The sequence below is a fragment of the Lacerta agilis genome, chromosome 12 (assembly GCF_009819535.1).
Source record: "Lacerta agilis isolate rLacAgi1 chromosome 12, rLacAgi1.pri, whole genome shotgun sequence".
NCBI classification, from domain to species: Eukaryota; Metazoa; Chordata; class Lepidosauria; order Squamata; family Lacertidae; genus Lacerta; species Lacerta agilis.
Genome location: NC_046323.1, coordinates 9285844 through 9574201, shown reverse-complemented (window position 1 = coordinate 9574201; position 288358 = coordinate 9285844). Strand labels below are relative to the sequence as shown.

Genomic DNA, 288358 nt, shown 5'->3' with positions numbered 1-288358 from the left:
TGCAAGCGCTCCAGTTGGAGAACAGCCTTTACCAAAGGTGTCATGGGCTTTGAAGACACTCAAACTCAGGACACAAGAGAGAAATGTGCTACGAGGAAGGCATGCTTGGCAAATCCACACCATGATCAACTCCCGCCCGGAAACCCCACTGTGGAAGGATATGTGGATCCACAATTGGCCTCCACAGTCACTTACAGACTCATTGTTAAAACCATGTTTATGGAAGACAATCTTACTCGGCTAGGAGTGATCACCAAAGAAGAGAAAGAAGAAGAAGAAGAAGAAGAAGAAGAAGAAGAAGAAGAAGAAGAAGAAGAAGAAGAAGAAGAAGAAGAAGAAGAAGAAGCTCTTTAGAGGAGTCTGGTGTAATCGCATGAATGGGCCACTTTGCTTCTGTATGTAAGGCCTCTACTTAATTTTCTGGATTAGCAGCTTTTATATATTTACCTTGGCTTGATGAATGAAAATACTTCAATTTTGGACCACAGTGCTTGCAGTTACAACCTTCTTGGTTGCTTCTAGGTGCACAGGGGCATGCAATAGGATGGAACAGGGTTCACAGCAATGATGTTCACCTGGGGGAGGGAGCAAAATCCAGAAAGAAATAAAAATCGAGCCATTAAGGAGTTAATAGCTGCCATCCATGCATATTCTCTTTTTGCTGAAGAAGCACAAAATGAGTTCCAGTCCTGGAGATATCATCCTGTATTGCTTGGAGATGTTTTTGTTTTGTATACACGTGCTGTATTGGTAGTGAAGTTGCCGTTTTGTTCATACAGTCAGCGAGTATAACCAGGTTGCCAGTCCTAAGGTGTGCAGGTCAAGTACAAATCATAGTTTGTGAATTTGGACTAAACAACCAACGTTTATGTGCCACAAATCAGGAAATGACACAAGCGAAGATGTCCGTGCCTGCGGGTCTCTCAAGGTTTATTTGCAAAATATGTATTTAAAAAATGGCTTGCCAATACCACCACACACATTTATCAAGGTGATGGGGTAACAGAGAGAGATGAAATATATGTCAATAGAATAAAAGAACTATCCTTATTGTTTTTTAAATAATCCCCCCCTCCCCGTGCTGTTATTGGGCCTCTGAATGGGCAACAGATAAATCCGCTTGCATAGACCTGGTGCTCTTATGCAAGAGCTCAAATTCGAAGTGGAGGGGCAATCCATATGCATAAAAATCAATGAAAGGTTTTATTTACCATTTGACTTCAACAGGATGTAGCTCATTCATCAGAATGACTATGAATGGGAAATGATTACATGGAATAATTCTAAGTATTCTCTAAAGTTTGCTTAGCACAGCTGCTGCTGCTGCTGCTGCTGTTTCTCAGATGATTGCAGGAACTCTAAATTATATCCTTACAATTGTCCGTAACGAGCCTGTTGCCGTGGTTCATGATAAATACAGAACAGGTTTTTGGGCTCCCTCTTAATGTAAAACTATGCATCAGTAGATAGTCGTTGCCATACCAGTTCCAAAGCGTAGGAGATGCAAAGCAGCTGGAAATGTATATCACATTGACCCAAGGATATGCCATCTTTCAAGTTTCACCAACATCCTCACCAAGCAGTATTGCCTTATATTTTGGAATTTGAAATCAAGATGGAAGGCAGATCAGATCAGTTTGGCTTCCAACCTCAGACAGGCTTCCAACTTCTAACTATGAACTATTTCTATTTGATTCTTACTCAGCCTTCAAATCTACATCTGCATTTATAATGAACTCCAAACACAGAGGCCGAAGGCAATTGCGTTATTTTATTATTTGTAATTCATAATCCAGCAACTAGAGGGCTTCTGGATTTCCTGAGATCAGTGGAGAGAACACTTGCATAAGTACAAGTAGCAGGGATTTTTATTTTTATTTTATTTGTTTTTTTGTAAAATGGTGCTATTTCCTGATGTCCGGGATTCCTTATTTACTCCCTTGCTACACAGAGCTAAGCCAAGGTTCCCCATACCTGCCTCAGAGCTTGTAATATCCTGAAAGAGGACTTGGCTGGCTGGCTGGAACCCTGAACAGGAGCATTCCTTTTGGGGGATGAGGATGCACTGCAACACTGGTTTTTCCCCCCAAGTTCTACATTTCAAGATACTATTTTTGTTGGGTAGACATGCAAAATTTCCCTTGTACTGTTTGTTCAGATACATCATTTAATACATTTTTAAGAAGTTTCTAATGTCAGGGTAAAGATAAAAATAGGCCAAAGCTGCGGTCTACAAAAGGGATAAACGGGGAATGTGAAGCCGATAAGCAATTCCTTTCGGCATTCCATTGTGTATAAGCAGACGCTGAAACGCCTATTTTTGCACATGAAATACTGAAAGTCCCCTGCTAGTACAGCTTGGCAGAGTATCAAATTTGATTTCTTTGTCTGGTGATTGACTGGAATCTGATTGCTAACATGTCATTTTGTTTTTTGTCTGCAGCAAAAAGCATTTTCCTCTTGGTTTCTTTTTTCAGTTTGCATCTTTTAATTCAGTGTAACCCCCATTTCCACAAATTCTGAATGGATGCAAGGAAGGAAGGAAGGAAGGAAAGCTGTGATTACTAGGGTTAGGGTTCACTTTTATTTATGTGTTGGAGTCTGTACTCCTCCGAACACAAAATCTGGTAAGACTGGTGACACAAAGATGCCCTTTGGTTAACCCAAGTCCTCTCCTGTCTCTCTAGGTCTTTATATAACCTGATATTAGATGGTGACAAAGCAGTCCTTATTGATGGGCACGGGTATCTGCTCCAAGCTTTGGGGATTTATATTGCTCCTCATCTGCTTAACTGGAGGCTGGATCATGGCCATGGATTTTAAATGTAATGCGGATTTTGATATGCACAACACGTTTCCTGATATAGATATAAAAATGGGGCTATAGTTAGAAGATTCATGGGGTTCATTATTCATTATGGAATCTTCTCCCTTGTGATGAGAATGTTGAGACATGTGGCATCTTTATCTTTCTGTTGAGACACACACACAAGTATGTATGTATGTATGTATGTATGTATACACATGAATGATTTTGGAAGCAAGCAGACTCCAGAAGAAAACAGCATAACCACTAATCATCATTAGATTGCTGGGGCAACAGTGTCAGGTGGTTGGGGTACAAGTAATACATTATTATTAATTATTATTATTATCATCATCATCATCATCATCATCATTCCCCCCTAATGCTTCATTCAATTAAGCCAAGCCCAACTAGACTCCCCTATCTCCTCCTCTGTCTCTCTTCTAGACTCTGTCTGCAGTCAAACTTCAAGTGCTATTTTTCTGCCCCACCCAGTAGCTGGAGACTGAGAAAAGATTTCCAGTCAATAAAGCCCTTTTGTTAAGCCCCTGTTCACCCGTCCGTTGCCTGATGGTATGCATTTATAACAAATGAAATACATATATATGCATCCTACTGAATGCATTTAGAAAGCAGAGAATGTTTCCTTATTCAGGGACAATGATCTATCTTTATATTTGTTTGTTTCTCCATATACAATATATAGTGATCTAATAACTTTTTTTTTTACTAGATCTTTGAGAGTAGGATCCTTGATTGTTTCATCAGTTCTTTTGTCAATCTCCACAGGAACCTGTGGGTAATTTGCTTAGTAAATTCTTCTCTACCCAGGAGCCCTAGTATATCTTCCTGTGTATATGATTTTGAAGTTTCTACACAAAAGGTGTTAATCCCAAGGTATTATTAATAACACTGTATCATTCTAATTAGAGAGAGAGAGAGAGAGAGAGAGAGAGAGAGAGAGAGAGAGAGAGAGAGAGAAGGGCAATGAGCACATTTAAAGATAATTCTGGGTTTTGTATGTGGAGAACAGGGGAGGATTTTTATAATCCAGTCACATCAGCGATACTCTGCAGGCCATGCAAAAACTCATACTGCTTATATCACAACATCTCCACAGGCATTTCTGGCTCATATATTCACAGAATGAAAAGTCTTCTTTAAAAAAAACACCAAACAGGAGTATGCTTTACTTGGTAAGAAACACTTTCTCATCCTGTCATTTCATACATATTTGATTGGCTGGTAAAAAGAAAGCAACATTTCCCTCAGTGAATTGGATTAACTACAGAGGGGAAGAGATTCTGATGCTTCTCTCAATGAGATTAGCAATAAGAGCACTCAGTTGGGCTGGTCAGTTAGAGAACTACGTAACTCAATAAAGCAATACATAAATGGCAGAGGGAGAATGAAATGCAAGAACAGAAACATTCTCAGTTGTAAATGCTTTGGAGTAAATGAACCCTGGGTAGAACTCCATGACAAAACATTTCAACCAGTGTCATTGCAACTTTTCATATCAGAGTTATTTTTGTTTATTGAGATTCAACTTAATTACAGATTTAGGGTTTAATTTGTGTCTACATTTTGAGTCACATATCCAAGAATTGACTTCTATATCCAATAGGCAATTTTCCCTTCTAAGGAAGGGATGTGGCTCAGCAATGCAGCACATGCTTTGCCAGAAAGTGGTCCCCAGTAACCATCTCTAGCATTCCCAGATGGAAAGATCAGGCGGCAGGCGATGTAAGAGCTCTTTACCTGAGATTTTGGGGAGCCATTGTAAGTCAGAGTAGGCAATACTGGGCTTCTATATATATATATATATATATATATATATATATATATATATATATATATATATATATATATATATATATATATATATATATATATAATTGTGTCTGAGCAAAAATGCTAACTCTGGAGTGGCTAAGAGAAATTGACTAGGGCAGCTTACCTGTGATTAATGTGTTGAATGGATAGTAAAACTACTGGGTAAAATTACATGACCTTGGACTTAAGCACCACAAAAACATGATCCACGCACAGAATTCAGAATCTAGCTAAGCATCGTATTATGGTCAGGAGGACAATATATAACATATTTTTAGACCTCACACTATTTGTAGCAGTTATTGGAAGAAAAAACTCTTGTGGGACCCTAAGTTGTGAGGTTTTCTTTATGTGTTATTTGAGATATAGAATTTAAAACATCCAAGTGAGGTTATTTTTTTAAAAAAAGAATGGGCGTTATTACAGATCCATACTTGTGCTTGAAGAAATGAGAGAATACTAGAGTCTCAGTTGCCATGTAAAAAAAATTTCTCTCTCTCTCCTTAAGATAGGGAATGAATGCTTGAAGGCACATACTGAATATATGCCCAGGAAATGACATCTGTCTCAGTCTGTGATCAAGATTCCCAGCTCTTCGAGTTTCTATTTATATAGGGAGAAAAATAAGACAGCTTGCCTAACTCTTCTCTTCAAACACATAATCCAGAATTTTTAAACCTGTTAACTGTAAATTCTGAGGCTATAAACAACTGAAAACCCCTCCCCAGATTCTAACTTCGCTTCCATTACGGATTCCCACCTCACTTATGTTAATTCATAAAATGGGTCCACCCTGTGAAAAGGGCAGCAGACTCAAAGAGGTTACATACATGGGTCCAGTGTGGACAGTTGAACTGGGGGTGCTGTCTACACACGGGCTTCCGGTGAGCTGAACCCCTGACCGCACAGGGCCCCAATTCATGGAGAGGTCCATGTATGCGGACTTTTCTAGCTCAGACATCAACGCTCCACATGTGGATGTTCGAAATTGAGGCAGGTGAGCTCTGCCAGCAGCTTTCAATGCATGAATAGGGGCTTAACTGATTCTCCCAGCTGCTCAAAACATTTTCTTCCCTCGGCTGTCCCGCTGTCAATCACCTAAAGAGCCCCAACAAATTTCTAAAACACCCAGTAGGTGTCCTGATAGGAGAGTAACACCTTGCTCTGCAAGAAGAGGAGAGAAATTATCATCACAGAACACAGGGCTCTTAGCAGGCAGGTCTTTGCTATGTAAATTTGCCATCACAAGAGGGAGCTCTTAATTGCTTAGTGAAGTAATTCTATTCAGAGCCTGAATCACAGAATCATAGAAGTGTAGAGCTGGAATGGACCACTAGGGTCATCTAGTCAGGGGTCAGCAAGGTTTACCAGCCATGGCCCGGATCACTCCCATGGAGATTGTCCGTGGGCAGGACTGGCACAGTGCGATGCCGGAAATTGTGTCTGCGCATGTCTGCGGCGCTGGAAATTGCTTCTGCACATGCCCAAACACCGAAAATAGTGCCTGCACAAATGTAATTTCAGGCGCTGCTCGGCGAGACCCTGCACCACGCTGCGCCGGTTTAGGGCGGCTTGGTTCAGGGGTGGCTCATGGGCCAGGAAAATGGCTTTCATGGCCTGCACGTTGCCGACCCCTGATCTAGTCCATTCCCCTGCAATGCAGGAATTTTTTGGGCCAGTGTGGGTGATTTAGATCATATGGAAAGTTTTCTAAGGGCCCCAAAAATTCTGGGAACTGTAGTTTAAAACTGTTAAGTGTTGTTAAGGGACACCCCCCAAAATTCACTTTACAGAAGTGGGCATATGTTCACTGTGTGTGCCTTCAAGCATTCCTTCCCTGTGTTAAGGTGGGAAAATGTTTTGTTTTTTACATAGAAACTGATACTCTAGTTTTCTCTCATTTCTCCAGCTGATCATAAGTATGGATCTATAACAATGGTATATTCTGTCTTTCTAGGGAAAAAAGACACACGCCCCGAATGCCTTTGTATTTAAGTCAGGAAAAGCTACATATGAAGATACATGCTACATATCCAGCACATACCCTCCAACATTTTTCCAATGAAAATAGGGACATCCTATTCCATCATCATAATATTTTTATTATTTATACCCCATCCATCTGACTGGGTTGACCCAAAAACTCTGGGTGGTTTCCAACATATATAAAAACATAATAAAACAATAAACATTTTAAGAAGAACTTCCCTACACAGGGCTGCCTTCAGATGTCTTCTAAAGGTTGTATAGTTACTTTTCTAAAGGTTGTATAGTTACTTATCTCCTTGGCTCAGGGGTCGCATAACTCCATACCCTCCAACATGACTCCAACCCTCCGGTGAAAATAGGAAAAGCGGGACGTTTTAGGATCAACTCAGAAACCGGGACGGCTTCTGTAAATCCAGGACTGTCCCTGCAAAATAGGGACACTTGGAGGGACTGCTAGTAAACATGTAGTTTGGACCTTTATGGCATTTTTCCCCAATCAGGAGAAGATTCAATTTAACACATTTATATGGGAGTTCCAAGCACTTATATTAAAGCCGTTATGTTGCTTATAAAAAGGATTAGGTAAATTAATGGTCTCTAGGTCTGTCGCTGGCTATATAACATCTCCAGGTGCCTGTGAGTTCCCAAATGCTTCTGGTTGGCCATAACTGTAAAAGAATATTGAACCAGGCGGATCAAATCTGACCGGATGCAACAGTACTTTTCATCTTAAGTTCTCCAGTGTGAGCCAGTGTGGTGTAGTGGTTAAGAGCAGTAGACTCGTAATCTGGGGAACCGAGTTCGCATCTCTGCTCCTCCACATGCAGCTACTGGGTGACCTTGGGCTAGTCACACTACTTTGAAGTCTCTCAGCCCCACTCACCTCACAGAGTGTTTGTTGTGGGGGAGGAAGGGAAAGGAGAATGTTAGCCGCTTTGAGACTCCTTCGGGTAGTGATAAAGCGGGATATCAAATCCAAACTCTCCTCCTCCTCCTCCTCCTCCTCAAAACAAGTCTCAGAACGGAGATGCCACTGACAGCAGCATCACACCTGTTCAAGGCCATCAGTCTGTGTGCATGCTTTAGTGTGCACCTAAACATAGCCAGAATCTAATAAATTTGTCCCATGGTTTTCATGAGACAAATTTAGGAATTGTTCTCTATGTGCAAGGCTTCGTGGGAGCTATATAGAAGGTGGCTGAGGCAAGGCTGAAAGAAATAATATGGAGGAACTTTGAGAACAGGAAAAGTGCCTTTACCACAACTAGCCCTTTGTCCACACACATACATAGGACACCAGGGCTTCCAGGATAGGGAATGAGTCTGCGGGGCCTCCTTGATTTACGACACTTTTGTTTTAAAACAAATTAAGCACATACAGATGGTGCTGCACTGGAAAATTTGACTGGCACCAAACTGGTCTTCATTTTTTCCTAGCAAAGTATTTAACTGATCAAATTTATGTACAGTCAGGCAAAGATTCCAGGATGATCAATCAAAGCAAGGTGTTTTATATATATATGGTAGCAATGGTGGTGCCACATAGGTGCCTCTAGGGAGGAAATTCAAAAATGAGGTGCCACCACTGAGAAGGCTCTCTGTCTCAATTTACCTCAGGGACCTAGAGGAAAACCTCCCAATCTAACCTCTGGTACATAGCTCTTAAACCTTGTAGGGCTTTCAAGGCAAACACCTGCACTTCAGATTGTGTACTTGGAACATATAACTACCATCAACCACTGAAAGTCTAACGAGCAAAAGGGGGGGGGAAGGAGCTGCATATTTCTATGAATATGCAAGAATCAAGGATTAGCACTGGGAAACCTGCTCAACTAGGGATTATTTATAGACAAGCTGAATGTTGAATAAACGTAACCCAAGGATTAATTAGCTAAAGCCTTATGTTAACCAAAAACGAAGAAAGAAAGGCAACACTATCTGGTTAAATATTAAGGAGTCTGTTGCGTGTGCTTTCAGGATCCAGTTGCAGTTTCTCTGCTAACACAACGTAAAGGGGAGGGGGTACAAAGTTGTCGGAAAACCCTTATGTCTGAGGTTTATTAAAAATCATAAGGTAACTTAGAAAGTGCTGGTGTCCACTAAAAAAAGAGAGGTGGGTTCTTGCCACCCTCCGATCCACCCACTGTGTAATCCAGTCCTGTCACCCCCAATGCCTTGCTACAGCCCTGCAAATTGTTCCTGCTCTGCACACTAGTCTGACATTTACATAAGTAATTGTTTAGGTTCACAGTTGCACATTACTAATTTATATCTTGCACAGAGCAAGCTCTGGGGGCAAAAAAGCAATCTGTTAAGTTATCAGCCCATAACTCTGAGGAAGAAAGAAAGGCAGCAAGACATTTTATCCTCCTAGGAAAACTAATCCCATATGCCGAGTGGAAAAAACAGAAGATGTAAATGCTTGCCACTTAACAAACGGGTAAGTAAATTACGAGCCACGCTGAAGGCATAAATCTGTACCAACTATCTGTGGAAGGTTTCGGGCAGGGTCTCCTTTTCAGCAGGGGAATAAACGGGGAACCATTTCACAAAGCTGCGTTCAGCTTTGGACGGTGTGTGAGGCAATAAAAACGAAGGTGAGAGACCTCATGGACACCTGTGGTTTAGGAGATCAGTCTTCTCGGTCTCCTTTGACAAACAACCACTAGCCCTCACTACTGCAGACATGGCCTCTTCTCTGTCATATGGGTCTACATAGACCCCTAGGTCTGTACTTGACGAGGGGAGAGGGAGGAAAAAATAGGAAAGAAATTAACTTATTTTGAAGTGTTCATTGAATTCTAATTAAGCAGTCCTTGGCGTGTATGTCCCATCTTCTAATGCAGATGCTCTGTCTTGCCTGTGGTTGTTTTTTGCTTCAGTGGCCCCTGCTAAATCATGCCCCTTTCTTTTTCCTGCTCTCACGCACCATCATTTCATCTATCTTGCCTGGACAGATTCTACAGAATATTTACATTTGCATCTATCTGTGCCTCGAAGGAAGGACTACCACACAAAGGATGCATCATTTAAAGGATATAAAATTCCTGCCTGCTCCATCAGTTCAAAAAAATCCATCTACCATGCAGCAATATGTTTCCAATAGAGGCCAGCCAGTTGCTTTCAGGAGGCTGCACAAGGATGGTGTAACACAGGGTGATCCAACCCACAGCCCTTGGGCCACACGAGGACTGGGAGGCCTATTTTTAGCAGTCCTCAGCAACAAGGTAAACTGTTACAAAAAATGTAAGTATGATCATCTTTGGATACCTTGAGTACGGTACCAGAAGCAATAGCTTTCAGTGCCAACAGATGGCACTGAAACATGGCATGACTACCAGGGATGTCAACTTCAATAAAATATGGGGAGGGGGGCCAGGTAAGCCCCACCCCACATAACTGATCCCAAGACGCACACCATTTGAATGGCAATGCCCATCAACTTGGGGGGCAGCCCCCTCTAATATTTTATTGGGGGAGCCAAAGGGACCTCAGCACCTAGGAGTTGGCTCCTATGATGGCTACATATACATATGACATCACTTGAGTCTTCAACCGCTTTCATATTTTGTAATTAATTATAGATATTCAATTAAATATATTCTGAATATTCAATATTAACTATATTACAAAAACTTTAATTTATGATAGGTAAAGGTAAAGGGACCCCTGACCATTAGGTCCTGTCATGTCCAACTCTGGGGTTGCGGCGTTCATCTCGCATTACTGGCTGAGGGAGCTGGCGTACAGCTTCCGGGTCATGTGGTCATGACTAAGCCGCTTCTGGCGAACCAGAGCAGCACACGGAAATGCCGTTTACCTTCCTGCCGGAGCGGTACCTATTTATCTACTTGCACTTTGATGTGCTTTCGAACTGCTAGATGGGCAGGAGCTGGGACCGAGCTACGGGACCTCACCCCATTGCAAGGATTCGAACCACCAACCTTCTGATCAGCAAGCCCTAGGCTCAGTGGTTTAACCCACAGCACCACCTGGGTCCCTTAATTTATGATACAGAAATTTAATTCAGTGTGTGGGCCAAGGGTTCTGTGTTGAAGTACTGTTGTGGCCCACTAAGTTCTTCTTTTAACTTGAATGCCACCCAGCTCACCCCTAATCTGTTCATTTGCTCCCAATTTTCCAACTCCGGAACAATTCCAATATGCTCACTTAATACCCTCCATATGCTGCATTTCTTCATAATTCACCCAGAAATATTGGAGACCCTTAGATAAAAAGATGTGGGGCCTGTACGTCATGGGCCCGCCCCCTCTAGGAACACCTCAAGTTTGGCAAAGGGTTTGGCAAACATTTCTGCCACGAATGAGATACTCAAACCATCACAGTGCTGTGTACACTAGAATTTGCGTTGCTCTCCAAAGACATCGCAGAGCATTCTCCAAAGGGCTTTCCTTCATGTTTAAGTAATGTTGTGCAATGTAATGCCAACAGGTGCTTTCCGTGTCGAAAAAAGATCAGAGCCGAAAGTGGCTGGATAGGATTGGTACCGCGAATCTCCTCTCAGCCGGCAGACTGTAAGCTGAAGCGGCTGTGTAACAGAAGAACAATGTCTGGGAGAACTAGTAGTTGCAAGTTGACTTGATGGCAGTGCTTTGTGAACAGCAGTAGGTAGCCCAAAGAAGGCAGCCTAGCACTCAACTGCGTATATATAACTGGTGGCCATAATATCCTCGAGCAAGAGAGGAAAAGATGCCGAAGAAGAAGAAGGAGAAGTGTGAATTAGAGGTCATTATGGAAGACGGTTTGTATGGAATCACCTGCATTTGGTCACCATTTCTTGATCTTGTGGGAAATAACTTGGCATTAAATTCATACCCAATGCTCAATGAATATGTATTTGAGATTCCTTTGCAAGAAAAAGCAAATCAGTAATCTGCACACTGTTAAGAATAGCAAAGCAGGAAAAAAATAGAATTGTACAAGGTTTTAAACTTACTTTTCTCTAGCCCAAAGTTCAGAGGTGTTTCCCTCCCCCACCACCCCCTTTTATGAGTTATCTACTGTTATGCTGAAGTACCAACAATAAACGTGATCATTCTATGTGCTGTTTTGCAGTCGGGATGGAGATAGATGGCCAACTGGAGAGCGACTCAGAAAGTGAAGGTAAATGATAGATTAACAGCAGCTGCCTTTGATGGTGTTAAAGAATTTATTTTCCCAAGAATTACATGCATTGTGTATAAACTGATGCAATTGTTCAGTGATTGTCAGCTGTCGGGTGTGTGTGTGTGTGTGTGTGTGTGCTTGCCATAAAATGGGTGGCTAATATTTTTCAGGCTGGCGGTTTGGGCCAAAAGAGAGACCAAAAGGAACTTTGGGTGGCGGTGGGGTGCATCAGAAAACTCTCTGGTTTCTCTTCACATCATATAAATTGTTTGCCTTCCATGAAAGTATTTTGGTGTCACACAATTGCAGCTGGGAACTCATGCGGTGGTCAGTATAAACATATACGGTATATATATTATTAACAGGGGAAATAAGAACTGTAAAATATGGACAAATTTGGGGTGTCTGTGGGAGCCCACAAAACAATTTTGTGGCATCATGGCATCATAATGGAAGACCCATAGGAGCAATCATTATACATACATACATACATACATACATACATACATACATACATGCATAAAGTTTTTTTTTTGTCTAAATGGAAATGGTTTTTAAACTAAAAACTGGGGTGGGGGGCTCTTGGAAGGCTACAATGACTGTTCCCCGCATCAAACGGAGTGCGGATTTTGCGTGGTCGCGCGCAGCTGCCTGGATCCCAGAGCAGCTCCTGGTAGTTCAGGCTGGCTTCACCTTCCCGGGCTGGGTACCTGGGGTCTCCACCTACCCAGGCAGCTGCCCAATCCCGCCTGGGGGAGGTGTTGCCAGGGGATTGGCCAGGTAAGGGGAGGGAACACAGACCCACACAATAGAAGGTATTACATACCTGGGAAGCACCACTCGGGCCCCAGAGCTTCTCCCACCCTCCACTCCCTCAATTAACCTTTTCATTTTTGCAGGTTAACCTCTTCTCCACAGGTACACAGGCACTGCTATGTCAAGGCCGCTGTTGAAGGGCCGGAAAGGAATTTCCCTGCATTGGCAGGTTTCGCCTTTCCCGTAGCAATACGTCACAACTTTGGCGGTTGCAGGCCTTGGGCGGAATCCTTTAGTCATCTTCATAAAGGGGGTGGGCATGGGGCGGTGACCCCACGCCCCCATTGTGGCATTGATACCAGGGTTCCCATTAAAGGGGTTTTGGGGGGAGGCATTGGCCATACGCCCAGAGGTTGTCATTGCCCTCCCCCTCCAGCGGCGGCGAACAGAGGGGCAGGCTATCTGCTTGAACATATGTTCTCCAGAGCTAGCCCAATCCCCTCACATGCTGGATAACCCTGAAGTTACCCAGGTCCCCGGCTGGGGAGCTGGGAAGGATAAACGCCCAATGCCTGAGCCAAGGTCTCCCTACATCTGAATCTTAATAAAGTAGTGGCCTAATTTTAATCCCATAGCACGTTGCCTTGTGTCGTTACTCCACTCAGGAGCTGCCTGGGGTTTGGGGAACTGTGCCTGACCGCGCAAAAAAACCCACACCCTTTTGACATTATGGCATAACAATGCAGGACAATAGGTGTAATCAAAATGACAAATTGGAGGAGCAGAAAAATAAAATTGCAGGTCCAGATGCAGCCTCTGCCTTAATACACAGTCTCTGGTTCTTATCGAGAAGTAATTTTCCCTATTAGATCAGTGGGATTCTATTCTATGGGCTGATTCAAACGTTCTTAATGTAACTGACAATGTCAATGGTTTGGAAGGGGTACAGTGGATCATCTGTACGTCATCCCGAAAGAAGAATCCAAGTGTCCTAGACCTGAAGCATCCTATCAGATGCATGCCCACCCTTTCACCTGAGAGCAAGGAGATTCCATCACCTCTCAAAGGCAGCTGATTCCAATGAACTCCACTTACATTTAGGGAGTTCTTCGTAATGCTGCATCAAAACTGGCACTGGCGAACTACTAAATCCATACTGGTGGGCTAAGCATGGGAGTGGAACTGCAATAGAGTACTAAATTCACAAATTTATAGTTTTGGCAAGACTTACGGCAGTGATAAGAGGACAAACAGACCAAAAACTGAGTGGGATTGTGTAAAGGAGTGTATGAAAAAATATTGTTCTGGTATAAATATATCAATATGCAATGAATGAAGTTTGCAGGGTAAAGATAAGGAGGAATTGGTTATAAGAGGTATAAAGGTAAAATAATATCAATAACACAACAATCAAACTTAAAATGAGAGAAGGAAGTCATATAAGCATGGAGGGAAGTCAAGATTATATGTAATTTTGTTTGGACTTTTATATTATGGATTGATGTTTTTCCTTTTTCATTTGTGGCTTTCTTTCCCTTTTTCTTTTGTTCTTTTCTGTTTTGTTGATGTTGTCCATTCTGTTTGTTTTCAGTTATTGTAATTAGCAATTTAAAAAGAAAATCCACAATTTTCCTATAAGGGAATCACCCATGGTATTGCCTACTATGTGAATGTCTTAAAAGCCTCTCCTAACATACTTGAAATAATAGTATTATCAGCCTTTAGGGCACTTGTCTGACTGTTGTGATAGATGCACAAGTCTGTTATAGTGGTTTGATACATAAACAAGGCTGTTCCAGACACCATGACAGTCATTGAGGATGTATTTTCATGCATCTGATTAGTTGTCTGTACTAGTAGGCTATTCCTTATTAACTGATGGGAGTTTTATTGAAAACAAGTATTTCTCCCTTAGATACAGATGAGGAAGAGGATGAAACGATAGTCAGAAGGTGGAATGCAAAGGAAACTGCTAAGCCAACAAAAAAAGAAAATGAGAGGGATGCTGATGATGAAAGTGAAGAGGATGATGGAGAGAGTCCCAGGAGGAAGAAAACTAATAAGAACAAAAGCCAGAAAGCAGGGGACAATGTTGATGGCGATGAAGAAAGTGAAATGGAGGAAACAGCAAAGGAGAAGAAAAAAGGAGGGAAAACTGTTTCCAGCAAAGAGCAAAAAGATGCTGCAAACAAGAAAACAAAAGGGAAGAAGAAGAAAAAGAAAAATGCAGACGAGAGGTAAAAAATCACAAAATATGCTTAAGGACTTCGATACTTGGGCATTGGGTACAGATAACTATTTACAAAAAGTCTATGCTTTTCTATCGGTTCTGAGTGGCACACAAACCTTTACACCACTGCTTTTCTTAGCAAAATAAACATCTGTGGAGTCCATTGCTTTCCCGGCACCACTTCTGTGTACTTCACTAAGAGAAATTGAGATTTAATGATGTGCGCCTTTCAGGAGTATTGCAAATACAGTGGTACCTTCGTTCTCAAACTTAATCCATTCCGGAAGTCCGTTCCAAAACCAAAGCATTCCAAAACCAAGGCGCGCTTTCCCATAGAAAGTAATGCAAAATAGATTAATCCGTTCAAGACTTTTAAAAACAACCCCTAAAACAGCAATTTAACATGGATTTTACTATCTAACGAGACCATTGATCCATAACATGAAAGGAATAATCAATGTACTGTACTATAAAATAAATAAGACAGTATTGTAGATGATAAAAATTAAAATTATTATTTTTTCTTACCTGCACTGATGATAGTCATTGTTTGGATGGGGGGCTTTTATCCATTTCCGCAGTCACACAATCAATCAATCAATCAATCAATCGGTAGTTGAAGTGGGTTCCACCCAGTCACAAAAACAAATTAACCGGAAAACCCTCAAAAACAAAAACGCAAAGTAAATAGCAAAAACAAAAGCACCAAACTTAATCCATTCCGGACGTCCGTTTGACTTCTGAAATGTTCAAAAACCAAGGCACAGCTTCTGATTGGTGCAGGTGCCCCAGAAACAATAGCCAACAGCTGCATCAGACATTTGGCTTCCAAAAAACATTTGAAAACCGGAACACTTACTTCCAGGTTTTTGGTGTTTGAGAACCAAGGTGTTTGAAAACCAAGGCGTTTGAGAACCAAGGTACCACTGTAGTGTGTTGTGTATTCAGGCATCAGTGTCCACATTTCATCCTCATTTCGATCCTTTATCAGTAACAGATAATATTGACCAGGTCACCCAGTATCTTACATCTACCATCACATCACATGTTTATAGCCAATTCACATGTTTACTGAACACACAATAGCCACAAAGTTTGTGACACATGCCAAGGTATCCATCTATCCATGGTCAACACCTGTCATCAAATGCACATGTTACTCCTGTTTTTGCAATGGAATACAAAACGCTGGATCCTTTGCATAGCAATGACTGCACATGGTGAGCTGAACACATTTGATGAGCTGATACATGCAAGGTTTCAAAGCACTCACCACGTGAATAAAGGAATGAACTGTCCCTGGTCCTGATCCTGTCTTTTTGCTCCTAGTTCTTCCTCATCTCCCAACTCCTCAGACGATGAGTCTCTATGCGAAGAGGAACTGGCCAAGCTAAAGGAGCAGGTGGAGGAGAAGAAGAAACTCATTTCAATCATGAGAAACAAACCCTGGCGGATGGCAAAGAAATTAGCTGTGCTGAGGTAACCTGCAACACCTCCCCCAGTGATGTCAATTTTCACAAGGGACATGTATGTGTTTAGGCTTCTCTTTCAAAACTGCAGAAGCTGCCCTGCAGCCACTATATCATTTTGGGAAAGCAACCAATGTTTGCCATATCGGTTGCCTTAACAAGAAGAACACTGAAAGCAGGAATCTGTTATCGGTCTTTGTAACTGAAGGCCAGATGATGAGTAGAAATCTCTTCAACTGATACCCAGCTTTGGCTCATTTTATTGCTTCAATTAAAACACACACACCTGAATGCCTGGCTTTCAGAAACCTTGTTGAAGTAAGCTCTCTGCTCTTCTTTGATTATTTATGCTTTACGCTATATATACGAATCAAAGTGATCCTGTCCCAAGAGCTTTCAGGTGTTAGACATTCGGAAGCAGTTAGGAGAAACATATTGCATCAATTACTGATTTGTGGAGTACAGCTGTCAGGCTCTTCCAGCGAATGACGCAATGTGCCCTCAGCTAATAATGTTTACTGGCCAGCATCAGGGAGTAGCTAAAGCTCAATGGTACAGCATACAGCTTGCTTGCTGAAGGTCTCAAGTTCAGTCCTTGGCATCTGAGCAGGTGAGAGGGGAGCATTCTGCCTGGGACAGGTGCTGCCACTCAGACCAGACAACTGAGCCAATTGTCTGGTTCAGTATAAGGCTTCATGTGTAGATTAACTGTTTTAAAACCTAATGGTTCATTATGGCTGTTTAAGAAGGCCCTTGGCTGAATATTTTCTCTTTTGGGCATATTTATGTTTAATAATCATTTTGTCTTTGCTATTTTAGTCCTGATTTTTCTGCTAATATTTTTATTTATGATTCAGTTGAACTGTGGATTATTTTATATTCACCATTCACCATGAATTTCAACTGAAAAATAGAAATAATAATAATAATAATAATAATAATAATAATAATAATATAGTGCAAAATGATGACCAAATTATTTCATACAAAGACCCACATGTAGAGCTAGAAGAGAAAGCAGGGTGAGTTACTAGATGCTAAAGTATCAAGGAAATGCAACAGAAGGAATTAGGGTTGTAGTTAATTAAGCCCTACTCAGAGTAAACCAACTGAAATTAGTGAACCCAAGTGCGTCACGTCCAGTAACTGCAATGCCTCCACCAATTCAAGGCAACACAAAGAACCATATAGATCAGTAACCCCTCATGGGGTGGGAAAATGTAGCTTTTGTGATGAAGATACATCCTTTAGTACTCACTGAAAGTTCCAAATCTGAGTAAACTGGTCAGTTGGCATTTGGAGTTTGTCAGTTGAAGTAACTAGGGAGGGAGACACAGAGAGGACTACCTCAACATAATGTGGCTTGCCATCTTACTAAGAAAGTTGTTCACAGACAGTGATGCAACAATGACCGAGTCACTGTGCTGAGAGAGAAGAAACCATGGCAATTAAACCAGTTTACATTTATAGTGTAAATATCATCACGGAGGAGAAATGATGGATAAGAACCCCTTTGTATAACATGATAGCAGACATGACTTCAGATTCCTTCGAGATGGAAGTCAGGCCTTGGCACTGCTTTAGAACTCAAACACTGTGACTTCAGTGGTTATACTGCATTTGTGGTCGACACAACAGTAAGTGTTAAAAGCTTCTACCAACTTCCCAATATGCATTATTATTATTATTGCTGTTGTCATTAATATAACCACCTTTTCAAACTTTAAATTAGGGAGGCTCAAGCTTTTGTGGAAAAGTTTGAAGGTGCCTTGGGAAAAGGAAAAGGAAAAAAGTTGTATGCCTACAAAATGATGATGGCAAAGGTAAGCGACATGAGGAACTCCGATGAATGTAAGGTTTTTCCGTAATTTGTATGGTGCATCTTTGCTGCTGCACTTCTTGCAGTGAAAAAGCAAACACAGGAATTGAAGATGAGTTGAAGATGAGTTTTTAAAGCCATACGTCAAGCACAGTCAATGTTGAAATAAATGGAAGAACCAAACCACTGCTAAATAAGGAAGGCAGTATGAACAAGGGTTCCTTAGACTACTTACAGGTGAAACTCGAAAAATTAGAATATCGTGGAAAGGTTCATTTCTTTCAGTAATTCAACTTTCAGTAATTCAAGGTGAAACTAATATATGAGATAGACATGACATGCAAAGCGAGATATGTCAAGCCTTTATTTGTTATAATTGTGATGATTATGGCGTACAGCTGATGAGAACCCCAAATTAACAATTTCAACTTTGATTATGGCGTACAGCTGATGAAAACCCCAAATTATAACAGACAAAGGCTTGACATATCTCACTTTGCATGTCATGAGTCTATCTCATATTATTAAATTCCAGTAGCTAATGAAAACAATTTCTTACATAAATGGACTTTTCCATGATATTCTAATTTTTTTGAGTTTCACCTGTAGGTGTCTCCTCACTTTAAACAGGGCTGTCCAACATATTTTGTTGCCAAAGGCAAAGAAGTAAATGGCCTCTTTCAGGTCAAGTCGCAGAGTATCCAAGGCCAGTTAAGTTATTCTGGCACTTTTGACAAAACAAAACAAAACAACCCTGGGAGTAATAGTAATAATAATCAATCAATTTGCTGCCCTTTCATGACACTCAAAAATCAGCTGCCTCACTCTGTCTAATGGTAAAGCATACTGCTGGAAAGAAGAGTCAAAGTAAAGTCCACTTGTTCTCCCTGTCATCAATCAAAAGAGCTCAATGTCACTGTCTAGTTGAAATCCAGCAGTTTTAGATGAGGGGCTCATCTTTAGTTTTTCAGGACGGCAATAAATAATTTTAACAATTCCACAATTCTGCCTGCAGCCCCGGAGCAACATTACCTTCTATTGTGTTTATTTCCAGAAATGGGTCAAGTTCAAGAGAGATTTTGACAATTTTAAGACACAATGTATACCATGGGAAATGAAGATAAAAGAAGTGGAAAGTAAGTTTCATTGTTCTATGGGTATAACTACAGCCTCCTTCAGGTTGATTCCCCGATATTTCTCCAGTTTTTCACATGCTGGCTGCTTTATTCCTCATCAATGGTTTCCATTTATTCACTGAAGCCAGCAAGGGCAGTTGTCCCATGTGCTCAAAAACATGAGTATGGTGCATGCCTGCCTAAGGAGATGCCTAAACTTGTGTTTTGAGAGGATGAGAGGAAAAAGTTGAAACCTCTGCCTGATCTGAAGTGCAAGAGGCACCTTTTTCATGGAAATGGCTGTGAGCATGAAGGCCACAATAGCTCAGTTGGTTCGTGTGTGGTGCTGACAACACCAAGGTTGCAGGTTTGATCCCTGTATGGGTCAGTTGCAAATTCCTGCATTGCAGGGGGTTGGACTAGATGACCCTCGGGGGTCCCTTCCAACTCTACAATTCTATGATTCATTTCCTGCATTATTGTCACCATTGTCTCTTCTTCATCTGAACCATAGGTGCCAACTCCCTGGGGCCCTGGGTGCCTGAGCACCCACAAAATTCCCCATGAAGGGGCTGGGCACCCACAAATTATGGTGCCAGGGCATGACACCCATGGCCCCTGGCAACCATAGTCACAGGGCCAAGTTGGCACCCCTGATCTGGACTGCTCTGTATGCAGTCACAATGGCCAGTCAGTTTCCCTTGAAGCATCAGCAGGGATCAGTCAGTTTCTCTCATTGATACAGGCAGCAGAAGCAGAAAGTTTGTGGGTGCAATCTTTCCCTCTGAAGCAGGTAGAACCATGTGGGCACAGTTTCTTTCTCTCTTATAGGCACAGCTCTAGGCAGAGAAGCATCAGGCAAGGAGAACGTTAAGTGGCAGGTGCCTCCGTTGTTATAGGGCTTTACCTAGAGGGTTACTTGGCACCAAAAGCATTTGACAGAGTGAAGGTTGACACGGGAGTGTCAATAGTTCACCAGTGATAAGAGGATGGCCACCTGCTCAGTGTGTCAGAGCCAGGCATGGTTTGTAAGATAAATTGGTAAGCTGCTGGCAGGCTGAATTCAGCACTTTTCTAATGACACCTTCTCATTATTCAAGGTCATTTTGGTTCTTCAGTGGCCTCCTATTTCATATTTCTACGCTGGATGTATGGAGTGAACTTGGTCCTGTTCGGCTTGATATTTGGATTAGTTATAATTCCAGAGGTAAGTACGGATGAGATGGTTGGACAGTGTTCTCGAAGCTACTAACTTGAGTTTGGCCAAGCTGCGGGAGGCAGTGAAGGATAGGCATGCGTGGCGTGCTCTGGTCCATGGGGTCACGAAGAGTCGGACACGACTGAACGACTGAACAACAACAAAGTACGGAAATAATAATCCTCCCCAAAAAAATGGTTTGGACCCAAAAGACGTTGAGTTGCATCAGCTCATGTTGCAATAAGCCATACCACCTACGTGGGCTATTTAATACATTGCATATTGAACACCGGGGCAGACCTCTAGAGAAAGGCTTTGCTCAGGGGCAGAAAGCATCTGCTTGGCATTCAGAAGGTTCTAGGTTCATTCTCCATGTACGTTGAGAGACCCCAGTCTGGAAGCTGGGACAGCTGCTGCCACACTGTGTAGACAATATTGAAATAGATTGGCCAGTGGCCTAGAGCCTGGGGAACCTCAAAGCAGGTTTTTGGAGTGCCTAGGAAGAGGAGAGGAAAGCTGAACTCTGCTTTCACAGCACTGGATACAAACAGGGGTGGCGCTGTGGTCTAAACCACTGAGCCTCTTGGGCTTGCCGATCAGAAGGTCCGTGGTTCGAATACCCATGACGGGGTGAGCTCCCGTTGCTCTGTCCTAGCTCCTGCCAACCTAGCAGTTTGAAAGCATGCCAGTGCAAGTAGATAAACAGATGCCGCTGCGGTGGGAAGGTAAATGGCGTCTCTATGTGCTCTGGTTTCCGTCACGGTTTTCCGTTGTGCCAGAAGTGGTTTAGTCATGCTGGCCATATGACCCAGAAAGCTGTCTATGGACAAACGCCAGCTCCCTCATCCTGAAAGCAAAATGAGCGCTGCAACTCCATAGTCGCCTTTGACTGGACTTAACCATCCAGGGGTCCCATACCTTTAACTACAAACCTTAGTCTGGACCCTGGAGCCCACCTTACATTGTTTCCTAATATTAATATGTGCAGGCAGCAACAGCACATTTCTCTGCATGGAGCTATCAAATTCACCCTAGCCTCTTGCTGCTATCATCTATCAGCCCCATCACCCTGAATTCTTGCATGCAAACACACACACACACACACACACACACACCACAAACAAAGATTACTTCACAATCTTTGGGATGTTGTAGTACAAAGCCTCTCTCCAGGCATGAACAATGCCCCCAATTGATCCAGCTTTTTGTAGAGGAATGTGTGCTGCATAGAGAGATAAATATAATCCTTTTACGGCATTCAGGGGAAATATAACCCATGACATCCCCCAAGAATTCTGCCATCAGCCGAAAATGAGCAGAATTCAGATTACTGCTATGTAAAATATGATCTTCACACATTACTTGTGAAAGGAGAATGTTTAAGTGTATGGGTGGCTGGGGTTTTATTCTGAATTTTCTTAGTTTCAATATTTTATTTTATTTTATTTCCAAGCAGGAAGGACAGTACAGATACAAGCCATGCAAGGCAACAGATCAGTGTTAACTATATGAAATGGGAGACCATTGTAAAATCACAAGATTTCTTAGCTAATAGGAGACATCATTCTCGTTCTCTGGTTCCTAGTTTAATATACTGCAAAGAACTCCATGTAAAAATTAGCCTTTGGGTTTTTACCCACCCTTATTCTACCGTGTTTCTCCTAAAATAAGACACCGTCTTATATATTTTTTCCCTCAACAAAACACAGTATGGCTTATTTTCAGGGGGTGTCTTATTTTAACCGCATCGCATCGGTACGCTGCATAGCCACGCCTCTCCAGGCTGTTTTAATGGGAGGTGCTACGTCACTATGGCTTATTTTCGGGATATGGCTTATTTTCGGGGAACGGCTTATATTTCGCAAATGCATAGAAATCCTGCTATGGCTTATTTTATGGCTATGTCTTATTTTAGGAGAAACACGGTAATAGATATTGTTAATTTGAACATGACATCCATATACAACATCAACAATGCCATTCGGGTGCGGAATTGGTTTTAAACAATGTTGTAAAAAGTTTTGTTGCTAAAAAGAGTAAGAAGAAATCTGTTCATAAAATAATGGCTACCAGTTCCCTTAATGTATTCAAGTAAAATTCCATGTTTATATGGATTACAGTGCCCAGATATAATTATGCCACTGTGAATATTTCACAACTAAGCCTGCTAAAAACAGGGGAAGGGTAAGAAGCATAATTTAACTGAGAGAGGCAGCTGTGTTAGTCAGTTGCAGCAAAAACAACAGAGAGTCTTGTGACACCAAAGCAGTGGTTCTCAAAGGAGGATGTGGCATGCCACAGAGAGGTTGGCAAATGTGGCAGGAAGATTCAAGGACTATCAAAGAAGCATTTGGACATTTATGTGTAGAATGGATATACAACCAGAAACAGTATCCATGCCTCACTCCCAGAGCTTTGTGTATTCTTTGACAGTTCTCCATGACAAATTGTTGTGAACAGGGATTTTCAACTCTGACAAATATGAAAGATTAGAAAAGAGAAAGGCTTCTTTGTGTTGATGAGGAGATGAGAGTTGGTTTGTCTCAAATTAGACCTGATATAAATGAGATTAGCTCACACCTCTCATTGAGTTATATATACGTACTTAAGGTACATATGCAAGAGGCTCGTTTATAATTATATTTTGGGAACAGATCGTGTTCTTATGTATTTGCATTGTTTTATATTTTATGGAGGTCCAACAATCATATTATAAAGTAGTTGTGCTCTGTGTTATAAATCAAGCGCTGCTAGGAGTTGTTTCCTCTTTGTTTTCCAATGTATTTCTTACCAATAGAAAAGTTGGTGTGGCGCAAGCAAATGTTTATTCTGAAAGTGTGGCCTAGAGGGGGGGAAAGTTTGAGGACCACTGGACTAACACAATTACTTTGGCATAGGTGGGTGTAGAGAAAATCTGTAAAAAGTGGGGTCTAATGATAACGTAATGATAAAGTGGCACTGTGGGTTAAACCACAGAGCCTAGGGCTTGCTGATCAGAAGGTCGGCGGTTCAAATCCCCAAGACGGGGTGAGCTCCCATTGCTTGGTCCCTGCTCCTGCCAACCTAGTAGTTCAAAAGGACGTCAAAGTGCAAGTAGATAAATAGGTACCGCTCCAGTGGGAAGGCGTTTCCGTGCGCTGCTCTGGTTCGCCAGAAGCGGCTTAGTCATGCTGGCCACATGACCCAGAAGCTGTACACTGGCTCCCTCAGCCAATAAAGCGAGATGAGCGCCGCAACCCCAGAGTCGTTCGCAACTGGACCTAATGGTCAGGGATCCCTTTACCTTTAATGATAACGAAATGCAAAAAAGCATAGTCCCTGACAATTCAGTAAAGAGACTATTCATACCAGCAGTAATTGGTGATAACATTGAGGATAACACTGGCTTAGAATGTATCTCTACATTTTGCCTCAAAACTTTCTTTCTAGGAGGGGTAGAGACTTCCTTTTAAAAAATGTCTGGGGGCTGCCACTCCAAGCTCACATTGCTTGCCAGCTCCACTTTTAGACCTTCTCAATCTCCTACCTCTTTCCTCTTATAGCTAGCCCCAAACCCACCTTCCTCATCCATTACAGCTGGAGTGCAGAATATTTTCTGGATAGAGGGGCAGATATTTTTTTCATATAAATCAGCCCATTTGTCTCACATTTTAAAAACAACACACCTTACCAACAGGAAAGGCAAGTTGCTGTGTTGTTATCGATGGGTCGGGAAATGAAAGGACATTTTCAATGCTTCAGAAATTATATTTTTTTTAAAAAAAATTATGATTAACTTGTTCCAGATATTAATGGGAGCACCATATGGAAGCATACCAAGAAAAATTGTACCCAGGGCTGAGCAAAAAACTGCCATGGATTTCTCTGTTCTTTGGGATTTTGAGGTAGGTGTCTTCAGATTTGTCTCATTTATTTATTTCGTTTGTATACCACCCATAGATCTGATTTTCTGGGTGATTCGCAGGCCATTAAATATACAAAATAGAATGCAACATTGAAATGATACAAAAACAATTTAAAACTAGCATATAAAACCAGAAAGGGGAATAACTTAGTGCAAAGATCTGAAAGCACTAAAATAAATGTGCCTACTATAACTGAAAGCTCAAGGACAAAAATGCCTTCACCAAGAAGACCAAAGTGTTGGGGATCAGTCACAGCTCTCTAGGAGGGCATTTCTCTAGATACTAGGGAGGGTCTGGAGGATCTATTGAAGATCTTAAGGTTGGGGCAAGTACTTAAGGGAGAAGGCAACCATAGGTATTGCATGGCCTTGAGCTGTTTAGGCATCACTGCCAAGAAGGCCCCTCTGCCTGGTTCCCTGAAACTTCACTTCTCTCCGTGAGAGAACTGCCAGAAGACCTTTGGAGCTGCATCTCAGTGTCTGGGCTGAAATCAAATCAAGCAATGTAGATGTATGTGTGAACCAGTCCCAAGAATCCTTCCTGTGTGTATGGGTGGACTAAACATTAGCCTTCCCCTTAGTAGGGATCCAGACACCACATTGCTGCCTCAAAGGTCCACAGAGCCAGCCTGCCTGCAAAGGCACTGAAGCTCAGCACGAACTGCACCATAAGCATAATATCTGGGAAATGCTGAGATGAGATTTAAGCATGGAAGTAGATGAACAGTCAGCAGCGCTGATCCCGGCAGACCCTGCTTTTGAATGCACGTATCGGAGAGAGACTGTAAGACTTTCTCAACAAATGGGTTACATAAAAGAGGACAGTGGAGGGGAAAGAATAGGCTTCATTTGAGCTCACGACACCATTTCTGACAGAGTTTTTCTGGAGGCTATAATCTTCGTTTTATTCTTGCAGCGGGGAAAGCCAGCGAAATAAAATATAAGCACAGAGCGAGACCCCAAGCTGAAAATAAACTTTCTAATGAACACCAAAACAGAGCTTGTTTGTGTTTGACTTTCTGTTGTGCTTTTTGCCTTTAGCTGTCCCAACAATCCACACAATAGATTCTGACCCTGTATCCACAGGGCTGCATGGTGCCCCTTATTTTCCTTCCTCCCACGGCTTCAGTCTCAGCAGCAACTGCTGCGGCAGAGAACGAAAAGAGCCTTTTGTACACAGCAAGAGTACGTTCAGACATCATGCTAGGTCAACAAACTATGGTCCACACAGCTCCTGCTCTGCTCCTCCCTTAGTTGGGGGCGGGGGCGGACAAACCATAGACCAGCTGACTTTCATATTATGTGCAGTTATTATGGTTCGTTTCCTCTCCAAACAAACCACAAACTGAAGCCAATGTTTATTTTTTTGGTTCCCAGTGATGGTTTGCTTGATTGGGAGAAACCAACCACAAGTGCTGGTTCAGATGTAACAGTAAGCCAGCCATTCCATCGGAAAGTGCGAGAGCTCAAGCATACACCAGCAAGCAGCTCAGGCTTCAACAAGCAATGCTGCGTAGATCAGTGTTATGTCTGAATGCAGCCACACACTGTCTGGTAGATACCATACTGAAATGGCTGTATATTCCAAACAATTTACGCAAAAATAAAAGAGGCTTTGGCTGATATATCCTATGCCCTTTTAAAATGTGGTTCTTTTGGGGGGTATTGGGTCGTTTTTATTTTGACTATATATATTGTGGTTTTATATTTTGATTTTGTTCTGTGAACCGCCCTGAGACCTCCGGGTATAGGGTTGTATATAAATTCAATACATAAATAAAATAAAATATATCAAGTTAGGGCTTATCCACACTTTTGCCCCACTTTTTCCAGGCATAGGTCTGTGCTTAAATGCTCTGTCTCCAAGCGGGGGTCTTATATTTGGGTGGGGGAAGGGTTTGCCCCTGAGCTTTCCCTGTGAAAAACTGCTCTTTAACAAATGCCTATATGTGTCCTGAACCCCTGGCCTACCTGGCAGCAAGTCCGGGGGTCAAGTCACATGAGCAAAGTCAGGAAATGCAATCCACGGTCAATCCAAATAGCCAAGTCTGAAGTCCAGCAGTCAGGACACAGTCCAGAGTCAAACCCAAAACATAAGTCTTGGAGCATCCAATCCAAGGTTCATCAACATGGGCAGTTGAGCAGACACAAGACCTCAGCTCTACTTCCAGTTTGTTCTTTGCTTGCTGATTGCAGCATCTGGGCTTGATGAGGCCTGTGACCCTCACCTGTTGTGAGCCTACTCCAGCTGAGGAATCACACCCATATTCCCAGAGCTAGCAAGCCCTACCTGGCCAGCCAGGGAGATGGTCTGTGGGCCCTTGTCTGCTCAGCCTCCTGGAGCACCCCTTCCGCTGCTCCCTACTCTCCAGAGCTCATCACATTCATGGAGACATGGGCCCCTCTGGCCCATGATGAGTCCTGCTGCTTTGGTTCCTGTGCACTGACCCCATCCTCTGTCATCCTGTGAGTACTTCCTTCCCTGTCCGCTGCTTGCCCCGGTATGTCCCAGTCCTGGCAACATCCCTTGCCAGGATCCTCTTCTTCCTCTTCGTCATCATCCTGCCAGTTCATGGGAATTTGGGTTTTCCATGAATTGATGTTTGCTCCAATTGAGGTTTAAACAGCGGGCTTTGCGGGGAAAGCTCTGTGGCAAAAAAAGATAGAAAGGGGGGGGGAAGGACACCCGGGCCCAGAATTTTAAAGTGCAAACCATGCCTGGAAAGAACGAAGGAAAGGTAAATGTGGATAAGCCCTTGGACTCAGAGCAGATCCATTGAAATCAGTGAACTTAAGCCCAGTGATTTTAGTGAGTCTACTCTGTGTAATCACCCTTTGACTGAATGTGGAGGGGGGAGATTAGAGTCTCTTCCAATATTGTTTCAGAAGACAGACATGTCACACTCATAGAGATATGAAGGTATAACTTGGGAAAGGAAATCTATCTGTCTGTCTCGGGGACAATGCAGCTGATCTAGAGATTGTATGAGAATTCTGTCTGACATAGTAACGTCTATGAAATAGCAATCTGTGACCTCTCTGCTCAACTTCTATTTTTGCTTCTTTTCTCGCACACACAGCAGAGGTAGCAGCAGACAGATAACTTGCAAAGGGATAATGGAAATTAATTTTAGCAGCCTTTCCTGAATGCTGTTTCACTGGGGCTGTACGCAGGAGTGAAAAATTGATCCCTGCAAGAGGGAGGTGCAATGCAATACATTTCGTGTCCTAATGCCGAGGAGTTGCTCATCAGACTAGGACTGTTGCCACCCTAAGCACAATTCCTGGGGTGTAAGACATATTGAACTCAGTGGGAAGTTTGAATAATCAACGGGCTGAAAAATTGCTTAGCACAGCCCAAAAGGAAATGCAACTAAAGCTTCTGCTTATATGATCTCTTGTGCCCAATAAAAAGCGCCCGCCACAATGGTAGGCGTCAATCAGCACACCAGCGAAGTCACGAATGGGTATCTCATTCCACAGTGAGGAGTAAACTAAATTCAGGTTGTCGCCCTCACTAGGCTTGCATCCAGCGCTGATTGTGAACTTATGTTTAGATCTGATATGCATAAAAATCAACATCTAATAAGCTCAGGCTGATTTAGGCTGTTTTGTTCCCCTTCTAGGGCTACATTAAGTATTCTGCTGTTTTCTATGGCTACTACAACAACCAAAGGACAATTGGCTGGCTAAAGTACAGGCTACCAATGGCATATTTCATGGTTGGCGTTGTCGGTGTATATGGATACAGTATAATAGTTGTCATAAGATCGTAAGTCCAGCTCTATCTTTAGCATGGCTTTTTTCTGACAAACTGGTAGTGTTAGTGTATGATGCATTCTTGCCTTGTGTGGTGAACAGGTTATGCTCAGAAGAACCTGTCACCCACCTTCCTTGCCCCAACTCTCCCAGCTGAGTTTTCTCTGGTAGTTGCTGCCACTGCCCTCCTAATCTTGCAGCCCTGGTGGGAGGGGACCTGGGATGCACCAAAGCAAATTTTTTATTTTTATTTTTTTTACAAATAAAGGCTTTGAGCCAGTGCTCATTGCACTCCTTGGCCCACAACACACAAGGGAACACAGGTGGAACTTCCAGCTGCCTATATTATACACCTAGAGGTGGTTTTAGGGCAGTGCCAGCGGTTCACCCACCTTGGGTACGGAGTCAAGGAGGGCACCTTCTTAAAGCCCATTGTTTGCCCAGATTCAGGAAGGAGGCGTGAGGGCTCTGACAGGGTCCTAGAGCCCTCCTTCCTCCTTCCCAAAGCCTGGCACCTCTTACCTGACTTTGGGAAGGCAGGGTGAGGGCTGGAGAGGGCGTCAAATGTTGGCCTCACACAAGGTGACGTAGCAACAAAACCTGCCCCTGCTACTGTGAGATCAAAGCAGTTTGCTCGTTTCCATGGCAGACCCCCTCCTCTAAACTTCGTAAAACCCAAGACCTATTAAGACCAACACACCCTGTGTTACCTAGACAGTCCCTTATAAATTACTCAGAGCAGGGGCAAAACTAGGCTTTATTTCACCCGGTTCAAAGACCCAGCTTGGCACCCCCACCCCCCACTTCACTGCACCACTGGGTAACCCATGTTATGAAAACATGTGGTTGCACCTTAGTTAAAAGCAGTATCTTCAAATGCATGCAAGGACAGGTCCACATTAAAGCCCCCTAATTACAATTCCCACAAAATCATTCTTTCTAAGCAGTGCTTTCTGTCCTGGCACAAATTGCTTATTGTTATCCGTAATTCTCTCCAATTCTGTCCTCGGGAAGCTTCTTGAAACAGGGCAAGTCACTGCACTCATCCATTCAGTTCTTTTCTTGGAGTGCTAACAAAGCAGTACCATTGTCACTCGGTATAATAATTATTATTATTTTTAACGGCATCATTTTAGCAAGCAGGAAAGTGCACTGAAACCCCTAGCAGTTTATAAAGCTGATGTTCTTCTATTTCAACCGCACCAGGTACACGGCGTGAAGAAAGGCTCCTAAGAACAAGCTGCTTTAAAAAGTGGGTGTAGGGAGGAAAACACAAGGTTGATCCCAGACTCACAAGCCTGAAGTCTCCCCTCCAGATTTTCCAGTTGGTTGGGACCTGCTGATAAATCCTACATTAAGGGTGTGGAGAAAGGCCCTGATCAGCTCCCCTACTATTTTGATAAGACAGTCCCACCAGTTCGCTTCCAATGCTGCAAAAAGGGTACTTAAGATGCCTACCTGAAAGAAGACCTGGCCAACTGGCTTTGGTGCCCCACTGGTCAGAGGTCACTCTCTCAAAAGGCAGGGGAGAGAGCCTATCAAATGCTGAGCTGTCTTGCCTCTGGGTTCCTCCTATCATCAGGGTCCAGACTGCGATTACCGTATCACCAGGAAACTGAATATCCTTGCTGCCTAACAACTAGAATTATTATATTGTAGTGGCTAGGGTTAGGGCTAGTCCAGTTTTAGAGCCAAAGTGCTCTGCTTTATTTTGTATTCTGCTCTGACTTCCTACCTTTCCCCCCGACGTTTCATTTCAAATACAGCTTCACAGTTTGACCGCTGAACTGTGTGCAACTGCCAGCATCAGGATTCTAGAATCCACCTGTGTCTAGCTAGGCACTTGGAATTAACATGACATAAAGTTTAGAAATAGAGTCGTAAGAGACCAGCACATTCTTTGGGGCCCCTTCCAACTCTTCAATTGGATTTTGAGCTCTGAGAGAGATTTGGGGAGTGTGGAGTGCCTTTGCACTCTGAGATGGCGCTACCACATATTTTCATAATATGGGTTACCCTGTGGTGCATTGGAGTGTGGCATTTGTGTGTAATGAACGATTCAGACATACGGGTACTTCTCTGGCAAAGCAGTTCAGTTTTTTCTTGCAGTTTTACCATCAGCCAGGTACAAGACTGGAATTAAGCCCAGCAGGGAGGGAAAATGCATTTTAGGAGGGGTTATAGGAAAGGGTTAAGCATCTCCTGCCCCGTCCCCCCACCCATGGCCCTCCACAACTGCCTCCTCATTTTTTTTACAGTTAAGCTGCAAACACAAGTTTGAAAACTCCAAGTTTGTCAAGGAAACAGAAAGTGTCACTATGGTGCTCCAAAACACGGCGCACAGATAGTCCCCTCTGTGCAAATAGCAGCTCCAGAGGGAAAGTTTTTGTGGAAGCCCCAGCAGGTTAGGGACTCCAGCGGCTGCTATTTGGCGAGATGAAATGGCAGCCTCAGACAGCAGGTGTTTGGGGATGGAGGGCAACAGGAAAGCATTGGAGGACAGGCATGGATGTGTCACACACCCTGCCCTATACCCTCTAAGCAAGCATGCTGCCTTCAGGTGTGTTAGCCTAGTATTGGCATTGACATAAAATTCATCGGCCAGTCTGGTTCAGACGGGGAGGTGCCCTCTTGTCGTTGCCACAGGCACTTTGAACTTTTGAAAAGATGTGTGCAGTATGAAACCACACTCTTAATGTCCTGTGGGAGTTTAGCCTTGAGTGACTTATGCCCACCCCCTGTGGATTCTTTTACCTTCTGTGCAAAGAGGGAACTTAGTCCCAACAAAGTGGAAATTCAAGATGCACTTTCATGCTTATCTCTGTGGCTAACGGGCACACATTTTCTCTTTGGCCATCACACTGGAATTCTGAACAAAGCATGCCTGGGTCACTTACACATCTTTTGTCTTTTTTTAATGCTTCTACATAACATGCCCTCAGGACTAACCCAGCACACTATGGGAACATTTTTCCTGGCTTGCAAGTAACCTACATTGAAGGCTATCAGAAAGCTTAAAAAAGGAACATCAAACATTTAAAGTGAGCTTCGTGAGCCATGTACAAAGCCAGGAATGGATTCTTTATTTTACAACTCTCATTCCAATCCTTAATCCCACAAACCTAGCATTCAAAACTCCTATTGTTCTAGGCGTGTTTTGTGACAGGGAATTTCATTAGCGTGAGCTGTTTCTGAGCTCTGGGCGCAGTACTGCACCTAAGATTTCAGATTAAAACTGCAGAGTGGAAGGAAAGGAGGGCCTTTTTCTGCCTCCCCACTTCCAGCCACTCTCTGAAGACTGGAGAAGTGACCCTCTTAAGAATATGAAACATGAAATTGTGATAAAAGACAGTTTAACCAAAGTTGTTTTCCTGGTAGCAGCCTAAAATGGAATCTTCACATTCAGAGGCGAAACCAAATGACAGTTTTGTGGCATCATAAATGCACGCATGTAGGACTCCTGAATCAGCTCACCCTGATGTGTATTCACAATTATATATATTTGCTGCCTGAAATGCCCACGTAGAAGTCTCAGAGCTGTGCTGCCCTGGAAAAGACAGACCTCTCTGCTCACAGAGGAGAGACATCTAGTGGCTGAATAGCAGATTGCAAGCAACCGTATATGACTTTGTTGATCTGCAGAATGGCCCGGAATGCCCATGAAGACACGGGCGATGGAGATGATGCGAACTTCATTTTTAGCTGGAAAATGTTCACTAGTTGGGACTACCTCATAGGCAACCCAGAGACAGCCGACAACAAGTTTGCATCCATTACAACTAGTTTCAAGGTAATCACCACCTTAACTTTCCTCTCTGCAGAAAGATCCTTGTCTCTCGAGATGCTGCTGCATTGCACCTCTGGCAAAATTTCAATGAGGGAAGAACACTCATTTTATATAGCTAGGGAGTCACGTTTAGACACACTTTCGTGGTTGTATCAAAAGCTTAATGGTGTTTTTTTTCTTTTCACATCCCAGCTACTGGCATCATCCATCAGTCTCTTCTTTTGCACTTTCTAGTTATCCCATTTCACAAAGGAAAGCTTGACAGCGGAGGCTGAAAACCCAAAACACACATTAGAAACATCCTAAATTCTTTGTGGGTTTTTTTTTTTTTTTAATCAGTTTATGATTGTTGAACTGAACACAACCCATATAAATAATGCAGTTGATTCAGATATTTTCCTGCTTTCTCAGAGACAATGCCCAATACTACTGAACTTTAGCTTCTCCTTAACAAGCTTCAGTCTTTCTAAAGTTTAACTTTATTTTAAAATATTTATAGGGCTGCTTTTCAGAGTAAAACTCTCTCAAGGTGGCTTACGTAATAAACTGGCAATACTAAAAAAACACACAACCTGCCCAGAATATATAACACAATATTAGCTAAAAGGGACGCCATAACAGGCAGAAAATATCACTCACGCATGCATTGGTTACCCAAAACAAATAGATTGTCAAAGCCTTCCTGAAAGACCAGAGTGAGGAAGCTTTTTTTAAAACGTGGTGGAAAATGCACTAAAAAGTGTGGGATTTAAAAAAACATATTAATGGGACAGTGTATAACCACAGTGCAAGCAAATCAGGATGAAAACACAAGCTTCACATAACCTCTTCACAAACAAAGCAGAACAAATCCTCATTTGTTGTTGTTCAGTCGTTCAGTCGTGTCTGACTCTTTGTGACCCCATGGTCCAGAGCATGCCAGGCACGCCTATCTTTCACTGCCTCCCGCAGTTTGGCCAAACTCATGCTAGTCGCTTCGAGAACACTGTCCATCCATCTCATCCTCTGCCGTCCCCTTCTCCTTGTGCCCTCCATCTTTCCCAACATCAGGGTCTTCCTCATTAAGGACCAGTTATTGTTCAGCGTCCACATCAGATTTGTGCAAGCAAATCAAGATGAACGCTCAATAAAGAGGTTGTCTTGAGGAGCCTCCAAAGCCATTGGGCCACAATGAAACAGTCCCTTTCTCCATTGTGCCCGCCAATTTTACCAGTCATTGCAGCGGGCAACCAAGGAGGGCCTCCATCATTGATCTTAAAGTGTGGGTTGGTTGATTTGGATGTAGACAGTCCTTCAAATAACAAAGAGCCAAACCATTCCAGACTTTAAAGGTTAAAGCCAACACTTCAATGCATCTTTGGGGCATATGGAATGCTTTGTTTAGGAACCACAAATGCATTTGTTCCGCAAGCGGCTCCACAATCCAAAACACACTAACGGGTGGGGATTTATGTCCAAGCAAGCATGTATATATGATCGGGCTGCAAATCATCTCTCCCTGTGGTTTATTGCATTTCTTAAGGAGTCAATTGTGGATGAGCAAGAAAGCAACAAAGATGAGAATATCCATCTGAGAAGATTCCTAAGGGTTCTGGCCAACGTACTTATTATATGTTGCTTGTGTGGAAGTGGCTATCTTATTTACTTTGTCGTTAAGCGGTCCCAGGCCTTTTCCAAAATGGAAAACATTGGCTGGTATGAAAGAAATGAGGTAAGAAGAGTGCAAGCATTTTAAAACTGCCTCAGTTGAGTCAAAGTCAATGTTCTGCTGCATTTGGCATGAAGGTAGATGTTGTTGATCCCCACCTCTGGTATTCAGTGATATACTGCCTCTGAATGCGGAGGTTCTATTTAGCTATCATGGCTCACAGACATTGGTAGAATCTGGATGAGGCCAAAGGCCTATCTGGTCCAGCATTCTGTTCCCCCAGTGGCCAACCACAAATGAATTTGCTCAGCCTTTTTTTAACATTTATGGCAATATGCGCAGACAAAGATGAAAACATGCCTCTTGTGTGCCCTTTGTTGCCTCGATGGACACATGGGCCAACTGACAGCTGATTGGAGTCTATAGGCTTACCTTCTTTCTCCCAAAATTGTTCTTGGATCTGGCAAATTAGTTAGTGAAACCCTCAGATGAACAACCTGCACTGATGCAAAATAATTATGAGGGGTGGGGATTTAAAAGTTGTGGAACCGAGTGTTTTTCTTTGCTCCTAAAACCTTTCTGCTATAAAGCCCTTGGCACCATTCTGAAGGTAAATATGAAGCTGCCTCGATCCCATTCTTCAGAAACATATATTCAGCAGCAGTGCACGATCACCGCAAAGAGAATAGTGGGAGCTTTGAGCAATTTGCTCTGTATGCTCGCCATGCCTTTAAAGCACATTTGAAACACATTTCCCCCCTTCAAAGAATGCTGGGCACTGAAGCTTACCCCTCACACAGTTACAATTCCCAGCAAACCTTAACAAACTACAGTGCCATGAATTATTTGAGGGGAAAGAATGTGCTTTGAATGTACTTTATAGTGGGCACATAGCCTATGATCAGCAGCCTTCTTCCAACACTGGGCCCCATATGTTGTTGGACTACAACTCCCATCATTCCCAGCCAACTGAGCCAATCACCAGGGATGATGGGAGCTGTAGTCCCACATCGCATGAAGAACTCTGGTCTGTAGTAACCTGACAAAAAAGAAAATTTATCCCCTGCTATCATTTATATACTCTGTCACGTCGTGTAACGGGTCAAGTCAATATGAGGCAACCAGTACTGTACTTATTCATTAACACCCTTTATCCGTTTGAAATCCCCCAGACCCTCACTACAGATACATTCCTCTCATGATTCCCAAGTTTCGGGGAAGCCGTAGCCACAATTCAGACATGACACCACACCATGGTCAAGGCACATGATGACTTAAGATGCCCATTTCAAGAGGAAAAACTAATTTTCTTTAACACAGCTTATGGCTAGGCTATTGTACTGCAAAATTTATTGGCCTATTAAAAATAAGATCGGCGCATCAGAAGCCAGATCCAAGATTTAGAGTTCTCTGAATAGAAACCTAGTTTAGCACCTGCTCTTCCTGGTTCTCTCTGGTCTCTCCTCCAGCTCTGTTCTGTTGATAATGATCAGCCTATATCCTGATCTGACCTAGAATGACATAAGCATGTTGTGGTTTAGGGTTGCTAGGCAACCCTGGGAAAGTTCTCATCACACACACACACACACACACTCCTAGTCAAACAATCAAAAATTACTGGGAATTGTCCTGTGTGTATTTAAGCAAAGCCAACGTACCGGTACCTCTTTTCCATTTTCCTGCACCACTTGCCAAACTGACCAAGCCACGATAGGAGTTCAGTACACAAGTAGAATAACAGAATTGTCAAGCTGGAAAAGACCACGAGGGTCATCTAGTCCAACCCCCTGCAAAACAGGAATCTTTTTGCTCAACATGGGGCTCGAACCCACAACCCTGAGATTAAGGTATGCAACTTTATTCCCCGAGTCAATAATTTCATTTGAAGATACAGATATTTGTGACATTTGTGTTCTTATGCTCTCACACAGAAATCCCTACTGTCGGTTTCATCCCTTGCCATCTCGGCAAGATTAAGATGCGATGTATCCACTTGGCATAAGAAATGATTTGACATTGTTCCTACAGCAGGCTTTGGAAACTGAAAGCGTTAGTTTCACACTTTCATTTTAAGCAGCGTACATGCCCCTGTGCAATTCAAACATGTGGATTGTCTCCAACGTAGTCCTATTCAGAGTAGACCCACTGAATTTAATAGGACAAGGTTAGTTAGGTCCATTAATTTCGGTGGGTCTGCTTTGAGTAGGACTCACATTGGATACTACTCTGTATTTTAATTTAAGTCATACTACTGTACTGGTCTCCTTTGAGGGCACCAGACCCTCAAACTTGGTAATATTCTACTTTGTCGGTTCACTTTTTCGTTGTTGATACTATTAAATTTACGCCTTGCCTTTCTGCAAAAGGATACAGATGCTTTCAGAGCAGCATTGCAGCTACAGTGGTACCTCGGGTTACGTACCCGATCCGTTCCGGGGTGCCGTTTGCACCCCAAAAAGTACACCCAAGCATCCATTTTGCGCATGCGCAAAGCGCAATATCGCACTTCTGTGCATGTGCAAACTGCGCAGAAGCGTCCACGTGGCGAAATTCACTTCTGGGTTTGCGGAGTTTGTAACCCGAAAAAACGCAATCCGAAGCAGACGTAACCCGAGGTACCACTGTATTAATATCTCCCACACTGTATTCACGAAAAGCTTAGCCCAAGCGTTGAGGCACATTTTGTTTGTTTAGAAAATGTATAAATCGCTTGATTAAAAAAAAAAGCTCTCCAAGCAGGTTACAAATAAAGTAATAGCTAAAACACAGCAAAATCCACAAACATTGGTGGTTTTCTCCAAGTTAAAGCTCAACACAACTTTAAATGTAGATAAGTAAATCAGGTGCCTGGGCATATCGGAACAGAAACGTTTTCAGCAAGCATCCAAAACAATATAGATATTGGATACTATTTCCAAGATACCTTTTTAAATACATTCAAAAAGTTCTGGTGCAATTTCCCTTTTCCCGGTGTTCACCTGAGGGAGAGAAAGCTAAAGCAAAATAATCCATCCTGTCAATGCCCAGCAGCATGGGAGTGTAACTGCTCCCCTCGTGAATCTCTTGAGAGAAAATATTGGGCCTGGAGACAAGGCCCAAGACATTTTGCTGACTGAGGTGAAGCAGTTTATATCGCTTCATGGGCACACAAGGCAAGGTGCATAGTAGTCACCTCAGGGCTGGCTAAATTATTTTCTGTACCGGAGGCAGAAAATCCAGCAAGGATTACTCCTCCTCTCTGGCAGCAAAAATGTAACAATAACAAATTTGCTCTAACTAGTAATTTCTACCCTTTCTTAACACTCAAAAACACCGACCTAAAGTGGCCATCTCGCTATAGCTTTGTTACCGGGATTTTTATAATGGTTTGTTTCCAGTTAAACGGGACACTGCACCCCAAAACCATCCCCCAAAACCAACACCATACAATTTTAAAAATACAGCGGTACCTCGGTTTAAGAACAGCCCTGTTTACGACCTGCCGCAAAACCGGTTTGCGAACTTTACCTCGGTCTAAGAACGGAAGCCAAACAGTGGAAGGGCAGGAGGCCTCATTAGGGAAAGCACACCTCAGTTTAAGAACGGTTTCGGTTTAAGAACGGAATTCCGGAACGGATTAAGTTCATAAACTGAGGTACCACTGTATCCCCATAAAAACTGTTATAAGAATTTAAGGACTCAAATATATGCTGTATATTCTGGCGTATAAGACTACTTTTTAATTCAGGAAAATCTTCTCAAAAGTCGGGGGTCGTCTTATACACTGGGTGGAGAATCTGCGGTCAAGTATATCTCAAACTCTATATTTTAACTGGAAAAGTTGGGGGTCGTCTTATATGCCGGAAAATACGGTAAATTAAATGTACAAGGCAAACACATACATAAATACATAAACCACTGAAACAGTACAGGAAGACAGTCCTGAAACCATTTTGACTTCTCAATATTCTCTGGTTGGCCTCTATTATTTTCTCCTACCGATAGGGAACCCACTTAAGGACTCTATACGGGAGCTTGGATACCCCATAAGGGGAAAAGGGCAGATTTTGATTACAACAAAACTCACCACAGTTTTGCTGCATTGTATCTTGTTCAAAGTCGCATAGGATTCACCTGTCCCTTGCGCAGCAAAACCTTCAAATAGTCATATAAAATCAGCCCTATGTCCAGATCGACACCATTCCAACTTCATTTTACTCAGGAAACAAAGGACTACCGAAGGGGGCAGCTTGGGACGTGAGTGAGGGCAGCCAGTGTGATAACTACACAGCAGCCTCTTGCACAAGAGATAACCACTGGCATGCTGACAAATGTGTGCCAGACAGGTAGTCATCCCATGGACAACAGCAAACCATCCAGGAATGGATTAGGTTCTCAGTCAGGACAAAGAAGTGTGAAACCCAGGAACTTGTAAATATTTCCTTTGTATCTTGATGAGTGTGAGGTGGAAGGCAAGGGAGAGATGAACCGGTTCTTTGTGACATATGTATGATGTATCTATGATGTATGCATGATGCTTCAACAAAGGTGTTTATGGGAAAAGGGGGAAGTTATAAAAGAGGGAGCATCCCTTTGTTTGGGGCTTCTTCCATGTGGTGGGTGGAAGTCCTGTTGCAACAGTCTTTGAATAAAGATCAGGCCTACAGGCTGCTGTTCTGCTCCTTATACTCCTGGCTGGTGTCTTTGTTTGGCAATCCAAGTGAGCCCAAGGATTTCCCTTTAACAGCTTGGTGGCGTGAGAGAGATCTATCCTGCTTTGCCCACAGAAGGACAAAAGCAGCCTCCGCCCTGCCTCCATCCCCGCAAATTGGAACGGGCAAAGGAGATGCACAGGGCCGGCCATACCATTTGGCAAAGGGAGGCAGCCACCTCAGGCAGGAGATGCTGGAGGCTGGGGACGGGTGTCGAGGGGCAGAACTGGGCGTCAGCTTATTAATAACATTGCAAAATAACAAAGCTCTCTTTTTCGGTGTGACAGGTTGAAATTGTTATGTCCTTGCTAGGAATGTTTTGCCCTCCGCTATTTGAAACCATTGCAAACTTAGAGGAGTATCATCCTCGGATTGGACTGAAATGGCAACTTGGACGCATTTTTGCACTCTTCCTTGGGAACCTTTATACTTTCTTGCTGGCCTTAATGGATGATGTCAAAGAAAAGGTGGGAATCTAAAAAGAATATTGGTTCATTGGTTCCCAGAGGGGTAGCTGCGTTAGTTTGCTGTAGCAAAAACAGAAGAGTCTTGTGGCACCTAAGTAAAGTCAATATTGCCCCTATATTGCTCCTGCTAGTGAGTTTATTATGGTTGTGGTGAGATTCAAACCAGTCTCTTCCCTCTATATAGACTCTTACTCTGTGGTTTGGATTCCCTGAGGATAAAAGATCCAGACAGATCTATCTATCTGCTCTGGAGCAGAAAGTGCAGCCAGACTCACTGGAGGAAATGAAATCAGTCAGTTAGAAATAAAGAGTCTTTGCTGAATCAGCAATTACAAAAAATTGTAGGCTGGTGTGGAGGTCTAGCTGCAGAGGATTCTGTGACATCTGGGAGTGGCTGACAGGGCTAAGCCACAGAAAAGACTGAGCGTACTGGAAAATCAGATCTATTCATGAGTCAGAGTCCATCAAGCAAGGCGAGGAGGTGTATGAGAGGCAAATAAACCCTTGAGCAAAACCAAGGCCTTGTCAAGACTCCTCCTCTGTAGAAGTATCAGCCAGTGTGCCCACCAGGCCCAAATGGAAGTGTACTGCATTTGACTAAAAGATTCCCTGGAAGGTCTGTCTGTCCCCGTTCAACATTACATGTCAAAGAAATGGTTGGAGAGAAGGAAGGAGACTTCCTGATAGCTATTCTACATGGCCTAGCTCTTGGGCTTCTTACACAATCTACCCCCAAAGAGGGAGAATTATTCAGATCCCCGTAGCTGTGAGTCAGGTTTAGCCCCATTCAAAACTGGTTACTGTATATTCTGGCGTATAAGACTACTTTTTAATCCAGGAAAATCTTCTCAAAAGTCGGGGGTCGTCTTATACGCCAGGTGGAGAATCTGCGGTCGAGTATATCACAAACTATATATTTTAACTGGAAAAGTTGGGGGGTCGTCTTATACGCCGGAATATACGGTAATTCTCCATACACCCTTACCGAGATTCAAAATGTTGTATGACTTCAGCCTTGCTACAGGAGATGAAACAAGGGGTTTAAAACAAAACAGACCAGGGCTTTGGAGGGAAGAAGCTCTATAGAGCTGGAATATGTTTGGAATATGAATACTTGTTTGCACATCTTGACACCCACCTTTGCCCCCTTTTCTCAGCCACACTCGTAGTCCAAGTGTGCACTGTAATGTAGCTAGCTGATTTTCATTCTCAACCAATGCCTTTGGACTACCTTGTCCATTCTGGCATATCTTCAGTAGATAGTCCTTGGAAAATACTTTCCAGATGACTTATCCTGGATGGCACAGCTTCTCTGCTGTTGCTGTTGTTATTGTTAACAACTTCTAACTGCTTCCATTTAAAGTTTAAATCATTTATGTTGACATGAGGATGCACGTTTACCCAGCATACATTTGTGAGAATCAAATATGATTATTTTAATACAAATATGTTTTCTGTTGTAGCTGGTTGAAGAAGTTAGCATCAGGAACATAACACATTGGACCCTCCTAAATTATCATAATTCGTCTGTGGCAAATGGAAGTGCTGTTTCTCTACCTTCTATGGATCCAGCTGATGTCCCTCGAGGACCTTGCTGGGAAACCACTGTGGGAATAGTAAGTCCTTCCATGAGACTCTTAACTTAGTATGCCTCAGATAGGGCCTGGTGGTGTGAGCCCTGTTTAACCGAGATCAGAGCTACACAATCCATCAAACTGAATCGCGCCATGCACCCATGGAACTTCTGTACCATTTTGTAGCCTGAACTCATAGTGCAGGTGTTGGGAGTTGTAGTTCAGCAGCATCTGCAGGGCCAAAGGTTCCCATCATCCCTGGTCACTGGCCATGCTTGTTGGGACTGATGAGAGCTGTAGTTCAGCAACATCTTGAGGACCAAATGTTCTGCCATAGAGCCCTGTGCACTTCCTCAAAAGACGGAGGTTTCCAAATACAGTCAAACCTCAGCTCCCAAACACCTCCATTTTGGAACGTTTTGTCTCTTAAACACCAAAAACCCGGAAGTAAACGCTCCGGTTTTCAAACATTTCTCGGAAGCCAAACGTCCAACACGACTTTTGCTTGAGTGCAGGAAACTCCTGCAACCAATCAGAAGCCTCGCCTTGGTTGTCAAACATTTCGGAATGGATTATGTTCGACAACCAAGGTTTGACAGTGGGGGGGGGGAAGTGTCAACAGTATTATTATTTTTTCTGGTTTATTTCTACGATTCCAAAACAGAAATGCACAAGGAAACATAAGGTTTGTACAACACGGTAAGCCAAACTGTGACTCACTGGAACCACCCAAATGTAGAGGTCCCAGAGGTCATCTCACAGTCACTTTGCTCCTCCCCAATCCCATGCCACACAGAGCTAAACCAAGGTTGGCATATCATTTGGACCCAGGCTCATGGTTCAGCTCTCTCCTCACTAACCAGAAGCTGCAGTTAAGAGCAATAACCAGGCTGCTGTCACCAGCTTCTTAAGTTAGAATACTGTCTGAGCTAAACTGTTCCTTCTCTTGTTCAGAGCTATCTCTTTCAAGGACCTCGTAGTCTCAGCAATTGCATGAAGGTTCTTTATTTACCGGGTCAAGTGTTCAGTGCGCAAAGGTTATCCTAACCTAAGTCCAACACAATCAATAATTCAAATAGTCTAAGAATCAAAAATCAAACTTCATGACTCACCTTTCACAACAGATGAAATCTATATCACGGTCTTCTGCAGGAGCAAAACAGTAACTTCTTTATCGGTAATGTCTCTTCTTAAACTGCAGGGTACCTAACGTCCAGCCCTTCTTTAATACAGTAGGTCATTTAGGGCCCATGGTTTTCTAGAACGCATCCCTATGACTACTCTAAAGTAAGAACTCTCCTCCCACAGGACCAGCTCACGTTGTTTTGGTACTTGAGGTGAAATAACAGAACCTTCTCACCCTTCTCAAAGTGCATATACGAAGGCTGGCTAATTTATTTTGGAAAATACCACAGACAAGGCCTCTCCGTATGGAATAAAACACAATAATAACAAATAACCCCTCAAGACAGCCTAAAGTAGCAGCCTCACTTTGTAGACCTAGGACTCAGCTCTACAGCTGCAAATAAAACAGTTTAAATGTGATGTAAAGTGCAGTATACAAATGTGGCACTAGACGGTGACAGTGAGCTATGCCAAATTCAATATACTTTTCAAAACGCTTTTTTAAAAAAGCATTTTCATCCCAACCACAGCTTTTATCCTATGCAAAGAGCACTAAGAAACACAAAAAATGGAGATTCTTTTCTTGAACCAACTGACCACTTCGGACCTTTATATCAACAGCAGATCTGGAATGTTCTGGAATCCCATCTCCAATGGTGGAGCATTTTTTTTTTCAGTGGCCAACCAGATACCTAGGGGAAGCCAGCAAGGAGGACACACACAAAAACTTATAAGGCTGATACCTTTACATTATCCTGGTCACATAACTAAATACATTGGACATAGATGTGCTTTTCAACAGGAATTACCACCACAGAGATGTAGCGGTTTGGGTAAGAAAACAACAACATAGCACCCCAACTGTTAACTTTGTGTGTGTGTCTTTTGTTTTCAGCTTGCACCATCTCCCATTGTATTTCATCCACCAATAGGCAGAGTCTGCAAGCTCCATTAGGAACTTCTCCTTTTAATTAAAAGCTTCCCCCCGGAAGCTTCAACCCATTTTATTGCTTCCTTGGAACAGTGCAGGTGGAAGACTAGTGCCAAAGTGCCCCTGATTGGGTCAGTTTTTGTTCCTCATTTGGGGGCCAGAGGGAGGGAGACGTTTATAAAATTACTCTCCTTCAATTATATATAATTTTTCTCCATAAGAACAAACGAATGGCAGGAGATACAATGCAGTTTGTGAATCTGAAGTGCAGGAGACATCTAGTGGTCACAGCAGAAATAAGAAGTGGGTGCCTGCAATGGGATCTTTCTTTGCCTGACCAATAAGAGAGAGCAGGTTTGAAGCAGAAGAAGCTAAGAACTTCGGGGATTTGAAAAAGAAAAGAGCACTTGAAAAGACAGTTGGAGAAGGGAGAAGCACCAGGGCGAAGAGGGCTAAGGGATTGTGAAACAAACATGGGTTCTTAGTCTCCTGTTTGCCTCATGGTGGTCATAGGAGCCAACTCCTAGGGCCCAAGGTCCCTTTGGCTCCGCCCAGTAAAATATTTGAGGGCCTTCCCCCCCAAAAAAGTTGACAGACATTCAAATGGCAGCATCATGTGATCGATTATGAGGGGTGGGGCTTGCCAATATTTTATTCCCCAACATTTTATTCAAGTGGGTCCCCCCTTTATAGTCCTGTCACCAGCAGATAGATGCTTTGCTTGAGAAACACAAAATGTGCGCTAACCTAAAGGAAAGGCATGGAACACTATGAGAGAAGAGGAAGAGATGGAAGCAGCGGAGTCAAGGCTCTTTCTGAGGCGACAAGTCTGCGTCTGGGCTGCGCCAGTTCAGGCAGCAAGTGGGAGCTTACGTAATTGAGTGCCCTGTATACCAAAAATAAAAATAAAAATTATCTGCCCGTGCAGAACAGGCATGTCAGGGAGAAGTCTATCGTGGCATCGAAAGAAAAACTCTGCACCTGCGGCAGTCAATCAAATGGATCCTCACCCACAGACTGAAGTGCTACATACAGCATGCACACAGACTTACTGCCTCAGATAGAACTAGGCAGATGTTTTGTACAACACAAAAGCTGGCCAACTCCCTTGGCCAGGAAAACAGGAGGAACAGTGGAAAGCCAGCACAGTCTTGGTTCAGCTCTATTCCTTTATGTATTTATATTTATTTATTAGATTTATATGGTGCCCTTCGTCATAAGATCTCAAGGCAAGAGTGGTTCCAATTCCAAATTTTGCTTCTGCTGTAAAACCCTCTAGTGTCATAGTCCTAAAATATCTTTCCAGCCTGGCCTGAGGAGTGTTGCTAGGCCTTTGGGGACTTGAATAACCAGTTGGCGGGGCTGCAACTTGGACAAATGCAATTGAGGCAAAGGAGTTCTGAGGCAAAAAGTGAGCTTAGTTCAGCACCAGGTATAACTGGACACCTACAGTAAATTGTGTGGGAACGTTTATATAATATAGTAGCAGAGTTAAACGTTCTTTATTTAAACCTGCACAGCGGCAAACGGCTGCTGACTCATTTGAGTCTTCCGTCCTTTCTTGGTTGTCAATCCCTTTATCCCTCTCAAAATAAAGATACACATGAATCTGATTAATCACCAGAATAAAGTAAATTACTGACAGATTCATTCATGTACATATTTAGGTTACAAAACAAAAGATATAAAATATATAAACTATATTAGTGAGTCTCTTAACACATCTTTAAGCAGCAGCAGCCTAACCAACCAACACCAAACAAACTAACTGACACAAAGTGGCAGTTGGTTCTCCCTTAGAATGTTGGACTTGACTGACATAATCCCACAGATTGGCCTACAAGTCCCAACACGGTCTTTCTAAGGAAGATTATACAGGAAATTTGGTGGCTACTGAATTAGTGACTTCTGAAAGACAATTTTCTGTTCTTAATGTTTATTTCCTCTGAAAATAATAAATACCGGAGGGGGGGGGGAAAGAGTCTTAGAATACAAAACTGAAGAACATGCTAGCTAAAATACTTATCACTTTTCGTTTTTCCTTCCCAGGAATTTGTGAGGCTCACTGTGTCTGATATACTTGTGACATTTGTAACAATACTTGTGGGAGATTTCCTCCGTGCTTGCTTTGTCAGATTTGTGAACTATTGCTGGTGCTGGGACCTGGAGGCTGGATTCGTAAGTAAATGAACTGTAGATGAAGCAAAGTTCTTGTCTTATAATGCTTTGAGCCACATTTTAATTCTGTTCCCCCCCACTGAAATGTACATTTAAAATCCCCCCCACTGCAGACAAGGCTCAGGCAGTCAGGGGCATGTTATGACTTATAAATGTGTCGTTCATTTTGCAAGAACTGCAGCATCTGAACTAGCCTTAAGGGCAGTGGCATATAGAACAAATGACAGTAACCTAGCCTTGAGATTGCCAATGCATTGATCGCTATAGCCAAGCTCTTGTCTGTCTACACAGGGGTCAGCAACCTTTTTCAGCCGTGGGCCGGTCCACCGTCCCTCAGACCATGCGGTGGGCTGGACTATATTTTGGAAAAATAAATGAACGAATTTCTATGCCCCACAAATAACCCAGAGATGCTTTTTAAATAAAAGCACACATTCTATTCGTGTAAAAACACCAGGCAGGCCCCACAAATAACTCAGAGATGCATTTTAAATAAAAGGACACATTCTAGTCATGTAAAAACACGCTGATTCCCGGACCGTCCGTGGGCCGGATTGAGAAGGCGATTGGGCCACATCCGGCCCACGGGCCTTAGGTTGCCTACCCCTGGCTAGCAGCAGTTGAAGTGGGCAAAATGTTCTATCTAGTCTGCAGCAATCTATCCTGCGTGGATTTAAAAGCCAGGAAGGTAAAGATATGCTAGAAAAACTTAAAAGTCCCAAAATCTGAGATTATCAATAGTCCAGGACTCACCAGAACATCAGGCTGTGTGGTGCATGGTACCGTCATGTGGAACCATTGAGGCGCATATGCAATAAAGACAAGATTATTCTCAGCGCCCTACCCCACCGCGTTCAGAGATGGAACTTGCAGAGACGCTAGGGAGGAAGCTGAACTCTACCAACTGCCCAAGTTGATTTGATGTCAAATACATCACGATAAAGAAGAGTTTGTATTTTATATCCCGCTTTATCACTACCCTAAGGAGTCTCAAAGCGGCTAACAATCTCCTTTCCCTTCCTCCCCCACAACAAACACTCTATAAGGTGAGTGAGGCTGAGAGACTTCAGAGAAGTGTGACTAGCCCAAGGTCACTCAGCAGCTGCATGTGGAGGAGAGGGGACGCGAATCCGGTTCCCCAGATAACGAGTCTACCACTCTTAACTGCTACACCACACTGGCTCTCATGCCAACAGTTTTTAAAAATTTAATGGCAGGAGTGTGGGGAGGCAATTTTAACTGGGAGCCCAGCCCATGGAGAAATTTAACCCTTCACAATCACGATCTAAAGGGGGGGGAGACACCATTTTCCTGCTATAAGTCTTGTGGGGGACGACTCCCGGTGCTGTCAATGGGAACATTTCCCCTTAAGGCTCATAACCACAGCAGGGCGGGGGATTTTCATTGGCATCACAGTTATCTCGGGCCAGTCATGAAAGCTGACCTACCCTCCCAGGGTTATTATGAAGATAAGCGTGTATGCCACCAAGCTCCCTGATGAAAAAGTGGGGTGTAAATGTGACAATAAAAATAATAATATTAAATAATAAAATTCCGCCTTCCAATTGGTCTGCTGTTTAGAAAACAAAACACTGGCGTGGCTTCTAATTACATCTTTTTCGTCCCATTAACAACATTTGGACATGGCATTCCCACCCCCACCCCCAAGGCAAAAACTGGGACAACAACAACAAAAAATAGAAGCAGCACATATTTACCAGCAACAGTTTCCAAAGAATGAAAATTGTCCCCTGTAAATAGGGACACAGATGGAATATATGAGAGCTGATACTAGTCACATTAGGCTAGAGAGAGAAAACTGAGTCATTATTAGACAGCTCATTATATCTCCCAATTTTACACAGCATCTGTAATTCTTCTTTCCTGACAACCCCAACATTATGTAATTCTCCCCATCTGTGGGGTCACATTGTTCCCGCTTGTCATTCCAGCGGAAGACAGGCAGTCCTGAGTCACGCATATTGTTTCAGCAATCCTATTATTGTACTCCTAATTTGCTGCTTTCCACCCACTCCCCAGTTTTGGCGCTGCCATCAGTTCCTCTAACAAGGTGGAGGCTTGGTTCAGCAGGAGGATGCATGAAACCTTACCAACCATAGCTGTCAACCTTTCCCCTTTTTTGCGGGAAATTCCCTTATTATAGCATTGGGAAACAGCAGGGAGGGTTGACAGCTATGTATATAGCAGTGGGGAACAGCAGGGAGGGTTGACAGCTATGCTACCAACAGATGGGAATGGAGGGTTGTGTGTCTTTATGTACTTATTTGCAGAAATACAAGTAGAATCCATTTAAACTGAAATGCAGAAATAAGGGGCCCTACAAACGTAGCATGTGCTGCATTCCAACCAGCATTTCGCTAGGTCACTATTCGAAAGAAATTCGTGTTTTTTTTTAATCTACTTTAAAAACAAATGATCAAAAATAGAGAATCTGGGAGACAAGGGAAATGGTCTGGTGCATATCTATACAGACCATAACGTCAGGGATAGAAAATGACTACTGTGTGTTCGTTAACTTTTAACTCCACCCTACAGGTATTAGTTTCAAAGAGGATAAATGTACAGAAAGCTTTTTAAAGACATTCAGTGATAATTTTATTTCTAATGCAACAATAGTTGAATTAGGGTACTCCTTTTTGAAATGAGATGTCAGCAATCTCTAGGCCCCTTTTATATTTATTCAAATAAGCCAATGGGTTAAAGTGAACGGAAACCCAATGTTTAATTTCAGGTGAGAATCCTTTATTTCCCCCTTGATATTTCTGTAGTCCCCCAATACCAAAAATTAGCATTCAGTCATATTTCCCTCTTTTTCATTACAGCCTTCATATGCTGAGTTCGATATTAGTGGCAATGTGCTCGGTTTGATCTTCAACCAAGGAATGATCTGGTGAGATATTCTTGTCTACTGTAGCCATTTGCTAGAGAACATGCTAAATTAAAACTTATGAACCCCATCAGACTGAGGACTGCTGTGCATTTTTGTTATTAAAAAGGTAAAGGGACCCCTGACCATTAGGTCCAGTCATGTCCGACTCTGGGATTGCGGCGCTCATCTCGCATTACTGGCCGAGGGAGCCGGTGTACAGCTTCCGGGTCATGTGGCTAGCATGACAAATCTGCTTCTGGCGAACCAGAGCAGCACACGGAAATATCATTTACCTTCCCGCCAGAGCAGTCCCTATTTATCTACTTGCACTTGATGTACTTTCAAACTGCTAGGTTGGCAGGAGCTGGGACCAAGCAATGGGAGCTCACCCCGTTGCGGGGTTTCGAACTGCCGACCTTCTGATCAAAGTACAAGTCCCTTTACCTTTATGCTCTTCTATAGTTTGCTGTTTCTGAAGTGGATGCAACTAAAGCCTTCCTGAAAAACTTTCTGTATTTCTCTCCCCCCCCCCACCTTCTTTACAGGATGGGATCCTTTTATGCACCAGGACTAGTCGGCATAAATGTGCTACGTTTATTAACCTCCATGTATTACCAGAGCTGGGCTGTTATGAGTAGCAATGTTCCCCATGAGCGAGTGTTCAAGGCCTCCAAATCCAATAATTTTTATATGGGACTCTTGCTGTTGATCCTGTTCCTAAGCCTGTTGCCGGTTGCCTACACCATAATGTCCCTGCCTCCCTCCTTCGACTGTGGACCATTCAGGTATTGGGGGGTCCTGGTGAAGAGCACCTCCTTAGCGTGAGGTCAGAGTCCTGCTCATTTGTCCTACTATGCACACTAGACCTGATCCTATGCACATTTACTGCTGTGTTTAGTGGGCCTTATTCCCATGGAAGAACATACATAATAATTTCTCTTAATCTTCAGGGTGATGGACAACAATGCCACCCTGCTTCCACAATGGGGCTTTCCTTTTCCTCCTCTCCCTTGCAGCATGCCTGCCTCCTAAATCTGCTCCAGACCGTTGGAGACCCTCTAGAGCAGATCTCAGGTGTGTGCAGTGGACTACAGGGAGGAGTCCTATCAAATGTGCTGGCGCAATGTTAGCTATTGCCCTAGATTTTCTTATCAGCCCCATAATTACATATTTAATAGGTGTTGTTGTTGTTGTTGTTTAGTTGTGTCTGACTCTTCGTGACCACATGAACCAGAGCATGCCAGGCACTCCTGTCTTCCCCTGCCTTCCGCAGTTTGGTCAGACTCATGTTGGTAGCTTCAAGAACACTGTCCAACCATCTCGTCCTCTGTCGCCCCCTTCTCCTTGTGCCCTCCATCTTTCCCAACATCAGTGTCTTTTCCAGGGAGTCTTCTCTTCTCATGAGGTGGCCAAAGTGCTGGAGCATCAACTTCAGGATCTGTCCTTCCAGTGAGCACTCAGGGCTGATTTCCTTAAGAATGGATAGGTTTGATCTTCTTGCAGTCCGTGGGACTCTCAAGAGTCTCCTCCAGCATCATAATTCAAAAGCATCAATTTAATAGGTAGAGGAGCATAAATTGTTGTGTAGCTTTAAAGAGTTTTAAAGAAAGTGTACTCTGTTGCTCCAACTACTGCTACCACATTGGACATTTGCTATCTCTCCTGACTTTCCTGACCACTGTTTTCTTTCTTTGCTTTCTCTGCCTTACCTCTATGAAAAGAGATGAGCTGTTGAAGAGTAGGACAGCATCCAGGGTGAGCAATTGATATATTAAAGGAGAAATATTCCATTATTGCAGAGTAACCCCCCCCCCAAATGGGGAACTATATAACATACCCTCCAACATTTCTCCGATGAAAATAGGGACGTCCCATTCCATAATGATAATTTTACTATTTATACCCTACACATCTGACTGGGTTGCCCCAGCCACTCTGGGCAGCTTCCAACATATGTACATAAAAACATAATAAAACATTAAACATTAGGAAAACTTCCCTATACAGGATTGCCTTCAGATGGCTCAGTGGTTGAATATCTCCAAACCCTCCAACTTTTCTCCAATGAAAATAGGGACACCCTGAGGGAAAGTGGGACATTCCGGGATCAGATCAGAAACTGGGACCAGCTTCTCTAAATCAGGGGTGTCCCTGGAAAATAGGGACACTTGGAGGGTCTGTATATGACTGTGCACTTAACCTGGAAGATGGAAATGTAATGGATCAATACACAGACTAAAACTCAAAGTACCAGAGAAGTCAGACAAGCTTCAGAAATAAAGCCCTGCTTTCCAAAGCAACTTTTTCCATCGCCTTCCCATCCAAAATCTGCAATGTAATATGACCGTAGATGGTAAAAGAAAAACAGAAACTGACTTCTTCAGAATATGCTCCAATATCACTGTATTAATAAGCATTTTTTACTGTCATTCTGCATCATTCTGCATCAGCTCTACACAAATTGCTCCGCAGACTGGATTAACATGTCAATGAGCCCTAATTTGATTTAGGAACTGTTTCTCACTGCACTGCTGGCTCTGACTCAGCGTGGGGCCAGTTCAGAACAAATTGTTCCTTTTGCTCCACTGTCCAGACCCTTCTTTTGTTAATAAGCGGTGTCAGTAGCAATCTCTTCTCAGACTTTTGAGGAAAGAAGGAACATACAAGGTTTCTTTAGATTATTTTACACAAGTCTTTTTGCATGTAGCTGTTCTACCCTTTAAGACTGCATCACGGCACACTGGTCTGTGGGCCACTGGACCTTGCACATATGAAGAATATGGTACCGTATAATGTCTGCTATCCTGAAGTAACTACGGTAGATGCCTGTGTTAAATCCCAGCTGGTAAATAACCTGCCACACTCTTGATAGCTGTTAAATGGTTTAGGTTGATAAAAAGACACATTCTTGATCCAGCTCCTGCTGAACATAACGCAGTGTACAAAAGTTTCCAAAGATGAGGATTGCTTGTCATGTTCCCTTTAGAAGAGAAAATGGAATGATGTCCCCCACACACACTAAGTCTACGTAAGTGGACTTTTCGCTACCTTTTATGTAACTGAAAACAAATTTCAATTAAATATTACGTTTGGGGGAAAGACAAAATGGATGCCCATGTGTCTTGACATACTCAAAAAGAACGACACAATCTTGGAATCCCTCTGAATGGTGCATTTCTGAAAAAAGTTTATCATGGCCTCTAACGAGTACAGCATGCTGTCATTTATATGTACCTGTTTACCATTCCAGTGGGAAAAAGAAAATGTACGATGTAATCCAAGAGACCATCCAACACGATTTCCCACCCTTTGTGGCCAAGATCTTCGGTTATGTGGCAAATCCAGGACTAATTATACCCGCCATTCTACTTATGATGTAAGTTGTTCCAGTAAAAGTAGTCTGGGGACCTGAGAGCGAAGAAGTTTTATTTTTAGCAAGAGGTATCCTTGTTATTCGTTTAAAATTTGCTAGGATTTAAAATGTCGTGCTGTGTGTGTAGCCTGAAATCAAAACAGAACCTGTCAAAAATGTCTTCCCACCCTAAATCATCTCCACTCCTTATATCCATAATACAAATTATTTTTCCACTGCAGCAAAAACAACAATACTTTTTTGTAAACCACTTTGATATTTTTAATGATATGGTTATATATATTTTATAAATATTGTTTTAACCTTTAAACGCCTGCTGAAAACTTTTCTATGCTGCCAAACCTATCCAGGCAATTAAGACAATGTATTTCTTTAATAGTTGATGGTCTCCGATTTTAATTTTTTCTGTGGTTTTTATTACATATTCTCATAAACTGCTTTGATATTTTTTTGCTAGAGTTATAAAAGAATGAGGTTTTGGGGTTTTTTTTAGTTAATAGCTGATGGGAAATGTGGATATTAACCAAAACACACATGTAAGTGTTTAACTGATATTGCATTTCTTAGATCGGTATTGAGAGAATGCATGAATTAGGCAATGTGTTTTGGTCTCCCAAATAATTATACCTGCCTCTTTTGTCTACTTTTAAGCCATCGTAAGGTGTCACAGAAATTTAACTGATATTTGATTTTGTAGCCTTGCTATATATTACCTGAATGCTGTGGCTGAAGCTTATCAACATGCCAATGCAGAGCTGAAGAAGAAAATGCAAATGGTATGTTTGTATTTTTTTCAAATTAACTTACAAATGAAAACACCACAGGTGTTTTGTCCATTGTTTAACCACATGGTTCAAAAATCCATGTGCCAGTTCATATGCTAAATGCTATATTCTAGCATTCCTTAAGTACATAATAAATTCTCATATTCCTAACTTTTATAACGCCGATATAAAAAATGCTGTAACATTTTTATAATATGAAATCTACCCACGTGCAGCTCTATATAGGGGCAAGCATTTGAAAGCATATGATGTATCCAGCCCTCCCCCTCCCCCGGCTCCACTCCACTGGCATAAATACTCTCCAAATGTATGTCTCTCACCTCACCTGCAGAACTCCATTCTGAGAGTAAACAGAGGTTTGGGGTTTTTTTTAGAAAACAAACCAGTTTTAACAAGGGAAAATGCCTTTTCAAATTCCCATCGCCGTGTACTCAGATCTTGTTTTAAACTGCCAGTCCTCCCCCAGTGTCATCTCTGCTCACTCTCTTCAAAACTCTGACACTGTTTAAGATTGCCACTTTTCTCTCTCTCCACAATCTTCCATCCCTTGCTTAATTCAAACCTCTGCTGCTGTTTAAAGCACAATTTCCCTCTCAGTAGCTATACCCAAACCTTGTTTTAAACTGCCAATGTCCCACCCTGCTCATTCTATTTACCCTGGTATTGTTTTAAATCGCCACTTCCCTCACCTCAGTGTTTCTCCATCCCTGCTTTACTCAAACCTGTGCTGTTGTTTTAAACCATTTTTCCTGTCCTGTTTCTCCATTCTCGTATGTATATTTATTAAGAAATAAATAATATTGCTGCATTTCAGGTAATTTTCATTTTCAAAACATCAGGATTATATTGAGTACACTCAAGTCTCGTCCTCTGTTTTAGTTCTGCCTTAATTTGTAGCTTTTATCATTTAAAAAAAAAATATGATGCCCGAGAGCTGTGTCCAATGCTAGTCGTACTTGGCGTAGGCCAACTGAAATTAATCAGCGTGACTAGCTTAGGTCCATTAATTGCAAAGGATATAACCCTAACGGTTTTAAGTGCAATGTTCCATAGCAACGTGAAGATGAGAAAAACAAGAAGAATAACAAAGCTTCCACCAATCCCGCAATGCAAGATTTGGAAGACTTGCTTGTTCCACGTGCAAAGGCCATGGATGGACCCAAACCAACAGAAGGTAAAAACAGCCCCACCCACTGGCCTTCAATCAACGCTAGTCAATGTAATTCTTTTGGTAAATCCCTGGGCTCAGTTCAAGGTTTCGGTATTGGCATACAAAGGTTTAAACAACTTGGGAATCAAAAACCTTAAAAAAATGACTAAGATTTACTGAGGATGCCCTGGTTGTTATTTGAGTTTTAGTTTTTGTTGGACAGGTGACTGCATGAGACAGGATGTTCCCAGTGCCCCCCCCCCATTATGGAACCCCCTCCCTATATGACATCAGGTTGTCCCATGTTGGTTTCATTTAGGCACTAGGTAAAAACTAGGTTTACCCAGGCCTTTGAAATATAATCAGCATTCTTGGTTACACTATTTATCTCTCTCTCAAAGGTGAGAAAACTTTTTTTGCCCAATGACTGGGTTATAGTCTGGCTCACTTTACATAGACCATTTTAAACATCATTATGACATCAGGTGACAACTTCAATGCCATCATTTCTGGACTAAAGAGACACAAAGGATTTTTAGCATTGGATTCATTAGTTGACCAGTGCCAGGATGTGTTACACCCGATTATGTAAAATACCATTGTTAATTATGTAATTCTTAGGTTTTACTTGTTAGCATTTCATTGCCCTCTGACCTCACTGATAGACACTTAGCCAAATCCTGTGTATTCATGAGGAAGCCACTCCATGCATCTGGTAATGTGGACTGCAGTCCCACTGGAGGTTGATGTTGAGCTATTATAGAAGTTTAGCTAATGCAAATACTAATGGGAATCCAATGGGAATTTAACTGCTTGCCTCAGTGGCTTTGCTGTGTGCAAAAATAACAGCTAAATGAGATCTGAAGGATGCATGGATGGGTGGGTTAGTTAATATGCAAAAAAGCACTGAATGTTCCTTTCCTTTTACAAGATAACAAGCCGGAGCCTGCCAACATTAAAAACACTCCTGCAATGAAGGAAGAGGCAAGCACCACCAAAAACAGTAATCCTGAAAACCCTGCAAGTGGAGCCACACTCCAGCCTCCTGTTGTAGTGACTCGGCCACCAACCCCAAGAGGTGGGCTGCCTAACCAACCGAGACCAAATGCAAGGATGCCACAACCAAGGGGACCACCCCCTGGAATGGGAAGGGGCAAGACTCATTAACTACCATTAAAATACAGTTCATCTACGTGTACTGGAAATGTATGCTGCACATGAATTCCTGCAAGTAGAAATTTTACACATCCACATTTGAGGTCTAAAGTACGTCACTGTCAAAGTCCATCATATAAAAACAGCCTTCTGTGGTCAATTCTCCAAATCCCCCCCTTTCTTTTTCATTTGGAGTATATTTAGAGAGCCAGTGTTGTGTAGTGGTTAAGAGCAGTACACTCGTAATCTGGGGAACTGGGTTTGCGTCTCCGCTCCTCCACATGCAGCTGCTCGGTGACCTTGGGCTAGTCATACTTCTTTGAAGTCTCTCAGCCCCACTCACCTCACAGTGTTTGTTGTGGGGGAGGAAGGGAAAGGAGAATGTTAGCCGCTTTGAGACTCCTTCGGGTAGTGATAAAGCGGGATATCAAATCTAAATATATATATATATAAATATGCAGTGTTTAAACCATTGGGAACAATTACCTTTTTGAGGTGGGTTCAGAATGAGCAATGCTAACTAGACAGCAGGTCCCTTGTTTGAAAATAGACCTAGGACTGAGGTAAAGAAGCATGAAAAAAGGGTTGCAACTAAATGTTTTCATTCACTGTCCTGGCTTTTAAGAGGTTATATTTAGATGCATTTACAGGAGAGAAAAAAACCCTGAATGGTCTCTAAAGGTTATAAAACTAGTTTTTCAATACGAAAGCAGCTACATTTTAAGAATTGAGAAGAGCAAAAGTAGCGACGTAAAAGGAGCCATTGACTCGATTCCACTCCCTGCATTCTCACCATGACCAATCTTCAACTGGAGATTGGGTTTGGGTAGTAAAGTCTTATGCTTCCATACCAGGGGAAAGAATCATTCGACTAGCCAGACTAACCCTGCCTGAACATCTAGATAACATTACTTGTCAAAAAGTCAACAGAAAGCCTAATAAAGGTCTTACCTAGTATGGATTAGGCAGGGTCCCAGCTTCTTGCCTCCTCTCCAGTGGTAGGAGCCATCCCATTTTCCAGACTGACCCTGCTTAAGGTCAGGCTGATCTCTGAGCAGCATTGTCTTTATTGGTCTCTCGAGTGCTCCTTCCCATAAGACCAGGGTGCTATTTGAAACCTACAGTATCTGAAAAGGTGTCGTTTGCTTATCTGCTAACTGCTCCTACACAAATTCTTACTCAGCAAAGGCACACCAGCTGCCCTTTCCTCCCCCAACATCTTTAACATACAGGCAGGTGAAGATTTCTGAAGAACAGGAAAGCTTGCACACTATTTTGTAACGTTTTGGTTGACCTAATAAAGGTATTGTCCTTTTTTCCTGAGTGGCTATGACATCTTACACTTTTGTGAAACCAGTTTCAGCTCTAAAAAAGCCCCCAATGCTATTCACACAGAGGAGAAAAGGGTTAAAAAGCACTTTGCTGCCTCTTCAGAAATTACATACTGCTCAGAGTTAATGTGCTGCCCCAATGGTCTACTTAATTCAAAAAACATGACCACTAGCTGATAAAATTTATCAGCTACCACAATGGGCCCTGCCCTTCGCAAAACACTGTAAGGCATCATAGCATGGATGTCACCAAAATTATTCAAACATGCCCTGTAAAATACACAATCGCTATAAAATATCCTTGATGCATAATCTTCTAAAATTTATCAAATGTCGTTTGATTGTGGCACGATGTCTATTTTTTATATGTATGAGCTCATGGACCTCAGAGCACACCAGAACAACACTGCATATCAGAAAAGCAAGCCAAGCCTTGTATTAAGAAAGATCTTTATTTTTCACTGTACTCATGAATTCCTGTAGATGTACTAAGACCATTCCGTGGCAGTTCCTACCCACTCAGTTGCCTGAGCAGTGGGGGCTGCAGACCAATCTTCAGTGGCAGGCTGTGCGCTCCAGTCCTCTGGAAAAAGCATAAGTAAAACCACCATCAGAAATGTTAAACTCAAGCAAACACCCCCCAACCCTCCTTGTCACATTTGAGAACTAGTAAATCTTGAGATTTTATCACAGAAACCTATGTTGGAGAAGATGGAAACGCCACTGATGCAAGTGTCCAAATAACTTTACAGTTCGCTGTCATCAGGAAATGTTTTGTTTCATCTTTCAAGATACTTACCAGCTGGGAACGTTGTCTGTATTGGCACAGACGGCACTTGCACTCCTTCAGACCAATCAGCTACCTCAGGCTGCGGCGGAGCAGTGAATTCGGGTGCAGGCGCAGTCCATTCGCCTTGGAATTCCTCCTTTGTAACCGCCTTCTCAGCTGCAGCCTGCTCCTCCTTTTCAATCTGAGAGAGAGATTAAGACAAGCTAATGTTACAGATATCTTCTGTGATGGACAAGCTATGGGCCTGCCTCCTGGTGACCCAGAAACCAATGAGAGCCAGAGAGACCCTCAGAAGAAAGTGGGATTTAAGTTAGATGCAGAGCTTTAAGAGTCATGATAGAATCACAGAGCTGGAAGGGACCCTGAGGCTCATTTAGTCCAACTCCCTGCAATGGAGGAATATGCAGCTCTCCCATACAAGGATCAAACCTGCAACCTTGGCATTATCAAGCACCACGCCCTAATCAACTGGGCCACGCACCTGTCAGAGAGGGCAGACATGGATTGTCTGCAGGTTGGACAGGGAACTAGCAAATAGTGATTTGGCGCTCTCTGTAAGAATCGGGCTGTCAGTGTGAGCAATTGGGGTTTGAACCATATGAGTGGGGATGGCTAGGCAGGGCAACCCAGCTTTGATCCCATCAGAGGAAATTAAATCCCAGAAGGGGCTGTGTGTTGCTGGTTAGAACACTGATAGCCATGCTAGGTGGGAAAGGTCTACCCAAGACTTGGTTCAGTAGAGCTGTTGAAAGGTTCCTCTACAAAGAGTTTACGACTAACTTTGGTGCCCCACTATTGAGAAACCATAAAGTGTCAATCACACATGGTTACAGGTAGGTAGCCGTGTTGGTCTGCCATAGTCAAAACAAAATAAAAAATTAATAAATTCCTTCCAGCAGCACCTTAGTGACCAACTAAGTTTTTCCTTGGTATGAGCTTTCATGTATCTGAAGAAGTGCGTGCACACGAAATGTGCTCTCCTTTTCCTTCCTCGTCCTAAAACCCCAACGCAATACTGTGTGCCAATCCGAGCTTACCTCTTCAGGATCCCGGTAGAAGTAGAGATCAGGCATGACCTCCCATGGGTGCTCACGGGAAATAGTACCACGCATACGCAAGACCTCACGAGCCAACATCCACCACATCAGGCCAACTGAATGAGCCCCCTGGAGAACAGATTAGATATTTATCCATTAGGAGCAAGATTCTCAACAACAGAATCAGGAAATTATAGGGTAAATTGGGAAAAATATTATTTTATTAAAAGACACAGGCAATCAAATTTTGGTAAAACTGCTCAGCAAATTCAAAAGCAGAACAATGGGGTAAAATACATTAAAAATGAGGTAGGTACTTTCCTCAACTACCTCTACCGTTTCTCATAAAGGTGTGGCAAGAATCACTATCAAACTCCACTCATTGGACCGTGAAAGTCCTTGTGGCGTTAGCGAAAAATCCTGCCAAGATTAATGTAGCACAGTTCCTACACTCAGGAGTTCATTGGCCAGAAACTGACCTCAGCTCTGAGCTCTAACAATGTGCACGTGACCTATTTTCCCACTCCAAAACTAGTTGCTGTCATCTATCAAAACACAGCAGTAAGCTTTGACTGCAAACTTTGAAAATCACACCCAGAAAATGCCTTTAAAAGAAAACCATGGATAGACACAAAGAGTATACACTACCTTGTTGTTGCATGGAATTGCAATATCCACATAGCGCAACGGAGAATCGGTATTACACAAGGCAATGGTAGGGATGTTTACATATGATGCTTCAGTCAGTGGCTGATGGTCAGCTCTTGGATCAGTGACTACCAAGAGGCGGGGCTCACGGAAGGCAGCCTGGATCTGATTGGTGAAAGTGCCAGGAGTGAAACGGCCAGCAATTGGTGTAGCTCCAGTTGCAGCAGCAAATTTCAGAACGGCACGCTATAGTGGGGAGATAATAAGCAAGGCTGAAATGGTTAATTTCTTCTACAATTTATGTTGCATTTTCAACAGAGGCCTGGCGTGCCAGGTTATTTTGAGACTAGTCCTGACAAGTTTGGTTCCTCTTTTATTCAATTTACAGATTTGCAAAAATACTAGAGCCAACCCTACTATGGTACTATGTATTTTCCTGAGAAGCCACACAATTCACATCCCTAGACATACTCCCATACCTGTCCAGTATTCCTGGAGGAGATAACGCTCACATCAGCCGGGTTCTCGATGGCAACAATGGCACGAGCTGCCAAAAGCAGCTTTTCCCACGTTCTCTTCAGATTGATGATGTAGATACCTACATATAACGCAATGTTTTAAATAACAGAAACTAGCAACTGGATGCACTTGCATTGAATCTTGCTTCCTGACTGCAGTTGTTTGCACTCGTTCTTTCCCCCTTGTTAAAAAGATAGGAGCACATGAGAATGAAAAATGGCTCCAAAAAGACATGGGGATGTGCAGATTTCATCCTCTGGTTTGCCTTCATTTGGGAAGTGATGATTCAAAGGAATGTGCAAGTGGCATGAGAGTTCCTACACATACTGCTTTGCTGTGGTTACACTTCAGATGACAATTTTGCAGGAAGGGGCGCTTCCCTTCACACTCATAGTGCCTCAACAGCAAATGCAGAGGTGCATGCTTACAAAGTATTATTAAACATGCCCCTTCACTTTATCAAGCTTGGCATGGATGTGGCAGTGACTACTATCAAACTCCAGTCATAGAGCATAGCTCTCCTGGCGTTAGCGAAAATCCTGCCAGCGCTTACTGTAGCACACTTCCGACACTCAAGAGTTCATAGGCCAGAAACTGACCTCACCTCTGAGCTTTAATAGCGTGCAGTTAAAACCAAACGTGTAGAACAAGCTGCCTGAAATATATCGAATCTTACTCAAGCCACCAAAGCTATTCTTTGTGACACGTTTCCATGATAAACATCAGAACACAAAGAAGTAAAACAAAGTACAAAAAACCTGTCCTGAAAGGTAAAGAACCCCTAGATGTCAGTTTACTCCTACAGTACTGCAAGATAGGCCTGGACAAGGAACAGGGAACCTGTGACCCTTTCCACATGTTGTTAAAAGAGTCTTCCCATCAGCCCTAGCCAAAATGGCTAATAGACAGGGATGATGGTAGTTGTAGCTTAATAACATTTGGCAGGCCAGAAGTTCCCAGCCCAGGCATGTAGACATATAGAACAGTTGATAAAAGCAATTCACTTATTTGAATAGGCAAGTTCAGCATGTGCATTCTTTTTGCATTTTTGGAACAGGAACTAAAGGAAGTGAACAGTGCTAAGCATATATAGACTGAATATTTAAATAACTGAACAGAAAAATGTAAGATCCAATGCTGCTGTGCACTCATAACCCACTGCTGAGTCTAGCATTGCTACAAACAACAGACTATTAAAAAAAAATCACCCTGACATTCTGTAAGATTCTTACCATCACTTTTTCTTTTATAAATGTACTGTTCCATCTGAAAGTCGAGATTGGTGCCTCCCAAGTGGGTTCCTGCAGCAAGGAATTTGAGGACATCTTCCTCCTTCATCTGCAGAACTTCAAGACCTCCGGACATTGTGAAGTTTCCTTTTAAAGCAACGACAGGAAACCTAAAACAGAATCAGCTTATGTTAGTATGGGATAGGAACATCACTGTCAGGTCTCCATGCCGATCTATAAAAGTGGAGCAATAGTGATCTACTACTGTCACTGCAGAGGCAAACATATGATTGCAAAGTCGTCTTCAATGCAGGAATGATAAAAACCTTGGGTTCTGCATATGATTTAAGAAAGATATTATGTTGTGGCAATCAAAGATGCAATATCATCACGTCTGGCCTAAAACTATTAGGTATTTCTGATGATAAAGCTATACACTACATCACTCTGGTCTTCATTAGAGCACGAATAAAGTTCCATCCCAAAGAAAGTAGTAATATTTACCTTACAACAAACTGCAGCAATTCAAAATGAAAAACGGCAACCTTTATGCCAAGTCTATTATATAAACTTAATTACTATTAAGCTTAAATTGGTATGTTTGCATCAAAATTATGTTTTTTTAAAGGGTTTCTACCTTCCCTGTGGGGCTATTAAGCAACAAAAGCCAATAAAATGATTCTGCTGCCAAGCTTAAAATATAACGCAACCATCTTATAATGGAGACTATGGTCTCCTCCAAATCAGGGGAAACCATTCAATGTCTGCAATGGGACACTGCTTCTTGGAAGACCAAAACAAATAGAAGCAGATATTTAGAGGCAAATTAACGTTCTCACTGTGTTTTATTTACACTGTGAACTCCCTTCTTAGAGAAGTTAAGACTGGCTCCCCCTTTTCAGTCTTTCTGAAGACCTTATTCCAAGGGGCTTTTGGGAACCGACAGCTTGTCATGAAGAGATTGGTGCAGTGCCATTTTCACTCTAACCTGTCCTTTTCAATATCATGTTATATACGTTTAATTCCATTGTTTGATTGTCCTTTTTAACAATCGCCCCCACACACCCCTGTGTTCCTATTTTATCTGTAATCTGCCTCGAGTCCTTGTTGGGGGGGGGGATGCCAGGGAACAACAAATTAACTAGGTTAACTGGGGAAACCCAGCCAGATGTGTGGGGGTATAAAGAATAAATTATTATTATTAAATTGCTGTAACGACAAGATTCGGAATTGCTTCCGCTGGAGGTGAAGAAGCAAGGAGCGATCGCTGGCATTCATTACCTTTGGGCGAAATTATTCCTATTCTTCCCTGATTGTTGTCTAACTAAACCGTCCAGGGCCGTGTAAACAGTGTTCGGGTCTGTTATTGCTTTTGCTTGCGATGATATTGCAACGAACCCTGCAAAGCACCCTGCGATCCTCGGATGAACGGCGGTACGGAAATGCAATAATAACAATGTATATATTCCCGATCTGGGTTAAAACCTCAGCACGGGTTGCGCTCGGGGCCTCCCAGGGCGCCTCTAAGGCTGCATTATTTCGCTGTAGCTGCGAGGCCTCGACCGAAGGGCCCACCAGCGGCAGGGGAACCAGCCCCGTCCTCTCTCCCCCAACGCTGCCGCCCCGGCTCCCTCTTCCTCCTCCGAAGAGGCCTTTTCGCTCACACCCCCTCCAATTCCCCGCCCGCTTCCCCGCGCCAACTCACGCGGCTACAACGCCGTATGGAGGCCTCTCTGGGGTCGGAGAGAAAGAAGGCCGCGGCGCCTCGTGACGCTTATATAGTCTGCCAGCCCGCCAATCGCGAGGCGCTTCCGCCGGAAAAGTGAGGTGACGTCAGGGACCCGGCGCCGGGACGCGCCTGGAGGAAGAGTTCGTTGACGAACGCGGCGCCGCCGCCTCTCACTTCCGGGGTTCTGTTGGAGTGCCGCCATGTGCGGGGAAAGCGGAAGAGGGTGCCGAGGCGTCGCTTGAGCCACACAGCTATTCACCCTCCGAAGCTTTTGCGCTCGTCGGTGCCCTTTGCTGTTCGTAGGCAGCAGTCAAATCCATACCCCACTTGCGCGCCGGGGGAAGAGGAGGCGGGGCATGAAGGGGGATTATAATTAAATTGAATTTAATTAAATTTTAAATTAAAATTATATTACATTTAATTAAATTTTAAATTAAATTAAATTTTAAATTAAATTAAATTTTAAATTTAGTAAAATTTTAAATTGAATTTTATTTTATTAAAACTCGAGAACATATAGACTCACCAGGCTCAAGGGGATCCCAAAGTTTGCAGAAGGACAAAAAAGAAAAATTGCAGGGGAGTCTAAACAATCCAGTGAGGACTGAGCATGCTCATTGGCCACAGAATGCTAACTTGGGGGGCGGGGAGCGGAATGGAATATCCTGGAATAGGGCATGGGCAGCTGCTCGACCCCTGAGCAGCAGCATCCGTAAGAAACGTTTCACTGCAAGTCCCAGTTACATATTTTGTATCTCTATGGTTTAGCACAGCACTGAGGCGGGTGGAGTACCAGTACTAGCCTGTGAGTGGCAGCAGAGGCCACTTGTTCGCCTTCCCAATACTGTATGTATTTACCAATGCAATGGTCTTCTTCTCCCTTCTTCCACCTGAATTAAGGAACAGCCTTGAATAAAAGTAGCTGGCATTTTTTGGTAGGCAGATAAGACTGCAATCCTACAGGAAGCAAGTCGTATTTAAGTCATAGATTGTGTGTGGGCAAATATTTGGAATGCATTTGGAATGCATTTATAAAAATACATGTATATATATTAGAATAATAATTTCACTTACATACGTTTGTATTTGACAGATATGTGAGGATTTATAGTGGGTTTTTTTGTAATTTTAAAGCACTTTTTGTTTCCATTTTTTTTAAATAAAAAAACCACTTTAACTGGAATATTTGCAATAAAATATAAATACTTTTAAAGGACATACGTCTGAATAGGTATGCATTGAAATACACCAGGCTTAATCATACTCGGCCCTCCAGATGTTTTTGGCCTGCAACTCCCATGATCCCTAGCTAGCAGGACCTGTGGTCAGGGATGATGGGAATTGTAGTCTCAAAACATCTGGAGGGCCAAGTTTGAGGAAGCCTGAAATACACTATGGGTCCTGCCCTCAGTCCAGCAGTCAGTGAACCTGTGTAGCTTGATCCTGTTTACTGAGACGCTCCATCACTCATCCAATCCCCATGTTTGGGTCCTAAACAGCCTTGCTCAGAGAAATGACGACTCTCCAAAAAAAGGTTACGCAAATCAGAGTATAAAGGTATGTGAAAATAAATGCTGAGGCAGTCGGCTAACTGCAACAGTTCTGTTGTGTAAGAAATGAGGATGTGTTCTGCAGTTTCCCACTCAAAAAGGACACACAATACAGGCTGCATCTTTAAAACACATTCAACACACACACACACACACACACACACACACACACAAATCTGGGTACTGTGGTTTCTTAAGTGTTGCTGGGAAATGTAACTCTGTGTGGGGTAAACTAAAGTGCCTGGCATTCTTTGGGGTGGGACAAATAAATGGCTTTCAAGATATAGCCACTGGTACACTCCACTTCCCCCAATCTTTACCTCAAAAACACAAGATATTCCATTAGGTGCAAGGTGCTGTTTTGACTCTGTTTGCTGCTACAGCCTCTCCTGCGGTCTGCGGCTGTTTGGGGCTGATAAGAAAAAATAATCTCCACCCAACTTCCTTCTGATAAGACACCCGATGTCGGCCTGTTCAGCAGCTGCCTGTAGGCACAGCAAAGCTAGATTAAGACCTTTAGAGGCCCTAAGGACTTTAAAATATTTTTTTACCCCCCTATATCGACCTCAAAATATAAAAAACAATAAACTTTTGGTTTTTTTTGAAATGAAACAAAACCTAGTAAGATGGAAAATAATGGTTATTTTTGTATACTTCCACTTTATTTACATTTGAAAAATTTCTTCCTACTTTTTCTAATTGCAAACTGTTTGATCAGATCCTCAAAACTAATATTACGTACTGCCACTGCTTCTATACTTAAGTCGAGATAAGGCACCCAGCCTGCCTTGTTGCATAGCTGTTATGTTGGGATTTTTAATTTGATCCCAGAATGTCCCACTTTTCCATAGGAGGCCCCTATATTCATTGGAGTAATGTCAGGGGATATGGCATGAAGCTCTTAATCCCAGGGATGAAAAGAGCTGAATGAATCATTACCACCACGCAAGAGTTATTTCCTCAACAGTATGCTAGCAACCATCAGCTGCGGTGCAGGTTGTGTTTGAAGCTTTCTTTACCGAATTCATCTCTATGATCACCCAGTTCTACAACAATCTATTAAACCCTTCCCATTTCAAATGTGTGGTTGGCATTTCAGCAGTTTATGAACACATAAAGCACAAGTAGAACCTGCAAAGTCAACCACCACGGGTCTCTTGATGACACTAGGGCTGTTTTGATGTAAAACCGCTATAGGAGTCATAGAATTGCAGAATTGTAGAGCTGGAGGGGACCCTAAGGATCATCTAGTCCAACCCCTTGCAATGCAGGAATAGGCAGCTGTCCCATACGGGGATCAAACCTGCAACCTTGGCATTATCAAGCACCACACTCTTAACCAACTGAGCTATCCATTGTTTCATCTATGACTTGGGACAACCGCAGGCAGATTTTCTCACCACTTAAAATAAGGCTGAACCACATGAACCGGGTGGTTCACATGAACCGGCAAAATCAGTGACTCATTTCAGCAACGTAGAGAGCACTTACAGCAATATAGCCTCATTCATGTTTTGCATGGATAGCCAAAAACAGACACAGCAGAAGCAAAAGAGAGGGAACATCTAGGATTCTAAACCCTCCAGCACCTGGTTCGCTATCCACATACCCCTAGCAGAGACTGGTATCAGACACATCACGGGGCATTTGTTTTCCCCAACCCCAGAGAACGACTCCGTGCTGTACATGCAGCAGGCCCCGAGTTCAACTCCACAGCGCAACCCCACTCTATACAATGTACAGGAGAGGGAAGGTTGTGAAGAGGTCGTCTTTATCTGTTTCAGTATCGTAACTTTTGTATGTTTTAAAGTATGGTTGTGAATATTTCTCAATTTTACTGTTTTATCTTTTTTTTGTAAACTGCTTCGAGGTGTTTTGTTTTTTTTACAAGGAAGCGGTATATGCATTTCATGAAAGCAAATAAATAAGCTGATATGTGGGCTTTGCTGCTCTTCTCATGGATGTGGCTTCCATTTTAGGATCTGCCAAGTTTCGCATTTCCCCACCCCCCTTCTTAAGACTCAGCACATACAGGACACGGGATCGCATCTTTCCCCGCACCCAATGTAATAAACTCCAGATTGATTAGATTTTGTCATCAGAGGCATGGCTCATATCTAGGAAGCCGTGCATTTAGTATTTTGGCCCAAACTTCTAGAACTCCCTTCCAGTTGACGTCAGACAGGCGCCCTGGGCCCGGCTGATTCTCCACTGCCTATTGAAAACTTAAAAAAAAAAAAAACCTCCAGGAGGAATTTTAACGTAATTTGATTTTTATAGTTTTTTATAGTTTGATTTTTATAGTTTTAACGGATTTATACCTTCTCTGTACTGTTGTATACCACATGCAGATTATTGTATTTAAACAATAAATAAATTGTTGAAATGAATAATAAAAAAAATTTTTGTTCTGGAACTCAAGTCCATGGGACCTCGATGAGATATTCAGTTGTGAAAACTCACTTGATTTTTCACATGTGGTACATACATTTTCTGACTGCTAGAGCTTTGACTTATGCACGCACATTGCTTGAAGGCCAGATGAGCCTTTGAAAGTCAGGCTTAAGCCCAATTAAAATTGTTCAGCCTTGCAGGTGATTCATAAGTTCATTATTAATTTGTTTAGGGCATTATAACCGTCAAGCTTTTAACTGTTGAAGTATTGGAAGCACCAAAACTGAACTAGAAGAATCTAAGAGGGGAAGAAAATTATGCTTGCAAGCTTTTTTTCCCCTTTTTAATCAGCAATTTAAAAATTCAGTGCTTCCAATAATAAAACAAATGGCCAAAACAAATTTATCCAAGCACCACTCCAAAGTCAAACACAGTCCTTTCATAGCCAAAGAGATCACCAAGTCCTTTCAACATGCTTCCAAGGCCACAGATCTTTGGACCAGGTTTCTTATGAACATGGAAAGCACAAACACAAAGATGTTTTAAACGCCATTCTGTCGCCAGTTTGCTTTTCACCCACTCTTAATTTATTCACACAAAAGACAACTGCAGCATGGCCTCCGAAGCTGATCGCTGGAGGAAGGAGTGCAAAGGAGGAAGAAAGTCAGGCAATACTCAGCTAGGAGAAAGCTAAATAACAGCAAGATAGGACAGCCCCCCTTGCTGAAGGCAGCTGGACGAACAGCAACATTTAAACAGATAGCTTAAGAGGGATTTGTCCCAACATTTGACTCCTGAGCTGTGCCTTAAGGAGATTTGTTCTTCCACTGTTTCATGCACACAGAGGAAGAAGACTGAAGAGACACAGGAGCGCTTAATGGCAACCATTTAAACTACAGGGTTTGGCACACTAAAGCAATCCTACAAGGCAGGGATGGGGAACCTGTATCCTTCCATTAGTACTATCAACTCCCATCAGCCTCAGCCAACACTGGTAATAGTCAGGGTTTTTTTCTGGTAATAGGGATGATGGGGTTTGTAGTCCAACAAACAGCAATAAGTCTACAGGCTCCCTGTCCTTTTATAATAAGGAATGCTATGATTCTGCGTCCCACTGTTGCTTTCAATCAATGGCACTGTTCGTTCCTTCTTAAGCACACTAACAACTGCACCAGACAAGCTCTGAAACAGACACACTTCCTGTCGCCTCTCCTCTTTACCCTGTTTCTGTTTGGGCGTACAAGCAGAACGTGTTACTCGAGAGGAGAGCAGGCAGGAGAGTCAGCACACAATTCAGGAGTCACCGGTTCGGGGTGCTAGGCTCAGCCATCCCAACATCGCTTTCTTGAGAGTCTTTCCTGTGTTCTCTTTGGAAGCGGCTCAGGCTGAAGGGGACTTCTGGGAAAGGGTTTTTTTCTGAAGAAGGTGGGCCTTAGCAGCACGTCTGACACATGCACCCGATACAAAAATGTGCACTCGTATGTCAGTCTCCCTGGAATGCTCTTCCCGTCGTAACCAAAGAAAGATTTTGCTCCCCTCTGTCTCACTTATAGAAACCTGTTCCACAGGCTTAGGCGGCGTTTCCCCACAAACGGGTGCAAGTCACCTCCCATATGGATCAGGCCACCAGTTTCACAAAGCAACTGCAGCGAGTGGGAAGAACTGGATTAGGCCGCTTTGTTCTCCGGCAGAACTCACTCAGGATTTTATGCCCATTTTAGACATCATCTGTTCATAGACAGTCCACGCCATGGCCGCCATCAGCGTTCGCCGCAAAGCTCTTGGGACGGCACCTCGGAAAAAGCCTATTAATCCGTAATCCTGTAGGAGGAGAAAGAAGAAAGTGCCGTTGTTAAGCATGCAAACCCTTCAGCATGGCACATTAATGCTGCAGCAAATGTTCACCAAGTGTGATTTTCAGTTAGAAATTAAAGCTTAGGGTGGTTAAAGGATTTTCTAAGAAAAAAAACCCCAAATTTGAATGAATGGTCAACGTTTTCCAAAGCTGTCACAGTTGCTACCATTTCTCCTATCCGCTTCTGCATCGGGTTTTTATTCTGTCTAGAGACTCTCCCTCTTTGTAAAAAAAAAACCCAGAAGTTTTCCTTCTGGGATTATAGGGACAGAACTACCCAAACTGTACAGAAATTGTTAGAGATTTCATAATAGAAATATATTCATGTATGCGACTACAGCGGCAAGAATGTTACTTGCCCCAAAATGGAAAGAAGAGTGGTCCCAGCAAAAGAAGAATGGATACAAAAACTTATGGAATATGCAGAAATGGCAAAACTTACCAGAAAAATAAGAAATCAAGATAACAAACTTTTTTAAATAAAAGAATGGAAATGGTTTATTGAATATTTACAAATAAATTGTAAACAGATAAGAACATTGGCAGGATTACTGTAATAACCTGCAGTTTTATAGTATCTATTTAAAGTAGATGAATAAATGAGTAAATTAAGTTAATTTGGATATTCAGAAAATATTAAAAATAAATTTAAGGAACCGCAGAAAGAGGGGGAAGGAAGTCAAGTTTTGAAATGTCAAAATGATTATAAAATTAATGAAATATATAAAATTGAAAATCATAAAAAAATAATAATGAGACACTCCCTCTGTTACCTATGGGTTTAGCATTAGCTAGGCAAGGATCACTTAATGAAAATTATCACATGGTACTAGGTCAGTGATGGCGAACCCGTGGCACGCGTGCCACAGCTGGCACGCAGAGCTCTCTCTGCTGGCACGCCAGGGGCGGGGAAATGGCGCCGCCGCACAGCTCTGCTCATGCGTCCTGCCAGCGCAGGCGCAGCAGCAGACAGCAGCAATTTCCCTCCTTGGCGCCTGTCCCAGTGGTGTTTGGCTGCTGCTGCTGCTGGCTGCTGCGGAGGATTCGACGCGAGGCGACGACGACGAGGTAACAGCAGCGGGGGCTGGGCCAGGGGCGGCGGGTGAGGGGGAAGCCCTCCTTTTGAGCGCTGCGAGGGGGGGAGTGGAGACGGCGCTGCTCACTGTGCTGCTGCCTCTCAGGCTTCGCTCTTCCCTCTCGCGCCTCCCTGCCTCCCTCCCTCCATCCACACCCGGCCGTCTCTCTCTCTCTCTCTCTCTCTCTGTTGCCCCTCCCTCGGGCACCTTCGCCCCTTCTCGCCCTTTTTCTCTCCCCTCGCTCCTCATATTCCCTTCCTTTTGCGCTGCTGGTCTCCTTCAGCCTCCTCCTGATTCTCGTTCGCTTTCTGTCCCTTTCCCTTCCTCCTTTCCTGCTCCTCTTTGCGTCCTTTCCATTTCTTCTACCCCAGCCCCAGATATATTTCCTTCAGCCTTCTCCACTCCACTTTTCTTTTCTTTTCTCCCCTCCGCATTGCATATTCTCCTGATGGGATGTGGGTTTGCATTGTAAAAACATCTCTTCTTGCTGGGGGCAAAAAGGATATTTATGAAGGACACAGCAGGCATGGAGAGGCAATTTAACCATTTCCTCCCATGCTGCAGCCCTAAGGACTGTTGCTCTTCTGAGGTCAATTCCTAATTTGCTTTGGAGAGAGCCTCCCGTGTTAACATTTGCATTTCCTACCAATGCAAATAGCAATTTCAAAGGGGTGGTTTTCATAAGGACCACAATAGGTGTGGAAAGGGTTGAACTCTCCATCTGCTGTGGCCCTGATTATTATCAACTGCCCCAATTGATGCTATTTGCATTTAAAATAATAACAGCAAGCCAGCACACTGGATGCAAAGACACATTTAACATCACATCTTGCTTGCCCCTAGAAATGCTTGTAAGGAAAAAGAAAAAGAAAACCTTTTGGAGCAGCACTATAATCTCTATCTGTTACTGCTATTCAGAGACTGTGCATAAGATGAGTTATTTCCACTATGCTAACACATATATCTGCCTGACCAGCAGCTTAATTTTAGCACATATTCTGTTAAAGTGATCCATTTATTTATTCGATATAAAAATTCTGTCAATGTTCTACTTCTGCCTGTGTCTCCATCTGTTCACGAAGATCCACAAATACCATTTGGACACAATTTCAGATGCAGTGTTCAGAACTGGGCTCTATAAGTACTTGACATCCTGATCATATGCATATTGTTTCAGTCTGAATCAAAGTTGAAATAGTAACAAACTATCTAAATATCACCTCCTGGCAAATAGAAGGGGAAGAAATGGAGGCAATGAGAGATTTTACTTTCTTGGGCTCCATGATCACTGCAGATGGTGACAGCAGTCACGAAATTAAAAGACGCCTGCTTCTTGGGAGAAAAGCAATGACAAACCTAGATAGCATCTTAAAAAGCAGAGACATCACCTTGCTGACAAAGGTCCGTATACTTAAAGCTATGGTTTTCCCAGTAGTGATGTATGGAAGGGGGAGCTGGACCATCAAGAAGGCTGATCGCCAAAGAATTGATGCTTTTGAATTATGGTGCTGGAGGAGACTTGAGAGTCCCATGGACTGCAAGAAGATCAAACCTATCCATTCTTAAAGAAATCAGCCCTGAGTGCTCACTAGAAGGACAGATCCTGATGTTGAGGCTCCAGTACTTTGGCCACCTCATGAGAAGAGAAGACTCCCTGGAAAAGACCCTGATGTTGGGAAAGAGGGAGGGCACAAGGAGAAGGGGACGACAGAGGATGAGATGGTTGGACAGTGTTCTCGAAGCTACTAACATGAATTTGGCCAAACTACGAGAGTCAGTGAAGGATAGGCGTGCCTGGCGTGCTCTGGTCCATGGGGTCACGAAGAGTCGGACATGACTGAACGACTGAACAACAACAACAAGGCTTGTTCCATACAATGTCAGTCTGGCATATAATCATTATTACAAGTTGAGTATCCCTTTGTCTAAAATACATGCACATGTAGAGTTTATGGTTTTTTTCAATAAAAAACTGTAACATTGAAAACTTTGTTATTGTGTTTTACTTTTACTTTTAAGACTGCAAATGTTTGGACAACTGTAGGAGTTTTTTCTAACTAAAAACCTCGATATTCAGGTTTAATTGCAGTGTTGGCACTTTGAAATAAAAAAGTTTTTTTTCCGCTGCAGTTTGGGCACTCGGGCTCAAAAAGGTTCGCCATCACTGTACTAGGTGTTAACAACGCTCCACATTCCTTTCCCCAGGTTTCTTGCTAAAGCTGGATGAAAGGAATCTGGGGGTGCTCAAACTGTTTAAAGGAAATCTAGGTTTCTGAAACGGAGTTGTGTACAATTTCGTCAGGGTTAAGAATGGTCAATATAATTATGACCCTAGCCAGACAGGTGAGAAGGAAGGAAATTCATGTGTGCATTCATTAAGCAGGTAGTCCTTTGAGCCAAACCTATGTCTTGCTCTTGTTCCCTTAACCTAGATGGCAGTGTGTCTACACCATAACATCAGAGTCCCAAGTAAGGTATTCTCATGTTGCAGAATGATTAGCAAAACATATACCAAATGCTTACAAAAAAGGGGGCAAGCATTTGCCTTATGGACACAACAATGCTTAGGCACAAATGCTTATGAAGGAACTTGACAGATTCTCTCACTTGCGAAGACGAAAACATTTTGTATGGGTCCAGCTGATCAGCATAGAAACCTAACAAAAGAAACTGTTCAACAGCTATTCTTTGAATGACGTTAGGAATTATTCAAAAGGATATACTAGAACCATAGAAGATCTAGTTTGGTAAAGAGCAGGACAAGTGCATCATTCAGTGATACCTTAGCTTAATGAACTATTTCTAAACTAAATAGATCTCTTGGGAAGGGTTGTGTTATCTTTCTCCCTTTTAACTGTGTGTCCAAAGGACAAAGATATGGTTTACAACCATTTGTTCCCAGAGCAGAGCTAGCCCAGAATTGCTTCTGTCTGAAAGCAAGCCATCAAAGTATGCTCTGCCAGTGTAAGAGCCAAAGTGCTCTTTCAGACCTGGTACAGTCGTACTTCGGAAGTCAAACGACTTCCATTCCACTTCCAATACCGTTCAGAAACCAAGGCGCGGCTTCCAATTGGCTTTAGGAAGCTCCTGCAGCCAATCAGAAGCCGTGCCGGATGTTCGGGTTCCAAAGAACATTTGCAAACCGCAACACCATTTTCCAGGTTTGCGGCATTCGGGAGCCAAAACGTACGAGTGCCAAGGCATTCTACTTCCAAAGTACGACTGTAATGGGCAATCTCTCTACATGTAGGAGATGTCAGGGAAGGTCTATGCATACACAAAACAACGCTCTCACAATTCTGCAACACCAAAACAAAGTTGTAAAGTCAAAACAATGTATGCCAAGTCCAAAAGGTTGACGTGCAGTGATTCTATACTGAATTTGTAAAATTTGTAAAAATTCAGTATAGTTTTGGAGGGGAGAGTGAGGAGCTAGCAAGCCTAGAGAATGGGTCACAATGCGTGAACAGGGTTTGCATGTAGAAGTTCCCAGTTTCAGTACACAAACGATACTGAGCTCTAGGTCCAATGGTCAGATATAGAGCCAGTGTGGTGTAGTGGTTAAGAGCAGTAGACTCGTAATCTGGGGAACCGGGTTCTCTTCCCCTCTCTTCCACATGCAGCTGCTGGGTGACCTTGTGCCAGTCACACTACTTTGAAGTCTCTCAGCCCCACTCACCTCACAGAGTGTTTGTTGTGGGGGAGGAAGGGAAAGGAGAACGTTAGCCGCTTTGAGACTCCCTTGGGTAGTGAAAAGCGGGATATCAAATCCAAACTCTTCTTCTTCTTCTTCTTATATAGTGGTATAATGCACCTTTCTGGAAAGAGAGTTGCTCACATCGCTGAACACTCTCTAGGCAAGGACAGGCAAGGGACAAGCTGCGAGGCCAAAGTCCTATCCAAGCTCAATCTGCGGTTCTGAGCATCTGTTGTTATTCTGCCTTTTCCCCCTAACAGGGACTCAAGGTGGCTTACAGATAAAAATAAGAACAGCCGATGACCCCGGTCTACTCCTGCCTCAAACATAGCTGGAAAGCCTTCAATGCCTTAGGAAAAAATAACAGTATACCGTATTTTTCGCTCCATAGGACGCTCCGGACCATAGGGCGCACCTCATTTTTAGAGGAGGAAACAAGAAATTTTTTTTTTCCTGGTTTTCCTCCTCTAAAAGCACTGTTTTGTTTTGTTTTTTGTTTTGTTTTTGAGGATCAGCTAAAAGTTTTGCAGCTTTTTTGCAAAGGGAAAAGCCCTGGGGTTTTGGGGTTTTTTTTTTGGAGTATCAGCTAAAGGTTTTGCTGCTGTTTTTGCAAAGGCAAAAGGCCTTTTTTGAGAATCAGCTAAAAGTTTTGCAGCTTTTTTTTGCAAAGGGAAAAGCCCTAGGGTTTTTTTTTTGTTTTTGTTTTTTTGTTTTTTTGAGGATCAGCTAAAGGTTTTGCAGCTTTTTTTGCAAAGGGGGAAAAGCAAAGAGGAAAAGCCCCATTTTAATGGGGTTTAACTCACATTTCTGAAAAATCTTAAGGAAAGGGAGCCATTTCTACTGTTTCCAGACAGATAATCTAATCAGCCAGTCACATGTTCTGGGGAAACAAACAACCTCCCTCTGCAGCACATTCAACAAAGGAGGGCGGGGCTGAAAGGGAGCCGGGACTCTTATCTCTCTCCCGATCTCTAGCTGATCAGCTGCTGAGCGGGGTCCTTTCAACACTCCCTTTTCTCTTTGTAAAATAAAAAGCACAATCTGCTTTTGGCCCCTGGGCAATTCAGCTCCAGGGACCACCATTCGCTCCATAAGACGCACAGGTATTTCCCCTTACTTTCTAGGAGGAAAAAAGTGCGTCTTATGGAGCAAAAAATACGGTAAAAATGTGATTAGTTAATGAGCAAACTCAACCTTACCCTGAAGATTAAGGCAATGGCTTGGCGCATCCGGAGGTGTCTGTCGGATGACACCTGCACGTGGGTTTTGATGACGTCAGCAGGCTGAGTTGCCAGCGATGCCAGAATCCCTGCAACGGTCCCACAGCCAAAGTTCACTAAAGGTGAGAGTGCTGGGTCCACTTGGTCTGGAAAAGAACGAGCAAAAAACCATTTCACAATTAGCTCTCGGCAGGATAAAAGGACGATCATAAAGTCTTATGCCAAATCTTTCTTAATCATCTTAAAACCTCAGTAACTTATTCCACCTAAAATGTACTTGGATAAAAGGAGATTTCAGCTTCCTTAAGCAACCTGTCACATTTCCCTAACTGTTCCCCCACTTAAATTTAGCCCAATTTTACATCCAGAGCTGCTTGTCCCATCTTCCTTATCCTATCTTTTAAATTGTCCAAAAACTCGCCAGCCCCTTTACCCAAACTCAGCTTATTCCTCCCAAACTTTGCCACATGACCTGCTCTATTCTGAGCAGGTTTTTACTCAAAGCAAACCCACTGAAATCAATGAACCTAACATAGTTCTGTTCATTAAATGTAGCTGACTACCGTCCTTAAGACTTTCTGTTTGATTTCCCTGCAGCATGCTTTCAAATTGCCTCTGACATTTCAAACAAGTAGTAACCAGCACTGAGCGTTTGTCACAGCCCTATTAAAACATACAAATAAATAAATAAAGTAAGAGGTGTCTGCCAAGCCAGCTTCAAGGGCATTCAACTTCACTGTGGCATCATCCCATTGCTGACTCAGAAATGTGCTCTGCTGTAACTTCCTGGACCTTACAGTGTTCAGTGCTAATCTGGCACAGCTAGGTAGCTGACGAAACAGATTACTCAGCAGATTATATCATGGTGTTTTCCCCCTGCAGAGTAAGGCCGCAATTCTATTATGCAACAGACATTTTTTTCTTTTAAATAAACATGCTTAAGACAGGGTTGCAAAGAGACCAGGCATAGAATAGACTATAAGCAAAGGACTATGTTTAAAAGGGGTGTTTTAGAAGCAGCATCCACCATGACTAAATTTAAATCACAGAAACAATCATGCATAGAAATATTCTTCCCCAGTTATCAGGTGACAAGAAGATGACATATCTCCAAAACTCTGCCAACTCTCTTGAGTGTAGCAATCTGCAGTTACGTACACCAACAATGACTGGTGCATAGCAAATATTCTCCAAGCAAAATTACATTGCTACAAATATTGAAATGTGGCCTGTCAACCCACCATTCAGTCATGCAGCTCATTCTTTGGTCAACCAGGTGAATAAATGCTTCAACGGCTCATCCTGATCCTGCTGGAAAAGCCTGATGTACCTTATCTAAACCCTACAATTTAAATTCCGGGAACAGAAAGCTGTGAGGACAACATTACAATCACCCTTACCATACGGTGCTATCTTTTTGGTTTGCGTGTAGAACATGAAGTAAATGCCAGAAAAGGGCGCATCACGCAGGAGTGTTGCAGTCAGACCGCTAAACAAGGCCTGGACACTTTCTGACCGATAGATGCTCCTCAGGGCTCCATAAATGCTTTCATAGCCGTACCTTCCACACTGCAAACCAAACACAAAAGTGAAATTGAACACCTACAACGAAAGTGTCCTTGGGCTGTATAGTTGAAAGGCAGCAATTGACCTATACGAACCGGTTGAGGGACTAGTAGAGCCATTTTCTTTTTAAAAAATGGCTACAAAACTCACCTCGTACCGTGTTTTCACTACAGTGATAGGCATCATTGAAACCACAGCTACAGTACGTGAGGTGCCACCCAGCAAAACAGACTCCAGGGCTGTAGGAGAACGATCCAGCAGAAAATGCTGTTTTATCATATATAAAGTGCTGAAGTAAATCCCTACTCCTGGAATGCATCTTGCAAAGGACTGCGAAGAGATGAAAGGGCAACAGTGGGGAGAGAGAAAGCATTTAGTGGTAAGACCACAACGGAAATTCTATTGCATATTTATTTCTTTTCAAGCTACGTGGCCAGCTCACAATTCAAGACACTGTAAACACGAGACTACATTTTCTACAATCTTAGACCTACTCAGAGCAGAGCCATGGAGATTAATGGTATTAAGTTAGTCATGTTCCTTTATTTCTGTTAACAGGGTGTTCGTCTCACAAGGAGACAAAAGGTTAACTCCAACAAATCCAAAAGAAAAGAAAAACACTGTTTTATTTAGGCAACTTACCGGAGAAACACCCTTCCACAGCCCCAGTATACTTTCTGTGCGAACCACCTTAAAGAACAGAGTTACCATGCCAACACGGCCTGATCTGCAAGGAAAACCAAATCGGAGGTTAAAAACAGGCACACATAATCACAACAGTCTATTGATAGGAAACACACTGCAAAATAATCCTTTCCTCCTTCCGTTGGCCAAAGCCCTCCAGAGACGAGCAGGTACACCAAGCCATTCCTGCTTCCCTGAACAAGTTATTTGATGTCCATTTAATAAACAAAGAGGTTTGAATCCTGCCATTCTTCTCTATTGACCACTGACATATTAGTTTATGACAACACTACATGAAAAGGCCAATACAGTGGAACCCCGGGTTACACACGTGATCCGTTCCAGGTCGCCGTGCATTACGCGGGCGTGCATAACTCGAACAAAAACCGTAAAACTGGAAGTCGTGCGATTTGAGCGCTTCTGCGCATGTGTGAAGTGTGCAGAAGCGTTCTGCGCATCCGGCGGTCGCGCCCTCCGGAAAACACTTCCAGGGTGCGGGAGTGCGTATCCCGAATGTACGCAACACGAGGTATGACTGTACACTACTTTGGCATGTGCTTACATTTTAGTTCATGGTATCAAGAGTACTTGCTGTTTCAGTGGGAATGGCTTTTCAGGGCTTCCGGTAAAAATGATCCATGTTTTTCAAGACAGCTCTAGCTTGATCAGTTACAGGTGGGTAGCCGTGTTGGTCTGCCATAGTCGAAACAAAATAGAAAATTCTTTCCAGTAGCACCTTAGAGACCAGAAGTCACCAGATATTTAAGGATCTTAAATATTTAAGATATTTAAGGATTATATTTAAGGATCTGGTGACTTCTGTTTCAGTGTATCTGAAGAAGTGTGCATGCACACGAAAGCTCATACCAAGAACAAACTCAGTTGGTCTCTAAGGTGCTACTGGAAAGAATTTTCTATTTTGTTTCTAGCTAGATCAGTCACTCAAAACAGGAATGGCTCAGACATACAATCGGGACGATTTTTTAAGTTTGGAAACCTCATTGTAAGCCAAGGTGACTGCACACAGTCACAGCCCATGATCATAATTACTAATTATTAATCATCCTGGTTATCTAGTGACTGAGACCACCCTATAAATGCATTTATTAGATTAAAAACGGAGGCTGAAATATGCTCTTTCCCCTCATGGTCTTGCAACACCTTTTGGAAGACCTTTCCTACTTCATTTGCCAAACGCTTTTCACCCTCTTCTGTTCTCATTCTGTCTCTATTCCAAACCTCTAATACCAAGGGCGTAAGCGTCCGTCTCTTCTTGAAATATCAAATGCTTACCCATTGACAGATGGCTGTAGGGTCTGCAGGCGGGTTTTAAGCAGGTCTAGCGGCTGGAATAGCAGGGTAGAGCAGGTCCCACTGATGGAGCCACAAACAAAGGCTTTCACCACAGGGTGCATCTTCAAAGGAAAACAGTGCAATGTTAAAAGGAAAAGACTTTAAATGAGATGTATTAGCCCCAGCAAAGACATAATACATATTTTTTATGCTCATCTCAGGATTTGCTTTCATAAATGGTATTGGTCAAAATACTCAACAAGTTGCAATTTAACGCCAATGTGCTGCAATGCCTCTCACATGTTTAAGCCTGTTGGAAGTCTTGTGACAATTGTGCATGATTTCAACTAGTTGTAGAAATGTTAAGGGAACTCATAGGCAGCTTAGCCCAACCCTGTCAGTGCAGAAAATCCACAGCTACAGCATCCCTCGTGCCAATACTTATCAATCTCACCAAAAAAGTGTCTACAACATCCCAAAGCTATATTTTCCACTGTCAAACCGCTAATACTACCAGAAAGTTGTTCCTCGTGTCTTGAGGAATGTGTTACTTTGCAGTAAATCTCTCAAGAGAATACTTATATAGGTGTCTTCAGTTATACGTCACCATCCTTAAATGAGAATCTCAGGAATCTCATGTAAAACCTCACAAAATACCATCCTGGTTTATTACACATAATGTACCTTCCGAATACATTAGTCTGTTACGTTGCATCCTCGATACACTGACGCTACAGTCCTGCATGTAATGCTCCTAGATAAGCACAGCTTAAAATCCCAATGAATAACATAATTATTAAATTATAATATTATGAATTAATGATGTCATCACGAACCAGCCCCTCAAATACTCAAGAACAGAAACCCATGGGATTTTTGATCTATACATTAACTTGCGCTAGGATAATGGCAGTGATTTATCCAGGTATTATTGTGGCTTCAAACACCCTCACTAGGGAATCGTCCCACAGAAGAGTGAATTCACTTCCAAAAAGGATTTATAGAATTGTGCTGTTAGTTATATGTGAAATGCTGCTTTTGACAGGCTCGTGCCTTAAATCCCATTAATTTCAATTTCAGATATTTAAGGGGGTCCTTTGGGACTTCAAAAGGGCTTGTCGTTGACAGGAACATGTCTAGGAAATCAAGATTTCCGCTGCAATTTCACGCCTGGAAACAATCGGATCTTCAGCCGCGCTTCTCACAAAATACTGACCATTCTCAGTATTGAGAAATCAGTCAAGGGAAGATCCCGGAACGTTCCAGAACCAACCCATCCAACAGCAGTGGCAACATTCCCACTGTAGCATCTCTGAGAATATAGTGGCATTGGCTTTGAAATAAGGCCACCTGTCTGTGAACAACTGAAGGCCAGCAACTGACTATTAGTTGACTCTCCAGCTGACTTAAAAGCATAAGAACATAAGAAGAGTTCTGCTGGATCAGATTAAAGCCCGTCCCATCAAACTTCCTGGCCAACTAGATGCCTACAAGAAGTCTGCAAGCAAGGCCTTCTCGGTGGTTGCTCCCAGACTTTGGCGCTCCCTCCCTAGCAAGGTTAGGCAGGATCCTTCATTGGTGTCCTTCTGCTAGCAGGTGAAGACCTTCACATTCCAGCAGGCTTTGAGGAACTGACCGCTTTTAATGAGAGGGCTGGGGCTATGCTGTTTTTATTATTATCTGTTTTTAATACACACAGTTTTAATTCTATTGTTTAATTGTTTGTTAATGATTTCCCCCCCCCCATATGTTTTTTGCTGTTCTTATTTTATTCATAAGCTGCTTTGTGTCCCTGTCAAGGCAAAAGGCGGGGTATAAATCAACAGAATGATAACAACAGAATGATAACAACAACAACAACAACATGAACATAACAATACTCCCCAGCAACCATTATTCAGAGGCTAATCCTAAAGGTAGTACATAGCCCCTCCATGGAGCAGTCAGTAGAGCATGGGGCTCTTAATCTCAGGGTGGCAGGTTCATTGGGCAAAAGATTGTGCCTTACAAGGGGGTTGGGCTGGATGACCCTTGGGGGTCCCTTCCAACTCTACTCTTCCCCCAGACAGAGATCAGAAGCAGTTCCCCACCCCGCATACGCCCACCACACCCCCACACCCTCCAACCCCTACCCACCTCCCCAGGTAAAAAAAATAAAGGTAAAGGTACCCCTGACCATTAGGTCCAGTCGCGGACGACTCTGGGGTTGCAGCGCTCATCTCGCTCTATAGGCCGAGGGAGCTGGCGTTTGTCCGCAGACAGCTTCCGGGTCATGTGGCCAGCATGACTAAGCCGCTTCTGGCGAACCAGAGCAGCGCATGGAAACGCCGTTTACCTTCCCACCGGAGTGGTACCTGTTTATCTACTTGCACTTTGACGTGCTTTCGAACTGCTAGGTGGGCAGGAGCTGGGACCGAGCAACGGGAGCTCACCCCATCACGGGTATTGTAGACAAGTTTAATAAATAACAATGAATTAGGGCTCTTGTCCCGAGTCCCACCCACCCAGCCAGAGACCAGAAGCGGTCCCCTACCCCCATACACCCCTCCAACCCCCACAAACCCCCCTCCAACCCCATCCCACCTCCCCAGGTATACAAGTTTAATAAATAACAATGAATAAGGGCTCTTGTCCCGACTCCCACCCACCCAGCCAGAGAGGAGAAGCGGTCCCCCTCCCACCCAAGCTGTGAGGGCCTGCAACTCTGCTTGTGCTTACTCGGGAGCAAGCCAAACCACCACCCGGCAGAGGCGCCCGGCCGCCTTATTGCGGGGAGCGGGATGCCGGCAAGCCCAGGCCAGGCCACCCTTTCCCCCCCCCCATCCAGCCCCACCCCCATTTGAGAAAGTGGCGCCCCCACTGACCGCCATGGCCTCTCGGGCCCCCGGCCAACTTCTCCTCAGCTCCGCCTCGGGTCCCGCAGCCGAGGGCATCCCACGCAGCTCGCCGCCGGGCCACAGCCGCGCCGACGCCTCCGACGCCCGACCAATCCGAGGCGAGGGGAGGGGCCTGGCCACGTGAAGGGAGGGGGCGGGGCTTCGCCTGCCGCCCCGCCCCCGAGGCCAAAGGACCGCGCGCCGAGAGCGGTGATCGCGGAGAGCGTCGCAGACCTGGAAGGGGGAACCCAAGGGGTCATCTAGTCCAACCCCGCTCGCAGGACGCGCGGCTAAAGCGTCGCCTGCAACACGGGCTCCCAACCTCAAAGCAGGGGAAGGAGGGTTTGCAGCCTGCAGCCCCCCTGGAAAAAAGGAAAGGGGGAACAAAGGTGAAGGGAGGAGGACTTGCAGTGCAGTCAGCAGCTCGCGCGCGCGTTTTTAACTCACAGACAACTAGAATCGGAACTGCAGAGTTGGAAAGGATCCCGAGGGTCACCGAGCCCAACCTTTTGTGGGAACCCAGTTTTGGCACTGGAAACAAATCCCCAGGCTGATGAGTGCATATATAACCACATACATACATACATAACCACACTTTCTCTTAATTCTAAATGTACATCTGCAGCCTTTGAAAAATAATAATAATTGCACAGATTATACTTATTTTTCTAGGTAATCTCCCAAATAAACGTATTTGGTGGTGTTTATTTTCTTGACATGTGCTTTATATAAATAAATTCTATTTGTAGGTACATCGCAACTCTGCAGACAAAATGTATTTGGGGTTTTAATCCCTTTCCAGCACGGACGAGGCTCGGTGCGGAATTTATAATCGTGTTTTAAATACCTATGATGAGCAGCCCGATTTTAGGAACCTGCCCAGTTTTCTTACCACTGAAGAGTTCCACCTTGTTTCCTACTTCGCGTTTGCCTGGAACAGAGCAGGTGGTGGTGGAATTGAACCTAAAGAACTAAGGATCCTGGAATTGAACCTAAACATTATTAAGGATCCTAGAATTAAACCTAAAAATGATTGAGGATCCAGGAATTAAACTTAAAAATTAAACCTAACAATTGCTAAGGATCGTGAACTCAAACAAACAAAAAGATCCTAGACCTAAACCTAAAAATTGCTAAGGATCGTGGCCGTTTTCAGCTCCTCTCTGTCAATTCTGCTTCGATATATGCTATTTAAACGGTTTGCGTCGCCAGATCTTCTCAGACTGCAATTCCCATCATCCCAAGCACGTCGATTGGAGATGACGAAAGAGCCCGGTTATAGAGAGGAAGCCTGGTGGTTAGCTCATCACCACGGAGCTAGGAAAAAGTTTAGAGTCACGTATCTCCATAGGTTGAATTTGAGCTAGTTTTTATAGAGAGATGAAAGCGCATTATAAAAGCTTAGGAAAAACAATTGGATTTGGGAAAGAACTTGTCTTGGAGCCCAATTCTGGTACTGAAAAGAAATCCCCAGGCTACGTACGAGTTTAGCCTCTTTCCCAGGCTAAACATACCCAACTCCTTCACCCATTCCTCATAAGGCTTGGTTTCCAGACCCTTGATCATCTTGGTTGCCCTCTTCCATGATGTTGCTGTGTGTTTTTTAAACTCTTTTTGGTTTATCCTTAATTCTTATTTCTTTTAATTAAATAGTTGTTTTAAGATGCTTTTACTGATAATTTTATTCTTTTTGCAAAGCACAAAGATGTGGATTTAGAAATTAAGCAGTACAGGCAACCCGCCATTAACGTCACGTTTCGAGGCACCACACGCATCAGTAAAATTGCGTGTATTTGAAACACCGTTGGAAAAGCCCAACCCTCTGTTCTGCCCCCCACCCCGCTCCGCCCCTCTGGGTGACGTTTCTGACATTTATCATTCACTTCTGAGTTATGTGCGTGTCCACAAGTTGCACACATATTGAACACGTGTTCATGGGTGGTTGTCTAGATATAAATGTTATGAAATAAAAGAATAAATAAACTGCAAGCTGTAGCCTGCTGTCTGCACTGGAGGGCTAGTTACAGGTGGGTAGCCGTGTTGGTCTGCCATAGTCAAAACAAAATAAAAAATTATTTCCAGTAGCACCTTAGAGACCAACTAAGTTTGTTCTTGGTATGAGCTTTCGTGTGCATGCACACTTCTTCAGATACTGGAGGGCTGTTTGACTCCTATTTTATATACAAGGATATATAGAGATGTATAGAGATATATTGGGGAGGGGGGAATTGGTATGAAGATGCTAGTGCCAAGAAATATTCACATATTGAGAAGGGATGGGATTTTTAAAAGCCTGCCCCCCCATTTCCTTTTCTCTCTCCTTCAAGCAATACTTCCACATTCTGTCAGGCTATTCTTTGGGTTTGGGTTCCCTCCCTGGTTTATAAATATAAATAATTCTGACTATTTACTGAACCTCCTAAGGATGCTGAGACTATGAACTTGTTTTTTGGGGTGGCCTAATTTCACTTCCAAACTGATAGGCAGTCGACCTCCTGAGGCTGCTATTATAGATAATGGTAGACTTCCATTATCTTACGTCTAATTAAGTTTTCAAAATTAATTTTTTAAACTGAGAATATTTCAATTGAACAAAATAAAGTAGAAATAAAAAGTGCAGCACATACAGTAGTCTATACTAAAATGGGAAGATGCAGAATAGATTAGCATGGCTCTAATTAAATTGACCACTAGAGGTCTTTGCAGAACCACCAGCAGACCAGTCAAGGGCAGAGCCACACCATACATTTAAAGTTCTTTTCCGTAAAATAAAAGGCTTGTTCGGGTTGCCACCTTTGGCAAAACACAGGACAAGACAACTGCAATGAGCAAATGGTATGAGTGCATCTACTGGTAATGCATTTCCAAAAATAAAGCATTTCTTCAGCTGAGCTCTCTAGACTTGACTCAGCTTGTGTCTGTTTAGGGTGTTCTCTCTAGTTCCGAAACTAAAGTACTTTTCAGATTTTGATACATGAAGCCAGATGGGTGGGGTGTAAATAAAAAAATATTATTATTATTATTATTCGTCCTCAGCAAATAGTGCAGCTTTCCTTAATTTTCTCCAGCATCCCTTAGGCACACTCTTTCTACCCCCCACAAAAAAAACATGGCATGGAAGGAAAATTGGTGGATTGGTAGAGTGAGTCTGGGACATGGATTTTTTTCTGTGCTGTATATAACATTACATAGTACAAAACTTTCCTCTCCAACCAGGCCTATTCAATGTGTTTGTGGGAGTGGGGGATTCTTGTTTTGTTTTAACTATTTAGTCTGTGCTTTTATCCTGTATTTTTATCTTGTGAACTGCCCTGAGATCTTTGGATGAAAGGCGGTATATAAATTTAATAAAATAATAATATTTGTTCAAATCCATAGAAAATGGTGTCCTATGTGACATTCCTTGCAGCCCTCTTTCATATTTTTGCTGTCTTTGCAAAAGATAGAAAATTCCCCTTTTGTATGTTTTGTGAGAAGAGCTCAGTCATAGAACATAACTGCTGATCAAGCAGTTCCTCTTTAAATTACGGGTAGGTGAGGATTAGTTACTCAAAAAAAAAGGAATATGTCCTTTTTCTTCCCAGCATTCCTTGGGCATATTTCATCTCCCAAGATGCTGGGTGGGTGGGAAACCATAGTAACTGGCTAAGCTAAATGCAAAAACGCACATAACTTTCATTCTGTAAAGCAGTGAATCAGAAATTCTCATTTTCTTATCTATCTATCCAGTGCTTTTTTTTCTGGGGGTACGCATACCCCTAAACTTTTTGTGAATCTAACAGATGAATTTAATACTGACTCCAACAAGAGCTTCATTGCATTTAAACACTGTAGCCAACTTAATGTTTATAAAATTGGTGAAATTTTCTTAGGGGTGGGGGGAAACCACTATCTATCTATCTATCTAAAATGACATTTCTTTATTTAAAAGTTTTTATACCCTGTCCTCCCCTCAGACTGGAGCAGAGGCAGGATTGCAACATAACATGTGACATAAACGTTACCAAACAAAACAAATGATAAATTATTGTAGGAGTCAAGTCCATGGCACTCTGGGAAAATTAATTTTCCAGGGGACACTCTTTATGTCACATGATCATTCGCCTCAGAATTTGGTGGATGTTCATGTCATAATCCCACCCCGTTGTTTTTTTCCAGCCCAGCAAGAGCCCAGTTAAACACACATGCAGCCCTGGTCAGCCTATGCAAGATCTTCTCGGAAGAAGCAGTTCATTTCCCTTGCTGAGCTGGGTTGCAATTGAGGAAACAGTTGCAGCATCTTGCAGTCAATGCTCTGGCTGCATCAGTCTAAGGCAGAAGAGGGAGCAATCGCCCTGATCAGATTTGAGCACATTTTCACTCAAAGCAAGACAAATTAAGGTAAGAACAAGAAGCACCATATAATATCTGAAGGGCCATAGGGTTCCTGCACCTTTAATAGTTGTATAAGAGAGGGCATTTCAATAGGCTACCTTGCATGGCAAATTACTACTGTATTAAAGGTGCAAGAGGCCAATGTCCTTCTAGTTCACAATATTAGCTCGTGTAATTTTGATCTCAACCAACAGCCAAGAAAGTAAATATGAAGGCTGACAACTGATTAAGCATGTGTTAGATTCATCATATATGAGATTTGGCTGCAGCGTGAAACCTGTTTTCTTTGTTTTGTTTATTAAAAAATAAATTACATATATATACTATTTTAATCTTCAAAGTGAAGGGGGCTGTCTCACTGTACAAGCAATCAGAAAATCAAATTGTTTGCCACAGAGATTTCAACAGTGCCAAAATAGTGGAGTTGAAACATCACTTCCAGTTTGTGGCATGGAAATATCCACTGCTGTTACTGGGGAAGGAGCTGCAGTAGAGGTCCTTCCAAGGCTATACCTTGAAATCATGTTGTTGTTTTTTTAAAAATGTATTAACAGCAGAATCCTGTGTATGCCCCACGTTAGCCCCAAGAGCTCAACTGGACTTACTCTCAGCTTAGGTGAGCATGTATCAGATTTTGGAAAGGGGAGAAATTTGATTCAGTTCACACTTAAATGTGAACCAACCTTAAGTCACCATTTCAAAAACAATCAAACCTTTGTTTAAAACTGCCACTTTCCCCTCTCTCAATTTCTATCAATTCCTGCTTTACTAAAACCTCTTACTATGTTTTTAGCTATTCTTATTTTATCTGTAAGGCATCTTGAGTCTCTGATGGGGAAAAGGTTGGGTATAAATAACTAAATGTATAATAATAATAATAATAATAATAATAATAATAATAATAATAATGTTATTATTGTTTAAAGCTACAATTTTCCTGTCAGTGTCTTTCCCTACTCACTGAATTCTCCCCCCCCCTCCATTGTCCAGTTGCCCCATGTGAGAGAGATAGTACCTACACATGATGTATTTCACTTCTGACACCATGTGTTGTCTTCAGCATGATTCAATGTAGCAATTTAAAACAGATATTTCATTAACAAGCCAATGCCTGCTGCGTGTACAAAATCCACCAGCTTCCTTAACTGACAAGATTGCTCCTAAGAGTCGATTCATCTTAAATATACAATGGCATGCAGAACAGGCAGCAGGAGGCATGGAAATGAGGGAGATCTGTGTGCAAGGGGGCGCTGAGGAAAAAAGGGGGGAGGAGTGGAAACATGATGAAAATAAGGGGTGCAAAGGGAGGTTGTAGAAAAAAAACATAGGGGCATTGGGCTGCATAATGGGATGACAGCTGGTGAAAAGAGATGTTAATATTGCATGGAGTGGGAGGAGAAACGCTAGGAGTTAATATGACGGGGATGTTAACATCGGTGCTGTCAAGTATCCCGTTTCCCCCGGGATTCTCCCTTATTTTAAACAGTTTCCCGCTGCTCTCCCTTATTTTTTATTTCCGTTAAATTTCCCGTTTTTAATGGAAGCAGCTCCTCCCCTGCTGGCCAGGGACTGGGTGGGAAGACCTCACCTACTTGGAGAGAAAAGCCTCAGCCCTCAAAGCAAGTGGGAGCCATTTCCTGTGCTTACAGGGAGGTGTATTCCTCCCCTTGCATCAGCCCTTATCCGTTGCCGCCAAGCCCCTCAGCCGGCCAATAGGGTTAGCTGGCGGGTGGAGCCTGGCTGCCTTTGAGCAGCTGCTGCTTCCTGTCCTGTTTTGATGGGATCAGACAAGAAGCCAATGGGGCTCCATCGTGCGGAGCACATGGCTGCCCTCCTCTATGCTGGCTGCCCTCCTCTTTGCTCTGCTCCGAGCCCAAGCCCGCTTGGAGTTTCCATTGCTGCTCCGCCCACTTTTGCTTCTGGCTCCGCCCACCACTGACATGTGACTGTCCCCGGGATATGAGTGGGGGGCGGAGTCCCTGGTTATTAATGAAATTAGGGACAACAACATGGCCACAATTCAGCCACGTCTAAGCACTTCCACTCACTTCAGTGTACGGGATTTGCAGTGTTAGCCTAAGCATGTTTACTCAGAGTTAAGTCCCAGTAGTTGTGATTTGGAGTTACTCCCTAGCAAGTGCGTTGAGGTTTGCAGCTTCAGGCTGCGATCATTTAGGCAGCTTCCTCCGAGTCAGCCCCATCAAGCTATATGGGACATACTTATTTCACGATTCATTTATTTCATGAAACGTATACACCGCTTGATTGAAGGAGAAGAGAAAAAAACACCTCCAAGCGGTTTGCAGAAAGATAATAAAATCGAGACAAATCTACAGCCATACTTTAAAGCATGCAAAAGTTAAAATACTGAAACAGATTAAAATGACCTCAACTTGGTATTATTTTATTTACATATGATTAGGCATGTGTAAGGTTGCACAATTAAGATTATGCTTACCTTTCCATTGTCTCCAGTGGAATCCTCTTTCCTGAGGCTAATAGCAACTCCAGGGAGAGATTTTCATTGGGACTGTGGGGTGGTGGTTCTAATCCTGCTCACCCCCCCCCCTGTGGTGGTTGTAGACATTTAAAAAAAACTGCACACAGTAATTGTTTTTATGCAATTAGCACAATGTGTCATTTGACACTTAAACATGCTTTGTCACGGTCGTGACCTGAAAGCATTTGAATACCCTAAAAACATCGGAAAGAATGCTTTTCAAACCTCCCTTATCTTGCCCAAAGTCTCTAGAATCAAGAATGATTTGCACTGAAAAAAATCCAAGCAGGGTGGAATCCCAGCTGATGTGAAGGGAGTTGTATTCTGATTTCTGCAGGGTTCAGGTGTGGAAGATAATTTGTTTTATGCCCTGTGGTTGTACACTAAACTATATTATTACAGCTACAACTCTGGGGTGATAAGCCAACATTAGTCATGCTAAGAGTAGACCAATTCAAATCAATGGACTTAACTAGTCCACTGATTTTAGTGGTTCTATGTGGGTTTGACTGACATTGGATATCTCCTTTTCTAAAGCATCTCCAATATAGGGCAGTGTTCCTATTTCTGCAGTTCACTAGGCTTCTTCCAACTCCAAGAACTCTTTCTGTATTGAAACAGTGCTTAACAATCAGTTCCTGGGACGCAAATTTTTGCAGCCATTAGGAGATTCTTCATCATCCTAATCGGAAATCATATGAATCAAATTCAGCAAAATCTCTTCAAGCATTGCAACCCTGTGCATGTCTGCTCGGAAGTCATTCCAATTGAGTTCAGTGGGACTCCCTTCCAGGCAAGTGGGTAGCAGATGGCAGCTCTACAAACTGGAATTCCATGCATTACCTTGATTACAAAATCTCGATTGTTTGAAAATTTGGGGCAATGTCACCACAAACGTAAAAGTCCATGTTGATCACAGCACACCTTTGCCCACCAAAATTATCAACCCTATAAACCCTGTCCTTTTTCCTTGGTCTCAGATACCACCTATCGGATCAGAACCATCTACAGATCTTTAACATGGCAATTTATCTTAGTATTACATTCTGTTGGTGTTAAGGTATAACCATGTAATCCATAGTTCCTTAGCTGCTGCTGAAAATTGTTTAGTGTTATGCCCTTCCTATAAACACCACTTGGGACAGGTTTTCTCTTGTCTTTTCTTGAGCATTACCCATTTGTGAAATCCCAGCAATCTGTGTGCAGCGTTAAGTCCCATCTGGAAGCATCCTTAGATGCAGGCCAATGAAACAATCATAGAATTGTAGACTTGGAAGGAATGCTGCCACGGGTCATCTGGTCCAACCAACTGCAGTGCTGGAATCTAGATCATACATGACAATGACTGGCTCCGAATAACTATTTAACAGCAGATGCTTGTGACAGGCTGGAGATGGGGGGGTGTACCTTTTTGAGAACTGAAGGTAGCTTGAAAGAGACAGGATATTGTATTGTGGCTTGTGGCATTTGTATACTCTTCTACTTTTTGTATCACTTATTGTAATAAAAACCAATAAATGAGCCCACCACGGGAAGTGAAGCTTTCAATCTCTCGTAACAATCGACACTCTTCCAAACAGCAGCCATTAAGCGGTTGCTGGCAATCTATCAATTCTCTCAAAGGGCCTCCAGCCCCTTTCTTTTACTGTCAAGAAAGATCCAGCAGCCATCGTAGTCAGAGAGGTGGTCTTTAGCTTAGCTGTGCATTTAATAGGTGAAGTGGGGAAAACACGATTGCTGTGACACGGGTTCCCTGTCCTCAAAAGGCTGATAAAAGGACTGAATTGGAGGTGAAAAAGGAAGTCCTTTCTCTGAATCTAGAGAAGGTGTAGCCTTGTTGTTGTTAAACCAGAGCTCCCATCACCCCCGAACCTTTGTCCTTGATGGTTGGGTCTGATGGGAGCCCAACAACATCTGCAGGTTCCCATGTTGGCCTGACCTATAGGGTCTCTACCCATAGTAAGCTGCCTTACAGGCCCAAGCTCAGGCTAATCTACTACACTGGTTGGCAGTAGGCTTGCCCTGTGTCACAAAAATTCCTGACATGTCCTGGTTTTCGGGTGTAAAAATGGCGTTGGGAAGGAATTTTGCTGAACCAGCAAAATGTCAGGGGAAACACAGATATATGGCAATGTGCTGGAAAAAGCAGCTTCCAAAGCTTAAAATCACCCAACAATTTGGGTTTGTTCCCCAACTAAGCTCAACAGTTTGGGTGGGTTTCTTTTAAAACCTTCCGACAATTTTGGTGGTTTGGCGGTGTCAGGAATTTTACTTTTTGAAATATGGCAACCCTGGTCGGCAGTCTCTCTCCAGGGTTTCCCCTCAGCCCTATCTGGAGATGTTCAAACCTGTGCTCTGTGACTTAGCTACGTACCCCATAGGCCTTTCCCCAACATATAGTATACACATTGAGGGCAGAGCCGGGCAGTGCCCATTCTCCCCTGCCCCCAAAATACACGTACCCAACGCACATTGAGAAGGGCATGTGAGAAAGGAGTTGATGTGCATAGTCTCTTCTTCCAGATAGTCCTCTCTCGGAACAGACATTGTGGGGTCAAGGTAAGACACAAAAGTGTGCATACTTTTGGTGTGGGGTCAGGAGCAGGGCCCAGCTATGCCTTTCATGCATCGGCTACACATGTGAAGAGGGCTTTTGCAAAGAGCTTTTGCAAACGCCATACATTTAAGATGCATTCAAAGCACATGACTCCCCCCAAGGAATCCTGGAACTGTCATTTGTTACGGCGGGTACTGGGAAGAGTAGCTCTGTGCTTTTACCAAGTTCCCAGGATTCTTTGGGGTGGGGAGGTGGGGCACTGAGAGGGAGTCGTGTGTTTTCAATGTGCCGCACTTCAAATGTATGGCGAAACATTTAATTCCCAGTAAATGTTTTTCAAAGTCTTGGGTGTTTCAACACGGTGTGGTTTTCCTGTGCATCCAACCCTACAATACTCCATGTTCCTTTTTCCTCCTCACCCCAATTTATACTGAGGGAAGGCGGGGGACACACAAAAGAAGACACGGACTGTCCCCTATGGGCAAGAGGGAACGAGAGGGGCAGAGGTGGCCTTTGCTGTGTGGGAAGAGAGAGGGACGGAAGCATCTTGACCAAAGCGAGCTCAGCGCAATATGAATCTTCTTCCCACAAAGGTCAGCAGGCACAGGCCTTTTGCTGCCACCTGCCTTCTTACCACATCTGTGTGGGAAGCCTCATCCTGTCGTCTCTGGGCTTCTGCAACTATTCTTGCTAGGGCCAGAAAGATAAGAAGGCTGCTTCTGTGCAAAGGGAGTAGCCGAGGAGGGGGACTAAGGATTAACGGGTTACAGCAGTGCTTCTCAAAATAATAATAATAATAATTATTATTATTATTATTATTATTATTATTATTATTATTCCCCGGGCCACCATAGCTGTCAACCTTTCCCTTTTTTTGCGGGAAATTCCCTTATTATAGCATTGGGAAACAGCAGGGAGGGTTCACAGCTATGTATATAGCAGGGGGCCACCCTTTCAGAATAAAAATCTGCTCACGCCACATCAAGTTGTTTTTTTTAATTGAGAAAAGATCCATTGGAAAACGATAAAAAAAAACACCATTTTCTAGCAGTGCTTGATTTGTAACACGGAACGTAACTGCTTTATAATAGGATCATGGGACATCCAGGAAGTATAAAACAATTCAGCTACATAAGAACAGGAATCGTTCCCAAAATATAATTATAAACTGTTAAGTTGTGGGTGGACACAGCAGACGACACAGTGATTTCCAAGCAGCTCTTGTTTATTCTCAGGCTGGAGCAGGAGTGAGTTGAAGAGCTCAGCATCCTGCTTATATAGAACTCAGCTACAAGCAACAGTAACAGCTTTCTGTAGTTACCCAATCCCTGAACGTCACTTTCAATCTCTCATTTGCATGTGCGGACCTGAGTGAAAACTGCAGCAGAATGAACTATATACACACACCCCTAGTGGCCTAGGGTGAGAACTTCAATACATAACATAAACGAGCCTCTTACATATGTACCTTAAGTCCAGACCCTCCAGGTGCCCCTGTTTTTCAGGGACAGTCCCAGATTTACAGAAGCCGTCCTGATTTCTGATTTGATCCCAGGATGTCCCGCTTTTCCTTAGGACGTCCCCATTTTCATCAGAGAAATGTTGGAGGGTGTGGAGTCATGCGACTCCTGAGACAAGGAGATACAAGCTTTGGAAGACATCTGAAGGCAGCCCTGTATAGGGAAGCCAGGTGGGTGGGGTAGAAATAATAAAATTATCATAATAAATGGCTATATACAAAACTCAATGAGAGGTATGGGTGATCTCATTTATATTTGGTTTCATTTGAGACAAACAAACTCTCATCTCCTCAACAACACAAAGAAGCCCTTCCCGATCTTTCATATTTGTCAAAAATGCTATTTTGGAAATCTATCAACCCATATTCTCTCTCTCTCTCTCTCTCTTTCTCTCTCTCTCTCTCTCTCTGTGTGTGTGTGTGTAAAACACTGAAATGTTTGCCTGTTTCTTTGTTCTTGAATCTTCCTGCCACCCTTGCCATCAACCTTCACCTGCCACACCCTTTGAGAACCACTACCTTAGAGCAACCTAATGTCTGCTTATCAGGTCTGGCTTGAAACTAACACCATGAGTGGGAACTATCAAAATGTGACTGCTGAGGTTTCCATATTGTGGCAGAGGAGCTGCTTTTCAGTGAATATGAGCGAACCTCAAAGAAGAGGGCACCAAAGGGTTTCCCAGGCTTCTGATAGCTGAGGCTGCAACAGCACATCATATGAAACGCAAGGCAGGCTTTTCTCTCTTCTGGTAACATCTAAGGATGCCTCCAGACTTACAGCTTCTAGCTTTATCCAAAAACTGTTTCTCCACTAAGCCTCGTTCCACTTGCACATTGTTTTTTCCAATCTTTTCCTTCGTCTCATTGGCTTCCAGTGTTCTGCTTGTACTTGGTTTTTCCACTGTAAAATGACAAGCGTCTTTAAATGTTTACTCAAAGTTAATTTTACTGATTTCAATGGCCTTTTTTTCAAATTCAGTGTGTGTAGGACTGCAGCCCCATATCACCCTGGGATTGCAAAAGGAACACACACACGCCAACTCTTGGTCATGCTGCACAAATTTAAAATACAGTACCACTTTAGGCTGGTGAAATGGTTCTGCTGTCAACTGGAAAGTTGGCTTGAATCACCTTTTGACCTTTCATCCAGGATGACTTATCATAGAAAAGAATCAAATTTTACCTCTTCAGAGAAAATGGTAGTTACCTTTCGCACAAATGTACATATGGTAGTCAGGAGATTGAACAAACTCAAGCATTTTAATACCCATGAATATGTCAGATGACAAGACATCCGTGATTTGATCTGCCATGTATTTATTTATTCTTGGTAAAAAGCTGCCACCATGAGGCCCAATTTGGATTGGTACCACAACACGGGGGTTGTGATGTAGAAAAACGAACGAGAAGTTCTGCCACAGAGCTCTATAATCCTGATTACCTTGGCTCTCTGGGGAGCCTCACAGGCAATCTCAACTTTGCACATGTTATTTCCCCAACTAGCACTCGGGAAAGTGCTTCCACATTTAATTTATGTTCTGGTAATCTGGGTCTATCTAGAAATAGCACAAAAATTTAAGGAAGTTGACTGTAAACAACAATGCAGACGTTAAAAAACAAAAACCCTCAAAAGGTGGCATGCTGCAACGTTTAATGCACAGGGTTTCGCCCAAAGAATTCAGGGAACTGTAGTTTGTTAAGAGTGCTGGCAATTGTAGCTCTGTAAAGGATAAACTACAGTTCCCATGATATATATATATATATATATATATATATATTGGGGGAAATATGTGCTTTAAATGTATGTTGATGAGGTGATTGCAGTTATAAAGGACTGCAGTTGTGTAAATACCTGTAGGTATCTACTACTAATTTTTAATTTTGCTGGTAACTTCCAGCCGAACCATTCTGGTCATAATAGCACAGAGCGCCAATTGTCTTAGCTGCCAGAAAACTGAGCTACAACCTTGTTCTAGTGCAAAAATTAGTTGCAGCAGAGTCACACTGAAACCAGCAGGGCTTGCACTATTTTAAATGTCTACTGAAAAGTAAGTCCCACTGAGTTCAATGGGACTTACTTTCAAGTAAAGGTGCATAGGAGTGCAGTCAGAGGCAAATGTAAACCGTGCAATTTATGATCCAAGCACAAACTTTTGCTGAAAAGCTATAGCAAACAATTACACACACTGGTTGTTCAGTCGTTCAGTCGTGTCCGACTCTTCGTGACCCCATGGACCAGAGCACGCCAGGCACGCCTATCCTTCACTGCCTCCCGCAGTTTGGCCAAACTCATGTTAGTAGCTTCAAGAACACTGTCCAACCATCTCATCCTCTGTCGTCCCCTTCTCCTTGTGCCCTCCATCTTTCCCAACAACAGGGTCTTTTCTAGGGAGTCTTCTCTTCTCATGAGGTGGCCATAGTACTGGAGCCTCAACTTCAGGATCTGTCAACTGTGTGTCAAAGCTGAAGTTGACACACACTGGTAGGATTGACAGAAAACTTGTAGTAAAAAATTGAACTATGGATTGACAAAGGATTTATAAACAAGAGTGTTATGGAAGAGATGCAGAGGGGGAAATCCACAATGGGAGGGGGGAGGGAAGTCAAAAGGGATTGTGTCTTTATGTATTTAATTCATTTTTTATGTAAAATAGAAAATGCAAAAATAAAATTGATTGGGAAAAAAGGAAAAGACGGATGATGCTCAAATATTCTTCAAGAAACAAAAATGTTACTTAAAATGTGAAGAGGTGACTTAACACAACTGCAGGACTTTAATGTCAGGTTCACAGCTGCTTTTCATTTGAAATAAACACCAGGTGCTGCCTGCCTTCTCCAGTTAGCTCAGTTGGTTAGCTGCTGGCAATACCAAAGTCACAGTTTCAATCCCCATACAGACCACCTGCCTATTCCTGCACGGCAGGGAGTTGGACTAGATGACTCTCGGGGGACCCTCCAACTCTATGATTATATGAAACCTAGAATTAGTTAGCTCTGCCTGCCATTGGCTCTAGCGCCACCTACTGTTGGCCTCCCTGCCATTTCCAATGGACACCACTCCTGTGTGAGTGCCTGGAGGCGGTTGGAGGATGGATGGTGGCTAACAGATTGAGGTTGAATCCTGACAAGACAGAAGTACTGTTTTGGGGGGACAGGAGGTGGGCAGGTGTGGATGACTCCCTGGTCCTGAATGGGGTAATTGTGCCCCTGAAAGACCCGGTGCACAGCCTGGGAGTCATTTTGGACTCACAGCTGTCCATGGTGGCGCAGGTTAATTCTGTGTCCAGGGCGGCTGTCTACCTGCTCCATCTGGTACGCAGGCTGAGACCCTACCTGCCCGCAGACTGTCTCGCCAGAGTGGTGCATGCTCTAGTTATCTCCCACTTGGACTACTGCAATGCGCTCTACGTGGGGTTACCTTTGAAGGTGACCTGGAAACTGCAAATAATCCAGAATGCGTCAGCTAGACTGGTGACTGGGAGTGGCCACCGGGACCACATAACACCGGTCCTGAGAGATCTACATTGGCTCCCAGTACGTTTCCAAGCACAATTCAAAGTGTTGGTGCTGACCTTTAAAGTCCTAAACGGCCTCGGTCCTGTATAACTGAAGGAGCGTCTCCACTCCCATCGTTCAGCCCGGACACTGAGATCCAGCGCCGAGGGCCTTCTGGCGGTTCCCTCCCTGCAAAAAGTGAGGTTACAGGGAACCAGACAGAGGGCCTTCTTGGTAGTGGCGCCTGCCCTGTGGAACACCCTCCCATCAGATGTCAAGGAAATAAGCAGCTATCCTATCCTGTTTTTAAAAGACATCTGAAGGCAGCCCTGTTTAGGGAAGTTTTTAATATTTAATGCTGTATTGTTTTTAACACTTGATTGGGAGCCGCCCAGAGTAGTTGGGGAAACTCAGCCAGATGGGCGGGGTACAAATAATAATAATAAATAATAATAATAATAATAATAATAATAATAATAATAATAATAATAATAATAATTATTATTATTATTATTATTATTATTATTATTATTATTATTATTATTATTATTATTATTACCAGCCACCACAGGAGAGAAGTCTATGTCTCTCTTCCATGGCTAACTGGGCTTCTCCTTTTCCTTTCTCAGGCAAGTATTCACCATGGCTGAGGACCATCTGGAAGTGGTCACTGACTATCCCTATGAAGAGCTGGCCATAATGTGTGAGAAAACAGACATCCAGGCATTTGGCAAAGTCTTTCTTCCCATACTGTATGCCCTTGTGTTCACCGTAGGGCTGGTCGGAAACGGCCTGGTGGTTTTGACCATTGTGCAAGGTGGGCGTCAAAAGAGCGTCACTGACATATTTCTCTTGAACTTGGCCATTTGCGATCTCCTTTTTGTCATTTCTCTTCCCTTTTGGGCTTCTTACCTCATAAAAGGTTGGACACTCGGGAACCTTTCCTGTCAGATAGTTTCCTCTTTCTATTCCGTGGGCTTGTACGGAGGGATGTTTTTCATCACTGTCATAAGCATTGATCGGTACTTTGCTATCGTCCGGGCAACGTGCATCATGAAAGCCAGAACAATCCGACATGGATCTCTCACTAGCCTTGCAGTCTGGACCCTGGCCATTTTGTTTGCAGCTCCCCATTTTGTGTTCATCCGAAAGATAGGTACAGAATGCACTTCTCTGTATCCAGAACACCTTGAGGAAATCTGGCCCATTTTCACTTACATAGAATATAACGTCATTGGTTTCCTTCTCCCGCTGTGCATCATGAGTTTCTGCTACCTGATGATCGTCAAAACCTTGATGTCCTGCAAAAATCACCGGAAAAGGAGAGCCATGAAGCTGATTTTATTAGTGGTTGTTGTGTTCTTCCTATTCTGGACTCCATACCACATATCACTTTTTCTGCAGATATTGAGGCTCTCCGACTTCTTTCAGCACTGCAGCTCAAGGAGGCTTTTAGATTACACCATGCAAATCACCGAATCGCTGGCTTTCAGCCACTGCTGCCTTAATCCCATCATCTATGCTTTTGCCGGTGAAAAATTCAGAAAGAAGCTTTCTCGCTTGGCTCTCAAATGTGTCTCGTTCTTTTTTTTCTGTGCGCCTTGCGCTAGAGCTCCCATTCCCGTTCCAGAGGTCACCATAACCAGCAACCATACGCAGAACACCAGTGACCAAGATGGTTCCATCCTTCTGTGATTGCTCCCTAGAGGATAGCCCTGAAGAATATTTTGTATACTGAATGCTAGCCTACAATTTGACCTGGATGCGAGTGAACGAATAGGGTTGGGTCCAAAGATCCACCCATGGGGAAAACGTCATGGGCTTCCCCTGCGAAGGGAGCAAAAAGTACCTGTGTCCAATTTTCTGCTCTCTCCCCATTCTGCTCCTTGCCAGAGGCTCTGGATCTCTGGGAATCATTCATTGCAAGTTGGGGGGGGGGGCTGAGAGGGGGGAAAGGGAGCAGGAAAGGCCACTTCTAGCTGCCCCCTTCTGGGGGCAGATCTCTGGATTCATTTGTATACATCCCATTGGTATCAATATTCATGTTCTGCCACTAGGAACCAGAAGTGTGTGTGTGTGTGTGTGTGTGTGTGTGTGTGTGTGTATTTGAAGACTGGATAAGATTGTGGAAAGTGAATTTGAAATTTACTGATTGTATATTGTTGAAGGAGAATTACATGAAAATGATCTGCAGATGGTATACCACACCAGTAAAACTGGCAAAAATGTATAAAGCAGAACAAAAGAACTGTTGGAGGTGTAAAGAAGGCGAAGGTACATTTTATCATATGTGGTGGGAGTGCAAGATTATCAAAATATTTTGGGAAATGATATACAACGAACTGAAAAGAATGTTTAAAATAACATTTGTTTAAAAGCCAGAAGCCTTTTTGTTAGGTATTTTAGGACAAGAGCTGCCAAAAGAAAAACGGACATTATTTATGTATGCTACAACAGCAGCAAGAACTCTAATAGCACAAAATTGGAAGACTGGAGAAGTACCATCTAAAGAACAATGGCAAGAAAAAATGATGAACTACGCAGAGTTAGCAAAGTTAACGGACAAACCGTGAGAAAAGGACAACAGGGACTTTGAAAAAGAATGGGAACCTTTTACATTACCATATATACTTGAGTATAAGCCTAGTTTTTCAGCACATTTTCTGTGCTGAAAAAGCTGCCCTCGGCTTATACTCGAGTGAGGCGAGTGGTGGGGGTGGCGAGAAAGAAGCCCTTTCTCTCCGCTCGTGCCGCCACCCGCTCTCCCCAGTCAACCATTCCTTAAGAAGTGTACAAGAATGGCGGTTCTTTACTCTCCCCAGGCAGCTTGTTCCATTCCTGAACTGCTCGCATAAATGCAAACTTGGCAAAGGAAGAAGAGGAAGGAGCAGCCCAAAGGGTTGCTTTCGGGCTGCTCGTTCCTCCTCCTCCTCCACAGCGGCAAAGGTGAACCGGCTTATACTCGAGTCAATAAGCTTTCCCAGGTTTTTGTAGGAAAATTAGGTGCCTCGGTTTATATTCGGGTCGGCTTATACTCGGGTATATGCGGTATATTTGCAGAAACACCAAAAAACAAAAAAAACATGGACTCATTGGCAGGATTTAAATAAACATTTACAATTTTATTTACATAAAACAAGGAATATAACACTGTGATAACATAGTATTGTATATAAACAGTAGAACGTATCATTTGATGTAATAAACCAGAAATGGAATTTGAGGGAATTCAACACGGGGGGTGGGGGGGTGGGGTTAAGCTAATGTTTAGTATTGATATTGGATATTTGTATTCAAAATGGAAAATCATTAAAATCTTTAACAACAACAAAAAAATACCGTAAAGAGGGATTAGGTGCAGTGTTTGCCTTCCTTCTATCCCTTCTCCTTTTGGCAGGACCAGAGGCCACAAGCTTGCGAATTAAACGACACAGCAATTTCCTGAGCTGCTTCCACATAACAGCCGTACAAATAAATAAATAGCAGCCATTAAGCTGACTCAGCTCAGAACAGTATTAAACTTTGCACTGCTGTGCCCAAAAGGGAAGAGAAAGAAAGAGGAGCTGGAAGAGGAGCAAGTCAGCAAGTGGGGGGGTTGGTTTGTTTGATGCGAGACACCCTAAATTCCTTGGTGAGTGAAACTGTGCCAAACAGCTTCTGTTCAAAATAGCTCACCGAGTGGGATGAAAGCCTGATGATGGCTGAAATCATTAACCTAACAAAACTGCCATACAGTCAAATAGGGGAAGCCCCTTTCCTGAGCCCTGGATTTAGTTAGTAAGACAAAAGTCCAGGAGGGAGATGTGCAGGGTTGCAGTTTGCCTGATGTAGGGTGGAGAAAAATCCTGTTCCGTCTCTTCTCAGTGACAAGCAGGAGTGGCGGAGGTCACAGCACGAGGAGGGCTGACTGCTTTGATGCTGCAGAAAGGAGTCTGAGAGCATTGGGGGTGCAATGCTTTGAACCCCCTTCACAGTAGGCTCAGGTGTGTAAATAAACCACATCTCATAAAGACACCACATTCCCCACTGTGCCTCATTTCCAAAGGAAACGCAAACTGTGGGTAAGCTCCAGGCACCTCTGGGATGTCACATAACTGTGGAGATCGGGGTGCCATGTAACTATCTAGATCGATCTATCTATCTATATATCTATATCTATATCTATATCTATATCTATATCTATATCTATATCTATATCTATATCTATGTCTATGTCTATGTCTATCTCTATCTCTATCTCTATCTATCTATCTATCTATCTATCATCTATCTCTATCTACCTACACACACACACACACACACACACACACACACACACAGAGTTGCTTTTGTAAAATGAAAGAGGAAGACAAAGGCAGAAGTCCCATCCATGCCACAACCAAGGAAGTCAGCAAAAGGAGAAACAAAATAAACTTCTTAGGCAAGCACTAAGCCCCTGCCGTGTGCATGAGGTTTTGGCAACTGCTGAACAAAGCGGGTAGACAAGACAAAAGGCAACCACTTCTGGTTTTGTCCCATAGCAGACTAATAATGATCTTCCGCTTTGAAACCGCTGCACGTAGGAACCTGGCTTCAGAAAACGAGGAAAGCATATGTTGCGCAAGGCCATGCAACCTCTCTTTCTCTCTCTTTGGCTCTTTCCTCTTTTCTGGCCTCGCCAACAAGCTGGTGTCAAGCTCTTGAAAGAAAGAAGTATGCTGTAAAATATTTATGCCTCAAGTTTCACTGTGGTGTGCTCAAAGCAAGCATTGTATTCACGACAGGGCACTTTGCAGCTTTCTTCTCCCTTTGAAAATGCATTTTTAGGGACATGGATCCAAGGCAGAGGGGTTTGGCTTACTGGCAGACCACTCCCTGTTTTTTGTATAAGAGTTCTCCCCAAATGAATTACCATGGGCTTGTACCAGACAGGGTGAGCTTCTACCCGCAACCTTGGACCAGGCTGTTCAGCTGTTTCTGAAATTTCTGAGCCCAGTTGCCTGGTACTCCTCTCTTTCGCCCACCTCTAGAAAAAACAAACAAAGAAGCTTTGTATTTCCTTTCCCCAAGCCCATATGAGGCAGACCTTTGCAAGACCCTTTGAAACAACCTTAGAATGCAATGAGCAGCTTTAACTCTTAGCTGTGCGGTTTTAGCACATGGGGAAGATCTGAATGAGAAATTCCTTTTGAATGTCGGTACCTTTTATCATATGTGGTGGGAGTGTAAGAAGGTGAGGGCATATTGGGATATGATATATCATGAGCTGAGAAAAATGTTGAAATATAATTTTGTTAAGAAACCTGAAGCCTTTTTACTAGGTATTATAGGTACAGACATTGAAAAACAGGACATTAAACTTTTCCAATACGCAGTGACTGCAGCTAGGATTTTGCTAGCACAAAGGTGGAAACAAGAAGAAATACCGACGAAAGAAGATTGGACAGTGAAACTGATGGAATATGTAGAACTGGACAAAATGATGGGAAGAATCCGGGAACAGCGGGACCAGAAATTCATCAAAGACTGGTTTAAGTTTACGAACTATTTGAAAGACAATTTACAGTTGAATACGCTAATAGGACTTCAAGAAGCTTTGTAGTTAATGTGTAGATATATTATTGTAAGTATGGTAGTTAGAGTATGTATGAGATTTATGTTATGGATTATGTTATGGATTATGTTATGTTTTAATAGATTATGTTTTAATAAGGATGAGAGTGTTGGAGATATGTGCAAATGTGTATGGTAAATCCGGTCTTTGGGTGTTTGATTTTCGTTGTTGTGTATACTGTGTATATACGGACAATGACAATAAATAAATAAATCTAAAAATAAATCTAAAAAAATCTAAATTTATGATAATGTAAGCAGTGGTAGATTAAAGAAGTATAATATTAAGATATAATTTTGAAAGCCATGTGGAAGATCTGAGGGAAGTCACAGCTATGTTAGCCAAAATTGGAAAATGTATGTGAATGTATGTTTTATTTTTTGTAGTAGTATAGTATAAAACAATAAAAATTATTTGTAAAAAAAAAAAGAAGAGAAATTCCTTTTGAAACTAATGAAGCCAAATGCCCAAATAGAAATAGAAGCTTATTTGAAGAAATCGGGGGGAAATGAAGGGAAAGGGGAGGCAACACATACACACACACACACACACACACACAAACTTAAAATGAAGCCTAATGTAGTAGTTAGTTACCTGCTTGAGCATAGACTAGGTTTTCAGGGCATTTGCAGAGTTCCTTGCAGAAGGGAGGTTCTGGAAGAGAGCATATTTAAACTACCAGTACTATTTTCCCGGACAAGAACCGAGGGTAATACTCTCGGATAGAAACAAAACAAAAAGTGTACGGGTACTTTAATCCGACCCCAGTCATTTCAACAGTGGTTGCTCATTCTAAGATGTGCTTATTGTTTCTTAGTATTCATCTTCTAGCTGTATGCTTCCATAAAACATGAAAGTATGGTGTAAGAAAATTAGCAAATCAGAGGGTTCTTGTCTCTAAGGCAACTGAAGGCAGGAGGTTGTACCTGTGTGTAAATAGTTAGCATGATCCACAACTAAGCATTACAGTGGAACCTTGGTTCTCGAACGGCTTAGTTGACGAACAAATCGGCTCCTGAACGCTGAAAACCCAGAAGTAAGCCGAACATCCGATGCGATTGTCAGCTATTGCTTCCAGGGCATCTGTGCCAACTGGAAGCTGCACCTTGGTTTTCAAACAGGTTGACCAGAGCAACTGGCATGCCCTCCCAGTTAGCTCACTCAATAACGGCTGAAAACTGCCGGTCAAGTTTCAGTCCCTGAAGCAGCGGAAATCATGGGCTTAGTCTACAGACAGCCAGGCACGCCTTCAGATTTCCTTAAGCAGCAGAAGTTGGCATAACAGAGGCTTGTATGAACGTTTTAAACAAGCATCTTTATTAAACAAAACATCAGGACAAAACCTGAGGTAAAAGCATCAGAAGCACACACATCGGCAGTTAACTCCAACTGACAGCCCAAGTCACACGTCCAACACTTAAGGTGGAATGGAAGAATCACAACAAGCTGCACCTTGGTTTTCAAACGTTTCAGGAGTTGAACTGACTTCCGGAATGGATTAAGTTCAAGAACCAAGGTTCCACTGTGCTGACAAGTGTGTTGGTAGGTCATTAACATTACCCAGAATTACGACACTACAGCCACAGCATGTAGAGTCAATAATATGACCAAGTGTCTTACTGATACTTTCAGAACTGTTCTCCTTGTTTCTTCTGTTACCAGTCTTATAAGCAGAAGTGTCAACATCAAGATGCAGATATCGGCATTGCTTTCACACATACAACACCCAGTGCCACCAGCTCATAGTTATTTATAAACCCAGCTTCAGCTTTGAGGTTTCCAATGAAGGCCCACCCAAGCAAGACTTGCCGAATGAGTTCTGCAAAGTGTGATCGACAAAGACTTCTCATCAGCCATGGGTGTGGTGTGTGTGTTTTAACTTCTTTGTTGTGAATCCATTAGCATTTCCAGAAAATCCAGCTTATTCAAGGGCTTCCACTTCCCTAGGCAGAAGGAAGTACCGAGGCTATTAAAGTCGACAAGCAGCAAGTGCATGAGACTTAGCAGTTTTCATTCTTCTACATTCTGTTTATTTACAGGCGTTTAAGCTGAGCACAACGAAGGAGTGAGATCCAGACACTGTGTTTGCCTTGAAAGCAGCATCAGTTGCACGCTCAAGCCACTGCCTGGTGCCTCACCCCTGCATACACAGTACAAGGTTCTTGGATCGAAACAGGCCACAACTTCATTGATTACAGATGCATGAGGTTTAGCTCAGGCTTTGGGTGATTTCTCACTCAGTCAGCCCATCTGACAGGAGCGAGCCGGCAGTAAATCACACCATGCAAGTTAACTCTTTATTAACAAGAACATGATCTGCACAGATGTGGCCGAGTGTCAGGCCTAATGAGCATAGCAGCTCATCCCCTGGCAGGTCTTGCCCCATGGATCAGTTGCTGAGACTGACAGTCCCCACTTCCCCACAGTTGTCTAAGGGTGGATATAAACACCGGGGGGGGGGAGACACACTATAAATAGGTCAGAAACTAGATCGTTTTAACAAAAGAAAAAAATATCTATGGAAAACCGTGCTTTAAAATTTCCTGCTCTCCATCACCATCTGGTGTTGCATGTTTACAGAGCATTCAAATTGCTGTTTCTTTACTAATGTAGCTGAGTCCTAAGGCCCCTCGTCTCCAGGGTTTCCCCCAAGCAATCAGAGACTGCGCTTGCGTGAAGCTAACTTCTCCTCTGCTCTCTTCATACCTCTTCAGCTGAGGTATGTACATCTAAGACAGCCATTGCACATGTGCAGATGGCAGCTTCGTGGATAGGAGTTGAGGGGAGCAGTGTTGCAGCAGGTGTATGAACCTAGGGTTGTCATACGTCTGGAATTTCCCAGACATAGCCAGAATTCGGCTTTCAGAAATAGCATCCGGGCAAAACATTGGTAAAAATGCCTGGGAAAACCTGTGCGCATGGCAACCCATTTTGGAAGTGTTGATTTTTTGACGAATTTCCTAAAAAGTAGCTCAAAAACTTTAATTTTTTAGGAGATTTTGGAGAGAGAGAGAGAGAGAGAGAGAGAGAGAGAGAGAGATTCCTTCTCTTTGGTGTGCATAGCAATGTGCTAATGCAGCTTAAAACACAGCAGGGAGGAATGATCTCACTGTGTATTAAGCAACTAATATGTACATAGCCTAAATATAGGACTGTAATGGTTTGGAAGTAAATAAAAGAAAGGAACTGGGGGTAGCTTGAGCTTCAGGTGTGATGCAAGCCTCCCATCTAGCGGACACAGCTCAAAGAGATGCATTTGCTGTGTTACGGCTTTTTGCTGCTAAGAGGAAGCCGCAATAACAGGAAGGGCACCATCCTGCTCTTCTGCTGTATGAAAACACCTTGTGGTTTTGTGGGTCTTTTGTGGGCCTCAGGGTTTGTACAGCTTTGCAGAACAAGGATTGTGTTTTTCACAACGTTTCTCCAGCTAAAGGGGCAGAAGAAGGCATTCTGGAGCCTAGGTACGAATTGGCAGATTAGATCATTATTTCTCACTTTGAGCTCCTTAGTGTGGGGTTGTTGTTGTTACACTACGGATTGCATGTTTCTCTACCGTAAGCTGCCCTGCAATCTTTGGATGAAGGGCAATATGTAAATTTAGTTAATAAGTAATAATCATAATCACAAATAAAAATAACTTCAAAGAATTGTCAACTACATTTCTCCAATGCAGATCAACACTATTTGACGGCACATTATTATTTATTGGGTTGCTAGTACATGCAAAGAATTAGGTTACAATTAACATCCATTTAGTGTTCAGCTATGGATGTTGTGTCCTAAAAGCCCAATTCTGGACAAACATACCCTCCAACATCCCACTGATCAAAATCGGGATGCTCGTCTTTTGTCTCTAGCTCTCATGGGAACCATGTGACTTGCATGAGAGCACGACGCAGAAGAAGAAGAAGAAGAAGAAGAAGAAGAAGAAGAAGAAGAAGAAGAAGAAGAAGAAGAAGAAGAAGAAGAAGAAGAAGGGGTGTTTGGATTTGATATCCCGCATTATCACTACCCAAAGAAGTCTCAAAGGGCTAACATTCTCCTTTCCCTTCCTTCCCCACAACAAACACTCTGTGAGGTGAGTGGGGCTGGGGGACTTCAAAGAAGTCTGACTAGCCCAAGGTCACCCAGCAGCTGCATGTGGAGGAGCGGGGACGCGAACCCGGTTCACCAGATTACGAGTCTACCGCTCTTAACCACACTGCAAAGCGTCTTTTGGTCTGGCATTCATACACCAGAGGGTGAGACAAAAAAAACGAGTGTCTTTTGGTCTGGCCAGTTGACTTGTGCCAGAGTGCCAGACCAAAAAATGGGACATTCTGGGATCCAATCAGAAACTGAGATGGCTTCTGTAATTCCAGGCTGTCTCACTCAATTTGGGATAGTTTAGGGGTATGGATAAATAATAACTGCATGGCAAGAGCAAATAAAAATTATAACAACAAAAAATCCTGATCAAGCCTGAAAAAAGGAGTGCAAACTTACTGCACAGCACCTTGCCCTGCGACCACACTTCATTTTTTTTCTATTAAAAAAAATATTCTGAAGCAACGTTGAAAGAAAAGCTATCCTCATCTTGCAAATTGTATTAAAAAACATTCACATGAGCAGGCAATTTTTAACTCAACAGAAACGTGTTCTGTGAAAGAAACGTCATCATTGGGACAGAAAACGTCATCTAATTGTATAATGTACAGGAGAAATAACTATAGCTTCCTTATTTTTTCTTCTGCATTGGCAAACCACAAAAAAATTGGGATGTTACTAGGTAATCTGCAGCACCGCTTCTAATTTCTGTTCCGTTCTAGGGATGAGTGCACTTCTGCTGCTGTTGATTTTTGATGCATGGTTACCTCCAAAGCATTCAAACAGCAGAGAATGGAGCCGGCTGTGGTCAATGGTGAGTCATTGCCTCCTCAATCAAAGGCGGAGCAAGCCAATTGGGCACCTGGGGCAGCTCACGTGCCCTGCACCCAGGGGCGGAGCCAGCCACCTGCGAGGGCGGGGCCAGCAGCCTGTGGGGGGGCAAGCCAGGACAGAACGCTCAGCAGGGCCTCCGAGGAGTCTGCCTGCCTCCTCCCACTCAGCCGCGCTACAGCTGAGGGGGAGGTGACGGGCAGACCATTTGGGGCAGTGCGGAGCCTGCCGGCGCCCCAAGCCACCACGTCACTCCCAGGAGAGACGTGTGGCTCGGGCATGCTGCAGGCCCCGCGGTGAGTGCCGCCCAGCATTTTGTCACCCCCCTCAGTGGTGACACCCAGGACAAACCGCCCCCACCGCACCCCCTTCCTCTGCCCCTGTCTTCAATGGCAGTGGCAATTGAATTATTATTGCAGTGGCAATTGAATTATTATTTAGCCCTTCAGATATTTGAAAATGACTATCATATCTCCTCTTGGTCTCCTCTTTTCCAGGCTAAACATACCCATATCCTTCAACCATTCCTCATAAGGCTTGGTTTCCAAACCCTAAATCATCTTGGTTGCCCTCCTCTGCACACATTCCAGCTTGTCAACATCCTTCTTAAATTGTGGTGTCCAGAATTGGACACAGTATTCCAGGTGTGGTCTGACCAAGGCAGAATAGAGAGGAACTATATTTTCCATTGATTGGGATGCCATACTTCATGGCTATTAATGTCCAGTGACGTAGCGTGTGTTGCCAGCTCCTGGAGGGCTGTGTTTGAGGGAGGTTATCGGACCGAGTACGCATGCATATTCAGCTGCTTAACACTGTCCATATCGCCCAGGAGATTGCAGCTGCAGAGATAAGGAAAGAAGAGTTGTTCTGTTGCCTGGAAAGGTCACTTCCTGGTTCGTAGGTTGACATTGTTTGGAATGGAGCCCAGCAACTGAATCGCGCAGCTGTATTGAGGTAGCATGGGTTGTTCAAGTTTTGTGCCCCTAGCAATTTCACGGCCAGGGCAACCTTACCTGTGGGCTCCCCCACACTATGCCACTGTTGACATCAAAGGACCTACTCTGAGTGGAAGTAGCATTGAATACCACCCACGTACAGTATGTCAGAATACTTGTGGTGGGAGGAGAGATAATTTTGGAGGCTTCTGCTGAAATGTGAGGGTGGTTGTGCCTTGCTCAGAGCTTCTGTTGCTCTCTGATACTATTTGCATAATTCCGTTTCCTTTGAAAGATATTTTTTAATAATATCATCATCATTGTAGTGGTAGGGTTAGAATTGCAGCCTCTGTGTGTGTGTTTCTCAGTTCCCCATTTACTCTGGAGATGTTGCCACCAATATCATAATCAATAACCATTGGAGTACTGCAGTTAGGACAGCAGTCTGTGTGCTTTGCTGAATGCTTTTGTTGTTCCATCATTATCGTCATTGGACAATAAAACACCGTGTTGTTGAATGAATGTTTTGTCATCCTCTTCTTTATTATTGGGACACGGGTGGCGCTGTGGGTTAAACCACAGAGCCTAGGGCTTGCCGATCAGAAAGGTCGGCGGGTCGAATCCCTGCAACAGGGTGAGCTCCCATTGCTCGGTCCCATTGCTCGGTCCCTGCTCCTGCCCACCTAGCAGTTCGAAAGCACATGAAAGTGCTAGTAGATAAATAGGTACCGCTCCAGCGGGAAGGTAAACGGTGTTTCCATGTGCTGCTCTGGTTCGCCAGAAGCGGCTTAGTCATGCTGGCCAAATGACCTGGAAGCTGTATGCTGGCTCCCTCAGCCAGTAAAGCGAGATGAGCACCGCAACCCCAGAGTCGTCCGCGACTGGACCTAATGGTCAGAGGTCCCTTTACCTTTACCTTCATCATTATTATTTTGATGATCACAGCACATAAAGGCAACCGATGGAAATTAATGGCTCTAACTAGTAATTTGTTTGTAAAACAAACCAACAAACAAACCATCAGAGAGAACTAAAGAATGAAATCATCATTAAAAATTATTTTTAAAAACCCATTAAAAAAAACAATTCTTCAAAAGATAAAATAATCCATAAACTAAAAACGGATTGAAACATGCTACATGTCTGGATAGGGTTGTCTAAACAAAAATGTTTTCAGTAGGCACCCAAAGGATTACGGTGAAGGCTGTGAACTATAAAGCATTTTCATTTGCTCAATTCAACTATTTCTGAATATATGCTAGAAGAAAACGTTAGGCAACAAGACTCATGGCATAGGTGCAGCCTATTGAACCACTGTCTTCATTCCACCTCCTGCCAATTTCAGAAAAGCAGCACCTCCGCAGTGCTAAAAGGCTTGAAGATGCAAATTCAGAGGTGGGCGATGATGCTTACTATGACGACTCATTTCAAAAGGTCAGATTATAATTTAATCTTCATAATAACCAGAAGCAATTACGTGGATCATTCCATCCCACTATACTTCCTCATTCGCTGACTTCTGTTTATCTCACCAAGTACACCACTTCCTTAGAGAACAGAAGGTACATCACCCTCAGGCAAGACACTTCTTAGCATCTAAGAAAGGCAAAAAGGTATTGTGAAGTCTGCCTCATATGTACTTTGACCATTGCAGTAATAAGATGACTGCACAATTTTTACGCTGCTGCATTATTTAATTGCTTAAAAGAATGACACATGCGTAATTGTATATAATAATGTGTGATGGAGCAAGGGAAGCTTACAAATGTAAATATACTTAAGGGATATTTATGCTGTAATTGCATTAACTGAAATATATGTAAATGGATCTTTATTTTTTATTTGCGGTCTGATCCAATTCATGGTCCTTTGGAAATATGGAGTGCCATCCAATGCATGTCAACTGAGAAGTAAGTCATACTGAGATCAGTCAGACTTATTTCTCCAGGTAGGCATGTCAAGGAATGTAGCTAGGGATAGCATATAAATTTAATTTGGGATGTGTTTAAAGTCAAATCTGTGCTTTCCAAAACAATATGTGAACTGAAAGAAGAGCTATCCCTCCAAATTCACACTTACCTGAATTTTACAGTGCAGTTCTCGGAGCAAACAAGGTTTACAAAAATGCCTATATGTGGGGCAGGTGTGTATAAAAATGTGTTAGATTAGCAAAAACTGCTTGCAAAAATGTGCAAATTAGTCAAAACTGCGTATGAAAATGTTTATTAGGAGAAATTCAAGCCCATAAATGGGTGAATTTTCATGGCCATTTTTTTTTAAAAAGCTAATTGCTTTAAAATGTAGAGAAATGAGAAACTTAGAGTACTAAAAGTGGCAAATTTTTCTATCCCTAATTGCAGCCTTATTCATATGTAAGTGTGCACAGGGTAAGTGGACAAAATCTGAGAATTACATCCATTTCAGATACACAGTTCAGCATAGCGAAGCTCCTTTACAGAGCCACTTCCTCGAGGTTAACAGCTACTTAATTTCTATGTGCATTGGTCCTCTTCATTCATAAAATAAAAGTGTGCATGCAAGGAAAAAGAGAGTTAAGTCTACTCACTTGATATGTGGCTGGTTAGTGAGTATCCACACACAAAAAGCACCTGGATAAATCTGCACATGGTAGCCGTAACCTCTGATGAACCGTTTTCACAAGGAGGGGATTATTAGGCACAGATTTCCCCCCATGCAGCGGGTTGACAGCTTTTGCTTCTGGTTTCTGAACTGCCCCTGTGGTAGCAGGTTGACATGCTCATAATATTAGCATGTGACAATGTCGATTTCCGTGCCATTAAAAGCTTTGATCTGTAGATTTCTACATGTCAACCTTCTGCGAAAGGCGCTGGAGAAATCCTTTATCTGACCCGTTGACATCCTTACCATATGGTAATATGAAGAGGTCACTGCTGAGACCATTCCCTTACTGGTTTCATTGGGTATTTCCATCTACTCTTAGCTTTATTTCTTTATTTCATAGAATGTATATAGTGCTTGGTGGTAAAAACTATGAGTACAGCAAGGTGAATGAATGAAAGACATCAGACAACTGTTTCTCTGTCCAGCAGAACCCTTCAAAACAAAATTGCGAGCCCTGAAACAAGCTCCAAGTAGGAGCAGTTGGAAGCAGTCTGTGTGGGTTAGCCATATGCTCTCTCTCTCAGTAAGATTCAGCACTAGAAATAGTTATGTTCTAGATATTTGTGAAAGAGGTGAAAAGTTACTGAAAATAATTGCCAAGCCTATAAAGCAACGAGAAGCATAAGATTAAGAAAGATAAGCCAAAAGTTTCTTAGCCCCTCTTTGGTGTGTGGTGTAGTGATTAAGAGTGGTAGACTCGTAATCTGGGGAACCGGGTTCGCGTCTCTGCTCCTCCACATGCAGCTGCTGGGTGACCTTGGGCTAGTCACACTTCTCTGAAGTCCCTCAGCCCCACTCACCTCACAGAGTGTTTGTTGTGGGGGAGGAAGGGAAAGGAGAACGTTAGCCGCTTTGAGACTCCTTCGGGTAGTGATAAAGCGGGATATCAAATCCAAACTCTTCTTCTTCTTTGGTCAAAAACTGGCCATTGCGCAAAAAAAAAAAAAAAAACACATTTACCGGTATCTATTGCCAAGTTGCTATTGTTTTATTTAAAAGAAATGTTTTAAAATCTATATTCTTTTTTAGAAATCCTTAGGAATCCCTGGCAATCAGCTCTCTGTGGAGCTGTAGGCTTCTCACTCCTGCATTCTCATTCTGTTTTTTTAAATATTTGCTCAAAATAATCTTTAGCAAGTTTATTCAGAAGTAAATTCCACTTTCCATGGGATTACCTCTCAGACGGGTGTGCACAGGATTGCAGTTTATGACTGTGCCCATAATCCCATTTATCTAGCAATAAGCCCCATTGCATTCAATAAAGTTATATTTCTGAATAGACAAGGATTGTGCTGTACATTACCCTGGGTGTGTGTGTGGGGGGGGGGAGGAAACCTTTCAATTTTGACTCACTTCATCCTTCTATTTAGATTCCAAAAAGAAAATGACCTCTACTGATGAAGCACTGGTTGCCACAGGGTGGGACACATCATTTCCCACCTATGATAGTTATGAGGATGATCCTGAACCATGCAGAAAAGATGAAGTGAGGCATTTTGAGTCCTGGTTCCTTCCCACATTCTTCTCACTCGTGTTCCTGCTTGGCTTGGCAGGGAACGCCCTCGTTGTCTTGGTCCTGTTCAAGTACAAGAGGCTCAGAAGCATGACGGATATCTACCTGCTCAACCTTGCCGTCTCCGACCTCCTTTTCGTCTTTGCTCTTCCCTTCTGGTCGTATTATGTGGCCGACAATTGGGTGTTTGGAGACGGCTTGTGTAAATTTGTCTCTTGGGTGTACAAGATTGGATTTTTCAGCGGGATCTTCTTCATCATGCTCATGAGCATCGACCGTTATCTCGCCGTTGTTCACGTCGTGTTTGCCTTGAAAGCAAGAACCATCAGCTATGGCAGCCTTGCCAGTGTTGTCGTGTGGCTAGTGGCCATCACGGCGTCTGTTCCAGAGCTGATATTTAGCAAGTCCGTTAGCTACTATAACTACACCATGTGCAGAGCAGAATACCCTAGGAACGACAAAACTTGGAACCTTTTCACCTCCTTGGAGATCAACATTTTAGGCCTTCTGATGCCATTCGTTGTCATGTTATTTTGCTACACAAGGATAGTCATGACCTTGCTCCACTGCAGAAATGAAAAGAAGAAGAAGGCTGTAAAGATGATCTTTGCTGTTATGATTGTGTTTTTTCTGTTTTGGACCCCTTATAGCATTGTACAATTCCTACAATGTTTGGCTGAACTGGGCGTTTTGGAAGGATGCCTGACCAGCAAAAACTTGGACTACACAGCTCAGGTGACTCAAACTCTAGCATTTTTCCATTGCTGTCTCAATCCTGTTATCTACTTCTTCATGGGACAGAAGTTCAAGAAGTACATCAGATTGTTTTTTAAGAAGTGTGTCTTTTCGAAAATATTTTGCAAATCTTGTGGACGCCCCGATACATTCATCTCCGAGTCATCAGGCTCAATCTACACTCAGTCCACAAGTGATGAAGAGGCCCTCTGAAAAGCCTGAGGTTGTCTCATGTGAGATCAGGCCAAAATGTGATGCTATCTCAGGTATCAGAACAACTGTGAGTTTGCTTCGCTGGAACCCAGAGGCTGTGTGATGACAAATAAGCACAGCCTAATCATAAAGCTTTGGACATGGAAAAGAAAAAGAAGGAAGCCATCTTGGGAACAAGAATTCTCAGTTTACTCCATTTCAGTTCTGCAGTCAACTTAAGCACCTGATCATTAGGGATAGGCAAATTTCTCAATATCTGTTTATTGTTTTTCCTATCTTAAGTCTACTTCTCCAGGTTTCCACAATGTTCTGAGAAACGCCTTGGAAGAAAGTACTCATGAAAATTTGTCAGGATTTTGGCGTGAATTTTCCCCAGTAACCATTTGTTGACTTCAATTTTTATACACATACTTAGCCGGGGAACCGTGTTGCAAAATTCAGAAAAGGGGAAATTTCAAGAGATGGTTGTGTTTCAGTTGACATATTGTTTCGGAAAATGCAAGTTCTTCAAGCTCGCCTTTAAATGCAAACTGAATCACATTTCTCTGCCATCCCTTTTCATCATCTTATGAGTTTCTTTTGAAGTCATCACATGACTTCCCCAGTCCTTTTTTTGGCTTCTACCCACCTCCTTTCAGTGAGAGGATCACTTTAAACCACTTCATAGTTTATTCTTTTTTCTAAAAAAACACACACCATCTGTTAGAGTCATGTTAAGCTGTAAGGCAATTCTGAGATTGTACATCTCAGAACTGCTTTACAGCTTAACATGACTCTAACAGGTGGTGTGGTTTTTAAAATTATGTTATTAGCTATAATACTTCTAAATGTGATCTGAACTGCTCTGTATCTCAGGTCTGGCTGTATAAAGTTATTTTATTTGCCCATGTTGGCTCTGTAAACTGCCCACTTATTCATACCTCTCAACTGCCCAAAATATGAACTGCATTCTTTTGCATAGCTATGTGATTAAATGCAAGTCCATAGGAACATAGGACTCACTAGGTATTGCCACTGCTTCCAGGTTAGACTGTCTCCCTATTAATATAGGGCCATCTACATGATGTCCTCCCCTGTTGTCCCTGACCTGTCCCCCTCAGTGTGGGTGGGTGTGTTGGCCATTTTGGACTTTCCAATGATAAAAAACCCACTTATATTTTATGGAAGTTATTTCAATTAAAAGAAATAAAGTGATACAGAGGAAAAAAGAAGGAAAAGTGAGAGGGAAAACAACAACAAAGATACATATGAAAGTGAAAATACATACATTCTTGTATAAATTGGTACAGCGTTATTGTCCTAGTGCTTATGTAAATGTTAAGAGCCTACTACATTTTGTATAAGCTCATTCCAAATATCCATTCATGAATTGAGAGTGGTGTCGTATCGTCAGTTCATTGACTGAAGGGTATCATACCTTTATTTTTTTCCAAATCCTCAACATCAATCTATTGGCCACCATTAGGGCATGGAAAATCAATTTCCGTTGTCCCATTGATAATTTCCACACTGCAGGTATATACCATAATTTCTGTGTATAAGAGGCCCCCCATGTATAAGACGCCCCTTATTTTTGGGGACTCAAATTTAAGAAAATGGGGGGAATGCTGAAAATCACTAACCTGACTGACAAACGCTGACAATCGCTCGCGTTGCCAAAGCCAACAGCAGCTGGCAATTGCATGCCCAATTGACACAGCAGCAGCCAATCCACAGCAGCCCTTGCTGCAGCAACCAATCACCCGTCCAATTACCACAGCAGCAGCCAATCCACAGCAGCCGTTGCCGCAGCAACCAATCACCCACCAAATCACCACTGACAAGCTCCTGCTCGCGGCTGCAACCAAGCACAAGTCCCCCCCTACACACCATCTGTGTATAAGACGACCCCCGTTTTTTAACATTATTTTAGAATGAGAAATCCTCGTTTTATACACTGAAAACTACGGTAGTTCAAATAAGATATTCTCCACTGAAAGATTTAACTTTTTCTGCATAGTCATAACAAAATAAAAAATGGCTACCCACCTGTAACTGCATAGTCATAGTTACACAGTCCGGCACTTTCTTCCAAAACTTAAGCAAAGAACACTGTACAAACATATGTTTCAAAGAGGCATTGTCCTTGCCAAGGATTAGGGAACCCTCCATTTAAAGGGGACAAGGTCTGGGATAATACTGGAATGGGGATGATGTCATGTGGACACCCTTATATTAGTGAGGAGATAGGCCAGTGGAAATCCACATTTTGCTCTGGTGTGGACAAGTCCATAGAAACAACCTTAGAACTGGTACAAGATCCTCTCTCTATGGATGGAGTTTGGCTCTGCACACAAAGACTTTCTTGCATGCATAGCTGATCTTTCTCTTCCTCCACCACTACCCAGATTGCCTCTTCAGAAACCGAAATAATAAATGTTTATTGTTTTGTGTTCAATTTTTAAAAATACTATTAATAAACAGCTAAACATACCAGTATTTAGTGATTTCCAAATAGCCAGCACTCTTGTCATTCAACAGAAATGTTTATTTTAACCTATGAACTGATAACATAAGAAAAGTATAAGTTGAATGAACATCTATTCACAAACATTTGTGTTTCTGCCTACTTATAATTGCCATCTTTCTTAAGTAAACGCCTTGAAAAGGTTAGATTTATGGATGAATTTGTCCAGACTTTGTGCAAGAATAATGGGAAACGAATTACAAACACCTTGAACTAAATGACTGGGGTAGTTTTTGTTTCGTGAGAAGGGAGGGCATTGGGTAAGTGGGCTGAGAGCAACTGATGATGAAATGCTAAAGCTAAGGAGGTATGAGCCTAGCAGCACTCTTGCATAAGAAACCACTGATAACCCCATGTAGAATGTGTGGGGAACTTTTGGTCCTCCAGATGTTGTTGGACTCCCACCAACTCATGGCCTTGGTCATGCTTGCTGGGGCAGATGGGAACTGTAGTTTAGCAACATCTGGAGGGCCAACTGTTCCTAACATCTGATGTAAAAATAAGCTACAAGTTTAAGATTTTTTTAAAAAAACAAAATTATAAATAACTGACTTGTACTAAATCTTTCAACTAACTTGTACAAAAAATAAAGAACACTCACTGAAACTTCTCATATATAGGCACCCCATGTTTACCTTCTTCGCTGTCTCCAAACACTAATGTTTGTAGCTTCTTGATGGGTATAACATTCAATACCTTGGACGTGGGAGGCGTTGTGGTCTAAACCACTGAGCCTCTTGGGCTTGCCAATCAGAAGGTCGGCGGTTCGAATCCAGGCAAAGGTGACTATGGGATTGTGGTGCTCATCTCGCTTTCAGGCCGAGGGAGCCGGTGCTTGTCCACAGAGAGCCTTCCAGGTCATGTGGCCAAGCATGACTAAACCGCTTCTTGTGCAACGGAGGACTGTGACGGAAACCAGAGCGCATGGAAACACCATTTACCTTTGTGCGGCAGCAGTACCTATTTATTTATTTGCACTGACATGCTTTCGAACTGCTAGGGTGGCAAGAGCTGGGACAGAGCAACGGGAGCTCACCCCATCGCAGGGATTCAAACCTTCTGATCAGCAAGCCCAAGAGGTTCAGTGGTTTAGACCACAGTGCCACCCACGTACTAGTTATATTAGTACCATGCGATGCAAAGGGAAATCAGTAAAGGAAATAAATATGAAGGGCTATAATAGTTGTGCTATTAAATCTTTTAAACAAGAGTATCTGTTGAGGACTGGGCAGAGGAGGAGGACGCTGGAGAGGGGGGTGATGTCAGGGACTGCACAGAGGAGGAGGAATGGTGGAGACCACCTCCCCATCCTGACCCTTCCAGGGAAGAGGAAGACTTTAGATTTACAACAGGGGTTTGCAGGAAGTCACAGCTCAGAGACAGATGAGGGGGAAAGTTGGGAAATCATGGGACAGCGGGAGCAACAGCTGGCTGACACGTCATTCCAGACCCACCCTCTCCCAGAACCCAGCATGCCTTAAAAGTAGGATAGCAAAGAGCTCCAAGACAGGGGGCACTTAGTGGCACCCGCAAAGGAGGTGATGAGAATGATGAATGAGGAAGTGGGAGAGACAGGGGGTGGAAATTCACTTGGGACAACATTATTATTCAAGATGCTGGGTTCTATAGTCTCTCTCTGTGAGTTTGAAATAAGAAAAAACGGTAAGGAACTTTTCCTTGTCTTTATACACCCCTGGGCAACCAGCCAGGAACTGCCGACAGCATCCTGACAAAACAAAATAAAATAAAAAAATTCCTTCCAGTAGCACCTTAGAGACCAACTAAATTTGTTCTTGGTATGAGCTTTCGTGTGCATCCTGACAGTATCTCAACCGACATCACTTATGGTCTTACCAATATAAGACAGACAGAGCTAGACACACTCACATTATTTGAGAAATACATCAGCATAATTATACTAACAACCAGTAGCATTTATTTGGTTTCTTCGAGAGCAGGCAACACCCTGCTAGTCAAAGACGTGTTTTGAGTCAGAGAAGCAACAGCCATCAAACATTTACGTACTGTAAAAGCGGGCTGTCTGAGTAATTCAGGTTACAGTTTAGGAAGGAGGGGAGGTTGTCTGGTTTGTCTAGACTAGTGGAAGGGAGAAGGAATGGCTTCTCTAGGGGGGCATCCCCTTTTGGGACAGCGTTTCAATCTTGCTGGAATGTTGGGTTTATAATCTAAGCATTTTGTATGTAATACATTCTGGTGTTTATTTTCATCAGGCATAGGCAAACTCCGGCCCTCAAGATGTTTGGACTACAATTCCCATCATCCCTGACCACTGATCCTGTTAGCTAGGGATGATGGGAATTGTAGTCCCAAACATCTGGAGGGCCGGCGTTTGCCTATGTCTGATTTTCATTATTTGAAATTTGGATACAGATGGACTAGAAAGCTAAATTAAAGTTATGTACTTTCAACGTGTACTGGTATTCAGTTGGACGATTTGGTCTGTGACCGTTTAATAAAATTTGATTTGATTGATTGGTATTCAGTAAAACTTCATTGTAATGTCTGTGTACTGGGGAAAGTCCATTAACACTATTCAGAGCTTGTTTATGTAAAATAACACATAGGGCCAGTTTTGCTGTAGGATTTGCTGTATGCTCATATCATTAACAATGATAAACAGATATTGGCAACACTCAACCATTACAAGCAGCATTCAGAGAAACCTTCCTGTTATTGAATTAACATATAGCTAGTTTGGGAGGAAGCAACATTTTGTACCTTACCAACAAATCATTTCCACGGTGGTGTCAGGAGTAGGATTCCTTGTACATGTATCATGAACCTAGTAGAAACAAGGTTTTTAATGACTAGCTCATGGGCAAAGTTATTGAGTGTGGGGTCATAGGTCAGCTCCAGTCTTCTCGGATGAAACTGATTTTCTAGATCCATTTCACGCTTTAGGCTTGGCTGAGGAGTGTTATTCGGCCCTCAAGAGCCTTCAGTATGAGGTGCCCCCGTGTTTTATTTTATCTCCCATGCTGTTTAACGTCAACAGTACATGACAACTATGAGTGGAGTTTGTTGTTGTTGTTGTTGTTATTAACAAATGTCAGCATTGTTTTTTCTCCAATCAAACATATCAGCTTTGCCTCCAATAGCTTCAACAACCATTCCTCCATACCGAACAATAATAAATCTTTCCATCTTTGTCCATAGAACACTCTCTCTGTCATGACCATACGTCAAGACATTATTCCATAGTTCTTTTCTTGATATGCATTCATTAATTTGCCCTAGTTCCGTATCTTCTGATCCCATTTCCTGTTATATTTGCCGTGGCTTTCCATCTTGATTTTTTTTGGGGGAAATCCCTACCATTTACACTTCTTCCATTCTTTTTTTCGAGAAAAGCACCAGAGGTTTGATAACTTTCCCCTCTAAATTCACTCCAAATTGTACACAGAGTCCTTTCTCGTTCAACTCTATCTCTGCCAGCTCAGGATGCCACTTCATCGCTCCATCAACGGCTTCATTCCACTCCTCCCACATCACAACACTGCTATTTGGCTCAAGCCAATCTCTCTAATACTCCACCCCACCCAATTTACTTCCACACCTCTTCTCACCAACCAGCTCCTAACTGTGCCCCTCTCACACTATCGCTCTCCAAAGGTCTCTCTTGGACAGTTAACTGTCCAACGGGTAGGAACATCCAGCCTATCAAATTCAAATTTGCCTGATCCACACCCCGCCTATTAAATCTCAAAGCAGTCCTGCTCTCTTTCTCTTCCAGCCACCTAAACAGGCCTGTAAATATTGTAAACAATACAGGTAAATCTCATCTTATGCCAGCATTATGTTCCTGGCTATCAAGCGTATAGGCATAATTGTGGGAAGCTTGGACAACCCTTGGAAAGGTCCCACATGACCACCCCTACCTGTCCAAAGCTAGCGCTTAGTGGGCTTTGAAGGTGGAGAGATTTTAAAAGCCCTTGCTTTGCTTGCCATGCTCTGGGAACATTGCACAAGGGTTTCTCACAGGATCTCAGACAGTCCTTCTTGTGGGTTTTCCCTGCTTTCCCGCCCCTTTTTATTTTTAAATTTTCCTGCGATCCACATAAAGCTGTGATCACGTGTGTAAAGCTGGTGTAAAATAAAATCTACCTGGGCTTCCTCCCGCCCGTTGGAACTCAGTTCTGGCACCTCTTTTTCTAGAAAAATAGCACTGGTAAAGTTACTAATGTCCCTCTATCCCACTGATTTCTTTTCTTTTCTGCAGTTCCTCAAAGAAGCTAATGGTGCAACACAGAATGGTTGTACATGAAACTCTTTGTAGCCAGATTCATTTTTTTTTAAAAAAAGGTAACACATGGGAGTATTTCTGGCATGTACCGCTCGACTGCTGAGGACTACTCTAATGCTGACCAAGAGAATGGATTTCTAGCTCTGTGTAGCAAATGTGCCTTCAGACAAATAAGGTTATTCTAGGGTTACAGTGAACCCACCCAGCTTCACTGAAAATGGAACTTTTCTCTGTGCAGTATTCAAATACAGGGGTGGGGATGTACGGATGAGTTGGCAGCCTCACAAGCTTGTCTACAGCTGCTACAATAACTGAGGAACCTGATTAGGACTTGCAATCCTACTCCCCACTTATCTAGGAGTAAACCACACACTGAATTAAACAGAACAAAATAAAAAATAAAAAAAATCCTTCCAGTAGCACCTTAGAGACCAACTAAGTTTGTTCTTGGTATGAGCTTTCGTGTGCATGCACACGAAAGCTCATACCAAAAACAAACTTAGTTGGTCTCTAAGGTGCTACTGGAAGGATTTTTTATTTTTTATTTCGTTTTGAATATGGCAGACCAACACGGCTACCTACCTGTAACTGAATTAAACAGGATTTACTTCTGAGTAGAAAGGGTTAGGTTCACACTCTTATGTCTCTAGTTTAGCTTGGAAAGACCATGCAGGCAATATTCTAGCCAGTTGCTCAGTTCATTAAAAGTGATTCTGCCCATCAGGATTCTGGGCACATAGTGAGAATCAAAGGCAACAATGATGCTCAGTTTTCCTTCCATTGTATGCTATTTCCATCTCTGTTACTGGAAAATAAACTCTGCATACTAGGGAATAACAGAAATAGCTTTAGGCTTCTTAAAAGTGCAGTGGGTCATTCCCTGTGTCCTCACTTTACGCAGCTGGTTTCTAAGATATATACATATAACCCCACAACATTATTACTATGTGGTGGTTGGAAATCATTCCGTCAAAAGCCACGACATTTTATGTTGCTGTTTTGGATAAATTCAAACCAGAAGACTAGAAACTCTTACGAAAATATTTTATTGTTGCAGTGTTGATCTACTATTATTATGCAAAGACTCACCTTATAAAAGCCAACAGCTGTTACAGTAATTAAAAAAAAACAGTGCAGAAGATAGGCAGTTTCCATGATTATGAACAATACAAATTCCTGCAGCAATGATGATTAGGCACTATGATATTATCTGGACAGAAACAGAGGTTGTTTCCTCACCAGAGCCCTTTAGCACTGCTGAGGCACTGCAAAAATGGAGCCATCTTTACTGTCCAGCAATGAGCTGAGCAAATATACAGGCTGGCAAGAAAGGGAATGTCCCCCTCTCTCGGAAATCCTGGTATGAATTGGAAAAAGTATCTTCCAGGAATTTGCAGTTATCATAACAACCACTCAAGTTTCCCCATGAATCCACCTGGGTAGTTACACAAACAATGAGCACTGAGGAGTACTGCTGTGTGAACAGTAACTAATACCTCAGTTGCAGTAACTAATACCTCAGTTGCAGCACATGACAGATAGATAACATATGGAGTGACTTATTCTGGAAACAGGGCATTCTGTGTCTAGGCAAGGGTATTGTTTCACAGTCAGTCATTCAGGCAATAAGGCAGTCTGCAACCACCTAAAATAAACCCCAGTTGTCAAAAAATGGCTCCCACTCAACATGGCCATTATGGGAGGCATGACGTAATACAACATGAGGCAGTGCAGTCATGGCAAAGTTTCCCCCGTAATTCTACTTCCATATCGGAAAATGTGTAGCCTGGCTTTATTTATTTATTAAATTTATACACCTGAGGATCGCAGGGCGGTTTACAATGTAAAAACACAAAAATGCGTACCATTGTAACAAACAAAAACAACAACCCCCTCACAGTTCGAAAGGCTGTAGATTTAATTAGCCAAAGGCCTGGGAGAAGAGAAATGCTTTTGCCAGCACCTAGAGTTATGTAATGAAGGTGCCAGGCGAGCCTCCCTGGGGAGGGCATTCCACAAGCAGGGAGCCACCACAGAAAAGGCCCGTGCTCGTGTTGCTGCCCTCCAGACGTCTCGAGGACGAGGAACACAAAGAAGGACCTCAGATGATGATCGTGAATGATGGGTTGGCTCATATGATGAATTTCTGCCTGCCATACAGCTGTTAAAGGCACAAGAACTCTGTTTTCACCCAATGCCAACCCTAAACCAAACGGACACAAGATAATATCACCAAGGCAACTATCCGTAAACAAACAATAATCGTCCATAAGAATGGCAAACGTAGTTTCTTTCCCAAATCAGTTTTCTCTTAAACAATAGCAAACACAGTAGATGTACTCTTTATTACTGTGTTTGCACTTGTTCAAGACAAAATCTATTTTTGCAGATAAAAAGAAACTACTTTCGCCATTTTTATGGACCGTTATTGTTTGTTTACAGATAGTTGCCTTGGTGATATTATATTGGGTCGATTGCAGTAGTCACTGTATCACCACCGTGTTCATTGTTTAATTGTTAAACCCTAAACCAAAGCCTAGGCTGTCCCATTAAATATTGAGCTACTTTTGCGTAGACATGGATACCACTGTAGTATAAGTACATACCACAGGAATGATGAATCCTACTTGCTCAGGTAAACAGAAGGGGAAATGGCAGAGATGCTAAGCACGAGAAAATAAAGACATAAGCAGGAAAAGTACATCAAAGCAGAGGAGGAAACAGCAGCTCTTTAGGACTCTAGGGATTCCTATAACCTGATATCCAAACAACTCATTATCACAGCTCTGACTTCACTCCGTGGCAGTGAGGCAGGCTCATTTCACAGAAGGAGGACCTTCACATTTTGCTTCCTGAGTTTTGTTCTAGGAGGGCTACAGACTTTTAAAAAACAACAACAACAAAAGCTTGGGGTCTGGGGTGCCAATGAAAGCTATTCCAAGTGCAATAGTTTCTATGGGTACCATGTTGGTAACCTCCATTTTATAACTCTTCATATTTTCCAATTTTGGAAGTGGGGCCCAAGTGTTTCTTATGCATATTATTTCAAATGTGGAAAAATTGGTAAAATATATTAATTGTTACCCTAAACAAAATGGTGGTCAAATGAGCCCTTAAAAAGTTTTGTTCACTTTCATGTAGTAAAAGCTGTTCAGCCTTTCACAACTTCCATCAAGTTACGAATCTAAGCATTACTGGTCTGACTGCAAAGGCAAATTGCGGTACCCCAAAATTCATAAGAAAAAAAGATCTGATTCTGATATGTGTTCAACAATTTATTAAACAAACTGATTGCCTGTTTGCTTGTTGAAACCCTTTGGCATGCATAGGAATAATTTTTTGTTGCAGATAAAAAAGGCATTATTCTCACTTTAAAAATAATGAATTAAATTTGACACTTTCCACTGATTTTAAAAACACTGATTTCCACCCTCCACAACCAATAGCATTGGAAATGAAGGATCTGCAGAATAAACTAAGTAAAGGGGCATTGTAATACAATCAAATATCGTTTGGCCATAAATCTTTAGTGAACAGTTTCTCGGTACTGCTTTCATAGTGAAGAGTTGCATTGAGAATGGGTTTGTCTACAAACTCTACAAAACATTTCTGAGCGCCACATGGAGACTTCTCCAACTCCAGAACTGTAATGTTGTTTAGAAAGGATGAAACAAGGATGTTGCTTGGAACAAACAGTGTTAGTTGAGGTCCACGGGTTGGCCAATAGCGTCCTAAGTTAAAACCATTGATCCAGATTTGTCCCTGCAAAGAAACAAACCGTTAGAAGAAACAGACTCCAGAAATCTGACAAACCTGACATCCTTAACTGAGAATTCAGTGCCCTCTTTAAAAAAATTCATTTTGCACTGCACTGACACAAGTGTGGCATTAAAAGGGCTCTGCTATAATGAATGCTAGCAGAATAGCTTTGTCCATTCCATCTTTAGGCATCAGTATTCAAGCCTGCAGCGTAACCGCCGCAGGCCAAAAAGAAAATAAATAATGGCATCCAAGCTTCCTCAGACAAGGAAGTCCCCCCCCCCTTGGCCAATAGCAGGTTGGGGATATTTCATAAGCCTTGTAAACAGCATTTTGGGATAAGCTCTAAGCAACAGAGATACCTCCTGTTGCTGTCTGTGGACTTGCCTTTACCTCAAAGGCTCTCAGAATCTGCCTGGGCTTACTGCAGCCTTGTCCACACGGGATCAAGATCAGACATGGTCTGTGTCACCTCCTTGCAATTTCATTTTGTTTTGAAAGGTGGACTTCAGCACAAATACTGCAGCACCAGATATGTACTGCTGTCTCACTCACACACACCCTCACTTCCAAGTTGAGCATGTGGATAAACTACACAATACAGCTCTCCCCCAACTCTCTTTCAAATCATGGATCCGAACAAGATCCGAAACTCTTGAAATAACTGGCACAATTGAGAGACAGAATGATGCTCCAGTTACATTAAATTAGTAGACACGAGCATATAGAATCATAGAATCATAGAGTTGGAAGAGACCACAAGGGCCATCCAGTCCAACCCCCTGCCAAGCAGGAAACACCATCAAATTATTCTCAAAGTGTGGCCCAGAGAAAAAATGTGACTCTCAGATTGGATTACTGTAATGCACTCGGCATGGGAGATGCCTTGGAAGAGTCTTCAGAAACTGCAGCTGGTTCACAATGCAGCAGCCAGATATTTGATAGGTACCGGCTTAAAATAATAAATACCCCAATTGTTGGCATCCATCTGTCTCAAGAGACAATGGAGTCCACCTCCGGGGGCTGAAGTCAAATCGCTGTGCTAGCAGCACTGAAGTGACCTTCCCGGAGTGCAAGCTCCAGAGCATCTGGAGGTCTTGGGCTGCCCAGATGACAAGACCCCCCTCTCGGCCTCGCTGATGGGGTCCAAGGGAAAGCAGAGCAATGGGTTTGGCACCAGTTGGGCTGCATGAGTTGCCAGAAGGAGGTGAACAAGGCACCATCCAATTGTCTTAGGGATTGCACTCCGGATTTGTACAGTGGTACCTTGGTTCTCAAATCTAATACATTCCGGAAGTCCGTTTGACTTCCGAAATGTTCGAAAACAAAAGCGCGGTTTCTGATTGGTGCAGGCGCCCTGGAAACAACAGCTGACAGCTGCATCAGACGTTCGACTTCCGAAAAACGTTCGAAAACCAAAACACTTACTTCTGGGTTTTCGTCGTTTGGGAACCAAGGCGTTTGAGAACCAAGGTTCCACTGTACTCCTTAGTCATTTCTGCTACCAAAGATATCCCATGAGGCAACAGAGCTTCCAGCTCATAAGTTTTCCTTCTCCTAGATGGGCTACCTTCCCAGGTTAGCGAGCCCCATCTGCCCCACAAAATACCCCAATAATGTTTAGGTAAAATGCGAAGTGGGGAGGAAATATGGAGCCATGCTTGACATGGTCTAAAAATGTATCCCACTGATGAACTTATGCTACACATGTACCTCTGCAAAATGCACTCACATTTTTGTTTCCAAAACCACTCTGCCCAAACATTTAATTTGTACATTTTAAAAGCTGATTCAGTTGTTAGGTGTGTAGCTCTGGGCTGAGATAATTATCAGTTACTTTCCACAAGGTGTTAAGCCTCAGAAACATCCTTATCAAAAGCATATCTGGCTGTGGTTTGCTTTGCCAAGGCTTAAAATGAACCACTCTCTCTTCTGCAGGAAGAGGTTTTCTGAGGGAAATATTTAACAGTGCCAGTTTTTTATTTCTGTACTCAAGGCTCAAGTATGCTGCATTCTGTGCTACGCATTCGGCACACAACGCTAAAAAAGCAAAAATAAAAACCACAGCTACACAAGTCATAAGAATAGCCAGTCTGTAAAAGAAAAACAACACAGCCATTTATTTTAAATATTTTAAATTATATTTTAAATGTATTTTAATGTTTGATGGAAGCCGCCCAGAGTGGCTGGGGAGACCCAGCCAGATGGGCGGGGTACAAATAATAAATTATTATTATTATTATTATTATTATTATTATTATTATTATTATTATTAAAAGCCAATCTACCTGCAGGAGAAAATTTCTTTAAAGCTCAAGTTTTTTACCAGGTTGGCAGTAACGGAAGCTGCCATCCCTTGTCAGGACTAAACTTTATAGCGCTGGTGCAGCATTTTACCCAAAATTTCGCAGCCCTCACCTCTGTAAGGAAAAGCGGAGGCCCAGGACCTCTCCCACAAATTTAAGGGGCCCTGGGAGGTACGTTTAGGAGGACGACACCTCTAATAAGAATTTGTTCTCGTTTATAGGAATTAACAAGATAAGCCCTGTGAACCTTCTGTAAATTGTTGGTTTCAAATAATTACACTGAGAGGGATCAATTGTGGGAATGAGATTACAGGGAACCAAGCAAAGGGTCTTCTCAGTAGAAACTTCCTCCCATCAGATGTCAAGGAAATAAACAACTATCTGAGTTTTAGAAGACATCTGAAAGCAGCCCTGTATAGGGAAGTTTTTAATGTTTGATGTCTTATTGTGCTTTAATTTGTTGGAAGCTGCCCAGAGTCCAGATGTCCAGCATATGAATAAAGTTGTTGTTGTTGTTGTTGTTGTTGTTGTTGTTGTTGTTGTTGTTGTTGTTGTTAAAAAAAAACAAGCTTTCCCAACTGGAGGAAAAGGCCTCTTGCCTTAGATGTTCATTTTGTGTTGCTTTTATATCTAGCTGCAGGGAGTGGGGGGGGTGAAGGTTGGTACTGCTTTTAATAATGACAATGCCTAAAATTAGGGGGCAGGGAGTGTGGAATTACAGTAGAGTGGTACCTTGGTTCTCAAACTTAATTCGTTCCGGGAATCAGTTCGACTTCCGAGACGTTCGGAAACCAAGGCGCGTCTTCCGATTGGCTGCAGGAGCTTCCTGCACTCAAGCAGACGCCGCGTCGGACGTTCGGCTTCCGAAAAGCATTCGAAAACCGAAACACTCGCTTCCAGGTTTTCAGCGTTCGGGAGCTGGTTTGTTCGTCGACTAAGCCATTCTCAAACCAAGGTATGATTGTAACTTTAAACTCTCCCCTTTGCCCAATTTTAGGCATCATTAGCTGCTGCGGCCAACTGCAGCCATGGCACAGGCACTTCCACAGCTATCCCACACTTTGCGGACCCCCTTGGCGAGGGGGGAGGAGGTGGGGAGCCTCACTTCAAGGCAGATAGGCAGAAGGGCCAAAGAAAGCCAGACAAGGCAATTGGTGAGCCGGGAGGGATGCCCCTTTGTCACACCTGAAGCAGTCACTCCAGTTTGCCCAATGGAAGGTCTGGCCCTGATCAACTCTGTCAACAAACTCTGACTCAAAGCTTCTCACTATATCTTTTAAGAACTTGAAGTTAGCAACCATATTTACTGAATTTTTCTTGAAAGAAAGGAGGGGAAAGTACCTTTGTCCACCCAGGAAATGCAATATACGTATCCTGAGGTAAGTCAGGGATTCCACTAGGAATAGAAAAACTGCCAGTATAAAAAGAAGGTTCTTCATCGCTTGATCTATTTCCACCAGACCTCTCGTTCTTGAGACCCTGGCTCACGGCTCTGTCTATGTCCAGGGGGTATATCTCCCAGTCGGCGAGTGTCTCATTGCCCAGAGTTATATTCAAAACCAAGCCCTGCAAACAGATTGGTCATAAATACAATCAGAGAGAGGAAAGCAGAAACGAGCCTTTAAAAAGATTCTTGGTGTTGTTACTGTTGGCTATAAAATAACATTTTAAAAAGGAGAAATCGCTTCATTCAATAAAAGGTTGTCTTGTTTTGATCAGCCTTAGATTGTGCTGTTACTGTTTTATTTTATTGTACTTCATAAGGGGTTTCTAAACTGGGAACTCAAATTATACACTAAAAAGCAGAAATAACCATCCTAGGGAACCTTTAGAACAAACTACAAGTTACTTCAGTTTTGCAGTGTGCTTACAAAGTTATTTTCCAGCTAATTATTGCTATTCTTCAGAATTTTACAGGTCTGAATGCTGTCATCAGTTAAAAGCACTACAAAACCAGTGAAATTCTGTACTTGTTTACTGAAAAGCAAGTCCCAGCACTGAATTCCTGGGTTTGATCCAGGAAATAGATGTAGAATCTAAGAAGTAACACTGTCTATCCAAAAGCTGGGCTATATTTCATCAACCTTTCTCAAACTTGTGGCAACTTCATTTCACTTTTAAGAGCAAATTAAACCAGAAGTCAGTATCATAAACTCGGAAGCTGGTTTATTTGAATAGCAAATACAGGTGTCAAGATGAACATTCGAAAGTGACCTGCTCGAAGATCTAAAAAAAGAGAAGAAACAAGTTCTAAAGCTCTCTGCTCTGTACCTGAGAACTTCCTTTCTGAAGCTCCATTTTTAGAGATGTTTTGCAAGATAAAATTTATCTAGGATTTGATCTCACCTTTAAACATGATGATACATAATTCTTCACATGCACAAGTTTCCACATCCTGTGTGCAAGTTTTAGGCACTAAATAACTTCTATTTAAACCTCTTAAGAAAACTGTAATAGATTGAAAAGGTTTTTTCCACTGCAACACGTTTTAACATCATAGGGGGCTTTCTCAAATGAAGCATCAAAGATAACTTCCAGATGCAAAATAATTCACCTTTGATGAGGTGTAGAAGAAGGAATTTATCGGGCACAGGAGACCTGTCCTCTTTTGCATTTGACTGCCCCACTCCCCTTCATTGAACTAAAGACCAGTTCAGATATTTTGATTTTCTGCATCAGACCCCTCTGGCATGTGGGTTCTTAAAGAGAAACCACAGTGCGAGACAGGCTTTACACAAGGGACGCGGGTGACACTGTGGTCTAAACCACTGAGCCTCTTGGGCTTGCTGGTGAGAAGGTTGGCGGTTCGAATCCCCACGATGGGGTGAGGTCCCGCTGCTGTGTCTCAGCTCCTGCCAACCTAGCAGTTCGAAAGCACGCCAGTGCAAGTAGATAAATAGGTACCACTGTGGCGGGAAGGTAAACGGTGTGTCCGTGCGCTCTGGTTTCCGTCACGGTGTTGCATTGCGCCAGAAGTGGTTTAGTCGTGCTCGGCCACATGACCCAGAAAGCTGTCTGTGGACAAACGCCGGCTCCCTTGGCCTGAAAGTGAGATGAGCACCACAACCCCATAGTCACCTTTGACTGGACTTAACCGTCCAGGGGTCCTTTACCTTTTTACCTTCCACAAGGGAAGTGGAATCTGTGGTGGCTTCAAATGACCATTGGTTATGCTGGCTGGGGAGGTTGGACTGCAACATCATCTGGAGGGCCACAGGTTCCCATCCCTCCTTTACACCAGGGTTTCCCAAACTTGGGTCTCCAGCTGTTTTTGGACTGCAACTCCCATCATTCCTAGCTAGCAGCACCAGTGATCAGGGAGGATGGGAACTGCGGTCCAAAAGCTTGGGAAACCCTGCTCTATAGAATTAAACTGGTGATAGCTAGTAGTTATTTCTGCTACTGGGGGAAATGCTGCCACAATTACAGATTTGGGTAATGGCCACTGCAGGCTACATACATGTACAGTTCAATCCACACAGAGGTTTTGTGGTTTCATGTTTTGATTATAATGTAACCTGGGTTTTTTATTGTGCTATTTTTTCTAACCTGCCCTGGAACCATTGGATGAAGGGTGGACTTTAGGTGTAAGTAATAAACAACAAAACAAACAAAGGCAGCGTTCACACACATTTGCAGCTCTCACATGTCTCAGTAAGTTGTAAACTGTTCCTCAATATGAATGAGCAGCACTTCTGCTGTGTTCCCATTGTGTTGAGCTGTGAGCAACACACTATGAACCCTGCGCTTAATGTGGCAAGCCAACCAGCACTTGCGGTTTCTTTCTTCCAAATAAGCCATGATTTACCAATCAGACCTTGGCTCAAAGCAGGGATGAACAAAATGAGGACCATTCAGCTGTATGCACCAGCCCGCTACTTGCTCGTGGTAAAGCAGACAATGTCACATATGCGAGGGATCGCGTGCGGAAAATAAGCACGTGTGAGCTGACGCTAAGAGGAGTCCTTGAGGCAGCTCGCTCTCAGGCGGTCTTCAAATCAACATGGGTTCATAACGTTCCCTAAAGCGTGGCATTAAGGAGCCCAGAGGTAGAAACTTATTCTGCTGCGAGTCAGTAACAACAGTGAGAATGGGAAGAATACAACCTCCCATTTTACAATCATTAAGAGTGGAGAGGAAGGGCAAAGGTCCATACTGTGCCTTGTGGCTGATCTCAACATATAGATAAATGTATATTTCTACAGGAAGCCTTTTGCACCACGCCAGTAAGTCCACAGAGAAGCCCAAACTACCCAAGCAGCACTCCCACTTTCTAAAGGGAGGCTCCTTTCAAGAGGATCTTTCCTTTCAATACCCCTGAGACCTGTGGGTATAGGACGGTATATAAATTTCATTAAACAAACAAACACACAAACAAACAAACAAACAAACAAAACATTGCATGTAAAGGTTTTCCTTGCATTAGCACAAAGTCACCTATTTTGCCCTCGAAAAGCAATTAACGGGCTATGTTTATGTTACATTTTGCTGTATAATTATGGAAGACAGGGGTGTACCTTGAAGTCATTGTTGAATCTCCCAAAATTTACTCGGCCCATGTTTTCTACCAGCAAATCCAAATGCGCTCCGGCGTTCCCAGTTATATTTAGCTTTAAGAGACTTCTTCTTTCAAGGACTCCCTGAGGAATCTGCACAAATAATATCAATACTTAAAATCTAAACCTGAAACAGGGTACGGAACACAAACAACTTTAATGCATTTTACAAAGTCCCTATTTTTAGATTTTTTTCTGTGTTTTTTGCAGGAGGATTTAGTAAGAATTCAATTTCCCCCGACTGTGCTAACTCATCATTTGAATCAGCTGAAATTCGTAATTCTCATTCAAAGCGATTCAAGACATTTCAGGGTTTTTTCCTCCCTGATGACAGAACAAACCAGTTCCCGTGAAGTTTTAAATTTCCCCACCCTCTGTGGTCAGGAAGTCTAAATGGCTGATTTAAAGCTTGTAAGATTTGTAATGTAGTCAAGTAGGTGTTGAAACAATTCATTATCTTCTTGGTGGTGTTTTTCCCCCCGTCTGCAAAAAAAGTTGAACACACAGGTGAAATGTAGCGTGAGAGTGAACCCCTTAGATGGAATCACGTCAAAATGAATCACAAGCCAGAGAATTGCTTCACCCGGCCCTTTTACATACTATCCCTAGTGTATATCATGTAATTACGTGGATGTTCCTTAATTTCCCCCAATATCTTCTCCCACTCCACTACATGGTCTCCAAGGCCCAGTGCAGGCATAACTTTTTCAGCCGTTCTTAGAAAATGTGGAGAAGGAGCACTTCCCAGGTTTACACGTGCCTTCCTTTCCTCTCCATCTGAACTTCATTTCCATTTTCAAAGCCAAGCATGGTGCCACACTAAATTGGCACTGATGCCAACAACGTTAACAATGGCTAGGCTCAACTAGCTTGAAAACTCACTTCTAGCCATGACGGCAAACCGCAGATTATCTGCTATGTGTGCCTTTGATGTGCAAGGATACAACTTTGTCATCAGCTCAATTCGCAGGTCACAATAAACCATGGTTTGTCCTGAATGTACTGATTCACACCATTCTGTTCTTCCCCAAAGGAAGCAAAGCGTGATCCCTGTCCTTCTGCTACGTCAAATGCAGGAATTCTGCTTTTTTCACTTGAACAAGTCACAACTGGTAAGCAAAGAACAAACCTTGGCTAACCGTTGTGGTTTTTCTGGAGTCAACCAAAACATGGATTCTGGTTTTAGACGCAATTATAAGCCAGTGATTGGGTGCCCCCCAACCACCCATATTTCAGGAGGAGAAGCAAAGCAGGAATGAACAGCTCAAAGATGGCAAGCTGTGACATGAGAACATTGCCACTGAAGAGCACAGCTTTACCCCATGGCAGTGAAGAAACAATCTCTGATAAAATATTCTTTAAATGCACCCCTCTAAGCTTTGAGGGGACGCAGGTGGCGCTGTGGGTTAAACCACAGAGCCTAGGGTTTGCTGATCAGAAGGTCGGCGGTTGGAATCCCTGCAACGGGGTGAGCTCCCATTGCTCGGTCCCAGCTCCTGCCCACCTAGCAGTTCGAAAGCACGTCAAAGTGCAAGTAGATAAATAGGTACCACTCTGGCAGGAAGGTAAACGGCGTTTCCGTGCACTGCTCTGGTTCGCCAGAAGTGGCTTAGTCATGCTAGCCGCATGACCCGGAAGCTGTCTGTGGACAAACGCCGGCTCCCTCAGCCATTAACGCGAGATGAGCGCCGCAACCCCAGAGTTGGACACGGCTGGACCTAATGGTCAGGGGTCCCTTTACCTTTACCTAAGCTTTAAGGAGCAGGTGCAAAATTTATCTGTTCATGAGGGTATCTGCTTACACCAGAAGTGATACTGTGTGGATAAAATATTTTAAGCTCAATGCTATTGGCTGGTATTTGGGCTGTGTGACTTTAGGCTTTATTTCTTATAAGCTGCCTCAAGTCTTTGGAGAGATGGAGTAAAAACATTTTTGCTGCTCTGAGGTCAATAGTTTGCAGTCAACTCATAGTACGGATTTGCAAAGAGCCCGGGAATTGTTCAACAATGCAAGTTTTCAAAATCTAAGTTTATGCTAGCTCAAAATCCTGGTACGTTTTTGGCTCTTCCGGCAACCTTATTCCACATGGATTTTGACTATGAATTGTGGTAAGCAAGCCAGAGCAGGCAGATACAGAGTGAGTCTTTATACGCCTTAATTTTACTGTGCACATGGTAATGTGGAACAAAATGGGTTGCAGCATGTTGCCCTCACTAGTGTTTAACCATCTGAAACCTAAAATGTATTTGAATATATTTGACAAGGAGTTCGTACATCGCTCAGTGGCTGCATCATCAGATTAGTTATTTGTATGCGTGAATCAGACTTCACATCTCCAACGCTTCACATCTTCCAAAAGTATTGGAATGCAATACTTTTCAATGGAGATGGTTCACAAATTGCAATTTAAGCCACCAGCTGATGAGATATACCCATGAGAGATACCCTCATGTGCACATGAGAGAGGCAGACCTCTGATGTGTGCACGTACAATGTACCTGACCTCTTATCACGAGCACTGCTGCACCTTACCAAGAGGGAAAGGTGCGAGGTGGCACTGAGATCTGTGAAAAGGCCAACAGTGCGCTTGAAACAAACTGATCTTGCCCGCCACCTTCCAGGCACAATGCAGTGATGCTAGTGACAAGGGGCCAGGTAAGCATCCTAGCCAACCATGAGATGCAGATACCTTCAAATGTTGGCGGGCATTGTGCTCAAAAGAACACAACTCTTTCCCAAGGGATGGTGTTTTGGTCCTGACTTTGTGATGCACCTTTAAGCAGAAGGTTAGGGACAGTTCCCTTCTTCCCCTGCCCAACTCCAAGTTTGGACCTAGAGAGAAGGGCAGGGGGATCGTTCATGCTGAAATACTGCATTTCTGAAGTACCTCTGAAGTGGCATGGCACTCTGAAGGCCCACTAACCACCTCCAAAGCACAACCTCTACTGTGGGGGGGGAAACTCACTCCCACCCACACTTGCCTCTCTTGCTCCAAGCTTGAGAGGAGAGCTGGGGTGTGTATTTCTCGTGCTGTGCTTCTCAAGGTGCTCCAAGCCCCTCAGAAGCACAGCCCAGCTGCGGTGGTAACATTCTGCCACCTCGGCAGCTTCAACCCACAGAGGGAGACTTGGGCTTGTTCTTTCGGCATATCCTGCTCATCAAGTTGGGTTGGTGAGGCGCACTCACAGCGGGAAACAAACTCCCGATCATACAAACAAAACAAAACAAAACTCAAGCCGAAGAAACAGCTACAGCAGTTTCCCAAACTTGGGTCTCCAGCTGTTTTTGGACTACAACTCCCATCATCCCTAGCTAGCAGGACCAGTGATCAAGGGTGATGGGAATCATAGTCCAAAAACAGCTGGAGACCCAAGTTTGGGAAACCCTGAGCCACGGTATCTAGCGTCGCTGAGGTAAACAAGAAAGCTGGAAGTTTTTCGCTTACCCCATCCAGAACGACATAAGCACGATCATGAATTCCATTAGGTAATGAATACAGCGGTTCTTCAGTACAGTTTCTTGGTAGCTTAGTTCTGTATAATACATACCCAACGTACTTGGAAGAAGAAAGTGGGGAGAAAGCCATGAGAAGAAAGTGTTACTTCTGAAAAGTCAAATCAGATTGCAAATACCTCCAGCTTAAACATTGCTATGTATTTCATGCAAGGGCTTCAAGAATTCAAGCTTAAAAATAAAAATAGATACATTAGCTACTGAACGTTCAATTATTTTGGTTAAGATTAGGTGACTCATACTCGCTTTCAAAGTTTGTATTAGTGCTTACCTAACTGTTAAAAGGTCTTAATTACAGAGATTCATCCAGTAAAATGAAAAGATGACAGCTACATAGAAAAGACTCCATGGCCCAACATGGATGACCAACTTCTGGTTCAATGAGCAGGATATGCATGAGCTTCATGCGCCAGCATGTAGCCCCTTTGCTCCTGTTTCACTGCTCCCTTCATGCAAGCAAGGAAACAAGCCAGTTAACCATAGCTTCTTGCTATACCTGATCAGGGAATTATGGAATTAATGGCTTCCAAACCAGCCAAGGTTTAAACAGACTTCCAAATCCTGGTTTGTTTGGAAGCCATTAACCATAGTTTCCAGTTCATATATATGTCAGAAACCATGGTTAACTGTGCCTTCCAGGTTTATTTCCCCCCTCCCATCACACAAGCAGGGAAAGGGGCTGCTTGACACTCAGACATTTCTTGGCTTAATAAACTAGGTTTTCATGGTTCAGCTGCAACCTATCTTACTATGCCCCAAACCTCCTGCTGCCTAATCAAGTTACCAAACTCTTTCTTAGGGACCATCCTGTTTATTGACCATTTGTTCTTATTTGCTTGCAGTGGGGTTACACCTCTTCCCATTAAGTCGTTTGTGCATTCCACACTTTTCAGTGCATTGCCGTGTCACTTTCCAAATCGCAAAAGATCAGATTCCTTTTTAAAGGATGGACTAGCAGTAGGGTGATAGAGCCCTTTAACCCACGTTAACTGCACAAGTCTAAAGCTCCAGTATATGTTTGAATCTCCTCTGCAAAATAGTGGCAGTCTGAGGCACCCTCATACATCCACTAAACAATCGTCCTCCATGACACATCCTCTTGTTCCCTTCACTAAAGTTCTTCTGACAGATGCTGAGTAATTGTTGTTGTTGTTGTTGTTGTTGTTGTTGTTGTTGTTGTTGTTGTTGTTGTTGTTGTTGTTGTATTTATACCCCGCCCATCTGGCTGGGTTTCCCCAGCCACTCTGAGTGCTCCCAACAGCAGACTAAAATAAATAATAAATAATAAAACTTCAGACACTGAAAAACTTCCGTAAACAGGGCTGCCTTCAGATGTCTTCTAAAAGTCAGATAGATTTTGCCTCTCTTTCAACCATACATTTACCTGATGAGATATTTATATACTGATCTGCCAGTTCCTTGTATCTGTTCTTCCCTCTCTCCGGTGCAATTATTCTCTGCAGCCTCATTTCTATTCATCTAGCTGCTCGGACCTCACACTTGGGCCCCAGGCACCTTACCGGCAAAGCCTTCTGAAACAATTCACAGTTTTGCTCCCCCAGCTAGAACTGCTCAGTTCAACCCGCCTGAATGCTACAATCCTTGGAGGTTCTACTTCATGGTTCAAACGATGCAAAGCAGAGCGTATGCAAATGGAACAGTTCTTCTCAAGATGCTCACAAACATCACTGAAAGAGCTACAGCAGAACACTGGGCAAAATTCACAACTGACATAAGATAGTTTATTTGACTGGGGTGGGGTTGACAATTACAGTGGTGCCTCGCAAGACGAAATTAATTTGTTCCGCGAGTCATTTCGTATTGCGAAAAATTCGTCTTGCGAAACACGGTTTCCCATAGGAATGCATTGAAATTTAATTCCCATAGGAATGCATTGAAATTTTCGTCTTGCGAAGCACGACCATAGAAAAATTCGTCTTGCGAGTCACCTAAAAAATCACAAAGCCCTTTCGTCTAGCGAGTTTTTCATTGTGCAAGGCATTCGTCTTGCGAGGTACCACTGTACTGTATATTCTGGCGTATAAGACTACTTTTTAATCCAGGAAAATCTTCTCAAAAGTTGGAGGTTGTCTTATACGCCGGGTGGAGAATCTGCCGTCGAGTATATCTCAAACTCTATATTTTAACTGGAAAAGTTGGGGGTCGTCTTATACGCCGGAAAATACGGTACACACAATATGCAAAATGCTAACTCAAAACTCTTCCATGACCAACTTTTACCTGCTTCACTTGAACAAATGTCAAAGGGTAGGTGCTTTTAATTGGTCCCGATGGTGAAAGGTCGTTCAGAAGATCCCTTACGGTTCCCACCTGCAATACAGCAAAATACATAACACTGTGGGGTTCTTGTTTTTTATTTATTTTTTTAAATTGTCAAAAATAGAACTATTAACACTGCTTGGGAAAGGAAAAAGAAGAGAAAGTTAAGCCATTTGCTTATTTCTGCTGTCCTCTTTTTGTTCTCACACAGATTCAACGCAATTGCCTATCACCAGCCAGTTCCATCCCATGTAAATATGGCAACTACGCGTATGGTGAGAAAGTCTGCTTACCATAAAATCACCCAGAATTTTACGATCAACTTTATAGCCACCCTCATAGCATAAGTAGACTTTCTTATGGTTCTACGATCTTGATGACATGCTTCCTTCCAGGAACCAGATTTCCCAGAAATTGCTACACCTAATGGTGTAGTATTCCTCAACTATACGTTGCAAATGTCACCATAACCATAAGGAATAGCTTAAATGAATTTCCTCAGCTTCAGTCACAAAGCTACAAATACCCATTTTTGAGCTCAAAATCAAACCCACAGCTTAGAGGTGTCCTTCTCTCCCTGCCCCATCACATTTACAAAATTGCCGAGGAAGTTTTTTAATGTTTGATGTTTTTCTGTGTTTGGCGTTTTAATTTGCTGGAAGCCGCCCAGAGTGGCTGGAGCCACCCAGTCAGATGGGCGACATATAAATACTAAATTATTATTATTATATTATAAATGGGTATTTTAGCCTTTTGCAAAAATTGTCCTTAATAAACACAAGACAGAAGCGCCCATCCTAGGCACAATAATCTACTATACAATATCCACCTACCTTTTTCAGCGGAACTTCTCCATAGGCAAACTTGGGGGTCGATGGAGGAATAGGGCCCTGTGGTACCGCCTTGTACTAAAACAAGAACAAGCAATTAAAATTTAAAAAGCAGGCTTTCTGATTTAAAGAACCAACTGCCTCATTCCACAGGCAGATGCATCATGTCATTGAAGAGACGCTGCTTTGAAGCCACTGCACAAATGCTCTGGGGCTTGCTTGGTTTGTGGCGTTGGCGATTTGAAATTCTCACCAGTTTCTGCATCTAGCACAGTTAAATGGTTGGGGTTCAATCCTTTGGGAAGTCCAGTCACCTTCCCCGGGGGGCGGTGTTGCGGCCAGGCATCTGGGTCCTCACAGTGATCCTGCTAGGGGGCGGAGGGGTGATGCCCCCCCTCACGCTGACCCCCGGCTGTGTCATGCCCCCCGCCAGCCAATCAGTACTGGCAGGCCATGGGGATTTAAACCGCAGCGCGGCTGAGGGGCTTCCCTCTTTCGCCTCCTCGCCGGACCTTTTTGCCTGTTTGCTTTGCGGTTTTCCTCTGCTTCGCTTGGTTTCTAGTTCTCTTTAGGATTCAGAAGGATTTGCTTTTGTCCTCTGCGGCCGATCTGCCCTGCACAGTCCCCGCTCAGCGCCGCAGGAAAAGCCAAACACCTGGGAAGTGGGATTCCCTCAGCTGGGAAGTGGCGGTCACCTAGGCGCAGATTTTCAGAAGCATGACCGGCTATAGTTGTCCTGCACAACTCCACTGGCAGAAATGTGAAGACTACAGGAGAACTCTCCAGTGGACTGCATTTATTGTCCGTACGAGCCTCAAGCAGTGACAGTTGCTCTACGTAGCATCAAAAACTACGTGGATCAGGTAACATATGGCTTCTCAGTACAGCCCTCTTGCACACTAAGCCACAAAGGAGTAGGTAAAGTTATGGATCGTGGGCTGTATTGAGTTTGGCAAGGGTACTCTACACAAAGTCCCATACAGAAGGGGAATGTTGGCCGTTAGACTATGTTCCATCTATACCTCTCCCAGATCTTATGGACTGGTTGCTATGACGACACCTGCAGCAAGACGGTTGTCCTTGAAAACCCAACCCCAAACCTATAAAACTGACAACAGATTACAATCGTTGTGAAGAGATACATGGACTGTACACTAATGAAGCTCTGGGCAGCTAAGATTCAAATGGAAAACAACCACAGAGGGGGGAATTATTAGGTGTTTATTTGCACAGATGGAGGGAAAAGAAAGTTTATTTCAGAAATAATAATTAATGAATTAATGTGGATTGATAAACGGACCAGTAATCCTCACTTAATATTGGAAATGTTAACTAACGTATGAGCAAGAATTAACAAACGGATAGCTGATGGATAAGGATAAAAGGGGAGGGGGGGAAAGGAACGTGAAGTAAAGAGAACTATGAAATATAAGCAGCAATACGGGTTAATTATGGGCACATCTAAGAAGTGGGGGGGGTCGTGTTTTGGGAAAAGGTGCGTTAAATTTCCTCGATTTGTTATGGATTTGCCGAAAAATTGGAAAATCAATAAAAATTAATTGGTAAAATTAGACTATGTGCCCAGGCCTCTACTTCATTTAACTCTCAGATGCGTGATCAAATCTGGGAATTCCCGCTCCACTGAATCTGGATGCCACAGAGTTCAAAAACATCAAGCAGCAGCCATCATTTTCAGTCACAATGGAAGCCAAGGCTAATGCAGGAAAAGATACTTTGGTGATGCTGTAGGAGAAACTCACCATGGCAATGACTTCCCTAATAGCAAAGTACTTCTCCGTGAGATCTCCGGCTTCACTCAGCGGGGCGTCGTAATCATAGCTAGTAGGTTGCGCTGCGTAAGGCATGTTGGCTCCTGCAGGGATGAAAATGAACACAGGAGGAAGTATTAATAATAATGTAATAATTATTTATACGCTGCCCATCTGATTGGGTTGCCCCAGCCACTCTGGGCAGCTCCCAACAATACACTTGCTCTTCTCAAAACTATCCCACAGCAGGATTGCTTTTCTCAAGCCCAAACATCTGTATTGCCTAATAAAAAATATGTGCAGATTTAGGGACATCAGCTGCACCCCTACGTTTCAATGGTAGTGCAAATGCACCACTGCTTTGTCTTTTAACAGTGGACAGTGCTGGCTTTTCCAGTATGGAAAGGCTAAACTATGACCCAAGTATTCAGAGGCTGGATGTAAATCTGAAGGACCTCTTTTCTCCCAAACCACTGTCATGAATTAAGCTCTGAGTAAAGGTAAAGGGACGACTGACCATTAGGTCCAGTCATGTCCGACTCTAGGGTTGTGGCGCTCATCTCGCTTTACTGGCCGAGGGAGCCGGCATACAGCTTCCGGGTCATGTGGCCAGCATGACTAAGCCGCTTCTGGCGAACCAGAGCAGCGCACGGAAATGCCGTTTACCTTCCCGCCGGAGCGGTACCTATTTATCTACTTGCACTTTGACGTGCTTTCAAACTGCTAGGTTGGTGGGAGCAGGGACCGAGCAACGGGAGCTCACCCCGTCACGGGGATTCGAACTGCCAACCTTCTGATCGGCAAGCCCTAGGCTCTGTGGTTTAACCCACAGCGCCACCCGCGTCCCTGAGTACCTGGCAATAAATACAGCCGTCTAACTTGTCTGGCTATTCTTCTATTTTATCTGACCCATACTATATTACTGAAAGTAGGCCATGAGGCTACGATGACCCACCATGTGGTAAGACCTCCTTCTACCACTTTTGCATATAATATTCCCTTGCTCCCTCTGTTTCAAGGAAGGAAGAAAAGTGTTTTGCCTTCTGAGTTAGTATCCTCAAATCCTTTTTTCCTTTATTTCAAAGATTAAAAAATAATCCAGTACCCAAAACAGTTTAAGAAAATAAAAAGCAGCTATTATTACGAAAAAATAAGTGCTCGCACACAAGCAACACACACTTCTTACCATTCCAATAACCAAAATTAGTTCCTCCTATAAACATATACCTGAAAAGAAAGGCAAATAGGCAATCAAAGATGCTGTACTCAAAACCCAACACGGTAAAATTGCAGGATGTATACAAATAACACAAACCGTGAGAGTATTCAATCATATATTGTTTCTTCAAGGGACAGACTACTTCTTAAACAATAATAATAATAATTGCAGTGTACACAGTGAGCATTTGCATTTTTTGAAATCGATAAACATATTAATGTCTAAAAATTAATCACCAAATATTCATACATAGAAACTTAACAAGGCTGAAATGCTCACTGTGTACACTGCAATTATTATTATTAAGAAGAAGAAGTCCGTCCCTTGAAGAAACGATAACAGTGAAACGGGGATAATGCAAGCTAGCCGCCCGTCGGAAAATAGACGTGGACGCCTAAGAGACTTGAGCACCTTATCGCATTGAACTTTTTGCACATTGAACATTGCACTTTTGGAATCTTAATTGCCTCTTTTGAGACATTTGTACGTGTTATGGATTATATCCCCTCCGGTTGTATACATATATACGACTGAATACTCTCACGGTTTGTGTTATTTGTATACATCCCATACTCAAAACCCAAGCTCTCATTTAAATAGATGTTGATGAACTTACATGTTTACATTGGCACCATGTGCCAGAATTTCACTAAGAGTCTTAGCTACAAGTGATGATGATATAACTGAATGACTGTGGCCCCAATGATCCAGCCAGCCAGTGTAGAACTCAGAATTGACCTGAAAGAAGAAATAAAACAATGGAAGAAGACATCTAAGCAGCAGTGTGTCGGTGATAAAAGGTTGTTGTTGTTTTTTCAAGCTTCTCAACAGAAATAGAAGCTTTTGCACGTGTTTTCCAGATCAACATCTTTGAGAGAACCCAACCCATGGTACATAAAATAGATTCTGCCAATGTAGGTATAAAGTTCATGTTAGAATCATAGAACTGTAGAGGTGGAAGGGACCCCCATGGGTCACCTAGTCCAACCCCTGCAATTCATAAATCCCAACAAAAGCATCCATGACAAATGGCCATCAATCTCTGCTCAAAAACCTCCAAGGAAGGAGAATTCGCAACCTCCAGAGGGAGTCTGTTCCACGGCCAAGCAGCTCTTACTGTCAGAAAGTTCTTCCTGATGTCAGAATCTCCTTTCTTGCGACTTGAAACCATTGGTTCGAGTCCTACCCTCCAGAGCAGGAGAAAACAAACTTGCTCCGTCTTCCATGTGTCAGACAGCCCTTCAGATATTTGAAGCTGGCTACCATCTCCTCTTGGTTTCCTCTTTTCCAGGCTAAACATACCCAGTTCCTTCAACCATTCCTCATAAGGCTTGGTTTCCAGACCCCTGATCATCTTGGTTGCCCTCCTCTGCACACATCCCGGCTTGTCAATATCCTTCTTTAATTGTGGTGCCCAGAATTGGACACAGTATTCCAGGTGTGGTCTGACCAAGGTAGAATAGAGTATACTATTCCCTTGATCTGTACAGTATACTTCTGTTGATGCAGCTGAGAATAGCATTAGCTTCTTTTGCTGCTGCATCACACTGCTGACTCATGTTACGTTTGCGGTCTACTAAGACCCCTAGATCTTTTTCATGTGTACTCCTAGCACAAATGCAAAATGCTTTTAGTTAGGGTGATACTTAAGATTATTAAGTTTCCTTCACATTCCTTCCACAACTGCTGTGCCTTTTCTTACACTGTTGGCTGCCATGCACACTGAGGTGCCCACTGCCGGCACAATGTGCCATGTTACCACTAGTGGAAATGAGCAAAGAAAACTTACTAATATTAAATATCTGACCATTGACCATATAAAGAAGATGTGTTTGTGCTTCCTGCATAGCCTGTGGTTTGGCTCATATTTATCGCCACCATTTATCAGTCGTTTCCTGCCTTTCTTACAAGACCAAAGCGGAAAGGAAAGGGTAGTGAGATGTGAGCAGATGAGGATCAACTGGTCTGCAACAGGATGATTGGCAGTAAATTGACATGGGTTTCTAGTTCCCAATGGTTTAAAATAGCAATAGCAAAATAGTGCTCCGCTCCCTCTATATTAAGCTGTTAGACTCTCCGGCCTGTAGTCCTTCAGATGTATATTTCTACTAGCAAATGCAGGCAACACTAAATAATAATAATAATAATTATTATTATTATTATACTGCCCTATACCCGGAGGTCTCAGGGCGGTTCACAGAAAAGATCAACATAAAAACCACAATATATATAATCAAAATAAACAACCCAATAACCCCCCCCCCCAAAAAAAGAGCCACATTATAAAAGGGCATAGGGTGTCAATCAGATCAACCAAAGGCCTGGTTAAAAAGTAACATTTTTGTCTGGCGCCTAAAGATGTATAATGAAGGCACCAGACGAACGTCCCTGGGGAGGACATTCCACAGATGGGGAGCCACTGCAGAGAAGACCCGTTCTCGTGTTGCCACCCTCCGGACCTCTCGAGGTGGAGGCACATGAAGAAGGGCCTCAGAAGATGATCTCAGGGTCCAGGTAGGTTCATATGGAAAGAGGCGGTCCTTGAACTTTATGCCTCATAGGGTGTCGTATGTAACTGATGGTCTCTGCCCCACCCCACTCAAGTCATCATTCGGCATCAGCACCAACCTCCTGTCCATTACTTTGCATTTCACTTGAGACTGTGAACCTTGGTGCTACAGGAAACGAGAAAGTAGATTCCTGGAGACTAGTCCACACCTATATATTGCTTTATCCAAACCAGGGTTTCCCAAACTTCGGTCTCCAGCTGTTTTTGGACTACAGTTCCCATCATCCCTGACCACTGGTCCTGCTAGCTAGGGATGATGGGAGTTGCAGTCCAAAAACAGCTGGAGACCCAAGTTTGGGAAACACTGACCCAAACAATAGCAGCCTTGGCACAGAACTGTGCTTGCCTTAGGGTCACCTGGTGATCTTCATGGCTGAGCAAGCATTTGAACCTGGGCTTCCCTGGTCCAAGTCACATACTACATTGGCTCTAGATGGTCATCTGAAGCAGTCATCCCTGTTGATCCCAAACTCTGACAACGGCCACTCCGTTCCACCCTGCCTATGTCTGCAGCATCTCCCTGGATCGCGCAGAATCTGAATATCAGTCGGCTCCTTCTTGTGACAAGGAGTTGGACTTTGATGTCTTGAGATGAAGGAATTCAACTTCTGATCGCTGCTTGCCGCTTCATCCGTTTCCATGGGTGATTCTTCCCCCACCCATCAAGCAATCCCCTGCTTTCTCAGACTACTTGAAACAGTTACCCAATTGCCCAACATTTGGACAAAAGGGACCCAAGATTACCTCAAACTGAAGATACAAAATAATCCCATGCATTAAGCTTTGCGTTTGTTTGTAGTGCAATTCTTCCTCATCCACTGTCAGGAAACCCCCCTCCCCACGACAGGTAGCATCCCGGGAGAGCCTGCAGTACAGGGAACCACCCCCTTTGTTCACCAGTTCGTCATCCCCCTCCTCAGCAGGAAGCGACCATTCCTCCAGTGGGGAGGGGGAGTTAGAGGCAGGAAGTCGGCGCAGGGGCTGTGAAGAGATCGCAGAGCCTGAGCACCAAGGGGGAAGCGGGGGAACAGGGACAGTTTCCCACGCTCCGAGTTCGCAGACAGGAAGGATGTGGAAAGGGGAGGCGGGGGTTCAGAATCCCACGCCTCTTTTGCTGGACAAAGAACCGGAAGGGTTCATTCCTGGACTCTGCAGAGGGATGAGATGGACGTTTGAACTTTTGCTCCACTGTAAATATTTGCACAATAAAGAACTTAGTTTTAGAAGTTCTGCGTTTGGCTGATTTCTCATGAGCAACCACTGAATGTCCTTACATCCACCATAAACTTTCCCCATCTACATATGCTGAGCTCCCCTCAGTTTATTATCCCTGCTGCCTTGTATTTTGTCCATAGCAAGTTCTTTTGAGGCATTTGAAAGAATAACGAAACACTTAAATACGCCTATGCATCTGGTATACCCTGCGTTACTTCAATTAAACCCATTCCTAATAACAATTTACTACAACAGCCTTTGTATTGTTACGCACTCATATCAGCAGTATTGTATGAACATAAGGGGAAGGGGCAAAATCATACCAAGGGGCCATTAGGTTCAGTGTGTCTTTGATTTAAGAATGACGCTGTGACATTAGCACCTGCAAATAAATGAAGAAAAAAAGAGTGTCAAATCTGATTCCTATGTTGCCGTTTCTCTGCTACTACAGGCCTCGTTCTGTAATATACCCTGCAGCCGGCCCTGTTTAAATGGAAAAGCGTGCCTTTCTTAATTCAGAACCGGTGCTATTTTTCTAGAAAAAGAGGTGCCAGAACTCACCATTAATGTCTGCCTGGTTCTCTTACAATAAATAGTGAAGGCACTAATTCTTTAAACGCAACAAACATAACATAATACAAGACCAAAATGTACACTCTTGCAAATATGATACATCACACAGAAGTCTCTGAAAGTAATGTAAGTCTTTAAGTAGCCAGCAAGACAATATTCGTCTCAAGACGAACATATCTATACAAAGTCACATGTGCTGTCAATAAAGAAGCATTTTACATTCCACACACACTGGAGAATTGCAAAAAGGAAACTAGAGTCCGTCAGTTATGACAGGAAACTTTCTAAAGAAAACTATGGATAGAATCTAGGTGCAAGAAGAATGAAAGGGAAGCCTGGCTATAACTACATAAAGCAAATTAAAGAAGAAGAGAAGGCTGGGAAACTGTGTTAACCTAAAAAAAAAACAATTGAACACAACAGAGACATATTTAAGGTGACTTGTTGAACAGAACACAAAAAGCACACTCATTCATAACAGGGGCATTCATTTGGGTATCTAGCCATAGGTTTATCAAGCATGGGACCTAAACAACCCTCACAAGGTTCAGCTCAATGCAAAGAAACCCACCCCAGAATGACATCATGTGAATAAAGAGACTAGGATTATACCGGTGAAAGGCGTACTATAATAATTTAACTCTGCATACTTCACTGGTAGAAGACGTTTTCAAAATTCCCCAGTGTCAGCCCTTCTCTCTAGAGAAAGCCCAAACAGCAGGACCAGTACGTCTTGCCAAAGTTGATAAACTGAATAAATAAAAGGGGCCAGGGGTCAGAGATATTAAAAATATTTAGGAAACGCAATCCCAAAATGGAGGGTCCATGATGGAGAAACCACCATACCTGCCAGATTTTTTAATAATAATAATGTGCACCGATTCAAATGTGTGCAGGTGTGGACTACTTTGGTTTAATTCCAATGAAGGAAAAGCAGATGAACATCTAAATGGTGCTCGAGTGTGCATTTCCGCATTATTATCCTGATAAAAATACCACTCTTTGGGGAAAGTAGGTTTGTTGTGTACGAGTTCCCCATCAACTAGAACTGCACAACCTAAATTTTCAGCATTCCAGTAACTGAATCCCACTAGCCTCAGTAGTTTCTTACGTTCCCATAATAATGAAAAACTGTACCATATTTTTCGCTCCATAAGACACACTTTTTTCGTCTTAAAAAGTAAGGGGAAATATCTGTGCGTCTTATGGAGCGAATGGTGGTCCCTGGAGCTGAATTGCCCAGGGGCCAAAAGAGGATCATGCTTTTTATTTTACAAAGAGAAAAGGGGGTGTTGAAAGGACCCCGCTCAGCAGCTGATCAGCAAGAGATCGGGAGAGAGATAAGAGTCCCCGGCTCCCTTTCAGCCCCGCCCTCCTTTGTTGAATGTGCTGCAGAGGGAGGTTGTTTGTTTCCCCAGCAACATGTGACTGGCTGATTAGATTATCTGTCTGGAATAATCTGTAGAAAAGGCTCCCTTTCCTTTAGAAGCTACAGAAATGTGAGTTGAACCCCATAAAAACGGGGCTTTTCCTCTTTGCTTTTCCCTCTTTGCAAAAAAGCTGCAAAACTTTTAGCTGATCCTCAAAAAAACAGGGCTTTTCCCTTTGCAAAAAAAGCTGCAAAACTTTTAGCTGATCCTCAAAAAACCAGGGCTTTTAGAGGAGGAAAACCAGGGGGGGGAATTCTTGTTTCCTCCTCTAAAAACGAGGTGCGCCCTATGGTCCGGTGCACCCTATGGAGCGAAAAATACGGTATATCTGCCAAAATGTCTGCATCTTTACTTGGGAATAAATTCCACCGTATACTTGCGAGTAAATTTCCCACAACCTTGCTTCCAGTTAGTTGTGCTGCCCAGGACAGCAACCAACCTGGTCCAAAATCCACAGTGGAATAAAGGCCTTGAAGAGTCCCACATCTCAAGAAAAACTTGCTTGCGCCATCTGTGGTGAACAGCACCACCTCATCCCCCAGGTGCTGACGGAAAAGACTTTGCAGGTAACGAAGGTAATCAAAATCACAGGCGAAGTAGCTTCCATATTCATTTTCAACCTAAACAAAACATGCACATAAAATCAGTAAGAAAAAAAAAGCTGGCAACTGGCGACTAGCAGGGAACTTAACCGACAAATAGAAACGTTATAATGTGTGGAAAAACAAGAGAAGTTCAAATAATCATACAAAAAAACAACAACCAACTAAAATAAGATCGTATTTCTACAATTAAAAACCTCTCCTACAGATCTTTTTGGGAATTCTGGGGGAACATTTTTCCATAGTAACACAGTCTTTATTATGATGTTCCGAAGACATGCTAACCGCCTTAAATACCTTCTTTTCACAGGAAACAAAAAGAATCTTGACTTAAATCCATGCGAGCCGTTTAAAATACTATTCAATAACACTGCTTTTTAATACTAATTTATAGTGATCTCCTTATCAGACTTCTGCCTTACAAGCAAATTGTACCACTCACATGCTAGTGAGTCTAGCAGGAAGATGTCTAGCAGTAGCAATTATTTCTGGAGTAATTTTCAGTGTGATCTATTTTCTTAAAGTCCTGTACTGAATTATCAGAGCTGCCGCCGTATTTGATTGTGATACATTAATGTGGAGCCATTTTAGAAGAAAAGTAAAAAGCTTATTCGATACTATTAAATGAAGCTTGCATTTTGTAAGAAGGCTCCAAGCTAACGCTGGGTGTGTTCTTTAAACCCTGCTGTGCAAACCTATGCATGCCAATGATACTTGCTTTCGAGAAAATGCGCATATAAGATTGTAGCCTTGGTCGGCCTGAAGTGTGCAAAGAGGCATTGGAGTCTCATAACCAAACACTCCACATTCTCCTAAGCTCAATATGTGCTGGAGTGATGGCCCCCATGAGGAGGAAAATTTCGTGTCTCAAGTTTTGACTAATAGATGTAAAAACGCTCCATTTTTAAGGCTTTCCTAGTAATCAGTGAAATGCGGGCTGCTGTCAGAGGAAGTTTCAACTTCCTGGGTAGCCTGGAAGCATCTTAACCACATTCTGAGGCCTCCATTTTGAAGTTGAGAAGAGAGGTGTATGTTAATTTGGGCTCAAACACACTGCGAAGTATCCTAACCATCTAGATGCCACTATGTGCAAGTGAGCCATTTGTTCAATGAGATCTAAACATATATGAATGAAATAAATTGTAGGGATGAGGTGGTGTAGCCCACATTCTCAAGAGGACTGGTTTTTGCATGTTTCTTACATTGAAAAATAGCATATATTTCTCCTAATCTTAAAAACCGCAAAATAACACATCGTGTGGTCCAATCTCATTAAAAGGAAGGAACACATTATATCTGCAACAATCTGAAAGGTTAAAATGTATACTTCAAGTATTCCAAACTGTGTTACCCACCCCAAACACTACTCCCCTATGGGCCTCATTACCTGTGTGTTCAATAAAATTGCGCCTTACTGTATAGAAGTTATCGTTTTTCTTTTGGCCTCTTGCTACCCGCAGTTTCCATGTTAGCTTTTCCAACAAAGCTGTCCCCCAGACTGCTTCAAACCACTTATCCATAGTGAACAGTTGTAATGTTTTCCATGTACTGGCTATGGTCGTTCTCACCACGGTCAATAAATGGGCTATAATATCTTTAATTCCTGGCGAGTCCTGACTGTACAAATTAAGCAACACCAGTCCTGGGGACATAGGTACTCTCTCAAGAGGACTGGTGTAAATGTTCTATCTCTTGGGTGCCTAACCCGTGGTTCTCCAGATGCTTCTAGACTCCAGCTCCCATCAGTCCCAGCAAGAATGGTCAATGGATAAGGAGTTAAGAGTCCAGCACCATCTAAAGAGCCACAGGTTAACCACCCCAATCTGGTCAGTCGTAGCTGCTTTAGCAGATGCAACACAACCACCAGTCTTGTCCTTTATGCCTAAGATTTGAAGCAAGTTGTTTCTTGGACATGAACGATTATGAAATTATTCATAAGTACCATATGGTTTCTGAATACCTCCCCAATCCCGCATCACCTGAATTTATTATTCTATCCTAAAATGAGTATACCATGAACAACCTTTCAAGTGGGAAAATGCTTTAAAAAGATACATTTCCTAATAAATGCACTAACAGCATTCAGGTTTTGGGGGGGTTCCCCCCCCTTTTCATGTATATTATAGGAAATTCCATGCATGCATTTATTTCAATTTCATAATTTTACCTGCACCATAATAATTGGGCCTCCGTTCTGGTAAAGATGACCCTTCACCTTTGGTAGTAAGACCCCCATCCACCTTTCTACAGCTGCCAAGTAATCTGGAAAAATATAAAAGAGAGATTGCATATACTGGAAGTTATTAATTGTTTTATGCAAAAGTTGTTTGTTTCCACGTTGCTTAGTTCTTGAATGTCTATAAAATAATTAAATGTACGCAAATATAAATAATCATTCAAATCCCTGGCCTTGCATGTCAATATCCCGACCCCTCCCGTGGTAAAATAAAGACACAAGACACAATAAGTAAGGTTAATGGGCATGAAAAGGCCACAACATTATTGGTTATGGATGTTGAGCGGTATTGGCTTAGGCATTGGACCTAACCAACTATATCTGACTCCAGTGCGTCGTGCTGGCAGTCCGGGAAGGGTTAACCACCGACGGGAGAGCCCTGCTGCTGCACATCAGCTAGGAACTCACCCTGGGGTCACCGGTAAGGGGCGTGCCTTAGGCCCTCACCTTCCACGGCTTCGGACAGGGCCACGCCCCCCGGACTCATTTAACGAAGTATCCTTCAGCATTTTGGGGAAGGTGATGGCCCAACCTCCCCCCCACCTTCAGCCTTCCCGAGATAGTCCAATGCCTAACCGCCAAGACCAAAGTTGTGACGAGTTGCTACGAGGTAGGCGAAAACCACCAGGCCTGAGCCAATTTGCCAAGCGATAATGACCGTTCCCCCACATCTAAAGGGGTGCGCATTTTGCGTGGTCGCGAGTAGCCTCCTTGGATCACGGTGCAGCTCCTGGCAGTTGGTCTGGCACCGCCTTCCCAGGTTGGATACCTGTGGTCTCCACCTACTCCAGCAGCCGCCCAATCCCGGCTGGGGAGGTGTTGCCAGGGAGATTGGCCAGGTAGAAGGAGGGATTATGCAGTACACACAAAGGAATTGAGTCATACCTGGGAAGCCATTCTTTCCTCATTGGGGCAGCAACCACAGCGGCGGCAAACGGGCTCACCGCGGATCACATAAAGGCAATGGGGCGGTGGCGCTCATCTACCTACAAGAGCTATATCAGACAAAACCAGCTGGCAGCTACGAATACCGTGTAATTCTTTCTTTCAGGCGTGCCCCCGAAATTGGCGTGGATCTTCGGCCACAGCAGCGGTCCATGCCACCACCGGCCTATCTGACGAACATCTGGGCCTGCACCTGAAGATTAACATCTCCTGGTTTGGGCACCGCGGAATGTGCTGGGATGGGTTACTGTCTTGGTTGCGTCATGAGCTTGCGTTCCGTTCCCCGCCGAACGGGAAGGATAAACGCCCAATGCCTGCGCCAAGGTCTCCCTACACCTGAATATTAATAAAGTTGTGGCCAATTTAATCCCACAGAACGTTGTCACGTGTCATTATTTCCCTCAGGGGCTGCCTGGGGTTCGGGGGACTCCGCCAGGCCACGCAAATATCCTACCAAGCCCCTCAATGGTGACCAACCAAGGTCCATAGCAAGGTCCAGGAAAACCTGCCTAAAGGGTGGGTGGGTGGGAAAAACCGTGTCAGCTGGGAGCAGGAAGAAAGAGGCTGAGCCCTGGCTAGACGCTCGCTTAAATGCAGCAAGCCACGCTCTCCTGGACCGACCAGATTGGTCAGTCTGGGAAGGCACCATGCCCAGGGCCCGGCCCAAGATGCCAGGGGATGGTAGCCATCCCCTGAGCACGTGAAGGGCTCGTGATGCCTGCAACCCCCCCCCCCTTATTATGGGTGGAAGGGGCTTTGCTAACACGAAGGCCACCTTGTTTCTCGTTACTGTGGCTCTCGGCCGAACCAGAAACCTCCATGTTTTGCTTAAAGTGTGGGCCAGAACTGAGTTAACAGTCATGGTTTATATGCTCAAAAATGGGAGCAGCCCTTGCTTGTCTCTTAAACTCTTCATCACTGCTCCCCCAAAATGTGTTAATAGCATTTTATGGGCTGATTCACACATTCAAGGTGTGTTTTCCATTTGCCCCCTTCGTGCCATCATTTCCAACTATCCCTGGATATACAATACAGAACTATAAGGTTACCTTTCTCTACTTAATCAAATACCTGAGGTAAGCCATGAGATCACATGGGGGAGGGAGGATAGCAAGCGGCTCACAGGTATGAACTTCACATTTGACTTCTAGCAATGTTGTCTTTTAAGTACTGATAATGAACACTGTGCATTTTCTTGAACTCATTACCTGCATCAGAAGATCTAAGGACGATGGATTCTTTTTCTAATAGCCAGGCAGGTAGACCTCCCTAGAAAAGAAAAAAGAAAACTATAAAATATACTTGGAAAGCAAAACCATATAAAGATACTTGCATCAGAAAATAGATGGATTTCCACCCGCTGGAAGCATCTACTATAATAGTCAGCCAGCAGGAATAGTATTATTTGTTCATTTAAGGCATTTTTAGACTCCTTAATTATTCACATTTCTAAGTGGTGTACATTTTTTTGTCATCAGAGTTCATATATATATATATGATCTATCCCAGTGTTTTTCAACCACTGTTCCGCGGCACACTAGTGTGCCGCGAGATGTTGCCTGGTATGCCATAGGAAAAATTTAAAAATTCAAGAGAATTACTTTATATATAGTCAATATAGGCACAGAGTTAAATTTTTTAACATTTTCTAATGGTGGTGTGCCTCGTGATTTTTTTCATGAAACAAGTGTGCCTTTGCCCAAAAAAGGTTGAAAAACACTGATCTATCCCACCCTGGCAAATTGAGGCTGTGCAGTTATAGCCGATTGGGAAACCCTGAGCAGCAAACCTGCAACACAACTGCTTCTGCAAAAGATCAGACTTTTTGCAATACACTGGAAAGCGTGGGATAACACGTCCTCTCGTGCAATGCCCTCTGGCCTCCCCAACAACAAATGAGGATAAATATTTACCATGTCCCATTCTGCACATATATATGGCCCAGCTCTCAGGATGACGAGCAAGCCAATCTCATCGGCAAGCTGGAGGAAATTCTCAAGGTCTCTATCACCAGCAAAGTTGTAAACTCCTGGCTCAGCTTCGTGAAAGTTCCACGGGACATACCTGCAAATACCACATAGTACGCCTCTTACTTTAGAATTGCAAAAATGACACAAGCAGCAATATAATTGCACCCAAAGGAATTACACCTAACAACCAGGTGGTGTATGAAGCGCAGGTGTTGCTTTTCTGAATGCATGAACAGGCCTCCACACCAGAGGGTTCAGAGTTGGGTGGGGAATCATGCAAAGACACCAGTGTGGTGTAGTGGTTAAGAGCAGTAGACTCGTAATCCGGTGAACCGGGTTCGCGTCTCCGCTCCTCCACATGCAGCTGCTGGGTGACCTTGGGCTAGTCACACTTCTTTGAAGTCTCTCAGCCCCACTCACCTCACAGAGTGTTTGTTGTGGGAGAGGAAGGGAAAGGAGATTGTTAGCCACTTTGAGACTCCTTCGGATAGTGATAAAGCGGGATATCAAATCCAAACTGCTCTTCTCCTTCATGTGAATAGCATGCCTCTCCCTCTTAACTGTGCACCATGCTTGTGTGTTTTGATTAGTGCTTATGTGCACAGAACCACACACAGTACTTTTTCCTCTGCTTGTGGCTCTTTGGACCCAAGCTAAAGGATTTGTTTTTCCATAGATTTTAAACACAACTCGGGGGAAAGTTATCTAACATGAGCTAAGCTCTTGTATGGTTGCCATTCGCTTTGACAAGGCTCACGCAGGAGAACCTTTCATTATAGACCAGGGGTCTTTTTCAACAGGGGGCTGGTCCACTCTCCCTCAGACCTTGGGGGGGGGGAAATAACCCAGAGATGCATTTTAAATAAAAGGACACATCCTACTCATGTAAAAACACGCTGATTCCTGGACCGTCCGTGGGCCGGATTTAGAAGGTGATTGGGCAGGATCTGGCCCCCGGGCATTAGTTTGCCTACCCATGGTACAGACTGTGCTTTTCTCATGCATGATGAAGCGATTGTGCTGCTGGCTTCTTCCGACAAGCATTTCAGCATGTCAGAGCACATGTATCTAGCTCTCTCTAGTGACTCTATCTTAGAATCACACTTCAGGAGCCTAAGTTGATAGGGATATTGCAGTTTTAGAGATGCAAAAGCAGCAAAGCTTTCACAAAGGCGTAACACTAAAAAAAAAAAAAGGGTTTGTCATTATATCTGCTCTAAATAAGAATGCCGTTACTGAGGAGCAGGTCACGGAGAAGGTGTCAAAACAAAACCTGTCACCAAGGAAGAGTGATGGGACACAGAATTCAGTGTCACACGAACACCAGTATCGTTTCTTTTTGATGCAGCAAGTTTCTGGTTGTTGGAAGCTGCAAAAATAGTCTGGAGAACAAATGGGCAAAGCTTGGTAAAATCTTGATAGAGGGCATAGACTTTACCCAAGACTAGAAGTAAAAAAGAAAAAAAGCAGAATGATCAAGTGCATCCAACTTTTCTTAATTTGCAGCTTTTACCCCGGAGAAGCGTTTTGACATACTTTAAAGCACAGCATACTGTTCTGCTATTTTTTTTCCTGAAGAAGCAAGCAGGCAGAAATGCATGACTGCCACATCACCTCTTGAACTGCCACAAGCACAAGGAAGGCAGAAGCAATAAGCTGGATGCACATATCTGCTCATTTTAGGTAGCAGTACCTTGCTCTGGAATAAATGGAAGTCAAGAGTAAATAACTGCATTACACTGCTTTCAGAATGTGTTCCTGGCTACCTTTTAGTTGGGAAACGTGCAACATCTCTCGTGAACTGGACTCCAGCCAATTTTTCTCCTACAATTATAATCAGTTTCCTATACAGTGGACGCTCAGGTTGCAGACGTAATCCGTGACGTAATTCGTATCACGCAGCGCCGCATCTGCGCATGTAATTCGGTGCTTCTGCGCATGCGCGAAGTGCGATTTAGCGCTTCTGCACATGCACAAGCACCAAAACCCGGAAGGAGAGAAGAAGAAGAGTTTGGATTTGATATCCCGCTTTTCACTACCCGAAGGAGTCTCAAAGCGGCTAACAGTCTCCTTTCCCTTCCTCCCCCACAACAAACACTCTGTGAGGTGAGTGGGGCTGAGAGACTTCAGAGAAGTGTGACTAGCCCAAGGTCAGCCAGCAGCTGCATGTGGAGGAGTGGAGACACGAACCCGGTTCCCCAGATAACGAGTCTACCGCTCTTAACCACTGCACCACACTGGAACCCATTCCGGTACTTCCGGGTTCGGCACGGAGCACAACCTGAAAAGACGTAACCTGCAGCGGCCGTAACATGAGGTACGACTGTATTTCCACGCCTTCTGGCTCTTTGCCAATGACGTCAATACATAACTCGGGCCGTATCTTCAGAGGATGCCTCACCCATTTTAATGGTTGCCTGAGAACCACTCTTGCTACCTACGTTTGAATGGCATCAAGACCTGCCATTTTCATCTTCAAGAGGCGGTCTTTCCAGTAGTACCGGGGTACGCGGGAGTAATGGATGCTGCCCGAGATGTAACGGAATGGTTTCCCATCCTTGAGGAAGCAGTTGTGGGCATAATCGATCCCAAAGCTTCTCTGGGATGTGACCTGTGAAGATACGTTAGGTGGACAGGAGCTTTAGCTTTCAGGAAAGAACAGAAGTGAGTTTTTTTCTTTTAATTTTTAACACAAGCAGAGACATGGCCCTTCCATGCTAGGAGAGGGAGGCACACTTTCCTCTAACCAACACTTCCCCACCTCCAGTCTAGAATTTATTCGTTTAATTCAAAATACGGTAGCAAAAGCATTGTAACAATTCAGAACTGACCACCACACATACAAGACCCAAAACGCCCTGCTGTGCTGATCAAACGTTACCAAAATGTGGGGAGCCTGCAGCCCTCCGAATGTTACCTTGGACATGCAAGCTGGGGCTGATGGGAGTTGTGAGTCCAATAATATCTAGGGGGTGCAGGTTAGCTACCCCTGTGCTAAGGAATATTTAATATAACCCTGCCCTGGCATCATTATTTCAGCCAAATCATTCGCTTCGTTTTGATTATCTGCACCAGGCACTGAAATATTCAATCCTAAAAGAAACAACTATAGATCGATTATCTCTACAAAATCAGCATTTCTTCCAAAAAAAAATTACATTGCTACCTTCTGCTTTTTCTTTCAACCCTCTTATTTTAATATTTTTCTTTCATAACCCTATTCTATAGGTGCATGCCTTTAGGTCTATATTAGCCGCCCTCTCTCTCCCAATCCTGATCTTCTTGTCGTGATCTCTTGCTCTTCACATCCCACCAACCTCCGCCCTCGCTGTCCGGTTTAGCTTGAACCCATTTCTCAGAACACCTGCCTGATGCCACCTCTCATGGTTTAAAAGCCAACTTTTCTATGAAATCTTTGGAACAATCCCCTAGTTCCCATGCCCTACAGGTAGCTAAGCGTAAACATAACTGAAATAATCACAGATTGCTTCCCCACTTCCCCGCCTCTGCTTTCTTTGTTGTTCCCTGTACTGATTTTTAGACTGTAAACTCAAGTCAGGGACCTGTCCTCCTCTTGCATTCTATCCACCACCATGCACAAGGATAGTGCTATATAATTAAATATCTATTTACCAATCACTCTACCGTACTTCTCTATTTCAGGCGGAAGCTGCAAGTTTTTTCCTTTGGTCATGTACTAAAATAAGATTTTAATTCCACCCAAACAGTCTCATTTAAGCATGACTTAAGATAGCAATCCTACCGCAAGGTCCACTTGGGATGAGAAGGGAACGCTCTCATCAACAGTACAGAATAAATTAAAAATTAAAAAATCGTCCGGTAGCACCTTAGAGACCAACTAGGTTTGTTCTTGGTATGAGCTTTCGTGTGCATGCACACTTCTTCAGATACACTGAAACAGAAGTCACCAGACCCTTATATATAGTGAGAGGGTGGGGAGGGGTATTACTCAGAAGGGTGGTGGGAATGGGTGATTGGCTGATAGGTGTGGTAAACCTGTTGATGACTGTTCACGGCTGCAATTAGTCCTACAGGAAAAAGCAAGGGATAGTAAACAGGTGACCAAAAATAGCTTTAGCATATGTAATGAGACAAGAATCCAATATCCAATATCTCTATTCAGACCAGGTCTCTCCATAGTTTTCAGTTTAGTAATAAGTTGGATGTACCGGTATGTCGCTGGGGAAGAGACTCCTGCTTGCAGTCGGGGCTAGACTTGAGTCTTCTTTTAATTTGTATACCACTTTCCACAAAAGGAGATTGTGTTCAGAGTAGGTCACGATACACAAAGCAGAAGCAGCGATACACAACATGCCAAAAGCCGCAACAATGAGTATGTTTTAATTTAATTTAATCTTTTTAATGCATTTCAACCATTTCAATGGCAATTCACAGATCAAAACATAACATTTCAATAAAGAAACCAATGCAAGAACTCTGGATAAAAATATGAAAGTGCCACCATACAAAAGCAGACAACAATGGGAATTTTCAAAAACGCAACATACTGTTTTGACAACTTATCTCACAACCTTGTTGTTTCACCGTCTCTTACCTGGGGCAATGTTACACACCCTGAACGTAGGCTATTCTCAGAGTTTTCATTGAAGTTTCAAGAGAGTTTCAAAGGTAGCATCCCCAAAAGCTATTAAATTTTGTACTTCATCTTATTCATTATAATTATTCTTTATTAATTTATATACCACTTTAATTTCAAAATAGGGCTTGGTAACAGAAGTACCAGTAATAGAAGTCTGCAGGTCTAAGCACCTGCTCAGCAGTATTCCAGAGAAATCGTGGCATTTTATGAACAAGAAGATGCACTGCACAAGCCCAATGAAATAAATCATTTCATACTGATGAGTGAGAACGCAGAATTATCTCAGTGATTTCAGCTCTACTTCCCAGTCTCATTGGCATTCCATAATACAAAGTCCCAGGGCTAACATACACAAAAGTGTTTTGTCCGACCTTGTACAAGCCAACAAAGAATGGATTCAAGAAATAGGCAGCAATATTCAGAGGAAATATCTGCCCTCCGTGAGTATGCCCAGACAAGATCAAATTTATATCTGGCCGAGCTTGGAGAGCCCATTTAGCAGCAAGTGGCTGGTGGGCAAGAAGAACGATGGCATGATCTGTGCCACAGCCTCCAAGAGCCTTATTTAAATCCATCCCATGGCCAGGGTAACGCATTGCATTAGCCTCGATATCATCTACCCCTGCCAGACAAAACCAATCGGCACTCCTACCCTTAGGGGACAAGATCTTGATATTCTCATTATGCAGAGGGTGGATGTTTAGTGATTTCAGCACTTCAAACCAACTGTTGACATCAGAGGTATAGTACTCATGGTTGCCTGTGACAAAATAAGTTCCCAGTGGGGAGTTAAGCATGCCAAGAGGTTTCACAGCATGCCCAAGGCCTTTCACATCAGAATCAGTCAAGTCACCCACAATCACCGTGATATCCGGTTTCAGAGCTCTAACCATTTTTATAACCATCTCCAGTTTGGTCTTGCCAACGGTTGGCCCCAGGTGAATATCTGAAAGCAGGACCACCTTCAATTGGTCCATAGACTGTGGCAGTTTGTGAAGAGGAATCGCTACTGACTTCACTGCAGGAGGTTGGGAAGCATTGAGGAGTCCCAGAACAGTCAACATAACTGTCAACACAACTGCTAGAGCTGGCTTTATTGGCAGTTTGGCATTTTTACTGGCACTTCCCATCTTTGCCTGTCTTTGGAGCAAGAGCTTATAAACTTGTTCCAAGGAGCCTAGGGCGAAGAGGCAGAAAATAAGGAGGATGTACCCTCCAAGGCAGGTATGAGCAGCTAAAGAAAAGAGATATGGTTCCTCTGCAACAAGCAGCAGAACCGTAAAAAAGCTCGAGTGTGCCAAAATCAGGAACATTAACACAGCTGTTTTCCATAAGGTGAAACAGGACAACATGGGAGTTGGTGATCTGTGGAACATGGTCACAAGGCTTCTCCATATGTGAAGCGATCCTATGAGCATCAGGGCGTTAACAAATAGTAACATCTGCAGTCTGACCAGCCACCTCAAACTCTTCTCCTCAATCCTTTCAGCCAAAAATGTCCAAGATGCTATCATGGAGAAGAAGACACTTCCAGCAACTGCTGCAGCCTTAGTTTCAAGTGACAACTGTTTGAAGATCATCTTTACTCTTGAACAGTCCCGGATTCTTCCTTGTTCTCCTACAATATTTTCCAGTAGACAACAACGTAGCTCTGGAGGGATTTCTTCGTCTGAAACCCAGTAATACCATCAGCTCTGGATAATATAGAACATTCCCTAGAGTGGACACCAGGAAAAGGCAACCAATGATACACAGCAATTGTGACACTACATTTTATGATTTAAAAAAAAACAAAACTATTACTCTCTCGAAAATATTTTCAAAACACGTTGAATTAGAAGTACAGTGGAACCTCGGCTTTTGAGCGTCTTGGAAGCCGAACGATTCAGAACACGAATGCCGAAAACTCAGAAGTGAACGCATCCGCTTTTTGAACGTGCCTCGGAAGTCAAACGGGTTCCGAGGCTCGTTTCTCCATTTTCACAATGGAATTTGCCAACCGCTCATTGTGCACCTCGGTTGTTGAACATTTTGGAAGTCGAACAGTTTTCTGGAACGGGTTACGTTCAATAACCGAGGTACCACTGTATATGTAGCAGCAGAATTCCGAGCTTCAGAAAGTGTAACCGTTCCGATTCAAAAACCTCTACATTTATGTCCACGGTGTATTCTTACTTTGTAAATTATAGGCATCAGGTGTATAACCAGTTTCCACAAGAATTAGAAACAATCCTTCTCTGAACCAATTCAACTACAGCTAGCAGTTCATAAGTAGTGTTCCCACCACCTCAAAGTTTACTCGGCTTTCGGAAATATTGTCTCATTTTGTAGGTTCAGCACCACAAGCTGATACAGATACAATGGATGCTCTAGGAATGCAACTCATATTGCTCAGGTGGTCCTGGTTAGCAGTGGCACCAACATGACACATCACAACTGGGTGAGGTGAGAAAGGAAAGGGGTGATTGCTACATAGGGTGAGTCAATTCCTGTTCCTGCATGATGTTTTTGTCCCACAGCAGCTGCAGTATCAGCAAACACAATCCCAACTGGCACAAACTCAGAAAACTTTTTTAAAAAATCATGAACCCATCAGTCACACAAACACAAATGTTGTGTTATCCACACTGGCCAGTATAATCTTGACAAAGTCTTGTAATCGTGAACTTTTTTGTGGTCTCATTTGTGGCACATGACCAGGGGTGGTCCAAGACCTGTTGATGCCCGAGGCGGAACTTCCCCTGCCACCCCCAAGATGGAAGTAGGCATGAGGCTTTGCAAGCCCCTCACCATCTCCTCAGACCTTGCCTTTCCACCAGGCTTTGCTGGGTGGGGGTGGGGGGACTACACAAAGCAATGCTCTTTAAGGAGAAGTACTTTCCTAAGTTCCTTCCCGGCCCAGTGGCAAAGCTGGGCAGGAGAACACAGTGCCACTCTGCCACTGCTGAAGCCTCTCTTACCTGGGATGCTTCTGCAGTGGCAGTGGGGTGATGTGCTCATGTGAGCGCCGCCTCTTCCATTTCTGCTGCCTGAGGTGGCTGCCTCATCTAGTGTCGTGGACGGGTGCAGCTCTGAACAAGAAGACTGCTACTTACAATTAGGCTATATAGCAGACAAGAGTATTCTTGTAATTCACAAGTTCAGATCTTTGACACGGTTGTAGCCATGGTGATTCCATTCTTCTCAACAAGGATTCTTTGTTTAAGCTGTTGTTTCCCATGCATAGTGCTTTGGGGACCTTAACGTTGTTTGTTAGTTACTGTTTTGCCCAAACATGCCAATTATTTTTTTTGGATTGTCCAGAATTATACTTTCCATAGTAGCAATGCTCATGAAAGCAAGATAATGTAACATTCAAAGTGGAAAAGCCTGTTCCTAAAACTAATGTAGGAAAAAATTATGCTGCGGTTGCGTCCATGTAAACTGGCTAGAAATAACGATGTGCAACATCGAGTACTATTAAGTGTCAAAGTTGGCTGTTATTAAAAACTACAGTACTGACTGTTTATTCTGATCACTGACAGCAACACCTATTAGCCTCTAGCAAAATGGTTACATAATACTGGATTACAACATGCTTTTTGTATGAAAAGTAGCAGCTGAACAGATATCTCATTTCCTTTTATGTTACCTCTAATGAGCTGCATTAGATGTGGGTGGTGCTATGGTCTAAACCAGAGCCTAGGGCTTGCCGATCAGAAGGTCGGCGGTTTGAATCCCCACGTCGGGGTGAGCTCCCGTTGCTCGGTCCCAGCTCCTGCCAACCTAGCAGTTCAAAAGCACGTCGAAGTGCAAGTAGATAAACAGGTACCACTCCGGTGGGAAGGTAAACAGCATTTCCGTGCACTGCTCTGGTTCGCCAGAAGCGGCTTAGTCATGCTTGCCACATGACCCGGAAGCTGTACGCTGGCTCCCTTGGCCAGTAAAGCGAGATGAGCGCCGCAACCCCAGAGTCGTCCGTGACTGGACCTAATGGTCAGGGGTCCCTTTACCTTTACCTTAATGAGCTGCATTATTATTTAAAGATTTCAACACAGTAGAAAGATAAAGACCTGTGTAGATAAATCCAATAAATAATAAAATAAACTGCACCAAAGAATCAGGGAGGACTACACAAGTACAGAAGAATAAAACAAAATTCAACATTTAAAAAAGTGGAAGCTACAGATTTTAACCAACAATTAAACATATAAAAACACCACAGAATCTATTGCAGACATGCAATTCTAGAAAGGAAAAGCCACGTGACAATTTAGGTAGAACGTATTTTCAAAGTTTCCTAATTTACCTCAAATTTTTAAAAGTATGTAACAACATCACAATAAATACAGAATGTGCAAAGGGCTGTAAAATCATTTTACAGGTGAAGGACTAAGAAGGAATGCAACTTCAAAAGGTAGCTTCTCAATCATCCATAGTTCCAATATAGGAAGCTTGCCAATATAGGAACCCTGCCAGACCTCTGGATTAGCAAAGCGCATGGGGAATTGACAACCCCTGTATGGTTTTGCTGATCCATCAGCCCTGTAGCAAAAACGTGACATTTGCCAGGGAAAAAACCACCCAGCCACTTATTACATGAAGCTCAAGAGCCCCAGAACTTCTCTCCCAGACTACCAAACAATGCTATACTGGCCAGTATCGATTTATTTTACTTAAAATGCAACAGGAAGTCTTTAAATTTGTCACCTCCTTCCCTAAGCTCACTCGTTGCTCGCTCCCTTCCTTTGCTAGAGACAGGGGAGTAAATTAGTCTGGGAGTTCAGCAACAGAGGAAAAGCAGTAGGAGCAATTCGTGTTGTAACGCTGTTTGGCAGCTCACGGCCTCAATCTTGTCTGGATCTCTGGGATAGGCGTAGGTGGGGTGTTTTCATGTGCACAGAGCAAAGCAGCCGAGGCGAAACACACCCCTTTGCAACTCTGGTTATTTTCTGTGCACTTCCTCCATCAGAATTCTGCTCAAAACCGTATGCAGTCCTCGCAGATCCATCTGCTAAGGCTTGGTTCCCTCCTGTTCCTCAGCCCTCATCGTACAGGAGACCCACTTGCACTCAAGAGGCGGCGGCGGATGGGACTGCACTAAGCTCACCATAACGCAGCAGACCCACAGCCCTCCACTGCTTTCGTGAAGCCAGTGCGGAAATGCAAAGAGTGCCTTTCTCCTGTGCAAGAAATAACCAAGGCTACGATCGGGGAAATGGGGAAATGGTGATATAGCAACAGCAATATGAACTTACGGGCGATCCAAATCCCGCATGCAGAAGCTGCAGCAAAAGCAGAGCAAACATTCCTACAACAACAACAAAAAAACAGATGACGGGGAAAAGGAAGGTCGTTCCAGCTTCAGCCCTCCAACCTCCTGACTTTGGAGTCAGCTGACTGGAGCTTCCGCCTCGGGTTCCCCCAACCAGCCAATTGCAATGCGAAGGAAAAAAAGAAAGAAGAGGGGAACTTTCTGCTTCTCCGAAAAGGGGAGGGGAGAGGGGAAAAGGGAGTTCGGAAAAAGACGCTGGTTTTCCAAGCATTTGCCAGCTTCGTTATTTTTCTTCATCACGTCGATTCATTGTCGATTCTGCCCTTTAAAGGCCGTAAATCACCCAAAAGGCATTTGCAATAAAATACCAATGCAATGAAGGAAAAAACACACGTTTTTATTCTGTAACTGAAAGCAATAAAATTTCTACATTGCTCGTGTGTGTGTGTATGTGTGTAAAACTGTAAAACATCAGATGTTAAAAATTTCCTGTTAAAGGGCTGCCTTCAGGTATCTTCTAAAAGTCTGCTGGGAGAGCGTTCCACAGGGAGGGTGCCACCGCTGAGAAGGCACCATTTCAGGGGCCTAATCCGACCCGCCGGTTGGTTTAATCTGGCCCCTGTGGCAGTTTATTTCCTGGGGTAAAATCCTAAAAAAAACACCTCAACAACTTCAATCCTAAAAAAGGTTAACAACTTTGGTTGGTCCTTTGGTCGGCCCTCACGGCCCTTCACTTAATCAAATGTGGCCCTCTTTGAAAAAAGTTTGGACACCACTGCCTGTAACCTCACTTCGCACAGTGAGGGAACTGCCAGAAGGCCTCCTCGGAGCTGGACCTCAGTGTCAGGGCTCAACGATGGGTGGAGACGCTCTTTTGGGTATACTGGGCTGAGGCCATTGAGGGTTTTAAATGTCAGCTCCAACACTTTGAATTGTGCTTGAAAACGCACTGGGAGCCTCTAGGCCGGTGTTATATGGTCCTGGCAGCCACTCCTGGTCACCAGTCTAGAAAGTCAGCTGTAGTGTATTCTCGATTTGATTCAAGGGCTTCCAATTGGGAAGTAACTCTGAACAATCCTTGATTACCAAACATACCCTCTGCACACCAGTATGAACACTTAAATCCAGAGGTGCTCTCCCAGGCTACATGTCTCTTAGACAGCTAAACATTACTACACTGAAACCAAAGCATCCATCCTTCCGGACATTCTCATCGGAAAGTTAAGGGACCTGGACCTTTCTTCTGACATCTGTGATTGGATTAAAGACTTTCTGAGAGACGGGACACAAACAGTGAGGATTGGGCCTGTTACATCTACCTCCCTGAAGCTCAGCACTGGCACTCCACAGGGATGCGTGCTAAGTCCATACCTGTATTCGTTGTATACATATGATTGCATTTCATCTGACCCATCTACTGCAATTATTAAGTTTGCTGATGACACCACCATAATGGGTTTGATTACAGGTGGAGACGAATCTGCGTACAGGGGGGAGGTTCAAAAGGTAATCACATGGTGCTCAGAGAACAATCTGCACCTAAACATTGGCAAGACAAAGGAGATGGTGTTGGACTTTTGGAGCAAGAGAGGGGAGCTAGCCCCATTGTATATCGGGGTGTGTGTGTGTGGAGAGAGTCTCTTCCTTTAAATTCCTGGGAGTCCATCTTAGTGAAGACCTTACTTGGAAGGTCAATACAGCCCAGGTGGTCAGGAAGGCCCAACAGAGACTTCATTTTCTTAGGGTCTTGCGAAAGAACAATGTTAGACAACAACTGATGATTTCCTTCTATCAGTCCATGATAGGAAGTGTTCTCTCATGCTGTATTACGGTGTGCTATGCTGGTTTGACAGCCATGGACAGAAAGTCCTTACAGAGGGTGGTGAAGACAGCACACAGATATCATCGCAGGAGACGGTTGCCTCAGAAGAGCGAGGAACATTCTCAGGGATGACTCACACCCTGGTCAGCACCATTTTAATTTCCTGCCCTCCGGCAGGAGATGTACAAGTATGATAAGCCTCACCAACAGGTAAAAGAAGTTTCTGCCCGTGGCTGTGAGGCTGCTGAATGGAAGACAGCAACATTGCAGCTGATGTTCGGGGTTGGTAACAAGAACTGAGAGATTGGGGGGGGGGGGCTCGTTAAATTTCACTGTAAACATGTGGTACAGTGACAATAAAGTATTTCTATTTATGTCCGCAGTGAAAACGTAGAGTGAGTTGGGAATGTCGGTTCAACCTTAAGTGGCTGTGCTTTAATAGCGCTTCCCAGAGATGGAAAGAAGATAAAGTCCCAACAGAGGAATGGCAGATTAAATTGATGGATTATGCCAAAATGGCAAAAATGACCTGGAAGAATCAGAAATCAGGAAGTCCAAAAATCTGATAAGGAATGGGGGAGAATTTATCATTTATCTTAAAAACAATCATAAACAGCTAAAACCATTAGTAGGATTGGAATAACCCTTGTAGTTTAATGGTGAGTTTTTTGGATATAACGGAGATGTAAAAGATTCGGATTATTATAAAAGACGCAGGAGGAAATGATGTGCAATGAGACCCACAAAGGGGAGGAGGGAAGTCCAGGAGATTCTTTGGAATCTTGTTTTTAATGCTGTATGTTGGATATATGATTGGGAAACTTTAATCTGAAAAACCAAATATACAGTATATAGGCTATACAGGAGAGGAGGAAGCGGCTTTCCTTCGCCCCTCGTCGCCGCCCCTCAGCCGGGCAGGAGGAGGAGGAGACCTCTCCCCCCCCCCCGCGCCCATCCTCTCGTCTCTCCGCCTGGTCCCTCCGAGTCGTTGGGAGAGAGGCGTCGCCATCTCCTCCTCTTCGCCTATTTCCCCCCCTTTTTGCGACGTGGTGTCCGGCGCCTTCCCCGCGAGCTTCAAGGAGGGAGAGATGTGGCGCTTCGTTTGCGCGCGGCGGCGGCGGCCGCTGCTTCAGCTTCTGGCGGCGCCGGCGCTGCTGCTTCTGCTGCTTTGCCTGCGCGCTCCGGGCTGCCGGGCGCAATTCGAGCGCTACAGCTTCCGCAGCTTCCCCCGCGACGAGCTGATGCCCTTGGAGTCCGCCTACCGCTACGGCCTGGACCAGTACGGAGCCGAGAAGTGGCCCGAGAGCGTCAGCTACCTCGAGGTCAGCCTGAGGCTGCACCGCTTGCTGAGGGACAGCGAGGCCTTCTGCCACGTCAACTGCAGCTCGGCCCGAGCCCGGGACTATGAGGGCGGCGGCGGCGGCGGCGGCGAGCCCGGGCGCTTCGACGGCTTCGCGGAGCTGCGCTTCTTCGGCGACCTGCTGCGCCGCGCGCAGTGTCTTAAGCGCTGCAAGCAGGGCCTGCCGGCCTTCCGCCAGTCGCAGCCCAGCCGGGAGGTGCTGGCCGAGTTCCAGCAGCGGGAGCCCTACAAGTTCCTGCAGTTCGCCTACTTCAAGGTAGCGCCTCCCCGCTTCTCGGAGCGAGGGGCCCAGGCGGTGGGAACCCAGGGTGGATTTGATTTAAATCAATGTTAAAAAAAAAAAAAACCAAAAAAAAAAAAAACCAAACAAGATTTCCCCAACAAGATTGGGGGAAATTTGGAGACTACCTGAAAAAGCAATGCCCCACTGTGAAATGCTGGCTCCATTTCTAAGTACTCTGTATGGGGAGCTAAAGTTAGCAAGGAAAATACAAGGAAATAAAATAGAAGAATTACACAAGAGTACTAAAGTAGTAAACTAGAAGAGACAGACTGACAACCTAGGATGAAGACAAGTGGAAGCTGTAAGGGAAGGGGAAGTAACAGATAGTAGAAATAGACAAGTATGGACAGAAGTAAGGAAGAAAGAAGTATTACTAAAGGTTAATAGAATTGATTTATATGAAAAATAGAATTGGATGTTATGTTTTGCTTTGTATTATTTACAACTGAATTTTTGGAAATATAGGAAGGCATTAATTGAATGCGTTTTGTGGTTTTTTAGGAAGAATTCAACATGTAATTTTTTAACATTGTTATTCTTTGGATTTGATTTAAATCAAATCGATTTAAATCACTAGTCAGCAAGACTTGATTTTAACAGAAAGACACATTCTTGCTGGTATAATCTTAATATTTACAACCAGAGGAAGGTTTTCATTTTTGGAATAATAAATTTTCACAGTCGTTTTTAACAGTTATATCAAAAATTACTGATTTGGTTATACTAGTTAGAAATACATAGACAGGTAATTATGAAATTATTGTGAGGTTTCATAAGTTAACTGTTTATATTTGGGCAATTCTTCTGCTGCGCTTTATTGGAAGGAGAAAAATAATCATTTCCTTAATAACAGTTTAAACGTTTTATTTAACTAAAACAATAACATTATAGCATAAGTATCCATGTTTGTTAACTCATGTGGTTAAACAATTTTTTTTTAAAAAAAACCTTATACTGAGTTTTAGCACACATGAAAAACTTAAAACAAATCCTTATTTCCTGATGAATAGCCTTTGGACTATAATGTAACTTAAATAGAAAACTATCTTTAGAAAGATTTTTCCTCCAAAAGCATTTTAATTTAAAAATCCGATTTAAATTTTAAAAAAACTGATTTAAATTTTAAAAATTCCCAAAAATTTTAGCACCCTGCAATTGGATCCCATAGGTTCAGGTTGGGGGTCACAAGGGAGAGACTTCAGCCAGGAGATAGAAGCAAAACAGTGGCCAGTAGGCCTGATCGTTATTGTTGCAACAATACTTCCCACTTCCACAAAGATGAGGCCCCGAACAATGGTTACATCAGTATTTTAAAGCTTCCCAAAGCTTCCCGTAATACATTCCCAGAAGCATCAAGACATCATAGATATGTCAATACTAATTTTTATTAGTTTTCAATTACTTCTCTTTGGCGATCATTCGTAGCCAAGTAAGATTGTCTTCCATAAACAAGGTTTTAACAGTGAGTCCATAAGTGAGTGTGGAGGCCGATTCTGGATCCACATGTCCTCCCACAGTTGGGAACATAGGTTTCCGGGCAGGAGTTCATCACCCAAGTGTGCCTTCCTCTTAGCACGTTTCTCCCTTTCATCCTGAGTTCGAGTGTCTTCAAAGCCCATGACACCTTTGGTAAATGCTGTTCTCCAATTGGAGCAGTTGCATGCCAGTGTTTCCCAGTTGTCGGTGTTTATACTACATTTTTTTTTTTTAGATTTGCCTTGAGAGAGTCTTTAAACCTCTTGTTGACCACCGGCATTACGCTTTCCGTTTTTAATTTATTGAAAACTGAAGGGTCGTCAACCCTTAGGATTTGGCACGCAGGCTCGTGACATCGGTCTTCTTGAGAACAACGCCATGAAATCAAAGCTCTAGGAGAAAAGTTTATAAAATGTAAGTGATGGTTTCAAAAGTTTCTCTTTCTTGATCCTTTTTTTGGCTAGGCAAACAACTTCCCAAAAGCCATTGCAGCAGCACACACATTTCTCCTGAAACATCCTGAAGATGAGATGATGAAAAGGAATATGGCATACTACAAAAGCATGCCTGATGCTGAGGACCATATTAAAGATTTGGAAATGAAATCATATGAGGTATGTTCCCCATCCTATTTATGTCCCTGAAGAGAGCTCTGTAAAAAAACCAAAACCCAGAAGCTAAGTTCTGTTTGTTCTCCTAATTTTACTTTGCCTCTAGTTTTCCGTTCTACTTGCTGTGCCTCTTACAGCTCAGTCTTAACCATGCTTACCTGGGAATAAGTCTAAAAGAATTTGGTGCTCAGCACTGTACCAATGTAAGGAGCGGGCTAGAGTCTGTCATTGTTTATAGGATCCCAACCATATTAGCCATTCCTCTGTTCCTTCTGCACAATATTCCTTTCTCTGCCCAATTTTTTAGTAGAACATCACTTCTTATCCGCTGTTGCAGTGTTGTGCTAATGCAAGAGGACGTAGGCATTGCTCCTATCCAGGGGCATTGCAGGGGGGGGCGGAGGGGGCGGGGGGCCCCGGGCAGCACCCCTGTTGGGGTGACACATCGGGGGGTCAGCCCCGCCCACTGGGCTACTTTTTTAATTTAAAAAAAAGGTTATTTTCGGCACTGCCGGGGGGGGAGCCGCAGGGGCGGCCAGCGAGGAGGGGTGTCACCCCCCCTCGCTGGCCGCCCCTGCGGCTCCGCCCCAGCAGTGCCGAAAATAGCCCCCCCCCTTGCAGCGGCGCAGCTCGGCATGGAAGCAAGGGGCGGGCCAGCGAGGTGGCCCGTCCCTCTCCCTGCCCCGACTTGCGCTGCGCCAAGGGAGCCCAGGCGGCAGATTTAGGAGTCTTTGCAGCGCGCAAAGACTCCTGAATCCGCCGCCCGGCACCCCCGGGGGCGGGGCGTCGCATGCGTCATGACATCATGACGCACGCACGCCCCGCCCCCCGGGGGGGTCTCTTGGCTTCCCGCCCCCGGCAGCCAAGGGGCTAAGAACGCCCCTGCTCCTATCCCACCGAACAGTGCGACTTTCAGATTGGATTGCACCCCTCCTTAATAAAGTATAGGCAGCCTGTTTACAAATGTGCCACTTTGTGAGCTATCTCACAAAGACAAATGCTTCAGATACTATATTTGCACAAGTAACTCTTTGCATTCATTGTGCATGACTACCTATGAGCAGACCGAGGAAGCTCAAATATTTGTTTTATTTGTGGGAATATTGTACTTGTGGGAAAATAACTTAGAATCATGTACCTGTTTGGCAAAAGTAATAGTTTTGAACTGAAGTGTTGATAGCGCTTTTAAAATCTTGGGAGGAGTGGCAAGAGAATCTGTTGGGAAGTGACAGATGAAAAAAGTTGTGGCAGAGTGAACAGGGAGATTGAAGACAGTGAGGGTTGGGTTATTATATAGACTAGGGGCTGTCACCCCTACTTGCATTTCTCAGCAATCCTCTACACCTCACCCCCCAAATCCCCTTACAGCTTCTTCAAACCCCACATCTTGCCTATCCACTGCTCCACCCCATTGCCAATCCCCATCCCCACACAGTTTGCCCATATTGCCTCATCCTTTCACACCTCACGCCAGTCCTAAGATCCTGCTGCCACTCACAGAGAAGAGGGGAATAAATAGAAGAGTAGGAGAAAGTCTTTCCTCCCTTTGCTCTGCGCCAACACACACAGCCGATGTGCTCCGTACCCTGGTCCTGCTGCTGACACACCATTCAGGGCTAAACCAGGGTTTGGCTTAGCATTGCTCCAAACCCAAACTCGTGGTTTCTTTTCCCCCAGACAAAGTGTGAACAGTAAACCAAGAAGAAACTGTGGCTACAGCTTGTGGTTTGTCTGTAGTGAGGCAAACCATGAGTCTGGGTTCAGACATAACATCAAGCCAAACCATAGATTAGCCCCAAAGAGTGTGCCAGCGCCAGGCTTGGAAGAGGAGTGCAGCAGCCCCAGTCTTCTCTCTGGGAACCTGCAGCTTTGCTTGTTCATGCTAATCCATGCTTGGCTTAGCATTATGTGTGACCTGGGTCACAGCGAATTGGAGAATGTATCTTCGAGGATGCAGGTAAAAGAGTACTCTCACTGGGTGGTGGCAATGAAACTAGGAAGAGGTGGCGCTGTGGTCTAAACCGCAGAGCCTCTTGGGTTTGCTGATTGGAAGGTTGGCAGTTCAAATTGGCGCAATGGGGTGAGCTCCCGTTGCTCTGTCCCAGCTCCTGCCAACCTAGCAGTTTGAAAGCACACCAGTGCAAGTAGATAAATAGGTACCGCTGTGGTGGGAAGGTAAACAGCATTTCTGTGCGCTCTGGCACTCGCCACAGTGTCCCATTGCGCCAGAAGCAGTTTAGTCATGCTGGCCACATGACCTGGAAAGCTGTCTGTGGACAAACGCTGCCTCCTTCGGCCTTAAAGCGAGATGAGCGCCGCAACCCCAGAGTCACCTTCAACCAGACTTAACTGTCCAGGTGTCCTTTACTTTTTTTTTAACCTTATGAAGAGGTAGTTGGCAGGGAACCTGCTACCAGGGCTGCTGTCCATTTTGCCACAGCAATGCAGCCTTGAATCAAGGCAAATGAAAACTATGCTACTTTCTTACAGTCCTCCCCCCCCTCCCGGTCTCCTCAGAATCTCTTTATCAGGGCAGTAAAGGCCTACAATGGAGAAAATTGGAGGACTTCCATCACAGACATGGAGCTGGCACTTCCTGATTTCTACAAAGCCTATGATGATTGCATAGCTGCCTGTGAAGGCTCCCGGGAGATCACGGATTTTAAAGAGTTCTATCTGTCCATAGCAGGTAGGTGTTGAGCTGGGTGCTAGCATTTGGGAAAGGGATTATTGAAGGATATCTTGGTTGTACTTGACGTGTGCTGTTTGTGGATTTCCTTTCTGATAATGCTAGCTGCCAGAGGTGTGTGTTTAAACAGTAGGAGATTGCTGTGGAAGGATGGAGCGAGAGAGAGAAAATTCAAAACATAGCAGGTGGTGTCAAATCTACATGCTCGTTTTCCAGACGGTCATATAGATGGGTAACTATGGGAAATAATAAACTATGGGAAAATGGATAAGAATGTGTGTCTCAGAGTTAGAGTTATATTAAATCACCTTTCCGCATAAATACATCATAATAAATATTCAACGCATCATCATGTTTTATTTTCTTTGATAGGTGTTCCCCTAACACATACATATCTTGTTGCTCTGTGTCTGATTTGCTTCGTTCTGACAATTATGTAGATAAAACTAATTTTGTGATGTCAGGCAAGAGGCTAGCAGATGACCACAGGGCAGGTGGTTTAATGCCTGTAAATCTGAATATAGGAAGTCTTTTTCACCCAGGAAATTAATCTGGGAAATCAGTCCTTAACTGAAATTAGTAGCAAACCTTTCATTGTTTTCTGACCAATATAATTGACATTATGCATTGTAGTACATAATTATCTGCATCAAACTGAGGAACACAATGACATTAAAGCAAGAAACCCTTGTTACACAGCCCCTAGGAGCTAATGATTTAGTCTGGGGGTGCACCTCTGGCCCATGGGGCAATTTTTGCCCATCTAGGGTCTGATTTGGCCCCTGAGGCCATTTCCCCCAAACCACCCCACCCACCCACCCACAAGCTGACATCCCAGGTTGGCATCCTTTTGAGAACAGGATCCTGCAGCCTAGGCAGCAAGATTCAACCCCTCTGTTCAACAGTAGATGAACAGAGTTAAAGCCATTTGCCTTCTCCTTTTGGGGGGGGGGGCGGGCTGCCACATTACTACTGCCACTTGCCCACTTAAAGGAGAAGTGCAGCAAAAGTGCTATTTGAAGCAGTCACCCTTTCTACTTTAAACATCAGAGTGGTGGGGGAGACTCCCACCCTCACTGCTTGCCTGCCGGATAGCTTAAAGGAGGGGGGTCACAGATGTCAACCTTTCCCTTTTTTGCAGGAAATTCCCTTATTATAGCAGTGGGGAACAGCAGGGTGGGTTGACAGCTATGGGAGGGGTAGGGAGGCTGCTTCAAAAGGTGATTTTGCAAAGCACTTGTAAGACAGTCTCCAGGTTCCCCTTGGGAGCATGGGTACTGTCTGAAAGCTGCAAGGTGCTCTTTGAAGCCACCTACCCCATCCTTTAAATATTGCTCCACCCTGCCACTGCCTGCCTTCTCAGTCCCGTGTTTAAATGGAAGAGGGATAAAATTTGGCACCTGAGGCTAATCTAGACTGTGGAGTCCAAAATTCCCCAGCCCCGTTGCGGTATGTGCAAATGCAGGTAAGTTTTGTTTTGTTTTTAAAGAAAGGCAGCTGCAGAGAGGATGGAAGATTGGATGAGAAAGTGATGGTGGGTTTAATCCTTCCCCCAATCTTTTCTACTCTTAAAAGTACCCCCATGGCTTTTCCCTTACAGTTCAATACATAGCCTAACCTATGCCATATGAGGGTTGATACAGATGGTCAATCAGAGGGCTGAGAAAGGCTTAAGAAGCCCCTGCCTACTTTGCCTGGAGATGACTTTCCTTTATTAAAAAACAGCAGCAGCAGCAACAACAACAACAACCCTGCATTGACACTTTAGATAACATGAAGCTGCTTTTTAGAATACTCTCTGTGGCTAAACAGAATGATAGCCTATTTTATCCTCCCACCCCAATTAGTAAACAAAGCCATGGAACGCCAAGATGTTAATAATCAGGATTTACCGGTAGCAATAATTTAGCAATTACTGTAGGTGGCACTACAATCAAGTGAAAATTTTACTGGGAGCAGTATGCAACTTTTTTATTATACAATAGTTATCTGTTAGGGGTTTCTTCCTGCATGCTGAAAAACGTACGCATTGATCTTGGAGCTAAAGTAGAACACTTTTGAAACTCAGCGCACAGATTTCTACAGCAGAACTGCCGGCCGCTAAACTGCTAAATTAAAGAAAACAACTGTGTAATGCTCAGAACGTGTGTGCATTCTTCTTCAGATCACTACGTTGAAGTTCTTGAGTGCAAACTGAAGTGCGAAATTGATCTCACGCCCGTCATAGGAGGCTATGTTGTGGAGAAATTTGTAGCAACTATGTATCACTACTTGCAGTTTGCCTATTATAAATGTAAGTAAGAGGTTTTTGCGCTCTCCTGAAATTGGGCTCGGTTCTGTCTTTTAAAAAACATATATGCCCATTTCACTTATTTAAAACGGTTCTCTTCACTGGAGAAGAAAAGCTGTGCTAGCAAAGCTGCTTCTTGGCATCATTATAATATATTTAAAATAGGTATCCAGCATCTGCACAGGACCTTGAAAGTCCTGGCTTTACCAGAACCCCCTCACCCAGTCCTGGCTATGCTAATTATTATTAGATTTGCAAAACTAGAAGCAGAAAGGCTCTTTTTTTCCATTTCTGGCGCACATAATGCACAAAGAATGGGAATTCATGCTTTCTGGGGAAAGGAGTTTGCCACTATCTCTTATCTGCATATCCAAGAAAGAAGGGAAGGGAAGACAAATCCTTGCATTCTGGTTTTGAGGCTCGCCAAGAGTACAGATTTTAGGACTTAAGAAATATGCAGGTGCGTGCTCAGATTGCAGGAAGCAACAGCTGTTTCCTGATGGTCCCCTGAGAAGCTGACTCTCTTGTTTCATATTCATTCAGTGAACGATCTGAGAAATGCCGCTTCGTGCGTTGTTAGCTACATGCTCTTTGACCAGACGGACGGAGTGATGAAACAGAATCTAGTCTATTATCAATACCATAAAGACAAATGGGGACTCACAGATGAAGATTTCAAACCTAGACCTGTAAGTGAAACGTTGAACCGGTCGCAGTCGGCGCATTCAACCTTACAGCCTTTTCAATAGCTAGGCTTCAACGCGTTCAGTCTTTATGCTTGCCATGGGAGCTGTGCCTTTGCCTTTTTGAGGAGCAACCAACCTTCCTTCCGACTTTGAAGCTGCGCGGGTGGGTGGGGTCTGTCCCTATAGCTGCGTAAGAGTGCCTTCCAGCTTCACGGTTGATCAAATCACTTCTGTAACATGCTCCCTGCCAGCTTTCTCATGGAAGGGGCTGGTGAGGAACTTCCTTGGCTGTTTGAAGTTGAGGTCCCCCGTCCCCGTCCCCGTCCCCAAGCACACCTCGCCTTGGAGCATCCAAGCCAGCAAGCTCCCTGCTGGCTTTTCCTGTAGAAAAGGCCAGCAAAACGCTGTCTTGCTGAAAAGAGGTAAAGGCCTCTTCGGAAGGGGAGAGGGGAAACCAGGCTAGCCCCAAAATTGTAGATCCCTCTCTGGTATAGTCATCGAGGGTACTAGATGTGCTGGGAAAAGATAGCTCAGTTGGTAGAGCATGAAACTCTTATATGTGACGTGGAATTTCACCGTTCTTTTTCTAGGAAGCTGTTCGGTATTACAACATAACAACACTTCAAAGAGAAATGTATGAATTTGCTAAAGAGCACGTGATGGATGATGATGAAGTAAGTCGACTAGAGCAATACCATTGTCTTAAGTAAAAGTTAATGGGGGTTTAAGGATATTTAAGGCCAGTTGTAATGTGTTAGTAGGGCTGTCATTTGTTTTTTGTTTTTTTTTAGTTTGTTTTGCTTTCAAAAGCAGCCTGGCATGCAGAAATTAAGCATGCAACACTTTTATTATATCTCCAAATAAGGAAAAATTCGCCCGTACCTGTGCCTGGCTGGCTTATGAACAGCTGGTTTGGCAGACTCCCCTCCCCACCTGAGTTATCCAGACATCCTAGCAGAGGAGGAAATGTCTCTGTTGCTGTGGCAATGGAACCAGCCTCCCTGTCATCTAGTTCTCCCTCTTCATTAGCCTCCTCCATGGCTCTGCCGATGAGATGGAGCAGCAAGGACAGCGTCGGTCTATAGGGCTATGTGCAGCATCAAGCTAGTGCAGTTGTCATTTAGCTAAAATTGCTCATTCGTCCTGATTTGCATAGTATTTTCGGCATTTTGGGGAGTAGGTGGAAGCAATCAGAGTTTCAGGTTTGGTGTAGTAAGAAAAGCAATTTCCACATGCACTCAGGTTGACAACAGAGTGGAGGGTTTTCCACCAGCTTGGTAGCAATGCCTGTGAGAAGAGGAACTGAGGCATAGTCTAGGCCAGGGGTCAGCAAACTTTTTCAGCAGGGGGCCGGTCCACTGTCCCTCAAACCTTGTGGGGGGCCGGACTATATTGGGGGGGGGGGGGAAATAATGAACGAATTCCTATGCCCCACAAATAACCCAGAGATGCGTTCTAAATAAAAGGACACATTCTACTCATGTAAAAACATGCTGATTCCCAGATCGTCCGCGGGCCGGATTGAGAAGGTGATTGGGCCGGATACAGCCCCCGGGCCTCAGTTTGCCTACCCATGGTCTAGGCTCATAAATACCACTCACCTGGCCATGTTTGAGCAATTCTAACCCACCCCAGGGCCAGCCTAGAGTGCAGTTGAAGCCCTGCTGCCCAGGTAGAAGATGGGGTGGTGCTGGGGGGTGGGTAGATGGCTGGCCCATTTTTGCTCCCAGAATCTGTCAATTCAGGGCCATACACCAACTACCACCAGCAAGGGAATCACTATCAGCAGACACTTCGCCCCCCACCACACACATCAGCGATGTGCACCCACTCTGTGAATAGGGACCTGCACATCATCCTGAACTACTGTGTCGTGGTCCACCCCCACCCCCCAATCAGCCATCTACATTGGGAGCAGACCCAGTATTTTTTGCTCCAGGGTACTTTCTGTTCCTGTAATGACACACGTAGTGCCTCCAGAGCCAGTGCTGCCCACCACCCCATGCCAAAGGTTAGCTGACCAGTGTGCTTTTGGTTTGTAGAGTGTGTGTTCTTCCTTTTGCATTCCTGCGCTGTTACCTGCACAGTGTAGCGTTGCGACTGCTCTGAGTGGGGCGAAATGACTCTGTGATTGATATAAACGGCTGGCCAATTGGCACCAAGCAAATTAGGCTTTGCTGTTTCTGCAGAGTCGATACCTGCGAAGTATTTGCTGGCTGGTTGCAAATTACTTAAAGGTAAAGGGACCCCTCTGTTTCCATTCTGCATTCCCAAGAGAGGGGTGGTGTTGCCTCGTCATGAAAGTGCTAATGAGAAAATGATGGCAATCGCTCATCCTTTAATGAGGGAGTGGCATTGATTCTACTACCATATCAATGAATCCAAAGTAGCATTTTCATCTAGATACTATCTGCGGTCCAGAATATACAGGGTGAGTCTTTTAAAAGAGGCCCCATGGAACATGTGTACTCTGTATCCATGGGGCCTCTTTTAAAGGACTCACCCTGTATATCTATGAAAATATATAGAGCAGAGAAACTGTATACAGCATTTGTGTTGGAAAACTTCTAATTTCTGAGGGCAGGACTAGACCTTATGCTTGACACAGGCCTGCCCTTGAATTCAGGACCTCCTCTCCATAAAGTTTTGGCAGAATTGCCTATGTTTTTAGATTGTCACCTAATGCGTTTCCCTGCTTCTGTATATTAATAGCTGCTGTAGTCAAGGAAATATGAGGAAATGACACAGGTAACTGTACTTAAACGTTACAGGGAAAAGAGGAAAAACTTGGCACAGGGTTGTCTAGCAGTGCTTGCATTTTGCTGGAGAACAAAGACTCAAGGGAGGATTCTTTCGAAAGGTTTAGATTGCTGTGAAAGATATGCAAATCATATGCACTGCAGGCAATACACATAATCAATCCAAGTACAACTACAGCAAAGGCAGGTGATCGAACTCCCAATGCTTTAGACATGGATCAGACTCTGACACACACCCTTGTTATCCCATATATAGTAATGGGGTAGCCTCAACTTTCTGCAGTCTCTTACTACGCCTAGTAGGCAGAGCCCTCTGTTCTCCTTTGGCACTTCCTGGGTTTAGCTGACAAGGGAGGTGTCTCTGCCCCAGAGTGGCTGGCAGGGCTGGAGAGGCAGAGCTGTTTCCAGTGTCTGATGACCCCAGGTTAGGTTGCAGAGCTAGGGAGTGGGAGGCGGGGCTTGTGGCTCTCGTTGCAGAGACAGGTGAGGCGAGAGAGGTCCCCCCCCCCCACTCAGGATCCTCACTATCAAGCTGCCCCACATTCCGGGTCCTCGGCAAACCCTCCTATCTGTATCATCCTGATTTGATCGGACAGTGACAAGCAATATCCCAGTGTCAATGGGTTGTCCCTGCTCTGATTTTTTACATTAGTGCTTACATTGCTAAGAATGTAGCGAACCGGTTATTGGTTCAACTGGAACACGGGTTCTCCTGATCAGTCACGCCAGGAAAAGCAGCATTACAGGTACAGAGCTGCAAGAGCATCTTAGGAGGAATAGGTTCATGAAGAGGTGGTCACACCCATCTCTGTAGAATTCCTGAAGGCGTGCAGAATAACAAGCGATTGTTTTTACCTTTGCACATGCTTCCTTGCTGGGAGGAGAAACAGATCAAAGTTGCTGAATGAGAATGTGAGTGCTTATTTTCACTAGTTTGAAAAAGCTTCATTATTTTCACAGTAATCTCTCCTTCCGCAAATATTTATGCGTGCCTGCAGCGTTTGGAAGGCCACTTCTGTTACGGCAAACGGCTTAGTTTTGGTAACTAATATTTGGCGATGAGAATATTTATTGACCTAACTTCTTAAAAGCTTTCAAGTTAGCTGAACGCAAAGCAAACAGTTGTCCTTCAGGAGCTGTTGAAACCACTTCACACTTTTACTGACGAGCTTGTGGGGAAAGGAGGAACAGCAGTATCCCATCCAAATCCATCTTATTGTGATATTGATCGTACATATTTCATTTCAGCTATGTGATTGTATGGTTTTTACTTTATAAACTGCTTAGAGATCTTTTTTTATGAAGTGGCCTATAAATTGAATGAATGAACACTTTATTTATTAGACTGTTAGCTGCCCTTTACCAAGGTGCATTACAACTATAGCATATTCAATTACAAAACAAACAAAACAGCTACAACCATAAAACAAATTGCAGTTATAAAATAAACCAAAATGTGAAAACTTACATCTATATATCTGTCTAAAATACAGAGGCAGATATTGCCCTCTTTGCTCCCTTTGGCAGTCCAGTGATTCCAGTGGGAAGCCGGGATAATCCTGTGTTCTGTGTCTGCGGCTTTCTAGAAATTAGCTGTAATTCTGTTTTCAGCAGTAGGCTGTTGTAAAAGCGCGCACCCGTTGCAAAGACCAGCTGTCAGTCACACCATCTTGAACGTTATTTTATCTTTATTTTTTTATTCATTCATTCCTAAAGGTTGGAAAAATATTATCCAGTCATGTCCATCATCGGAAGCAAGTGAGGTATTCATCAGGAGAAACTTTTATCCTGTTGAACGCTGGCTGCATTTTCAACTGTGCCTGATACTTGTATTTTTTCCCCTCCCTATAGGTTTGCACGGCACAGAATTAACCTATCCTCTGTTATATTCTATTCTAGGGTGAAGTAGTAGAATACCTTGATGAACTCTTGGAAGTGGATGGCGGAACACAGTGACTCTTTAACAACTGAAAAGGCAAATGAGATTTAAGAAGTGAATGCTCACCCTTGCTCCTTCACATCTCCATGTGTCACCTTTACTCAGGAGTTAAAAATACCTCAGATCTTTCCTAAGCTTGCTCTTCCGCCACTTGCATCCTCCTGTGAGTCTTCCGTCATGTTGTGCACTTGCATTCCCTTCCTCTTTAACATGAGTTTTTTTTTTAAAAAAATTGTTGGTATTTTTGAGCTGTCACAAAAATCCCTTCTGTTCATTTAGCTCCGCAAATTCGTTGCAGCTTGGATGAAGCACAAACATCATTTTAATAGAATATAATCGAATAATACGAGAAATGAGTAGCATTGAAAGGATGCTGTGTTGTTTTACACGTTGCGTTTTTATTTTTTTTATTCTGACAAATTGACACAGTGGACCACTTCATAACCTCAGTCAAACCATGGCTTTCCATAAACTAGGCCCTCCTCAATCACCCCTCCACTGCTTCCATCACACTCTGGCTTATTAATCCTGGTTTGTCGGATCGACATTCAGCCTGAACTGGAACATAATATGGAATCCTGGTTTAATACAATTCAGGTCTTTGTTCTAAGGTCAGCATGCAACAAAAGGAGAGGGGAGGAGCTAGGGAGGGAGAAGAACATCACCTGACACACACTCCCAGCTTCATAAACCATGGTTTGTGATAAACCATGAGAGCACCGGGGCTAGAGGTTGAGATAAACCATGGTTTATGAAGTCTCAAATCGCCCTTCAGCTGAAAGCACATACTTTGAAGTAGTTAAATTGACTTAGTGAGATCCCTGGAGAAAACAAGATTGTGACCTTACTGTGTTTAAACCAGGAGTGGCTGACATTATTTATCCTGAGCAGTGGGTGTGACCAGAATGATAGAATGTATAGACATACTTGCCATATGTATGCATCTCTCTCACACACCCCTCACACGATGTATACAACACCAACACTCTTTCTCCTTCCCGCTTGGGAATGAACAAACAAATCCCATGCAGGTCCTTCTTAGCTGCTGGAGATTAGCATAGCTAGAACCACACTGTCTTTCATGGAGCAGATGCACAGAAACGCATCTGTCCTCATGGGTAAGAGTTGTTTGGACTGTATCGTGGCAGGAGCAATTTCCATTAGGATCTAGTCCTGCAAACAATTGTTTACTTGCACGACTGGTTCGCCTTAATTATACCTGTCCATTTATTTGAATGGTGATTCTTGTTGGATAAGGAATGAAAATCAGAAATATGTACGGGACCAAATCCAGTACTTGGGTACACTAGAGCAGTGTTTTTCAACCACTGTTCCGCGGCACACTAGTGTGCCGCGAGATGTTGCCTGGTGTGCCGTGGGAAAATTACTTTATATATAGTCAATATAGGCACAGAGTTAATTTTTTAAACATTTTCTAATGGTGGTGTGCCTCGTGATTTTTTTCATGAAACAAGTGTGCCTTTGCCCAAAAAAGGTTGGAAAACACTGCACTAGAGCAAACAACGGGTTTAGGAGTAATTATTACCCTAGCAGGTTTCCCTACAGAAACATGCATTTATCTAACTCCCCTCCCTATTGATGCTCCAGTGTGGAATATGTTACAGACCTATGCTCGTAATTGTTAAATGGTGCAAACATTTATTTATTGTAATATTGTGTGTGGATTTACTTTGTTTCTTTAACTACATAGGAAATTTGTTACACTAGCTTCCATTTCACCCGGGGTTGCTAACCTTTTTTTAAAAACAACAACAACTAGCCCCTATATCTGTTGCTTTTTATTTTTTTGTAACTAGCCCTCGTTTCTCTGCCTTTAACTCCAGCTTGCTGTAGAGCCATTTTTAGGTGATAATGCTTATCTCCAAACTCTGAAAACTTGATCTACTGATTTCTGCAGATCAAGCTGCTATAAAAGGCACAGCAGCAATCCAGTTGTCTTTTCTGGCTAGATGGCAATCCTAACAGTTCCTCCTAGTGGAAGCCTTGGTAGAGCTTTCCTTTCCTTTCCTTTCCTTTCCTTTCCTTTCCTTTCCTTTCCTTTTTTAAATCTATGCCCATGTCCCCTCATTTTTCTAGCGCCAGTTCAGCAACCATTATAGCTGTTTAGCTACTAACACTTTCATCAGAACCTCTCATGCCTAAGCAACATTTTGGTTTTTGTGCTTTGATATTTGAAATGCTTGTAGAGGGGTCAGAAACAAAGTAGGACTGGGATTCTGCATCTTTAATAGTTGTGTAGAAGAGGAATTTCAACTGGTATATGTGGAATGCTTTCCCCAGGGTGGCTTGCCTGGCACCGTCATTTAGGTGCCAGGCAAGACTTTTCCTTTATAACCAGGCCTTTGGCCTTCAACTATCTGTGGCCTTTTGGAAGCAAGTGGGAGGTTTCTAATGCTATTTCTTACCACCACCCCTTGGTTTTAATGTCTGTATGTGTGTGGGGAGTTGATTGGTGGATTGGCTGTAAGTCACTGGGTTGCCTTGGGCAAGATAAAAGGACTAACAAATTTAATAATAATAAAAATTAAAAGTTGTTGCTTATCATGCAAACAACACCTGCATAAATTTCCTCTCCTAATCTTGAGATAAAAGGTACAGGAACTCTGTTCTCTATTCCATGTCGCTATCCCAATTTTTTTGTGCTAAAGTGGAAAAGGAAAAGAGAAAGAAACCAAAAACCCAGGAAACAAGTTGCATTAGAGTACAACAATTTAACATATTCTTAATTGCAGCTGGTGAAATTATCACTTCGCTGTGCTTTATGGAATTCTCCGGTTAAGGAAATGCCAACTGTGCTTTTGGTAGAGTCTGTTTCTTAATTATTTGTTAAAATAAATATTTCAAAACAGAGGTTACTAAGGTGATGTAAGGCATAATAACTTAAGACAATCCACTAAAACAAATTTCCATAGCCATTTAGCGTATAAAATGCCTGCCATATAGGGAACAGTAAAATAATATCAAAGGCCCAGGAAGGCCTGAATGAATGTAAGTTTTTACTTGCTGATGAAATACCAGTACTGTTGGCACCTATTCTGAAATACTATTCCACAAGATTAGTGCACCTAGAGATTGAGGGTGAAATGCAACTAAGTAACACACAGGGTGAACCCATTGAAATTAACAGATTCATTTACACCTATTGATTTCAGTGGATCTGCTGTAAGTACAACTAATATTAACTATAGCCTTGAATGCAGGCTATCAGACATGTTAAGCTAGCCAGAAATGGTTCTCACTTCTCTGTGTGGTACTGTAGCATTAAGGGCTCAGCTCCCATTCCAGGAAAACATCATTTCTAGTTACTGTTCAAAGACACATTACATAAGAAAGCAAAATTGTTTATCTGCTGAGGGCTCCCGCTAGATTTCCAACAGTTATTCTGGCTGAGGTCAGAGAAGAATTCAGCCCAAAATTTCCTGATGCATAAATACAATGATTGGGGAGGGGGGTTAAGCTTCACCTGTTGAATATCTGCTCATTATATGCCAGTTAAAGATGAAAGATTTGCAGGGACGAAGCTGGTTATGTTAACTGCTAGCTTGCAGAAATATGAAAGGGAAGAGCATGTACAGTCTGCATTGAGCTCCTTGGAGGAAAGGTGGGATATAAATTAATTTAATAATGGGGGGTGTTTAAGATCTTGTGACTCTTTGATCTCTAGGGAAAGAGTCACTGGGATTCCTAAATATTTTTACACTCTTCTTAATTTTGGTTCACCTTTCAAAATATTCGGTGTGTGGCTTTTCAGAAGATACGGTACTATGCCTGTGATTTTTTCTTATTATTAACCGGCTTTCTCTCAGTCTGCTCTTTCATTTCATCTGCTCTCTAGAGACTGTGAGTAGTCTAAAGTAGGAATGTTGTTTCATTTCATTTTAGTCCCTGTTCATTGTGAGATTGGTGCTGTATTTTGTGCCTGATTTTGATTCAGGCAACCCAAGTGCCACTTCCTGAAACAATAAAGTGCCTTAAAGAATTATTTATCCGCCATTTTCCTACAATGTATGAGTGTGGATGACTAGGTGTGATTTATCTGATCGTTTTGTATTCTGGGTGACTGTCGTTGGCATCTGTCTGTCTTGAGAGACGGTGGAGAGCATCTCAGGGTGTGAAGTCAAACCGCTGAAGAATCACAGCGCCAGCCGTGGCTTCAGAAACAGGTAACTTGTAGCTGCTCCTCCTGCATTGTTTTTGCTGCATTAGAAGCACTGAAGTCGCCTCTCTGAGGTGCAAGCCTGGGCAGTGTGTATGGAGGCCCTGAGCTGTTGAAAAATGACCATCTAACACGGGTCGGCAACCTAAGGCCCATGGGCCACAAGCGGCCCACAAGCCGCCTTTGAACCGAGCTGCCCGCTCGGTGAGTCCCCGTGCGCTGTGCTAAACCAGCATGGTGCGGAGACTCGCTTTCGCAGAGCCGGAAATTGCGTCTGCGCAGACGCCGGAAAACGCAGGCTCGTGCACGTGGTCCGGCCCACGGAGGGATCTCCGCTGGAGTGAAGCGGCCCAGGCAAGGTAAACCTTGCCAACCCCTGATCTAACAGAACGCAAACCGAGAAGCCAGGGCTGCAGGCAAGTCACCCTTTTAGACAGGCTGCAACTACAGTACGCCGTTAGCATAGGATCTGCATACAGAAAATTATGGATTCAAGCCCTGGAATCTCTAATTTAAAGGATTTCAGAGAGCAGAGCTTGGAAAGACTGCCAACTGAACTGGGACTCTCCCAGTTGTCAGTCCTGAGACGAACCACATGCACAAGACTAATTTGCATCAGAGTGGATTTGATTTAAATCAAATCGATTTAAATTGCAATTTAAATCACTAGTCAGTAAGACTTGATTTAAATCTTTCTTTTTTACAGAAAGACTCATTATTGCTGGTATAATCTTAATATTTACAACCAGATGAAGATTTCATTTTTGGAATAATAAATTTTCAGAGTAGCATGTACAGTTATATCAAAAATTACTGATTTGGTTTTACTATTAGAAATACATTGACATAATTATGAAATTATAGTGAGGTTTTATAAGTTAACTATATTAGGACAACTTTTCTGCTGTACTTTATTGGAAGGAGAAAAATAATCATTTCTTTAAAAATAATTTAAACAATTTAGTTAACTAAAACGATGACATTATAGCATATGTATCCATGTTTGTTAACTGATGTGATTAATTTTTTAAAACAACCTTAGACTGAGTTTTAGCACACATTAAAAACTTAAAACAAATCCTTATTTCCTGATGAATAGCCTTTGGACTATAATGCAACTTAAACAGAAAACTTTATTTAGAAAGATTTTCCCTCCAAAAGCATTTTATTTTTAAAATCCAATTTTAAAAAATCATTGATTTTTATCTACCCTGATTTGCATTCTCGATTTAGCTTGTGCTTTACCTCTGTGCTTCTGTGTATACAGCTAGATTAGCCTTTTAATCAGCCCCAAGATGATAGCAGTACAATATGTAAAGCAGACAGGGGTGGAATCTACACACATATAAAAACTGTTCTGAAAATGCTTTTTTTCTTTTAAAGCGTTTTTTTTTAAAAAAAATAATACAATGAATTTTCCATAAGGCTCACTACCGCCATCTAGTGTCACATTATATATTGCACTTAAAACACACTTAAAGTGTTTTATTTGCAGCTATATAGCTGAGTCCTGGGTGTCACAATGATTGCCAAAGAAACTTAAAAACATAATGCTGGAAACCTGAACCCATTGCCACCCGAATCCTGCATTCTTACAGTAGTGTCTGCGTTGTAGCAGACAGTGAATTCCTTTATATTATAAACTGGGCTCCATCAAGGATTGGGGATGCTATTAGGCTGTGTCATTTCAGGGGGTGAAACTTAATTTTTGCAGATTACTACAGTGAGGGCTCTTAAAATACGTTTTGGGGTGTAGGGACGCTGGTGGTGCTGTGGTTCACTGAGCTTCTTGGGCTTCTTGATCAGAAGCAACGGGGTGAGGAATTCAAATCTGCTCTTAATTTTGTGATTGGACAACATTTAGCTTGGCCAGTCTACATTTGATGAAGAAGTACATAAACTGCTTTCGGAAAAGCCAAAGAATGTAAATTTTACCTTCTGAAACTGCCGGGTGACGCTAAATCATAACAATATATAAATATTAATATACAATGTAATATAACCGGAAGTATTCGACAATGATTTTAAATTATTTCTCCACAATTTTACAAATGTTTTACTTACCAAGCAGACTAAATTGCATTAATTTAACCGAAATATATTCTGAGTTCCCAAGTCACGTTACAACTTTTTTAGCACCCCTCATTTTTGGAAGTTGAAAAATTCAACGCACCCCTCATGCTGCAGGGATTCATGCCCACCATTTTGTGTAAGTTACAACTTAAAGGAATAAAAATAAGAGACGATGTGATCATCAGTGGCTGCAACGTTTATTGGAGCTGCAATTGAGCCGAAACAGCTGAAGTGCAATGTATGATGGAAATGTATTTTAAGTTTTAATGTATGCTATAAGTAAAGCTACATATATATACATATATATATATATATATATATATATATATATATATATATGCATAAACTGTAGGGAGAAGCAGATTGTGCCAGAGAAAACATTCTCATTTAATAATGTTTGAACATAGAGCTGTGATGCAGTTTGTAGCAGGGCAGCGAGAAAAACCCACAACTAATCCTTCATAGCAACTGTCTGAACTCTTGGTTGCCTGCCATCCTTTAAACAGCAACTTCATTTTTCTGGTGGCTTGAGTGCTGAATGACCTAGTGTGGGGAATTTTAAGCTACATGCTAAAGAAAAGCCAAGTCAAGAAATCATCTAAGGAGTTTTGTAAATCACAGCTCACATCCCAGCAAACCGGCATTCTGCATCAACTGTCTTCAGTGCCTTCAGTCAAAGTATTAAAATAAATAAGCAGCTTTTAAGTAAGGAGGTGGGTTTAATAATAATGATGATGATGATGATAATAATAATAATAATAATAATAATAATAATAATAATAATAATAATAATATTGCCTTACCCCCAACCTAGATTGGTTTTAGTACCTTTCACCTCTCTTCTCTGTTCTGGAGTCAGTTAAGTATACAGAAACCAAATGTGTATTTTCTGACATTTAAGTATACAGTAAACCTGTTAGATTAGGATGCGTATATGATTATGTTTAAGCCTTAATTTACTTCCCTTGCCCCACAACTATACTCCCCACATTCACTTTGATGCAGCTTTTAGTTACACCAACACATCAAATGGTTAATGCACCATATTTAGCACTTCTTTTTTTACAGAGCAATGAAATTACAGTTTATATTTAAAAAAATATGCATGTTTGAACACAGTATTTAATTTGCCTTTTAAATTTAGCCAATTTCTTTCTTTGTGGCTTCCCATGGAAGAAGCACACATACTGATCATGACATTCCACAGTGTAATAAATTTAATCATATACCACTATTAGTAAGTGCTCAAGAAAACCACAAACGGTGAAAGACTGCGTACCAGAAAATTTGGAGGAACAGACCACTGAAATACTGATGCAGCATAGCAGTCATCGTCAAAACTTTAAAAGTGAGAATAATATTATGGAACATGCAGTGACAATCGCCTCTGACCATGCAGAATGAGAGTGATTGGTACAAATCAACCAATTAACAGTAATAAAAACGGATGACGATCCAGATGTCAGGAAACAAGAGCAATATATTGTATCTGGGAATATCTTGCAATTTCCGCAAATAGCATTTTAATTTGCTGTTGTGCTTGTGGTGTGGAATTTGTGAGAGTATCAAGTACCTGCATTTTTGAAAACTCACGAGAAACAGCACAATTTTCAACTCGACATCTTCGTGTGAGCATTCTGTGGAAACCTTCAGTATACTTCTAAACAATGCACAGTGAACAGTTTCCAAGTAGAGGTATGTAGGGGGTTGCTGGATGTGATCTGACTTTTCCTAGGCTTTTCAGTGAAGTCAGTTAATACATTCAGCTGCTTAATATGTAATAAGTATAAAAATGCAAAGCAACATGCATGCCTGTGTGAATTAGACTTTGGATAAGAAGCATTCCATGCCCAGGGTACACTTTATCCACTATAATTGGCCTAGTTAACCCATAATGCTAAGCTGTAGTTTATTAAACCATGGTTTGTTTAATCACCCTCACCCTGCCCAGTGTCTTAGCAGTGCTTTGTTTATGACCAACAAACCACAGTCAAAAGCCACAATTTGTTGTTGGTTTATGGACCTTGGTTTCTTGTAACTATGGTTTGGTGTAGGGTACAAATCCAGCACCTTTCCTTAACCTTGGCTTGTTTGGCCACCCCACCTCAGATACCTGCTAGACTATAAAAGTACAAGGCAAGAGCGGCTGGAAAACAAAACAAGTTTGGGAGAAGCAAGCCATCATGGATTGTTTGATTGCCTGTGGCACAATTTGTAGCTTAACATTGCATATGAACTATGCCATTGAATTGCTGAAGCTTCCAAGAAATCAAAGATTCTATGGAATACAATTTGAAAACCACTCCTGTAAGTAACTCCTCATTTCCTTTTGGTTTTTCCTAACCTCAGAGATATGTATTCCTTCTCTTACCCCTCACCTCAGCTTGGTAAAATCAGTTAAATGTCAAGGTAGCTGATGGGCTGAATGCAGTCAACTTACTAAAATTATTTTAAGTCACTTTTTACATGGCTATCCTTTTGTTAATAGCTTCCCAATAAGTAATTACACAGATAAACAAACAACATTCTGGGATACAAAATATAAACAGATGCAAAAATATTATAAATGGAACTAGCTAATCTAATCATAATAATTCTTCTTCATTTCTTTCTGAACAACAGATTTGAAGGAAAGGTTGGTATTTCCACAATCGTTTTGTTTTGTTTTTGTTGAAAACACACAGCATATGCATATAAGCACGACCATTTCCCTTCCTTGCTCATTCATTTACATTTTCTTCATAAGCTTCCTGTTAATGTATCTCTTTGGCCTTTTTGTGAGTAATACAAAGACTACTGAATTTTGCCCAAGAATACTGTACAATTTGCACAAAATATATTTCCATTTATTTTTTACATTCTCATTGCGGGAGCATAATATTAAAGAGTTTTAGTGAGAATTACCGGTATTTCATTTAAGAACACGATGCAGAGTTGGGTATCTTAATTTAAAGCCCAGAGCACTTCCTGTTAAATCACAGAACATGTTTAAATCAATTTAAGCAGTATGATTCCATACCAGCTTCATATGTTGGCCACAATCAAAAGCCGTCTTCCATTGTCATATGTGTCATATGGAGTTCTCCCAAGTATATGGGACTTGGGTTCTAATGTATGCACTTTCCTTTAACTCAGTGGGTCTTACTTCCGGGTTGACCTATTTAAGGTTGCAATGTTATTTTCATTCTACAGTCTGCAGCTTGGAAATCTCCCAAGATTGTAGCAAGCATATACATTTTAGAGGTCTTGATGTTGACTGCTTGGCATTGTTTCAGAAATACTTGGAACAATATTGAAATTGAATGGCAGGCCGAAAACTAAAGTGAGAGGCTCTCCCCAACACTTCCTCACTTTGGAACATTCCTCACAGTCAGTCACAATATTTCATCTATCTAATTAAGTAAAAATTTGCAATAGGCTCAGGTTTGTAGCATTCCTTCACGGCAAGGTGGAGTAAAACTGTCTAGATCAGGTACAAACAGAATGGTTGGTTTGTTTTTTGGCGAAGCCAGTTTAGGACAATAGAATAATTTACAATGACAGACATTTAAGAAACATGGAGTGTATTAATAGTTTTTATTTGAATATCATGCTGAAAACATGCCCAAATTAGTAGTAGAAACTCCCAGCCTGCCCACCCCCCAAAAAATGTCTTCTGCTAGATTAAATGGTAGAATTTGGCCATGCAGTCACCATACCGAAGATATTTTTGTTCTTTATGTGCATTCACACATAACATGCACAGAACCATTTATGTGTTGCTTCATTTGCAGCTGTGGGTAAATGCATATTTAATAATGGGCACTAATATATGCTTTCAGAAGGGGGTTCAGCTTCATTTTCTTGTGCATTTTGTTGGTGCCTTATAATATGCATCAATACATTAGGGGGAATAATGACTTACAGCATGAGCCTAACCATGTCTACTCAGATGTAAGTCCTATTGAATTCAGCAGGGCTTACTCCCTGGTAAATGGAGTTCGGACTGCTGCCTTGGCCATGGTGTGACTTTTGAACCCATCTATTAATCTGTTTTGCATCTTTAGCAACAGATACATATGTTGTCTACATGAGAACCTCGCCCACTCTAAACCAACCCAGATTGAACTAAAGAATGGAAGTTTTCACTTTCTATGAAATAAGATGGTAAATGCACTCCCAAAGACCATGCGCTATTGGCTGCATAATTCATTTATTAATTAAACACCCAATTTAATTGCAAAATTAGCATTGCCCGGGGGGGGGGAGAAAACCCTAAATAGTCTTTGATAGTTTGCAGGCAAAGTGGTGTGAGATCTTCTATCTACTTCTTAAGAGAGCACTTCTATAGAGTGGGTGGAATATTGACATTAATGATGTCTAGTCATATATCATTGATTAAAGTCCATTCATCATGATCAACTCTCTGTCTACACTCTCCTACAAATAGAAAAAAGACTCTTATTTCTAGATATTAAAACAACTAATAAAATCCAAGCAGCTCAATAATGTCATGTTTCTAGCTAACAGTCCGTTGTGATCGGCCCCCTACACACAGTTAATCCATTGAAGGGGTAGAGCTGCTATAGTACAAATCCACTGAAATAAACTGGAGCAGTGGTTGAACAGTGCAGATAGAAAAAATTCTATCTGTAAATCCATAGAACATGACAAGTAACAACTGTCTATGTGTTAATTTATCCTTACCTTAAAAATGGCAAATAGTTCAAATAAATCCTCTCCACTTTGCACACAGATTGTCTCCCTGTTCTATAGAGCTTCTTTCAAATGTGTCATTGGGCTCTGTGACCCGTTTTAACACAGCAGAGAGGATAATTGCATTGACATTTTTAATGCAAGAAGCAAGTACTGTAAGTCCATCCTGCCATCTTAAGGGATTTGATGTGTCAGTTGTCAGGTGATGGTCTTGCCATTTGACTAGCTTGCATCTAGGATAGGCACTACACACCCATAAGAAAATTCTTGTCCATCATGTCTGTCACAGACGTATCAATTTCGGAAAACCGAGTCGCTGCCTTATATATACAGTCATCAAGAGATAAAATATGCTTCTGTGAATCAGCCCTGGCAATCCTCAAGGTGGTTAAAAACTATAGATATCCAAATTAATCCCAATATCACAATAAGTTGTGATTTCAGTTAGTGCAGGTCCTGCTGTTCCATACACAGGTCTTCTTTCTGAACTAGTGGACATTACTATCCATTTGTTCAATCAGTTTCCATGTCTCTCCTCCATGCATTTCTTTCCAATAATGTATACAGCTGGGTTAGACTTTCTGCATTTCAATCTGTTGCAGCTGGTGCCTAGCATGATCCTTCCCATTCAACTTATAAACAGAGGTCTTCTGTTGCCGTTTCTTGAAGCACCACACTGCCAAGATCAACGCAAGCAAAATTAGGCATACAACAGTCACTCCAATGGCTATCATGGGATCTTTACTGGAACTGGAACAACTTGCTCCCACACATGGTTCAAAAGTGCTCAAAAGCTTCCCACCAAGTCCATAGGTCAAAGCTTCTCCCTCAACAACATCTGGTGTATCAGTAAAGCTATTTTGAGAAGGTATAGTAGTAACTACTTGCATGGAGGAGGAAGTCATCGGTTCTACTTCCTCTGGCAAGGGAATGGGGTCAATGAGATGGAAAACTGTAGAAGTCTCCAGTGTGGCCAAATTCAAGCTCGTGGCTGTGGTTGCGGATGACAACTCTTGTGTGATGATTCCCATAGGTGTCGTTGAGACATACCTGGTGTTGTCATCTTTGCTTACACTGACGTTCTCTGGAACAGTGGTTGGTGTTAGAGTCCCTTGTATTCTTTTGCTCCCATCAGTGTGTGTCAGTGACGGGACTGTCCCAGCCTGCACAAAATCCTTTTCTGGGCTGCTGCCTGTATTCCTGACATCAGCATGGTTCAGTTGGTCAGTGCCAATGTCATATTCCATTCCCATCGATCCATCAATTTTATCCCCTTCCTCCTCCTCAACTTCTTCTACAGCTTCTTGAGTAACTGGGTAACCATCTAGCCAGGACTCATCTGTATGAGAGTCTGTACTTTTTGTTGCTTTTGTATCATTGTTCACAATGGCAGGTCCAACGGGGAAGTCCTCACCTTCATATATCATTTTGGTGCCTTTCTTGTTATATGCAGTTTTCACGCCAATATGGTTGTCGTCGTCAGCAAACTGGGTCTTCTCATCATGGATGGCTTTCTCTTGCTCATTTTCCTTCTCCTCTGCCTCTTTGGCATTGTGTTCATGTTCTTCGGTAGAAATAGATCGGTCATCGGGGAAATTGTCTTCATAATCGATATGTCCCTCAGTTTCATCTGAAAAGGCAAAATAACAATTTAAGGAGGTGGGGTTTCTGGCACCAGATTATCACAAAGCTCTTTCACCAGCTCACATCATAAGAGAATAAATTTATTTTTAAAGGCTTATGAAGGCTGTGGGTAGAAAATGATGTGAAGTGTCCTTTCTCCAGGTCTCACATATGCCTACTGATGTGTCTGTTTCAACTGCTGCTCTTGGAAGGTTCCATAGGGAACAATGCCCCAGCCCCTTCCCCCAGCATGTGTGCTACCTAGCAACCCAGTGTTATGAAATGTGGTCCTGAATAGACAGGCAATGCCTTATATGGCACAGGAGGTGAAACCAGAAGTAGGACTGAATCACAACTGAGGTGCTTCTGTTTCAGAGACTAGGACCCAAACCAACGGATCCAAGTTACAAGAAAGGAGACTAAACATCAGGAGGAACTTTCTGACAGTCAGAGCTGTTCAACGGACTCCCTCAGAAGGTGGTGGACTCTCCTTCCTCAGAGGTTTTAAGCTGAGGTTGGAGGGCTATCTGTCATGTATGATCTTGTTGAGATTCTTGCATCACAGGGGATTGGACTCTAAGACCCTTGGGGTCCATTTCAACTCCACAATTCTATGATTCTGGGTCTGCATTAGTGAGTATGGTAGGATGGTTGAATAGTCACTTTTAGACAAGTGAAAGGAGCTTCTGGTAATGCAGTTTCTGGCATTCTTAAAACACCCAGGGCCAGGTAGTGCTAGTTGGCTTAGACCCAGGGAGGATGGGACATCTCCTCACATTTACAGTTGGACTGTTTGTATCTCCTGGCTTTTCCTGATGATGGAAAAGCAGTGGGGGCAGATGAATGCTTTGGGAGGAGGATGTCGGAAAGTGTCCATTCCCTGCTGCTGTTTCCAGGTTGTCCTTTGTCTCCAAATCCTACTCTCTAAATGTTATTCCAACTGCCAAATTGTCCCTAGAACCCAACTGTACAATCAGGTCTCTGAACTAAAATGAACAAGCACCAAACCAAAAGCCTGTAGGAGTTATGTAACTTATTTAGGAAGCAGGAATTGTATGTTTTCAATCCCTTCTTTTCCCCACAAGTGTTTTCTTATCCAGTCTGTTTCCCTCCTAACTAATATTACCACTCATCTTAATAATTACCATATAACTTCTAACTTTTTTTTTTTCATTTCGCTTGTTCTTTTTTCATCTATTGATCCGGATTTGTTGAAAAAGGTCAAACAGAAGACATGTGCAGAGAGTATTAAACATCTTTGCTTACAGTTTTCCAGCCGGCATTTATGTGCTGCTGCCCAGAGGGTTCTCCTCTTCACCATCCCAGGAGGAAAAAAAAAAGCACCGGCAAGAACTGTCCCATTTCATTGCAGTTCACAGAACAGTAAGTTTTGCATATATCTGGATGACTGCTCAATAAACAGGTCAGCTGGAGGAGGTCCCTTGTTCAGATTACATTTCTGGTCTGCCATGATCTTTCACAAGAGGCTCTACCATTTTGTGATCACAGAAATGATCACGGAATTTGACTGCTGTGAGAGGAAGATCCAGTGTCTGAAAGAAACCTAGCCTGGGTGATAGAAACCAGACAGGCTAACACCCAGTAACTGTTTTATGATCAAAATATCTGAAGTAATAAGAAATTGTTTCTGTGTCCTTGTAACCAGACCCTGAGCTGTCCTTTATTTCCATCCCACAACACCATTTTCCCAGTCTTTCCAGGACGAGTTCTTACTTGCCGGACATTTGAAGAACAAAACCCGCAATTGTACAGTGTTTTTGACATGGTACAGTCCAAAAAAACAAACAGCAAACAATGGAAACCTTAAAGCAAAAACACAACCTAAATACCAAAATAGCAATATAAAAGTATATAAATAATGTGAATAAAACATAAATTAAGAGGATTTAATGTTAGTCCTAGTAGACCCACAGAAAATAACAGACAGGACTAATTTAGTCCATTCATTTCAACGGTCTTCTTTGAATATAACTTAATTGGATACAACCCATGGTTTGGTTGCTGAATTTCATATCTGGGGAGTAGAATTCATACAGAACTGAATTAATAATGAGCTTTGCAGTTGTGGTTTAACCCTGGAATAACCAAAAATAGGATTTTTATTGTGGTCCCTCTCTCTTTCCCCCCCTGTTAACCTGAAACATTCTAGTCCAATAAACTCTCCAAGCATCTTATATCCTGAAGCAACTATTCTAACAAATGTATACTTTCATTCCTTTCCAAACTGTAAGGCTTGTTCTGTTTTACTTTTCTTGGTTGTATCATGGCTACAATAATTTTTTTCCCTGAAGAAGACAGAAAGTTCTGCCAGAAATAACTTTTTAGAGGTCTGATACTTTAGAAAAAATACTGTGATGTTGACAAGGAAATTCTAAAATATACTCTTTCAATCCTAGACTTTAGCAATTGAACAGCATTGTGCAGCGTAACAGAAATATAGGGGAAAGCAAAGGAACGCTTATGAAAGTTATTGTGTCTGCAAGTCTAGTCACTGTACCATTTGGATTAAGTTATTTTTATGTTTCTTAGAAATAAATCCTGGTATCAGGATGTGGCTTTATAAGGTCATTTCTTAGCTGGCATATGTTGATTTTGTTCTGCTGAGGCCAAAACCTACACTGATTTGGCCTACTATTTTTGAAGCCACAGACTTCCAGAGCAAAAGACAGGAAACAGGACTAAAAATTGCTTTCATAATTACATAAATCTAATTTAAAGGGCTATTAGACCGCTAAGTGGAATGACTAACTCAGCCCTTCTTAACAAGTATTGCCTGCTTTGAGGGAGAATGTCAGAGTTCAGAGACAGTTCTGAATAACCTCCACATGTTTACCCCTATTGAAATCTCACTGAGGTATTATATAAAAGCAATGTGAAACTATGCCAGCCAGATTTCACTCTAGGCTGTAACTCAAGTAGCTGCCAGGGACTCTTCCTTTCTTTACTCTGAATGTAACAAACACTTTACTTAATACTGGAAATGTTGGGGATGGCAGCAACAGGTGGAAATTGTTGTTGTGATGCTGATTCTGATGATGATTTAGCCGTTTGTTACCTTCAGAAGGTATCGGTGCAATTTGCATTTTAAAAATTACCATAAAGAAAAAAGAATAGCCATATAAAACATGAATATTTTTTATAATTCAGAGCAATACTCCCACCCCAACAGGAAGCTTTGTCAGTACGCTAAACCAGTGTTTTTCAACCTTTTTTGGGCAAAGGCACAGCACACTTGTTTCAGGAAAAAAATCACGAGGCACACCAGCATTAGAAAATGTTAAAAAATTTAACTCTGTGCCTATATTGACTATATATAAAGTAATTCTCTTGAATAGGAATCAAATAAACACAAAGAAAGTATTTTATAATTACTTTTCAATTTTTCCCACGGCACACCAGGCAACATCTCGCAGCACACTAGTGTGCCGCGGAACAGTGGTTGAAAAACACTGCGCTAAACAATAAAACATAATCAACTCAGTCTATCAAGGGCCTAGAGGAAAAGGTAAGTGGCACAAAAAAGACATCAGTGAAGGTGCCAGGCGGGTCTCACTGGGGAGAGCGTTCCACAAGACAGCTACAACTGAGAAGGCTTTCTCCCTCACCATCATCCTCTGAGCCTCCCTCAGAGGAGGGACCCAGAGAAGGGCCTCATGTGAAGATCTAAGGGTTCAGGTAGGGTCATATCAGGAGAGGCATTCCTGAAAATATTGAGGTCCTAAGCCATAAAGAGCTTTAAGAGTTAAATGGGCTCAGAAACAGAGACAGGCAGTGTTTTCAAAAGCACATTGAAATGGTCCAATCTTGAGGTTACCAGGGCATACCTCAAGACTGGTGGAAGGCACTCTGCACTGCTGAGACTAACTGTGCCTCAAGTGACAGGAGTGGTTCCAGGAGAACCCCCCCCCCCAGACTACAAACTTGATCCTTTAGAGGGAGCCTGCACATCACTCAGGTGGACAGAAGAATCACCCACTAACAGCATCTCAGTCTTGTATGGATTAAGTTCATTTTGTTGGCCTTCATCCAGTCCATTACTGAATCCAAGCACAGATTCAGCACATCCACTTTCTCACCCACAGGAAATAAAAAGGAGAAAGAGTGGTGTGTCATCAGCATACTGGTGACAACACGTTTGAGAACTCCACATGACCCCATTCAGTGGTCTTATGCAAGCGTTAAACAGCATGGGGGGGCAGAATCAACCCCTAGGGGATCCCATCCTGGAGAGCCAAGCAATATTCCCCAAGAACCACCTAGAACTGGCCATCTAATTAGGAGCAGAACAAATGCAATGTGGTGACCCTGATACCCAGCTCAGACAGTTGTCCCAGAAGGATATCATGGTTGATGGTAGCAAAAGCCACTGAGAGATCAACAGTCACACAGGTCCTTGTACAAGCTGACCAAGGCAGTTTCTATACTAAAACCAGGCCTGAATTTTGATGCAAATTGATCTAGAATTTTTTTGTCCTCCAAGAGTACCTGGTTCTGATTGGCAACTATCTTCTCAAGAACCTTGCCCAGATGGGATATTTGATGGTGGTCTCAGAATTGTTAAGATCTTCTGGGTCCAGGGAAGGCTTATTCAGGAATGGTCTTGCTGTAATCTCCTTCAGGCAGCCTGGAACCACACCTTGAAGTAAGACATTAATCACCTCCCTGGCCCATCCAGCTGTCCTCTCCCTGACAGATTTTATAAGCCATGAGGAGCAAAGGTCCAAGACAAAAGTGATTGCATGAACTTGGCCATGTACTTTGTTCATGTTCTCAGGCTGCAGCAGCTCAAGCAACAACATCAGACAAAAAAAGTATTCCAAGAAAGGACTAGTACCATCAGCACCAGCCAAGATGGAGAGATCCACAGTTATCCACAGAGTTAATTTATGTGGGACCATCTATCTGCACACTTTACCATCTTGTTAAATACAGGTAGTTACCCTTCCTTCTTCCTTCCTTCCTTCCTTCCTTCCTTCCTTCCTTCCTTCCTTCCTTCCTTGTATTTCATTCTATTCTATTTGGACTTGGGGGATGCAGGGAAATAGAAGGAATAAACAGAATCTGGTGAGGTCAAGTCTGGTTCATGCACAACAGATCAGCTCGGGACCCTGGGCAGCTCCTATTAGGCACTATGGACTCAACTATGAAAGCTAACTCAGCAAAGTGACTTGAAAGCTTCCCCTTAGAGAACTGCAATTCTTAAAGGGCCTGTAGAGGATTCTTCAGTCATATGCTCCTGCATGACTGTGGAGCAGGAGAGTCATTCTTAGCATCTGAGGATGACAGGAGAGCTAAGGTTTCCTCACCCCAGTAGGGTGACCTGTGATTTGTCCAAATCTGAATCCTCAGGGTGATGCTAGGACCCAGATGACATGTTTCAACAAGCGTAATTGTTTTGCCAGAATTGATAATTAGTCTTTAATTGGCATATTTTTTGTTATATTTTGATCAGACTGCACAAATGTCAAATATATCAAAAGAAACATAAAAAGTATTCTAACTAATTATAATTTCAAATCCCTCACGATAGCAAACAAACTAGAATTCCTATATTAATGAAAGATCTCCATTGGCTCCCAGTACGTTTCCAAGCACAATTCAAAGTGTTGGTGCCGACCTTTAAAGCCCTAAATGGCCTCGGTCCATTCCTGGGAAATATAAGGGGAAGAAATGGAGGCAGTGAGAGATTTTACTTTCTTGGGCTCCATGATCACTGCAGATGGTGACAGCAGTCACAAAATTAAAAGACGCCTGCTTCTTGGTAGGAAAGCAATGACAAACCTAGACAGCATCTTAAAAAGCAGAGAGATCACCTTGCCAACAAAAGTCCGTATAGTTAAAGCTATGGTTTTCCCAGTAGTAATGTACGGAAGTGAGAGCTGGACCATAAAGAAGGCTGATTGCCGAAGAATTGATGCTTTTGAATTATGGTGCTGGAGGAGACACTGGAGACTGCAAAAAGATCAAACTTATCCATCCTTAAAGAAATCAACCCTGAGTGCTCACCGGAAGGACAGATCCTGAAGTTGAGGCTCCAGTACTTTGGCCACCTCATGAGAAGAGAAGACTCCCTAGAAAAGACCCTGATGTTGGGAAAGATGGAGGGCACAAGGAGAAGGGGACGACAGAGGATGAGATGGTTGGACAATGTTCTCGAAGCGACTAGCATGAGTTTGGCCAAACTGCGGGAGGCAATGGAGGATAGGGGTGCCTGGCGTGCTCTGGTCCATGGGGTCACGAAGAGTCGGACACGACTGAACGACTGAACAACAACAACAATGCAAAGATGGGAGCACCAGGCATTTTTATAGAACATTAGTATCCTGCCCACTTTGAGTGGAAATTCCAGTTGATCCACACTCACTTAGGTTTGCACACTGACATGGAATATGTGCATCTCTATTTCAAATGGAAGTGTTAGCCTCCATGCAATTCCATTGTCTTATCCACACACAAAAAGTAAGACTCTAAACTGGTTTTTGCTTTATACACAGCAACTAACAAATCAGTTTTGGTCATACATCCTGACAGGGCTGTCTTAAGCATATGCGGTGCTGGGGTGCAAAGATTTGGCCGCCGCCCCGGTTGCCCAGTCCCCAGGTGAGCAGGAAGGTGGAGCCCGCCAGCCACATCAGCGTCTTGCTGGCTCGGTTGCCCCCAAACTCATGTTACAGAGCCACCTGCAGCAGAAGAGTTTGCTCCGGTGTTCTAGCCAATGGATGGGCTCTTCCCCAGACTCAACTCTCAGGCCCCAGACTCTTGGCCTGGTGCCCCTGAGAGTCCGGCGCCTGGGTACCCCACACCCCTAGCGCCTATGGGTACGACGGCCCTGCATCCTGACACCTATATGAGGACAACATGACAGATCCAAAAGAATATCTTGCCCCTTATTCATTCACACCTTGTCCTCAAATTTTCCCTTGTGCGCTATATATTTTATATTCAGGATCAATTATACAATCTGTTCTCTGAACTCTTTCTGCTCCCTTTTTAATTTCCTCCTTCTCATAGCCGTGTCGCTCCGCTACCTAATATAGAAATGTTCTGGATACCCTCTGACTGTCGTTTGTCAAGGAAACTGCTCCAAGAACCTGTATTCATGCTTCGCAACTTGTGACGCATGAGGCATTTGGCTTGAGCCTAGGGACTGCGTTCCGGAAATAACACACTGCCCAACCAGTTAGAGAGGCTTCACGATACACCAGTGTGTCAGTGAGCTAAGCACCCAGGACATCACTGATCCCTGGAAACATCAGATACCATCTCTCAAGAAACAGGATACCTTCTCCACACTAGGGCTTTCAGCTGCTTAAGGATGGGCCAGTTCAGCTGTGTTTTGCATGATAATGCTTTTGAGCGCACAGTGAAGAGCTGGCACAATCCATATCTCATGTCAAGATCTGTTACTTCACTTGCAAGTGTCATTGTTTCTCACAAATGCTAACAGAGACTCACCTTTCTGCATGAGATAACATACTAGAATCCTCTTCACGTTGCCCCTTTTCAGTCACTTGGATGCTACGTGATTATACTGTCCTAAAGATCACTCGTTAAAAGAGAAAGCTTGAGCCATGGTGTAAATAAGTACTGAGACTAGTTGACCATCACAACACAGGGGAAGCCCTCTGCAGTGTCTAGAATAGGCTGCCTTATTCCCCCAGCATATGGTTTCTAGCATGGGTTGCAGCCCTGAACACCAGGTTTCTGGCTCATTTGCCCAGCCCTTAGGACAGAGGACAGGATTTCCATCATGTATAGCAAGGATGTAGAAACATGTGACCCTCTAGATGTGGTTGGACTATTCAGCCCCAGCCAGGATGACCAGTGGTCAGGGACAATGGGCATTTGTAGTTTAACAACACCAGGAGGCATTATATCTATGGTATATACAATTTTAGTCTCTACCTTCCATATACAGTGGTACCTCGGTTTTCTAACGTCTCCATTGACAAACATTTCAGTTTTCAAACGCCGTAAACCCAGAAGTAATTGCTTTGGTTTTCGGACATGCCTCAAAAGTCGAACATGCCACACAGCTTCTGCTGAGTGCAAGATCCTGAGGCCTAGCTATTGGTTATTGAGTTTTCGGTTTTCGAATGTTTCAGAACTTGAACGGTCTTCCAGAACAGATTAGGTACAAAAACCAAGGTGCCACTGTATTCACATACCTGTGATTTATCTGTTTTAGTTTTATTCCATGTATTCATTTGTTCAACAGTGAATGTGGAATGCCCTCCCTTCAGATGTCAAGGAGATAAAGAATTGCACAACTTTTAGAAGACATCTGAAGGCAGCCCAGTATTGGGAGGTTTTTAATGCTTGATGTTTTTATTATGTTTTTAGATATATTGTAAGCTGCCCAGAGTGGGTGGATAATAATTCATATATGGACTATGTACATTGTCACCAGATTCCGTTTGATAACACTGTATGTGGAAATCCACTGCAGGTTTGCATTAGGACATTAAAGGACAATCCAAAAAAATTAAGATGTGATATCCTGAGTTGACAGAACTCACCTTTGACACAAGCTTGGACTTGACCAAACCATTCCCCACAGGTGTGACAGAGCAGAGTGAAAGCAGCGTCTTTGTTACTCATGACATACCCCTGAGCACAGACATAGTGCAGCTCATCACCCATTTCAAACCCGGTCTGGCCGTGGAGAACTGTGTGAGGAAAGGAAGGTGGGTCTCCACATGGTTTGCCTGAGGAGAAAAACAAGCAAGAAGCAAACACACTTAAGTATCTGGTTAGTGAAGGGCTGGGGAATGTAAAAGCCAGAGAGGGGGAGAGAGAGAATGACTAAAATGCCTGACTCACCAGACTCGGTGCTGCAATCTTTTGTTTCAGGTCCCACTTGTCTACTCTACAGTACATTTCCATCTTAATTTTTTAGATAGGAAATGAAACATGGGAGAAGTGGGGTTTCACAGATTTTTGCAGGTGGTGACATCTTGGGAGATAAACTCCAAAGTGCAAGTCCAGCCAAACATAGCTCATCTCCTATACCACTGATGACAAAAATCAATCTAGGGCTAGTTGGAATAACTTAATTTATGACTTTACTTGACGTCACTAGATAATTGGAAATTCACTGAACGCGAAACTCAATGCTCAAAATGGGAGGGAGAAAAGAAAAATTGCAGAAACGAAAGCTGTCATGGGAAAGCCTTACGAACAGTCTAAGCATTGTACAGAACAAACTTGGTTCTGTTTGCTATTTTAGCCTAAATTAATGTGGTTTATGTTTGTATTTGAAAGCCCCTGGTGATTCTCCCCCCCCCCCGCCTCTTTTGTTGTTAAGAGAAGGCCAGGTTACATAATCCGTCATTTTTTGATGAGGAATTTGTGCCAGACGTTCACCTGGCAAAATCCGAATTTCCATTCCTGGGCTAAACCACTGCATTTTCTGCAATGGTAACAAGTTGCAGTCAACTTGTGGAATAGAGACTTGCTTGTCTTGCAGCCAAATGAATCACTCAAACACGGAGGGAATAGGGAAAGTTCAGGCGATGAGTGCAACAAGTCTTTCCAAAGTTTCTTTCTAAGAACAGTTACAGAGGGGGAAAGATATACAGGAAAAGTTAAGGAGCAGGGGACAATGTATCTTCAGTCTAAATGGCCATTCCCGGCTTTCTCCTTTGGTGCTAGCAGACCTACAAGTTCTGAAAGGGAAGAGACAATCACTTTTAAGATTTATAGATGGAGTCTGGATTTAGTTTGGTCTGGGAAACAGCAGACTCTGATGGCTTAGAGGTTCTAGTCAGGGAAGAAGGGCAGTTAACTGTCAGTTAGACTTGTCCATCAGAAAGTTAGACGTTGGGACTTAGCTGTCCTGTGAGAGAATGTTTTGGGATAATCAGATACTTTTGGGACTTCATAAACTGTCATCAAGCACATTTAAGACCCAAATGTAAATGTCAGTATTTCCTTTTGTACATAATATCCCTATAATAATCAATTCAACCTTTCTTCCGTGCTGGTGTCCATCTCATGACTAAGCCTGTTGTACCAATAAGCGACAGGAAGTCTGAGCCTAGGCTTGCTGATCAGAAGGTTGCCGGTTCGAATCCCCGTGACGGGGTGAGCTCCCGTTGCTCGGTCCCAGCTCCTGTCCACTTAGCAGTTCGAAAGCATGTCAAAGTGCAAGTAGATAAATAGGTACCGCTCCAGCGGGAAGGTAAGCGGTGTTTCCGTGCGCTGCTCTGGTTTACCAGAAGCGGCTTAGTCATGCTGGCCACATGACCCGGAAGCTGTACACCGCCTCCCTCGGCCAGTAATGTGAGATGAGTGCCACAACCCCATAGTCAGACACAACTGTACCTAATGGTCAGGGGTCCCTTTACCTTTACCTTAAGGGAATAGTAGCAGTGAGGAAAAGTTTGTGTTGATGAACTCACAGAGCTTTTAGAGTTTGCTGGATTGATTTTATTGCTTTAGATTTTCTGTGCTTTATTCTCTTTTTACCCTGTACACCATTTCTATGACTTCATGCTGTGAAGTGGTTTATAAACTTGTTGAACAGAATAAAATGACTCAAGAAACTCAGAGATATTGTGGCAGGTAGTCCCATATCCCAGAAACATAAAACGTAAATAAGCATCTAGGCGTACCCTGTATTTATGCAAAGTGAGGCTGAGAGAACTATTTCACCAAGCCTGTCTAGTCACCCAAACGTATGTTACTGATTGGTGATGTTTTCAGAAATTACTGGTAGGCCTATCATCTTCCAAAAGCTCCAATGAAAGTAAGAGTTTAGCAAAATCTGTAGATTGTCTTCAACCAATCATGCAATTTACCTGTGGAATTGCCTCCAGGCAACCAGACAAGGGGGCATTTGCAAACCACAGAAATGGCTTTAATGAACACAGGATTCAGCAGCGTCAGAGAAAATCTCACCCTTCATGTTAAAAGTTTCTGTTTCTTGCTGCTTGAAGATATGCAGGCAATCCCTGATAGAAGTTCAGAGGTTGGGAAAGGAGCATCTGAGTTGGATTTGCAAGCGTCTGGGGGTTCAGATTCAATATCCTGTGTATTTCTTTGCTTAATCAATTATGCAAAATGAATAGATTTGCATAATTTATATAGGTCACCGATTCTAACTGTGCATGATGTGCAATTCATGTTATCCTGGAGCATTGTTTTGTTTTTTAGTAGGAGCAAATACAAAATCAGGGGGTTTTGTTCTATAAATCCTTTGCTACAACACACTTGTTCTCTGCTTGGTGCCACAATGTGGTGTGGAACACAGGCTGGCCTGTGAGCGACTGCTGGGTTGTAGGGCTGGATACTCCTCTCTGCTTCTAGATTATATTTCCTTTTCTTTTTTTTATGAACATGACAAATATTCCAGCAAGAGCCTGCACTCAGCTGAGAAGGGGCAATTTGTTTCCATGCTATTTCACGCACGTAGCAAATTATTCCTTCCCAACTGCTAATGGACATTTCAGAAAGAACAAGAAAAAATATTTGATTTGGCTTGCCATAGTGATTATTTCTGTGGTCCACCAATGCTGACCTTCAACTTTCACACAAAGAGCATCGTATCTGCCACTTGGAGAGGGATCCATTTCAATCTGAACATCAGTAATTTTCACGCTCTGTGGCTTGCTGCCTGTCCTGTTGCACACAGTTGTCCTAAAACAGGAAGGAGACAAAAAGATGATCAGCAGCTGAGCTAGTAATGCTCTGAATTGTGTCCAATTCTCCATAGACCACACCTGACAGGTGGGCAGACGATTGCCATGAATTTAAACTGGGATGACTCTGGTTTGACTGCCATCACATATCACACTGAGCTACCAATAGCCAAGGCATGGCTAGCTCGTGTGAAAAGTGCCACTGATGTAACATGTAAGTCTCTACTAAAACTTTTCTTATGTTGAATTGTTCAAAATTGTTCGTAGGCAAAGCATCAGTGGGGTTCTCTGAATTCTCTCCCTTGATAGCACCTAGGAAGAATTATTGAGTATGTTAGCACCTGTCTGGTTGAGAAATCCTCAGGCTTGAGCAACATACTGTACAACTTTTTTAAAAAAGAAATATATTCTGCAGCAAGGTAACCTAAATTCTGCACTAAAAGTTCTAAGAGCTGCATAAATGATGCAAATGACCCAATATGCTTGATTTTTTAAATTAAAAAAATGTACAATTTGTTCTGGCCATGAGGAACGCCAAGGAACTCTGCTGGGCACTGAAGCCCTTGGATGCAGCCGATGGACGCATTATTCAGTGACCCCTCCAGCTTCTGATTCTTCAGTTCCCATTGTTTGCATACTTTAAAGTGTTAGATTGGAGCTATTATTATTTATTACATTTCTATACAACCCTAGTGGGACGCGGGTGGCGCTGGGGTTAAACCAAAGAACCTAGGGCTTGCCAATCAGTAGGGTGGCGGTTTGAATCCCCGCGATGGGGTGAGCTCCCGTTGCTCGGTCCCAGCTCCTGCCAATCTAGCAGTTCGAAAGCACATCAAAGTGCAAGTAGATAAATAGGTACCGCTCTGGCAGGAAGGTAAACAGCGTTTCCGTGTGCTGCTTTGGTTTTGGTGTTCCATTGCATCAGAACCGGTTTAGTCATGCTGGCCACATGACCCAGAAGCTGTACGCCGGCTCCCTCGGCCAATAAAGCAAGATGAGCGCCGCAACCCCAGAGTCGTCCACGACTGGACCTAATGGTCAGGGGTCCCTTTACCTTTACCTTTACACCGCCCTATACCCGTAGATCTCAGGGCAGTTCACAACATTGAGCTAGAATGTCATGGGTAGGCAAACTAAGGCCTGGGGGCTGGATCTGGCCCAGTTGCCTTCTGGATCCAGCCCACGGATGGTCCGGGAATCGCCACGTGGATCGGCATGGATCTGATTGTTCGGGCTGCGCCAGCGTGCACATTCGGCGGTGCCTCCCTCCCTCCCACCTCCTGGCTTCTCCCTGCCCTGTCCTGCCTACAGCAGAGAGGAAGAGGGCTGGGCTTTGTTGGTGCCAGCAGCAGCAGTGTTAGCGCTGGAGTGGCCACCATTGTAAGCAGGCTCAATTCGGGCTTTGTTGCTGCCAAGCCCCTCTCCTGAGCCCTTTCGCATGCTGCTCATCGTCCCGCCGCTGCCAGCCCCTGCCATTCGCAAGACACAGGTAAGCAGCCACTGGGGCTCGTCTGGGGCTGTGGAGAAGAAGGGAGGGGAGAGTCATGGTGGGGGGTGGCTTACCTGACTAGAACGTGTCCTTTTATTTAAAATGCATCTCTGGGTTATTTGTGGTAATTCGTTCAAACCCCCCCCCCCCAATATACATACATATATATATATATATAGTCCAGCCCCCCACAAGGTCTGAGGGACAGTGGACCGGCCCCCTGCTGAAAAAGTTTGCTGACCTCTGTTCAATGTTCTTGGGTTTTTTGGGGGGGTGGTGGTTGAAAAACAAATAAATAAAAGCTGAGATTCGCAAGCAGCTGACCTTTGTGCATAATGCCACATTCTGTGGGGTTTTCTGTGCTCCTTCTGAATTGCAAGAAGCACATGCCATCATACTTCAGGCTGTCTTTCTCTCTACCTCTGAGCAGGAGACAGGATGACCAGGTGCAAAAGTGGAAAGGACTCCTGCGCCTTTAACAATGGCAGCTATTTAAGGTGCTTACGCCCTCTTACGCTTTTGTATCCAGGGAAACACTCATTTAAAAGTCATTCCCTCTCTCTTGTGTGCTGAATTCTGATCTCCCATGATTTGGTCAGCCTTTACGAAGCTTCCCTAAGACTCCAGGTTCATAAACACATGGCGGTATCAAAGCACATTTTAATGTGGTAGATAATGAAATTATCATTTTCCCCCAGTTCCTTTATTGGGAGTGTTATCCTGCGTCATACCGCTTAAGTCCATCTTTGCCCTGGTTATTAAATTTCGAGCACGGTCAAATTTTGCCAGAGAGGTGACACTTTGGACAGAAGAGCAAAAAATAAATGCATCCGTAAGGACTCTGTTGGAATGTGTAAGTGGAAGTATATCATTAAGCGAAGAGTGTGTTAGCCTAAAGTGTTTTGCTTTTTCAGTGCGGTAGGGGAGATATGTCAAGCAAGTGAAAACTCTCAGGGTACTGTTGGAAAGATTTTCCCCAAATTGAAGCAACACACCTTCTTTTGAAGTACAGTTGTACTTCAAACGCCTTTCGTTTTTAACATCTGACAGTCAAATTCATAAAGCACCTGACTAATGGAAGCAAATAAAGCTTATAGGCTATATTAAACATAATTTGCAAGGTTGAACATTAAGACAAATCCCCGGGAGGGGGGGGCAGCAGCAGGTATCTTGAGTGGCAAAATGCTGTCTTGAAAATCAGTGTTTCTTAGTTCTACTATTACAAAATCAGAGGCGGATTCCAGGGCGGTGTGACCGGTTCCACCTAGCTGGGTGCCAAGCCTACAACTATGATGGTGTGAATTGAGCTGAACGAAAAGCACGGGTGGGTGGGTGTGCCGAATTCTGCCCTCACACAGGGCACCGCTGAGATTTGGAAGGCCAAAGTCTGCCCCTGACAAAGTAGCCCAACCATGTTATTTGGATATAAGTCATGTGTGTTGGTTAGAGGAGGATAATAATAATAATAATAATAATAATAATAATAATAATAATAATAATAATAATTTATTTGTACCCCGCCCATCTGGCTGAGTTTCCCCAGCCACTCTGGGCGGCTCCCAATCGAGTGTTAAAACAATACAGCATTAAATATTAAAAACTTCCCTAAACAGGGCTGCCTTCAGGTGTCTTTTAAAAATAGGACAGCTGCTTATTTCCTTGACATCTGATGGGAGGGCGTTCCACAGGGCGGGCGCCACTACCGAGAAGGCGATTTCACCGTTTTAATGCTCCTTACCCAACCGTGCCATCCGCCAGCCAGCCCCTGGTACACACAGCAAAGGAACAATCTCTTATGGCTCTCCTTAGTTCTTCTCTGCTGGCTAATCGAGCTCCTACTGCAGCGCATGATTCCTGAGCCATCGCTAAGTCCAGACTCTGGGAGCCGTTCCTGGGACCAAGGGCAAACAATTTTCCTGCAATTCAAAAGACACAGCGCAGCATGTGATGACATGAGATGACTTGGTCTAGCTGCATTTTCTGCTTCTCTCTCTCTCTCTCTCTCTCTCTGTTTGTGTGTGTAAGGAGAATGGCTGCCTGCATTGCAGGGTGTTGGACTAGATGATCCTCAGGATCCCTTCCAACACTACAATTCTATGATTCTTGGAGAGAGACTTCTGAAGATAGGCCTACTGCTGAAGACAGCATGGGTTTGCGTGATCTGTCTGAAGTGAAACAGACAGAGGAGATCCCCGAACTTTAATAGGGATAAACCTGAGCACAAGATTGCAAATATGTTCTTCCAAGTTATATGTTTATGAAAGCAAAGTTGTTGTTTTTAAAAATATGAAGAGTCTGGACAGTGCATATCATCAGAATGTATTTTGATACATACACACCACAAGCAAGTGGTAGATAAATTTTGTTTTTAAAAAATAAGAATCGATGGAGCTGGTCCGGGTAGGTGCATTGAAATGTAATGTTAAAAGGCAAAGGTGGGCCCCCAAACAACTCCAGAGTGAAATATACTCGGAGTCAAGTGTGAATTTCATGCTCTTTATTCAGCTCATAGTAGCAATGAATGAATCTTTCCCCAAAACATCTGCTATATATGCATTATTTACACAATGTGCCCCACGTGATTGGCTAATTCTGGGCTACTCCTGTAAGCCAATCAAGTTGCGGATTCACTTCCTCCAGGAGCCTGATTGGCTGCTCTTGCAAGCCAATCAGGTCGCTGATTCACTTCCACCTGGAGCTGGATTGGGTGGCTCCTGCGGACCCATCAGACAGCTGCATTCTGGATCCTATTGTTCTAGGACCCATCAGACTGCTGCATTCTGGATCCTATTGTTCTAGGATTCAGCTCAGTACATAATACAGGGATTACTGCTTCAACCACCCAACCACTCTGAGGTGTTGGGAGGGAGCTGAAAGGAGACAGGAAAACAAGAAGCCACAACCTTTTTTTCTACTTGGACGCCTAAAACTGCAGCGTAGTTGCCAGATCTCTAGTGGAGTGCCCTTTCTAGACTTAGGATGTGACTGGCAGTGGGGCAGGCCCAGTGAGAGATGTCTTCACACACCTTCATGGATTGTCAGGGTCAATGTGTATTTGCACACAGTGATATGCATGAATTGATTTGCGTGTTTTTCTCTCTGATATCAGCACTGTTACAACAACCACCTACTACACCTAGATTCTCAAAGTCGGGTTCTATTTCCATTTGTTTCATTATTCCAGTTGCCCTGGCAGAACTGTATATGCAATTTATATGACTCAGAACAATTATGTCTGTTACCTCCGAGGATGTGGACAGGCTGCTTGGACGAGTGAAACCAACCACCTGTCTCCTTGATCCTTGCCCATCCTGGCTTATAAAAGCTAGCCGGGAGGGGCTGGGCGATGGGCTGCGCGGGGTGGTGAATGCTTCCCTCTGTGAGGGAGCCTTCCCAGCCCCGCTGAAAGAGGCGGTCATTAAACCGCTTCTTAAAAAAACATCTTTAGACCCGGCCAATATGGCCAACTATCGCCCAGTCTCAAATCTACCATTCTTGGGCAAGGTGATTGAGAGGGTGGTTGCTGAACAACTCCAGGCACGCCTGGAAGAAGCGGACCATTTGGATCCCTTCCAATCGGGATTCAGGCCTCACCATGGGACTGAAACCGCCTTGGTCGCGCTGGTCGATGATCTCCGGCGGGCTAGGGACAAAGGTGAGAGCTGTTTCCTAGTTCTGCTGGATCTCTCAGCGGCCTTTGACACCATCGACCATAACATCCTTCTAGACCGGCTAGAGGGGTTGGGAGCTGGAGGCACTGTTATACAGTGGTTCCGCTCCTTCCTCCTGGGCCGTGTTCAGAAAGTGGTGGTGGGGGATGAGTGTTCAGACCCCTGGGCTCTCACTTGTGGGGTGCCTCAGGGTTCTGTCCTCTCCCCCATGCTTTTTAATATCTATATGAAGCCGCTGGGAGAGATCATCAGGGGGTTTGGGCTGGGTGTTCATCAGTATGCGGATGATACCCAGCTCTACCTCTCTTTCAAATCAGAACCAGTGAAGGCCGTGAAGGTCCTGTGTGAGTGCCTGGAGGCGGTTGGAGGATGGATGGCGGCTAACAGATTGAGGTTGAATCCTGACAAGACAGAAGTACTGTTCTTGGGGGACAGGAGGAGGGCAGGTGTGGAGGATTCCCTGGTCCTGAATGGGGTAACTGTGCCCCTGAAGGACCAGGTGCGCAGCCTGGGAGTCATTTTGGACTCACAGCTGTCCATGGAAGCGCAGGTTAATTCTGTATCCAGGGCAGCTGTCTACCAGCTCCACCTGGTACGCAGGCTGAGACCCTACCTGCCCGCGGACTGTCTCACCAAAGTGGTGCATGCTCTGGTTATCTCCCGCTTGGACTACTGCAATGCGCTCTATGTGGGGCTGCCTTTGAAGGTGACCCGGAAACTGCAATTAATCCAAAATGCGGCAGCTAGACTGGTGACTGGGAGTGGCCGCCGAGACCACATAACACCGGTCCTGAGAGAGCTGCATTGGCTCCCAGTACGTTTCCGAGCACAATTCAAAGTGTTGGTGCTGACCTTTAAAGCCCTAAACGGCCTCGGTCCTGTATACCTGAAGGAGCGTCTCCACCCCCATCATTCAGCCCGGACACTGAGATCCAGCGCCGAGGGCCTTCTGTCTGTTCCCTCACTGCGAGAAGCAAAACTACAGGGAACCAGGCAGAGGGCCTTCTCGGTAGTGGCGCCCGCCCTGTGGAACGCCCTCCCATCACAGGTCAGGGAAATAAACAACTACCTGACATTCAGAAAAAACCTGAAGGCAGCCCTTTTTAGGGAAGTTTTTAATGTTTGATATTGTTGTATTTGGTTTCTGTTGGAAGCCGCCCAGAGTGGCTGGGGAAATCCAGCCAGATGGGCGGGGTACAAATAATAAAATATTATTATTATGACTGTTATGACATAATTGGAATAACTTTTTATGACCTTCAAAAGACTTAACATGCGTTTATTGTCTTGGGTACATAAGCAAATCCCCTGCACACAAGTAAGACTATGAAGCCCATTCATAAAAATTCAGAAGTCTGGTATTTCACTATAAATGTCCTAAGAGAACAGAATTTACAGTCTTACAATTTTATTTCACACTCATTTTTTTTTTAAACCAACAACTCTGTAGTAACCTCCAGCAAGTCGGCAAAGGCTTACAATAAAACTTTATAGCACAATAAGTGAAAGAAGAAATAAGTCTTTAGAGAACCCATCTGTCTCATCCTTGGACAGATACCATTAACAACTTCACATTATGCTTATAAAAAGCTTTCAGTTTAGAGGATGTACTTGGTTTCTTGCATATAGCCTTATGGATTGCAGTTGTAACAGAAGAATTTGTGCTGTGACTTCATCAGAAAACAATAAGTTTTATGAATCTAGAAATGTACTTTCACCTTTTCCATTCACGCTTTGTCATTTTTGCGTATGAAATAAATCTGCACCCTGAAGGAAATATATTCCAACTAGATAGAAGCTTTTTATTTTAGTGCTCGTATAACAGATAACCCCTGAGTATGTTTCATTGCATACAATGGAAATTACTCCCTAATTGCCAGAAGTCACCATCCAAAACATGCTTACATGCAAGAAAGCCCCACTGAAATTGATAGATTGCAACTGGTCCTGTTTCTTAGCATATTTATTTGGCAGATTCTATGGGAATTTACTTTCGTGTATTGGGCATAGCATGCAGAACACGTATTAAGCATCAGAAATGCAAATTACTAAGCAGTCAGAAAGGGCTAGAGATACAGCGACTTGTAGCAATTTGCACTCCTGTTTGTATCTAAGGCCAAACCAGATAGGATGAGGAAGTCATTAAAGAAAATAACCTATCATTTATTTATTTTTATGTTAGCAAAAGTTGTGGGGAACCCCAATTTATACTGGGAGGAGCGATTAACACTCAGAACATGCTATTTTCCTGTTTATAATTGCCCCCCCTCAAAACTTATGGTTGCCCCATCCGACAAGAGTTCTGTAAAACTTGGACGGCGGCTTACTCGGACATCAAACTCAGGGTTTTTCCCGCACTTACAATTTATAGTTGCTGTTTGATCTGACATTTTTAAGAGTGAGTGTCTGCACCTAATGTTCTGCACCTAATGTTCCCATTGTCTGCACCTAATGTTCCCATTATTAAAGAGTGAGTCATAGAATCATAGAATTGTAGAGCTGGAAGGGACCCCCCAGGGTCATCTAGTCCAACCCCCTTTCTGCACCAATGGTGGTCTGTGCCCAAACTGAGAAAAGGCTGTAGCGACACCCCTAATGCACCCTCATGCTCCCTCAGCAGATATATTGGAGTTATGAGCATGCGCACGAGCATAGTCCTTTCGTGACTTCTTAAATTAATTACTGCCTAGTGCTCCACATTATTGAATTTGTGGAGATACGGGAGATTAGAAGAGGAACTAGATGTCTGCAAGCCTGGTTATTGTGATGACATTTTGTCTGCATGAGGAGTACCGTATCTAGCTGTCATATGTCTCCTCTGAACTGGGCTCCTAAACTTGACACCTCGCCGACAGTGGCATGAATCAGTTGTCTCACAAACCACCCTGCAACCTCCACACAAAGGAGGAGGGTGCTTGTACACAAAGGAGAATTCTGAGGATCCATTCTAGATCGTTCACAAAATTCAGATTTCCGCAGTAGAATAAAAAGCAGGTTTTTGAGCACATCACTCTGGAATACTAGCTGGATTATGCTGCCTTTGTATGGCAACATACCCCAAAATTCAAGAAAAGCAGGAACTATTCTGCTATAAATGGTAAGTTTGGAAAGGCCCTAAGTCAGTTGGGGCTAAACAGTAGCTACTTGTATCTACTATACAACTGAAAACAAACATTTTTAGATCATTAATTTGATTCAGCGTTGGTCAGTTGTTCATATTTTATCATTTGATGATTTTAATCTACACCATCATGATATTTTTTTCTAATTACTTAGTCATATCTATATCTATATATTCACACACCCCCACACACAAATAAATAATAGATAGAAATAGATTTTAAAATAGATTTTAAAAATTGGAAAACGGTTGAGTTGGGGGCGAAAGACGTGACTTTGGCATCAAAGGTTCAGACCCCACGCTCAATTTTGAGTGGCAGAATGAAATTCCCAAACGTGAACATGACATGCCTTGCCGCTGATTCTAATTTCCCTGTGCAGTTCTGTCAAAAGGAGAATTGATAAAAAGAATTTGCATTTCTTTCTGAGTGGACTCAGCCTAAGCAAACTTCAAATTCACACACCTTCCCAGTGAAATGCTCTGGCCAAAAAACTCTGCTCCTTCCCTGTGGGATCCTCCCCTCCCTTCACATCACACCACACAGCAACCGGTAAAGAAATCCGTTAGGCAGTTTGAATATGAAAATATATATATATACGCCTAGACCGTTAATAGGGGTTGGGGAGTGCGAGAGGGGGAAAATTATGCCGTCCATCAGAATGGCTCCAACACCATCACATTCTTATCACAAGTATATCAGCAGAGACAGGAGGTGAAACTGGCAGTAGAAAGCCTATAGAGGAATACGCTGCTAATATTTGGACTTGGTTTTTGTTTTTTAAAAAACCCTTTCATAAATGCATCTCAATATCCAGTGCATGCTTTTTTCTATGTGACCCCTTCTCTTTATTCCAGAAAGTTATGCGAGTAAACAGTACCACACACTGATTTGTGTCTCCACCCCCTTTCCCTGCAATAACCCCCCCCCCAAAAAAACCAGCATCCCAAATGCTTTTTTTTAGCAAATCAATGTGCAAAAGCAAAAGCCGTAGGGAAACATTTCCAAATCTAGCATCTACACTAATCATGCTGCAGAATTGCAATATAAAGTTTTGATTTACTTTTCTCCCACAGGGCATTAAAAAACAAAACAAAAAACCAACGTCCTTCTGCAACGATCAGTCCAGTCTTAGCCTTTGAAAGACTTTTGCTTTGGGCGATGTGCAACGTTGACTGCGAGATATTTGGATCTCGCAAATCCTTTCTCCCGATTCCAGCCTCCCCCCCCCCCCGCGCGCAATGATCCACAAACCCTTAAGCTCTCTGGAGACGGCAGGAGAGCGACAAGAGAGGGCTGAGCAGGACTCACCATCAGCTTCGACAGAGGCGACTTGGAGGAGGAAGAAGAAGAAGAGGAGCGCGGATCCCACAGCAGCCTGGGCAAAAGTGGCAGGCGACCTGGGAGGAGCTGGAGCCATGTCAAGGAGAGAGGAGGGAAGGTCGCCTGCAAAGAAGTCGCTCTGAACTTGAAGGAGCCGGAGAGGTGGAGGGATTCAAGCTGCAAGTTCCTGGCGCCTTGGGGATGGAGGGACAGAAGGAGGAGATCTCCCTAAGGCTGCCCCCGGGAAGAAAGGGGGAGCGCAGCGGGCTGCTCTGCCTGCTGAGGTTTTATATATATATATATTTTGGAGAGAGCTTTTCTCCAGCCCACTGGTGCCCATGGAGAACCGGTGTGAAAAGTCACATTGCCCTGTCAGTAAACGTTGCATACATCAGAGGGGATTTTTTTAAAAAAAAAAAAGAATTTAAAAAATAATAATCAAACGCATATAAGGGAAAAGAGAGGGAGGGTGGAAAGGGGTGACGAGGCGAGCAGCTGGAGAAAAGTCCGGAAAGAGCCGTTCACACGCGTGAATTGAAATATTCGTATGAAAGGGGGGGAGATTTACTTTACATAGATAGGGACCGCCGCTGACCTTTCCATGGTTGCAGCTGCTGGGGGGGGGGAAACGTTCAGCTATGCTCATGGCCTCTCTCTAACCCAACCAAACTTATTTATTTTATTTTATTTTAATTTTTTTTAGTTATATCGCTCCTCCTTCTTCAAGGCTCTCGCCCTCCTCCTTTAATCTGCACAACAACATCCTTGTGAGGAAGGTTGAGCTGAGCGGAAGTGACCAGACCGTGGCTGCGTGGGGATTCGAACCCTGATCTCCCTGGTCCTGGTATGACGCTGTAACTACTACACCACACTGGCAAACTTTGCACTGACTTTGCATCCACCCACCCATGAGACTACCTGAGACTACCTACCACAGGTAGGGTTGCCATATTTCAAATGGTGAATATCCGGACAGTAAAGTTGTTGGCAAACTTGTGGATATTCCCAGGTTTTTGTTGTTGTTTTGTCGATTTCTGCCCGGACACTGCTGCCGACTGCAGTATTCCAGATATGTCCGGGAAATTCTGGAGGGGTGGCAACCCTACACAAATGGGGAGAAGCTGGCTACATTTCTTGCATGTGAGAACTGACTAGCTCAGCCAGTAGAGCACGAGACTCTTATTCTCAGGGTCATGGGTTCGAATCCCACATGGGGCAAAAAGATTTCTGCATTGGAGGGGGTTGGACTAGATGACCCTCCGGGTCGATTCCTACTCTATGATTCTATGACTCTTTGAGTGCACATCTGGCAATTGAAGTAGGGAATTTGTTGTTGTTGTTGTTCAGTCGTTCAGTCTTGTCCGACTCTTCGTGACCCCATGGACCAGAGCACACCAGGCATGCCTATCCTTCACTGCCTCCCACAGTTTGGCCAAACTCATGTTAGTAGCTTCGAGAACACTGTCCAACCATCTCATCCTCTGTCGTCCCCTTCTCCTAGTGCCCTCCATCTTTCCCAACATCAGGGTCTTTTCCAGGGAGTCTTCTCTTCTCATGAGGTGGCCAAAGTACTGGAGCCTCAACTTCAGGATCTGTCCTTCTAGTGAGCACTCAGGGCCGATTTCCTTGAGAATAGATAGGTTTGATCTTCTTGCAGTCCGTGGGACTCTCAAGAGTCTCCTCCAGCACCATAATTCAAAAGCATCAATTCTTCGGCGATCAGCCTTCTTGATAGGGAAGAGTAGGGAATTTACTCGGGTACATAATGCACGTGTAAAAAGTACAGAAGTAAGCACCCCTGAAACCTATCAATAACCATTTATACAGCCTATAATAATATATTACCTTTATATACAACCTTTTTCTTCCAAGGAACTCAAGGTAGTGTACATGGTTCTCCTCCTACCCCGGTTCATCCTCACAACAACCCTGTGAGGTAGGTTAGGCCGAGAGGCAGTGACTGGCCCAAGGTCACCCAGAGAGCTTCATGGCTGAGTGGGGATTTGAACCCTGGTCTCCCAGCTCCTAGTCTAACACTCTAACCATTATGCCACAATGGCTCTCACACCTTGCCACGGGAAGCAGTTTTATTCACGTGGGGCTGGGGGCACAAATTTGCCAACAGGCCAGACTTGGTGTGTGACGAGGAGAAGAAACTGCCAGTTCTGGTAGCCTCTTTTCTAGATCTTCATTCTCTGAAATCTGTCTTTTTGCTTCCCTCCACTGTCTGCCTTTTGCCCACAGGAAAAACCCCCTCATGAAAAGGAAACCTATCCTGACTTCTGCCAGGATCCTTTTGGTTAAAACACACGGACAAAATAAATTGCTGTTTCTGTTGGAACGCAGCAGAGCTCGGAAATAATGTTTTTCATATTCCCCCCCCCCAATCCTCGCCACGGCTTCTTTAGAGTTTTCTTCCCCCTCTAAGAAATGTGAGGTTGGCAAGGAATGCGTGAGCCTTCGAGAAAATCCGAGAGGGCAAGGAAAGGAATAACAACCAAAAGCAAGAGCTGACTTCATATAGAGAGCACCTCCTTCCAAATCCCAGACTATTCAAGTGTTGATTCTATTGATAGACACCCGAATATGGAGAAAATTGAGCACCCTTGGCTTTAAGGCTGTGTACACAGTCCCATCTATTCTGCATATAACGCTCTTCTGCAGCTGGTTAGCCAACATCTGTATTGTTGTGAGTTTTGGGGAGTTGTGGGTTAGGCCGTATGCCTTCTAATTCTTGGATCCAGCAAGGATTCAATGGTTGGAATAGCTTCTTGGTGAATTAATGGCCCCTAAGTATGTGCTGCTAAGGTAACAAAGGAAGTGGCTCTGTGCTAGATGGCAACTCCTCAACTAGCTAGTAGTTAGAAGGACAAAAGCCAGAGCAGAGTTGTGAGAGAGAGCGGAGCCAGAAGCAGGCTGAAGGCAGAAGCCTGAGAGGGAGAGACATGCTTGATTTCTGCATGAATCCAAGGATATACTGATATATAATTAAGGGAGAAGGAAGACCTTTTGGGGATGTTAGGGTGGTGCACAACAGTATTTATCCTGTAGTTTCTAGAAAATACTGTATATTGATGTAGTTACAGGTAGGTAGCCATGTTGGTCTGCCGTAGTCGAAACAAAACAAAACAAAAATCATTCCAGTAGCACCTTAGAGACCAACTAAGTTTGTTCTTGGTATGAGCTTTTGTGTGCATGCACACTTCTTCAGATACACAGGGTTTCCCCACAGACCAGCTTCAACAAACCATAGTTCTTTTCTGTTTTGTCCAACCCCAGCAAACTATGGTTTGTACAAAATCAGAGTTTGCTCTCTAATGATGATCACAAACCTATTTTTCCAGCATCTTGGGAGGTTCACCTCTTTGGGTTGCACCCCCCCCCCCTCAGCAATATTATATCAGAACCCAAAATGATCGTAACATGATCTCTTAAGGGAAAAACAGCCCCAAAGAAAATATTAGTTTTTCATCTTTTCACAGAGGAATGTCTCTTGATGGATCTCCTTGGAAAAGGCATTCAGTAATGTAGGTCCTGGCATAGAAATGGATTGTTTCAGGTCCTCATTGATCTCACATCAGTAAATGATCATATATAATGGGACAGATGTGAAGTAAGGTTAGATAAAGTTACTTCTGAGCATGTACAGACTGTTGTTCCTTTAGTGCTGAGCAACTGCAGCCTGCTCCAAGTGGCTTAGAATTAAGAACAGGTGGATTTCAGCGTCCTTACTGTGTATAAAATACATATTGGACACAAACTGAATGCAAATTGAGACACTTAATGCATAGTTTCTGACTGATCATTTCAGAATCCTTGATTAACAGTTGAGCATCCCCACATTGCTCAACCAACATGGACCAAACACAACTTGAAATGAAACACTTTGCCAAATATTTTGGGGTTTTGTGCCTAGAAGTATCATGCAAAATATGTGTGATTGACCACAATACGCAACTGCACTGCAATTATTACATTTGAGTGGTGTTTCGCCGCTCTGGTATTCAGGGGAAAAATGATATCTAGATGCATATCTAGATTCTGATCAGTAAGTCTAATGTAAATGGAACTGCAATAGCCAAAGACAGTGAAACATTTACCTAGAGCCCTGCAACAACTCACTGGCTTTCCTGCTGTTTGTTGGGAAATTTGCACAGATTACTGGAGCAGGTCAGCCTGGACTTGATCTATCAAGGCACTTCTTCAGTTCTTAAGCAAGAATGCATACTCTGGATTCTCTGACAAATTTTAGTTATGTCTTAACTTTTAAGAAGTGTTAAATATGCTCTCTTGCTTTATTAATTTAAAACACATCAAGGGTTCAAGGGGGCAGGGGGAGAGACCACTTAAGAGTGAAGTCACCTTACCCCAGTCCTAAGGAATATGGAGCCCAGGTGAAAACTCTCCTAACACTGTACATTTATTGTATGAATTTATTATGCACCTACCATACACTGGGATATGAATTTGTTTGCAGCTCTACTGAAGCTTCTAATCTTCCCCTCCACATTCCCTCCCCCCCCCGCCGCCTCTGAAGTTAGAGGACAGAGTTGGGGGGTGGGTGGCAATGAAAAGTGCCTTTGTTTATTGGATCTGAATTATGAACCTATAGCAAGGGGATGCAGGAAAGCTGTTTTAAAACGTCTGGCAGTCAGAACAGTCTGGTAGCTGCAGGGAACATTTTATTTTATTTATGCAGTGTTTTCACCCAATTAAATGAAAAGTCATAACACGCAGAGCTACCAGAAAATCTGGGGAACTGGCTTTTTTTTTATTTAAGCATAATAAAAAAGGCATATGTGCCGTTTGTGGGTGGCATGGCAAACATTGGTGGTTGTGTTGTGGTCCTATCGACGCTGGGGCAGGATGGCTTTCTGATAACTGTGTTACGCAGAGTCAAGCGCATCATGGGACGGATCATGACCTCATGTAAATCACAGCAATGCAATCAGTAAAAAGTCACACTTCAATGAAGGACCACTGGCTAGCCCCAAGAAAATAAAGCTAAGACTGTCTGGAACGCCTCACCAAAAGCCAGACATATTTAAAATGTGTTGTTGTTTTTGTAAAAAAAAGAAAATGTAAAATGTGTGTGAGCTTTGAAGAATACTTTTCAATATTGCCAACACCAAAGACTTAATTTACCATTAAACCAGCATTTATTTTCTTTTATATGCTGTAAAAAAATACCTGTATATCCTAATAAAAGATTACATTTTGGAACTGCTTCATCCTAGTATGAAACTTTTTCTGCCAGATAGGATTCCACCGTGAAACTAATGAACTATGTCTACCCACAAATATGTTCCACTGAGTTCAATGGGATTTACCCCACGTGTAGGATTGCAGCCAATGGGATATTATGAACATTAATTTTCATATTAAAACAAGAGTTTCTAAATGCTCCTATGTATTGTTCGCCACTTCCATTTTGTTTGTACCACAGCATGCTATCAGAAAGCTCATTCCCTGTTTATTTCAATTACGCATATACATATAGTTAATGTCGTATTCGTTCCAACTTTTGTCTTATCGCATGTGCTTTGGGTTTGTAAAGCTCAAACGCAAACCCATTAAGAACAAGTCCCAACCAGATGTGAAATATTTAATGATGGCATAGCAATGTGGACATTAACAGCACAATTATTCTTACTCCAAGACTGCAGACTTGCATCTCAAACCTATGTACCGGTAGTTTTCATTGGAAGTCATCCCAGTTGTATTTGGTGGCTCTCACTCCCAGGGATATTGACACACAGGATCGTGTAATTGAGCTAAGTGGCTGGTCTTGAAATTGACTGTTCTGGTCCAATAACATGTTATGTGAAGCAGTTGTGTTCATAATCTTCTGTTCAGGGTGTTCCTGCAGCGTTTCTTGGAGACAAAGGTCCTACTTGTGTATACTGAGAGTAATGCAAATGGCAGTGTGAACTGGTCTTTCTTTGGACCTGTATCTGAGGCTGGGAACTGTGGATCAAGTCTGAAACACAACAAGTGCTGGACTATCGGATCTCCTCCTAAAGGATTACATTTCCAGCTGCCGGGGGGGGGGGAGTTTTACTGATTTATAAAATTTATACACCGCTTAATGTAAGAATAAACATCTAGGTCCGAGACAGAACACAACTGCTCACTTTGAGGTGTAGAAAGATCTTTGGAAACATTTTTTATTAGGCTGATACCAAAAGCCACTGATTGCTGTATCTGTCAATTCAGGCAGGTAAAAGATGGTCTTGGTTTTGGCCATACTGGGACAATTTGGGACCACCAGCAAACTATGGCTGGCATCTCAGGGAGGTTCTTCTTTCTCTGAAGACAGGGCTCTTTTGTAGAATGGCAAATCTTCATTACACAACACCTCATGAGAGATTTTTTAAATAAATGATCTACAGTATTTCATTCATTCAAAATAAATATTGGCCTACTTGCTGGATCTCATTCCCTGCCCCTATTATTATTCAAAGCTCTTGAGTTTAGCCAACATTCAGACTTAGCTTGAATTATAAATAGCATAATACACCAAGTACTTTCTGTTAAGGGCAAAACTAAGCCGTGGTTAATCTGACTTTTGGAATACATTAAAATGTACATTAAAATCCCTGCATATCTGTGATTTTCACAACAAGCCAACACCAACATAGTTGTTACTTCTGTGTCTAGAATTTGCACACAAGGAGTATGATGTCAGGGGAAAAGAACTGAAAATGAATTTTATCTGATTGGCAAGAGAGTTTCAAGAACTAAAATGCTAAATAAATATTTCACAGCTGCATTCCCTAGTATAATTTATTTCACATATGCACTTTTAAAAGGATAATAGTTATGTAAAACTGAGCAATTTCTAGACAAACCTTTCAGTGGAATGGAGTGGTAGTTGTTATTGCATCACAGTGAAAAACTGTCCATTGAATTATTACGGGACTACTGAATTTTTTTTATCAAGAAGTTGAGGTTTTGACATTATTGTTGCAATTAATGAAGGAATAAAGTACACAACATGTATTCTGATGAAAAATAATCCTTTGTACAAGGAAGGTAGAGTTTTTAAAACTACAGTTCTGGTTTCATAGTTTGTTCTTTTGTTGTTATAATAATTTTTGGACATGTTGAAGTCTTTCCAGCCTCTCTCACACATGGCAGTAATAGGTACAGACGTTGTTTCTGTCTGGTTTTACTCATGTGACTTACTGGTTGTTTCTCTCTGTGTTATTGCAGCTGACATAAAGGCAGGAGTAAAATATTAAATAAAAATCTAGTTTATTTCACTTTTTGAATATTTCTTTCTCCCTTTTTCCTAGTAGTCAAAAAAAGACAGACTTCTAGGAAACAACAACTTTGTGTAAATGAAAGAGAACTAATTTCCCCTTTTGAACTAACACCCAGACATTTATATCAACATAAAAATGCAGGTTTCCACTCATTATAGCAAAAATAGTCAGTTGAGGGAAATTGGACAAATGGAGGACATAGGAAAGAAATATAGAATTTGAATTTATAGCACAGTGGGGGAAGGTTTCAGGAGGTTGCAAGGTTGGAAAGTGTAATTTTTCCTTTCCCCTCTTCTGAAACTTTCCCCCTCTTTTAAGTTCTAGATTCCTTTTTTCAGGTTGGCTGGAACCATGAATAAGAACACTTCTGTTAGGGGTGAAAATACACTGTGACATAATATTGTGGATCCTACATAACAGGTAGCTTTACAGCTCTATGATAGTAAGTAGGAAAGTGAAGTAGGGCAAATCACAGCCAGGTAATGGTTTCTTGCTAGTGTGCTAAAAAGCATTTATTTGTAAAAGATAGAAAAAGATAAGGGAGAGAGCCTTTTCAGTGGTGGGGCCCCAACATCAGAATACAGTATTTCCCCAAGGGAGATCCTGCTTATATCTATATTGTTGTCCTTTAAGTGCCAGGCAAAGATCTATTTCCTCTGTTATTTTAGCCACAATCACAATCCTGGTGATTCCCCCCCCCCGGCACCTCCTTCTTTAGAAAAATAGCACTGGGAGGACATTAAGTATCATATTGTTTGGTCTACGTAGTAGGCAGAAGACCAGATGTCTGCCTTAAAAGGAGTGGTGAGGGACTTTGTTGTCCCAGAGTGGTTGCAACTCAATGTTCTTCTCTGAGGGGTTGTCCACACTGGAGTTAAATGGGAATTTAAGGTTGCTTATGTCTCTGTTTATTTAGCAATGCCCTCATGATGCCCTTCCCCACTCAGCCCCTATCTCACACATTCTCACTTGTAAATCGGGTTTTCCCAATCTGAGAAAAAGCCTAAAAGGGGGAACAGTGTGTGTGTTGCCAAACCAGTCAGGGCTGAAGGGATTGGGATGGTTCTGACAAGAGGAGATAGGTGAGAAGCCGGTTGCAAATTATGGTCCCCCCCATCCTACTTTATAGGTGTAGAGATCCCTTATCCCGTAAGAGAGAACCTTTTGGGAATGGCACATGCAGAAAGAGAGGAGCGAAATCCATGCATCCATTTGTCCAAAAATAGCAGATCAAGAATAAATATTTGCTTTCCTTTTTATTGTATTGCCATCTGCCGGCCATTCCTTGAAACTACAGGCTGGGATTTAATCAGTGCCAGATTTATGTATAGGCTAAGTAGGCTGAAGCCTAGGGCCTCTAAATCTAGGGGGCCTCACCAGCCCTCCCGCTCCCCAAGACTTCATGTGTGGGCAGGACAACTTGGGCCTCTAAATCTAGGGGGCCTCGCCAGCCTGCCCGCTCTCCCACTCCCAAAATTGTAAACCCAAGACTTCATGCAAGGGCAGGGCAACTCAGGCCCAGCAACTATTAGACTCAGGGCTACCCAGTGGGGCCCAATTTGAAGCAGTGGGACGCAACTTGGTTTTTTTTTTTTTTGTAGGGCCCCAGTTCACACCCAAAGTCTGCAAAATCTCCCAAACCCGAGACAATGAGCCCAGCCACCTTTTATTCACAGTCGCATAAGCACTACACTACAGCATGGCCTGCACCCAATGTTGTTTTTGTACAATCTTGTTTGTCCTCAGTAAACAAAATTATATTATCAATGTATACAAGCAGAAAAGTTGTTTTCCTTCATTTGCAAGGAATCATACAAAACAAAGTGGCACTAATAAAGAAACGTTCCAGTGTGGCAACAGAAAGCAAACTAAAAATGCTTTTGCAGTTGATCAAAACTATCCAGCAATATCAAGTTATAGGAAAACTGGTGCTATTAACAGTAATCCTTCTGGTTGGTTAATTGGTTTGGCAACTTCCAGGCACATGATGTGTGATGCTAATTATTTTCCCCAAGAGTTAAATGATAACTGCCCAGCGGCAGCTACTGGAGAGGGTGAGGGTCAGATGACTTGTCAATCCCAGCAGGTATATAAGAGGACGACCTGGGTCAGATGACATGTCATATGACTTGTCAGTCTTGTCAGATGACCCAGGTCAGATGACTTGTCAATCCCAGCAGGTATATAAGAGGACGACCCGGCCTGCGGCCTGCCCAGGCCCATTGCTTTCTATTCCCATACGTTGTTGCCCAGGGAGCGCAACTATGCTCAAATTGACAAAGAGGTATGTGCCATTCCCTCTGATGCAGATCTGATATATATATATTGGGGTGGGGTGGGGTGGGGGTAGGGTGGGGTGGGTTTGCACATGTGCCCATCAAGCTGTGTGTGGGAATTATCCTGCCCAGGCCCTCTCCAAACACCGCTTTGAGACAGAAAAGAGATGTCCTTTTAGAACAAGGGTTAGGATCTCCTCCTGCATCTCCTCATGGGCAACCTTCCAGATTTACAACGGGAATAACCAGCTAAATCTGGTTTGGGCTGATTCACATTCTATGGCTATTTAAATGTGCTTTTGGTGGGTGAGTGTGATTGGTTTTGCATGATACTTTGTCTTCTATGTGTAAAGCATCTAAATTGAGAGCCAGTTTGGTGTAGTGGTTAGGAGCGGCAGACTCGTAATCTGGGGAACCGGGTTCGTGTCTGCACTCCTCCACATGCAGCTGCTGGGTGACCTTGGGCTAGTCACACTTCTCTGAAGTCTCTCAGCCCCACTCACCTCACAGAGTGTTTGTTGTGGGGGAGGAAGGGAAAGGAGAATGTTAGCCGCTTTGAGACTCCTTCGGGTAGTGAAAAGCGGGATATCAAATCCAAACTCTTCTTCTTCTTCTTCTTCTTCTCATTTTGCATGATTCTGTTGGAAGTGTCCTGGGATTAAAGGCGGTATACAAATTAAGTATAATAATAATAATAATAATAATAATAATAATAATAATAATAATAATGACAATAATAATCATAGTGATAAATAAAAATAAAGAATGATGATAATAAACAATAATTGTGATGATGATGATGATGATGATGATAATAATAATGGGTGAACGGTCTACATAAAGAACAAGAGGCGGCATGACTGGGGTGGAGCTGTTGGGGGGGGGGCGGCGACAGATCCAGCCTCCAAGGAGCGCCCTGCAGCTGCTCCTACAGAAGCGGCCAAGGCATTCCTTGGAGGCCGGACCTTCTGCCTCTCCTGTCTGAGACGGGACCGCCTCACTTTGCTTCGCGGGTGGGGCCGGCCCCATTGCAACGGACGACAAGACCGAGGGGAGGGCCTTTCCCCCCTACGCTTCCCTAAGGAAAACGGCAAATGAGGGACAGAATGCTAGTCCGCATAATTCTCCGTCCCCCCGCATCGTCTTTAAAGCCTGGGATCATTCGGACAGGTCATCGGCTCCCTCCACCCACCCACCCCGCATTCCGCATTCTGGATCCGCATTCCGCTAACAGTACCAAGCGCCCCTTAGGGCTCAACATCCGGGAACAGGTAGTTGAGCGAAGCGCCGCTTTCTCTCCACCCCCGCTCCCCTGCAGCTAATGCAAGCCCCGCCCACTTCGAGCGGCTCGCGCCGGCGGAAAGTCACGTGCCACCGGCTCCCCCAATCCGCGAAGCCCCCTACTCCTCCTCGCTCTCGCGCGCCTCAGGGGGGCCTCCGCCTCCCACTTGGCTTCCTTCACCGCCTCGCTCGCTGGGCGGCGCGCGAGAGCAAAGCGCAGGTCCCGCCGCCGCTTTAGCTGGTTGGTCGGCTGGCCGGCCTCTCGAGCGGCTCCTTCGTCACCGGGACAACCGGCGGCCCGCTATTGCCTCACAATGGTAAGTCGTTTTATTCTCTCCTCACCTCCCCCCCCCCCCACTCCCGTCCGACGGGCCGTTAAACCGCCGCCTGTCCCTCGCGCGCGGGAAAGCAGGTGGGCCGTGATGTGGAGATTCGATATGGGCGGAGATAGGTAGAGATATACAGATATGGCTATAGGTAGGGTGGGGTCTGAGGCGGCAGGCCGCGTCGTGGGGCGAGGACGGCGTTTAGGTGCGAAGAAGGCGAGGGAGGGGCGCGGCAGGGCGGCTCCTCTTTGGGGTCGGTCGGGGGGCTGCGAAGGGTTCGAAAGCGGCATTGTGGAGACTGTGTGAGGGACATTGTGGAGGGACGGGATGGGTGGGTAGGTGGAGGGCGGCTGGGACTCCTCGAGGGGGAGAGGACCGGGCGTCGTCCTCCCCTCCTCACGGCACAAGCGTGTAGGGCGGCAACGGCACGTTAAGATGGAGGGGGACGGGTGGGGACGTCCGCAGGGACCCGGCACGAAATGGTGTTCGTGGAGGCGCAGAGGCGAAACGCGAGTTTCGGGGCAGCGTCGCTGTGTGGTGGTGGTGGCGGCGCGTGCACGCACGTGCGAACGGGCAGCTGGGAGAGGGTGGGGTGGAAGGCACCGCCCGGCACCCAGTCTCTGAGGCTCTGTAGCAGGGGTGCCAACTGGAATACAATATTCGAGGAAGCCCCGCCCTGCATTATTGATCGCATGGCGAGGTGCACCCACACCATTTGAATGACAATGCCCATAAACTTTTTTTTTGGTGGGAGAGGGGGGAATCAAATATTTTATGGGGAGGGGGCACGAAGGAACCTCTGCCCCCAGAAGTTGGGGCCAGTTTTCTGTTGGGGGAAAGAAAATGGAAGATCTCAGGGGGACAGGAGATGAACCCCCGCTCCTTCCCCCCCCCCCGCCCCCGTTCCTGTGTAGAGTGTGGTAGATGCATCAGCAAAGGAAATTGTAAGATGGCTTTCGTTGACTTCCCAACCTTGTTTTTTTTTTTAGTGTGGCATGAGTTTTAGGAGAGTAGTTTCCTGCATCTTTCTGTACACCTTTCTGTATACATGTTTGTGTATGTTTTTCACAAAGCTTGTGTGCATGTGTGGACGTTTGTTGCGTGGCAAACAGCAGCATCAAATAAAACTTTTTGTTCTTGTCCAGTATAGATACTGTATCTGAAGTACAGTACTGCTGGAAATGGAAACAGTTTGTATTATGTGGGGAAGCGGTTTGAATGTTTGTACAGGTAGCTGCTGGCTTTCTTCGCTCATTTTTGGTCTGCTGCAAGTATTGTGTCCCCGTTTCTGATAAAGCATGCAACATTCCTGTTATTTACTTGCGATGAAACAGTTCACTGGGAACTTCATTCTGCTATTGCGTCAAGTTAATGCATTTAAATAAAATGCAGATGTTATTGCAGTTATAAAATTGTGTTTTCCTACATTGGAAGAAAAGATAAACATTTCCTGAACTCGTGACTTCAGTCCCTGTTACAGGTAAGTAGCCGTGTTGGTCTGCCATAGTCAAAACAAAATAAAAAATAAAAAAAATCCTTCCAGTGGCACCTTAGGGACCAACAAAGTTTGTTCTTGGTATGAGCTTTCGTGTGCATGCACACTTAAAATATTACAATATTCCAGGCTGCTAACTATATTTTAACCTTAAAAAATAGTCTTAACGTATGAAGAGAAAAGATAATGCTGACAATATTCTACCAAATTTCTTCACTGATAATTGGTGAGCAAAACTGTTTCTGGTATGACTGAAGTACCTGTCAGTTACTATAAGCAGAACAAATTAATATTGTGTGCAGTGTTCGAAATTTTGCACCTAACCTGACTATCAGCCACTTGAGACCAAGTAAAGATGCCTGGGGGCCAGGATGGCACCTGACAACCACCTGAACGTGCATGCCTGGGGATCATTGGATCTTGACTGCTTTCTCACATTAATACTACACCTTGTAAAATTATATTATGTTTTATCTGCACAATTGGAATGAATTTCAGGAACCAAAATGCTTGTTCTGTGAGCCTGTAGGGCAGGGATCCTCAAACTTTTTAAACAGGGGGCTGGTTGACTGCCTGTCAGACACTGTTGGGGACCAGACTATTATTTTTTTGGGGGGGGGAATGAACGAATTCCTATGCACACTGCATATATTATATTAGTAGTGCACAAAAAACAGGAAAAACAATACAATATTTAAAATGACACAAGTTGCTGGCTGAAAGCGCTTGGCAAAACCTCGGGGAGAAGAGAGAGAAAAGCCGCTGCCTCCCCTTTGCCCTCTGCCATGACTCTCCACTCGCGGCAGCTTTCTTCCTATCCCGTCGCCCTGCTTCTCGGTCCCCCTCCTCTCGGTCCTCTTCCTCCCCTCTCTCAGCAGCTGCCTCTTGTTGCCAGCCTCTGACCAGCATTCCCGGAGCCACGTGGCTCTCCCACCTTGAGAGCAGCCCGGGAGCGCGAGGCAATGGTGTGCGACGCGAAGCCTTTCCACAACTCAAAGGCCTTCACAGAGCTGTTAGGGGAAAGGGGAGGCTGCCAGCAAAGCCCAATGGTGGGCAGAGGGCCAGCAGGCTAGCCGTGCAAAGTGCAGCAGTTGCTCGGTCTGCCACTTAATAGAGGGAGGGAGGGCCCAAGCGTCGCCGCCACATCGCCAGCCTGCTCCCTCCCGCATCGCTCTCTGCTCATCCCCCTGCTGCTGTGGGAGCCATGGGCGGCTGCTGAGGCGGCCTCCAGCCTCCTCTGGTCTCAGGCAGTGCTCTCCGGCGGGCAGGAGAGCCACTCTCTCACTGGAAAGCAGCTTCCCTGGGCGAGGAGGGAGCAAGTGAGACCCAGCCTCTCGCCAAGATGGAGGAGGAGACTGAGCAGGCTTTGTCCTGGCTGGCCAGGCCAGATTCACAACCCTGTTGGGCCAGATCTGGCCTGTGGGCCTTAGTTTGAAGTCCCCTGCTGTAGGGGATAGATTTGATTCTTTCCATCCACATTTTCCCGTCTACATCACACAACTGGCAAGCTGCTATTTTACCTTGTGTAGGAAAAATTCAGGTATATAAATACAGTCCTACTTCCGCTTACGTATCCCTCCGGTTATGTAAACTTCGGGATACGTAAGCGGCAGATCCGGAAGTATATTTCTGGGTTTTTGCCATGCATGCATGCACAGAAGCGCTCTACCGCCGAGTGCACAGAGGCAGTCTCCGGTTGTGAAAACCTCGGGATACAGACGGATCCCCGAAACGGATCCCATCCACAACCAAAGGTACAACTGAGGGCAAAAAACAGCTTGGAGTGATCTGTATTTTTGTTTGTTTGTAGGAGTCTTGTTTGACTCCAACCCCAAACTGGATTAAAGACATGAGGCAGATATGGAATGAAACTGGGACTGTTTATTTAATGTACCTGCAGCAACTATGTAGCCCTGAACACTCCAGTGTATTGCCTGTTTGCCATCTTTGCTTGTTTGTCCTCACAATGGCTCCTAGCAAATGCTCTTAGCAACCTGATCCATTATCTTGTCTGCCAACACCTTTGTTGATGTTTACTCCTGGAGCATTGTGGCACTTAAGGTGTTAAGCCTTTGAGAGCAATAAGACTGTTAATACTCTTTTTAACTTTCCCTCATGCTGGTAAGCTTTGAGAGCATGATTTGAGGCAGTCCTTACCCACAGTCATGTCTTGGTGTGCTTAGTTCATTCCCGGACCAGAACTAACTTTACCCCCACCCCACTCCACATAGCCCAGATAGACTGAAGTAGATTGGGGATCCTGACCAACAGTCAATCTGACTTGGCCCCTTTAAAGCTGACCAAATAGTCCTTCATGGTTAATATGTGGAAAGTTTAATTTTGGGAATATACAGGGACATTCTATAAAGTTCCTGAGATAATGAATTTGGAACTTAGCTTGCCTTACCTACATAACCGTTTTGATAAATTTAAACCATAGCTATGCACTTTTTACACAAATGAATCAGACGTGTGATCACTTCAGTGCTGTGTGGGAAAAATGAATAGTCTATGAAGTAGGACATTTTTAACTCCAGTTGTGCTGCTATGCTGAAATTATTGAGCCTGGGGAGAAGAGAAGAGAAAGTAATGGCATATGGGAATGCAAAGTGGGAAGGAGATTTCACTCCCCTTACTTGTACACCCCCTTTGGTGTTAAATGCCCTTCTCCATATGAATACAGTGGTGCCCCGCTAGACGAAAACAATTCGTTCTGCGAAAATTTTCGTCTAGCGGGTTTTTCGTCTTGCGGAGCGGCAATGGCAGCCACGCTCCGCAAAACGAAAAAAAAAGACAAAAATTTTTCGTCTTGCGAGGCAGCCCCATAGACTTTTTCGTCTAGCGGGGCAGCCTTCCGCTAGACGAATGCATTCGTCTAGCGTGTTTTTCGTCTAGCGAGGCATTCGTCTAGCGGGGCACCACTGTATCACCGATGATATAAAACTGGAAAGGAATAGTGTAATTGGAAGAAAATTCTCTATTATGCAGCAGGTTAACTTAAAAAATTTCAAGGGTTAGATCATCTTTATGCTGAGGTTAATCATTTGGGAAACTTGGCTTGTTTTCTTTTAATAGTTACCCTCTGAAAAGTTTCCCAGGCAACATTGGTTAGAATTGCTCTTTTCTTGCTATTATTTATTCTAGCTGTAAGCTGTTCAAGATGTAAAGCAGTACAGTATTCTGCAATGCTTTCCAACCACTCTCCAAGTCTCTGATCCTCCTGTAAGCCATCACAGTGTTATATCCAGTCCCCCTTGGGAAAGTGGAGGGAGGAGAAGCTTTGCTGCAGATGTTTTGTCAATTTTCTTTCTCTGCTTGTGCAACGGACACAGATCTAGGTTTTGTACTGCAGCCCTCAGCTTTTAAAAAATTGACTTCAAAATGCCAGGGAATTAATATCATAGAACATTCCTGTCTTCATAACTTGAAGTAATTATAAGTAATTTAAAAAGCGTTTTTCAGTGCCATTTAACCCTGTCTTAAATTTAAAAATATATAATGTAGCTTGAGTAATTTGGGGAGGAAATTGTGCTAATACCAGAAATGATAAAACACTAAAAATTCAAATTTATTGCAGCATAATCTTTCAGGGACACAGCAGAAATGACTTTGACTATCTCTAGCCCAGAAATGTTTGTCACGATATACTTGTTAATCTTTGTTTGCTATACTATACAGTGGTACCTCTGGATGCGAACCCCATTCGCATAATGAGCAGTCCGTATCATGAAGCGCCACGTCTGCACATGTGCACGACGCGATTGGGCGCTTCTGCGCATGTGCGTGATGTCATTTGATGCGCATGCGCAAACCGCCGAACCTGGAAGTAACCTATTCCGGTACTTCCAGGTTCGGCGGGTTCGTAACTCGTGACAAACGCAACCTGCCGCCTTCATAACACGAGGTACGACTGTAGTTGCACATACAACCTTCTGGAGTATATTCACAGTAATGAAGCTGTTGAATTACTCAGCAGTTCTGAATCAAAGCAATTGGTGCAGTTGATGTGATTTTCAAGCTTTCACATATATAGACCTCCATTAATTTGTTAAAATGAATATTTTTAAGGGAATTTCTAGACTTTTTCCAGTTTGTTGTTGTTGTTCAGTCGTTCAATCGTGTCTGACTCTTTGTGACCCCATTGACCAGAGCATGCCAGGCACGCCTATCTTTCACTGCCTCCCGCAGTTTGGCCAAACTCATGCTAGTCGCTTCGAGAACACTGTCCAACCATCTTATCCTATGTCGTGCCCTTCTCCTTGTGCCCTCCATCTTTCCCAACATCAGTGTCTTTTTTAGGGAGTCTTCTCTTCTCATGAGGTGGCCAAAGTACTGGAGCCTCAACTTCAGGATCTGTCCTTCCAGTGAGCACTCAGGGCTGATTTCTTTAAGGATGGATAAGTTTGATCTTTTTGCAGTCCATGGGACTCTCAAGAGTCTCCTCCAGCAGCATAATTCAAAAGCATCAATTCTTCGGCGATCAGCCTTCTTTATGGTCCAGCTCTCACTTCCGTACATTACTACTGGGAAAACCATAGCTTTAACTATACGGACCTTTGTCGGCAAGGTGATGTCTCTGCTTTTTAAGATGCTGTGTAGGTTTGTCATTTTCCAGTTTGCACCCTCTCAAAAACTGCCATTCGGGCGGGTGGCGGGGAGGGATAAATATGTGGAATCCTTTAAAAACAAATAGACCCTAAACATTACTACTTTAAGAGGATTAAACACATTATGTATTATAGGGAATTGTATCCAAGACGTGGGGGGTGGGGTGGAATTGGCTAATAGCATAATTTCACAAATGCTTGTGCGACGATGTTTATGTTTTATAGCAGTGTTCATCTTTCTACTACTGCAAAAGGAAGAACACATTTAAATTTAGTTATGAAACTTAAAAGTTGATTACAAAGAACCCAATGTGGACTTTAGTGGCAACCCAGGTAATATGGAGGTGGCCTTCTGAACCTGATAGCTGCTTCCCAATTAAATATAAAAAGCTGCTTATCAAGTTGTTTTAGACTATTACTATTTTCCAGAACTGAGCTCTGCATTGACATTGAATAAGTGTCAATTTAGGGATTGGCTCTTCTGGTTAGAATCCAGAAGGGACCTGCAACTAATTAGCAACACCAAATTTCCCCCTTGGTACCCACACCTGCGGAAAGCATTTTAGAGCTAGTTATTTGACCAAACTCTCACCAGTTTCCTTTAAAATATCCTTATTGAGCTGTGTTTCCAAGTGATGGCCACCACAGTGTTAGAAGGTGCTATAACAAGGTTCCATATGCAGACTGATGTTGTATTTGTGGTCAGCCTTAGGTGGAAGACATCACTCGTTATCTGTTAGCCTATCCTTTATATAGAGACCCAAGAAAACCCTTTTTTGTAACCTTCATTCTCAGAAGCAAGCAGGTGTTCCCCAGCAGAAATGTTTCAATTCTTTTGAATGGCAATAAAAGCTTTGTAACACAGAGAGTGGCCATTTATGCACTGGACACAAAAAAGATCAGGAAAAATAAGACAGATAAAATCACTATAGATTGTTTTGGTCACTCGGACAATTTGGTGACTCGGACAGGGGGGGCAATTTGATTTTTAAGGAGGGGTGAGAATGAGTCAGATCAAGTTAATGGCCTTTTAGGCTTCCTCCACGTAAATAGTTAACTTTTTGAATAATAAGAATTATACGTCATGGGAGGGTCATCAGGACTTTAGAGATGCTTAGGTGGGGCATGGCCAAAAAAAGGTTGGGAACCACTGATCTAAAGGAACGATCATTCAAAATTCCGTGGTTTCTTTCTTTCTTTTTAGGCACTCTCAAATGATGATGAAGCTCTTATTAACAGAAAGTTACCAAAAGAACTCCTTTTAAGGTAATTCTAGATTACACGTTTATAGTTTTAATGTGATTATTGCTTATAAAATGGATTTCATTGGTTTCAAATTTAAGTTTTATAAAACTTATGCATGCCTAGTTTTAACTGCATTTGTTGCAAAAATGTGTCGGTATGTAGTTTTGAGGATAGCTTTTTAAAAGCACATTACCAATGCAGCTAGGAAACAATAGCTTTTTCATTGATGTCAATTTGGAATTTTCTGTGAAAACATCAAGCTTTAGAAAAATTGGTAAATATTGGATATTTTATTAATGTGGCATGGGAATGGGAGGGAATTTGCATAAGGACTAACAGAGAATTGACTACTCTTGTCCACTTGGACCCAAAACAGAGTTGACGCTGGATTTTCATTGTCTCTTGGCTCACTTCCCCCATACTTTGCCCCCATACTTTAAAGCATCAGTGGAGAGGGGGGAAGTTCCAATTTTGATGAGAGCAGTGGAAGAAAGGGGCTTATTTCATCCATATACCATTGTTCTCAAGCTGCTGTTACCCCTGTAGCAGATAAAGTATAGGCATGAAATATGAGTTTTATATTGAGTGTATGAACTGCTGCAGATATAATGTTCTCTTAACTCTTTCCAAAGTTAAAATCAACTATCCACCATAAACCTCTGCTGAGCAAAATTGCTCTTTGGTTTGCATTTACAGGTAGCAGTGACAATTTAAAAAGTTATATTCCTCTCATTTGCTTGATATAATCAAGTGGAACTTCTAGACTTCTGTGTGGCTTAACTGTGTGCACTGAGTGTGGCAGCTTAGACTTTGATTTTCTTCTTAAGCAAACACAACAGCATAGTTGTGCAGAAGGGTCCTGAGTTGCATGACAATATCCAGTAGGCTATTTCCTAATTATAGTTTTCTTACCCTTAGATTGGTGGGAACTGAAAGATCTCAAAGACAGTTTATCTAGTAGCTTATCCAGAATTGTATGAAATAAATATATACCGGTATATTACAGGTATATGTTACACCAGGGCATGGGTAGGCAAACTAAGGCCCGGGGGCCGGATCTGGCCCAATCGCCTTTTCAATCCGGCCCACGGACGGTCCAGGAATCAGTGTGTTTTTACATGAGTAGAATGTGTGCTTTTATTTAAAATGCATCTCTGGGTTATTTCTGGGGCATAGGAATTCGTTCATTTATTTTCCCCCCGAAATATAGTCCGCCCCCCCCACAAGTTCTGAGGGACAGTGGACCGGTCCCCTGTTGGAAAAGTTGGCTGACCCCAGCACCAGGGGTTGTCAGACTGGTCCCTACCGCCCACTAGTGGGCGTTTCAGGATTCTAGGTGGGCGGTAGGGGGTTCTATGGCACAAGCTGAATCCTCCTTCCATCAAGCACTGGTGGGTGGTAAGGAAATTTTACTATCAAGAAAGATGCATTAGTGGGCAGTAGGTATAAAAAGGTTGACTACCCCTGTGTTACACATTGCTGTAACATTCTTCACTGTGTAATTGTATGTAGACTATATGTGAGAAAAGTTCTTAAAACTGCCTTTAAAACATCTTTGGTTGGCTGCTTTCAAATACTGTCCTGATCTGACTGATACATAACAATTCATGTTTACTGGAGTATTTTAGACTGGATTGTTGAAAAACAGTTTTACTTCTTTCTTTTTTACTTTCTTACAGAATATTTTCCTTCTTGGATGTAATTACCTTGTGTCGATGCGCACAAGTTTCTAAGGTACTGCTAGGTGTTTGCTTTGTAATGCCATTTCTTCTGCAAATAAAAAAAGTGAATGTCTATTGTACACTTTGTGCTTGCAAAGCTTGAATGGTCCTTCTTCCTCTTTTACCATGAGGGGGAGATTGGATGCTTTTTCAATGAACCATTGTTTAGTGTGATGTCTGAATCCTGAACTGTGGTTAATGATAGCAATGTTTTATTGAAGCAAACAAACTTTAAAAGCCACAATGTGAAGTTTGCTTGCTTTGGTAAACTGTAGTAAAAATCCACAATCGTTGGTTTCAAATATAATGCTAAACTGTGATTAACTAAAAACGGAAGCAAAGTCTTCTAGCCTCCTTGCATCAGTGGAGGAGCAAGGGGAGGTGATGAGCCTGAGGCTTATTCAGTAACACCAAACCATAGTTGATGAACCATATTCCTTACATTTCAGCTTAGTTCTAACGTGTAGATGGGGAAACAATTGATGTGGTGGTAGAACAACAACAACAACACTTAGCATTTATGAAAGCTGCAATCCTGTATCCACTTGCCTGGGACTAAGCCCCATTAGCCCCATCAAACTTGGGGTTATTTCTGAGTAGACATGCTTTCCAAACTTTTCATGTTGGTGACACACTTTTTAGAAATGCAATATTTTGCAACACGGCAATTCAGTTTTACTAGCAAACTGGAGATGCTCTCCAGAGGTGGAGTGTGTATGCAAGCCTCCCGGGGCGGGTGTGTGTGCGCCCTGCCCCCACCTCCTTGTACCACCATCCCTGGATCCGAGCTTTGCAAGGCCGCTCTGGGAGGGTGGTGTGGGGACTCAACAGCCATGCATCCTGATCGAACGGCTCACAGTTGCCTTGTTCCTACACTGTCCTCCCTGAGCGGCCTTGCAACACTTGGAGAGCAGCACGAGGAGGGCAACATGAGAAAGTCGTAACCATGCGCCCCTCAATCCCAGCCTGGGATCGCACAGCGTGTCTCCACCCTGCTGCCCCAGCAGCCTTTCAACTTGGATTGCAGCCTTGGTGCCTGCTTTTGTGCTGGAAGGAGAAAGCACAGTGGTGGTTTTGTTTTGTTATACTTGCTACAAACCTGGAAATAAGTTGTCCTTGTTTTCTCCCTCTCCCTCCCCCCATTACCTAGAGCAGTGTTTTTCAACCTTTTTTGGGAAAAGGCACACTTGTTTCATGAAAAAAATCACGAGGCACACCACCATTAGAAAATGTTAAAAAATTTAACTCTGTGCCTATATTGACTATATATAATGTAATTCTCTTGAATTTTTCAATTTTTCCCACGGCACACCAGGCAACATCTCGCGGCACACTAGTGTGCCGCGGAACAGTGGTTGAAAAACACTGACCTAGAGAGGCCCAGGACTCCTTGAGAAAGTCTTTTGGTGGGATTTAAATACTAGGCACACCTTCCTATTTTGTTCTAGCAACCCTGGGGGAGAAAGAGAAAATTGGCTTTGGGATTTCCTAGGAGTAGTATTGTTGGGGGAGGCTGGTGCATTTGGAGGAAAGATGAGTAAATAATTGCAAAAAAAGAGAGGATTTGTTGCTGATTTTTAGGGCGTGCCGCTCCACTGCTCAAGAGGCTTCAGTCGCTTCAGCAGAGGGAGAATAGTAATTCTCAGGTATAAAAAAGGGCAATCAGCTTGATGCAACACACCTCCACACTGCAGCAGACACACAGTTTGGAAAGCTTTGATGTATAGGATCACATTGTTTAACAGCCCTGCAAAATGGCTTGTGTGTATTAGCTCCATATTGTAGTTTAAGCTAAAGAGAAGAGTGGTTTGTTTAAGGCTTCCTAATGAGTTCATAACTGAGGTGAAATTAAAAGTTGGCTCACAAGTTGCACTTTATCATACCAATAAGTATTCTTTCATCTAACTTTGCACTCTTACATGATATTTATCTCTTAAGAAACTGGGCCTTAAAATATTGCTTAAAAACTAGTTTCCCTCAACTAAGGACCATTTTAAAGATGGGAAAAATCCAACCAGTAGTTCTGAATTCTTCATGCTTTCATCATACCTTTTGTGAGTGATGTTTTGAAAAGACATTGGTTATTATGTTACATATATATAGTGTGCATATATGTGTTCTTTGTTTATTTTAGTCTTGGAATGTTTTGGCCCTGGATGGCAGTAACTGGCAAAGAATAGACCTTTTTAACTTTCAGACAGATGTAGAGGTTAGTAACACTAATGTTTTTCACTGTCATAAAAACCATGTACAGATCTGATTTAATTTTACCTTTTTATCTAGCGTTATTGGTTGAACTTTGATTTGAAAGTAGTTAATTGCTTTTAATTACCTTTTTTAGAGCAACAGGCAACTAAAACCTCATCTAACCTCTTGCCCACTGATTGCAGTGTCTGGTTTCATTTTCTTAGTTTGCTACATTGCGTATAAAGTAAGGGATAATAATGAAAAACTACTTTTCTGTACATAAAACAAATGGTGGGCAGGCAGCTTTCTCAAAATGTTGAAAAATAATTAAATCTACAGGTTTTACCAGCTATGGGGATTACACAATGCCTTGAGCTTTCACTGTCTCCTCTTCATAGTTCTTTTAAGGCCTATTATTATTATTATTATTATTATTATTATTATTATTATTATTATTATTATTATTAAAACAAATATTACACACTTTTATTTTGTATTTTCTTAACAGAAATAAATGAAACTATTTGTAAGAAATGTTTTTCCATATACCACTGAATCTTAGGACTTCCACCATCATTGTTGCTGTAGTGCATCTTTTTCCTCTTTGCACCAGTCACATAGTTAAAAAAAAAAGAGTGAGAAGAAGAAGCCTAACTTGATGTCCTGTTCTGGTCTGAGGCTGGATCCCACAGGGCAAGGCAGAACTAGCAGGACCACAGATAGCTCTGAATGAGAGTGGCTTGCTCTGACAAAAGTTGAGCCCATGTTGAGCCTTTTTTATGCCTCTGCCCTCATACTACCTCTCTTAGGCTCCATCCCATTGTAGATAACATTAGATTCTTAGAGAGGCCAACCCTCTTTAAGAACTTTAAATTCTTTAGTACCCACTGGCTTGAAGTTGGGCACTCTTTGAATCCATGGCCTGCATCACGATGCACTTCCTCTGTTGTTATAGGAGATAGATGGATGTATTAGATCATTATTGTACATTGAGTTTTAAAGGTTTTTGCATGGTATATCTCAAATGTTGCAACAGAAATCACTTCCTAACATTGATCTCAATCCTGCACATACTGTCCTGATTCCAGTTTGTTATGATTCAGTTAGGTTAACAAAGAACTAAACTTCAGACCTATAGAAATCTAGAATGGGGCATTTCCGTCCTGGCAAAGAGGAAAGGTGGTTTAAATTGGCCCTGATTCAGCAGGTTCTTTATACTTTAGTTGAGCATTTCCAATACTGGAGCCTACATACTTATGTGGTATGAGATTCCTATGACCATGTAAGTTTTATATTTATTTTTGAAGAAATGTGTGTATGCTGAAAGTGATTATTTTGCCATGTCCACATATGGCTCTTTCCAGTATCCCTGGCAGTTCATTTAAATAGAGTTGGCTTGAGGTCTTCAGCAATAAAAAACATTGTTTGTTTTGTTTTTGTCTGTTTTAGACATCATTCTTCCTGGCATGGAGCTCTTCTTGAAAGCCATCTGATTAGATATGAAGTTGATATTTGTTTCATCTGTTTAAGGGCCGGGTCTTAGAAAATATTTCCAAAAGATGTGGTGGGTTCCTGAGACAACTGAGTCTGAGAGGCTGTCTTGGGGTTGGAGATACTTCTTTAAAGTAAGTAATATTTTAAAAGTTGCTCTTTTTAAATTGCATTACAGTTTTCAGCATCAACTATGATGGAAAGGTGGAGGTTGCAACATGTGTTTGAGTAGAATACACAGTACCACATTGGCCTACTCTGGATCATGAGTACAACGATACTGATTAAAATGCCAGTGCAGCTGAACTCTGAACCCAGAATTGGTTAGTCAAAGGGGAAGGGAGTCTGCCATTGCTGACTGGAACAGTCTAGACAGTGAGAGGTGCATTGCCTATGTATCCTTATAAGTAGCTATTCTATCACAAGCATTACATCTTGCAGCCACTGACTCACATTTCCTGGCTAGCTGGTTTTATGACAGTCCCCTGTCTGGAATAAGGTACAATAAACCTATAGGTCCTGGCTGAAAGCTATCAAAACTCATTTTCCTCACCTACGGTACCCTCACTGGAAAGAGAGTAGGGTTGTACAACTTTTGAATGCCAATGTCTCAGGGGTGTAGGGCCTGCCAGAGGCCATCAGTGCAGCACCTGTTAGACAGTGTTGGAAACTCCCATTGTTCTTGGCGCATTTTGTGACGGGGAATTTCATTAGTGCGAGCAGTTTCTGAGCTCTAGGTGTAGTAGTGCGTCTAAGATTTCAGATTAATACTGCAGAGTGGAAGGAAAAGGGGACTTTTCTGCCTTCCCACTTTCAGCTACTCTCTGAAGACTCGAGAAGAGACCTCTTAAGAATATTAGGGGGTTAGGCAGGGGAAGGTCTAGAATATGTGAAAAATGAACATCATAATTTAGCAGCAGTTCATTTATTTTCAGTTTTGTATTCTTGCTATAAAAAAGCACGCCTACTGTAATTAACACTTTACTTTAATTGTTTGGGGAATTCCAGAACAGCTGTGCAGAGACATTTCCTCCTTCACATGATGGCATAATAATTAAAGGAATGGATATGAGATTAATAAGTTGCAAATAGTTTTTTTAGTGTGAAAGCTCTGACAAAACCTGAATATTATCTCAAATACAGCCAACTGTGTTTTTGATGCATTGTAAATGTTAAGTGCTGATGGGAGAGTGCATTATTACATAAAAATGTGCTCTACTTATTTGGGCTTTTTAAATTTTATTGCTTTTGCAGAACATTTGCACAGAACTGTAGAAACATTGAACATTTGAACCTTAATGGATGCACAAAAATTACTGATAGGTAAGCCAATGGTGTTGGATGGAAAAACTGATTTTTAAAAAAAAAAATGAGTTCGATTCATTTTTAGTGCCTCTCTTCCTTTACAGCACTTGCTTTAGCCTTAGCAAATTTTGCCCCAGGCTAAAACATCTGGATCTGACATCTTGTATTTCAATCACAAACAACTCTTTGAGAAGTTTAAGGTAAAGCTTTTTATTATTCAACTTAACATTGAAATGATTTAAGTTTATATCTGGAAATCGACTGGTGCTGCCTATTGCTAATATTGCTGGTGTTTAAATCTTTGACTGTGTGTGGCCTTTCCCTCTAAGATTTTGATCTGTGGTGGCCGGCTGTTACATTTAATATTTGTTAAGAACAATTTAATTTGGCTCTGCTGCTATAATAACTATTCAGAACACAATGCTTTGTTTTCTTGCCTGTTGCAGTGAGGGATGCCAAAATCTGGAACTCTTGAATCTTTCCTGGTGTGATCAGATTACAAAAGATGGCATTGAAGCACTGGTGAAAGGGTGCAGTGGACTAAAAGCACTATTTCTTAGAGGATGCACACAGGTACAAACCTGCTAAGGTATCAAGTTGAACCCATAAGAGTTAGTTTTATACTGTGGTATCTGACAAAGTTTTTTCCCAATAATAAAGCAGTATTCATTTATTGAAGTGATATTTTGCCATGCCATACTGCTTATGTCTACTACTTCTGCCAATTTATTTTCTCTTCATTAATACAGCTGGTAGATGAGGCGCTTCACAACATTGAGACTCATTGCCATGAACTGGTTATCTTAAACTTGCAGTCATGCATGGTAAGTACTTCTCTTTGCACTTTGCAACTTCTAAGATTAGATAGAAAAGATCATTATCCTAGGATGAAAACTACAGTGGTACCTTGGTTCTCAAACTTAATCCATTCTGGGAGTCCATTTGACTCCTGAAACTGTTCGAAAACCAAGGCGCGGCTGCAGGAACTTCCAGCACTCAAGCGGAAGGCACGTTGGAAGTTCGGCTTCTGAAAAAGTTCGCAAACCGGAACACTTTGGGGTTTGCAACATTCGGGAGCTGATTCGTTTGGGAACTAAGCTGTTCGGGAACCAAGGTTTGACTGTATAAGCAAACAAAAAAAATTGAGAAAAATTTAATGCTAGGCTTCACCGTTTAATATTGAGAATACACATGTACCAAACAAGCTTCTGCCATGCATTCAGAATTTTGAAAATATTGTCATACAGCTAATGTTCAGTTTGTCCTGTTTGTTCCATTTTCTTTTATAAAGTGCCACTTTATAAAAAGAAGATATCAAAAATAGGGCATATCAAAGAAGGGGCAAATAATCAATTCCAAGGTCAGGAATTTGGTGCACATGACATGCCAAAGGTAGGGAACTTGTGGCCCTTCGGATGATGTACCATGAACTTGAGCCAGCACAACCAGTAGTCAAGAATTATTTGAGTTTGGCGAGGGACACAGTCCTCAAGTACCTGTAATCTTAGTAATCTGTCAATCAGTCAGGAGATGTGGAGTGGGGAGCAGGTGATTCACATTTCCCCTTCTCTATAGTAACTCACAAAAAAGTCTCATCAGTGCCCTCCCATTGTTTCCCAGCCATTTTCTTGCTTTCCTAGAATCATGAACTATAGTCAAACCTCGGTTGTCAAACGTAATCCATTCCAGAAGACTGTTCAATTTCCGAAATGTTCGACAACCGAAAACTGAAAGCGGAAGCCTCAGTGAAATAGGAAAATTCAAAACGGAAGCCGTGAAGCACGTTTGGCTTCTAAAAATCGTTCGAAAACCGGAACAGTTACTTCCGAGTTTTCGGCGTTTGGGAGCCAAAATGTTTGAAAACTGACCTGTTTAAGACCCAAGGTTTGACTGTAATAGTGATTTCTTGTCATAATAATCGTTTGGCATGTTTGCACGCAAGCTTCTCTTTTTCTTTTTGGCTGCTAGTATACTTGCTTCCTTCAGCAAAATGCACATTATCAAAGTTGAAAGGAAATCCATCTTTGAAATACATGTAGTGCACCAAACCAAGATAAAGCACTGTGTTTGATGAAACTCCTTTCCAGATGACTATAGAGCGGAATCTATAAAAATGTTAACTAGCATGCCCCTGTAGTCAAAATGAACAGTATGGAACAACCTTTATGACAATTGTTATTGTTAACGTTTGTTATTTAATTGTGTAAACTTGATACAACTTAAGAGAACCTAACTAAAGATGACAGAACTTTCCACTGTTCTTTGTTACAGCAAATATCTGATGAAGGCATAGCAGGTATCTGTAGAGGATGTCACCAACTCCAGTCGCTTTGTGTTTCTGGTTGTACAAACCTTACAGATGCTTCTCTCGTAGCACTTGGTCTGAACTGTCCAAGACTGAAGTGAGTACTATTCAGTTCACACATTACTGAGTGGTGGTTATCTCTCTCTGCTTTGAAGTTGCATTCATCGTCATCAGACTAGCAGGTGCCTAATAGTTTTCAGTGAGAATTATGATGCAGTCCAATGCGTATTTATCCAAAAGCAAAACAGGAAAATGGGGAAGATTCAACCCCTGTGAAAAACTTGTGTCTGAAACCTTGGAGAAGATCTGCGAGTCAGTGAACTAGGTGGACCTGACCCAATGGAAGGCAACTTCTATGTTCCTAAGTAAGTTCCACAGGACTTCTTTCCAAGTAAGTATGGCTAGGATACTCCCCTGTGTGATTTTAGTATTTTTAAAAGTCACATATATTGAAATTTGCATATTCCTGAAAACTAACTGAAAATGTAATCCTGGATTACAGGTAGATTTCTGAGACCTGATTAGGGACAATACCGTTCAGTGTTAACTTAAATGTGCCAAAGGTAGACTATACTCTGCTAAAGCTCATGCTACAATAAATCTGCTGACCTTGAAGTTGCCACAAAAATTGTTGTTTTGCTGCAATAGACTAACAGAGCCACCCGTTGAAAAATGTGTGGAATTGCTAATTTGACCACAATATTCAAGTAGTGGTTTATCTTTAAGCCTTCCCTCATCTTTCTCTGCTTTCTTTGTATATTTTGCCTGGAATGTATAATTGTGCATTTCCCCCCAAACACTCATATAAAGATTTAGGAGGAGGATGGGCAAGCAAAACTATGTTTATACATCACTAGGGACAGTGTGGAAAGAGAACCAAGCTGCATGGTTGGGGGAACAGCTTTTCTCCTAGAATTATAACATAGGAAGATAGATTCCACTTAACCTTCTAGGATAAGCTAATAATTTAAGAGAAGTTGGAAAAATAACACATCTTCCAAAATCGGGAACAGAAAGCAAGTTGAGTAGCAGCGGTGTTGGTTATGCTCATGAGTCCAGCAGTGTCTGTGGGTGCACGCATCTAATCTCCCCCTCCCCTCAAAAAAAAAAAAAAGAATGTAATACATTAATCAGTATGGGTATACTTGCACGTAAAGCCTACTTCCCATTCCTGACAGAGAATAACAGAGTCTCCATTAAATGAGACTCTGCAGGGAGCACACGCAGATGCATTTCCCACCCCACTTAGGGGTGTAGGAAGGGGGGCGGTGGGGGTGGACTGCCCCGGGTGCCCTCACTGAGGGGAGTGACATTTGGCGCGCCACCCACAGCTCCCAAGCCTATCCCGAGCCATTGGGGTAAGGGGGGATTGCCGGCAGCATTCCCCCCTTCCCCCTTTGCTTTGACAGCTTGGGGGGAGGCTTGGGAGTCATGGGTGGGCGGTGCACCAAATGTCTGCCATGGGTGGTTCACTCTGCCTCCATGGGCGGCTTGCTTCGCCCCTGGCTGCAGGGCATGTCCGCCACGCCGGGCACCCAAGCAGCTATCCTGCGCCTGGAAGGGCACCCTCTGTGCCATGCTGACCCCACTCCATCTGGAGGTCCTTGAATATATGGGCCTTATTTCTCCCTCCTGCCCACATAATTTCAGATACTTGCTAGTCTTAAAATAAAAATGATACTTATTGGCAATTCTGTTTATTGTGCATCTCCCTCTTCCTGATATTGTTCCCCTCCCACTTCTTCTTAGGGTCTGTTTGTGGAGGTGAATTTTTCTTTGCAATGTATTTCTGCATTATTTCCCTTAAGGTGAATATAGAAAGGTTGGTGCATTTTATATTTTGTTTTGCAATTTTTATTTCCTGATGGTTATGGCTGCACTTTTCTTCTTTTCCTGCTGCTTTTTTCAGTTTTTAAAATTGTTAATTTTAAACTACTTCAAGGGATGGATCAACAAATGTAACATGCTGGGTGAAAGCCAAAGTTCCTTTTCTAAACCCTCTTTCTTCAGCACATCATCAGTGTAAAATCGAGTTCCATAACAAGGTAAATAGGGTTGTAAATAGACTAATCACTAGGAAACATTGTCACCACCACAATGAGCAACTTCTTCCAGGCTATTTGGGATTCCTTGAAGTTACCCTAGGTGTATTCTAGCCTTTCTAGAAACTGGAACCAAGCTATCCTTTTAACAATAGAACCTTTAGCAATAGCATAAGAGATCAGTGATGTGTATATAGTTTTGAATGATGCTGATTCAGAAACAGAACAGTTGGTATATGCAAGATGGAAAGTGAATGAGCAGCCAATTTCCCATTTAAGGAGAGAAAAAGATAATTCTGTTTGCTGATTTTACCAAATAAAAAAGCAGCAAGCTTAAACTACATAATATTCATTGCATCTCATCAGTATTCTTCCAATGCTAGTTAATATATCACAAACTTAGATGGTCTGAATTGGTTGCATCCAAAAAGGTAGCACAAGGTTAGTACAAGTGGCACACTACAATGTAGTATAGCACCACTATGATGTGCTGTCAGACAGCAAACACTATCAGGAGACAGCCTGTCAGGTTCTACATTGAATCATTCAGAAAGTAATTGTGTACACCCATGCTGTATTTTTAGATCAGTATCCTACCCTTTTCCCAAGGAGCTCAGGGTCCATATGCCCTTTATTCTCTCTGTGAGGTAGATCAGATAGAGGAAAGAGAGATGGACCCTGGGCCACCCACTGAAATACTTGTCTGAATAGGAATTTGAAACTGGGTCTCCTAATTTGGTCCTCTTAAGTACACCCCAAAAAGTCCACAACTAGAGCAGTGCTTCTGCGCGTGCGGCAAAACTCGGAAGTATACACTTCTAGGTTTACCGCATTTGCAAGCTGAAAAGACGTAACATGAGGTATGACTGCACATTATGGCATGAATGATGGTTTAGTGCTTGAAAGGAACAAAAATGGATGGAGACACTTCACCTGGCTTATAGCCCTGGGTTGCTTCAGGCCTTCAACAATTTGGAATTCCAAGAAATGGTCAATTCCAGGTCATCAAAACTGTGAATGTGGTCAAGAAGGTGTGGCCGAATGTTGGTAATGAGAATGCTAATAATGACCTCTGTCCATCCTCATCCACAAGGCATGACAGCTGTCACAGACTTCAGCCTTCTTCATCCCCCACGACTCGACTAAAATGTTTTCAGGTCTCAATCAAGGAGATTTTCAGTTCTTACAATGTATCATCCATAGAAACAGGATTTTAGTCATGTTGCAGAACTTGAAATTTGTAGTCTCATCGCCAACAGAGATGATAAAATAATCTAGGATAGTAGATGTATTATTTATTCCTGTTTCCATTGCATAGAATCATATGCTAGGTCCCTGGTGTCATCACAAGTATTTCTTTCTGATTATTCTCAACTGCAGAAATGTTTATTTTTCAGGATTCTGGAGGCTGCAAGGTGTTCCCATCTCACTGATGCTGGTTTTGCACTTCTAGCACGGGTAGGTAAGGTTAATATTATTTAACTTTTTATCCCACACTTCCTCTAAGTATAAACAAAATAAAAAAAAATTCCTTCCAGTAGCTACTGGAATTTTTTTTAAAATTTTGTTTCAACTATGGCAGACCAACACGGCTACCTACCTGTAACCTCCTCTAAGTATCTTATAGCAGAACTTTTAGCCTCCCAACCCTTTGAGGTAGATTAAGTTTCAACAGTGAATTGATACTGTAACTGCATTTCACACAGCCAGACACACCTCTAGCCATTGTACCACATTGACCACACATTTAAAAAAAACTACACAAGTACATAACTGCATGTGCAAAGATATAAGGAGGAAATCTGTCTGTTTCAGGGGTTGTAAATAGACTAATCACTAGGAAACCCTTGAATTGGTTGTGACCTTGCTTTTGCCCAGCTATGCATGAGGGTCAAGCTCCCTTGTTTTCAGTTCTCAAAAAAAAACTGATTGCAAAATTAAGATACATTTTCCAGATTAAGGAGGGTTGCTTCACTGTATCTCCACCCACTGAGGATTTAGCCTGTTGTTTTGGATAAGAGGAAAAACAAACTGTAGTTATTCAGTACATAGGAGTCGTGTATTGTCAAGGGAGATGACACGTAGCACACTTTGCAGAGCAGAGAGAGAAAGCAACACCAGCTAACTTGCAGTTAATTTTTATTAAGAAATCAGAACAGAAAAAAACAGAAACTCCAGCAGTGTATTCCCCCATAGCAAGCTGTTGCTCATACTGTCTTGCACCTCTCACTTCACTCCATTCCCTCTGTGTCATGCCCCACTCTTGTCTATGTGAGCCCCAATGTACCTTCTTTCTCTGCTTGGCTCTCTGTTACGTGCTTTGGGATTGGGAGGAGTCACTGTCTTTGTACTGGGACACCTGCTTGTTACCCTTTCCCTTGTCCTCCAAACTCCCAGTCTCCAAACTCCCCCTCTGGGTTGTGTCTGGTTGTCCACCACCAGGAGCCTGGATCCAACTCCTCTTCCTCTGCGCTTTTATTTGCGGTTTGTGTGTCTTTTCATCACCCTTCCTCATCTAGTCAGTCCCTGACACGTCAGAAAAGTATATGCATGTCATACTGGAAGTTTATAAAATCTTAAGTTCTCAGTTTAGCCTTGTTTTTAATGGTAGAATGCTTTTTTTCTCACTTTTAGAATTGCCATGAACTAGAAAAGATGGACCTAGAAGAATGTGTTCTGGTGAGACCTATTTGTACAAGGCTTTTGCATTAGATCTAGTAAAAGTATCATTAAAAGATGACACTCTTCTGTGTCCAGAAAAACTTGCAGACTACAAAGACCGAGATGTATTTTTGGCTATCCCTGAGTTTGACACTGTTCTCCATATAATTTCTTTCTTTCTAGATAACAGATAACACATTGATACAACTTTCCATTCATTGCCCTAAACTGCAAGCGTTGGTAAGTTCCTGTTTATTTACTTATTTTTATACAAATAAATACTCATTCCACTTCTTCAGATCAAATGATCCATTCATCTTGTTGCTAGTGGAAACTGGGAATTAGGAAATTTAAGATTATGTTCACTCAGGGCATTTATATGAACAGAATATAAACAAATTATTATATGCCAGCACAGATTCTGCATGTAAAAAAATTGTTTTGGGGTTTTGTGTGTGCCAGTAATGAGACTACATAGAGTACTAACGTTGTATTTCTTAACCTACCTCTGGAAATCGGGGCACTTGAAAATTGATTTTTGAAAATCAGTTTAAAAGGCAAAGCAATCAAATATTGTTTCTTTAAAAATAACCTGGCATTGCATTTAATTAAACATGTTAAAGTCTTCACCATGACCATCAATTAGAATGAGTTTAATGTTGCTTTTTGATGGGGATGGGGAAAATAATGGGATATTTCTCACTTCTTGAAATTATTACAAAGGATGTCATCCAGGCGTTTATTATTGTCAGCTTCCTTCTGGGCTCAGGAAATAGCAAGTCCTTGGAAGTAGTAGGATCCAGGAGATGCCATCCTATATCTTATCAGGTTCACTGTTTTGAGCGTTCTTGAACTTGCAAATAACCAAAAATGCTGAAGCCCAAGTAAATATTGTGGGGAGGAGAGAAAGAAGAACCAGAGGTAAAAACAAGAAGGAACCTCAGAATGCAAAAAGGGTAGAAAATCCTGTTTTGTTTAGCCTTCCTGTTCCACTTCATCTACAGAAAGTTTTTCAAGAGCCATGGATAATTCTGCTCCAGTTGAAGCAGGTTAAAATTTGGGGGAAATAAACATTTCTGTAAGCCCTGTCTCGTACTGAATAAGTGGAGACACCCATCTCAGGAAAAAAAATCCTTTTCTTAAATGAGAGATGATGGATTTGACCTGTTACAGAAATATGCATTAATGAAACATTGCATTTCTCATCTTTGTTACAGAGCTTGTCCCACTGTGAACTGATCACGGATGATGGGATTCTGCATCTGAGCAGCAGCACATGTGGACATGAAAGACTCCAAGTACTTGAATTGGACAACTGCCTTCTAATCACAGACGTGACCCTAGAACATCTTGAAAATTGCCACAACTTAGAAAGAATTGAATTATATGACTGTCAGCAAGTCACCCGTGCAGGCATCAAAAGAATAAGAGTACGTACTGCACAACTGTGCTGAGATGCAGAGCCTCAGTGTTGATATATCAAGGTAGCTCCTGGCATGACTTTTAATACACACCAAGACCAGTGTCATATCATTTAATAAAGTGTCTATTCGTAGGCTGTCATTCAGCAAGAGTGCACGCTACTGAACTCAGTGCTGTCTAAATTAATGCAGAACACCATGCACCTGCAACAGAAGCAGCATATTCATTTTTCTTTCTAGAAAGGGATTTGTGGGAAAAAAAATTCTTCAGATGTCTCTACCAGAGTGGGTTACAGAATTTTTTGAAAAGGTGGAGAAACTGCTTTGGTTGCAGCTACACTTTGTTCTCCTACAAGTTCATAAAAGTTAGGATGAAAGCTGGCAGGATCACCTCAATACTATTTGGCTGCTTTTCATTAGCAGTTATTAGCTCTGCAGAGCAAGATTAACAAAAGTGGATTGTTCTGGAATGAGTTCCAGTAAAAAATCATGTAATGATTGTTTGCTAAAGGATCCTGGAAATTGGGAGTCCCATACTACTGCCTAAGCAGTCTGAACAGGACTGGCAATTTAATGAAGTTACTAAAGTGGATATAATTTGTTAAGGCAATGCAGAACTGAGGGTTGGGGTCCTGTTGGGAGGGGAGGGTTCAACAGCAAAGCAATGTTTTACTATATTGGGATGCAAATTGTATGGTAATTCATTGAGTATTAATTTTTGCCTACAGGCTCATCTACCAGATGTGAAAGTTCATGCTTATTTTGCTCCAGTAACTCCACCTCCTTCTGTAGGAGGCACTCGCCAACAACTCTGCCGATGCTGCATTATTCTTTAGCAGGTAAAGAGTGGCACTGAAGATGTTGGATGAAAGAATGACTGGGAGCAACCATGGTTAAGCTATAAAACAATGTGTTGTTGTTTCCAGCCATCCAATTCTGCATTGGTCATAACTCCAATGCTAATTTACAGGTAAAATACCATGCAGATATGGAACAGTATTGGCACTTGGATTGACTATTCTACTGTAGCATTTCTGCCACTGCATTGCCAACGTGTACTAGCTGGTGTGGAGATATGATTGTCAAATTAATCAGAACAAAATACCAACAGTAGAACCCTGCAGTTAGATTACTTGCACCTCCATGCTTTTAAGTATTAAGATCATCGGGGAAAACCTTTAACACATGTAACCAAAAATGTATTTAACTGTTGGCACGGTTGCTCTACAGAACCTGAACAGGCCATATTATAACTTGCCTTCAAACAAAGGCAAATGTAACCTGTTGAACAAAACAGCTTCTCTGGAATGGTATGCAGGAAGCACCCAGAAGATAGTGGCTTATCACACTCCCCAGTGCCGGCAGTGTCATGGGATGCAGAGTTGGACTTCAGCCTTCATATGACATCAAGCATGGAAGAGGTATAGCCACAGCTTCTCTTTGTTCAATGGAACGTAATTCTAAACAAGTGTGTATAGCTGATGCCCTGTAAATTGTCCTGGATCTCTGCTCCAGTGCACTGTAGGAAGATTGGGGTGGGGTGGGGGTTTGAAGGGGAAATAATGTAATACCTTGAAAGGAACCAAGTAAATTGAGTAAAAAAAATCCAAGGAAGGAATCAAAGCAATATAATTCACTAAAATGCAAAGCAAGGAAAAAAGGCAAGGTTGAGAAGAAAAATGAAATAGACCACACACATGTAAAAGTTGCCAAATTTTATTCAGCACCAGGGGAAAAACCTGTCTGCCTAGTGACCAGTCTGGAGAGTGTGGGACAACTTGTCACCCAGCAAGGATCTTCATGTGATCCTGCCTGTCCAGTCGGAGGAGAGGAGCCATCCAAGCATAAGGACTGCTCCAGGAGCCTCTGGGGAATAGATTCCCTTCTGAAAGTAGCAGGGCAGCTGCAAAGGAACCATCAGGAGCACTCCCTATTGTTCCTTTGCTACCACAGCTTCACCTTTCCCATGCTTGATCCCATATGACATCAGGTGCCCCATGAAGGGTGGGCCATTTGATCTAGCTCTCTGGTCAAAGGGGGTTCTCTTCACACCTGCTCCTTCCAGAGTCAGCAGTGTTGAAAAAAGTAAAAGAAGAACAAAATAAATCTCTGTGTTGAAAGACTCCCCTCTTTTGGGTATACAGTCTGAGGCTCCTCTACAGAGGAATCCTTAGGACTCCCCTGGGAAGGAAGAGTGGTCTCACATGGCAGCAGCAAGATGCTTACACCAGTTATTCCATTCTGATGATTTTGTGCCTTTTCTTTCTAGGGTATTGTCCCTAGATCTGGAATCATAAGCAGACCTTGACATCCCAGTCACAGTCTAGAGAAGCACCAGATTTTCCAGCTCCAAATTCCTCCAGTGAGGTTCACTTTCTGGCATTGTTCAGAAAGCTGGTCAGTGCTGATTGATCGACACCCTTGCAAGGTAGGAAGGCTGCAGGAGTAGCAGAAAAGTTTTATTCCTTTCCAGAAAAGACCTTGGACAGGTTCAAATTTCCCATTGATGATGGCCCAGAAGTAGTGCTATTGTTGGAGGCAGTGGTCCTCTGGGATGGGGATACCTACCTCTTTGAAGGATTAGGCAAGCAATGTTCAGAGCCAGTGTTAAAGACCGGCCAGTGGACTTCCTCCACAGCTTCTGTTTTGTTTTGTGCACCCTTCCTTTGGGTGAAGAATCTGTTGGCAGGAGACTGACAATAGGCTACACAGAATTCACATTTGTCTAGTGACCTCTAGCATTTATAGCAGATGCTAGGTTTGTTGGTTTGCCATTTAGACCTCTGGTGACTGGGGAGGAGGCCCTAAGGGATGTGCTTCAGAAGGGGATCTCTTTCCTTCCTGGCCATTTCTTGAGAGTCTTGCCTGGACTTAGAATAAGACATGTTTTCTGTCTTTATGCTGTTCATTTCAGATGGGGGGGGATTGCCTTGATTTATTTAATAAAATTTATATACCACTAGATTGAAATATTAAAATTATCAATAAAAAGTTTAAAATCCTAGAATGTTCACTTGTAATGTTCCTCCCTGATCAAACAGTTTAAGCAAGTCTTAGTGTTTTCTTGATGCCTCCTTTATGTCATCATTTGGAATTAAATGTTGGTTACTACCATGAATGTTCTTTCCAGGGATGTGCAGAAGGTATCCATGCCCACCATATTTAAGGGAGTGCAGAATGGTATTTATCTTCAGCCTGTGTCTGTCTTGTGCCATGCTGATTTGGAGGGTATGATCAGTTTTCCTGTTCTTAGGCTGTTTTGATTGTCTTCCTCACATATGGTCTCTGGTTCAGACCTGCAGGAGATGGGGAACTGGCTAAAACATTCAAACCTGCACCATACAATACTGCCTGTCCCAAGGCAGTAATAATCTACTGTTTTATGGATGCCTCCTGCACCTTTCCCCGACACTCCAATTTGCTATATTGGATAAATGCTAGTTTCCCAAGGGCAATTGTAAGCCAGTTGATAAATCAAGTACTCCAAAGTTATGTGAGGACTCTTGTAGGGCTCTAAATAGGAAAGGCATATTGTCTAGTAAGTTAAATGCTTATTCCTTTTCAGCAAAGCCCATGTAAGGTGGAGCAGTGCTTTTGTCTCATGGGAATCTTTGAAGCCAATATTACGAATATATTAAAATGTTAGGACAACGCAATACAATGTTTCTGAAAATAAGCAGTGGTACTATAATAATAATAATAATTTATTATTTGTACCCCGCCCATCTGGCTGGGCTTCACCAGCCACTCTGGGCGGCTCCCAAATGAATGTTAAAACAATACAGCGTTAGATATTAAAAACGTCCCTAAACAGGGCTGCCTTCAGATGTCTTTTAAAAATAGGATAGCTGCTTATTTCTTTGACATCTGATGGAAGCGTGTTCCACAGGGTGGGCACCACTACCGAAAAGGCCCTCTGTCTGGTTCCCTGTAACCTCACCTCTCGCAATGAGGGAACCGCCAGAAGGCCCTCGGCGCTGGATCTCAGTGTCCGGGCTGAACGATGGGGGTGGAGACAGTAGCAGGGGTTAAGTTCTGCCTGACATATTAGATATCTCACTCAATACACAAGCAATTAATGTTGCACAAACCGTTTAATATTATATTAGTGAGAATGTGTGGTCCTCCAGATGTTAAGACATTGCAGCTTCTAGCATCCTGACCATTGATCCATGGTTGCTGAAAGTTGGAATTGAAGAACAGCTAGAGCGCTGGTTATTCCCCATTGCTGTGTTATATGAATGGGACTTGTGTACATCCCTGGTGCAGCAGTGAGATTAGAAGTTTTCATTACCTTCTCACTACCATGCCAGGAGGAGAAGCAGTATGCCCAAGTGTGAGGGGTTATTCATATACAGTGGTACCTTGGTTTGCAACCGCTTTGGATTACAACCAATTTTTTGGGGGGGAGGCCCCATTGGCAAAATTGCGCCTTGGGTTACAACCGGACCTCCAGAACGGATTATGGTTGTAAACCAAGGTACCACTGTATTAACATAGCCAGTGTATGCCCTGAACTCTTTGTTCACAGCACGCTGAAAATTGAAGGAATCAGTTTATTTCAGCTAAGTAGTAATCAAATTGAGGAAAAAATGTATGATTGGAAATGCACTAGGTGCTGATGTCTTAAGACTACTTTACAGCTAGGTTATGCATTACATTGATTGCCAACAATGGATAATGTATTTCTTTCTCTGTTAAGAGAGGAATATTCTGCAGACCATATCTGTCTGATTTGCTATCTGTCTGGTAATTTAAGCTGGCACGGGAAAAATCTAATAGCTTGTCAAACAAAATTGTTTTGATATGTGTTCAACTCTTAAAAGTTAAAGTGTTTATGAAATTCCAGTTATTAAAAAGGTACTTGATCCAAGTGAAAAAAATTGGTACACTATTTAAATAAAGGCATCCTACCTAGACTGGTTTCAATCACTCCCCCCCCCCAAGAGAAATTAATACAAGTCAATCTTCTTCTAACAGCATACTCAGAACAGTTTTCATACTTTAACAGCTCCATGAAGAGTAGCTGAAAAGGGGTGGAAAGCTTCTGTCCAAACAAAAAGATCTATGCACCACCTGCACTTCAGTATTGCTTTGCAAGTAAGGAAAGATACAATAGTTATTGGAAAATGTTTTTACTGAAATTGAAATGTATACATCTTATTTAAAAACAAAAAGCAATTTGCTGGTGCCATAATTAAATCCAAGTGAACCAAACTACTGTACAGCTTTTATAATTTAGTGACATTTTTCAGATTCTCCACAGATTAGAAAAATGAGATGATGCATCAAGTCCATTGAAGACACCCGAGTACAACCAAAATAATTTATAGGCAAGAAAAACTCAAAACAATTAAGTATGCTCACAAACTCTACTCTCCTTCCCCATCAGTGCAGAATAGTCCAGGTCATGGGGTGGGGAGTAAGCCCTCATCCTACTCTAGGAATGAAACAACATTCTTAACATAAAGACTTAACCTAGGCATAATTATAAATGGGAATGAAATTAAGAACAGTATTTGACATGCTGCTCTTCCCACCTTCAAATATTCACTACATCAGTTACGATTTTAGCTATTTGATTAAGGGGCAAGCCACCTACTATGATGGAACAACCAGCATTCTCTGTCTGAATCGCCCACAAACCTTTATTAATGCAGAGCAGACATGTGCACCTGTCCATATATAGTTATCTGCTCTTCAGCCAACATTTAAGGACATTTTTGCAGCTCATTCATTAAGTTGTGCAACTGCTAATCAAGTATTTGGTTGTATGGAAGAGGCACTGTTGTAACTATGGTTTTCCACAAGAGTCACCGAGAAAAAAAGCAACGAACAGTTCACACATGGGAAGATCCTGGTTTTCAACTAGAGTGGTAACAAAAATCAATGTTTGATTTGTAGATTCCTGCTTAATGCTTCAGAATAGTCCCTTGGTGCCAGTGACATTCCCTTTTTCTCCACGAGGAAGTCCCTACTCACTACTATTAATAATAGTGTGGTTCAAAAAGTGAAACATTGAAATGCTGCAATAGTGCTTTATAAAAAACTAAAAAAGACATGATGCATAGGCAGATTTTCTGTAACATGCCTATTACAAAGCCAAGTATTGTACCTCACAGGATTTCTTCTTATCCTCTCAAATAGGTACTGATGATGATGCGGTCTGCTGCATGCTTAATTTTCATCTGGCTAGGACTTTCAGTAAGTCCACCTTTTGACATTTACACTTCTTACATTCACGCTTATACACAATTTACACAGAGGATGCTGTTTTGACAGCTTTACTCTCAAGACCCAAAACCTGATTGCTATCATTTTTACTACTTATTTCCACACAAATTACTATGTGCTCTGCTAACATCAAAAAATAAAATCAGCATAAAGGTACAAGCAAGTAATAGACAAACTGGCACAGAAAGGTAAATGCCCAGAATAAGTTTACATTCAAACTGGATACAGTGTAATAGGAAAGCAGTAATGCTTCTACAAACTGCATCTACTGGCCATAGCTTGCCTTAATTTTAAAAAGGGCAAACACCTTTGTTTTTTCCATGCCTGTACGTTAGCTATTCTGGCATTGTTACCTCTTATGAGGACTTTTGGCTATGGCAGTGGGAAGTGCATCTACTAAACAGCTCATTAGAAAGGTCACCTTGTGTTTTCAATATGAAACATTCTATACGGTGAAGTCAGATCCCTGAAGAGACGATGTTATTTGTCATTCTTGAGCATGACTTCATTCTATACTGGAATATCAGTCCATTATATTGTATGGCAACATCACTTCAAAATTATATGGAAGCCTTCGCCATTTTCAGCTGTAGATAACATTCAAAAAGAGCCATTATTTCAATTTATAATAAAATTTTAAATGATAGCACATGAATATAAAAAGATATTAAAAGTATTTTCTAGGGCTCATTGGACATGCTAAACTATGGGTTCCATAAGACCTTGAAATCAGGACTCTTTCCGTTCTACTCTACAAAGACAGATGTCATAAGTTCTTATGCCTAAGTATCACACAATTCTGGAAAGAAAATTTATCAGCAAAAATTACTTTGAAAACATTTTTCAAGTGTAACTTTAGTAGTTTTAGTTCCTTTTTCTTTTACTGAAAGATATCTAAATAGCAGTATACAGAGTGATTGAAAGAAAACATTTTTAGAACACAAATAATGTAAGGTATTTAAAAACAAACTGAATGTAAAACATTTAAATGCAAGTCAGCTTTAACGTACTACAAAAACTACTTATAAGTAAAAAATGCAGGGAAGCCAGTGCATCAAATAGGCAGTTTAAAAAAAAAATAAGCTAAGGGTATCATTTTCAATACTGGGCTTTGTCCATTATTATTGGCATACCTTTTATTGTGGTAACTAAGAAGCAGCTTTCATCTTCAAAGTTTTGAACCATCTAGGAAGAAAGACAATTAAATGAAGCTACATGCTGGCAACATGCATAGCAGTGTACCAAAGTTTCATGCATCACCCAAAATTGCCACAAGGAGAGCCAAGCTGTTTTATGAGCAGCAACCTGAGCCTGTGTTCACACTCCTCATTTTAATACTGCTGCTCTAGTAAAAAAGTGCCACTATTATGTTTGCATGGTATTTTTTTAAAAAATAAAACACTACTGTGCTCAGTGATGAGTGACAGTGATGTGTGGGTGTCTTGGTCTTTATAGCTCTACAAACGTAAGAATATAATTGTGCAGACCATGCTTGAATATTTGTCGTCTCTCAATCCCCTGCTTTACTTAAATTTCTGCTGTTGTTTAAAGCATCCATTTCTGCCTTTTCATTCATCTTCAACTTCCATCCCTTGACTGTACCATGCGAGAAATAACAGGTGCAGAGCCCTCAAATATTCCATATGCTCACACAATGTATTTTACTCCTCTGTCTTCAACATGAAGTTCCAGGTTCAGTGTAATTTAAAAGAGATATTTCATTAACAAGCGAACACTCCTATGTACAACAGCCATCAACTGAACTGAACCTTTAACCGAACAAGCTAACTGGCAGGCTTGGTCTTGAAATTCTATCTTAAAGCTACAGTACTATATATCGGCATGTGCAATGGGCATCAATGGGGCTGCAGAACAAGAGAGAGGATGAAGCATGGAAATGGGGAGGGTCTGTGTGCAAGTCAGAGTTGAAAAAAGAGGGTTGCAAAGCAGGAGTGATTAGGTGGCATAGCAACGGGGGTGAAGATAAAAGGGGCATTAATGGGCCTGCAGAACAGGAGGGGATGGTGGTTGCATAATTGGGTGGAAATTGAAAGGGTGCTTCGTAGCTGCAAGGTGTGGGAAGGACATACAGAAGGTTACCATGTGGTGATCTGTATTAAATGGCAGGGGGTTCCAGAAAAGGTGGTGGTGGAGGCACAGACATGGGGTGTGTGTGTGAAGGTGAAAACTGGCACAAAGCAAAGCCACAGAAAACAGAAGTTACAAAGTGGCTTCAGAAATGCGGTTGGAAAGGGGAGCCATAGGGGGTTAATGGGGGGAAAGCAGAAAAATTGATGAGTTTATGAATAAACAATACTAAGATTTCTAACCCACTGCTCATTAAAAATAATCCCTTAGAAGCCATTGACCATAATAAAAATATAAACAGAACTGAAGTACATTTTAGCATGGGTTGTCCCCAGCACACAGAAATGGTGTTTGATCCATTGTGCTAGTAAGGCAAATGCAGAAATCATGTATCCCCATCCATCAACAAACAACAGATATTTCTCCCTGTTGTTCAAAAAGGAAAGTGGAGAATTCCTTTGAGAAATGTGTCCCCAGCAGCAATATGTAATAAAATGAGCAATATTTTCCACCTCTCCCTGCTGCAGATACACAAATTATGATTTACTGGTATTCTGGCGTTTCTCCCATTTAAAATTCACTGTCAGCATAGTTTGGGATAGTATAATTAGAAATGCCCCCCTCAACACATCAACTGAGAGGGGGGGAGGGATCTAATAGACCAAAATCAGATTTCATAGAATAAATGGTGAGAACTGCATAGTTAAAAGTCCTGGTTAATTAGATGTAATCTTTAAATCACAACCTTGTGTCTGACATATGCTATAATTTAAACAAGCACAGAAACAAGGCATCATGAACTCTAGAGATTATTTAAAAAATAAAGCTTGCGGGAGGTTCAAGAATGACCTCAAAAACAAATTTGAATTGTTTCCATTCTGACAGCATGGACCTGGAGTATGGGTGGCTACTATGAACAACATGCAAACCCTTCACCCGAGGGCCCAGTATAGAGATATATTGAAAACAATTTAATTTACCTGGTCACTGACGAGAATATGGATGCCAGTAGGACCCTGTCTGTAAACCTGGTTGATCTGATGCAAAGGAATATTGAACACCAACGCAAGTTTGCGTGTGACTTCGGAGGCAGCCATTTCTTCCAAGTAGATTGCATGATAAACTAAAATAAAAATCTTTTAAAGTACTCTTACAGTGTTCCTTCAGCACAGACTTCCCATCACTATTTTCTTTGTGAAAGTTACTAGACTATTCTTTAAAAAAAAATGCCATTCACAAAAGAAACAAATCAGTGTATTATTATTATTAATTATATTCATTTATAACCTGCCTTTTCCCCAGACAGGACTCAAGATAAAAAGAAGAATCATTAAAAACGTAGGGAAAACAATTAAAAAAAACATGTATAGAATTAAAATTGTATACAGATATAAAATATTTAAAACATACAAATAATTGTAATAAAAACAACACAGCACCAGCCCTTTCATTGAGAGTTCACAGTCAATGCCCAAAAGGAGGACAAATCCAAGGAGCCAATTCCAGAGTCTGGGAGTAGCCACTGAGAAGGTCCTTTCCCACATCCCCACCCAATGTGCCTGTGAGGGTAGCAGGACTGAGAGAAGAGCATCCCCTGAAGAGTTCAAAACTCAGGCAGGGTTGCATGAGGGAATACAGTCTTTCAGACATCTTGGACCTATGCCATGTAGGGCTTTACAGGGCATAAACAGTGCTTTGAATTGTGCCTGCAAAGAGACCAGAAGCCAGTGAAGCTGTTCTAAGAAGGCAGTCCATATGGTCAGCAATCTGGCTGCAGCTCTTTGAGCCAGTCAAAGCTGCTGAGCACTTTCCAAAAGCAGCCCCACAAAGACCGTGTTACGGTAATCCAAACAGGATGTAACTGTGTGTGTAACTGCGGCCAAATCATACATATCATTCAAGGGGCTCGGCGCACTTGCATTAACTGTTCACAGCCACCACGGAAATCTGAGCATCCATGTTCGGTGTCTCAATTTGATTCAGCACAACCTCGATTCCAATCCTTTAAACGGGGCCCAGAATCCTAACCCATCAATGGCTCCCATAACTTCCTGGAACTGAGTCAAGACAAACTGTTCTGTCTACACGGTCCTCTGAATGAGTTCCACGTAGCCAGAGGGGCAGCATACAGTGTCTATGTAAGGGACACACATCATCCCGCAACGAGGTATTTCCAGTGCCACTTCACAGAGCATAGCAGTTGCTATGGTTTCTAGTTGCTGCAAGCAGTTGAGATCCTGTTCACCCAGACAAATAAGATTTAAATAGATGCAGCCCTTAAACCATCACACTCGGTTCATCCTTTCATGTAGCACTTTCCATTTGTCCCTGTTAAGCTGCATTTTACTTAACATTCATATCAAGATGATGCTAAAAATTTAGCCTTTCCTCTAGCGTTTGCAATTTCCTCAGTTTTGTTATCTTCAAATTTGAGCCCTTTGCGTAGCTCATTCATGAAAATGTTAAATAGCATCACATCTGGGAACCCTTATAGAATCCTACCACACTTCAGCTGAATGTAGATCCTACAAATCCAAGCCCCATCTGTTAACAGCAGTTCCTTTTAAGAAGGCTGCATTGTGGGACAAGTTATAAAGACATGTGTACATTTAGTCTATGTCAACTTTACACTTCTGTTTTACTAACCAACCTACATAAAAAATGGGAGCAGTTACTGCCGATCTGGTATGATTTGTTCTCGGCATGTCAAATGATAGACTCTATCTGTAACTTTACCCCACTCTTCGGTGCTTGCAAGTGGTTTATCCTCACCAGTTTTTTGTGTGTATTAGGTCACATAAAGTGTACACCAGTTCTCTGTACTGTGGAAGCTCCAATAGTTCTGTCCATTATAGACTACTCACACTGGCAGAGTAGAAATTTAACTTTTATTTGTTCTGAATAAATACTCAAAAAACCTTCAGTCCTAAATATGGCTGTAAGTGATGAATAAATCCTCCAATGTATAGTCCCATATAGTAATACATTTGATACTAAAATAAGCTCCTGACAGACACATACCATATATTGCACCATTCCTGCTCTCTCCACTGCCTGAGTCTTGCTGCCTTTCAAGTTGTAGACTTCTTGATTGCTCTTGGCATACATAGATTGTTAGACGTGGCCTAACAGACCTGGAATGTAAGGGGGGAAAATAAATACTCCTGTACAAAATAAAATGGATGTACGTCATTATGTTTTGTTACTTTAACACTACTTATTTCTTTACAAACTACTTCACATTTGAGGCAAACTATCAAAGATTGTTTAGTCTGATGACTCATCTCAGAACCACTGAGATTGTCTAATGGTGGTGAATTAATCTTCAAACTTAAATTAAAGCAATTAGGATACTGGTGTATGGTGCAATTTTGTAATATAACTACTTGAGTAACAGAAGTAACAGCAAGTTAACATAATCTATTATGCCAGCTTAATTCATAGTTAGAAATCTGCAATTGTTAATATTTAGTAGCCATGACCTCAAGAACTTTAGGTTGGTTATAGCTCACCTAAATGAGAAGATTTGTCTCTTGGCAACAAACCCATCCGTCTTCAAGAAATCAGTACTGCCCAACTGCATTGCTACCAGTCTTACAGTCTACCTTTGAGCTCATCAGTGCCTGCATCATATCTGTGGCCTGCCCTGAAGGTGTACAACAAAACATTCTTCTTTTGAGCACAGTACTTCCAACTCCTGCATGAGCTCACACAGGCATATGCCAATCGAAAATCTAAATTAATATCTCCCAAATCCCTCTAGTCTAAAACATACTTTCGTACAAAACTGATGCAAGCAGAGTTGGCACAGGGATAATATTTACCTTGATTTAAGTGCATTGTAAAGCCGAATTCCATCAGCTGGACCACAGATTTGTACCAGATCCTCTCTTGTAAGCTTCAGTAAATCAGCACCTGCAGAAAAAAAGCAGAATAGCATCTATATAATATATAGATCAGAATGCGTAGTTGTAATATGCCACTGTTGCTTAAAGTGCATCGCAACAAATGCTTTAGGGCCTCTCTATGCAAAACATTTAGCTGAAAGGAGGTATGCTCAACCTTCCAATTCTGGCAGGACAAGTTTTGTGGCATTCAGGGACTTCATTCACTTCATTCATATTCTTATTCTTATTTATTAAATTTCTACACCACCCTTCAAAGATCACAGGGTTGTCAGGGTGCCAAGAACACACACTCTAGATCAAGGGTAGACAACCTAAGGCCTCAATCTGGCCGCAGATGGTCCGGGAATCAGCGTGGTTTTACATGAGTAGAATGTGTGCTTTTATTTAAAATGCACCTCAAGGTTATTTGTGGGGCATAGGAATTTGTTCAGTTTTTTTCTTCAAAATATAGTCCAGCCCACCACATGGTCTGAGGGACGGTGGACTGGCCCACGGCTGAAAAAGGTTGCTGACCCCTGCTCTAGATCCTGCCCCCCCAACTGGACAGAGAGCCTGGAGAGAGATGGATTCACTATAGACCCCCTCCTCAACTCTCAAGTTCACCCTGATGCTGCACAGAGTACTCAGGTGGGCACAGCTGGGTGAGACCAGCTCCATCCTGTTCACCCACCCAAGCCTCAGCAATGCATATTCAAATCTACCAAGGATCCCCCCCCCGCCAGCCCCTAATAATTTGTGATATCCACAGAGCATTTTCAATTAACAGTTTTCTGTCAACAAATCTCAAGACTCCTTATAGGTAGCCTCCTCGGGTAGCAACCAACATTTAGGAAAGCTCCCCAAAACTTTCAATTAACATTTAAAATGGTTAAGGGAGGAGAAGTATTAAACTTCCTAGTTTTCCCTTTGGGCTATGTTTTCTCTTCTCCAACTTCTCTGCTTTGGTCTCAACTGTGACATCTGTTTCTCAGGTTACGGTTCTGTGTTGTTTACCTCTTGTCTTGCTGCTGCCACTTGGGATAGCAACTGTTTTAGGGCCGAGACTGAAGCTGCTGTGTTTTCTCTCCTTTCTCCAGATTCAAAGGAAGGTGTTAAGGTTCTAATTATGCCTCTACACAATAATGACTGGGGTAGCAACAACAAGAGGAGGCTATAACAACAACAACCTGCACTATTTTCACTATCCACAGCATCTCACTTTACTCTCAACGAGTGTGCATTCCAAAGACATGCTTGATCAGTGACTAAGCATGAAAGGAGGCAGGAAGTTCACCTTCAGCATATTATTTGGCAGGGAGGAATTCTGACTCACAAGTCACCTAGTAGCCTAAGGAAACATGCATTGATAAATCCACAGTGAAGGCAGACAATCAGATAAGTTTTGGTACAAAAGAATCCAAATTGTATCATGCTGCAACTGTTGCTATTAGGTTGGTCATGGCAACAGGAGTGAGCAGCAAGATGGTAAACTTTGCAGATGACAAGATTATTCAGAAAGTGAAACATCAATCTCCTTTCCCCTCCTCTCCCACAACAAACACTCTGTGAGGTGAGTGAGGCTGAGACTTCAGACAGAAGTGTGACTAGCTCAAGGTCACCGAGCAGCTGCATGTGGAGGAGCGGGGAATCGAACCCGGTTCACCAGATTACGAGTCCACTGCTCTTAACCACTACACCACACTGGCTCTCAATTTCCTTGGGAAGATCTTGGGATCAGTTTCCAGTGGTGGTGGAAAAAGGAAAATTCCAACTTGTGGATAATTAGGAAAGGGGCTAAAAATAAGACTTCCAATATCATGTTTTTATGTAAATAACAGCCATATCTGGAACACCACATATAGCGCATCCCAAAAGAGATATTGTACAGAAATAATCAAGTCTTGGAGGACTTTCCCCACAAAGGAAGCCTTGGGAGATTTTGAGAAGATGATAACTAAGGGAAGACATGGTGGAAGTACTAAAAATTATTCACTGTGTAGAGCACAGCTGGACAACCTGTGACCCCTCCATATGCTGCTAGACTACAACTCCCATCATCCTTTGCTATCAGTCATGCTTGGTTCAGAGTTTGGTTCCATTTCCCACCCTGACATACTTGAGTGTGATGTGATGTTTTTCCTACTCTCATATGAGAAGTCTCACCCAATTAAATAGATCAACAACAAATACAGGACAGAGGAAAGTACATCAAACATAGTTAATTTCCAAAACTTCCCAGTGGCACATATGTTTTAAAAGGGGGTAAGACAATTTCATGAAGGACACTTATTGTCTTCTTGGTTTAAACCTCCATGCTTCAGAGGAAATATTCATTTACTGCTGGAGGAAAATAGGAGAAAGATGCTAACTGCACAACTTGTTTCTGGACTTCCCAGAAGTAACTGTTGGAAATGGGATGAACCCTTGGCTTGACCCAGCAAGGCAGTTCTTAAGATTATAGTGAAGAAGCGATGCTGCAAGTGTATCAATAAAAACCATAAAAAATGCTGGAAAAAACTGACAAGGAAAAAAAGAAAACGGGTTTAATTTCCAATAACTAGCAAAGTTGTCTGTTAAATCTATATTGCTCACTTGACTTATATATCAGGAATACATGAAGTCCCATGGGAAGAAGATCTACCTGGAAAAACAAGCAAACCTAAAAGTTGATCTTGTAAGTACCTGAGAAATTTGAAAACAGCCTTGTGTAAGTGGAAAATCTATGTTTAAGCAACCATTGTTGGGCTTCTTGGATTGTGGCCGATGGATGAAGTTGCTGGGGGAAAACAAAAAATTGCTTAAATCTACATTTTATATGGTAATATGCACTCTTAGGCTTTTAAAATACAATATTTTCTTTCTAAAAGTATTTCCATACCATTATATCATAAAATATCTGGGTGCTGTGAAACAATAAAACCATTTAAAGCAGTATGAATACTCATTATAACCAATAAAACAAAATCCAGGAACACTTGCAGTTTCTTCGCCACCACTCTCTCCAAAAACCTTCCCGAGAGGATGGCTGGCAATTGACTTTAATTATTACACACCATTGCGTCCAGGGTTGGATTTTTTAAGGATCAGCTACACCATTGCCTTTTTAAGGGCAGATGGCAGAACCCAATCAGGCAACAATGCTTTCATAACATCCTGGACACACCTGGCTATTCTACCCTGGCCAGGAAGAGCAGTGATCTAAGACTGCACATGGCCAGATGCATCACTTTAAGGATCCAGTCCCTATCAGGCTGCACTGACTGGAGCTGATCCCGTAACACTGGACCAGACAAAGTGTTGGGCAACTGGGCTGGATTTGCTGTGACAGCGGCATCTAAATCACTCCAAATTGGAGCAACCTTGTCCTTCAGTTGTCTTGCAGCTAGGCACTGTGTGCTCCAGGGGTCTGCCCCAAAAAACTGGGGTAACAAGTCCCCAGACAACATGGAACTCTGGAGCTGACTCCTTGTGGATGCAATGGATGCAGTCAACTGTTATGTCTCTGCCTTCAAGGCCATGTGATAGACACAATGTATCAGCTTTCTATCTCAGCTTTGGAGTGAGATTTCCACCACTTGTGTTCCGATCTTTGTCCAGCCCATTTCATCAACCCCACATTTCCTTAGAATACCAAGGAGCAATGCATTCTATCTACACGGTATGAGGGATTCCTGGTAGCACTTACCTCTCCCGATACTTGAGGAATTCCATCTCCTTGGTGATTTGGAGATGATGAATTGCTAGACAGGGAAGGATGCGGAAAGGAAGATGCCATGATTATTTTACTTGTATTTTTTGAAGCTATAGGGCTGTGATACAGAGGCACTCCTCTCAAGTATGTTCCTGTCAGCAAACTTCCCACTGCAAACTCAGGCTAGGATGGAACTTCATAAATTTAACAAAGCAGTTTGGGAGTTCAGTGCTAGAATTCCAACTAGGAACCATCTCCAGTGCATGTGCTGTTTTAAAGTGCATTTGTCTGTCAGCACCTCCTGCACTGAACTGCTAGAAGAGAATGACCAGCAATTTTATAACAGGTACATTTGTGATGTCTTATTTGCAGAATTTTACACTAACCTCTCTAGACAATACAATATAGCAGTGCCACATACTTGCAATATGATTCAGCTTCCAGACTGAAAACCACAAAATATTGTCGCAATACAGACCTGGGCTGTTTCTCCTTATCCTGTACTTAGAACAGGGTTGGTAAAGGACATTTTACTGCCTGTGACAAAGTACAAGTTCCCCCCAGCCCCAATAGTCTACAATGGAGACTGAATGATATGGTCTGTTTACATACCACTTTTTAGTCCAAAGGCTTCCAAAGTTGCAAACAATATTTATGTTAAGACAAAAGAAATATACACTAAAAGAACAATACATGAAACACCTTAATCAAAACAATATAAAATAGCAGCAGACTTTTCAATGGCCAGCATGAAAAAAGGAGAACGTCCCACTAAAAGCAGGAGACAACACAATATCCCCTGTTGCACTACTAAGCTAGGAATGTTGACAAGGGTTAACTTGTCTCTTCCATTCTGTAAAGCTTTGGGCTTTGTATTATAATTTCTTGTAATCTGATTATCCCAAGAGAGATAATTAAACACAAGGAAATCACATACAAGTTCCACAGCATCATTCTTTTCAGTCTTAATCTTGATTTTAAGATATGTCATGCTAGAAGAGAAGCATACCTGTCTGGGACACTGTAAGTAGTACTATGTGGAGTAGAGGCAAACGTCGGAGTTGGGGTAGGGCTACTGTTCACAAATGCAGTAGATGTATCAGGCCACGGTGAACACTAGAGAAAAGAGAAACATTAAAACAGCAGTTTTATAATTAAAGCTGGGCTTCACTTTGCGAGAGCATAACTCTTACTTTTTCAAAAGCTCTCTACCAGTCCTCACTTATTTTATCATATAATTATATATTTACTATGCATGCATACAACTCAAGCTAAGTCACTAAAAGTTTCTACGTGCCTTGTGATAATAAATTTAGTGATGACTCCCCCCCCTACAAACATGATCTGTTCAAACCTGCATTTCTAAACTATTGTTTTCAGTGAGTGACTAACAAAAACAGGAAATTTTAAAGCTAAGTCCACGCATTACCACTGCTCAAGTTGTTCCAGTATAGCTGGATGACTCTGTAGGAAATACCCAGAAACTGCTCATGTACATTGGCTTTACTAGCATGGTTTCCTCCAAAAGAACCATGGGAACACAGAAGCCTACAAGGAACCACAAATCTCTCACCAAAAACTCATTCCAATGGTTTCCTAAGCGAAGCCATGGTAATTTAATAGCACTGAAACAAACCTAAGTTTAAAATTTAGATGCAGGTCCACAAAACTTTATGGCATCTCAAATGTGCAGAGTGTTAAGCACCCAAAAGCAAGAAAGGGGAGAACCTCACCCATACAGCAAGGAACTTTAGATCTCTTGCAAACAAACAAACAAAAAAGGGAGTGGGACTTTTGAGCTCATTCACATTCTACAACCAGTTGTAGCAAGCCGCATTCTGCCTCACAGGAAGGGAGGGGAAACAGCAACACCACACAGGGAGAAACTTTTCCCACATACTTTAAGGAAACATGCACTCCAACCAAGGGCATTGTGCGCCAGCTCCTGTATCCAGAATGCATTACTTGATCAGGTTTTTGTTGTTGTTTTTTAAAGTCTGACCTAGTTCATCTAATTCTGAAGCATTGCTTTGAACCACTGAATGTCTGGCGGAGGATTCTAAGCATGTTCAGCTGAACAAGTTTAGATTCTTCCCTGTAACTGGAAGCCACGACTTACCAGGTTCCTCATTTGCAAAAAAAATGGTGGATCATATGCTACCTTGGCATGATTAGGGTGGGTGGGAATAGAACCATGCATACCTCATAGTATCAGTCCAAGGTCCATCATCCTACTTTCAAAAGCAATCTGTCAAATGTCTTTGGACACTCACAGAGTAGGAATGTGATAGTGATCTATTGTTTGTGCCCAGTATCCAGTACTCAGAGGAATATCACCTCTAAACTTGTATTCACAGCAATCTGCTGCATTTTCTTATCAGGATGAAACCATGCACATTTGGAAGAAGGCTATGAATGCCAATTTCATAACCCATCTCCCTCTGTCACACATACCCTCTAGGGAAAGAGAGCAGAACCATTCTCAGCATGCTTTTTTTCTTTATTCAACAAGAAAATAGTTTCAACAAGCCTTAGAAACACAGAGTTCTGTGTTTTATTATTTACTGTTATATATCATTACTTCTAAGTACAAATATTATTAAATGCATGCTCTCTCTTTACAGGCAGGGAAAGCACTTGATCTCAATTGAAGCAAAGAAAGCAGAGGGGGAAGCTGGCATGTACAGGTGTCTGTTTTTCACTCCTTCGGTGCACAATGGGGATTAAGCCCAAATTCTAGGGCAACAATAAATCATGTTCTGATTTCTTACAAAGCAAATATGCATTTCAAAGATGTGCACCCCACACTGAAGCTACACCCAAATATGCATGTTTGCATTTTTTACTTCCAGATGTGAATTCTAAGAATTTTTTAAAAAAAGATATATTCTCTCTAAATGTAATAGTTTAAGACATCAACAACTGAAATAAATATAAGAAGGTGCCACAAAGTTTCCGGGTGCCTGAAATGTGAAGGTTCAGCATTTGTTTTGATACAGTATGTATTTTATATTACATTACATTATGAATGCTTTCAATATACTAACTAACTGAATGATATTCCTTCTGAGATTGTAATCCATGCTGCCTATGATTAAATGGGACATTTTTAATCAATAATTTTCTCAAGATTATGACAGTTAAACAGAAATTAACACTGGATTAAAGCAAATGCATTCTAGCTGAATAATTACTGCATTTTAAGGGTACTGAATTTTAAGGGTGCTATCCTATAGTCCCTGGGATGGTTATACCAGAGACTAAGATTTTGCAGAGCTCTCTCTCTGTGGGTGGAGGTCTGCCCCGCCCCCACTGCTCCTGTGTAAGCCTGTTGCTTTGTCCACCACAACCAATCCTTCCCATGACCCAGTAGAATTGTATACCAAGAATTATAAACAGAATGCGTTCTCCGTCAGTTTAAAATGAAAGGATGATAAAAGCTTTGTCTATCTCTATCCCTTTATTTCGTATACTGCCCCCCTTACCTTTTTAGGCTGCACATTTATGGAAAATTTAAGATATACCTATATACTTGAATATAAGCCGACCAGAATATAAGTTGAGGCACCTAATTTTACTACAAAAAAGGGAAAGCTTTTTGAATTGAGTATAAGCTGGTTCACCACACCACAAACCTCCTGGTGGGCTGGAGTGGTAGAGGAGTGAGCAGCCCGAAAGGAGCCCTTTCAGGCTGCTCCTTCCTCCGCCTTTGCCGCTGTGGAGGAGTAGGAACGAGCAGCCCGAATGCAGCCCTTTTGGGCTGCTCATTCCTCTGCTGCCACTCACAAGAGCAGGCATAGGAGCCGCAGTTGGGAGAGGTGCAGTGCGTCTCCGAACCACAGATCCTGTGCCTGCCCTTGCGAGAGGCGGGGGGTGAGAAAGGGTAAGTATCAGTAGCCTTTAAGGACGTGGGTGACACTGTGGTCTAAACCACAGAGCCTAGGGCTTGCCGATCAAAAGGTTGGCGGTTCGAATCCCCGCAGCGGGGTGAGCTCCTGTTGCTCGGTCCCAGCTCTTGCCCACCTAGCAAAAGCACGTCAAAGTGCAAGTAGATAAATAGGTACTGCTCCGGCAGGAAGGTAAATGGCGTTTCCATGCGCTGCTCTGGTTCGCCAGAAGCGGCTTAAGTCATGTTGGCCACATGACCTGGAAGCTGTCTGCAGACAAACACTGGCTCCCTTGGCCTATAGAGCGAGATGAGCGCCGCAACCCTAGAGTCATCTGCGACTGGACCTAACGGTCAGGGGTACCTTTACCTTTATCAGTAGCCTTTAAGCATTCTGAAGTTACACTTAAAGTACACATTTGATTATAAGCGAAAGTTTTACAGTGTTTCCCCTATTTTAAGACACCGTCTTATATCCCCCCCCCCAAAAAAAAACACAGGGTGACTTATTTTCAGGGGATGTCTTATTTTTATTACTGGTAATAAATATTGATTAAAAAGGAACAGCCGGGGCAGGACTCAGGCGAGAGGCTCCCCCCCCCCCCCCGGCACGCTATCTCCCTGTGCGCCAGGAACAGGCAGGGCAGGACTCGGGCGAGTGTCTACCCACCCCCGTAGCTCTCACTCGCTGTCTCCCTATGCATCATGAACAAGTAGGAGTGGCTGAGGCGGCGATGGGGACTATGGTGGCACTACGGCTTATTTTCAGGGTACAGCTTATTTTTCACAACTGTGAAAAAACCCTGCTCTGGCTTACTTTATGACTACGTCTTAAAAAAAGGGGAAACACGGTATACCGTATTTTTTGCTCCATAAGACACACTTTTTTCCTCCTAAAAAGTAAGGGGAAATGTCTGTGCGTCTTATGGAGCGAATGCATGGTCCCTGGAGCCTGGGGGGAAAGGCAGATCCTGCTTTTTCTGTTTTAGAAAGAGCTAAAGGCTAACAAGAGGGGAAGAGAGTGTTAAAAGGAACCCGCTCAACAGTTGATTGCAGGAGATAGGGGAGGGAGATAAGGGAGCTAGCTCCCTTCCTGCCCCGCCCAGGCCCCTTGCACAGTAGGATCCTGGGAAATTGAGGATCCTGGGAAATTGAGGTTTTCAGCCATTTGGGGCCGTTACTTTTCCCCTTGCTTTCTATTACTTGCTGGTGCTTACTGGTTTGCTTTCTTTTTGCTTCCTATTACCTACTGGTGCTTACTGGTTTGTTCTGGTTTGCTTTCCTTTTGCTTTCTATTACTTGCTGGTGCCTACTGGTCTGTACTGGTACTTACTGGTTTGTACTGGTTTGCTTTCCTCTTGCTTCCTATTACCTGCTGGTGCTTACTGGTCTGTACTGGTGCGTACTGGTTTGTACTGGTGCTTACTGGTTTGTACTGGTTCGCTTTCCTCTTGCTTCCTATTACTTGCTGGTGCGTACTGGTGCTTACTGGTCTGTACTGGTGCGTACTGGTTTGTACTGGTTCGCTTTCCTCTTGCTTCCTATTACTTGCTGGTCTGTACTGGTTTGTATTGGTGCTTACTGGTCTGTACTGGTTTGTACTGGTGCTTACTGGTTTGCTTTCCTCTTGCTTCCTATTACCTGCTGGTGCTTACTGGTCTGTACTGGTGCGTACTGGTTTGTACTGGTGCTTACTGGTTTGTACTGGTTCGCTTTCCTCTTGCTTCCTATTACTTGCTGGTGCGTACTGGTGCTTACTGGTCTGTACTGGTTTGTACTGGTGCTTACTGGTTTGCTTTCCTCTTGCTTCCTATTACCTGCTGGTGCTTACTGGTCTGTACTGGTTTGTACTGTTGCTTACTGGTTTGTAAGCAATGCTTTCCCCCCTTTACAAAAGCTGCACAAATCTGAACTCATCCTCAAAAAGCAGGGCTTTTCCCTTTGCAAAAAAAAAAGCTGCAAAACCTTGAGCTGATTCTAAAAAAAAAAAACAACCATGGGTTTTAGAGGAGGAAAACCAGAAAAATATTTTTTTTCTGGTTTCCTCCTCTAAAAACGAGGTGCGCCCTATGGTCCGGAGCGTCCTATGGAGCGAAAAATGTGGTATGTTTCCCACTATTTACTACATGGACCTCTATTCAAGAACTTAGCAGTGATTTATTTGTAAATGTTCTCTCTATTTTGTATTACTTTCCCTCAGATATGCATTCTTCTGTTTCCAACAAAGGAGCAAACTGTTTGTATACATGATTGCAGCACAAGTTTGAGCAGCTCTTTCAGAAGAGCTCTTTAGTCGTCTGCTATTGTCATGACTGGAAAGAACAGATTTCCAATTCTCACTATATCATGACCAAAAAGACACTGCTGAAACCCTTATGGAAAGCATTAATGCAAAAGCTATGAGAAAAAGAGGACACGGTAGAATCATGTGAAACCTTGACCAGCCTAGTGGGGGTGGGGGAAGAAAACGTCTTGGGAAAATTCAGTGTAGAGCAGCAGGATCCAGGTACAGATCACCACCAGCCATGAAGCTCACTGGGTGATCTTGGGATAGCTGCTACTTCTCATTCCAATCTACTTCACAGGTTGTTATACAGTGGAAGGAGCAAGAATGGCACAAAAAACATTTAGTGGCTTTTTAAAAGGAAGGTTTTGGTTTTATTTGTTAGCACAAGATGGCACTCAGTGATGATTGCCATCCTGTAAGCCAACAAGAGCTTTCCACCACTGACCACCTTAGGGATAGAAAGCGTTTGGATGATACATCAGTGATCGGGAACTGAATCCCCTCCTTCCCGAAGGCCACCTGTCATTTGCTTGCTGTCAGAGCTGATCAGCAAGGCCTGACTGCAAAGGAACAACTGAGAGCACCCTGTATGCTCCCAACCATTCAGTTGCTGCCGCAACTTTACCAGCTCCACACTCAATATCACATATCTCCCATGTTTCAGAAGTCCAAATGGCCTCAACTAGAAGCCAGGCACTTATGTTTCTGGTACCACACTCTGGAATACTCTTCTGGTAGTGATTTGGCACGGCTTACTTTCAAATGTCTCATGAATTATTATTTTTTATGCCAGACAGGTCTATTCACTTGTTTACTTTTTTTTTTCAAAATGAGCCGGCATTTTGTATTGATTTTATGCATCTTACATTTTATTGTATTGTATATATTGTTGGGTTGATATTTCATATGAGTGAGTGGTATATAATAATTATTTTTTACAGTAGATAATCAAGTTAACTATATAGGGCATGTACATGTGATTTGGAGAAAACAGACAGTGGGTCAAATTAGGGCCCCTGCTGGAATTCAAAGTGCCAGTTTGTAGGAGAGAGAATGTTACCATTCAAATGTATTGTCAGTCTAGCCAAGGACATTTTAACAGCTGGATATGCTTGAACTGGCTCTTTCACTGGCAGATGCTTTCATGCTAAAAAATGGAGAAGGCCTATTTTGTTGTGTGTACAGAGGGAAGAATAAAGGCCTACATAGCATTGTTCAACTGTCAGGTTGTACTTTTAAGAAGTGTATCATATAAATATTTGCATATTGAGCAAATACATGATTAGGCCAAGCTCATTTAGGAATTTAACAATAGTATTAACAAATAGAAAGCCATTAATAAGAAAAGCAAAGTATTATTACTGCAAATAGTTAGACAACACAGAGCCATGAAAAAAATAGTTTGTGGAAACTTACATGTGAAAATAAAGAAAAATAAATCTCAACTGAATGATATTGCTACTTCTTAATTCCATTAATTACAGGAGAGAAAACAGTTGTTAAGAACACAGCTATTCAATAAAGCCATTTCAGGTGTAAACTGAAGCTCTTGCTTTTATTAAGAGTCACAGGCCTGCTGACATTTTTATGTGTTAGATTTAGGAAGTATTTCTCACTAAGATACAAGCATGAAGTAATTTGTGGGTAAACGAAAGTGCACGAAATTAAGCCAAGGCAGACAAAATCCTTGTTTTTTAATCTTGGATGATGGAAATTGGTCCTATATCTAACACTGCACAAGATAACTTGCACAATGAAAAGTAAGCAGAAGTCCCTTACACTGCCTCGCTTTGCCAGAGAATCACCGTAGTCTGCTGGCAAAGTCCGCTTGCTGGACTTTTTCTGCTCATGTTCAACTGCATCTTCAATTATAGGCTCAAGCCTCATCTGGACAAACACCAAAGATGTGGATCAATTTCTTTTCATTATACAGTGAGGAAAATTTAAAAGCCTTTTAAAAACTTCTGCAATCGTTAGAAAGCTATAGGAAACTCACTGGTGTTTAAATAAAAAGAAATGCAAGAACCCAGTGAGGCTCTGCCCATAAATTCAATAACTTCTAAAATACAGCTCTGGGCTCAAACCGGACAAGAACAAAACAAACCCTGAGACAGTTTTCTTTCAGCACTGAAGGGCTTTTAGACATGTACATGAGGTTTGAGCAAAACTAAATGTTTTAAGAAAATATATATTTCTACTTGATCCTAAGTCTTATGGGTCTTTGTTTCTTTGTCAAAGACATCTGTCAAATGGAAAGCCTACTTTTAGATATATTTAGCTTATGACCCACCCCTTGACACGCTAACTCATTCCTTAGATTAAAGTATGTTATGTGTACTATGTGCCATTTATCTCTGCAAACGAAAAAAATTCAGTATTATTACCTCTGTGAGAATTGTAGTGTCATATGAAGGTTGATATTTTTCTTTTTCGTGTGCAGTTCGTTTCTCCATTTTTTCTCTGTCTGTTTTCTGTTTTCTATCTGCCCCTTTTGGCTAAAAATTAAATTACACACAGAAATCAAGCTTTAAAAAAATAAATTCAAAATAAATACTACAAGCCTCTGTACACCAATTTCCTCCCTGCTGTTTATTAACATCTCTTACCTTAAAAACTTTGATTTGGCAGCTGGCCGAATGCAAATGATCAGTGTATTCTCCATTTTCTGTCTGTTTAAAAGTGTCAACCTGAATCCTAAAAGGAACTCCTTTTTCACCTCCATGTTTACGAGGTGTAAATTCAGTGCTGATACAATGTACCTAGGGGTTTAAAAAAAAAAGCCACAATATGGTGTTCATTTGTCACTACAGTATTACAATTTTCTTTTTTTATGGGAGGAGGAGTAAACAAGCTGTAATCTTCATTTGAGAAAAAAAATTATTTTCAAGATTTTGGCAATTATTTAACTTGTTGCATACAGTACACAAGAGTGATGTTACAACTAAGAAGAGCAAGGACTGTGTTTCAGCTCTTTCCAATCATTAAAGATCACCAACATTTCTTCCCCACCATTAAAGACTACTATCATTTCTTAAGAAAACAAATCTTCAAACCTGAATAAAGGCAGATGTTCGTTTTCCAGGATCCCACAGAAATTCAACTGCATTAAGCTGGCTTGGATTTGTCTTTATATCGATTACTCCAACTGACATAGGAATATCTTTATAAAATAAACACAGTTTTTGGGTTTTTTGGGGGAAACAATGTAGTGAAGTTTTCATTTGCACATTTTCATCTTAAATAATGTTCTCTTAGGATAGATTGATGGTAGCAATAATGAACATGCAGAAATTTTATTTAAAGTTTCAAGTCTTTGGGTTTTGTTTTGTTTTTTTTAAAAAATACCATCTTTGTGCTTAATCTCACCATCTATTGTTACTAACAGGGTACATTGGTGCCCCGCTAGACGAATGCCTCACTAGACGAGAAACTCGCTAGACGAAAGGCATTCGCTAGCGGAAGGCTGTCTCGCAAGACGAATTTGTCAATGGGCTTGTCTCGCAAGACGAATCCCCCCCCCCCCCGGTCAAACTGCTATTCTCCCGTTGGTGCTTTGCAAGACGAAAAATTCGCTATACGACAACACTCACAGAACGAATTATTTTTGTCTTGTGAGGCACCACTGTATCTCAAAATGAATGAGAGAATTTCCAATGCCCTTTGTGGTAATCTATGTAATCATGCATTATTTAAACCATGTACAATTCAAATTCTACTATATACAGTAGTATATCAGAAGAGTTAACACTTCTCTCGTTAATTCATCTCTTCATATGAAGAGGTTGTTAATTAACACACCTACCTAAATCAAGTAATCTGTCTCCAGGGCGATTCCACTTCCAACCTTCAAGTTGCTGATGCTCAGTATACTGCAGTCTTCTGTCATGGAACACAACTCTTATAATACTCTAAAAGAAAAGATGACGGATATCTAGTTTGCAGTGTAAACATGTGCCAATGCTATGCCCACCCAAATTCTCCTACTGCAATGAAATTAGACAAACAAGAGCCATGCTTCCTTTTAGAGGAATGCTGAAGTATACAAAGGTATGAGCTTCTCACAGATTGCCTGCAGAGTGACAATACCTTAGTTTTAAACTAGCTTTGAATATTCTGATGATTCTTTACCTGTTTATGTGCACTCTCTCTTCTATCAGGGTGATAAAAGTTCCTGGATTATTTGCAACTCAAAGAGTACCAGAGAAAGGGGTATCACAGAATCATAGTTGGAAGGGACCATGAGGATCATCTAGTCTAACTCCTTGCACCCAACGTGGAGCTCAAACCCACGACCTTTCGATTAAGCCTCTCATGCTCTACCAACTGAGCTATCTTGATTTCAAAGAAAAACTAAACAGGCTGATGGGACTGGACAAACCTATGTGTTAGCAATATAAAACTGGAGGGGGGCACACACAAAAAAGAAGGGGGAGATACTGACATGACAGCAAGCGAGTCTGTACAGGTTTTAGAAAACAGAACCTGTTAAAAATTATATTCACTAGAAGCTGTAACCTGGATTCAGCTAGATACAATGTAAATTTAATCCAGATTAACTGATGTGGTATCCTCCAAATATGACTGGACTACTCCATTTAGAATTTTGGAAATATCACACCAGTAAAGTAGCACTGCTTTTCAAAATAAGGAAAATGTCACCTATCAGTTACAGGCTCAATAAATCCATCAGCAAGTTCCTCAGTAAAGTACATGTGCTTTAAGATATGATAATCATCAAGGACATTTCTTCCAGAGTAAGAATATGCACCCAGTTTAAGAAAAAAATATACACCTCATTCTCTGCTTCACAATATTCTTCCTTTCAGAAAACAAGAAGGGAGGTAAACAACCAGGCTGGAAATATACTTGTATAACTCAACTAAAATGGGCTCATGTACCCTATGACATTCACTCTAAATTATTTTGTCGACTGCAGCCCTAACACTGATTTAGAAGTCTCAGGTAACGCCAGCAGATTGGAGGACTGGGAATCATGACAGCCAGGAGTTTCCTCACCCACTTGCCAGGAAGCTTAGGGTATGTTTTTCTTAAGGTGATAAACATTCACAGCTGCTGTAACTAAAAGAAGCCCTATGGACCAGAATGTGGTCTAAAAACCCCTTTAAATCCATATCAACAAAAAGAAAAGAACTCACTCTGAAATTCACCTACAGGTGGTAACTAACGCCAAGAAAATTAGCGCTAATACATCCAGGAACCTCACCAAAATGCTGGACAGGGTGCATCTCCACAGGCACATACCTCCACATGTGGTGGGAGTGCCCCCAAATCCAACTATTCTGGACAACAACCATACGAGAAATATGTAAAATAACCAAGCAAGTATTAGAAATCACCCCAGAATTGGCCTTACTAAACACCTTCCAAGACAATAATGCCCACTTACACCACAAATAACTCATAACCCACCTACTTTCAGCAACCAGAAAAATCATAACCAGACACTTGAGAGACCTGTCGGGAGTAAGCATGGACCAATGGTACCAAATAGTATGGGAAACAGCCTTACTAGAAAAAATAACCAATAAGCTGAAAATGACACGGCTCCCCTTCATCACACACACAGCCCAAAAGGACAATGACAAAAATCTACCAACAGCATACAAATCAATATGGCTAACCTGATCCAAAACACCCACCCACCCAAGAAAACAACCACCACAGCCAATCACAAATGAACAACCACACCCTAGGCCAACCCCAACCTCTCTCACCACCAAAGGAACACAAGCGAACAAAAGAGAACCTGCACAAGCAACGCTGACATCAAACCCTACATATATTAAGTAAAATAGAAACATCGTCACCTGAACCCACCCCTACCCATCCTCCCTCCGTCCACCTCTTTCCCCCTTTTCTTCCCAATGTCTCAACAAATGAAACTGATTTTTAAAAATGACACATGTAAAAAATACAAGAGACATTGCACATACTTTTGTAAATCAAGAAATCTTTAATAAAATACTTCAAAAAACAACAACAACAAAAAACCAAGTATAGAGTGAAGGCTTTTTGGGTACTGAATAGTGATGGGTGTCCTCACCCCATGTCAAGACCAGCTCAGAATAAGTAGAAAGGGGAAACATATCAAATTTTCTGAGCTCTAAAAGCTCAGATCTGATCTCAAATACAGAAAGCTATGATAGCATCACTAGTACTGAGCCACCTTTTAGGCAGGTATAATAACAATTTTTTTAAAAAAATCCAAACCCGCATGTATTAAATTCTGCGGAGTATTCTGAATAGTGAGACTTCACACAAGGTAATTTTTTCCTTCCCACAACTGAAAAGTTAAACTAAAAGGTAATTAAATTATGTTTACATATTATTGAAGATTTCTCACATTCAACAGTTCCTGCCTTTATACATTAGAGTCAACTATATATACTTGAATTGGGGTAGGAAGATTTAGAGCTGAAGTACACAGTTCAGACCTCAGCACTGGATGGTCTAAGCTCCAGACCTCCCTACTATAAACAAATTGTGTAAAACTAGGATAGTATTACATTACTAATGTATGGAGTTATTGAAATAATGTATGTAAAATGCTTTAGTGTATTTAGGATAAACACAGAAAGTACTAAATATGGTTAAATCTACTATCTGAAAACTTCAAATTCCTTAACAACTCTTCTCAGAAGTAAGCTGCTTTTGACATTAATTTCCCTACTCAGGTCTTAAAAGTTACCAGGAAGAAATGCTGGAAATGCAAAATGACATCCTACACCACTGACATGAATTCTTTAGAATTTCCCAGTAGTCCAGCCATGTACAAGATTTGGGGGTGTCCAGACCTATACTGAAACTTCTGTCATTAGAAAGTGGGTGATGCATTCTCTCCTTGCTGCAGTTTTAAGAGCCAAAACAGGGAAATGTTGTCATTGGAAGTAGCTCCAAATTGCTACAAAGAATCACGGAATCAAGACTGAGCCAACAACATACCTTCACCATTTTCCCATTGATCTCTGGCATATCTCCCATTTTTCTATTATCTAACAGCCGGATTTCGTAGGACTGACCTTTCAAAGGAAAAAAATAATAAGTTCACTTATGTAGTGCCCTTGGCCAAATGCCACTTTACTGCAATACTTTCAAAGACATTGAAGTACAATACAATCATTACTGTACTGTATATTAAAACAATTTTAAACTGTTCTGTTAAAAAGAGGAAAGTGGAATGTGAAAGGGAAAACACACAATGGTAAATATCATGAGGAAAAGAAAATTATTTAGGCCCTTTTGCAAAAGTGAGGAAGAAGGGAAAGTAAATTGGAAGACAGCTACTATATGCTAAAGATTCTGCTGACAAATGGCACCTTTTAGCTACTGATTTAAGATGACACCACATGGTATCTCTAAATGATGTTCTTACAAAGTATCTGGAATGTCTGTGCCTGTATCAAACAGAGCCTTGAAAACCACAGTGCCATCTTAAATACAGCCTACACTCTTATAGACAGCCAGTGCACAAATCAGGGTGGACATAACAAGCAACCACTGATTTAAAACACACTACGAGATGGAGAAGCAATAACAGAAATGACTATTACGAAATCAAGCCTTGTAGTCACCAGGCTGAAACCATCCTAGTACAAGTAAATAAATGTTGAAATTATTATCCTTTTTGTGTTTCCCATTCACATAATACAAATAGTCGTCTATAGATAGTTATGTGACAATCTGACGCATTCCTCAATCTAGTATTAAATTCCAATTTATAAAAATACTACATCAAAGTATCAAAAGGACAGGGTTTTTTCAGTATTAAAAAATGAACATATGGAACAAATCTTATCCCAATACAGAAATTTAAAAGCAGCTATAAATGCAGTTTAAAGAGCAATGTACCACAATCCCTGCCCCATGAACAAAGTTGAGGAAATGCATTTTCTTAAATGTGCCAATGCACTTCACAAAACACTACATTGCCAAGGTGACTAAATTACACCAAGCATTCAAAGAAATGTTTAGGAGAATATATTAAGAGGCAATCTTTAAAACTAAGAGCTCTCAAAAACTTATTTCATACCCCATATGCTATCTTCGTAGTCTAAACTTCATTTTATTTAGCAATACTATTAACCTTGACTGCAACTGTTACTTCTCAACAGAACTTCAAGTCTGGCTTTTTCCCTAAAGAGAAACAAAGAACACTATCATATGACGCCATTCAATCTCATGTTGGGATTAGCCAGCATCTAGAAAAAACCACACATTTCCTGTTAATGGAAATGTTTGTATAACTATAACTATAAAATCTAATGCCTTTCCTTGTTGTCTCTGTATACATTCCAGGATACCCAAACAAACACTGATATTTACAATGAGCAAGTATTTTGAACAACCATTATTATTTCAGACATTTAAAGTTTATTAAAATATAGCCATATACAAGAGCAGCAGAAGTCTGCTCAGAAGAACAATGCTAACCTTGGTTTAAGTAAGTAAGGGTTTCATCATGCAGTTTGACAGCTGGAGACGTTGCAGCACACATAACATACTGAAATGGTGGATGTTTTGTGTCACTGTCAGGTGGAAGGCTGGAGTCTTCTTGCTTGAAAATGGGCAGTGCCAGAACATCACTGAAATGAGAACAGGCCAACGTGTTAGATCTCAGAAGCCTTACTTCTGTTTGTTAGCAACAAGTAAATTACTCACTGGGAAGGCCAGTGGCATACCAGCTGGAAGCGACAGTCTTGTTTCCAGGAAAACAGTATCCTTGAATACAATTCTCCTTCTGAATGTATGCTGAAACCCCAGCAATATAATTCATTTATTTGAAAGTATTTTTACCCCACCTTTAAAATTGCTTCCTGGAAGGCAGCTCATGTAACCAAAATAATTATGAAATAACAAAACAATTAAAAGTTGCATAGTATCTAGAGTATCCAATAGATTATAAAACACATCAGCAAAACAAAAGAGCCAGCAAGAATAAGTTTTAAAACCATATAAAGTGGGGGAAAACCATGGAATACAGTAAAAGAATCTCCAAAGCCCATCTAAAAATGGAAGAGCAGCATGCTGAATTTCCTGGGAGAGAGATCCATAAAATGCAGCCTTTTCCTTGATACCAAGGGTGAGCCATGCTATGTTTGTTATACAGCATCCCACAATGGCAACCTAACTCTAGAATGAAGAAAAATATGTAAACAGTTGTAAATTACAAGTAGACACCATGATTATGTAACCACTTATAGGCTAAGTTATAGCAGAAATTAACACCTTATCCTTTAACATAACAGATATTTCAGGTGCTATTTCATGCTTGCTTCTCAACAAACAAAAGTTACATATTTGGGACTTTGTTTTAATTTATGTAGCGAATCTTGCCCATTCTTCATAAACACTGTTGTAGTTACATCAAGTTGATACTAAAGAAACTGAAGAAAAAAATGATGACATTGTTTATTTACAACTAAAGATTCCATTACGCTAATAGCTTAAGAGTCCCAGACAACATGGTGAGATACCATCTGCCTCAAAATCTCCAGGGATTTACTCATCAGCCTTACAAATTTTTACTATGTGGGCCAGTCTGCTAACTACCGTTCATCATGTACTCAGTTACTTCACATTAACACATGGCATCGTTTTCAAAACAAGCAGAAGTATTTCAAATGATATGTCAATGCCAGAAGCTGCACTGCAATCACCTTTTTCAACTTCAGATAGCATTAGAAACAAGAGAAAGAGCAACTACTGGAAAAGCAGAAGCAGAACCCTCATTTTTAATTTTTTTTAATCAACTCAATACTGAAATCTTACTGAAACAGCAGTTTTAGCTCATAACAGGTAGTTGGGAACTACACTATGCACCAATCCAGTTTACAAAAGTCTGCCTTAAATCATGTGAACAAAAAGCAAACACAATTTATCTAATATAGAGAAAACGTCAGTCTATAAAGAGTGCAAGCCAGCAAGTGTTAACTGATATATCAGCTAGTGAGCCACAGATGCAAGTGAAACCCAAGGTACTGGCTACTCTTGATGAAATCTTAACTGGAAACAGAGCTGAGTTACCTAAGAAGTCACCTTCTTGCTACGTACCATCTGTGGTTATCTGAGTGTTCTGGAAGGTTATTCTGAAGTACTAACACTAGGGGACCGATTTAGTCACTAGCATTTCTCTGCAATATATGAAATACCTCATCCTAGACCTAGACAGACATTTCAACTACTGAACAATATCTGATGACCCCCAAAACTCACCACAAAGGTTCAATAAACTTGCTCTAAAAAAATCCAACCCTGTTTAAGGGGAAAAAAATATTCCACTTGCATCATTGTCAGAGAAAGGGGAAAAAATCACAAAACAAGGTTCTTAGATACCTGTTGATAACTTCAAACTAACATGAGAGATTGTGACATAACTAGCACCTCAAAAGAAAGAGAATGGGCTAAAGAAATGTGGAAGCAGGGCATATAGCAATGTATTCTTGTCAAAATATAAAAGCAATCCATAGCTATAGTTTACACAGATTCTCTTAGAATTTATTTAATTTTTATCCCATCTGTTAACCAAAATGGTTCCAGAGAAAAAAATAGACTGGAAGGGAGAGAGGGAAGTGCAACAGCCGCTCTTCACATAAAGAATAAATAACATAATCTACTATTTGATTACTTCATCAGAAAAGGCCAAATTCCTAGAAAAGTGTGGCTTACGTACTAGTTTAATCAAGTTACATAGTTATAAAGGTCAAGTTATACAAATCAGGCCCTGGCATACTGGAAACCTTGATAACTACAGATGAGGAAAAAGGTTATTACACTTGGATGAAATTCCAGTGACATTTATGCCAACAGTTCCCGAAATAATGCAGTATGTTGTTATTATTTTAAAAGACTATATATGTATGTCATGAGGTCCTCGACTGCCCCTCAACAGTGATTGTTTTGTTTAGGTGGCCCGAAGTGAAGGCAAGACAAATCCCTGACTCTGCTGTGCTTCAGAAATATCAGAATTTGCTGCTACCCAGTGTCTCTGAATGTCAGCTTCAAAACCAATAATATCACAGTCCTTCCTGAATTAGCAGAGATTGGTGGCAACCACAACTTTTGGCTGCCTCCCAAAGCCGCTCCAAATTTGTGCACTCCAGGGATCATGGATGGTGGTGGTGGGAACTGCAGTGGCAAATAGATAAGAATGTGAAGACTAATCTGAGCAAGTATAACAAACCAGTGTTTGGATACCATGGTGGGCTGGATCCTCATGAGCTGCTGTGTATAGGTAACTCCCATGTCCAGGAACGGAATAGGCTTCCTGTTCTGGATGAAATCACACTGCCTCTGAAGGAGGTACATAGCTTGGGACGTACCTAGAGCCATCACTATTGGTGGAGGTGCAAGTGGCAAAAATTACTTTTCACCTGCTTCAGCTGGTATGCCAGCCATGGCCATCCCTGGACAGGGATAGCCAGGTGACAGTGATCCACATCATGGTATTCTCAAGAATGGATTAATATGCCACACTTCTAGGTAGAGCTACCCTTAAGGTTGGTTGAGACGCTGGAGCTAATGGCTAGGCAGTTAAATGGAATAGCCTACTTAGGAATGCATTACACCAGTTTTGAAGGAGTTGCACTGACTGCCTATAAGCTATCATGTTAAGTTCACTGTACTTGTGCTGACAAGCAAAGCAAAGCTTGACTCAGAATCTAGGTATCTAATGGAAGGATTTTCCCCAAATATACCTGCCCCAGACACTGAGAACTGGTGGGGATTCTCTTGAGAGTGCTGCATTTGCTTGGAATCTGGTATGCAGAAACTTGAGAAGGCATTCTCAATAGTCCCTCCACCCCCGCCACAACTGTGCAAGTCCTTCCAGCTAAGATCTACAAAACCCCTCCTCTGCATTTTGCGTTTTTTACCTAGATGCTGTGGATTGCTTGATATGGACGTTTATATATAATTGCTGTTGTTAATGGCTTTAGTAAGCATATTGCTTGAAAAGTGAACTTTACATCACATTAACCACCACCACCTGTAAAACAAGGTTCAACCTCTGATTCTCTTCTCCCCTCTGCCCTGGTGTGGAATGATCCCACTCACCCATCCCACAAGTAGCCAAATACGCTAGTGTTATTAGTTTCAAATTGGAATTTAAAATGTCTGCAAGTAATGTTGGCTTATTTGACTATTATTGGGGTGGGAGTTTCTTCTTCTTCTTCATATTTCATCTTTTCTGTAAGGAGCTCAAGGGTGTTATATATGGTTCTCTCATCCTCTTTTTAGTCTCACAACCCTGAAAAGAAGTTAGGCTGAAACACAGTGACTGGCCCAAGGTCACTCGGCTAGCTCCATGAACAAATGGGGATTTGAACCCTGGTCTCCCATGACAATCTAAAACCAACCAATACACATTGGCTTTATTGGAGTTTATTGCTTAAGTTTTTTGCAGGACTTAGTTCAGAGCCCTTTCTTCAATTCACAGTAAAAAACAAGCAGACAGACAATTAGAGCACAGCCTAACATGCAAATTAAAAGCGAACAACACAACTTGGAATAATGCCACACATGAGGAATAAAATGGAGATCATATCTAACCTATACTAAAGATACAAGACATTTTAGATACAACATACTGTCCGTTTAAAAAGAGGAAAAACTAAGCACCCAAAATTTGTAAACTTATGAAATTTGTACCTGCTGCAGAGCACTGTTAGGGCTTTAAAGCAAAATGCAAACGTGAATAGCAGACTCTGGGGGGGAAAGTGTAGAATGGGGATTTCATTTACCAACAGCACCCCGTCTACCTGAATTATTGTTATCTTATTTTTATGTGCTGTAAGCTGCCCAGTGTGGCCATATGGGTGGGGTATAAATTATTATTACAGTGGTACCTTGGTTCTCTAACTTATTCCATTCTGGAAGTCTGTTCCAAAACCAAAGCGTTCCAAAACTAAGGCATGCTTTCCAGATTTTTAAAAACAACCCCTAAAACAGCAATTTAACATGAATTTTACTATCTAATGAGACCACTGATCCATAAAATGAAAGCAAAAATCAATTTACTGTACTATAAAATAAAGAAGACATTATTGTAGATGATAAAAATGTAAATTAATTTTTTTCTTACCTGCACTGATGATTGTTTGGAATTGGGGGGGGGGGCTTTTATCCATTTCCGCAGTCACACAATTCATCAATCACTAGCTGAACTGGGTTCCACACATTCACAAAAACAAATTAACCAAAAAGTCTCAAAAACGGAAACGCAAAATAAATAAGCAAAAATAAAAGCACCAAACTTAACCTGTTCCGGAAGTCTGTTTGACTTCCGAAATGTTCAAAAACCAAGGCGCAGCTTCTGATTGGTGCAGGCGCCCCAGAAACAATAGCCAACAGCTGCATTGGACGTTTGGCTTCCGAAAAACGTGTGAAAACTGGAACACTTACTTCCCGGTTTTTGGCGTTTGAAAACCAAGGTACCACTGTATTATTATTATTATTATTATTATTATTATTATTAATTTTCTTATTTATACCCTGCCCATCTGGCTGGGTTTCACCAGGCACTCTGGGCAGCTTTCAGCACATAAATAATATTGTACATTAGACATTAAAAACCCAATACAAGGTTGCCTTCAGGTGTCTTCTAAAAGTCAAGACAGTTGTTTATTTACTTGACATCTGATGGGTCACTACTGAGAAGGCCATCTGCCTTTATTATTATTTTGGCAAAGGCTGTAATCCCTTGCCTCCTCCCACCTAAGCGAACAACAGAAAAGGTACCAGAGTCAAGGCCGCCTGGAGGAAGAACATCTGCATGCACCCAAAGTTACCATAGAGGCTGCGCTAGGCGTGGCTTGTTCCGTAAGCGTGGGAAGGGGCTATCCACTTCCCTTGTGCTCGTTTTGGAGAGAAGGATCATGGCCTGACTCCCAAGGCCCCCCCCCGGGGGGGCAGCTCCCTTGTAATAAGCTTAAAGCTTACTGGGAAATGATATATAATGAATTGAAAAGGATGTTTAAAATAACATTTGCAAAAAAAAAAAAAAAAAAAAAAAAACCACACCAGAAGCTTTTCTTTTGGGAATTATAGGGAAAGAACTACCTAAACTGTATAGAAACTTATTCATGTATGCTACTACAGTGGCAAGAATGTTACTTGCCCCAAAATGGAAAGAAGCAGAAGTCCCAGCAAAGGATGAATGGATACAAGAACTTATGGAATATGCAGTAATGGCGAAACTTACCGAAGAGTAAGAAATCAAGATAAACTTTTTATAAAAGAATGGAAATGGCTTACTGAATATTTGCAGATAAATTGTAAACATATAAGAGCATTGGCAGGATTATTGTACAGTAATGACCTGCGGTTTCATAACAGTATATATTTAAAGTAGATGAATAAATGAGCAAATTAAGTTAATTTGGAATATGCGGAAGACACCAAAAATAAATTTAAAGAACCGCAGAAAGAGGGGGAAGGAAGTCCGAGTTTTGAAATGTTAAAATGATTGTAAAATTAGTGAAATGTATAAACCTGGAAAGCATAAATAAAACTAAGAGCCACATAGAGGAGGCGCCGCGCAGCTCCTCCACCGAAGGGAAGGCCACCCACTTGCCGCACTAGCGCGGCCCGGCTCCTCTCCCTCCCCGCTTTTTCTACCCCGCTTGCCGAGGGTCCGACCCACCTCATGCTATAAGCGCCGGCGCCCAGCTCTTGCCCGATGCCGGAGAGGCTGGCGTCGAAGTCGTGCGCGAGGCCGGACTCGATCACTTCGTCCATCTTCAGCACCCACGCCATCTTCCACCGGCGGCCTCGGGAGAGAGGAGGGCAGGCCGGCCGGCCTGGGCAGCAACAGCAGCGGGGAAGGAAAGGAGGCCTCCTTTTCCTCCTCCTCCTCCACCCCTTTGCGGCGAGGCCTCAGGCCGGGCGAAGGAGGAGGAGGCCTGAACGGGAAAGGCGCCGAGGGAGCGCCTCAGCCCCGGGGGAGCCCTTTCCCCTCCGAGGAAACGGCGCTCGCAGGAAGCGAGGACGCGGCGGAAGTCGACATCCTGCGCTTTCTCTCTTTCTCTCTCTCTCCCTCAGGCCGGGCGGCTGCCTCGCCCGCCGCCGCCTCAGCAGCCGCCCCTCAGACCAACCGCATCAGCGCCGCCCCTCGGCTGCGACCCGTGACCCGCCGCCTCGCCAGCCCCAACGGCTTCTCCGGCAGCCGGAGCTGTTCCGGCGTCTCCGCCTCCTTCCTGGTACGTTGTCGCGGCGGCAGCAGCAGCAGCAGCGGCAGCTGCCGAGCCTGCGCTAACATGGCGCCCGCCTCTCCTCACAAACGTCGCCAGGGCGGGGCGGCGGTTGCTCGGGGCCTCTCGGAGACGGGCTGACCAATGCGGAGGGGCCCCTGGCGACGCTGAGCCAATCAAACGAAGCTGGGCTTGAAGGCCGCACGCTGCCTACAAGGCCCAGAAAGCCGCGCAGCGAGCGCAGCTGTCGGAATAGAGGCAGGCGTGTCTTACGGCGACGGCGCTGACGCAAGTTGCGTGCGGCCTCTTGTTCGCCTCGCCGCGGCCGCAAACTGCGCGGAGTCGCCGCCGCCGCGTGGCCTAATCCGGACGGCTGAACGGATTTAACGTACAGCTTTTGAAACGCTCCTTGACGGTTGCTATAGCAATCGAGCCCGTGACTGTTTTGAAATTCAAAGCTTCTGCAATAATGAAACTATTGAAAAGCAACCGTCTATCGAATAACCAGACTTTCGAAAGTTCTCCCCCCCATTAACTTTTTATCAAGCTTAAGCGTTTTTAACATATACAGTCAAAGCACATTTTCGAATTTTTCACTTATTTCTGTCGACTTCCTGCACCAGGGGGTTCACAAATCCCCAAATTCTCCAGCTTTTTGCATACATTCTTATTATACTGCTTATCCTAGTATTTTTGACACTTGGTATTTCAAATTACGTACTTTTAAAAGCTGATTTACATTACCGAACTGATGCAGGCAGAGTTTCAAGCTGAATTACCACCGAAATCCAAAGGGCCTCCCATAGGAATGAATGCTGCTTATTCTGTGAACTGCCCTGAGACCTCTAGGTATGTTGTTGTTTAGTAGTTGAGTCGTGTCCAACTCCTCATGACCCCATGGACACGCGGCACTCCTGTCTTCCACTGCCTCCTGTAGTTTGGTCAGACTCAAGTTAGTAGCTCCGAATACACTGTCCAACCATCTTGTCCTCGGTATAGAATTCTAAGGTCCCAAATATAAAATAAATGCTCATAAATGTACAAGGCAAACACATACATAAAGTATATAAACCACGTGTCTGAAATAGTACAGGAGAGCAATCCTGAAGCCATTTTGACTCTCCGAAATTGACCTCGAATATTAGACAGCATCTTAAAAAGCAGAGAAATCACCTTGCCGACAAAGGTCTGTACAGTTAAAGCTATGGTTTTCCCAATAGTGATGTATGGAAGTGAGAGCTGGACCATAAAGAAGGCTGATCACCAAAGAATTGATGCTTTTGAATTATGGTGCTGGAGGAGACTCTTGAGAGTCCCATGGACTGCAAGTAGATCAAACCTATCCATTCTGAAGGAAATCAGGCCTGAGTGCTCACTGGAAGGACAGATCCTGAAGCTGAGGCTCCAATACTTTGGCAACCTCATGAGAAGAGAAGACGCCCTGGAAAAGACCCTGATGTTGGGAAAGATGGAGGGCACAAGGAGAAGGGGACAACAGTGGACGAGATGTTTGGACAGTGGTCTCGAAGCTACTAACGTGAGTTTGACCAACCTGCGGGAGGCAGTGAAAGATAGGGGTGCCTGGTGTGCTGTGGTCCATGGGGTCACGAAGAGTCGGACACGACTGAACAACAACAACAACTGCATAGAGGTGTCACGAGTTGGGCACAACAAAACAACAACAAATTTCTCTGCAAGGCGGAAATGGGAAAGCCTCCATTGTCTTTTGCTTACCTGTCTTAAGGGCGTATTTGTGTATGAATAGGGTGAGCCTGTGACCAGGTAAAACAATCAGTGACCATTAACAGATATCCTGGCAAACAAGATTTCTGCTGTAGACCACCCCCTTCTGTGATGTATGTATGATGTTTTGAGGGGTGGTCTTGAGCTACAGGGTGGGCAATTTCAAGTCTATGTAAGGGCTTGCACACCATTGTTCTGGGTCCCTCCTCCCTCCTGCATGTGGTGAGTGAGAACCCTGTTGCAACAGTTTAATAAAGATCAGGCTTACTAGCTGCTTTGCTTCTCAATATTCGTTGGTTGGCATGTTGTTTTCTCCAACTGATAGGAAACCCACTTAAGGACTCTATACGGGCTCTTGGATACCCCGTAAGGGAAAAGGAGCAGTTTTTTCCCCCTATAACAGCAGTATATAAATTCTAATTCTAATAATAATACCTGCAAACCCTTATGCATGGAGCCAGGAGCAACACTTCAAAGGCCCAGTTAATTGATAAAAGGGTGAAATAAAGGAACTGTGATTCCAGTATTTAAGAAAGGCAACAAGACCTTATCAGTAGTAGCTGCTAAGGTTTGAATGAATGGGTTGTATACCCATGTTTTTGTATTGGGGCTGTTATAAGAAAAATACCTCTAATTCCCTTATGGAGTATCTAGAGCCCGTACAGGGTCCCTCAGGAGATCTCTATCAGTCAGATAGGAAGGAGAGGCCAACCAGAATATATTGAAAGCAAAGCGGGTAGTACGCTTATCTTTATTAATGGAAATACAGGTGAAACTCAAAAAATTAGAATATCGTGGAAAGGTTCATTTCTTTCAGTAATTCAACTTAAAAGGTGAAACTAATATATGAGATAGACTCATGACATGCAAAGCGAGATATGTCAAGCCTTTATTTGTTATCATTGTGATTATGGCATACAGCTGATGAGAACCCCAAATTAACAATTTCAACTTTGGGGTTTTCATCAACTGTACGCCATAATCATCACAATTATAACAAAGGCTTGACATATCCGCTTTGCATGTCACGAGTCTATCTCATATATTAAACTCCAGTAGCTAATGAAAACAATGGCTTACATAAATGGACTTTTCCACTATATTCTAATTTTTTGAGTTTCACCTGTATGTTGCAACAGAGTCCCCACTCACCACACGCAGGAAGGAGAACCCCTAACAATGGTGTGCAAGCCCCTATAAAGACTTTTGAAATGGCCACCCTGTAGCCCAACATCACCCCCCAAAACATCATACACCACAGAAGGAGGCAGAAATTTGATAGTGTTGCCTCTCCTGTCTGCCAGGATATCTGATAATGCCTTACTTGGTTGCATTTTCTGGGTAGCCTGGCCATTCCTTTGAGATGGTAAATACCGGTACTTTAATTCCTGAATCTCTTCCGCATATTGATCGTTTGCTCAGCTTAACAGATACTTGCCAGACAGTATTTGAAAAGGGAGGTATAAGCCCCTACAGTCCAGATAACTGGAAAGCTTTCCCAATTTCCTTCCTGCTTACAAATATATTTGAGGTCAATTTGGGAGAGTCAAAATGGCTTCAGGATTGCTCTCCTGTACTATTTCAGACACGTGGTTTAAATACTTAAGTATGTGTTTGCCTTGCACATTTATGAACATTTAAGAATCCTTACCCACCATTCATGGTTTTCTTACTGTTAGTTGAATATTGTGTATTCAGTTCGTTGTAGAAAGTATTGCTCATCCAAGTTTGGCTTTTGCAAGGGAAACTGGACATCAGGGCATGTCTGGAGCGGCTTTCATCCTTCAGTTTTCATGCCGCAGAGGATGGAAATTATGTTTTCACTCTGTAATGTGGCCTAGCAAAATCTCATTAGTACCTTTCCTAACAACTCTCAAGGCTCAAGCCAAATTTGTTGCTGTTGATTGCTCTGGATACAACTCCTATCTAAATAAAGATGTGGTGAGCATGTTTTGTTCTTCCACAATGGGCACATAAACATTTATCAGTGTATGCTTACAACTGTGCTTTCATACAACCCTTATAAACTAATCCAAGAGTCCTGCATTTTTACTTTAAAATGCCCTGCGGGGATTGGTCGTAGAATCTTCTTGACTCTTTCAACTCTTACAGTACCTTACATAAATCAGAAGAGAGGTGGTCAAGCTGTCCTTTATGTGGATCACTTTGGACTGCAGGTGGAATATTAAAGTGCTTGAAAAAAATTGCACAGGAGAAAAATACCCAGCACTAACTATACATTGGATGGGCCAACGTTCTCATCTTCCAAGAGCAGGTAATTGTATATATGAGAGGCTTTAAACCCTGTCATTCACATTCAAAATAAAATCCACTTCATCTGCTTTGTGAGAATTAGACTACAGTTCTTATTGTTTAAGAAACTGTCCACCCTTTCTTCCTATGAGATTGCAGAAAGATTGTTGAGAGGTATGGATTAATATATGGTCTTACCTGTATGTGTGTGCCGATAGGGGAGAGGAGGCAGGAAATAGGAATATGAGTCTTAAGGACTTGTAGACTTGCAGAGTGTTATTCGTAGACCATGGCATTGACAGAGCTCCCCTTCGCTGAAATGCATATTATCAAAGCTTCGTTCAATGTATTCATTTTACTCTGCAATAGCATGTGCAGTACTGCCATTATTCCCAAAGCTATTTGTCAGCTAACCTTAAACATTCTCAAGTTGAACAATAAAATGACATAACAGTGGACAGAAGAAATACAGTGTTCCAGTGTATTCTCACCCGACAGTGGTGCTCCTACTCAAGAGTTCCAACCAAACCCTCTTCTCTGATACTGTAAGTTGTAAGGTGCTTAAAAAGGCCAATTCACCCTCTATTCCATTTCCAATTGATGCACAACGTCATATGGCTTTTAGAGGTCACTGAGCAGGCTCGTTAGGTTGTTTGTTGGTTTTGTGCGCATAACCCTTTAAAACAAGCTTTTTTGCATACTGCAGGGTTCACCCAAGCATGCTGATACTTCCTCGACTCTCAATAATTCCGCTTTGGCCCCATTCCTGTTGATGGGTCAATCATCTGTGTTCCCTATTAAGAGGAAATGATGAGCAAGTGTTTACGCACATGTGCATTAAAGCCAAGATGCATTTAGCCTGCTTCCAGAGGCCCAAGGAATAAGGCTAAAAACCCTGAATAATTCTAACACATTTGTCTGTGACATAGCAATTCTAAAAAGCCATTTTAGAAAGGCAAGATTTGAAGAAAATAGATGCTAGGAGTAGGTATGAGAAAACAGGCACTACCCACAGTTAAGTAGGGGCAGTGGGAATGCTTGGCTATGTGCTCAGATTTTAATCAGAAAGGGGAAATTGTAAATTGGTGGATATAAAGTTAACAGCACATCTGTTACCATTTAAGGCTATTGGGCTCTGCTATGCTACTGTAACAGAAAAAAAATTAGTTAATCTCACATTTCCTTTTAACAAGACATAGTCACATTTATTAAATTGTAATTTTTACATATTTTTGGCTACATCTCCAAAAGGCCTCTATTAGTTATGTGCCAATGTAAATTTAATTGAGTCATTTTAGCCAATGGAAAAAAATGGTAAGACAGCTAAAGAAACTAAAATTCTTCAGGAAGTTCATAGCAACTGCATGATGGTTCCCCTCTCCAATCTCTGGACTAGTCCCACCCCCCAGACTTAAAAAGCAGTACATCAGTGTCCTCCAATTAACCTTGAAAGATGAATACAGTACAAACATTTTAAAAACAGTCACATGAAAGCTTGCTGAGGTAGAGAATGTTGAGCATTCAGTAAGCTCCCAAGTATATTTCAATATTTATTGCCCAAATCCAGCAGCGGAGCAAGATGATTGGGCGATTGGGGCGGCGTGTGTCCAGGGGTGGGGCCATCCACCCATGGGCTGGGGCAGGATGCTCTGCAGGGCTTCCGAGGAGTCTGCCTACCCCCTCCCACTCAGCCGCCCTACAGCTGAGGGGGAGGTGGCGGGTGGACCGTTTGGGGCAGTGCAGAGCCTGTGGGTGCCCAAGCCACCGCGCCACTCCCAGGAGATCCACATGGCTTGGGCGCGCTGCAGGCCCCGCAGTGAGTGCTGCCCAGCATTTTGTTGCCCCCCCCCCCTCAGTGGTGACACCCGGGGCGGGTCCACCCCACCCCCTTCCTCCACCCCTGCCCACATCAGGTTCCTGTGTTCATTTCGCATTTCTCGGGCTTCATACCAAATGCCCAGTGGTCTCTCAAAGGAAAAACACAAGGAGATACTTTTTATTTAACACACATCTTGAACCTTACAATTGTGTTTGCAGACGAAGCAGTAAGCCTGAAATACTAGCAACGTTCTGGAAAGATGGATGTAGCACAAGTGTTATACAAAATGTGTTACAACTATCTGTATGTTAAAATGAACAATCTTGTATATGAAAGTTATTTAAAATACAAATTGAATAGACTGATGGATTGCCATGTTGCCTCTTCTTATCTCCAAGGGGTATTGAGTTTTCGCCTTGGTATTTTTCTCTCCCAGGTCTTTTTAACTGTGACATTAACTCCATATGCAAAACTCAGATTCTGCCACTGGCCCAGAGCTTGTTCAAAGTTCAGTTGGTTAAAATAAAATTGGTGTAAACTGGGAACAGTAACAAGCACATACTCATTTAAAGATACGATACTATTTTAAAGTAACCAGATTGGCTTGTAATAAATAAACTTTCAAGTACCTTTGTTAAATAATAGTAATAAATCTTTATTGCTGTCCAAAGACCCGTAACACCTTCTGTTAAATATAATATCTATATCTGACTGGCTTTGTATCATGCCTCTACCCTAGTTATTGGATTATTTGTACCGGTAAGTTAAGTGTTCAGAGGTAATGAACGAGATTGAATGTGGCAGCAGCATGCTTTGCAGCATTCTCACTGGAGTGGAAATTGGGTTTTGTTATTCTAGAGTACCGTATTTTTCCATCTATAAGACGAGGATTTTTACCCAATTTTTTTAGGTATAAAAACGTGGGTCGTCTTATCCACGGAATATAGCAATTAAATATATAAATAAATAAATACGGAACATGCTCTAGCAGTTGCAGCTCCTGGCAGTGGCGAGCTGCGGGGCCTCCGTAGTCTGCTTGCCTCCTCCCACTCTGCCCGCCCTACAGCGGGGAGGGAGGCTGTAGGCAGTCTGTTTTGCCCGTGCGGTGTCTTCGCGCGGCTCCATTTGTGTGCGGGCGGCGCAACGTTACACAGGAGGAGTGCGGTGATTGAAGTGATACCCTCCTGCGCCTTTAACATCAGCGAAACATTGCGCCCTGCGCTCCTCCTGTGTAACGTTGTGCCACCCGCACACAAATGAAGCAGCATGAAGATGCCGCGCAGAAAAAAACAGATCACACACGCAGCCTCTGCCTGGGCAGAGTGAGAGGAGGCAAGCAGACTGAGAATCCCCCATGGGAAATGCGCTGCCTCTCCAGTTGGCTGTGGCGATTGAAGATATCTCTTCCCTTCACGCCGGACTGCCTACAGCCTCCCTCCCAGCTGTAGGGCAGGCAGAGTGGGAGGAGGCAAGCAGAATACTGCATGGAGGCTGTGGGAAAGGCGAAAAATGCTAAATTTGAAAAAGAAAGCTTCACCACTCCCCCCCCAGCTCAACTCTGCCCCCCCCAAAAAAGCTCAGCAGTTGCCGGCGAGGGAACAGCTGGTAGGCGGCCTGTTAGAAGCGTGGGGCTGTAAGCCTCTGGGCAATCCTCCCCCCCCCAAAAAAAAATTTCAACAAGTCAGGGCAATTTCCCCCCATTTTCTTAATTTGGGGTCCCCAAAAATAGGGGGCATCCTATACATGGGGGCACCCAATACACGGAAAAATATGTTAAGTATGTAAATACCCCCCCTTCCCTCCACAGGAGATGGCATTTCCACAGCAAACATGTTCTTGGGCACAAAAACGTCAATGAACCTTGGAACATGGAATAAACACTTCTGTTAGTTCCTTAAGTTCATGGTCTTTTTTCACTCTTTAATTATTCCAACAATTAAATGTGTGTCTAGAGCAACATTCCCAATCTGACGCTCTCCTGATATTGTCGGGACTACAACACCCATCAACCCCAGTCAGTGCTGTCAGGGATGATGGGAATTGTAGTGCAAGACAATTGGTGGATACCATGTGGGAAATGCTGGTATAGAGGGGCTGCTTTAGCCTCTCCCTCACTCATGGGGAAGCCAAAATGGTAAAGTCACTTCCACAACAGAAAGCAAGACAAAATGAGCAACACCCATAGCCCATGCATAGAACAGCCCGAGGGCAATTTCTATGCCTATTGTTCAAAAATTGGGACGTTGCAGTTTTCCTCATAATTGCAAGAAACATTTCAAAAGAACAGGCCAATCATGTTCAATCATGTGCACCTATTCCATCATGTTCAGTCATGTGCAAGTGAAAAGAGTTGCCGTTTCATAAATCTTCCTTTGACTTGGTGTGTGCACACATGGGGGATTTTGAAGGATAGGCAGGACCGTATCAGTTCTTCCACACTGAAAACCATGTTTACACACATGTGCACACTTTAAACTCTTCCTTTATAGCTTTGGTTAAATACAGGTTTCAAAGCTAACTTCATGCTTAAAGCATGTTAACGAGAGATGAAACACATGAATCAACACACTTTCCCTTGATTTGCTATATGCAAATTATACACAGAATCTTTGCGGTTTGAGATGACTCACTTATAAGGAGGAAACAGACAATTAAAGACTGCCCCAAGTGCCAATTAGGTTTGCTGTTTTCTTACCATATTTAGTTGGAGCCTGGTTAATGAATGCCTGAAACCTTTTCTTAAGCTTCAGATACCGTCTCTGGGGTTACCATACTCCGTTAGAACTACCATAGTCTAGCTCAAAGTAGTTTATGCTTTGTTGGGCAACAGTAATAGGTTTTCCTATTATTTGTGTGACATCCATTACTCTCCCTTTCTTAACAAATTTGAGGATCAGGGGAGTCTAGATGTGTGTAATGTACAGAGAAGAAGGGCTATTCAATCCCTGCTTTCCAAACACATGGCAGAGAATGAAATTTTGGATGAATTAGCAGGAATGATACAACAAAAAAAACTGAAAAGAAAGTCCTGATGAGAATTGCTAGGACATCATATATTGTTCCTGTAGATTAATATGCCGACACATTAAACTATGAATAACATGGGTTAGGTAGGTGAGTCTCAGAAGCATTTCCACACAATTCTCACTTGCAGAGGATTTCAGTTGGGATCTAGAAATGGGGGCATCTTCCCTGAGGTAGCCTAGCTACACAC

At 42.7% G+C, this 288358-nt stretch overlaps 11 protein-coding genes and 2 non-coding genes across 19 annotated transcripts; 5 read left to right on the top strand and 8 right to left on the bottom strand.

Moving 5' to 3' along the window:
• Positions 1-16080: 16080 nt before the first annotated feature.
• Positions 16081-53922, top strand: TMC2 (transmembrane channel like 2). Its single transcript, XM_033165039.1, has 17 exons — positions 16081-16223; positions 17946-18036; positions 19087-19168; positions 20248-20354; positions 24131-24229; positions 27876-28021; positions 31651-31798; positions 33318-33506; positions 38422-38601; positions 40065-40217; positions 44281-44409; positions 47253-47320; positions 47845-48084; positions 50550-50675; positions 51370-51448; positions 52511-52631; positions 53539-53922. The coding sequence occupies exons 1-17, from the start codon at positions 16177-16179 to the stop codon at positions 53772-53774; spliced, it is 2241 nt and encodes a 746-aa protein (XP_033020930.1). The 5' UTR covers positions 16081-16176; the 3' UTR covers positions 53775-53922.
• Positions 53923-55526: 1604 nt separating this feature from the next.
• RPSA (ribosomal protein SA) lies at positions 55527-61127 on the bottom strand. The gene is made up of 7 exons (XM_033165038.1): positions 61022-61127; positions 59320-59486; positions 58048-58166; positions 57569-57814; positions 56921-57049; positions 55893-56064; positions 55527-55676 (listed from the first exon to the last, which is right to left on the bottom strand). Exons 2-7 carry the CDS (start codon positions 59450-59452, stop codon positions 55582-55584), a joined length of 894 nt encoding a protein of 297 aa, XP_033020929.1. The 5' UTR covers positions 59453-59486; positions 61022-61127; the 3' UTR covers positions 55527-55581.
• On the bottom strand, positions 57269-57428 carry LOC117056217. Its single transcript, XR_004427710.1, has one exon. It is a non-coding gene; the product is annotated as a small nucleolar RNA SNORA62/SNORA6 family (small nucleolar RNA).
• LOC117056216 lies at positions 58560-58715 on the bottom strand. The gene has a single exon (XR_004427709.1). It is a non-coding gene; the product is annotated as a small nucleolar RNA SNORA62/SNORA6 family (small nucleolar RNA).
• Positions 61128-66149: 5022 nt separating the features above from the next.
• Positions 66150-79371, bottom strand: SLC25A38 (solute carrier family 25 member 38). 2 transcript variants are annotated; one of them, XM_033165036.1, is made up of 7 exons: positions 79245-79371; positions 76381-76502; positions 75046-75130; positions 74554-74733; positions 74238-74406; positions 72817-72983; positions 66150-66810 (listed from the first exon to the last, which is right to left on the bottom strand). In XM_033165036.1, the coding sequence occupies exons 1-7, from the start codon at positions 79311-79313 to the stop codon at positions 66688-66690; spliced, it is 915 nt and encodes a 304-aa protein (XP_033020927.1). In that variant the 5' UTR covers positions 79314-79371; the 3' UTR covers positions 66150-66687. The 2 variants fall into 2 exon arrangements, with proteins under 2 accessions (XP_033020927.1, XP_033020928.1); XM_033165037.1 differs by lacking the exon at positions 79245-79371 and adding an exon at positions 78885-78907.
• A 4057-nt stretch (positions 79372-83428) lies between these two features.
• On the top strand, positions 83429-95604 carry LOC117056107 (CX3C chemokine receptor 1-like). Its single transcript, XM_033166214.1, has 2 exons — positions 83429-83636; positions 94331-95604. Exon 2 carries the CDS (start codon positions 94344-94346, stop codon positions 95394-95396), a length of 1053 nt encoding a protein of 350 aa, XP_033022105.1. The 5' UTR covers positions 83429-83636; positions 94331-94343; the 3' UTR covers positions 95397-95604.
• Positions 95605-109176: 13572 nt separating this feature from the next.
• LOC117056122 (C-C chemokine receptor type 4-like) lies at positions 109177-110562 on the top strand. The gene has a single exon (XM_033166238.1). The coding sequence runs from the start codon at positions 109177-109179 to the stop codon at positions 110251-110253; it is 1077 nt and encodes a 358-aa protein (XP_033022129.1). The 3' UTR covers positions 110254-110562.
• Positions 110563-120286: 9724 nt separating this feature from the next.
• On the bottom strand, positions 120287-158749 carry GLB1 (galactosidase beta 1). Its single transcript, XM_033164938.1, has 16 exons — positions 158655-158749; positions 151238-151407; positions 148740-148890; positions 148035-148095; positions 145813-145907; positions 143483-143663; positions 141364-141422; positions 137873-137994; positions 137224-137264; positions 136029-136141; positions 134272-134346; positions 133400-133489; positions 131091-131201; positions 127606-127737; positions 124430-124654; positions 120287-120785 (listed from the first exon to the last, which is right to left on the bottom strand). Exons 1-16 carry the CDS (start codon positions 158703-158705, stop codon positions 120525-120527), a joined length of 1938 nt encoding a protein of 645 aa, XP_033020829.1. The 5' UTR covers positions 158706-158749; the 3' UTR covers positions 120287-120524.
• On the bottom strand, positions 153577-158709 carry TMPPE (transmembrane protein with metallophosphoesterase domain). Its single transcript, XM_033164939.1, has 2 exons — positions 158655-158709; positions 153577-155132 (listed from the first exon to the last, which is right to left on the bottom strand). The coding sequence occupies exon 2, from the start codon at positions 154995-154997 to the stop codon at positions 153669-153671; it is 1329 nt and encodes a 442-aa protein (XP_033020830.1). The 5' UTR covers positions 154998-155132; positions 158655-158709; the 3' UTR covers positions 153577-153668.
• A 2817-nt stretch (positions 158750-161566) lies between the features above and the next one.
• CRTAP (cartilage associated protein) lies at positions 161567-174798 on the top strand. Its single transcript, XM_033164940.1, has 7 exons — positions 161567-162109; positions 164077-164226; positions 166741-166912; positions 169077-169205; positions 169746-169891; positions 170479-170562; positions 174547-174798. Exons 1-7 carry the CDS (start codon positions 161582-161584, stop codon positions 174601-174603), a joined length of 1266 nt encoding a protein of 421 aa, XP_033020831.1. The 5' UTR covers positions 161567-161581; the 3' UTR covers positions 174604-174798.
• Positions 174799-185832: 11034 nt separating this feature from the next.
• Positions 185833-208410, bottom strand: SUSD5 (sushi domain containing 5). Its single transcript, XM_033165909.1, has 6 exons — positions 208351-208410; positions 207562-207622; positions 202045-202222; positions 198697-198815; positions 195695-195883; positions 185833-187161 (listed from the first exon to the last, which is right to left on the bottom strand). The coding sequence occupies exons 1-6, from the start codon at positions 208408-208410 to the stop codon at positions 186104-186106; spliced, it is 1665 nt and encodes a 554-aa protein (XP_033021800.1). The 3' UTR covers positions 185833-186103.
• Positions 208411-219434: 11024 nt separating this feature from the next.
• On the top strand, positions 219435-245141 carry FBXL2 (F-box and leucine rich repeat protein 2). Of its 4 annotated transcripts, XM_033165341.1 has the most exons (16): positions 219435-219561; positions 226877-226938; positions 228597-228651; positions 230773-230847; positions 232356-232450; positions 233571-233639; positions 233726-233821; positions 234068-234194; positions 234371-234445; positions 235893-236023; positions 239366-239426; positions 240603-240647; positions 240813-240869; positions 241847-242059; positions 242779-242889; positions 244320-245141. In XM_033165341.1, exons 1-15 carry the CDS (start codon positions 219559-219561, stop codon positions 242884-242886), a joined length of 1272 nt encoding a protein of 423 aa, XP_033021232.1. In that variant the 5' UTR covers positions 219435-219558; the 3' UTR covers positions 242887-242889; positions 244320-245141. The 4 variants fall into 4 exon arrangements, with proteins under 4 accessions (XP_033021232.1, XP_033021234.1, XP_033021235.1 ...); XM_033165343.1 differs by lacking the exon at positions 244320-245141 and having other exon boundaries at positions 242779-243297; XM_033165344.1 differs by lacking the exon at positions 244320-245141 and having other exon boundaries at positions 241847-242113; positions 242779-242877.
• A 2028-nt stretch (positions 245142-247169) lies between these two features.
• Positions 247170-279357, bottom strand: UBP1 (upstream binding protein 1). Of its 3 annotated transcripts, XM_033166159.1 has the most exons (16): positions 278783-278938; positions 272575-272726; positions 271087-271163; positions 267926-268031; positions 267177-267283; positions 266730-266882; positions 266508-266618; positions 265903-266010; positions 258960-259066; positions 257945-257999; positions 256942-257035; positions 254197-254287; positions 253394-253506; positions 251353-251495; positions 249418-249469; positions 247170-248871 (listed from the first exon to the last, which is right to left on the bottom strand). In XM_033166159.1, exons 1-16 carry the CDS (start codon positions 278893-278895, stop codon positions 248834-248836), a joined length of 1620 nt encoding a protein of 539 aa, XP_033022050.1. In that variant the 5' UTR covers positions 278896-278938; the 3' UTR covers positions 247170-248833. The 3 variants fall into 3 exon arrangements, 2 of the variants coding, with proteins under 2 accessions (XP_033022050.1, XP_033022051.1); XM_033166160.1 differs by lacking the exon at positions 265903-266010; XR_004427687.1 differs by lacking the exons at positions 247170-248871; positions 249418-249469; positions 251353-251495 and adding an exon at positions 253885-254018 and having other exon boundaries at positions 278783-279357.
• Positions 279358-288358: the final 9001 nt, after the last annotated feature.

What these genes read in the sequence shown, in the direction of transcription:
- LOC117056107 (XM_033166214.1), top strand. Translation starts at nt 94,344, where the DNA reads ATGGCTGAGGACCATCTGGAAGTGGTCACTGACTATCCCTATGAAGAG.
- TMPPE (XM_033164939.1), bottom strand. Translation starts at nt 154,997, where the DNA reads ATGATCTTCAAACAGTTGTCACTTGAAACTAAGGCTGCAGCAGTTGCT.
- CRTAP (XM_033164940.1), top strand. Translation starts at nt 161,582, where the DNA reads ATGTGGCGCTTCGTTTGCGCGCGGCGGCGGCGGCCGCTGCTTCAGCTT. An exon ending in GTTCTATCTGTCCATAGCAG is followed by an intron (nt 166,913 to 169,076) that starts GTAGGTGTTGAG and finishes ATTCTTCTTCAG; the next exon opens with ATCACTACGTTGAAGTTCTT. An exon ending in GCAGTTTGCCTATTATAAAT is followed by an intron (nt 169,206 to 169,745) that starts GTAAGTAAGAGG and finishes ATATTCATTCAG; the next exon opens with TGAACGATCTGAGAAATGCC.
- LOC117056122 (XM_033166238.1), top strand. Translation starts at nt 109,177, where the DNA reads ATGACCTCTACTGATGAAGCACTGGTTGCCACAGGGTGGGACACATCA.
- FBXL2 (XM_033165341.1), top strand. An exon ending in AACTCTTTGAGAAGTTTAAG is followed by an intron (nt 233,822 to 234,067) that starts GTAAAGCTTTTT and finishes TGCCTGTTGCAG; the next exon opens with TGAGGGATGCCAAAATCTGG. An exon ending in CTGAACTGTCCAAGACTGAA is followed by an intron (nt 236,024 to 239,365) that starts GTGAGTACTATT and finishes TTTATTTTTCAG; the next exon opens with GATTCTGGAGGCTGCAAGGT.
- SUSD5 (XM_033165909.1), bottom strand. Translation starts at nt 208,410, where the DNA reads ATGGTGAGTCCTGCTCAGCCCTCTCTTGTCGCTCTCCTGCCGTCTCCA. An exon ending in CAGAGCATTTCACTGGGAAG is followed by an intron (nt 202,223 to 207,561) that starts GTGTGTGAATTT and finishes TTTGAATTGCAG; the next exon opens with GAAAATTGTTTGCCCTTGGT. An exon ending in AGTCCAAGCTTGTGTCAAAG is followed by an intron (nt 187,162 to 195,694) that starts GTGAGTTCTGTC and finishes TTGCCTTTTCAG; the next exon opens with ATGAAACTGAGGGACATATC.
- SLC25A38 (XM_033165036.1), bottom strand. Translation starts at nt 79,313, where the DNA reads ATGCCCTCGGCTGCGGGACCCGAGGCGGAGCTGAGGAGAAGTTGGCCG. An exon ending in TGTGGAAGGGTGTTTCTCCG is followed by an intron (nt 74,734 to 75,045) that starts GTAAGTTGCCTA and finishes ATCTCTTCGCAG; the next exon opens with TCCTTTGCAAGATGCATTCC. An exon ending in CAAAAAGATAGCACCGTATG is followed by an intron (nt 72,984 to 74,237) that starts GTAAGGGTGATT and finishes GTTCTTTTCCAG; the next exon opens with ACCAAGTGGACCCAGCACTC.
- GLB1 (XM_033164938.1), bottom strand. Translation starts at nt 158,705, where the DNA reads ATGTTTGCTCTGCTTTTGCTGCAGCTTCTGCATGCGGGATTTGGATCG. An exon ending in CATGGTGCCAATGTAAACAT is followed by an intron (nt 137,265 to 137,872) that starts GTAAGTTCATCA and finishes CTTTCTTTTCAG; the next exon opens with GTATATGTTTATAGGAGGAA. An exon ending in GAGAAGTTCCGCTGAAAAAG is followed by an intron (nt 133,490 to 134,271) that starts GTAGGTGGATAT and finishes GCTGTATTGCAG; the next exon opens with GTGGGAACCGTAAGGGATCT.
- TMC2 (XM_033165039.1), top strand. Translation starts at nt 16,177, where the DNA reads ATGAGAAACAAACCCTGGCGGATGGCAAAGAAATTAGCTGTGCTGAG. An exon ending in AAGAAATTAGCTGTGCTGAG is followed by an intron (nt 16,224 to 17,945) that starts GTAACCTGCAAC and finishes ACTTTAAATTAG; the next exon opens with GGAGGCTCAAGCTTTTGTGG. An exon ending in GCTGGTATGAAAGAAATGAG is followed by an intron (nt 33,507 to 38,421) that starts GTAAGAAGAGTG and finishes TCGGTGTGACAG; the next exon opens with GTTGAAATTGTTATGTCCTT.
- RPSA (XM_033165038.1), bottom strand. Translation starts at nt 59,452, where the DNA reads ATGTCCGGAGGTCTTGAAGTTCTGCAGATGAAGGAGGAAGATGTCCTC. An exon ending in CCTCCAGGAATACTGGACAG is followed by an intron (nt 57,815 to 58,047) that starts GTATGGGAGTAT and finishes TCCCCACTATAG; the next exon opens with CGTGCCGTTCTGAAATTTGC. An exon ending in TCTACCGGGATCCTGAAGAG is followed by an intron (nt 56,065 to 56,920) that starts GTAAGCTCGGAT and finishes TCTCTCTCTCAG; the next exon opens with ATTGAAAAGGAGGAGCAGGC.
- UBP1 (XM_033166159.1), bottom strand. Translation starts at nt 278,895, where the DNA reads ATGGCGTGGGTGCTGAAGATGGACGAAGTGATCGAGTCCGGCCTCGCG. An exon ending in ACACTACAATTCTCACAGAG is followed by an intron (nt 266,011 to 266,507) that starts GTAATAATACTG and finishes GTGTTTGTCCAG; the next exon opens with ATGAGGCTTGAGCCTATAAT. An exon ending in CTTAGTTACCACAATAAAAG is followed by an intron (nt 248,872 to 249,417) that starts GTATGCCAATAA and finishes TGTTATCTACAG; the next exon opens with CTGAAAATGGCGAAGGCTTC.